This window comes from Mastigoproctus giganteus, chromosome 8, assembly GCF_048544385.1.
Source record: "Mastigoproctus giganteus isolate SK-2022 chromosome 8, ASM4854438v1, whole genome shotgun sequence".
In the NCBI taxonomy this organism is placed as follows: domain Eukaryota; kingdom Metazoa; phylum Arthropoda; class Arachnida; order Uropygi; family Thelyphonidae; genus Mastigoproctus; species Mastigoproctus giganteus.
Window position 1 is genome coordinate 125,432,602 of NC_143582.1, and position 288,358 is coordinate 125,720,959.

At 38.8% G+C, this 288,358-nt stretch overlaps 3 protein-coding genes across 4 annotated transcripts; all 3 read left to right on the forward strand.

Annotated features, from left to right (window-relative positions):
- The first annotated feature begins 14,562 nt into the window (after nucleotides 1-14,562).
- Nucleotides 14,563-156,157, forward strand: LOC150081803 (SEC14-like protein 2). The gene is made up of 13 exons (XM_090379691.1): nucleotides 14,563-14,622; nucleotides 25,709-25,798; nucleotides 29,216-29,285; nucleotides 43,128-43,171; nucleotides 53,667-53,729; nucleotides 82,666-82,759; nucleotides 86,549-86,643; nucleotides 96,683-96,761; nucleotides 102,211-102,291; nucleotides 105,439-105,525; nucleotides 121,699-121,805; nucleotides 128,779-129,082; nucleotides 156,037-156,157. The coding sequence occupies exons 2-13, from the start codon at nucleotides 25,745-25,747 to the stop codon at nucleotides 156,114-156,116; spliced, it is 1,158 nt and encodes a 385-aa protein (XP_090235817.1). The 5' UTR covers nucleotides 14,563-14,622; nucleotides 25,709-25,744; the 3' UTR covers nucleotides 156,117-156,157.
- A 32,594-nt stretch (nucleotides 156,158-188,751) lies between these two features.
- LOC150081804 (SEC14-like protein 2) lies at nucleotides 188,752-285,811 on the forward strand. 2 transcript variants are annotated; one of them, XM_090379693.1, is made up of 13 exons: nucleotides 188,752-188,787; nucleotides 190,314-190,406; nucleotides 229,602-229,671; nucleotides 235,264-235,307; nucleotides 258,255-258,317; nucleotides 263,496-263,589; nucleotides 265,276-265,370; nucleotides 268,563-268,641; nucleotides 269,743-269,823; nucleotides 276,481-276,567; nucleotides 279,172-279,278; nucleotides 280,579-280,876; nucleotides 285,634-285,811. In XM_090379693.1, exons 2-13 carry the CDS (start codon nucleotides 190,353-190,355, stop codon nucleotides 285,711-285,713), a joined length of 1,152 nt encoding a protein of 383 aa, XP_090235819.1. In that variant the 5' UTR covers nucleotides 188,752-188,787; nucleotides 190,314-190,352; the 3' UTR covers nucleotides 285,714-285,811. The 2 variants fall into 2 exon arrangements, with proteins under 2 accessions (XP_090235819.1, XP_090235820.1); XM_090379694.1 differs by lacking the exons at nucleotides 188,752-188,787; nucleotides 190,314-190,406 and adding an exon at nucleotides 202,296-202,407.
- Nucleotides 259,825-260,909, forward strand: LOC150081805 (uncharacterized). The gene is made up of 2 exons (XM_090379384.1): nucleotides 259,825-259,988; nucleotides 260,798-260,909. Exons 1-2 carry the CDS (start codon nucleotides 259,825-259,827, stop codon nucleotides 260,907-260,909), a joined length of 276 nt encoding a protein of 91 aa, XP_090235510.1.
- Nucleotides 285,812-288,358: the final 2,547 nt, after the last annotated feature.

Below are 288,358 nucleotides of genomic sequence, written 5' to 3' on the forward strand. Positions count from 1 at the left end.
GAGAGCCCTAGTCTGCAGTGATGGAGAAGAAGATCCTAAATTGGCCAGTTAACAATTAAAGTCACCCAAAACCATTGCTATGTCGGTAGATTGAATTAGTGTGAAGATAGATTCCAGCGAGCTTTCTAAGTACTGGAGGTCGATATTAGTTAAGGGAGGTGGAAAATAAAGCAATACTATTAAAACTTTTAACTTGCCAAGATGAAGAAGGCAGTATACTGATTCAATATTTGTGAAATTTGATGCAATTTCACAGAGTATATGGTTAGAATGTATAATAGCTACTCCGCCTCCACGAGATCCTCTGTCCTTTCTATGGATTGTATATTGTCCATCTGTAATCTCCTGATCATCAATATTTATGGAGAGCCAGGTTTTAGTGAGCAGGTAAATGTCGTAAATATGTGAGCCTTGGATTGCTCTGAAGTGGTTGCTAATTATACTCCTGCAATTCTGAAGGTAAACACTGAACAGTTGGGATCTGGGGATTCTATAACGAGAGGAGAACGTAGTATGTGTAGATAGCAGGGTATCTGATTGCTATGCCTGTGGAGAAGAGATTTTGGACTCCCTTGATGGTCTGTCCGTGAAGCGTTTTACTAGAGCCCCTGATAAAAGGGATCTTAGATTCAGCACTTTTTCTGTTTGTGATGAAAGGCATGTTATTATAAAAGATGAGTAGGCGGGACACCGTGTCTTCAGAGAACGGACATCTACTCCGAAAACATTCTTCTTTAATTAAGTTGATAAGATCTTCAGATTTAGTGGCGGGTCCAAGTCTAGAAAGAAAAATTCGGTCTTTTGTGGGAATAATTGTGATATTATACTTATGTTTGAGTAACTGAGATTTTTCTGCAGTAGTTACATTCTGTGTTTGATGAGTTTTGGCTGGAAGCTTGGAGGAAGTATCTTGAGATATAGAGGCTTTAACATTTTCTGAAGGTTTGTTCTGTTTTGATCTTTGGTGTGATATTTGAGACTGGCAATCAGAAACAGGTTTACTCACTGTGGCGGCAGATCTACAGACAGGTTTGCAGACCTCATTAGATGTGGCAGCAGTTATTTTTGCATATGTTGCCTTAACTGATGTTGAAGAGGATTTCGCTTGGTGACTCTGAGCTTGTAAAATAGAGGTACAGACAGAACTGTTCCGCAGAGGAGAGCAGGTGGTAGGAGTGGTTCTATTTACATCAGAAGAATCATCTAACAGAGTCTGTTTGGCAATAAATTGCTCTGTTGAATGACTTGAATCATGAATGTTAGCAGGCTTGGGCAAATTAATATTTGCAGCAGTAGAAGTATTGAGGCCGGTGGAAGGTGAAGATCTGGTCTCAATACTGAGGGCATCGTCAGGTAATGAAGAATTCCTATTCACTTTGAGCCCATTAGTTTCAAGAGTAGGTTCAGAATTCTTCCTAGCTTCCCTTATGTGGCAAGACATAACTGATATGAGATTTTTAATTTGGGCGTTAATGTGAAATTTCAGCCTGTTGATTAGTTAATATTGTTTTTATACCACAAATCTCCGTGGATAGCTCGCAGTTTCCTTCATTGAGTGTATTAGAATCCAGGAGAATATCAGATTTTGCAGTATGAGGTACGCTGATTAGCTGAGTTTGAATGAGGATTTTCTGCATAGTATTAAAGAGTAGTTCCTGGAATTCAGTTGATTGCAGAATACAAAAGGTTGGATTCAGAGTTTCCGTTGGGAAGGAGTTAGCGCTGAGATCTTCTGACAGCACAGATATGTGTTTGAGTTGATGCATCTGAGAGTTGATGTGACCCCAAAGACAACAAAGAAGGATTAGAGGCTTCATCCACGTACGATTCAGAGTCGGTATTTCTAGTTATTGGCACGATATTTGTCTAAAATGAACTAGAGTACGGCATTTCAACTTTGTTAGCGGAAGAGGAGGAAAGTGACTCAGGTTCCGTGCTGTTTGGCGTTGCAACAGTTATAGGGCTTTTCTGAGAATTACTGAGTCGACATCTATCACAACAGAATGATTTCCGCCGACTTTTATTTAATTTTTTCAGGTCAGAATGGGTACAGTCATTGCATATTAATTGTTTGCACTCAATACAATGGACAATGGGGTCAGAGTTGGTCCCACAGATGGTGCAGACTCTAGAATTTTGACAGAAGGTAGTATTTGTCATATTGAATTCAGTTACTGTAGTGTTACTAGATAATTTAATATCACCACAGTTGTGGTTTAGCAAGCAGTTGGCACTGTGACCAGCCGGTCGCCTTAGTTGTTCCGCAGTGGAATCCACAGGTAGCTGGGGTCTAAGTAGGGAGGGAAGAACAGAGCGGCTAGGCAAAACTCTAATGCCTGGTCAAGGTCAAGTGTCTGTTGGACACATGTATAAGTTGAACTACAAGATAATGGCTGAAAGCGCTTGTATGGAGTAGCAGAATGAACATGCAGAAATTCATTTAATACATATCTGTTGTCCGTTCAAATAATAAAGTACTTTCACCTGGCAATCCAAGGGCCTATCCTTATGCGGTGGCACTAATAGGAACTTAATACTTTAATTAAAAAAACACACAAATCAAGAAAAGTTTACGGAGCACATCATACAGACAGCCGGACACAATTGTCCCCAATCACAAAAGGTTTTAATTTTTTTTGCCCAGGATATATATATACAATTACAAATATTTGAATAACATTTAAAATAGTTGGAAACTGAATCTTTCGCAATAAAAATAAAATAAAAGCAAACATCTTATTTTTATTTAATTTTTATTGCGAAAGATTCAGTTTCCAACTATTTTAAATGTTATTCAAATATGTATAATTATATCACATGACAGTAGTGGGCTGATTTGCTAACGCTGCGTCTCTGCTGCCATCCATAGTTCATTATTCGTCTATATAATCTGGTTAAGATTACTTTTTGTCAGTGGTGTGGCTTTGCACTGGAGTGCTCGTAGCTGTTCTATTTTTAATTTTCGCCGCGTTAGGACCACCGCTATTCAAGTCCTCTGTATTGGCGGTTCGATCTGGGGATCGGGTGGCGGACTGATCTTTCGATCGACTCGCCTTTGTGCGGCTATTTGTCTAGCGATCGAAATGCATCGATTCCCTGATCATTATTGGCCTCGTGGTCCTCTGTTGAGATGGGGTGTGATGGTCAGTCTATTTTTGGTTTATTTTATTGTAGTGTGAAATATCACCAACATTACTGTTGGTGATATTTCACATAAATTTGGACTCGGTACCCGTCAGAGGGGGCGCCGTTAAATTTCTATTTAATTGGCATTCGAAATTTAATGGATTATTATCTTTACATTTAGATGTTCTAAATTATCTTGGAGAGTTTCTGCTGCAATATTTACTCTTGTTATCCCTCTCTTCCCTCCCTGTTGGTTTACCGTTATGTTTAATTTTGGTTATTTGCGCTGTTGTCTTGCCATACTGCTGGCATTATCTTTAATTCCTATTCTAATTTATTTTTATGGTCATATATATATATATATTACAAAGTAAAAATGAATGCACAAGGTATAACACATTACGAATTTAAATTTACTATTGCACATTCAGCGAAATACACCATTCTTTGTTCTTAATAGTATACTTCATAACTGGATTGGCATAATTGCAACACCATGGTACCTGCCCACCCACCGACGATAGGACAACAAGTCTTGAAACGGTGCTGTCTGGGTGGTGGTATCCGCCGAGAATAAGTAACAGTAGTCTTCTCCGTTGGTGAAGCGTTACTTATTCTAGGTAGTGCAATGTCATTGTAACTCGTTGTGAAGGTAATCACAATATGAGATATAATTAGGATCAGTGTTTCCGGCGAATACGTTCGAACCATATAACTCCCTGGGAATTGATTCTTCACCTTTGTGCAGCTCAAAGCGCTAGACTGGACATCCTGAAAGAAGCATATAAACTAGAACTATTGACTTTCACAGTTTTGAAATTGCAGTGTCTGAGTTAACTTACTTGTAAATACGTGTTTTCCTTTCTTTTAAATTCAGTCACAGTAGTCGCCTTGAATATTTATAATATCTTGAATATTTATTTATAATCGCCTTGAATATTTATAGCGAGGTGCCCACTGATGAGGAAATAAAAAAAATGCTAATAATAATAATAATAATAAATCGATGCCATTCATTAAAATTTACTATTACGAACAAAGAATGGTGTATTTCATTGAATGTTCAATATACAGTGGCGGACAAAATAAACTGCATCACTCCAAGATAATTTAGAACATCTAAATTTTGCAAATAATGTGTTTTGCGCTGCATTGTGGGTTGCAGAAATGTTCGAAATGCATTTGTTAGATGGAATTATATCTATGTGAATGAAATCCAATAAAAAGACTCCATCTGATATACCTAATTGCCATAAATATCTTCCCAAAGGGTAAAATGCGTGATTAATGGAAATATGAGAATTCATTCAAATGGCAATCATGACAACCAAACATACATTTTATTGCATTTACTTGTACAAACTGGAATGACAAGTTAACCTAATACTATTATGTACTGTAAATCAGCAAAACAAGTCCTCAACATTTTACTGTTCCTTCTCGAGCTGCAATTACAGCCTTGCAACGATCTGGCATAGAGTATACAGGGTGTCTCAAAAATATTGGTACAAACCTTTAGGGAAAGTAGGTAACATCTAAAGGAATGTGAATCGCATAGAAACCCATAACCGGAAACGTCACGGGGGAAGTAGTAGCAGAGGCACAAGAAGCAGAAATGACACAAGACAGTAATTAGTGGCAGACATTTATTTGACATAATAACAATGGACATATTAACAATGGAGTAAGAGATGCATGCATTTCATGATGTTACAACAGATGCTCGAAGATTCCACCAACAGACGCGATGCATGCGTGACACCGACGCAGCATAGATTATCGGACACGGTCGAACACACCTGGAGTTTTTTGTCAGTAGCAGCAGCAGCAGCGCAGACGAGATCCATTTCCGTCTCCACAGGCGATTCATACATGATAGATTTGAGGCCCCCCCCACAGAAAGAAATCAAGGCTCGATAAATCAGGCGAGCGTAGGGGCCAGGCAACGGGTCCACCACGGCCAATCCATCGACGCCCAAAACGCCTATTCAAATGGTCACGAACACAACTTCCATAATGGGCAGGCGCCCCGTCATGTTGAAACCAAATGTTGCGTCTCACATTTGATGGAACATCGTCAAGTAACCCTGGTAGAACTGGTTCAAGAAAGATCCGATATTTAGCGGAGTTTATGCGGGATGGTAACAGGTATGGACCGACTAAGCAGTCACCGACCATACCTGCCCACACATTTATTGCGAAGTGATGTTATGCCGCATGGGGGGGGGGCGCACACCGTGTGGGTTGTCATGAGCCCACGCATGAGCATTGTGCCGATTGAATAAGCCTTCCCTAATGAAATAAGCCTCATCCGTGAACAAAACATAGGAAAATTCAAGTCTTGAACACTTTCTTGGAGAAACCACTGCGCAAAAGCCACACGTGCAGGATGATCTTGGGGGAGCAGTAACTGAACCCTTTGGAGATGAAAGGGGTGTAAGGAATCGTCGTGCCAGACACTCTGTACCCTGCAACGAGACACTCCTTAGGCAGAGGCAACGGCACGTGTGCTGGTAGTAGGATTATTCTGGACGGCATTCAACACACTTTCTTCCATGGCGGGAGTTCGCGTCTAACGTGGTCTGACCGCATTACTCCTGTTACCTTTAAATGACCCATAATCGCACAAATTTTGATGCACACGCGCAATCAAACGGTGGTCCGATACATGTCTGTCTGGGAAGCGTTCTCCATAAATTCGTTGAGCGGCTCGTCCATTGCCCTCTGCTAATCCATACACTAGCAGAGGGCAATGGACGAGCCGCTCAACGAATTTATAAATATTGACGACTACTGCTTGAATGAGTAAACCAGAAATTTTCCCTCTCGCCAACTGATGAACAGCGCCGTGTACCGACTTACGGTGACGTTTCCGGTTATGGGTTCCTATGCGATTCACATTCCTTTAGATGTTACCTACCTCCTCTAACCGTTTGTACCAATATTTTTGAGACACCTTGTATCCAACTTCTGGATATACGGTTGCCCAATTTCGTGGTACCACACCATTACAATGCTCTCCTGCAGCTGAATCTTATTTGTTGGCTTCTTCTGAGCAATTTTAGACGACATTCTGTACCAGCAATTTTCAATGGTGTTCAAATCTGGATTGTTGCCATTACAGTCCAACACTAATGCCAGCATTTCTGAGGTGTGACTCACCTTAAGGGAGAAAAACGAGGGAAAATCTTGGTTTACACCAAAGTTTTAAGCCTTGTGAGACAAGAAGACAAACTGATCATTAAATCTAAACTTAGCATAAAACTTACCAATTTTGCTGTGTGGCAAGGTGCTGAGTCCTGTTGAAAAATGCAGTTTTGGACGTCCGTGTGGTGATCCCTAATAAAGGGTTTCAAGCGCTCCTCCAAGATAGCAGCGTTGGTTTCTGCATTCACCGTTCCTTTAATAAACTTAATTCGCCCAACCCCTTTGCTTGTTATGCATCCCCAGACCATCTGACCTGCAGGGAACTTGACAGTTGGTGTTATGCAGTCAGAATGGTATGCCTCCGATTTTTGTTCTTCTGACATTTAGCTTCCCATTCGAGCTATGCAGGTTGAATTGCAGTGACCATGAGGCAATTTCTTTCTCAGTCTCGTCCCTGAGTTTCGAGTATCTGTGTTCCTGATTTCGTTCATTTCTCAATCAATAATATTAATTGGGACATATTTAAATACCCTGTAAATGCTGATTTCTCCAAATTGACTAACTCTCATTTAGACGCTATGTCTGTGACTGAAGCTGCGACACAGATTCAAAAAATTCTGATGAATGCATCATATAAATCATCTAGAAAGAAACGTTTCAATTCCAGAACTTGTTCCTGGTGGTCGTCAGAATTATCTTCGCTTCTGAAACAGGTCCACCACGCTCGACGCACATATCAGCGTAATCGTCATTTGTCTCAGGCTGATGTCCGCACCTTTTATAATTGTTACATTGGTCTCAAGAAACCATATGCGAAGGCGATTGCTACCAGAAAGAAGGAAACATGGACAGAATTTGTGCACAACTCTGGTAATGCAGACCCGTGGGGACCAGTTTATAAAATTGTAAGAAAGAAATTGTTTACACAAGAAGTGTATGGATCGATCGCATACAACGGCTTGGAGACCATTAACTGGACGGATTCTGTAAACATTATTCTAGATAATCTTTTTCTACAGGAAGATATGTGCTCTGATTCTGATTTTCACACTAATATTCGTTCTGCCAATGCTTTGTATGTTTCTTCAATGAAGACTGAGTCTTTTAGTGCCATCGAGTTGGACACAGCGGACAAGCAAGTGAAAGTTAAGAAATGCCCAGGAATGGACAAGTTGGAGAGTACCCTTTATTATGCGCCTCGCCAAGATTAAACCCAGTATACTTTTACAACTTTTCAATAAATGTTTAGATACTGGAACTTTCCCGGATATGTGGAAGACTGTCCTTATCAAGCTGATTAGGAAACTAGACAAGGCCCCCCCTCAGGAACCGAGGTCTTATCGGCCTATAGCCTTATTGGCCAACCTTGGTAAGCTACTAGAACGTTTAATTGCCCTGCGATTAAACAACTTGTTATTGGAACGAGGACTAATTGCGCCTAATCGATATACGGATTCACTCCTGAAAGGTCCTGCGAGGACGACCATGTTGACTTCATTTCTTCAGTTGAACGCTCCAGTTTCAAGTATACTCTTGCTGTCTTTATTGACTTAGAGGGTGCTTTTGATTCCCTTTGGTAGGAAAGTGCACGCGAACGTTTACGTCATGCCGAATGTTCCCAGAAACTTTATCTTTTAATTAAGAGCTATTTTTCCAACAGATTTATCACCGTCAGATCTAAGTACAGACAAATTTTGCGTCAGGTCTTTCGAGGGTGTCCTCAAGGCTCCATTTTGGGACCGCTTTTCTGGAACTTTGTTTTGCAAGGTTGGATTACCCGAACCTTTGACAATGTGAAAATCATCGCATATGCCGATGATTTGAAGGTCCTTGTTAGTGGCAATTCAAGATCGTCAATTGAAGTACCTGCTGGGAAAGTTTTATCTGATCTTCAACAATGGACAGTTTAAAATAAATTAAAAATTAGTCCTACCAAGACAAAAATTATGGTCTTTGACTCTAAATTGTCCGTCGACCACCAAGAGTTAAAATAAACAATACACAAATACCTCTAGTAACGGAAATTAAACTTTTGGGAATAACTATTTACAGGAAGTTAAATTTTCTCCCTTATTTATCCAATCTGCGAATTAAAATCAGATATTTCACGGGCGCTCTTGTCAGAGTTTCTAGAACTGAGTGGGGTCTTTCTAGAAGTTCTTTAAGAATTTACTATAACTCTGTGTTTCTCCCTATGGTTGCTTATGCTGCTGGCGCTTGGTTCCATAGGGTGCGGACTGTACAATTTCAATCAAATTTGATGTGAATCCAGCGTACAATGTTACTTTTCATTTTGAAGATTTGTTGAACGGTTTCAACACCTACTTTGCAGGTTTTAGCTGGGACATTACCACTCGATCTCTATGTAATGTTGAGGCTTATGTTATCGCCTGAAACGTCAGGTTCCCACTCAGATCCTTGGAATTTCTATTAACACTAAGTCGATGTTAAAGCTGAACGACAAAGAATTTGGCAAGAGTTGGTCAATTTGTGGCAGAGTAGGTAGGACAGCACAACACTGGGTAGTTTAACAAGTAAGTTTTTTCCTGAAGTTGACTCTCTTATGGATAAAAAAGCTACAGTCTAGTTTAGTCTTGACTTGTTTACCTCCTATTTATCATCAGGACATGGATTATTAAATTAGAAACTGTTTAAATTTCGCTCGTCTCTTATGGAACTCTGTCATTGTGGCGGTGTGGAAGACTGGCAGCATGTGTTGTACTCTTGTCCCTCATACAGTGAATTTCGGGTAACTCTGCAGAATGCAATTCCCAACTTTTCATCAGGATTGGAACCTAATTTTGTATTAAAAGGCCACCAGTTACCGCACCTTTCGGGATTTTGCTAAGGCAGCCTTCAATAAAAGGCTTTCAATTCTTTCTGCAGTGACTGCACCTGCGAATGTCTGAAATTCAGCTCAAGACTCTCCACCTTCACTACAATGACGTCCATTTGATCTACAATTTTGGACTTGTGTGTGTGGTTTTTTTTTTTTTTTTTTTTTTGCAACTCTACAAGTGTCCTACAGCTCAATTTAACGATGACAATTTCTGCGCTCCTGAAATTGCTCGGCTGGTTGTTAACTGACTGTGACTGTTATCGGTGATTGACTGACTGTGACTTTGCTACTGATGATTGCAGGGCTTACTGGACGCCACATTTAACCTAAGTTGTTTATAAGCTTTGTGCCTGCTACGGTGCTAAAATGCTTCTGTAAAGTTTTGTCGGTTAAATGGTACTGGCCTCGGTGTTTTTCTTATTTTGATTGGGGATAATTATCCTTAATTATTATTTTTTTTTGATCTTGCATATAACCTTTAAGGTTAATCTTGTACACGGTATTTATTAATTTTTGTGTAGTTGTTAAGATATATATTTTTTTAACAATTTTTGGCTCGAACTTTGTTGGGCTCTTGGTGTCCTTCTCTTCTTCTGGCTGGTAGACCCCGGTCTACCTTCCCGTGGTGATGGTGGCGCGTTTCCGAACTGCTGATTCCGGGTAACCAAACAGCCAGTTTCATTTCTGGCCATTTCTACAGAATCCTGTATTTTAAAAGTGAAACGAGGCGGAGATGAACTAACGTTCCAGCTGCCGCCCTACACAAATACATGCAGATTGAATTTCGATTCGTCAGAAAAGATGACGTGCTCTTTTGTCCATGAAACATACTTTTAGCCCAAGCAAGTCGCTTCTTCCTCATTTGTTGGGTCAACAAAGGCTTCTTCTTGGGCCGATAGGCATGCAGACCACATTCCGAAAGCCGTCTTTGGATAGCTCGTGCACTTGTTTCAACACCAGAGGCCATCTCAAAATCCACTTTTAGATCAGGAGCATTAGCATGGCGATTACGAAGACATAGCCGTTTCAAATATCGATTTTGGGAAGGCGTAGTCACTCTCTTAAGGCCTGATCGAGGTTTTCTCTTCACATCACCGATTTCACGCTTTAATTTCAGCACCCGGGATACTGTTGACTGGTCGCAGCCTATTTTATCAGCGATAGAAAGTCCTTCCTGAGACAGAGCAACAGCTACACTTTTTTTTCCTTGGTGTCAACTGAACATAAGGTGCCATGTTTACACCTCCGCAAAATAGGATACTAATGAGCATGTATACCCTTCCAACACCTTATTTATAGATACGGCTGATGAAATACCTAGCAATTACTGTCTGATGCAATAACTTGCAATTACTGTCTGATGCAATAGAAGTGTTGTCTGATGCTTTACTTTGCGACAAACAAAATGACTGCAATCAAACAATGTCTTATAAGTTTCATTACAAATGTTACTTTTTTTTAAGGTGATGCAGTTTTTTTGTCTCCCACTGTAGACCACTACTTGTATTGTAGCCTTACAGGTTCTTTTGGGAAAACTACCAGTACATTATGAGATCTAATACAGACACATGAATTATCATCTGAAAAAAGCACACCTTATTTCCTTGCAAGATGTGTAACTTGATTTGAGTGTTTCTCTGGCTTTTGACAGCGTTCCATCTACATTGAAAAGTGGCAAAGAGATTGGAATACCTCAGATCTTGGTAGAGTGAAAAGAGAATTTTTAACCTTTAGTTAGAGAGTTCAAGAAGAAAGAATTTTTATGGTTTTCTCCAGGATTGCATGGCACATTCCTGCTGTTGGGTCATGGACTTCTCACAGACTATTTCTATTAGACAGTAACAATGTTCCGTTATGCACTGAAAGGACAGAATTCATGGGGTTCCTGGGCAACCCACCGCTTGCAGGTATATAGGTACACTGCATTCACGTAGACGGTAATTTGATGTCAGTGTGGATAAACGTTGTGAGTTAACCGGCTTTAAAAGAGGGATGATAGTGGGTACCCGACGCACGGTTCTCTCTATCGCGGAGACGGTATAGAAATTGAACTATCCCCGTTCGACAGTATCAAGAGTGTATCTGGAATACGCCATTTCCGGAATAACATCGTATCGTGGACAGCGCTACAGGCAGAGAAAGGTGGTGGATGAACTTGGCCGTCGACGTCTGTCTCGCATTGCTTCAGCCAACCGGAAAGCGACAGTGGCACAAATCACTGCCGACTTCAACGAGGGAGGTGCCAGAACGTCTCCACCAAGACCAGGCGATCATTAGCTGCAATAGGTTATGAGAGCCGCTGACCCACCAGAGTCCCATTGCTAACAGCACGACACAGGACTCTACGCCTCAACTGGGCGAAAGAACATCGGCACGGGACCTTGGATTATTGGACGGGTCTCTTGGTCCGATGAGTCCCGTTCCAGTTTTTTTTTTTTTTTTTTTTTTTTGAGCGGACGGGAGGGTGCGTATCTGGCAGAAACCGCACGAAGCTATGCATCCGTCGTAGCCTCGTGCGTTTTCCGCCAGATACGCATCCGTCATAACTTATCAACAAGGAACTCTTCAGGCAGGTGGACGGTCGGTAATGGTCTGAGGTGTGTTCAACTGGCACACGTTGATGTCTGGTACGTTTATATGCATTTTTGAACGGTCCAGGTTACGTGTCCATCCTTGCAGACCAACTGCGTCCGTTTATAGTCATCGTGCACCCACAGGACAATGGACTCTTCCAGCAGGACAAAGCGCCTCCCCACTGAGCCGTGGTGACTAGAACATGATTCGAAGAGCATTCAGCAGAATTTACCACCATGGAATGGCCTCCCCGTTCATCGGACATGAACCCTGTGGAGCATTTTTGGGATGCTGTGGAAAGGTCCGTTCGAGCTTTGGATCCTCCAGTCAGGAATGCAACGAAATTGTGGACAGCGGTGCAGCAAGCATGGATGGAAATACCTGTAGAACGCTTTCGTGAACTAGTGGACTTAGTGCCTCGACGTGTGACTGCCCTTATTTGGGCGAAAGGTGAGCCTATCCGTTGCCAGGCAGATATCCCATGGTTTCTGTCCACTCAGTGTATATTAGAATAAAGTGTTAGAATAATAAACGTTTTAAATTGGGACTGTCTCCTACTGCACTTTGTCTGTTCAGTAGGAGACAGTCTGCTGGGGCTAAAGAGAACGTGGATCATATCTTACTTGACTGTCACTACTATTTCGACTATAGACAAGAAGTTCAACTTATTTCAGGACTCTTCACTAGTGAAAAGAAATCCTTACTTGTTCAATTTCAGGTTGCATTTAATGCTTTAATTGATTTGCTCCACGTGTCTTCAAAAGGAGAGATGAACTTCAATCAGTTAACTCAAGATAGACTGCTCTTCTTGTGACTCTGTACCGCAGAGTTGGTGTACTGAAAAGTTATTTCTAACTACAACTTCTCACAGTGACTACTTCTAATAGATGGTAACAATGTTCTGTTATATAAAGATTCTTGGGAAAGGTACTCCAGTGGATTTTCTTTTTCGGACTTGTATTGTCTGGTGAACTGTTGAAGCTGTCTTGGACTTGCTATTGATTGTACATAGCGTATATATTTGCTAATACTGAATCATGCCCTAATAATGGAGTGTGATGGGATGAAATTTGGTCCATGATCTTTGGACTCTTTCTTCAAAGAACTGTTTCCTGATAGCAGGATTGGATTTTTAGTAAGAAGCCAGGCGCCGGTTACACAACAGCACAGAGCACAAAATACTACACGCATATATCCGGATTTGGTGCAAACTTCACCATAAGAAGTATAAAAACGGCTGATGGGGGAAACTCGGAGGTCCTCAACGACTATAGTTAAATACTTATAATGAATGTAGGCGGCCATCCATACTAGGAGTTCGCTCCTTGAATCTGCTTAATTGTCGGGGAGGGAGGGGCAGATATACAAGATAGATTTGGAAGTTGATGGGATCCTTTCTGAACGTTGAGCATAGATTTTCAAACTTATCCGATTGGCTCATCTGATTTCTGAGTTGTTTGTAGCTCGACAAGTATAGCAAGGCTACCCCTCCGCCACGCCAGCCATCTCTGCAGTTACGGAAGCTGAACTATTACATCTAGTTGTCTTCCGTGTTGATAACTAGGTTTCAATTAAGAAAATGGACTGACATTCATGTACAAGACGGTGTGAATAACATATGGGTACCACAAAGTAGCAAGTTGGCTGATGCTGAGGTAGCACTGCCAAGGGCGGACTGGCCATAAGACTTACTGGTGAAATCCCGGTGGGCCGGAGACCGATGAAGGCCGGTGTGATTTTGGCCATGAACACTAGTATGAGGCCGCTACAAATTTTCCCCGGTAAGAATTTTTGACCGAGTCCGCCTCTGAGCATTGCTGTAACAATGTTGCCTGTTAGCTGCCCCGGAGTATAAAAACCAACCTTTAAAATGCTTTGTAATTTATCACTGCCGTCATCATTTAACAAATGGAAGGTTAGTCCTTAATTGTGACATAACTAAGGAAATGTTAATTACTTCTAATCATTTTCATTCAAACTGATTCTTGTCTGACAAATGTAACTCGTATATTATTTCATGTGCGTGCTTGTTTTACTGAGATAATCAAGGCCATTGGGGCGTGTCAGTAAATGGGGTGTATTCTAAATGTTGCTTTGTCTTTTTTTTGCTTGATGAAAATCCCGAGTTTTCCGGGAAGGAAAACTGCAATTTTTCTTTCATATGTGGGGAAATGTTTCAGAATGCTCTGCCATTGAATACAGTTATTACTCGCCAGTGCAAATTACTAGAAGATGGATTTCAGAAGAATTGTGAAATCTTGCGAAATAATGGGGGATTTCATTGCCGATGCGAAAGAGTAATCACAAATGGTAATGCACGCGGCGATTTGGTTTGTTGAGATGATTTAACGCAAACCAAAGTACAGTGTTTATTCATTACAAATGTGTAATTTGATAATCGTGTAATCTTTACTTTTTGAAATTCGCGTCATTTCTGAATGCCCGTTTCGAGGGGGTTGTGAAAGACAGATTTTACCTCATTTTTTAACCGCGAAACCCTCGTCCGAGACCACTAACTCCAATGTGTTATGAAACAAATTATCTGTTTGTGCAGTTATTAAATGAATTTAAATATGTATGAAGTGTACACTAGAAATTGCGCAAATTTTTTCTCGTCTGCGCAAACATGTTTGAGCACAATGCGATAGAATTAGTTAATTGGTGAAATAGTTAATGCTGCTTCAGTGCCAATACGAATGCGCGAGCACAGATACTAGCTGATTTGGTGACTGATTTCGATGTAAATGATTAAATGGCGACTAAGTGCACGTAATATCTTCGGTGCCAATGTTTGATTTGATAAGCCTGCAGCCTTTTCCTTTTGTAGCATTAACGTCATTTGTGAAGACTTGTTTCAAGGACAAAGGACATGCTGAAAGATATTTTAGCGTACGGTCGTTTAATTATTCTTAAGGTAAAGTACAGCAGCAAAACACGTAAGTAATTTTACGCATTATTTTCTCCAGAAGTTTTTAGTGTCACAGTAAAAGGTCTGCTAATTTACAACCGGTTTGGATGGCCACAGTTTCTCGTTACATTATTCAAGTTGTAATAAGCTGTATCTTTTGGAATGTCAATACAATACAAGATGAGACTGTTCTCAATGCTTATCTTAAAGCTTAGCTGGTATATTGTTTCTTGCTCTTTCACTGTTGTAAGGAATTGCGATGATATAAGGAATTTCAGCTGATCGCTTTCTTCTGGTTTCAGTAATCTTTACTCCAAACAACAGAGGAGATTTTTGAATTGGGTACTTTGAAGGAGTACATTGTTGCATAAATTATCTTCGTCTACTTGACATGCAGCACTTAGATTATTTCCTTCCAGTTGGTTCTTGCTTTCACTTGTTTTTATCTTATAATACTTCATCAACTAGAAGAAAGAACGGAAACAACTTACTTTTACTCATTACCAGCAAGATGCTGTAAAGGCGATGAAAGGATTGCGTTGTCGATTACGATTAAATATTTGTGAAACTAAACGAACATTATTCTAAGTTTTGGCTTCCCGCTCTCATAGCATTAAAACTCACGCTCAGTGCTGTAGTCGTAAAATTAGTAGAAGGTATGAATGTTAAGAAAATCCGAGAGTGTACTGTGAATATCAGTGTTATTAATCTAATTCGCTTCGGTCGCGTAAAAGTCTCATAAAACTATTAAGTATTGCCTAAGAATCAAATTCTAACAAATTTATTTTTTAATTTTCAGTAAATATTTTAATAATATTTGTTTTTTCAAGTCTTTTAAAAATTAGAAGGTATAAGCTATTCATTCACCTAAAAAAAATTCCAGAGGGTATACGGCATAAACCCTCGTTTACCCACCACTACAACCCTGCTAACGCTATGGACAGAAAGCTTGGTATGTGACCTTGATTTGCTTGTTCCTTTTTTCTTTCTACTTTCACTTGAATCTGAATTTCACTACTATCTGAATGTTATATTTAGATCTTTACTCAATTTTATCCTTGTCAATTTTGTCGTTGTCAGTGTTTTTTCTTGCTCTTCATCTCAAATTGCATTAAAATGGGACTAATAGAAATTCGACAAATGAAGAACAGGATAAACACTGACAAGGATAAAATGAGTATACTCATGCTATATATGAGTATACATGTCAGGGAAAGTACTAGAGAAAAGAATATCCTAGACCTCATTATCACCCATTAATCAGATGACATAACAGGGCTAACTGTAGAAGAACCAGTAGCAGGAAGTGATCACGGAGTTCTACGGTGGATGATGACGAGAGAGGTAGCAGAAGTAAAAGGCAAAGGAATGGGTTTTAATTTCAGAAAAGAAAGTCACGATGCCTTAAGATACTACATGGCCTCCATTAACTGGGTAGATATCGCGCGGAGAATAAATTAGCATTAGCATTTTAGCATTAGTAGAGGCATATGATGCAAGAAAGCAAGCTTATTCAGCATCAGCCAAAAAAAAAAAAAAACCCTCTCCCATTTCACCCCTCCGTTCGTTCGAAATACCTGTCCAGTTGAGCTTTAAATTTGTTTAGGCTATCAACTTCAACAACAAGTGATGGAAGTCGGTTCCACCAACCAACCACCCGCTAGCCAAAGGCAAATTTCCGCACATCTATCCGACATCCGTCCTTCCTCAATTTGAATTTATGCCCTCTGAGGTGATTATTCTGAGAAAGATGAAGAATCCCATTGGCATTGAGCATGCTCAAACCATTCAAAGCCTTATACACCTCTATCAGATCACCTCGCCGGTGCCTAGTCTCCAGACTCTGTAATTTGCAAAACTTAAGCCTTTCTTCGTAAGAGCAACCCTTTGTTCCATTTACTAATCTTGTTGCCCTTCTCTGTACCCGTTCCAGCAGCTCTACATCCTTCTTGAAATGAGGCCTCCAGACCTGTATACAGTACTCAAGATGTGGCCTAACCATTGCCTTATACAAGGGAATAATCACCTCCTTATCCCTGCTAGAAAAATTCCTGTATATCATTGACAAGACACCATGAGCTACTCTTGCAGCTCGTCTGCACTGCTCAGAGAACTTCATATCTGCCTGCACAATTACCCCCAGGTCCTTTTCATTCTCCACCACTGTCAGTGTAGTACCGCAGAGTTGATACATTGCTCTGGGGTTACTGTTACCCATATGTAGTACTTTACATTTGTCAATGTTAAACTTCATTTGCCACCTCTCAGCCCATCTGTTCAACCTTTCCAGATCCTGTTGCAGCAGCATAGCGTCAGTAGTGTCCTTAACGACCCTGCCAACCTTTGTATCATCTGCAAACTTAGACATTAAACTTGATATCCCATCATCAATATCATTCATAAACACCGAAAACAACAACGGACCCAACACTGAACCCTGAGGAACTCCACTAATAACATTAGTCCACGTTGAGCAGTGTCCATTGATTACCACTCTCTGTCTTCTGCCACTCAACCATCCCCTTATCCATAGCAGCAATTTGTCTCCAATGCCACACTGCTCCAATTTGTGCAGCAGTCTTCCATGTGCAACAGTATCAAAAGCCTTTCTAAGATCCAAATATATAATATCAAAGTTATTCCCTGCATCCAGTTCTTTTGTGACTACATCATAGTATCCAATCAAATTGGTCAGGCAAGACCTGCCCTTAACAAAACCATGCTGCGTCTGAGCTATAACTGAATTCTTGTCTAGATGATCCTGCAGTGCTTCTTTAACCAGTGCCTCCATTAATTTACCTGGAACAGAAGTTAAACTAACAGGTCTATAATTACTTGTGTCAGCCTTTGATCCTCCTTTGTGAATTGGGGTTACATTTGCACATCTCCAGTCTATGGGTACCTCCCCTGAGTCCAAAGAAGCAATTGAACTGTGGTACGCTTTTAAAACATTAATCACAGGTGCCTTGAATGCGTATTTACCATTAAAATAATACTCCACGAGGAGGGTTCCAAGTTGGATGAATAGATTTCAGCAAAGCTTTTGACTCAGTCCCACATGAGCGGTTGCTTTATAAGCTGAACAGGTTGGAATCACTGGGAAAATCCTTAAATGGATAGAAGGATGGGCAGGAGGCAGAGGGTTGTGATAAATGGCTGTTCCTCAGATTGGGTTGATGTAAGAAGTGGGGTTCCCCAAGGATCAGTATTAGGACCACTGTTGTTTTTAATTCTCATAAACGACATTGATGAAGATTGACGACATTGATGGATAGAGGGCGTGATGTCTAAATTTGCAGATGATGTTAAAATTGGTAGAGTAGTTAATGATCACTGTCAAGCTGAGCTTCTTCAGAGAGACCTAGATAGGCTTCAGGAATGGTCAGAAAAATGGCAGCTATGCTTTAATCCAACAAAGTGTAAGGTATTACACCTGGGAAACAGTAATCCCAAAATAACTTATTCACTTGGTGGAGTTCAACTAAACCCAGTATTGGAGTAAAGGGACTTGGGTGTTACGATATGGTCAGACATGAAATTCTCTGAGCATTGTAAACAGGTTGCAAGGAAGGCCCATGGTGTCCTATCGATCATCTATCGAACTTTTGCAAGTACAGACAGGGACGTGATAATCCCATTATATAAGGCTTATGTTAGACCACACTTGGAATACTGTGTTCAATGGAGACTGCACCTAAAGAAAGACATCGAGCTTCTTGAAAGGGTGCAAAGACGGCTAACTCGCCTGGTGAATTCTGCAAAAGGGCGTCCTTATGAAGAAAGACTTCGAATATGCGGGTTTTAGATTTTGGAAACTCAAATTTTGGATCGCAAATTAGTAACACATACGACATACCCGATATCCTTCCTGACGAGGTAGAACATACTTTGAAGAATCAGATAGCCCCGGGGGAAGATGAAGTTACCGTAGAATTGTTAAAATTGGGAGGATTTTGGACGCCTTAGAGGAGATTTGATTGAAGTGTTTAAGGCTCTGAGAGGCATCAGTGAAATGAATGAGGACGAAATTTTCAAGATTATAAATGATGCTAGAACTAGGGGACATAAATTCAAGTTAAGGGGGGGGGAATGTTTAGATTGGACTGCAGGAAGTTTTATTTTAGCCAACGAGTTATAAATTACTGGAATAAGCTGCCTTCATGGGTGGTAGAGGCCGACAGTTTGGGGAAATTCAAGGGTCATCTGGATGGTGCCTTCGGGTAGGGGAGGCGCGTGGGATGATAGGTTTAATTTCCTTTTTTTATTAATTATTATTATTTATTTATTTATTTATTTTTTTTTTTTGTTTTTATCATTGTTTTATTCGGATATTTTATTTTATTTTATTTTTTTGGCTGGTGCAGCATAAGCCATAGGGTTTCTTACACCATGCGGCTATTACTAATACTAATAAAAAGCAGAGAAGGCATAATTCAAATAGCAGAAGACTACTATAGAGAATTATACAAGGAGCGAGGGAATGATTCCAGCAGTGGAGAAGATGGATCGCAAATTAGTAACACATACGACATACCTGATATCCTTCCTGACGAGGTAGAACATACTTTGAAGAATCAGAAAGCCCCGGGGGAAGATGAAGTTACCGTAGAATTGTTAAAATTGGGAGGAAGAGACATGACACAAAAACTGGCAAGACTCTTCACAGAATACATTAGAAAATATGTGGCGCCTAAGGAGTGGAATAATACAACCCTAGTTTTGCTACCTAAGAAAGGAGATAAATCAAAAATTGGAAATTATAGACCAATTAGCTTGTTATCCCACATCTACAAGTTGTTCACAAGGGTCGTTACTACCAGATTCGAAAGAATACTTGACGAGAATCAACCGAAAGAGCAAGCTGGCTTTAGGATAGATTTATCAACTATGGATCACCTTCACGTAATATCGCAGCTATGGAGAAAGTAAATGAATACCATTATGCCAATGGCTTTTGTGGATTATGAAAAGGCATTTGACTCCATACAGCGTAAGGCAATGTTTCAGGCACTGGAAAGGCAAGGCATAAACACCCCATACATTATGATTTTGAAGAAAATATACGAGAACGCTACCTCATTTATTAGACTAGACAAAGACAGTAGGAAATTTAAAATTGAGAATGGAGTTCGACAAGGAGACACAATATCTCTGAAGTTGTTTACTGCTGCCCTTGAGAAAGCTTTCAGAAGATTAGACTGGTCGCAAAAAGGAGTCAATGTGAAGGGAGAGTACCTAAACCATTTACGATTTGCAGATGACATTGTGGTCATAAGCCACGATCCCAAAGAATTAGAGGAAAATCTTAATCAGTTATGCACAGTTAGTAAGGATTTCGGACTAAAGATGAATATGGCTAAAACAAAAGTAACGATGAACAGTTATGCCACAGAAAGGGATATAATCATTGAAGGAGCAGTAATTGAAAAGGTGGATTCATATATTTATCTGTGACAAGAATAAATATCGGATGGATAGCATTTAGGAAATATAGTCACATACTGAGGAGCAATATCCCAATTTGTCTGAAACCTAAAATAATGAATCAATGTATACTCCCAACCAAGACTTATGGAAGTGAAACTTGGGCACTCACCAAAAGAATGGAAGAGAAGCTGAAAACCACACAGCCAAAAATGGAACGAATTATATTAGGAAACAGACTGTTAGATAAGAAGAGAAACACATGGATTAGGCAGCAAACTCAAGTAAAGGACATTGTTATCAAAACTAAAGAACTAAAATGGTCTTGGGCAGGACATATAGCTCGAAGACATGATGACAGATGGACTAAGAAAATAACAGAATGGTACCCAAGAGGAGCTAGAAGAAAACCTTGAACACAAAGGCGGAGATGGACAGATGAAATTCATGAGATTGTGGGTAGTAAATGGATGGCCATTGCGCAAAACAGAAGGAACTGGAAAGTTGCTTGAGAGGCCTTCATCCTGCAGTGGATTGAAAATTGCTGATGATGAATAGAAATTCGTAGCCCCTCTCCGCCCCCCCGTCCAAAGTTTCAGTTTATGTTCAGTTCCACAGATCCTAAAACCGTACATGTGGTGTGGTTTTAGGGTCAATTCCTACTCCATAGCCCCGCTTCCTCCACAGAAATGGCGCCTCCGTAGCCAGGTGGGCAGGAGCAGCAGTGCGTAGCACATGCTTCTTGATTATACCCGGGTTCGTGCCCCACCAAATACGGAGGATGAGGAAATTTCAGGGAATGACCACCGCATATCCCCGCAGTAATATGGCCTTGGTTGCTAATGCTCCTAAAAAAACCTTACAACAACAACATTCACAGAAATCTATTTTAGTTCGGAAGTTCGAGCATTACTCGAGATTGATATTTATTACTTAAAGCGGTCCCAACCAACCAATGGCAACCCTACTGTCAGTTACACATAATTTAGCGGTACTCTAATATACTCTCTCTCTCTCCCCTGGTTGCCCAAGTACAGGGAGGGAAAAAAACTTTCCATGACAAAAAAAGATTGATATGAACAAACTGAAAATAATCAAATTATTTACTCGAGAGGGAAAAGTCGTACAACGCCAATTTTTTCGCTTATGTTTTATTCTCTGTGTAACTTTTAAGACCAATTGTGAATGTTTTTGCAAAAACATTGCGATAAATTAGAAACAGCAGCTCCAATCGTTTTCAGGATTTCAGGACATTTTTAGAATATTGTTTTAAACTCCCCCCCCCCACCTCCCCAAAATTAAGAACCAACTGCTGCACCACAAATCTGGCGTCACCCTACGACTACCCATATCGATGTGAATATCCCGTAGTAAACACTTTTTGAGTGCAGTGTAGGATTTAGAGACGTCATTCGATAATGTAACGCGCCCGAAATGCAAACACAACGCGTAAATTTCATAAGTTGTTGTTATTGTATAAACAAGGTACAGAAATTTCTGACAGAAGCAACAATATACAAATATATAGTATTAAAAACAAATGCAGTGTTAACGAATCTTCATTAAAAATGCAGTTTTAGCGTCGTGTCCTTTTTACCATATTGCCTCGACTTCTTTAATTCGATGCCAGTTTTGTTTTAACGATTTGTACTGTCTAGTGAAAATATTGCGCGCCCCCACTTCATTTCTGTTTAAATTTTATAGATTAAACCAGGCCAAAAATAAGATTTTGACACCCATAGGCATTAAATTAAAAAGGACATTGTTTCTCATTAAGCAGCGTGTCCTTTTATTCATTCATCATGTTTGTGATTTTCGTCAAGGATAGTAATAATACACAGACGTACTAAAAACATTAAGAACCGAAACAAAATAAAAATAAAACTGCGGATATAGGCTAATACGTGAAGTCCCAGGACAAAATTGTGATTAGTGTACGTAGCAACACGCTACAACATCTGTTTTACTGTTGTCGATTCTCGCCTCTTCTAGGCAGGTTCCCGGAAAGAGCAAAACGTATTCGTATTTGCAATTTCTCGTACGTAAGTTCGAGTTTAGATGAAAAGAGGAAGATGTGGTGAAGGGATTCTCTGTTACCCATCGTCTTAATTGTACGCAAATTAGCATGAATGAGATGAAGAGAGATTGTTCGAGAATAATACAGTTGCCTGCATTCTAATATTTTACAAAATTCGCATGTGTTTGCAGCATGTTTAAACAAACTACAAGATACTAATCACAAGTTCGTTTAATGCTGAATAATTTTTCGCCTTCTTTCTTTGAAATAAAGTAAATTCTTGTGTAAATACAGATGCAAAGAAGTTGTTCTACTTATCAGTCCTAAGCAAATCAGAACCAACATTAATGTAGAATAATAATCAGGCTGAATTCAATTTATAAAAACAGGCAAGGAAATGATGCAATAAATCCGAGCAGAAGAACATCGATCGGCATTTATGGACGGCTCAAAATGAATCCTAGGTCTTTGTGACTGCTGAAGGTATTAATGAACTATAAAGAAAAGACATTTCCCTATAAAGTGCCACACTTTATAGTGAAATGTATCTTCTCCTTCTTAGTCAATCTATTCCTGCATGTTTTAACGCAATCTTCTCTCAGCATGGAATGAATATTCCATAAGACACCTCCGAGGACAAATCTCCATCACTGCCTAAGTGTTATAGATCCATCTCTTCTCCAAATTGTAGAAAATGCGCTGGCCCTCCTTAAATTTTTGCTCAGCGAGAGAACGGTACACCTTTCCAAGAATAATAGGATCTATTATGGAATCATTAATGCGAGCGACCTTTTTTTACCCGTAGTAATTCCCAACGTGGCAGGAAGAAGTGATATCGTAACATATGCCGACGACATCCAGCTGTTGATCTGACCAGCATCATATCAGTCTGTAACCTGCAACTCGATTTGCTAATTACATCGACAGAAATTATCCTCTTTTTGTTTCCACAATTCCTTAATCCCTGGGAATTGGCAGTTATAATGACCTAGGAGTTATTTTGGACCCTAAGATATGTTTAATAAGTATATTTCAATGTTCGTGAACAAGATGAAATCACTTGCGATGGTGCGTAAGGCAAAATCTTCATTCACAATGTCAACATTACCAGGAAATACATTCAAACTATGATCTATCTAATTGGCTTTAGCTACTCCATCACAACACACACACACACACACGACAATTCTGTGGAGAAAACACTGACTCCAAAAGTGGGGATCACACAAACACCACCTCCTGTATCATATTCAACAATAAGCTTCACCTTTACCCAGATAAACAGCAGACAGCTTAAAAGCATCCCCAATCTGCCTCACTGGTATAATATCAACTGCGATATGTGGAACTATGCTGACATAAACCCTCTCGTTCGCTACTAACCACTGATACTTGCGAGGCTTCGGAGGCTGAAACCGTGTGATAGATTCCAACTGGTACAATCCGTTCCAGTGATCTAGGCTCTAGTCTCAAGTGGTGGTAATGCATACAGATATGCCACAGATGCAGTAGGTCGGATTACAGAGCAGATCTCTGTCTTGCTGGTCAACATGCCCCACCAAACGGTTCTCAGGTCCTCAACTGACCATATTCAACAGACTTGTCAAGGGTTGACCTCTCCTATATTCTTTTTGTATTTTGCACTTTATTTAACATTCTCTGCACTGTTCTGAAAATCTGTAAAATCATCTGCCCCGTTAGAAAGGAGACATTTTCAATTTTTAGCTACCCAATTTTCTCTCTTTTTGCTTTTATTAGTTTAATCGAAAATTGTTCGTTGTGTACGGTACATTATTATATTATTATTACATTATTATATTATTATTACATTATTATATTATTATTATTATTATTATTATTATTATTATTATTATTATTATTACATTATTATATTATTATTATTATTACATTATTATATTATTATTATTATTATTACATTATTATGTAATCCTATAATAATTGTATTTCATGTTAAATTCTAAGACTGTTTTTTATTTTAGGAATCTGTAACTTTAAGTATGTGCCGATCTTGTAGGTTATGGTGAATTCTATTGCCCTGCTGTCTTTTCAACAAGCAATTAAAATATTTCTTCTTCATGAGCCACCTGCTTGGAGTTGTTTATACGGACCCTATGCTTCCCTGAAGTGGGCCAATATGGTTAATTTCTTTCCATTCAGCGTTCACATATACGCTTTATTGACTTTTTACCTTCATCTCTTTTAAATCCTTTTCACAATTTGGCTTGGCATTATCACTGTCTGGTACCAGATTATTAATGCTTTATACATTTCATATTGAACAGGACCTCCTGATCTGATGATCTGTTGCTATCAAGCAGCCTCCTTTTCTGATAGCAACGTTAAAGTATATCATAATTATGTCCATTAAAGAGAAAATTTTCAGGATAAACATATTGTACCTGTTTAAAAACAACTCATTTCCTGGTTGAATAGGAAAAACCACCTAAAGTGACGCTTTCAGCATGGATGGTCCTAGGTAGGGGCTAAAGATGTTATATCCTCACTTTACAATTAAAAAATGTGATATATTTTTACTGCTATATGATGATTAAAGCTTACTGATTCCCCGGAATACTGCTTTAGCCCCTTCTCCCCCTCCCTTCAGAAAATCACAAAACCATCCTGGTCTTCCGCACAGATTTTTTACTGCTGACCAGTGACAGAATATTGTTTGTTACGATGGTCAAGATTTATACTAATATGATGATCATAAAGCCAACATTTGGCGAAAACCACACGAAATTGTGCATCAAAAATGTGTTATTACCTCTACGGCTCAAGAAGGCAGTTACTCCGTAATGATTTCGAGTACCATTTGTTGGGAAGGCAGTAAGCTGCAGTACCTCTTGTATGGTCATGTATCATCCCAAACGTGTATGGACATTTTCTTTGATCATGTGCATCCTGTGATGACAATTCTCTGCCCGCACAGGTTATGGAATCTTTCAGGACGAAATGCTACTGCCCATCCATCAAAAAAAGTTCTTGAATGGTTTTAAGAGCATGATAGTGAACTCCAACACGTCCTAGTTCACCACGGTCTCCTATCTCAGTCCTATATGGCATAGCACTGAACCAATAAGAGCTGAACTTTGTCCAGCATTTTGGGTTGGACCATTCCTTCAACAATGCGTCAAGCAAACGATAGACTCAATCTTTTCTTTTTTAGCTAATAATTCAATAACAATTTGTCCATAGCAAATGTACATATATTTTATTTATTTATTTATTTTTTTTTTTTTGGCTAGTGCAGAATAAGAGCGCCTCTTATTATTGAACACGTCGAACATCTTAGAGAAGAATCAGGGAGCTAAAAAACTCCTCCATTTGGAGCTCTCATTTGCGTGATGTATGTTTCAGGAATGTTCTCGAATCCCATTGGACAACGTTCAGCCTCTTATTTTTTCAGCTCCACGTCATACAGTAGCAGTTATTAAAGCTCAGTGAAGTTCAAAGTGTTATCAGCTGCCGTTCTCTAGTTTATTTATTTATTATTTCCCCATGTATATAAGTTCACATGTAGCATTCGCTAGCGTAAATTGTTCTGGAGGTCATATGTATTTTATTATTAAGAACTGATGCATGGTTGTCTTTCATAAATCTGCATGCGTTTCACTTATAGTTTAATGTAACCATTATTTTTGTTCGATAGACGAAACGCTGTAAGAAGAACATCCTGTCGATAGCCATGAATGATCCACGGGAAGGATTGTGTGACAGGAAACTTGAAATCCTTGATCAAGTAAGTTTGTAACAGCTTTTCAGTATCTATTCCAGGTCTCGCAAAATGATCAACAGCATGAACAAACACGTGAGAAGTGTCATCTGTAATTCTCAAACCACTATAGGACTTAGTTTTGGCTAAGTCACATAGTGTGGGACTTAGCTCAAAGTGGCTTGTTTTCAATACTTGTAGTCCCACAAGTATTGAAAACAAATGTAAATTGATATTGGTGGGAACCCAGTAGTTTCTTATGTTTTATTAATTTCCACCTCCAAAACAAACACAATTGCGATGAAAGTAATTGGTCGCACTGGGCTCAGTTAGTTATTCCTTTATCGTGAAGGCTCACCCCCCTCCGTCTTTTACGATTGCACCAATAATAAATAAATCTTTTACTCCCCAACTCTCTCCATCTGTTTCTGAACATTGCCTGCTAACCGAGTGGAAGTTGGGTTACAAATATCGTGCATACCTCTGTTTTGCAGTGCAGTTTTTTACTCCGAATAAATATCCTCTTAATTAATAAAAACCTATTAAAAATAGGTAGGAACTTACCTTCTTTTCGTGTACAGAAGAATCAATTTCTAATAAATAAACTAAAGAGACGACCGTTTCACAAGCATTTTTCATTCTATCACACAAATAGCATGATAGAGCGAAAAATGCTGCTTCTCTATTCTCTTAGGATATTAAACTGTTATTCGTGTCAAACGCACCATCACTGTAAGTGTTTCAGAACACTTCCCTAAGAGTTGATAGAAGCAGTGAAGTTACAAGATTAAAATGAGCACACGAAGCTGAAAGTTTAATTATGAAGTCATAACAAAACCTTGGCATATATAAATATAGGGCAATTCTTAAGAGAGGTGATGGTTATTTCTCGTAAAAACGGAGCGGCGGGGAAGGTGCAGGATTCTTAAGAAGTAATAATAAATAAAAACTAAAAAAAACCGCCCACCTTATCGATAAACAAAACAATTGGCCAAATGTACATACTGCAATACTCCACCCTTTCTCTCTCTCTCGTTCTAAACTTCTAAGTATCCAGAATTCTTAATTCACGATCTCTCTCTTCCATTGGTATCTCGTACCACACCCTCTCTACTAGTGGAACGAGCCGAACCACCTTGATTTAGTCCTGCTTCTTAGATACCTTCACTTTCTACTCCTAGGCTGTCTTCAGTTCTGATCATGACTCTTTTGCAAGTACCTTTCATGACTGTCATAAGTACCTTTCAAACAGCCACGCACGCGTGTCATTATTATATTATCACGCTATAAAGTTGTGTGATGAGGTTGGTGCCCATATACGTTTTCAGAAATGAGGAACTAACAGGATTCACGGACTTCCAAAGAGATATGATTGTCGGTACACTTTTAGTAGATGTAAGAAATGACTGCTGCACTCAAGTGTAATTGCGGCACGTTCAAACACTGTTTTTCACTTTCCATTTTGAGAAACCTTGTCCTGATCAATCAGCTTCAACTTCTCGAATATCCGTTACCAATTCCTTAAATGCCGATCTCCAGGTAATTCTCCAGTGGGACAAAGACAACTTAGTTGATTTCAACCCTTCTAAAACCCAGTCTTGTCTTATATCTCGCAAAAAGGATTCTTCTGCTCCTATGCTTATCTTTAGTGACATTCCGATTTCTAGGCAAAATGATATATCTCTTTTTGGGATTACCCTGACTTCTAATCTCTCTTGGCACAAACACATTACAAATATTGCTTCCTCTGCATCTAAAAAACTTGGTTTTCTCTTTCGCTCTCGGCGTTACTTTTCTTCCAAACAGCTGCTCACTCTGTATAAATCTCAAATCCGCCCTGCCATGGAATATTGTTCCCACATCTGGGGTGGTGCCCCCAAAACCTCTCTCCGGCTTCTTGATTCCATTTAGAAGAGGGCAGTTAGGTTAATTAATGACTCCTCTCTAACAGAGTCTCTCCACTCGCTGTCTCATAGATGCACTGTTTCTGCTGCATGCCTCTTCTACAGATACTTCCATGGGCACTGTTCTTCTGAATTAGCTTCTATAATTCCTGCTCTCTCTTTCAAAACAGTCTGAACACGTGTCGCCATCAGCCAACATCCATTTACTGTCCAACTTCAAACCCACAGAACCAACTTTTCATCTTCCTCATTTATTCATTCAACTGCCGTTTTCTGGAACAACCTTCCTTCATACGTATTTCCTGAAAATTACAATCTACAGAAGTTCAAGTCCAATGTCAACAAATATCTCCTTTCGTCTTCTCAACCTCCAACCCAAGCACGGTACTAAGTACTATAGGTTCTAATACCTCTCGTGTTTTGGGGTTTACAAAAAAAAAAAAAAAAACTGTTACATTCGCGTCTTTACGGAATGGAAAACCCGACAGAATACATCAGTAACGCAATTGCAACCGAAAATGTATGGTGATAGCGCGAAGTGCTGACTGTCTGGACTGAATTATAAAGTGTAATTGTTTCCAAACAGCGGAACAATTAACCATTACATTTAGTGCGAGAACATCACAAAGCAGCACTTCCACCATGGGAACAACCCTACAAAGAATGCGCAACGGGAGTAGGGGACCCTCACGAAATCCACTGATCTATATCATCTGGATAAACGGATGCATGCTAGGAACGTCAAGAATGGACGCAGATAGACTGGGGGCACGTGGTCCGAGGAATGTGGATTTACGCTTTTCAGCACTGATGGAAGAGAGCATATATGAAAGATATCTCACGACGCACTGGAACTGTTCTTTGGATCATCATACATTCTGTTAGGACAGGTGCAATATCTTGACGCATGTTTCCCTAACAGCCCTTGGTTTCCTTGATATGATGTATGTTTGTTTATCCCTATAAACAGGGATACTTTTAAAGTGAAAATGCAATTATCCACCATGCAAAACGTGCGAAAGAGTGGTTTGTTTTGTTTTGTTTCGTTTCCAAGGCTTTGTTTTCTATTTCTGTTAGAAGGAGGAGGATGATAGTGTCGTTCACGCAAGTAACGCCTCCCAACTAGCGGTCACTCGGAGGACAGCTTTGTATTATTTTTTATCTGTTCCAAGTCAGAAGTTCGAAGAGGATAGCATCACTCAAGGAAAACAAACTAACAGTAGGAAGCGGCACGCAAAACAAATACTCCACTAGCACATTTTATTGTACCGGGATGACACCCCGTGTCTTATCAAAATAAAAATGACCACCCTCTGTTCCTGCCCGTGACCTACGCAGGATGCATTTAAGCATAAGGCATTCTGTTACTGACAAATGTTTGTTTGCTGTTATTGACAAATTTAATTACAAGTCGATTGTTGTATCAGTACCACTGAAGAAGGTTCCAAGATGTGTACTGGAATGTATAGTTTAGTATTGTTTGTTAATTTTAGTCATTTATTTCAGTAACTGAGGTTAATAATGATTTTCTTTTTTGCAGTTTCGAGAGGTTATGTCAGATGTACTCCAGCCTGAATGCGAAGATCTCTATCTCCTTCGATGGCTGAAAGGTGAGTACCACTCAAAATACTATTCGTGTTTCTCCCTCACACTAATAATAACATTGTTACAGCTATTGTTACGACTTCTCCCTAATAATATTGTTACAGCTGGATTTGGGTGGGAGGATCACACATCGAATTTCTTTTCTTTCTTTCTTTTTTTTTTTTTTGGACTAAGCATTCTAACGAAGTATTTGAAGAGATGAAATGACGTTGTTCTTTTTAAGGTTCTGCATGCTACCTATGGGTTGTTTTATTCATTTGCAGTCTTGTATTGCTGTTGTTAAACATGGATTAGGCTGCAAACTCAACTAAAGGACATCCTTATCAAAACTAAAAAACTGAAATGGATTTGAGCATGACACATAGCTCGAAGACATGATGACAGATGGACTAAGAAAATAACAGAATGGTATCTAAGAGGAGCTAAAAGAAGAGATGGATAGATGAAGTTCACAAGTTCGTAGGTAGTAAATGGATGGCCAATGCACAAAACAGAAGGAACTGGAAAGTTGCTGGAGAGGCCTTCATCTTGCAGTGGATTGAAAACGGATGACGATTGTTGTTGTGACTAACTGTTGGAACTAAGCAATCAAAAAAGTAAACGTACCACATCGTCGAAAACGGGTGCAGCATGTGGGGTACAGGTCGTTGATATTATTAACAGGGACATTCATATGTCATTGTGGCGGACCCCAGAGTTTCCCCCGCTATTGTACTTCTTGTATTGAAGCTTGCGCCAAAACCAGCCATTTGTATGTAGTGTGTTGGGTGTGTAAATGTTATGATGTGTTCTGTTGTCGGCCGGTAACTGGCTCTTAGCAGGTGAGAAGCGGCAACACCTGGTCACCACGTCCCATCCCCCAATGATATTATTAACAGCGAAAAGAAACACCATCAATTTGTTTGCACTTCTGTACAGCAGTCTTTCGTGACAAATTTGTAAAATAAATTGAATTTCAAACGCCACATTTAACCTACTTTCTCGCCAACGAGATGGCAGAAACTCTTTTCACACTACAGAAGCGAAAAATGTTCAGTAACCCATTCACCTACAACTATGTGATATATTTTTTTGGCCAGCTCTCAGTTGTACATAAAGGAAAAAGACAGATGACAATGTGTTCGATGCAATACCTCAATAGTTTCATTTATAGGACGAAACGCAGAGTGATTATTAATTATTATGACCTGTGCAGAAACAGCTACTGAATTTGTTGTTTTGCAGCTTTCCTTTTAGAGATCGGGATAATTATGGACTTCGGTCTAGCCTCTTCAGATGTTTCTCGATCGTTGATTTGCCCGCTGGTACCCGTTTACATCGGCAACAACCGCTACGGACAAAGTAGGCTAGGTTTATATTGTAAACAAAAACATGTCTTTATAGCTGTGACTGTCAACATGACCTCTTATACCCATTAACATCGAACAACAAATCTTGCTAGTGTAAGCAGTAGTTAACTAGTGTAAAAATGTAAATCATGCGATGTGTGTGTTTTATACAGTGCACTTCACTCAGATAGCCAAGTACCGAGTTCCTTAATTTCCTTTTGATTTTTTAGCGTAAATATGATCGTGATTATGAGCAAAAAGGTATTAGTATTAGCCACATGGTGCTGGGAATACACAGGATTGCGCTGCACTAGCCAAAAAATAAAAATAGTAAAGAATAATAAATAAAAAATAAATAACCTACCCGTCTGTTTCCCTTCTTACTTTGGTAACTATCCAGCTGAATTCTGAATTTATCCAAGCTGCCAGCTCAAGAAAACTTCCTGCAATCTACCTTAAAACCTTTTCCCCGTAATTTATATTTATGACCACTAGTGCAGAAAACATAACAGCGAAAATATTGTCTTCTTCAATTCTACTGTCCCCTCTCAGACCCTAGACCCCGATCAGGCACCCTGTAAGGTGGGTAGTTGCCAAGCGCTGTAGCCCACATATTCGAAGTCTTTCCTTATATCGGCGCCCATTTGAAGAGCTTACCAAAGAGGTTACTCGCCTTTGGACTCCCTTCAAGAAGCTCGATGTTCTGTTTAGATATGGTCTCCTACGCGGACACAGTATTCAATGTGCAGTCTTACAATTGCCTTATACAATTGGATTATAACCTTCCTATCTCTACGAGTAAATGCTGGATAAATCATCGATAGCACAGCATGGGCCTCCTTCCTTTTTTTTCCTCCTGTTTACTGTGCTCGGAGAACTTCATATCCATCCGTTTCGTATCTACCAAACCTCTTCAAATTCCTCTACTCTTTTTAATTCAAACCCACCACGTGTATAAGTTGTTTTGCTATTCCCCACATGTAAGACTTAATCTTTGCTAGTTTAACCTTTTTTTTTTTTTTTTTTTTTTGGTACTGTTACAGATCAACTTATCTGTTACAGGCTCGGTATCATCACCGCTCTGCAACGGTGATGATTTGGCCAGCTCTTTTTCTGCTTTGTTAGACTGGCCAGCTCTGTATTCATCCATTGCTAATTTTGAAGCTTCTGATCTTCTGTACATATAGGGAAGTAGGCCATTGTGGATTGCAATCTGTTTAAACCAAGCTATGGAGAAAATGGAACATCTCAATTCTGAAGTGGAAATAAAAAAAAGAAACCGTTACCATGCGAATCCCTGCGTGATATGCAACTCACACATTTGAACTGTTATTATTTGTACAGCTTGTACATCTTTCTTATAGATGTACAAGCATTACAATGTACTTCTCCAATTGCTCAGAAGCTTGTGCCTGCATATTCAAGACAATTCTTCAGTTTTTTTTTATTCAACAAGCATTCATCGCTGCTGTTTCTCATGCGTGTTACTAAGCAGCTTAAGAATATTTTTATTTTCTTTCTTCATTAGCTAAATTTAATTTCAACTTCTGGCAACTAACTGATTACAACAGAAAGAGTTAATTTTGCACCGATGCACGAGAAAGTTTCGCCTTCGTTTTTCAGTGATTAAATATATGCAAATGAAATCTATAAAAATTTATTAAATTTATTTCAAACCACATTTAAAATTAATAGAATCATGCGAAGAATATTCGGAAAGTATTGAGCATCGAGACTGGTGACCATCACCATTTTAGTTGATGGGCATCACTGTCAATCGCGGTTAATATTAGTAATGGCAAATGAAGCAAGAAAACAGGCTTATAAAGCATCAGTCAAACAATATACGTCTCACATCACCTGTCCATCCCTTCCAATAGTTCGTCTTTTTCTTTTTTGAACTTATTCAAACCATCCACTTTTACAACAACAAGTGAAGTTGTTTGTTTGTTGTTTGTTATTTTGGTTTTTTAGGAGCATTAGCAACTAAGGCCATATTGCTCCGGGAATATGCGGTGGTCATTCCCTGACCTTTCCGCATCCTCCGTATTTGGTGGTGACGGGCTCGAACCCCGGTCTAATCAAGAAGCGTGTGCTACGCACTGCTGCTCCTTCCCACCTGGCTACGGAGGCGCCTCAGAAGTGAAGTTGTTCCAACAATCAACTACCTGCTTGCTGAAGGCAAACTTCCGCATATCTATCCCGCAACCATCCTTCCTCAATTTGAATTTGTTCCCTGATGTGCATAGTCTGAGCAAAATGAAGCGTGCCATAAGCATTGAGTTTGCTCAATCCAGTCGAAGTCTTAAACACCTCAATCAGATTATCTCGCATGTGCCTGGTTTCCAGACGCTCCAATTTGCAGAAATGCATATTTCATGTGCATGCAGCCGTCTGGTGAGAGAACATAAATCAAGCATAATAGTAAATGTAATGCGGGCTTGATATCTTGCATCAAGCCAGGACTCCTACTACCGCACATATTCGATCATTTGCAGAATAAGCGAGCTAAAATAAACACTAAACGTTTTGTCAGTAGCGAAAGAGCAAACTAAATTTGCTACAAGCAAATTTAGTTTGCTGTGACCATACTTCGCAATAAGATTTCTAATGAGTTTACAACTCACTAGAAATCTTATTGTGAAGCAAATCACTAAGATTTGCTAGAGCGTTAGACTAAAACGGCTAAAAAAGAAAATAAAAATCTGCTTAAATCACTTTTCCTACGTGAAGAAAAAACTATAGTTTATACGATTGTAAAAGTGCGATTTTTTTTATTTCATAAATTCTGTAATAGTATTCAAATAAACTAGTAGGTGTTGGGTTCCCACATAAAGTTAACGAAATATTCAAATCACTTAAATAACGTCTATGGTAACTCCAGTCCTCCGTGATAGTGTAGTGGTTTCGCCGCTTGTCATTCTGTTGAAGCGGTGTTTAGTTCTAATCCTTCGGTGAATGGAGATGTTCCACAGTCGAGGCCAAAGGTTAGTCAATCTCCGACGGAGGAAGTAGAATTGTCCACCTCCCCTCCCCTCCCCTCCCTTGAGCTATTTCTGGTTTTTCAGCCCGCACAGCATGCAAACCGTGCCTGAACACTCTTCTATAGACATAACACGCACAGTGCATTATAGCCTTAGCTGCAGACGCTATAAAAAAATAATAATATAATAACAATAACAACGTACTGGTGCTTTAAAAATTTTTACAGTTTTTGGTAATTTCCACAGTAGATAGATTTTAACGAAATTAAGATATCCGTTTTTAAATTAACTATTGCAAAATTAAAGTTGATTCTTACTTCATTAATGGAAGAGCAGCCTTCTTGTAATCACAGTACACAATCACACAAACACGCACGCACGCAGCCATAAAGGTATTTTCACCATAATTTCAAACGGTAATTTCCATATCTCATCACAGAGCACACACAAACACAACTGATTGGTTAAAAAAATAGTGATGGCATAATCGAATGATTATTAATCCATTATGGAAAACAACATGTGAAAAATAACATGATAACATCAGCTCAAACAACGTGTTTGAACTGATGTTATCAGAACTAAATCTTAAGTTCCGCACTGCCTCATGTACTGGGTGATTTTGTATTCATCATACTATTTCTTTTCTTTGCAACTTCGCACGCTTCAAATTTTTCCCACTGTCAACATCATTATTCTTTATAGAAAGGCTTGGAGATTTGGTTGGCAACATTCTGCAGATAACGTAAAAAAATGGCGGCGTACAGCATTGAGTAAAAAGTGTTTATTGTTAATTAAGGAATGCTGGAGAAGTCGGAATTCAATTGTTTGTGCTCAAAGAAGATCCCGACCGTGTCCGATGGATCAACAAACTAAACAGTGTTTGAAGTTACACATTTCCCAACAACACTAAAATATAATTTAAGGTTAATCTGAACAACACTGATTAAACAATAATCTGTGTTGTTCAGATTAATAAAATGGTATGATGAATAAAATTTTATTTATGCATTGCGGGACGAATATATAATATTGCCGATTCGATTATATGGAAATACCTAAAACGTTAATCGATTATTTCATTTATTTGCCACGATGGATTTTTTCGATTATGCTCGTCACTGTAGAGGAGGCGTTTTAAAGCCTCCTCTGCAGCTCCTGTTGCACTAGGTTTACTTTCAAACTAGAATACTTTTGGGGAATAAGTTCGGTTGCCTAGGAGTGACGTTAGCTCATGAAAATAACCACTGGAACTTCGTATTTAGAACTTGCACTGAGTTAAACGGAAGTTTCTTCACTGACAATGATACCAATACTTTTTTGCTTTAGAGAAAATGTGTTTCTGGCGTCCTCAACGTCTGAGTTTATGGTTTTCATTTGGTTATAGCTGACCGAAGATTTAGATGTGTGTTCTAATGTTGTGACTCGATTTTGTATTAAATGTTTCGGAGTTCTAGAAGGTCGACCCGTTAAAGTGCTGCATTTTTTTTTCTACATCGATTGATTAGCTGTATTAGATGACGACCGTGAGATTATGCTAGAGGTTCTATTAGTCTGGTTATTGTCATGTGTTCTAGTATCTTTAAAGAAGCCCAACTCTTTCTTAAACAAATTTTGGCTGTGCGAGTTAAAATTCACCCCAGTTTTACTGTTGATGGGTATTCCACCAGAAAACACTGTTGACGGATTCCTTCAACATCCTTTAATGATAAGACTGTTCCGTTGATAGCACTTTGTAGTTTTGAAATTCCACAATGGTGGAAAAAAGAGAGAGAGAGAGAGAGAGAGAGGATTTGACTGTATTTGACCTATCCATTGTTCCAAATTGGACACTTTTGGAATGTTCATGAATACTGGAAGAAAGCCTAGCCGTCTGTAAGATTCCCAACATATATGCATCTTCTACTGATGTACCGTAGTAACAGGCCGACCGGGCTAGCCGGGTGGGTAAAGTGCCTGTCTGGCAACCCAAAGGTCGCGGGTTCGAATCCCGCCTCGGGCTTGAATCAAAGCACTGCAAAAACCTTGGGAGGTGCATTATGGCCACAGAAGCCGATGCGCCAACAACTACCCAAAAAAAAAAAAAAAAAAAAAAAAAGAAACCATAGTAACAGTGGTTACTGTTACTACGGTTTCCCTCGCCTCAAGTTAAAACACATGTTTTTATATACTTAGCATGGATCAATTGGTAGTCTTCCAGAGAACCAGAGCTTCACTTGAAACGTGTGGTTTCGCTTCAAGCGAAACGAAACTTTACTTTAAATTACGCCCATACAGTTTTAAAAAGCATCACGTGTTGGATCGAAAACAACTGTCTAAGATTATGTTTGTGAAATGCACACATGAGTAGTTATTCAAGGAGGAGAGGGCCACATGTTTATAAAAACTCTAACGGGGAGTTAAATAATTTTGTAGTAACTGAGAGCAAAGTGGAGGAGAAATTGCCAAAGTTAAACATAAGAAAGGCACCTGGGGTGGATGGGATCTATCCAGTTATATTAAAGGAGGTGGCACAAGGAAGTAAGCAAAACCCTTAGCCATAATTGTGAGAGCATCTTTGGTCTCAGGGGGAAGGCCTCGCGGACCGAAGATATGCAAATGTATCCCCAATTCATAAAGGGGGATCAGGGGGTGACACGAGTAATTACAGGTCTGTAATTACTCGTGTCAACCCTTTATCTGGGTAATTACAGACCTGTTAGTTTGACTTCTGTTCCAGGGAAAATAATGGCGTCGCTGGATCATCTAGACAAGACTGCAGCAATAATTCAGACACAGCATGGGTTTGTTAAGGGGAAGTTTTGTCTGACCAATTTGATTGGATACTATGAGGTGGTCACAAAGGAACTGGATGGAAAAATAATTTTGATATCGTATACTTGGATTTCAGGAAAGCTTTTGATACTGTTGCACATAGGAAAACTACTGTACAAATTGGAGCGGTATGGTATTAAGAGCATTATGGTATTAAGTTGCTACAATGGATAAAATGATGGTTAAGTGGGAGAAGACAGAGTGGTAATCGATGGATAACGCTCTTCGTGGACTAATGCTATTAATGGTATCTCCCCAGGGTTCGGTGTTGGGTCCATTGTTGTTTTGTATATTTTTCAATGATATTGATGAAGGTATATCGAGGTTAATGTCAAAGTTTTCAGTGATACAAAGGTTGGGCGGGTTGATAAAAACAGTAATGTCAATATGCTGCTACAACAGGATCCGAAAAAGTTGGGTAGAGGGGCTGAGAAGTGGCAACTGAAGTTTAACATTGACACATGCAAAGTATTGCATATGGGTACCAGTAACTCCAAAGAAATGTACCGAGTGGTGTTACACTCTGGTTAGTGGAGAATGAAAGAGACTTGTGGGTAATTGCGCAGTCAGATATTAAGTTTTCTGACAGTGCAGACGGACTGCCAGGGTAAGTCATGGGGTCTTGTCAATGATATGCAGGATTTTTTTTTTTTTGGTAGTAGTTATTGGCGCATCGGCTTCTGTGGCCATAATGCACCTCCCAAGGTTTTTGCAGTACTTTGATCCAAGCCCGAGGCGGGATTCGAACCCGCGACCTTTGGGTTGCTAGGTAGGCACTTTACCCACCCGGATAGCCCGGTCGGCAGGAATTTTGTGAGCAGGGATAAGGAGGTGATTATCCCCTTGTATAAGGCAATGGTCAGGCCACACCTTGAGTTACTGCGTACAGGTCTGGAAGCCTCATTTTAGGAAGGATGTAGATTGCTAGAACAAGTATAGAGAAGGGCAACAAGACTGGTGAGGGGAACAAAGGGGTGCTCGTGCGAAGAAAGGCTTAAGTTCTGCGAATTGCAGCGTCTGGAGACTAAGCACTTGCGAGGCGATCTGATTGAGTTGTACAAGGCCTTGAATGGATTGCGCATGCTGATGGGATTCTTCCTTTTGCCCAGATTACAAACCTGAGGGATCATAAACAGAAATTGAGGAATGACAGTTGTCGAACAGATGTGCGAAAATTTTCCTTTAGCCAGAGGGTAGTTGGTTGCAGGAACAAACTTCCATCTGTCGTTGTGGAAGTTGATAGCTTAAATAAATTCAAGGCTGAACTGGACAAACATTTGTAATGGATCAGTGAAATGGGAAGGGTTTTTTTTTTTTTTTTTTTTGGCTGATGTTGTATAAGCTTGCTTATACAGCATCATATACCTATGCTAATGCTTCCAAGTATACGTATACCTCCTTAAGTTAGATATTTTCCCTTCCTTCTTGGCTTGTTACTTCCAAGCGTACTTTCTTAATTTCAGCTATTTTTCGTGGCATAGCGTCAGTTTAGCACAGTGCAGTGTAATGAAAATTATAGAAAGCAGGCAAACGAATATCATTTTGTACTTACTTAATTTATGTACGGGGGCATGGATTGATCCGCTCGTAGTCGACCAACTAGTGGAAAATGACGATTCCGTAGTAAACATCAAGTTGTAAAGTTCTTTTTGGCTTGTTGCTCCTTGTCGAGAATGGAACAGTCGCTACAGCTGTAGTGTGGAATTTATAAATAATATAAAAATTGTAAAGAACTATGCAACGTGTCAAGCTTATTGTTCAGAAACGCATAAGTGCATGTAGGAGTTTAAACATGACGTTATATGATATATATGTTATGACATCGTCAAATGTCTTAGCACTGTTTAACTTTTAAATGTACTGACATGACAAGACTAATACAACTGGCGCTTTTGAAGTCCACTTGCAAGAAAGGAATACAAAAGTGCGAGTTTCAATTAATGAAGGTAAAATGACTTTAATTCAAATTGTTTCAGGTGCATGCAATTTTTATTTCTAAAATTGATTTTTTTCCTTTTTTTGTGATTAATAGAAGTGATAATAAATAATCGATTATCTTTTTACCAATTACTTATCAGTGAATTAATTAATAATATATAAAAGTAATTTAAGTAAAATCGAATGCAACAAGACAACATATCTTTAAGAGTGTAATATGATATGATATGATCTATATGATATTGATGACACACCAGAGACAACTCTTTAAAAAAAAAAAAAAAAAAAAACGTTAATAGTGTGAAGAGCATCATTTCATCTGTATCTCATATTGTGCTCTTCCTTCACAACGAGCTGCCATGTATTGCACTACCTCCAATAAGTAACGCTTCACTAAAAGAGAAGACTATTGTTACTTATTCTCAGTGGGCCCACCAGCCAGACAGCACCGTTTCAAGGCTTGTTGGCCTTTCAGTGAAGCGTTACTTATTGGAGGTAGTGCAATACATGGCAACTCGTTGTGAAGGAAGAGCAAAATATGAGATACAGATAAAATGATGCTCTTCACGCTACTAATGTGTTGTTTGTTTGTTTGTTTAAGAGTTGTCTATGGTGTGTTTACACCAATATTATATAGATAAAAGTAATTGTTTTCATTTCACTGCACATATTTCATCATAATATTCACCCAGCTTTTTAAAATACTTTATTTTCTCACGGGTTCATTTCTTTATGAATCATTTTATTGGTGACATACCAAGGTAATGGATTTTCTCAGTATCTTTGATTGAAAGCGTTGGAGTACTCTTATGTTTCAGATGCTAGCGGTACCCCAAAGTTGGATGCCATGGGTTTCAATATGACTTTGTATATAAGTAGCTTGTTTCCCAATAACTTAGAAACTCTTCCACATAACCAATACAACTTGCTAGCCTTTAGTCCAAGTTGTTTCTTGTTTGTCTTCAAATATGTTTTCGCTAATTTAAACATCTATCTGGATGGATACCAATGTACTTAGCATCGTCTGCTTGCGGTATGGCGTGGCTATTTAATTTCAGGAAACTTCATATCTGATCTCTGATGCTGTGACGTTACTGTGGTTCCAGGGACTGTACGTGGAGACTGATTGAACTACTGTAACTTCTGTATTGTTGAGGGTTAGAGGAAAAACTGACTTCTGCATTGTGACTGCAACTACTTTCTGGATTCTGCTTCTCATTTTGAATCTTCTTTGGTTGACCTACAAGTGTCAATTGGATTCTTGGAGATCATCACAACCTAATATTGGGACTTTATAGGTGTCAGACACCTTTATAGTATTACATTGGGATATGGACATTACATTGAGAAAATCGACCCTCTACGAAGAAATCAGGCGCCTCAATAGCCGGGTGGGCAGGAGCAGCAGTGCGTAACACACGCTTCTTGATTAGACCGGGGTTCGAGCCCGTGACCACCAAATACGGAGGATGCGGAGAGGTCGGAGAATGACCACCGCATATCCCCGGAGAAATATGGCCTTAGTTGCTAATGCTCCTAAAAACCAAATAACAAACAAAGAAATCTCAGATAATTGTAGATGACATTGTTCAGTGGTACAGCATTGTAAATAGGTTGCCAGGAAAGCGCTGGGATCGTGTGGTTATATGGTACGATAAATAATAATAAAAAAGAAAAAGAAGTGGCATGTTGCTGTTTGAATCCGAATTTATGTGGTGAAATTAAGTATTGTTCTAGGATCGGTTTTAGTATTAGCTGTTTTATTATTTTTAATAATATTGGTGGTAGTAGTCTGATAGGCTGGCATGATGTTACTTCATTGGAGTAACTTCATGCTATCATTATTATTTAGGCAACTTTCAATGCTGTTGGTAAGTAACCCACGCGTATGAACGTTAACGGGAATGTACGTTATAAGCATTAATCCCTTTCCAAGTAGTTCCTTAAGTACTTTACCAGTAATTAAGTCGTCGTCTCTCAGTCGTTTCAGCTGGGGAGAAGGCTTTTACAGGTAGAGAGAGTTGATGAGAAGCTTCCAGATAACAATGAATTTCTTCTTTCTTTTCTGCTGTCGATTCAGAAGGATGTGTTTGAAAAACTTTTGCCAGGTGTTCAGCAAAAGTGGTGGTTTTTTTTGTCAATTTTTACTCAGTCATTGTTAGGTTTTTTGATGGGTGGAACTGGTTGTGTTGGATGTTTTATCCTTTTTTTGTGGCTTTCCGCAAAGCCTAATCACTGGCATCAGTTGAGTTGATTTTTTTTATTGCATAGAGCATTCTTTTTAAATTTCTCACTGCGTTATTAAAATTTCTTTTGTCTTCGGCGTGTCTGTTCAGGTGACAGACTCATCCTTAACCTTTGATTTTCTGCTGTTGTTTGTTTCATGATGGTTGGAAAATTCTGTTTTTTCCTGTGTTTTTATTTCTGGCGTAGCTTTCCAGGCAGCAGCTTGTATTATTGTTGTTAGGTTTTCTACAGCTTGATTAATATCATCAGATGTTTTAAGAGGCTTTTTAAATGAGAAAGTAAATCTAAGTTTTTAGATTTACTTTCTCATTTATTATCTGTTGGAATATTCCCAATCTATGTGTTTATTATGAAGGACTGGTGGTTTCTGTCTAATTATAATATGTGAGCTCAAATTTTCTATTACTGGAGAGTGATCAGAAGATAGGTCTAGACTCGATGTTATATCTGTATAATCTTCCACAATCCCTTTAGTTATAAAGATGTCACATACATCGGGAACTTTCTGTCGGCCAGTATGTTGGTTCGCCAGTAGATAAATGTTCGCCATTGGCATTCCAAAGAGCAATTTTTAATGATTTAATCATTATTTCAGTTTTGCTACAAATACTGTTGCGCATCGTCCTTACATCTTCTGTCAATCTTGCCTGATTTTCCACTTGTCTAATTAAAACTTCTTCCAATCTGAAGGGAGATTGTTGCACTAGTTGTGTTTGTATGTTTTGCGTGAGGTTATTTTGTTCTTGTATTTGCTGAGATCTTTCTTGCGCTACTAGGATCATCCTGGGATTATCCTATTAGCGCAATCCTAGGTTAATTCTGGTCTGGCTGGAGGTTGTTGTGTTATGTCTTGTTCTGTATTGCCTGCTGTTGCTGTTTGGATTGTTGTTGACAGTAGTTTCATCCTGTTCGGTGGAAATCTTGGATTCCCTTGTAAACAGTACATCCTTTATAGTCGGCTGGATGTGCTCCATTACAAGGAGCGCACTTAGCTCGTCGGTTTTTGGATACCTGGTTCTCGGCTGGCTTTTTGCTCATTTTACGCAACAGAATGGACGTTGGGGGACAATATTTTCTACCTTCCTAAAAACGGTTAATGTTTTACTGCGATTGCGTCTGAAGAGATTATTTATTTATTTTTTATTTTTTGCAGAGTAATTGAGGGAGAGAACCTGTCAGGTGACCCGTCACTGTCGTTGCAACTACACTAGACACTGCTTATTATGATCACTTCAGGCCTCAAAGTGATAACAATAACCGAGGAAATAAGAACGCACCTATTTAGCGCTGTTTATTAAGGCAGAGCGGAAATATGTACTTAAGAAGTGGACAGAAAGAAAACATGGAAATCAAACAGTATGGAATACTTTAATTTGATTGTCCATTATATATTCGAGAGACTCTCCTGGGTAGCGCAGTTGGTAGAATTTCCGTCATCCCCACACATGAAAAAACCCGAGTTCCAGTTCCGTCGATGACACGAGGAATTTTTATCGGCCTTTTTCGCAACGTGGCTGGTTTAGTCGGTGTCAAGCGAGGGTAGCGTGGTTTTTCCTCCAGCAAAATGAAAATCCACCATAGAACCCACGTAATCTACGGACAGTATACTGTATATAGAGCAATATGGCTTTAGTCGCTGGTGCTCCTAAAAAAAAAAAATCTTCGAAAGAGTCATCAATAAAAATGAAACTGTCCTAATGTTTCTGGAAATCCATACAAACAATTAAAAACAAATTAAGAAAATATTAAAAACCTAGAATTAGGAACGGGTTAATGCTCTTAAAACTGCCAGATTCACGGAGTAACGACACCGAGGACGAAGCAAAATCAGTAACAAGCCACACAACTTGGAGTTCAAGAACAAATCGAGATCTTACGTAATTTTCCACTGCACATGCGTAAACCGCAATTAAGTGATAAAAATAACCGAAGTACTAATTATAATAAACATAGTTTTTTCTATATATTCGTATGCGTTTGATCAGAACTTCATAAAGGTGATAACATGAAACGAATGAATCCGTGGTCACAATAAGCTGCGGGTCTCTTGACAGGAACTGACTTTGCGAAGTTTTGATTTTTATGCATTGTTTACGGTTCAAGGTTATTTGCTTTTCCTCTCACACATAATTTAACTACTCTTATATGAATTGCTTTCGAATGATTTGTTATTGTCTTTGCATAATAAGAACGAGGACACGAAAACGTGACATCCACGCTATTACTGTTCCAAGTTGCTCCTTGCGGGATCCCATTTGGGGCGTTTGCGTACAGCGCACCAAATTAAACTTTTATTATTTTTTTTAATTTTGAAAAAAAAATTGAAAATGGAAGTGAATAATAAGATCTAATACTCACACGTATAGAAAGATTTATATAAAGATAAAAATTTAAAACTTTACTAAGTATAAATTGGAAATTTTATTTACTGTTTTTTGCGATTTTGCCACTAATAAGTAAATAATAATATAATTTTTAAGCATAATTAAATTAGTATTTATTTTCACAGTAACCAATTTCATTTTCTTTCATCTAGCAAGAAATTTTAATATAAAGAAAGCCAAAAATATGCTAAGGAAGGTAAGTAAAGTAGCATTTCTCTAATATTTCTCATTCCCACTCTACTGGCTCGTCATATACATCTAGAGAATTAGTTAGCCAGTTTGGAGCAAGCACTGTGTGAATATTAAGCATTTTTCCATCCCCCTCCTCTCCACCACGTGAGAAGTATCAAACAAATCTATATTCATCTGTGGACATCCTGGCTTTATTCTTCTGTTAATATCGAAAGATTTGTTAGATTAATTTTAAGAGTAAGGGACACCCAGAAAATTAGGCAATTAGGCAGAAAATTAAGGCAATTGAGGTTTTATATTGATAAATGCAAAGTACTGCTTATGGGAATCAGTAATGAAGGATTAATATACCAATTGGGTACTACCACATTAAAGGTGCTACCACAGTAAAGCTTTCTAAGCTGTGCAGACAGGCTGCTAGGATAATTCAGGGAGCTCTGTCAGTGATATACATGAATTTTGCTAGCCACGACAGGAGGTGATTATTTTGCAGTATAAGGATCTGGATGCCGCATTTTAGAAAGGATATACTGTTGGAATGGTTGTCAAGAAGAGCAACAAGATTAATCAGAAAAACAAAAGTGTGCTTTTACCAAGAAAGACTTCAGTTCAACAGCACATGGAAACTAGACACCTTCAAGGAGACCTGATTGAAGTGCTTAAGGCTTTAAATCAATCGAGTAAACAAATGTTGATATCACCCTTATTCATTCTTGGATAATACACATAACATGACATCTTTTTAAATTGAAAAACGAATAGTTGCAAGATAGATGTTTAAAACTTACTTTTAATGAGAGAGTAATTGATTGTTGCAACAAATTTCTATGTGGTGTTGTGGAAGAGTGCTTAGTTTGAATAAATCTGAGGAAGGATTAGAGAGATTATTAGAGTGGATAGTACAGATGATGTGAGTACTTTTTTTTTTTTTTTTTTTGGCTGATGCTGTAGAAGCGAATGGCCAGAAAGCCTTGTACACTTGATAATAATGATGCCAAATAGAACCAAAAGTAAGTTAACGTTTGTCATCGAGATTAAGCTAGAGCAAACTGATTTATAACCGTTGCATTTATAAATTAAATTAACCTTCAGTTACTTCCTCAGAATTCTATAAACCTTGGCAGGTAATTGAAGGTTAATTTAATTTTTTAAGTAATTTCTATTATAATTATTTTGCTAAGTTCATTTTATTTTTTTTAATCTGCTTACTTCCTCATACAATACATAGAGTAATCATAACAAAATGTAGCGATCTCTTAACATTAAACGTTAATGGTTTGATCTAGTGTAGTCATGACACACATTTGCATCACCGCTTCGTCTTCTAAAACTTTAAAACAAATTGTAGTGGTATAAATTGCTTTATACCACTGACTGTCTCCCATGAACATTTGGCCACATCAAAGGCCAGTTCTCTCTGGGTACCAAAAATGCTTGCACCTCTTCAGAAACAGTGTAGGGCAAATTTGTGAAGAAAATATACACGTGCAATGATGCAGATCCACAAGGTTTTCTTTCAAGAACTGTAAATGAAAGATGGGTCCATCCAGAAACAAAACAGGAAGGCATGCAGTGGAAATACCATGGGGTCATCACCACTGCCCAAAACATTCAGGACACAATCCTTCGCCGTAAAGATAATGGCCACCACCTTTTGAATGTGAAACAAATTCTTTTGATGGGCTACATAAGAAACAATCACTGGACATGCAGGTCCTGCTACTCCCAAAAATTTAAGATGGCCATAAAAGAAGAGGGAAATCGACAAGAGGTGTTTTGCTTCTTCATGACTCAAGTACTATAAAGCAGTTGATTCTTTGAAAAATTGAGGATTGCAAGAGTTACACTATTCGCCCTGCAGTTCACGCCTGCCCTCTGGTGATTATTTGCTCTTCTAAAATATGAAGACACTCCGTGGGCATCGATTTTCAAATGACGATGATCTCGAGGAAGTTTAAATAGCTTTTTTAGAGACTAGAACAGATTTAATTTTTTTAGATATTTTGCTGAATATATTAATAAAAAAAAAAAAGAAAAAAAAAGCAGAGCAATATTGTTTCTTTATTTTAGGTACGTAACTATTTGAGTGACCCTCGTACCGCATGCTAATGATAATACAGCAAGTGAATTCCTAGTTGGCAGGATAAGAATTTTGTTGCCTTTGTTAATTAAAGAATTTTAATCATAAAATTAAAGAAAAACACTTGTGAATAGTGACTCCCATATTTAGCGATGCAAACACAACTTTCCGCTCTAGGATATACTTCCTCATATTCACCAACGGGAAATATAGCCCGCACAGTAATTAATGAAATTAACATAAACCTAGGAAAGGAATGATTAAATAAAATAGACAAGGAATACACAAGATCCTTCTTCAGGGTACTGTTTTGATGCTGATTTATTCCAGTTTCGAGTCTAGGATCTGGGTCTTTTCGTACATATTTCAGAGGCCCTAAAATAAGGTGGAAAAGTCTCTGTATCAGTTGTTCATTTTTGATAGAATGTCCGAGCAGAAACGAATTTAAAGATAAACACCAGAGACCGTTTGTATAGCGGAAGGGCCAGAAAATTTCGTATTGCAGAGGGGATCGTGGGAGGGAGAAACCTTAGATGCTACAAAATGAAGTGTCGTTAAAAATGGCATTTAATTTATAGTGAAATATAAAATATAGTACATTCCGTTTAAAGGTAACAATATACATTTTTTTTTTAAGGAACCTTACCTTCATTTATTTTGCCTAGCGCTTTTGAAATTTTCACTACGCCACTGCTTGATATATGACTTCGAGAACATGTGTCAAAGATGTATATATCGCGGTATTTACACAATCTTTTAGAGTTATGTGCCGATGAAGATCGTTGTACAGGGTCGAAAGTCCATTTTGCGATAACTATTAGTAAACATCCCAGGAAGAGGAAGGTCCCACTTTAATCAATCATTAATCACTCATAGATATACTCGTATATACAATAGTTTAGTAATGGAAGATAAAATAACTTTTCCTAATTTTAAGAGTAACGTACTTAGAATAATGGAAGCGGTTCTCTGAAAGCCATAAACAAACTAAACGGGAATATTGTTACCTTATTGGCTGCAAAAGAAATATTTATTTGTTTATTTAAAGCTACAGACTTCGCCCTGAACAGTAATATAAGTGGTATAAATTATAAATAACAGCAAATACAGAATTAGGAAAATGTACAGGTTTGATAGGATTTTACGTATAATAATAATGATGGTCGGTTACAATACCAGAATAAGATGTGATGGTTTGTTACAATTTTTTTTTAAACTTACAATAAGTCAGGATATAAATAGAATTGAAAAATTTACTTATTTAATTTAAATGTCCTTCATATTCATTTCCCGCACTTTTAATAAGACCGTATCGTCCATTGAAGATAGTCAATATGTTCTTAGCCGGCTGACTTGATTTCTCAAGGCTAGTCCTTTACCCATTTGCTAACTGTAGTACGTGTCAAGTCAGCATGATATTATCTGGTAACGCTGATGGAAAATTTCAGATATGCACATAGCTTCGCACAGTCCAAACAGAAAGATGGCAATCCTTATTATTATAGATTCTTAAAAAAGCAAGAAGGATTTGTGGATACGACAAAGGAAGTGAAGTTCTACCATGGGTGATATTTCGTTTCAGGAAACTGGTAACTTTTAAGAGTATGTACAAATTGGTGCAAACGCATCATATTAATATCATATCTGTACACAGCCAATTCTAGATTAGCAAGTTATTTGCAAAAGCTTTGATTTGATTTGATTGATTTGGGTAGTTGTTGGCGCATCGGCTTCTGTGGCCATATTGCACCTCCCAAGGTTTTTGCAGTACTTTGATCCAAGCCTGAGGCGGGAATCGAACCCGCGACCTTTGGATTGCCGGGCAGGTACTTTACCCACTCGGCTAGATTTGCAAAAGCGGCATCGTTTAAGTCATATCTCATATTTTGAATACCTTCACGACGAGTTGCCATGACATTGCACTACTTCGAATAAATAACGCTTCACCTAAAGGAGAAGACTATCGTTACTTATTCTCAGTGGATACCACCACCCAGACGGCACCGTTTCAGGGCTATTTGGCACTTCTTCGGTGGGTGGGTAAGTAATGATGGCAAAACAAAACTTCATAACTGTTTTGCCATCATCACTTGGGTACCTACCCACCCACCGAAGAAGGGCCAAATAGCCCTCAAACGGTGCCGTCTGGGTGGTGGTGGTATCCACTGAGAATAAGTAACAATAGTCTTCTCCTTTAGGTGAAACGTTATTTATTCGAAGTAGTGCAAGGTCATGGCAACTCGTCGTGAAGGTATTCACAATATGAGATATGACTTAAACGATGCCGCTCTTGCAAATAATTTGCTAATCTAGAATTGGCTGTGTACTAATATGATGCATTTGCACTAACTTGTACATTAGTCTCGCAGCCTGAGGCATAAGCCCTAATGCATTATAGTCTTTATAAGAGGTGAAATATCATTTTAATACCAATGGCTACCTATGCTACAGCATATGGAGCTAATATTGACTTTTTACGTCTTTAGTTCAAACTGTGGGACGCGAGAATGCATAAGTAGTACACGTGCTTTGAGTGACCAGGGTTCAAGCCAGTGACTGCTGAATACGGTGCTGTTTGCTGTATTCTTTCTCTCTGTCTTGTAAACTCCTCTGACCGTGTGGTCATCCCTGAGTATAAACAGAAAATTTATATATTATTATATTCCAAAATGGAGCAGATGTCCTGAGGACATTTCTGTATTTTTCTGGGATCAAACTTTTCCTCAATTCGAGAGTGTCGTTGTGAAGAGATAATTTTTCAGTATTTTCACTCACCTGAAGCATTTAGGAATCATAACTAGTTGGTTAAAATATTACTGTTGCAGAAGCTAGAAGATCCTAGTGCCACTTGATTATTTAAACTATTACTAACGTATAGGTTTGTGCTATAGCATCATGTTTATATAGATATGCTACAAACTACTTAGTAGTTGGCTACGTATTGCGCTACCTTGAATAAGTAAATTTCTCTATCAGAGAAGACTACTGTTACTTATTCTCGGCGGATACCACCATCCAGACGGCACCATGGCAACTCGTTGTGAAGGCATTCACAATATGAGATATACTAAGTGATGCCAATTTTGCAACTACTTAGTAGTGTGCTTTTGTCTTCTTATTTCTTAGCTATCTTTTTATTTATCAGGTCCACTTTACAGATTTTCTGTTTAAAATGATTTAGGTGGAGATGGGCTTTTGCCTGGGAACCACCCTGACACAGTACACACACACACACACACACACACACACACACTACTTAGTAGTTGGCTACGTATAAACATGATACTATAGTACAAACCTATACATTAGTTAACTTCTTCGTAACCTGAGGCTATTTCCTTAAACAAATTATGTAATTTTTAAACCATTACTGTATTGGCCTATTGCCTCATTTCTTGACTGTGAGAGTGAAAAAAAAAAAAGGGCTTTATTGAATCGCAAATGAAACACAAGGAGGGAATAATACAGGGTCTCCTATAAGATTTCAGTGTTGATGATGTGGAGATTTTACAGGAAGATGATCGAAATGGCGTTATAACTGACTTTGGAAGAGGGTCACGGAAATTCGCTCAGATATTTTGCCGACGCGTCCAGATAGTAACGCTGAAAAGAATTTGGAACATCAGCTCTACATGAAGAAAACTACAAAACGTTTTCCAAAAAAAAAGTACAGGTGACTAAGAAAACGAGTGCGAGGAAACGGAAAAAGGACGGCAGGTGCAAGGGGGACTTGAAAAATCAAATCACAGCTGGTAATTTCAAAACGTAACTGAGTTAGTCGGTCTCAGGAGAGGATAGCATGGTTTTTCGTCCAGCACACAGAAAATCGACACAGAACACACTCAATTCACAGACGTTATACACTGAGCAATATGGACTTAGTCGCTCATGCTCCTAATACCAATACGCCTGGTAAATCTCCTGGAAAGGAGAAGATTGACGACTGTGGGTTAGTGTAATGCAAATAACTTGACAAGGACTGGAAAGATGTTTTTGTCTGGGGCAGCGCTTGAGGACAATTCCTTTTCTACTACAGGTCGCGCTTGTGATAAGTAAGATCACAAGTGGTTGACTTTTAGGCTTGACTTTTCATTGACTTTTGACCTTTGTCATTTTCCTTATCAGCTCATGAGTTTTTCTGAGATTTCATCACTTTATTTCCTAGTATTTTCATGTCTACCTGTTTTGCAGTTTGGCATAGCTAGAATTTCCTTTTGGCGAGCGACAATTTTGTGACTTCCTCTGATCATTTTACGCAAAAAGAGACTGAACGTCACAATTACAATTATAAAAGTTACTGAACGTCCATCTACAAAACTAACCCGTTCTAATGACAAACAAGTTCTACCTTACACTGCTATTTTGCGAGAAATTAATAATAATAATAAAAAAAAACACCACTAATGTAGTGGTTACATACTTTTAACTATACAGATGTTTTATTTCTGCACAATTTTTATCTTTAAGTGTGGCATCTACTTCCTTCTGGTGCCAGACATGAAAGGAAAGGGGGGGGGTTAAAAAAAGTAACATTTAATTATTTGTAATCTTACATAACAGAGTAAACTTTCGCATCTTAGTCCAACAAATTCAGTTCACAATACTTACTACCATGGAAGACAGTTTTATTAAAACATAAGATATGTTTATCGCTAGAGCGTCAGTAACTTTTTTTTATACAAAGAGTTGCTAACGTGGAAGACTGCTTTGCCGTATGTAATCATTTATAAAATGTAGAACTGGTTGATTATTGCACTTCCATAGGGAAACGCAATAATTATCGAAATAAGTACTGTTTTTTTTTGTTTTTTTTTTCTCCCAAAGAGGCTTTTGAAAGAAAAGTTTGCTCGGCTTATGAGGTTTAACAAACTTTATAAATTAAAGTGCGTGTGTTTTAACTTCCGATATATTATAGTGCGTTTAGGGCTAATGCCTTCCGATATATTATTTATTATTTAACAAAATAGCGAGAATACAAGGAACAGCAACGTATTTAGTAATCACATGACTTGAACCGCGGTCACTCAATGCACATGTACTTATCATTTGGCGCCTTTTGCTTACAGTTTTTTTTTTTTGTTTGTTTTCCATAACAGTAGGAACTATGAACACTTAGGTACGGAATTTCAACAAGTAGTTACTTCAACGGTCATAAAAGGAACAAAAAATGCTTCACAGTATTTCAGTTTTTCTATCTCGATTGCTGTATTAATAAACAAAATCAAGGGCAGCCTCCTCATTAGCTGTGAGTTAATTAAATATGCTTCATCGTCAATTAAAATGTTTTAACTGATAGTAAATAGCATTGGACTGAGGCAGTTACATCGCTGGGTCCCATACGGACGAACAACCTGCTGAACCAGGTTGTTCTTCCTGATGATCGACATCAGCAAGAGACGTGATCTGATAGACTTTGAAAAAGGGATGAATGTCAGGTACCGATTCAAGGGTGACAGTATTATGGAAACCGCGGATCTTGTGGGCTCTTTGTGGAGTACTGTAGTTAAGGTGTTCCAAGAGTGGACGGATAGTAGACAGAGTAACAGTTGCCGGGTTTATGGCGAACGCCCACGCTTCATCGATGGTCGTAGCAAAAATAAAAATCGGCTCTATCACCTTGTGCGGGACGATAGACGAAAAACAATTGAACCTCTGACTATAGACTTTAACCAGGAAACTATCAGCAGTGTTTCCATGGCTACAATCCAGCGAACTCTCCTCTATGGGCTAGTGGAGTAAGCCCCTCGTCAGGATACCCATGATAACGGCCAACCATCGCTATCGATGCCTAAAGTTTGATTTTAACCGCGTCATTGAACAATTGACGACTGGGAAAAATTTGCCTTTTCCAATGAATCGCGTGTCCTGTTATGCAGTATGGATTGTAGATGTTAGGTACGACTAAACTGTTCAGAGAGGAATTACTCCAATGTTCTAGTCCAACAGAAACAAGCAGGTGGCGGAAGTGTTTTGGTATAGCGGATATTTTTCTAGGAATCTCTTGGGCCCTCATACCGCTAGATTGCACTCTGAATACTAAAAACTAGTGGTCTATCAAATACACCCCCTTCGTGGTGATTATCTTCCCGGATGGCACAGGTATGTTCCAGCAGGACAGTGTGCCCTGCCACGTTGCCAGTATTGTTCGAGAGTGGTTCGCCGAACACGAAAATGATTTCCAGGTGTTACCGTGGCCGTCCAATTCGCCGGATATGAATCTATACAATATGTCTGGGATTTCATGGATCGAAAGATCTGGTTGTGGAGTTTTAGGCGAATCAGAAACATAGGACTTATTGCGCCGTATATAGTGTCTGTAAATTGCTTGTGCTCTCTGATCGATTTGTTGTTTTCTGGACAAAAAACCCGAGTTTCCGAAAGGAAAAACATGCTACTCAAGTCTGAGGCCGACTGACTCAGCCACGTTGTGAAAACGATTCATAAAAATCCTCCCATCATTGACGGGATTCGACTCAGGTCTTTTCCACCTGGTGTGGGGAAGACTGTGATTATACCAACTATGCTACCCACGAGGGCGACAGATCTAGCGTTTGGATCCTCCACCATAGACCGCAGATCTACGTGATGCAGTCGTGGCGACATGGTACAGCATACCTCCCGCAACATTCAGAGGCTTTGTAGAATCGATGCCTCGCCGTGTAGCGGCAAGAGGAGGACCATACCCAGTATTAGGTAAGTGGTCATAATGTTTTGACTGGACAGCATAGTTTTACCATAATATAGTTAAAATTCCTTTCTATTGCTTAACTCTGCTTCTTTCATTTAATTTATTTATTATAAATTATTTCACATTCTAAATTATTATTTTAAAGGTCAATATATAAAGTTCATCCTTCAATTCACTGCAGTCTTCAAATACTTATTTTATATACTTATGATTTACTGTTATCACGGCACCTTGGTTTCACTTTTTATCAGTGTTCCCATATTTTTTTGCCGTTACATCTTCATTCTGTATTTTTGCATCCATGTTTTGTATTTTTGCCTCCTGCGAACGTCTTCAAATTTATTTCATACATGTTCGATTAATATTTCAAGGAAATATGCGTTTCGAACGTTTTCATTCCATTAATTTTGCTCTTGATTTTTGTGTTTCTCTTTTTTTTTTTTTTTTAAGGTTTCACGGTACATGAAAAATGCCACTGAAATGAAGCACATTGATTTCTTTTGAGATCCGTTTAGAAAACATGGTTAGTTTTATTTCCTGCAGTCTATATTTATATGTCTAAATTTTTAAGTTTGTATGCAGACGTTCCCTGCATGCAGACTTAATTGTTTACTTCTATCTACTTCTACCTTCTCAACCTTGGCCTGTCCCGGTGGCACAGTGGATATAATCATCATCCTTCCTTATACAGTAAGCATAAGTTTCGAACCAGTCACTGACGCGAGGAATTTTTACGAGCTTTTTCTCATAACGTGTCTCGGTTAGTCGATCTTAAGCGAGGTATGTTATATCATGCGTTTTTCGTTAAAAAAACCAGGCAAATCGACCACAGAAGCACAAAATTAACAGACACTATGCACTATCGCCTCATAGCCTTAGATGCTTTGGCATTTAGCTCACCCACTCTCACAGACACACAAATTTTAATGTCTGTCTTCATATCATTCTGCTTGTGATTAGTTTCATGAGATCTGAGGAAGTTTTCCCAGTACACGCAAGTACTCACACAGCATCTTGACTATTGCTCCTATGTTTATGTTGTACGCTATTGCTGCTGTATCGAGAAACAGCTCCAGCTCCGCTTTATTGTATATGATAATGCTTGAATGTTATGAGAAGATTTGTAATCGTAGACCTTCCTTCAGGAACTATGTGTAGCTGCTGTCGGTGGTGATGGTGGTCAAAGTACTCTTTCTTCAGGATTAACTTTAATTCTTTTCGTCGCCAGCTTCTCCAAAGGACACTATCTAATAAATGAGACGTGCCCTAGTGGAAGAATTCTTTAAAGAGTCACCTGCAGCAATAAAGAAAACGTAGGTAAGGTAAAGTCTTCGTAAAAGAATTGATCTCTTCAAATTGAAAAGCCATCACAAAGATGCTGTCCTATTAATATGTAGCACTTTTCTAAAAAGAGAGGTAAATTGTTAGTTATCAGTGCAGCCTAGAATACGCCATGGTTGCCTTACAATATGAGAGATCAATGCCTTTTTGAAGACTACACGTAATTATCATACCTGTTGTTTTTTTTTAGAATATGAATGCAAATTCCACCGTAGCAGTATTGTATTCTATATATAGCCCGATCTGGACATTCCTTAGCTTCAATAATTAAAATATTCACACTTGAAAAACATTCATCGGTTACACCTTTAAATACAGGCATTGAATTATATTTTACATATTCTGGGAAACAATTTTGAGAAAATATTGAAACTTTTGTATCTTATGTAGCACTTGCAATGGCGGAAAGAAAATAATGTGGACAGCATTCTTACCGATTACACTCCTAATGAGGTAAGTGCAATATATATACCAGTATATATAAAACATTTGTTTGTTTCTCTCCCTTCTACAAACTCGTCCGTGATCGACATGCTTAATTTTTGGTATTGAATATTATTTATTTTATTTTTGCATTTTGTTTGGATGACGCTAGATAGAAAGATCTCATAATTCTAGCATTCCAGTCTTGAAAATTTCACTAAATCGGCATCGATAAAATTTATATTTCAACTTAAATGTATAAACAAGAATATGTTCAGAATTTCATTGCGTAATTTTATGTTGTTGTTTTACTGGGCAGCAAAACAGCATTTCATTGCGCAATTTTATGTTGTTGCTGTTTTACCGTCCTGTATATTAAATATACAGGACAGTAAGAATACAAAATTTTCTTTAATTAAAGAATACTTTAATTCCCCGTTGTAATTTTTATAGAATAAATGGATCTGTTTTACTGATTATAATCCGCTCCACAGTGAATTGCCTTCGAACGCAGCACGACCTTACACACTGTTAGAAACAGAACCTGCTACAGGAAGAGGGGGAGCATAGCCTTTGTGGGTAGCACAGTGGATGTAATCACCGTACTTCTTACACCGGGTGAAGAAAGCCTGAGTTCGAATCTCGTCCATGACGCGAGGAATTTTTATTGGCCTTTTTTTTTTTTTTTTTAATGGTTGAGTTAGTCTGTATCGGGCGAGGGTTGCATGGATTCTTCTCCCGGCCACTGGGATTTTTCTTTCAAGAAACAGGTAAAATTGACCATAGAATACACGCAATTTACAGACATCATAATACACTGCCGCCTTAGGTGCTTTGGCGCTTAACGCACACCACCACCACATTGAGTTTGCCAGTAATAATCCATGCTTCCATATCTATTGAACTACGCTGCTTTTTTGTACCTATCGAGTGTGGAAATGTACACAGTATAAAAAAAAAAAAAAAAGAGTTAATAAAACCTTCGGACAATAGCGGAAACTGGTAATGGTTACGGAGACAACTCTAATGAATAGGTTTTTAGAATGAGTATTTATGGCTAAATAATGCAAGGAAGCGGACTTTTTTGCAAAATAAGTGAAAAGGAAAATTCTTTATCACTCATACTTTCTCCTTTGCCAAAAAGTGGTGGTTATCCAATTCCCCTTTGAACTTTACCAAACTCTCTGCCTCGACTAGTGTGGCAAATTATTCCAGTGAGCTACAACACACATTGCCCGAAAGTAAATCTCGTGAGATTCAGTCTTCTGTTTTTCCCCATAATTTTGTATTTGTGTCCCCATGTTCTTCTATCATTGAAAATATACCTCCTTCGTTCGTTTTACTCATTCTCTTCAGGGGCTTATATACCTCAGCCAGGCACCACCAAGCTGTCTACTTGCCAAGTCGGATTAAAACGGAGCATTGCCGAGTGAAGTCCAATACAACAGAAAGGTGTTTATTGTGGATAACACGACGTTCTAGCTGCATGAGACCATGTCCCATACAATGATATCACTTCCAACCGCTTGAGTGCTGGCCATCGACAGTCTGGATGCATTGGCTTCATGAGATTCACGCCACACTTTCACTACACCATTGATGCAAAAAAAGTGTAAATCGAGACGTGTCAGCTTCGGAATAGCCAAGTGGCCAGAACATGCACACTACTCACACAAACTTATACCAAAGACATTTACAGTTGATTCTGTTTTTTATAGCGATACGAGGCGGAGTTCAACAGACTTTCCAGGTGCCTTTTTTTTTTTTCTTTCCCACGTTCTACTCTTGGCGTTGGCGGCACCGCTCCAGTCGAATCTTTGTGTGTATATATATATATATATATATATATATAATTAAATTAAAACGACAGTAACTGTAAATAAGTAAATAATATTTATGAGTCAATGCAGTTGCAAGCAATCATGCAAAGCACCCATAATGTCTATAATATTACAGATAATAGAAAGAATAAGCAAATAAATCCAACAATAATACCATCAGGGACCTAAGATAACGCAAAAAAAAAAAAAAAAAAAAAATTATCGCTTTTTACCGACAATCTAGATGACGTCAACTGGGGCCAACCACCCAGAATGAAGGCAAAAAACGACAAGAGGTTCTCTGTTTCTGTGATGATTAATATATGCTAAGTAATTTAAATCTAAACCAAATGTAAACCACTATAGGCCTAAAGTAAATCGAATATAAAACGAAAGATGATAATAAAAATTTTAGCAATATTAGAATCAAAGGTAGGAAATATAAGTAAAATATAAATGTAAGCATATATTAATCATCGTTGACCCGACAGAGAACGTAATTTAATGATTAAAATAAGATTAAATATATAATACATACTACATATTGACCGTATCTAGGACATAATGTAATAGTCGTCAAAATAATATGTGGTGCCCCCTATGTGATGGATACGGTAAAAATAATTAATTAAATTAAATTAACGCATTGAGAAACATGCAGATAGTAAGAAGAAAAACTAAAGGAGTAGGAATAATAGAACCTGAACTCCACAAAGGCGAAAAATAGTGGTATAGATAAGAAATAGTTTCTCCTACGTCCTCGGATTGCCCTAATAATTTCGGAGAAATAAAAATAAAGAGTGTAGGACAGTTTAAAGACATTACAAGATATAAGTTGTGGCTCGGGTATGCCCGGGATCGCAAACCCGTTCCTATAGTAGGACCCTGAGCTGAATTTGCATGTTATCTTAGCGTGAACTTAAGTAAATTTAAATAAATTTAACTATATTAACTATATATTTAAAAAAAAAAAAAAAAAAAAAAAATGATACACTGTAATTTGCAAGCCGGTGGGTACAAGTTTTCTACGCCGTAAGACACCAAGAATGCAAAGTGTATCCTATTTACATATATACATGGCACTAAATATAACGATTATATTGAAAATTATATTAAAACAATAGGTTCAGAAAACAAATTTTTGAAATTAATAATGCTTATTGCTTTCCTGAAATGATATTTCAGGTAAGCGATGGGGAAATTATTATTGATCAACTTGCCGTACAACACTGTTAAGCCCGCTGAACAATTTTTATTACTATTGCAGATATAAGCAATCCTTAGACATTGTGATAAAATTATATTAGCATGCACTGATTTTGATATATTAGATTTCCAATTTGTAAGGCTTACTACGTTAAAATTGAATGCATCTCTTTTATTATATACGTTTACGTCTATATTATTATTATGCAATATTTCTATATGAAGATCCAGATAGTTTGCTATAGTATCAGAACTATTAGTTTTTTCCAATACAAGTTCTACTGGATATAATTTACTGTAATCCTGGACAAAATGTGGACAATTAAAAACACATATATCATCTACGTATCTATATATAAGTAGGTTATCTTGGAATTCTCTTTCTGTATAATGTAGATAAAGGTTTGCAATTATGCTTGATGCTGGACTTCCCATAGGGGTGCCAGTGACTTGCAAATATAACGATGTTCCGTCATATACATAATTATTAAAAATGCATAATTTTATTAGAGTATCCCATTAATCATCACAGAAACAGAGAACCTCTTGTCGTTTTTTGCCTTCATTCTGGGTGGTTGGCCCCAGTTGACGTCATCTAGATTGTCGGTAAAAAGCGATAATTTTTTTTTTTTTTTTTTTTTTTTTTGCGTTATCTTAGGTCCCTGATGGTATTATTGTTGGATTTATTTGCTTATTCTTTCTATTATCTGTAATATTATATATATATATATATATATATATATATATATATATATATATATATATATATACAGGGTGTTTCAGTTAAACGTTTCAGAACTTCTAAGAGGGGTAGGGTACATCCTGACAATGTGGGGTCGGAAATGCTTTCCTGAAGCGGTGTTATACACAGAAGCACCATAAAGAAAAGAGACCGTAAGTGAGAAATCGTTTTAATAATACATGAAAAGAAGCAAAAGGTATATGGATTACCGTAGGTACATGGATTATCAAGTAGATAGGTCTAACCGGACCTATCTACTTGATCTTTCTGCAGCAAGTATTGCCACAACTTTTGAGAGATGAACAGATTTCTGCATCGACGCAACAGACAATGTGGTTCCAACACGATGGAGCCCCTGCCCATTATAGCGGAGATGTTCGTAACTACCTGGATGTCACATTTGGTCAACAGTGGATCGGACGTGGTGGTCCCGTGCGTTGGCCTGCTCGGTCACCCGACCTATCATGTCTTGATTTTTATTTCTGGGGTCATATGAAATCGCTAGTTTATGACACCCCTGTTGACAATGCTGAGGAGCTGGTTGCAAGAATCGCAGTAGCTGCCGAAGAAATTCGAAATTCGCCTGGAGTATTCCAGAATGTTCGGATGTCCATGCGTCGGAGATGTGAGGCGTGCATTGTAGCCCGTGGAAGAAACTTCGAACACTTACTTTAATCCATGTACCTTTTGCTTCTTTTCATGTATTATTAAAACGATTTCTCACTTACGGTCTCTTTTCTTTATGGTGCTTCTGTGTACAACACCGCTTCAGGAAAGCTTTTCCGACCCCACATTGCTATATGATTTCGAGTTGTCAGGATGTACCCTACCCCTCTTAGAAGTTCTGAAACGTTTAACTGAAACACCCTGTATATATATTTTTTTTTACAAAAAGAAAAGTGCTTTCATATAAGCACACGACTACTAAATCTCAAATCCTTGGCATAATTCGTTTGGAAATGGGTCTTTCCTTTCCTTGCCTAAATTGAATTTTTCAATCATTTGCTACACACTGGACTTTCTATTCTGACGCACAACTTTAAATTCCTATGGTTTCATTTTTGTAGCACCGACTTTCTGCCGCATTTCTTCCTTTTAGAGCTGCATTCTCCTTTCGTTTTCCACTCATTGAATACTTTTGAGACGATTGCTTTCGGCACACCAGTGATTTTCTTTGTTTTCCTAATTGTGGCTCCTACTAAAAGTGAAAGCTCCTACTAAAAGCTCCTACTTTCTGAAAATCAGAAAGATTACCTGTTTTCCCCATGACCGAATCGATTAAGAAGCCCTAGGAAAGCATCGAGTATTTATTCGATACTAAGCAACTTGTGATTATACCACGTGACAACTTATATTTGCATACCGTAAGTTTAATTATCTGTTAGTATCAATCGCAAAAGAGGTTTCTAATTTTTTTTGGTCAGTGGGCGATCCTTGATGACCATGTATTGTATCCTTAACACAGACTCCATGATTTTTCCCAGTACTGGGAAAAAGTCAAACTCAGTGATCTGTAGTTGTCCGTCCAGTGTTTTGCATCTCTTCTGTGGATTGGAGAGAGAGAGAGAGAGAGAGAGAGAGAGAGAGAGAGAGAGAGAGAGAGAGAGAGGTGTTAGCTCTTCCCCAGTTTAAAAGGATCATTCCAGCGTTTATTGATGTATACTCATTGAGAGGTCTCGATTTAATGAAATTACTATTTCCATGGTATTATCTAAAACGGACTTAGTTCATCCGGCAAATTATTAGCCATTAAGGCCTGGCGATACAGAGACTGTGGATAATTTTCACTGTTGGTTATTCAGTTTCGTAACAAACCCTTTGACATTTCCTGTCATGGCTCCATCATTGCACATACGCATATTTGCCATTGCATGTTGTTGCTACTCATGTACTGATCAGTGATACCAAATATTTCATCAATAGCACTAAGTTGCGCATGACCGCTTTATCTTTAGATTCATCAACCTGTAATGAAAGAATTCCAGTCCAGCCCCCCCCCCTCAATTCCTCTGGAATAGCTTCTGTATCACCAGGTATATCTTCCATACGCCTCCCCATGGTACTTTGCTTACTTTTTTTGAGCCTCCTCTCCTAAAATAATCCGCACAATTTCTTTAAATGCTGGTAGAATTAATGTTTCGCTTATAGTATGTGGCATTTTTCTTTGGGCAGTTAATCTTGACTTTGTGGCTCTATCTGAGACAGTCATGTAAGTTTTCAAGAAAGAACTTCGTTTCAAAATTTGCTCTTGCAAACGCTTAAAGCAACTGATGTCTTTTTCTAAGTATGAAGGCTGATTAGAAAGGAAAGGATGCTGCAGTTTACTCAGCACCATTGCTTCGTTCGCTAAAATTTCCTTACATAAGAGACATAATGGTTTTGGACACGTTATCGCCGGACCAAGTAAAACCATATGCCAAGTAACCATTTTTGTATTGCCTGTTTAGAATTTTAACTTTCTTTTCCTTTAGTTCTTATAATTTAGTATTTTGCTTTTTAGTTTCATCTGTCGCCACAGTTTCTGTATAATTGGTTTGAAGTATTTTATTTATTTATTTATTTTTTCTTAATGAAGGGCTCCTAAAAATAAGAAAGCAATCAAGATCTCGTATATGAATAAAATGTTATATTTATTACTTTTCTAAGTTAAAATACTAGATATATCGGTAATCTTTAGGTAATATTAAAATCTTTAATACTAGATATGGAGTGGACACCTTGGAGGTTTATTGTTATCAGGACAAATATTCATATCCTGACCAAGTTACTGACCGATACATATGCGGTAGTCGTATTAGGCATCATCTCGCACCCACGCAGTCCGAGGCGATCATGCAGTCTGCAAATCAAAACACTCCGGTCCAACCTAATCTCCTTGAAAAGCTTTAACAGGATGTTCCCGCTTAATACAATGAAAATCCTAAACCGGTTTCAAGTAAATTGTGCAAAATTATGCTCCAGTAAGACCTACAGAACCACTATCTTCCAGCAAACAACTGAGTTACAACAGTACTAACGAGAACCCATAGTATCTTGCATGTGGTACAAGTAAAAATTGGGAAGCCTGCCCGCCGATGAAGGCCGTCTCAATGCGCAGTCCTCTCAAAATCTCTGCCGTGGTTTCCGATTTCGTTTTGGGGGTTGACTGCCTAGCAACACAATCTCTTTGCTTCTCAGTGATGCTGCCATCAAGCAGTTCGTGCACGAAGTTTGGTAAGCTTTACATGTTGTGGATACCAGTATCTTTGAGACACCCAGCACAAAGGACCTTTTTTATTTTTAAACTATCAATTTTTTGTAAATTTATTCTCTGATTTCTAATTCTTTATCTCATATAGCTTGCACGCTGTAGGAAGATTGTAAGTAGCAATCAATTGAATAAATAAATAAATAAATAAACAAATAAAATATCTTTAATCTTTAATACTAGATATATCGGTAATTTATGTATTCGGCATAAATTGAAACACGGAAATATTTACATGATAAAATGGCGTAAAACAGGGATTCTCCCGCAAGGAGAGGGTATCGAAGACCTTAAGAGCCCATTGAGAGAGTTATACTGACAATTGCTGAAATGCATACGAACTTTCTATTGCCAGTTCAAATTTATATAACCCTGAAATTATTTCAAATTATCCAGATTATGAAAATCTAACAAGTATTAAATACGCATAGGTTGTTTCACTTCAATCTCGTATGAAAAAACATTTTTATCAGAAAACAATCTGACATTCCGCTATTCCATTTGCAAACTTTAAAGTTGTTAAACAATGTTAGGGGACGGGCACAAAATTCCACGCTCCACCCACTAATAGAAAATAAATGTACAGCGGATGCAGTATTTTCTCATGGTTTTAAACAGAAAAAATATCTACACTATACTCTATAATACCTGAAACCAAAAACCGCAAAAGATATGTTTACCACAACGTGTTCACTCCAGTAATGCTTTGTAAATAGGCAGCGGCCATGCTCGTTCTGAGAAATGTGAGGGTGCATAGCAGCAAGTAATTGCTGAAAGCCATCTCGTACAACTTTTGTAGGCGCCTCGGTAGCCAGGTGCAGCAGTGTGTAGCACACGCTTCTTGATTAGACCGGGGTTTGAGCCCGCGACCACCAAATACGGAGAATGCGGAAAGGTTAGGGAATGACCATCGCATATCCCCGGAGCAATATGGCCTTAGTTGCTAATGCCCCTAAAAACCAAATAACAAACAAACAAACAACTTTTGTGGGTAAGAATAATAAAATAAAATACGGAAATTCATAAATCGAGAATGCGGAAAATTCTATAAAGACAGTTGTATCAGTAGTGTGCACAAGAAAAAAGTAATTACCAAACTTTTTCTTCGAAAATGTCACAAAATCGAGGAATGAACTACTTCACCTGGAATTTATCCCCGAATGAGAAGTTTCCAAGGCAGTACAGCGGGATAAAAAATGTTTGACGTCATCGGCTGCGGTTCTATCAATTTAAAGGGGACGGAGAGGAAATGAATACTTTGTCGAGTGTTTTGTGTAACATTAGACTAAATATTCATTTCATTTGCACACAGCGAAACGTGAGAACATAATGCTTCATAAGAAAAGGGAAGGCATCAGTTTTCTGATAAGAAAATCTACTACTATAGAATTCTCGGCTACAACGACATATGTAATACGTAAATAACAGGTTTCACTGAGCATACGTTTCTTATGGTAATTGTACTACTAACATGATAGGCGAAATAAAATGCAAGGCAACTTCTGTGCTTCGACGTGGTTCAGTGAAAATTGCAGACTGAATTTGCGACGGCACGCCAGTTGAGCAGCTCTGACTTAATTTACAGCAATCTCAGTCCTTGTCACTATTCCCTCGTAGTCTGTCAAGTGTGGGGACCGTTGCAAAGTACCTATTCAACTCGTCAGCCACTTCTGCTGGTCTTTCTATTACTTTTCCCCTTCGATCAACTATTTGATTCACTCATTTTTTTTCTGGGAAAGCCTACTATGCGGCTCATTGCTGACGACTGATTGAATATCGTTACCGATCAGTACTGATGTTCGTGTTGCTCCCTAATGATTTTTTTCCAGTAGGATAGGACAGTTCATATTGTTAGAAATATTTTGATAAGTTTTATTCCTTTCTTGCCCAGCACTCCTCCTACCAAAACTCGAATATTCATGGAATGATACCAGAACTGCTGCTAAATAGAGATCCACCATCCTCCTCAACTACGGATGTTCTGCGTGCATCCGAAGCGAAAACACTCTCTAAACCACCAGCCTGCATTATTAATACCTAGAAAGATGGGTCAACGGAACTTACGCTGTTTTCGCCATATTCTGGTTCTTCCATCAGCATGAAAAAAAAAAAACCTCCATTCACCAAAAAAGGCAACTTTTTCAAATCCGCCGCTGTCCAGTGTGGGTGTTCCTGAATATACTGTAATCGTACTTTCTTGTTATTTAACGACAGTAGTGGAACGCAGTTCGATCGTCGTCTGCGATACCATGTTTGGCAAGGTATGAAATGTCAAGAAATGCCTTTTGACGTTAAAAACGTTTTTACTGCCGTTATTCCAAAAATTTTGTAACGAAAAACCGTCATGCGAAAAGCGTTACGGAAGTGACGTCATCTTCTGATTCCGCCAGAACCCAATTATTGTAAGTTGTATTTTTGCAATCATACTTGTATGATGCCAACGATAACTTATTTTCTACTGGACTAAATTTAATTAAATTTTGCATGGAGCTTCATCTTAGCTCTATAGGAAAATCTTTCAATCCTCATAAAATTGGAGTAGTTTTTCAGGATAGTCGAAAATATGAACACGTGATAAAGGAAATTTTCTCACCAAATAAACGGGGTAATGTGGACGTATAGCATATCGTTGGAAAGTTAAGGAATTTAGAAACAGAATTATTAAGGTTTTAAGATACGAAAAACTTTCGGAAACTGGGAAATGCGTAAATTCGAAAACGCATCTGGTTTCAAGTCACCTGGTGTTTTCAGATTGAATGAATTTTTTTCTTTACAATTAAACTCTGAGGCTGGAAAAAGAGTTCTGCACGTTTATGAAAAACATTCTCCAACTTGGACATGTCATTAGATCTTTCGATAAATACTACACGTAATGGAACTATAGATAGTGTATTTAGTCGTGAACTCTTCAATGTAACAATTACATATCCTACTTTAGTCATCACAGACCAATACTTTCAGTAATCGATATGTAATTATTATTAATAAAATAAAAACGTTGTTATGTTATTATATATGAATTTGATTAATATCTGAATTAAAACATTTTTAACGCCTCCCGATGGCTCTTAAGTGTAAAACACGTGAAATATGCTATGAAATGAGGCAGGACACATTATGTACCCGCTGCTGAATTTTTGGTTATTATTGTTGAACTAGGTTGTTATTTGACTGATTACAGCCTTTTTTGTGTTACCCTTCATGAGTCGTGTCTTTTGGCTTCTCAAATCAACGAGCTGTTTCTGACCACAGGTTTGCTGTCGGATGGATGTTAATGGACCAATCGCGATGCATCTGGAAACTCTACAGCAGTGTTACAGTTTCCAAGATGCTTATACTGGCTCTTCTGGTGCATGCTACGTTCTACGTGACTTAAATAGTTTGTTGTGACCATTCGCTCATTCAACGCCCACGCGTAGGTCTCTACATATCCGCCTACCTGCGCTATATCGCATGATAAACACGTGATGCAGTTATTCAAGACGCTCCATTACATGAAAAGGATACGCTACCTAATAAAATGGCCAGTCAGTGTACTTCAAGTTGTTAAGTCCAGCGAAGCAAACTAAAAAGGCGAACTTAGTTCTTGCCTTTCCTCATCGCAGGAGTTTGGGAGGATGCTGACGCTAAACATAAAAGTTTATTCATCGAAGTACGTAACAGCCATCAATCCATTTTCTTGTTTATACTCCGGCACGACCACCAGCTCAGTGGAGTTTACAATAAATCAATCAATGCAAATGTTAATTGTATTTAGCAGTCACGGGCTTGAACCCCGGTCCACTCAAAGAGCTTGTGCTATTGCACTCGCGCTCCTGACCACTCGGCTACGGGGAGGAGGGGGATTGACACTTCGTGGGCATTTCATACTTATATGAAATGGTAGTGGTGCAATGTTAAAATTTTCTACACATAATATATTATACTTCAAATAGTAACCCACCAAGTTTCATGTAATTTCAATGACGTCTCTTTTTAATTGCAGGTCCTGAAATCAACAAACTTCTGTGAATCAGGAAAGATGGACAAAATCAGTTATCGTACAGTCATCCAACATTTTGGGAAAAAGGTCTAACACCACAGGTAATTCATGAGGATCTGGTTACAACGTTGGGAAAGGTGCCCCTTTCTATTCCATGGTTACGAAGTGGGCAGCAGAATTTAAATGAGGTGGGGAAAATCTGGAAGATGACCCACGCTGTGAAAAACCTGCAATATCCATAACTCCAGAAGTTGTTGACAATGTGCATGATATGATGATCAGCATTCGACGAGTGACAGTTCGCTGCATTGCCAGCGTCTTAGGCATCTAATCTGTACGTGTGTGCCACATAACAACAAAGGTTCTCGCTACGAAAAGGTATCCGTCCGATGGATCCAAAAGTTTGTGACAGTAGATCAAAAACGCACAAGAGTTGTCAAGCCAAGTGAACATTTGCATCGTTTTCAACCAGATCCGACAAATTTCCTTGCAAGATTTGTGACCATGGGTCCATCACTTTTAGCCAGACACAAAGGAGCAGTCCAAACTGTGGAAATTCAGCTCTTTTCGCCTCCAAAGAAAGCCAAGTCGAGTTCTTTCTGCTGGCAAGGCAATGGCAGCAGTTTTTTGGGATGTTGTTAGTCTGTTGCTAGTGGATTTACCTTGAAAAAGGCCAGACAGTCACAGATCATATTACGCAGACTTGTGAGGCGTTTGTATGAAAACATTAAAGACAAACACTGAGAAAATCTCAGCAATGGGGTCTTATTCTCCCATTGCTGAGATTTGTGAGCAGGTTCCACCAGCACCTGCTCACAAATCTGTCATGACAGATATGTCTGTCATGGCAATGCGTACCACATGATATTTGTATGTCGTTGTCAGTCTGTTATAGAAATGATAACAGACTAATACATTTTGTCATTTCCTATTTTCCATTACAGGAGAAGCTCAAAAATTCGGGACTCTTTGAATATTTCTCCGATGGCAATCGACGGTACAAAGACAAAGGAAAATAGATTGGCCGGACTTGAAAAAAAAATGCACTGTAGGTGCATTTTTTTTTAAAAGTTTGATTTATCAGATTTATACATTATGATCCCTTAATAATTTTTAAACATCACCTCCATAGCCAGGTGGGCAGGAGTAGTAGTGCGTAGGGTGTAGAGTGTGTTTAGTGTCAAATGGCAACGGCACCAGGGGTTCCCCCCATCTCCGAGTAGTATACATTGTGGGTGCGAAACAGAACACTGTCAACCCCGGGGGCTCACATCTGGTGAGTATGGGCTTGGCACACCCAGGGTCCTGAGCTGGATATCATCATTCTTCTCTTTCTTGGTGATTCCCTTCTACTTTTGACACTCTCTCTCTCTCTCTCTCTCTCTCTCTCTCTCTCTCAGGGTTACTTGGGAACTTTTTTTTTTTTCCTGGTGCAGCATAAGCCTCAGGCTTCCTTGCATCATATGGATAATAATAATAATAATAATAATAATAATAATAATAATAATGCCAGAGGTTTAAAAGTGTATGGATTTTGTATATGTGTAGTGTCGTGTCGTGTACCGTTATTCCTCTGGTCATTTAGCCGCTGGGCCCCTAATGGGTTCCAACGATGTCCACACTCTGCTCCATGGAGGCAGACTACATACACCAGTATTATAGTTATTTACTCTGGCAGGTCCTGCAACCTAATTTCCTGAGATTTCAGTGGCTAGGACCTCAAAAAAAAAAAAAAAAAACGCTACAGATAGGGGTCAGCCAAAAGGATTACTGGTTATGCGATATGATGTTGTTATTAAGTTTATCCTGCACGTGTGGCTTTTGCGCAGTGGTTTCTCCAAGAAAGTGTTCAACACTTGAATTTTCCAGCCTATGTTTTGTTCACGGATGAGACTTATTTCACTCGGGAAGGCTTATTCAATCTGCACAGTTCCCATGTGTGGGCTCACGACAACCCACACGATGTGCGCCCCCATGCGGCACAACATCGCTTTGCAATAAATGTGTGGGCAGGTATGGTCGATCACTGCTTAGTCGGCCCATATCTGTTACCATCCCGCATGAACTCCGCTAAATATCGGATCTTTCTTGAACAAGTTCTACCAGGGTTACTTGACCATGTTCCAGCATATGTGAGACGCAACATTTAGTTTCAACATGACGGGGCGCCTGCCCATTATGGAAGGTGTGTTCGTGACCATTTGAACAGGCATTTTGGGCATCGATGGATTGGCTGTGGTGGACCCGTTGCCTGGCCCCTACACTCACCTGATTTATCAAGCCTTCATTTCTTTCTGTGGGTGGGCCCTCAAATCTATCGTGTATAAATCGCCTGTGGAGACGGAAATGGATCTCGTGGCGAGACTCGTCTGCGCTGCTGCTACTGTCAAAGAAACTCCAAAGTGTGTTCGACCGTGTCCGCCAATCCATGCTGCGTCGGTGTCACGCATGCATCGTGTCTCCTGGTGGAACCTTCGAGCATCTGTTGTAACATCATGAAATGCATTCATCTCGTACTTCATTGTTAATATTATGTCAAATAAATGTTTGCTACTAATTACTGTCTTGTGTCATTTCTGCTTCTTGTGCCTCTGCTACTACTTTCCCGTGACGTGACGTCCTATGACGTTCCTATGCGATTCACAATCCTTTAGCTGTCACCCACCTCCCCTAAACGTTTGTACCAATATTTTTGAGACACCCTATATATATTTCCCATTATACAAATATATATATATATATATATATATATATATATATATATATATATATATAATGGGAAAAGGCGAGGACAAAAAAAAAAAATTTTAAAAACCAATTTCATTATATTAAACATATTTCTTGGACTGCATGTTATTGTTACACGTCCCGTTCCCCGTCCCGAACGTATAAAATTCGATTTGCGAGTCATTCACCAATTCACAGTATGATACAGCAGTATGTACATATTTAGTTTTTAAGGCGATTCGATTGTATTGTATCACACCATTTATATCCCATATTTAAAAAAAATTAATAATAATAATAATAAATTGTATAATCGCAATACCAGACCGGAGGCAGCATTCAAACTCGTAACCTTTATTTCTTTAGCAAGTACATTATCCACTGACCAATCCGACATTACAGGTAAAATTTGGACTTAATGCTGGTTATTATCTTCAGTGGATATTATAGGCATCGGAGCTGCTGTTTATTTGTTAAAATTAACTTATTGCTCTCTAATATACTTAGGTTATGTGCATAACTTTTTAAAAAACCCGAATTTTCAAAATTCCAGCATGTACTCGCTCCTGAGGATGCCGAATTTATGAAATTCTACAGTATTTTACTGTTTATCCCAACAGGTCAATTTTTAAAGTCCTTTCATGTTTACAAGAATCCAAACAGCAAGCAAATGCACTTGCTCTTCATGCTTCGTTTAGAAATTCCTCCTCCCACCCCTATATTAACCGTGACTTTATTATGAATGCCTTTCTGATATGACAAGAGTGTTTTCATTAAAATCTTGTTTACTTTTTGATAAGTTTATACAAGAAGGAAGATAAACCCGTTAATTTTTGATTTAACTTGATATATAATCAGTTGGATCTCATCAATAAACAATGTTCAGTTGCTAGGCGCACTTACTTTGAGACAGAAAACGCAAAGAAAACTAGATTTTGCGGTTAGCCGCACTTCGGTTCAACTTACGTTCCATTAATGTGCTTCAGTAGAAAAGCCTCATTTGTATACTTGCTAAAAGAAAGCTGAAGTTTCGTATGAAATGCATCAAACATCTCATAGTGTGAAGCAAGTGCATTTCAAATTGCACTTCTACCTAAGCAGAAGTACGTTAATTTATTAATAGTAATACGTGTCGTTGTCCGTATGGCCATTTTAGAGATTTTCATCCTTCCTCGATGAGGCGCCTCCGTAGCCAGGTGGGAAAGAGCATCAGTGCGTAGCACACGCTTCTTGATTAGACCGGGGTTCGAGCCCGTGACCACCAAATACGGAGGATGCGGAAAGGTCAGGGAATGACCACCGCATATCCCGGCGCAATATGGCCTTAGTTGCTAATGCTCCTAAAAACCAAATAACTAACCTTCCTCGATGAATAACTGGGCACTATCAATGTAGGACTTAACTACGTTATGAAATATTTCCGCTATAGGAGAGACTCTAAAAAATATTCAAAACTGAAATAAATTATAGCAAAGGCTCTAAACGTACCCATATTCATTTGTGTACTAAAGGTGTACTAAATGTGGCATTAACTAGTTCTGTGCAATGATTTGCATATTGGGCGAACAACTTCAGGATGATGATAACGCAGAGTTCACCAGACACGAACTCTCTACATTGCTCTCCATGGGATCACTGAGCGAGCCTGTGTCTGCCAGAAAACTGGTGTTGTTATTTGATTTTGTGCCATGACCTAAGGCCATGAGGTATCAGAATAGTTATAAATTCAATGTGATCTTTAGTAGACTTATCTGTTTTTTGGATGGAAAACCCGAATTTCTGGGAATGTGAAACTTTGCCGCCCTCTCCCTAGACCGACTAACTCGAGCACTGTGTGAAAACGGCCATAAAATTTCCTCCTGTCTAAACAGGACCGAAACCTAGGCCTTTTCTTCACGTTGTCAGATAATAATCAGAACCACCGCACTACCACGATGGCACATGTGGCGCATTTGTACTATAAACAGTGTTAAATAATTTCTAATGCCAAGTATATCAGTCAGGTTTTATACGCTACTCCATTATCTATATAATATCAGTGTAAATACACCATAGATAACTCTTAAACGAAAAAACTACGATAGTAGTGTAAAAAGGCATCGTTTTATCTGTATCTCATATTGTGCACCTCCTTCACAACGAGTTGCCTTGTATTGCACTACCTCAAATAAGTAACGCGTCTCTAAAAGAGAAAGCCATTGTTACTTATTCTCAGTGAGCACTACCGCCCACACTGCGTTTCAAGGCTTTGTTGGCTTCTCATCGGTGGGTGGGCAGGTACCCTGGTATTGCAGACATGACAATCCACTTGTGAAGATAAACCCACAGTATGAGAGATGCTATTTATTAGCCCATACGTGCGAGCATGCGACGCATGGTCATGCCAGATATCGTTCCGGGTCGGCCCATGTTGTATTGGGTAGTGAACTCTTCAACAATGCTGCGCCTGTACGAGTCGTCGGACTCGGCGCTCACCTCTAACATCAACCATTCTCAGACCTTTGCAGTTTTGCCGTCGGGTCATTGTTTGACCATTTTGACGCCAGTCCAGGTACACTTTAACTACGGCGGCTTTCGAACACCCCACCAGTTCAGCCGTTTGGGAAATCGAGGCATCAGCTCGTCGAGCACCCACAATCTGTCCTTTATCAAAGTCCGATAAATCCTTCCTTTTACCCATCACGCTCGGAATTTTACTGCCTACTGAACCATTGACACCTTATCTATGCTACGTAGGTCGACTAACTCGGCATTCTCGTACCTCACGTGGTCAACGGGTCGCATTCAGTTTTCATAGAGGTGGTCATAATTCAATGATCACTAAGTGTATAAAAACATTGAAACGTTACCTTAATATATTGTGATTTAGTTAATAGCTAAATAAACTATCTTAATATTCACATGATATAAAATTTATATATAAATAAAATAAATTTATTTTAAGTTAAGCGCTTCTGGGATAATCCTCTTATATTTATACACACGAGGTGTAGCTATAAATTTCTCAGACTTTGTTCATAAAAGAATATGAAGTGTTTTAGGTATGTTTTCAGCAAACTTAGGCTGTATTGAACCGTATAAAATATGTTTGTGAATTTCGTGTGGCTTGTGGTCGATTTGCTATTTTCTGGACGAAAAACCTCAATTTCTGGAGGCAAAAAATCATACTGTCCTCATCTGAGGCATACTAACTTAGTTACGTTGTGAAAAGGTCCATAAAATTTCCTCGCATTGTCAACGGGATTAGAACTCAGGTCTTTTCCATCCGGTGTGGAAGTCGGTGCTAATACCAACTGTGCTACCTACGAAGGTTGTGTTTAAGACTGAGTGGAGAAATATTGATTAAGATGAATGATGTTGAAGGGCCGCCCACAAGCAAGTTCGCCGGTTCAGTAGAACAGGGCCAGCACTTAAATGGTCTAAATCAGAGGTTTATAACCTGGAGTTCGCGAGCACCCTTGTGCTCTTTAAAAAATAAATTTTGCTCGCGACCTGTCCTAAAATGGATGCTCACGAGCACTTTTCACCCGACGTCTCAAATTCTACGAAATAGCTTAGGATTGTATAATAATGTCGTAGAATTTAATAGTCTACTGTGGACACAGAACTCGACTTCAACAAAAAAGTTGCTTCGTCCTATCTTTTTTTTTTTTTTTTGGTAGTTATTGGCGCATCGTCTTCTGTGGCCATAGTGCACCTCCCAAGGTTTTTTAGGCGGGATTCGAACCCGCGACCTTTGGATTGCCAGGCAGGCGCTTTACCCACCCGGCTTCGTCCTATCAAAAACCTCTGTAAATGCGCCTACTAATTAAGCCTAATAATAGGCTCATAATAATAGAAAATGTAATTTTCTGTAAGAGATACTCTCCAACCTTCTTGGAAAGAAAACTAAAATGGCTTTATAAGTTGTTTTTCCTCCACTGCATTCATGACGTATGAATTACTTGATACACGTAACTTGATAGTTAAAACGCACTGTTGTAGATGTTTCTCTTGGAAATATTCAATTTAGTAAGAAAAATTTTACAAAATACCTTGTATCATTATTGCCTTAGTGTCGCTAAAGACCGAGGACACTGCCTCATGCAATTCTCAATTTCTGGTTTTAACAGGTTAGAACAGATTTACGCTCAGTTGCCGTGCTGCAATAGGTACCGTTTGTGTATAGTGCTGACTTCAAAGGTGATGAAAGTGTTATAGTAAGAAATCTTTTGATTTTGTGTGCAAATACTGAAATGTATTTTCGTTTAACAGATTTAACTAAAGTTACTAAACTCTTTTAAAATGGATACGTTTTTAAAAAGAAACCGAAACGAACATGATGAGGGAAAAAAAATGGCGCATCAACACTACCTTCTCAGTCATCCGATTTAGACCTACACGTTCCAAATGCAAAGAAAAAAAAAAGGATGCATTTCAGCCTTCTTGGTAATATGATTTGGTAATAGATAATAGTAGTAGAACTGGTGAAATTTGCTTATTAAGTCAGGCGTGTTTGGCTGACTATCGGAAGTCAAATTGTGAAAGACATTACCAAACATGCCATAGGAATTTTCATGAAGCTTTTCCCAAATGTAATGATATTAGAAAAGCTTGCTATTTTCTTCAAGAAGAAAAAAATAAACTTGAAAGAGAAAAAAAAAATTAAATTTAGGTGAAGATATAGGGTGGCCAAAAAATAACTTTACAACTTATAACGGCTGCCATTTTGGTTTGGTTCGAACGTGACAGTGAATATTTGACCATCAAGTAGTGTAGACATGGCAGATTTGTTATGGAGCACTTAAAGATTCAACAACACGTTCTTATTATTAAAACGTACTACGAAAATCAGTCGTCAGTAATGGTGACTCTCAGAAAATTGCATCCAATTCTTGGCAGAAACAATACGCCTTCAGTTTCACAATTACTCGTTTAGTGGCTAATTTCGAGGAAAGCAGTGTTGTGGCAGGTAGACCAGGGTCAGGCCGCATTAGAAGTGCAAGCTCAGTGGAGAATATCGAAATCGTGCGTGAAAATTTAGTTGAAGAACCAGGAGCGCATTAAGGTCGGTTGAGGCCCCAGGCGCAGAAGAAAATATTGGGCCCCATTAAAAAAAAATAGAGAGACAGGGAAAATAAAAATACATGTTAACATTTTTTTAAATAAATAAAAAATATTATGTACTATTAATGTTTTATTTCCAATAAAATTTGAATATAATATATATATAATATAATTAATAATAGCATAATAATAATCACAAAGTTTTGAACTAATAGTTGAACATATTATTATAGTTGAACTAATAATATGTTCAACTAATTTGTTGGGGTTTTGCTTGGACCCTTCAGAAGTCGGGGCCTGGTGCGCCGGCCATTAAATCGTTAAATCCGCCTCTGTGAAGAACAGACAATGTTCCAAACAAATTGGAATTTTGTGGTTGTCTCTGCAGAATATTCTCAAAAATGATTTGCATATGTATCCATATAAGATACAGTTGATTCAAGAACAGCCGACCGGGCTAGCCGGGTGGGTAAAGTACCTGCCTGGCAACCCAAAGGTCGTGGTTTCGAATCCCGCTTCGGGCTTGGATCAAAGTACTGCAAAAACCTTGGGAGGTGCATGGCCACACCAAAAAAAAAAAAAAGATTCAAGAACTTCAACCATGAATGCTGTCGCAACTACAGTAATTCAATTATACTTGTTGCTAATGAGAATCCGAATTTTTATGAGAAAAATCATAATGATCGATGAAGCCCATTTCGACCTCAGTGGTTATGTTAACAAACAAAATAGCCACTATTGGACCACTGAAAATCCACAAGTGATTCATCAGCAACCATTACGTCCTCGCAGAGCGACAGTGTGCAGGAGCGGATTAAGTTCGGTTGAGGCCCCGGGCGCAGAAGAAAATATTGGGCCCCTTAAAATAAAGAGAGAGAGAGAGAGAGAGACAGGGAAAATAAAAATACATGTTAACAATTTTTTTAAATAAATAAAAAATATTATGTACTATTAATGTTTTATTTCCAATAAAATTTGAATATAATATATGTATAATATAATTAATAATAGCATAATAATAATCACAAAGTTTTGAACTAATATGTTCCACTAATTTGTTGGGGTTTTGTGTGGGCCCTTCAGAAGTCGGGGCCCAGGGCACGGGCCCGGTGCACCCGCCGTTAAATCTGCCTCTGACAGTGTGGTGTGTAATTTGATCAGGAGGTGTTATTGGACCTTATTTCTTCGAAGACACTGCAGGTAACTGTGAAGTTGGAAATCCTGTCCTAAAGGCAGCTGCTCTTTCGGTTGATTCTCATGAGGTATTCTTTCTAATCTGTTAATAATGACCCTTGTGAACAACTTGTAGATGTGGGATAACAAGCTAATTGGTCTATAATTTCTGATTTATCTCCTTTCTTATGCATTAAAACTATGATTGCATTATTCCACTGCTTAGGCGTCACACCTTTTCTAATGCACTTTGTGAAGAGCCTTGCCAGTTTTTGTGTTATGTCTCCTCCTCCGAATTTTAACAACTGTACAGTAACTTTATCTTCCTCTGGGGCTTTCTGATTCTTCATTTTCTTTAAAGCATGTTCTACCTCATCAGGAAGAATATCAGATATGTCGTATGTGTTGCTAATTTGCGATCCAACTTCCCCACTGCTGGCATGATTCCCTCAATCCTTGTATAATTCTCTATAGTAGTCTTCTGCTATTTGAATTATGCCTTCTCTGCTGTTTATAAGTACACCATCACTATTCTTGAGTTTTAGTATCATTTGTCTTAGTGTATTACTGCCCATGGCTGCTGATTTAAGTCCTTTGTTTTCCCTTAACACTTGTTCTACTTTTCTTGTGTTAAATCTTCTTAGGTCCTCTGTGAGTCTCTTTCTAATGGCTTTGCATAACTCAGTATACTCAATTTTCTCCTTGTCAGTGTTTATCTTGCTCTTCATTTGTCACCTTCGGTACATCATAACAAGTGTTTCTTGACTAATCTTTTCTTCTTTGGATTTCTTTTTTCCCTGTAGGTTTCTTGGGCTTTATCACTTTCAGAAAGTTGTATTATTCCTCGTCAATATCTTGGTCCTGAGCAGTCTGCAGAAGCTCAAACTTAAGTTCTCGAACTTAAGTGTTCTTAAGTTCCAGTACATACTGCTTTTTCTCCTCTTCTGTTATCTCAAAGACCTTTGTATTATTTACTTGAGTCAGTTTTTTCCTTTCCTTTCCTACCTCTATATCAAATGTACACCTTACCATTCTGTGATCACTTCCAACATTTACCTTATTCAGGATGGTAACAGCATTAGCATTAGTAGAGGCATATGATGCAAGAAAGCAAGCTTATTCAGCATCAGCCAAAAAAAAAAAAAAAAAAACACACCATTCCCATTTCACCCCTCTGTTCGTTCGAAATACCTGTCCAGTTGAGCCTTAAATTTGTTTTTTAGGCTATCAACTTCAACAACAAGTGACGGAAGTCGGTTCCACCAACCAACCACCCACTGGCCCAAGGCAAATTTCCGCACATCTATCCGACATCCGTCCTTCCTCAATTTGAATTTATGCCCTCTGAGGTGATTATTTTGAGCAAGATGAAGAATCCCATTGGCATTGAGAATGCTCAAACCATTCAAAGCCTTATACACCTCTATCAGATCACCTCGCCGGTGCCTAGTCTCCAGACTCTGTAATTTGCAAAACTCGAGCCTTTCTTCGTAAGAGCAACCCTTTGTTCCATTCACTAATCTTGTTGCCTTTCTCTGTACCCGTTCCAGCAGCTCTACATCCTTCTTGAAATAAGGCCTCCAGACCTGTATACAGTACTCAAGATGTGGCCTAACCATTGCCTTATACAAGGGAATAATCACCTCCTTATCCCTGCTAGAAAAATTCCTGTATATCCTTGACAAGACACCATGAGCTACTCTTGCAGCTCGTCTGCACTGCTCAGAGAACTTCATATCTGCCTGCACAGTTACCCCCAGGTCCTTTTCATTCTCCACCACTGTCAGTGTAGTACCGCAGAGTTGATGTGTTGCTCTGGGGTTACTGTTTCCTATATGTAGTACTTTACATTTGTCAATGTTAAACTTCATTTGCCACCTCTCAGCCCATCTGTTCAACCTTTCCAGATCCTGTTGCAGCAGCATAGCATCACTAGTGTCCTTAACAACCCTGCCAACCTTTGTATCATCTGCAAACTTGGACATTAAACTTGATATCCCATCATCAATATCATTCATAAACACCGAAAACAACAACGGACCCAACACTGAACCCTGAGGAACTCCACTAATAACATTAGTCCACGTTGAGCAGTGTCCATTGATTACCACTCTCTGTCTTCTGCCACTCAACCATCCCCTTATCCATGCAGCAATTTGCCTCCAATGCCAAACTGCTCCAATTTGTGCAGCAGTCTTCCATGTGCAAAAGTATCAAAAGCCTTTCTAAGATCCAAATATATAATATCAAAGTTATTCCCTGCATCCAGTTCTTTTGTGACTACATCATAGTATCCAATCAAATTGATCAGGCAAGACCTGCCCTTAACAAAACCATGCTGTGTCTGAGCTATAACTGAATTCTTGTCTAGATGATCCTGCAGTGCTTCTTTAACCAGTGCCTCCATTAATTTACCTGGAACAGAAGTTAAACTAACAGGTGTATAATTACTTGTGTCAGCCTTTGATCCTCCTTTGTGAATTGGGGTCACATTTGCACATCTCCAGTCTATGGGTACCTCCCCTGAGTCCAAAGAAGCTCTCATAATTATGGCTAGGGGTTTGCTTACTTCCTTTGCTGCCTCCTTTAATATAACTGGATAGATCCCATCCCCCCCAGGTGCCTTTTTTATGTTTATCCTCAACAATCTCTCCTCCACTTTCCTCTCAGTTATTACAAAATCATCCAGCTCACTGCCAATGTTTACTTTACCTACATCATTCTCCTTCCTGAATAACTCCTCATGCGTGAATGTAGATGCAAAATACTCGTTTAGATTGTTAGCCACCTGAGCAGGATCCTCAACTGTTGAACCATTAATATCCAGTGGACCAATCTGATTCATCCCTTTCCTTCTTGAGTTTAAATAGGTAAAGAACTCTTTTCTGTTTTTCTTTGCATCCTTTGCCAAGGATTTTTCGTAGTCTGCCTTTGCCTGCCTAATCTCCTTTGTGAATTGGTTACAGACCAACTTATATCTATCATAGGCTTCCATGTCACCGATTAATTTGTATGTATCCCATGCATTTTTCTTCTCTGCCACGTCTCATTAGTTCATCTGACAACCATTTAGGCCTAAACCTTGAACAATATTTCTTAGTTGGTATGTAAAGCCTGGTAGCCTCCAAGATTAATTCCTTGAATGCTTCCCATTTTGAGTTTGCTGTTGATAACATCATCAGTTGGTCCCACTGTATAGAATTTAAATACTGTCTCAGACCATCATAGTCGCCTTTACGAAAACAAAAACCCTTCCCTTTACCTCTGATGGTAGTTACCTCCTTGAGTAAATCCCACTTCAACACACTGTGATCACTGCCACCTAGTGGTTCATTTATCTGCAGATTCTTAATACATATAGAATCACTACTGATAATCAGATCAAGAGTATTGCTCCCTCTTGTTGCCTCACGAACATGCTGATGTAGAAAACAATCATCCAATAAATCCACAAGAGCCTTGCTAGCGTGCGAGTGACCAATCCACAAATTCCAGTCAATATCTGGGAAATTAAAATCCCCCATTATAAGACTCTCTCTGATTTACTGGCCCACTCTATTTCCCTGTACAATATCTTATTATACTCATCAGAGTCATTAGGCCTATAGCACACTCCTACTCTCAATTTTGATTTCCCTATGCTTATGTCACACCAAACTGACTCGTCACTGCCCTGTCCATCGATGTCGACTGGCTTCACTTCCTTGAACTTTGTGTTTCTTAACTAATAGCATAACCCCTCCTCCTCCTCCTCTCCTGTCCTGTCTATCCTTTCTATACACTTTGTATTCCCCAAATTCCAGTTCCACATTCCTTATATCTGTGTGACACCATGTCTCTGATATCCCAACAATATCTGCCTTTGATGTTTTGAGCAATACCTCAAATTCATCAAATTTATTTACCAAACTCCTAGCATTGGTGTACACGCAGGTATACATGCACCTGTTTCTATTCTTAGCTACCCTAACACAACCCATGTGTTTACTTGTACCGCAATGACTCCCAGCAATCTCTGAAATATCCTGCATCTTGTTTTTCAGGCTTCTGCTCATTTCAATAGAAGCAGTGCAAGAATCACTTCCACCTCTGACAGTGGCTACTGTTAATCTGTTAGTCCTTGTATCCCCCCCTAACTAGCAGTTTTCCGACCCACCTAACACTGCCTCGACAGCATCAGCAAAAATTCTTGCACCCTTTCTATTTAAGTGTATCCCATCCCTGTAGAAGCAATCTCTCCTGTTGACAAGTACAGTCCAGGCTGAAAAAAATTCTACCCCTTGAGCCTTGCACAATCCCTCCAGGGCCGAATTGATCGACAAGGCTCTCATCATATACTCCTTCCTGTCGTGTCTGGGCAGAATTGCAGACACTTTCAAATTCAACCCTAATTCACGGCTTTTTTTCAACAGTGACCTGTACTTGCTAAGTAATTCCACTGGTCTCCTACTCTTAATATCAATAGTGCCAACATGTACAACTATATCACCTTTTGTGCCCTTAAAAGATGATATCCGCTCTACAACGTCATCAACCTTTGCCCCTGGCAGACATACCTTGGTCCTATTCCACCCATCCTTTTTACAAAGCATGTTCCCCGTTTCCCTGACAATAGAGTCACCAACAACTACTAGTTCCTGTGGGACCACCGCATTCTGCCTAGGGGGCTGCCTCTGTGTTGCCTGATGACCAAGTGCAAGCTCTGGCGTTGATGTGGGCAGCTGAGAGCTTGATGGGCCCCTCAATTTATTTCCTTCGAGGGCATCCACCCTGTCCTTCAAGCTCTCATAAAGGCCCATAACAACGCTGAGTTGTCGCCTGATTTCCTTGCACTCCTTACATCGTGCACACACAAAGACATCCCCCTTGGCAGTATCATGTCCCGTACCCGACTGCACCGCAAACATCAAGCAAACAGTGCATTTTAAAAGACTGTGATTCAGAGGGCAACTGCCCCCCCTCAGTTCTCCCCTGAACCACAGCACTCCCATTAGCTTTAGCCTTTTGCTTTGCTGCCCTGGTCTGAGTCATGATTCCTATTTATTCAATAAAATTTCAAAACAAAATTAATTCCTTAAGTTATATCCCAAAACAGTTATAACGCTATATTTATTTTTTTGGTATCTAGTGTTTTCTACGAGTTCCCTTTATACTACTTCCGTATCACATGTACCACTATAGTTATGTATTAATTATTTGTTATGACCAAGTCATTATATATAGTTAAAAGTACAATTTAATTGACAATAAAGTTTATCAAGATTAATAGATTTACTGATTAATTGATTGACAATATTATATTATGCACTATACTACACTAAGCTTATGCTATCGTGTAAAAATGGCGGGAATTCACGAACGGTACTTCTACGGACTCGTAAGTATTGATTAGCTTCCAAATCTCGCTATCCCAATTTAGAATAAACTTAGGATCCTGACTAGGTCTATAATCTACTGTTATCTCAAAGACCTTTGTATTATTTACTTGAGTCAGTTTTTTCCTTTCCTTTCCTACCTCTATATCAAGTGTACACCTTACCATTCTGTAATCACTTCCAACATTTACCTTATTCAGGATGGTAACATCATTCACAATATATCTTCTGTTAATGAGGATGAAGTTGATTTAATTAGTTGTTAATCCTTTTGGACTCTTCCATGTCCACTTTCTGTTCACCCTTTTCTTGAAAAAAGTGTTCACTACTGACAATCCTTGGGATTCTGCAAATTCCACGAGTCTTTCACCTCTTTGATTTCTTTCACCAATTCCAAAATTTCCTATAGTTCCCCTTTCTGCGCTGTTTTGTCTTTTACCAGCCTTAGCATTGAAGTCCCCCATAATAATAGTGTAGTGGGTTTTCTGCTCATCTAGAAGACTCAATTTCGGTGTGCATTTCTTCAACCTCTTCATCATCATGGCTCGAAGTTGGTGCATAAATTATTATTAACTTTAGCTTGTACCTCTTAGAAATCTTGAGTATTATTCTTTACACCCTTTGTGATGTAATTTTGAATTCCGAAATGTTTTTTAAATCTTTATGGACCAGAAACCCAACACACCTTCACTACTTTCACTGTTTCCATCGGTGTACAGCAGATTTCCGCTTGATAAACTTAAGTGATTCATTCCTTCTTCTTGTTAGTTTCCTACTTTCTTAGTCTGTGTTACCCTCCCAAGCTAGCAGTTTTCTGACCCACCTAACACTGCCTCGATAGCATCAGTAAATATTCTTGCACCCTTTCTATTTAAGTGTATCCCATTCCTGTAGAAGCAGTCTCTCCTGTCAACAAAAAATTCTGCCCCTTGAGCCTTGCACAATCTCTCCAGGGCTGAATTGATCAACAAGGCTCTCATCATATACTCCCTTCTTGTATGCGTAATGCGGCAAAAAAAAAATGAAGAAATGCATTTTTAATCTTTAAGCATGAAAATTTATATTTTAATATGTATGTTTGCACGTATTGTAAGTAGAAAAATCTTGCTCGCTTAAAGCAAAAATTAAGATACCCCTGCTCTAAATAATAATAACATCCACGTCTTTTACACATTTTTATCAACGATTCTACTGCCATCTTACCCACATTATCATCACTCTAAGAATGCTTGTGCCATCGACTTGAAAATTGCTAGAAGTAGAGCACACACTTCATTCTCAATGTGTATGTTTCGTTTGATGTCGAACATAGGACGTTATTTCAAAATGTAATATTTATGTTATACTCATTTTCAAAATATCTGTATTGTTTGTGTGATTATTGGTTCCTATTATTATTTTATTCATGTTCCTATTTTTATAATATGACTGCAATTGTTAAACAATATTGTTGATTAATGTATTAAATACTATCCATATTTTAAATTTTTGCTCAAAATAATATAAAATTATTGAATTATTTCTTAGTTACTGTAAAATTTGAAAAAAAATTAAAAAATCCCTATTACAAAAACACCCTGTATAAGTTTTGCACAGGATCCCAGGTCTGCAAGTAATTCTAGAACATGGTTCCCAAATTTTGAAGCCTGCCCTGTGCTCTTTGAACCATTCCTCTTGCTCAGACAAAACGCTTGAGGGGTTAATACTAAAAAAAAAAAAAAAAATGTCACACTAGGGCCACCTTGGAATAAACTTTTCATCTGCCCAAGTGTATTCAGTGATTGTGTTTGTTATCTGGTCAATTTGCCAGTTTGCCAGACGAAAAACCTGAGTTTCTGGGGAAAAAACTATTTGCTACCTATGCCTGATACCGACTAACTATGCCAGAGTGAAAAAAGCTCATAAAAGATCTTCCTGTCATTGACTGGATTCGAACCAGGGCTTTTCCACCTGGTGTGACAAGGATGGTGACATTGCCACAGTGTTATCACGCAGACTGAGGGGGTTATAGTTGAAGGAGGACATTACGTGGTGGTTTTTAATGAAATCTAGATTTCTATAATGACCACTCTTATACCAAGTAATTTAGTTAATAGCTAAATAAACTATCTTAATATTCACAGGTATAAGAGTGGTCATTATAGAAAACTTGGAGTATAAATTTAAATTGAGAGTTGCAGGACAGATGTCGGAAATTTGCCTTCAGGTTAGTTGATTGCTGGAACAAACTTCCATCTTGTGCTGTGGAAATAGGTAATTTGAATAAATTTAAGGAAGAACTAGATAAATTATTAGTAGGGTAGGATAGCTGATGTGGGTACGTTTTCTTTTTACTGATGCTTTATAAGCTTGCTTTCTAACATCATTTGCCACTACAAATACTAAGTATCACTTTGCGATTGCTATACATTTTATTTATGAACCCGAAAGTGAATTTAATTTAATTTTAAATTTAAGTTAAATCTATTTTAATTTAAAGCGAAAACTAATTCCTCCGATGTGAATAGCAACAGATGGAAGTTGTAATATTAAGTATAAAAATTTATATAAAATTTGAGATATCACCAAATAGCGTACTTACAAATGCTCTTTCATTTATGTGTATAATTAACTGTTGTGGTAATCCTGTACTTCAGCATCGCACTGTTGCAGGATATCAGTGTTGGAGAATTCAGCTCTGAATTCTGACTGAACACTGATTTCCAACTTTTTCTGACTCAGCATGTGTTTTGCTCACTCTATTTTCCCTCTTCTGCATTGTAAATTTGCATTCAGTAATTCAGAAAGAATTTAAAAAATTAATTCTTTCAGTCACAAGAACATTCTTGTGAAGACATCGAAGGAGCGGTAAGAAAATACCTCGAAATGATTGACTCCATTATGCACATATTTTCAATTCGGAAATAAACATAATGCCAACTTAAGTTTTGAACTTTTTTCTTCAAACAATACAGTTTACCTAAGCGTCATGCTGCTCAAGGAATACTTTAATTTGATTTGTTGCATGCTCATACAAGTGTGCATCTGTGTGTATTTCATGATAAATTTAAACCTTAAAATTTTACTTCTTTATATGCGGCAATGGCAGAATTTTAAAATTAACAACATTGACTATAATTAAATACCTTTTACTTTCTTAGTGAAAATATGACAAACCCACATGGGGGTATCCTGTTCGATACTCCCATGTAGGTTTGTCATATTTTCACTAAGCTCTGAATAGCAAGTTTAAGTTCCCTAAATACAGGCGGACAAACATAAAGCGTAAATTCCCAGGATAAATGATACGCATGTTCATTCAGAATAACAGATATTATTATTATTAGCCATATGGTGCAAGGAAGCCTGAGGCTTATGCTGTATCAGCAAAAGAAAAAAGAAATTCGTGTGTGTGTGTGTGTGTGTGTGTGTGTGTGTGTGTGTGTGTGTGTGTGTGTGTGTGTGTGTGTGTGTGTGACCTATCTTGGGTTTGCCAAGCCCATATTCACCAGATGTGAGCCCCTGGGGATATGAATCACAAGCTCCGACACTGTCACACCACGGTACTGAAGTAAAGGATTACTAGTTTCTTCAAATAATGAATGTTTTTTTTTTTTTTTAATTTATGCATTTTTTTAAAATTTATGAATCTTTTAAACTTTATTATAGATTCTGAATAAATATATCCCAACAGGAGTTTTAGGATATGATAAGGAGGGATTTCCTGTACAAATGTTTATACCTTCACAGGCAGATATTACAGGTAAAAAAAAAAAAAAAATCATAAGTCTAGGTAGCACTATTTTTCAGCCTGTGTTCTGCTGAATTGGGCTTTCCATAATTTTTGCATGCATAGAATTTTATATTCGGTATGAATGTTTTTCAAGATATCAAAATATTCCAGTTGGAAAAATGGTTCAGTGGCTGGGAAAGGTTGAAAAGTTGTGTAGTCCAACCTATGTTCACTGAAATTTGTTCATTTCTGAAATTTTTAAAGAAATTTTTTTTATTTTATTTTCAAGCTTATGTTGATTTACATAGAGAAAAACAGTTTATCTGTAATATATGCATGGAAATGGGACAGCATATTTGATTAAACAATGCACGATTATCATTTGTTCAATTGTCGATACCCAATTACACAGTAGGATTGGTGGTATAGAAGTTGATCATCACAAAGGCAACTTAGGCCAAAATGTGCCAATTCCAGTGTTTGGATAGATGCTGGAAATTTGCTTTATTTGAAATTAGAAATATTCATATAGTCTGGTTTGTTTGAGATAGGTGAAGAGCTCATCCAGATTAGCATTGTTTCCCAACAGGTGGGTTAGTGATAAGGATTGTTGCATTTGTGTCAGAGAGTAGAAGGTAGTATTTCTGATGTGAAATAAAATGAACAGTCTAAGAGGTTATGTTGAACTGTCATTTGTGATAAACATATGCATGCATATAGGAAGGACATTGCCCATGAGCAGAACAGGTGGAGAGTGGCAAGGATTTCAGTAAAACTAGTTGAATTCAATTACTAAAGTTTGTCGAGTGTGCTATCACCTTTCTGTGATTAAAGTGTTGGTATTTAACTGTATAATAGATATATATATACTGATAGAAAATCATTAAGATATTGATCAGATCAAAAAACCATAACCGTTCATGAATTGGGGGAAAAAAAAAAAAGTTAATCTTTGGTATACAGTTACATCGGTTGTGCTGAGCCATGACTGCCAAGTGTAGCTTGGCAGTCACTGCTCCTGATTTTAATTCATCCTGAATACAACTATTCAGGAGGGATTAAAAAAAACAACAACGTTAATTGGGTTTTTTTTTTTTTTTTTTTTTCTTGAGTCCCTCCCAAATAGTCATATATACATACCTAATGCTTTCTTTTTTTCTTGGTAAAAAGGTAAACTGCAACCATTATCAACCCACTGCAGAATGGAAGCCTCCCCAACAATTGATGGTGAGGGAAATGGACGATAATCTGCCACGCTGGTCTAATGCAGGTTGGCAGATTGACTGTATTTATCAGTCAGGGGCTTGAATCACGATCTACTCGAAGAGCGTGTGCTACTGCACTCCCGCTCCTGACCACTCGGCTTCGGAGGCCTCTTTTTTTTTTTTTTTTTTTCTTGAGTCCCTCCCAAATAGTCATATATACTAACCTAACCTTTTTTTTTTTTTTTTCTTTTATACTAGACTCATTTGCGATAATTAGTAGCCTAGCAAACATATTCCAATGCAAAGAAGCAGTGTGTTTAGTAGGCTGTTAATGAGAACATTGTAAGAACACTGGAGAAAGAATTTCTTCAAGAAGCTTTCTTGAATGGAATGGTACCCAACGTATTCTCACTTCACTCTCTTCTCAGGGAAACAAATTTCAAGCCATCACTCTCTCCTCTACCATAATCTTACATGCCAGTGATGAAACTACTAAATTGCCAGGTCCAACACAATGGGTGTGGAGGAACAAAGGCTGGTTTGGTATGGGTAATAAAGGTCATGTGGGGCCTCAGCAGTCTTGTGGGGAGGCAGAATATATAGTTTTGCCACTGTGACATGACTATGAACTGCTGTTTTGGAGCTGTGGACTTCACTATCACCAGGGCAAACACTCTTATTCCGCAGAATCGCAATTGGATTGTGATTTGGTGATGACTGAGCAGGCCAGTATAGTATGCTACCATTACCTTCACTTTCGTGGAATTATTCCCAAGTGACCAGTGACATGGCACATTATTGTGCTGGAAGTATACTGTTACACATTTGATAAACCATGAGCATGTAGAATACACCTGATTGGCAACAATGCACAAGTAGGCTGTGACATTTGAATATTGATACATTGGTATCAATGGATCTAACGTATTTTTGTGGCATATTATTATTATTTTTATTATCCATATGGTGCAAGGAAGCCTGAGGCTTATTATTATTATTAACCATATAGTCCAAGGAAGCCTGAGGCTTATTATTATTATTAACCATATAGTGCAAGGAAGCCTGAGGCTTCCTTGTGCTATATGGTTAATAATAACTATATGGTTAACAATAATAATAATAAAAAAAAAAAATTTCCAAGTTACCCTGAGAGAGAGAGAGAGAGAGAGAGAGAGAGAGAGAGGAATCGCCAAGAAAGAGAAGAATGATGATATCAGGCTCAGGATCCTGGGTGTGCCAAGCCCATACTCACCAGATGTAAGCCCCTGGCTTATGTGCACCAGCCAAAAAAAAAATTTGAGTGAGAGAGAGAGAGAAAAGTAGGATAGAATCACGAAAAAAGAGAGGAACGAAGATATTCAGCTGAGGACCCTGGGTGTGCCAAGCCCACACTCACCAGATTGTTGTTGTTATTTGGTTTTTAGCAGCATTAGGAACCCCAGGGGCTCACATCTGGTGAGTATGGGCATGGCACACCCAGGGTCCTGAGCTGGATATCATCATTCTTCTCTTTCTTGGTGATTCCCTTCTACTTCTCTCTCTCTCTTAGGGTAACTCAGGAATTTTTTTTTTTTTTTTTTTTTTGGCTAGTGCAGCATAAGCCTCAGGCTTCCTTGCACCATATAAATACTACTACTAATAATAATAATAAGGTCATATTTCTCCGGGGATATGCAGTGGTCATTCCCTGACTTTTCTGCATCCTCCGTATTTGATGGTCATGGGCTCAAATCCCGGTCTAATCAAGAAGCATGTGCTACGCACTGCTGCTCCTGCCCACCTGGCTACGGAGGCACCCACTCACCAGATGTGTGAGCCCCTGGGATTATGTTAGGTCCCATACAATAACATTTTCACAACCTCAAGTTGTGGTGAAACAACACCGTATGATGGGTCCATCGATTTATGCTATCACATGTTACTGTCATTGGCATGCAACATCTGGAACCAGGATTTTTGACTACCTTTTTAAACTTCTTAAAGGTTGGGCTAAGATTTTCTAAAATTTGGTTACATTCTTAAGCCATTTTATGCCATTATGTATTATCTGTTCAAGTATGTGTTCACTGGCCAATTTGCATGTTTGTGTGTTGAAAAAACATGGAATAACTCAATGGGGAACCCTCCAAGATCATCTTACTGTACGATCAGTTGAAGAGGACCTTAGAAATTCCTCAAGTGATAGAGATGGGAACTGAACCCACACCTCTCCAAATGAGTGAAAATTGGCAAAACTACTACACTGGAATGTAAGGTCACAAAAATTTATGCTAATGGTCAGTGATAGCAAAATTTAATTGTTAGAAAAGCATTGGTTTGCAGCTAAGTCTGTAGTTGAAACTGTATCACTTTGTTCTAGCAAGTGTTGGTGAAACAGCTGTGAGGAAATAGTCTATTGAAAAAGCCAAAGTTGTTGATGTTATTATTATCTCTGAATTTGGATTATTATTGAAGAACATAAATGAAAATTACCTTTTTACAGCTCATTTTCCCAATATCACAAAAGATTTATTCTTCATCCAGATATTCACAGTCTTTTCTTCTTCTTTTGATCAATAAACTTTTCATTAAATTAAAGATCTCTTCTTGAAAGCAAGCTTCTTTTATCTTTTAGGTATTGTAAAGTCTGTGAATCTCCAGGATATGTTGAATCGATTTACTATGTATTATGAAGAAGCTCTACTACGCACAAAAGAACAGTCTGCCAAGGTAATATCATTAGCATTAGCATTAGTATGATGCAAGAAAGCAAGTTTATGCAGCATCAAGCCAAAAAAAAAAAAAAAAACAACCCACGCTCCCATTTCACCTCTCCCTTCGTTCCAAGTACCTGTCCAGCTCAGCCTTGAATTTATTTAGGCTATCAATTTCCACAACAAAGGATGGAAGTCTGTTCCACCAACCAACCACCTGCTAGCTATACGCAAACTTCCGCACATCTATCCTACATCTGGCTTTCCTCAATTTGAATTTATGCCCTCTCAAATGATCAAATGATTGTTCTGAGCAAGAGGAACAACTCCATCAGCATTGAGCATGCTCAAACCATTCAAGGCTTTATACACCTCAAACAGATCACCTTGCAGGTGCCTAATCTCCAGACATTGTAATTTGCAAAATTTAAGCCTTTCTTCATAAGAGCAACCCTTTGTTCCATTCACTAATCTTGTTGCCCTTCTCTGTACTCGTTCCAACAGCTCTACATTCTTCTTAAAACAAGGCCTCCAGACCTGTATACAGTACTCAAGGTGTGGCCTGACCATTGCCTTATTTAAGGGGATAATCACCTCCTTATCCCTGCTAGAAAAATTCCTGTATAACATTGACAAGACACTGAGCTACTCTTGCAGACCGCCTGCAATGCTCAGAAAATTTCATATCTGCCTGCACAATTACACCCAGGTCCTTTTCGTTCTCTACCACTGTCAGTGTAGTACCACAGAGTTGATATGTCACTCTGGGGTTGCTGCTTCCCATATGTAGTACTTTACATTTGTCAATGTTAAACTTCATTTGCCACCTCCCAGCTCATCTGCTCAACGTTTCTAGGTCCTGTTGCAGCAGTGTACTGTCATTAGTGTCCTTAACAACCCTGCCAACCTTCGTATCATCTGCAAAATTGGACATTATGCTTAATATACCATCATCAATATCATTTATAAATACAGAAAAAACAAATGGACCCAATACTGAACCCTGAGGGACTCCACTAATAACATTAGTCCACGATGAGCAGTGTCCATTGATTACCACTCTGTCTTCTCCCACTCAACCATCCCTTTATCCATAGCAGCAATTTGCCTCCAATGCCACACTGCTCCAATTTGTGCAGCAGTCTTCCATGTGCAACAGTATCAAAACACTTTCTAAGATCCAATTCTATGATATCAGAGTTATTCCCTACATCCAGTTCTTTTGTGACCACATCATAGTATCCAATCATATTGGTCAGGCAAGACTTTCCCTTAACAAAACCATGCTGTGTCCGAGCTATAACTGAAGTCTTGTCTAGATGATTCTGCAGTGCTTCTTTAACCAGTGCTTCCATTAATTTTCCTGGAACAGAAGTTAAACTAACAGGTCTATAATTACTTGTGTTGCCCTTTGTGAATTGGGGTCATATTTGTACATCTCCAGTCCATGGGTACCTCCCCTGAGTCCAAAGAAGCTCTCATAATTATGGCTAAGGGTTTGCTTACTTACTGTTCTGCCTCCTTTAATATAACTGGATAGATCCCTTCCACCCCGGGTGCCTTTTTTATGTTTATCTTCAACAATTTCTCCTCCACTTTCCTCTCAGTTATTACAAAATCATCCAGATCACCGCCAGAATTTAACTCACCTCTGGCATTCCCCTCTCTGAATAACTCCTCATGGGTGAATGTAGATGTAAAATACTCATTTAGTTTGTTAGCCACCTGAGCAGGATCATCAACAGTTAAACCATCAATATCCAGTGGACCAATCTGATTCATCCCTTTCCTTCTAGAGTTTACATAGGTAAAGAACTCTTTGTTTGTTTTCTTTGCATCCTCTTCCAAGGATTTCTCATAATCTGCCTTTGCCTGCCTAATCTCCTTTGTGACTTGGTTACAGATCAGCTTATATCTATCATAGGCTTCCAAGTCACCCGTTAATTTATATGTATCCTATGCATTTTTCTTCTCTGCCACATGTCTTATTAGTTCATCTGACATCCATTTAGGCCTAAACCTTGAACAATATTTCTTAGTTGGTATGTAAAGCCTGGTAGCTTCCAAGATAAATTCTTTTAATGTTTCCCATTTTGAATTTGCTGTTGGTAACATCATCAGTTGGTCCCACCGTATAGAATTTAAATACTGTCTCAGACCACCGTAGTCACCTTTACGAAAGCAAAAACCCTTCCCTTTACCCCTAATGGTAGTTACCTCTTTGAGTATATCTCACTTCAGCACACTGTGATCATTGCCACCTAGTGGTTCCTTTACCTGCAGATTCTTAATGCATGAAGAATCACTACTGATAATCAGATCAAGAGTATTACTCCCTCTAGTTGCCACCCGAACATGCTGATGTAGAAAACAATCATTCAATAAATCCACAAAAGCCTTGCTAGTGTGTGAGTGACCAACCTACAAATTCCAGTCAATATCTGGGAAATGAAAATCCCCCATTATAAGACTCACTGATTTACTGGCCCACTCTATTTCCCTGTACAGTTCCTTATTATACTCAGAGTCATTAGGCCTATAACACACTCCTACTCTCAATTTTGATCTCCCAATGCTTATATCACACCAAACTGACTCGACACTGCACTGTCCAGTGATGTTGACTGACTTCACTTCCTTGGATTTGATGTGTTTCTTAACTAATAGCATAACCCCTCCTCCCTTCCTATCTTGTATATCCTTCCTGTATATCCTTCCTCTACACATTGTACTCCCCAAATTCCAGTTCTGCATTCCTTATATCTGTGTGACATCATGTCTCTGATATCCCAACAATATCTGCCTTTGATGTTCTTAGCAATACTTCAAATTTATTAAATTTATTTACCAAACTCCTAGCATTGGTGTACATGCAAGTATACATGCACCTGTTCCTATTCTTAGCTACTCCAACACAACCCATGTGTTTACTTGTACTGCAGTGACTCCCAGCAGTCTCTGAAATAACCTGCATCTTGTTTTCCAGGCTGCTGCTGCTGCTCATTCCAATAGAAGCAGTGCAAGAATCACTTTCATCTCTGTCAGTGGTTACTGTTAATCTATTAGTCCTTGTATCCCCCAAGCTAGCAGTTTTCCAACCCACCTAACACTGCCTCGATAGCATTAGCAAATATTCTTGCACCCTTTCTATTTAAGTGTATCCCATCCCTGTAGAAGCAGTCTCTCCTGTTAACTAGTATAGACCAGGCTGAAAAAATTCTACTGCTTGAGCCTTGCACAATCTTTCCAGGGCCGAATTGATCAACAAGGCTCTCATCATATACTCCCTCCTATCATGTCTGGGCAGAACTAAAGACACTTTCAAATTCAACCCTAATTCACGGCTTTTTTTCGCCGACCGGGCTGGCCGGGTGGGTAAAGTGCCTGCCTGGCAACCCAAAGGTTGCGGGTTCCATTTCCGCCTCGGGCTTGGATCAAAGTACTGCAAAAACCTTGGGAGGTGCATTATGGCCACAGAAGCGTATGCGCCAACAACTACCAAAAAAAAAAAAAATTGCTTTTTTTCAACAGTGATCTGTACTTGTTAAGTAATTCTGCCAGTCTCCTACTATTAATATCATTAGTGTCAACGTGTACAACAATATTATCCTTTGTGCCCTTAAAAGATGATATCTGCTCTACAACGTCATCAACCTTTGCCCCTGGCAGACATACCCTGGTCCTGTTCCACCTATCATCGAGAGAAGATAGATTGAACAGGACCATAGAGACAACATATGATCACCATACTTGAAAGATGCGTCACCAGTACGAGACCGTGTGATCTGCTCAAAGTTATCCAGAATCACCAGTAGTTTCGGACCGAATCCTGATTGGTCTTGGTCTAATAAAAGTGCTCGTCCCCGAAGGTCGGAGCTCTGCTGCATGTATTAGCTCTAGAATTACCACAGTTATCCAAGTAAAAAGGTACGATCTAAGGAACCATAACTGATTTAATGAGCCATTCAAGGTTTCACCTTGCTTAGGCATGTACTTAGACATGCATGGCTTAATCTTTGAGACAAGCATATGACTACTGGCAGGATCAACCAGGTAGCATTTGCAACAGGACCATAGACAAACCCTATCATCATAGAGACAACATATGATTTTTGAGAATTTACTAGCTGTAATCCCATAGGGTCAGCCGCCCAATAATCTTGCTAACTCACAAACAACTATTTCAGTATGCTGTAGGGAACTTATTTCATTTGATACTGTTATCTATGGCATTAATTATTGCAATTAGCAATTAGTTTATATATATTAGTGTTCTGTTTCTATATACAGCACAGAAAGAATATGATTTCTTTTTTAATATTTTACTGTTTTCTTTTAGGCATAGTTTTAGAGATGATAGTTAATATTAAAATAAAGTTAATATTAAAATGGCAGAAATACAACAAGAAAGAAAAGCTTATGCATCTATCATCAAAAATATTAAATAAACAAATAAAGAATAAATAAAAAGTCATTCTCCATAGTTTTATATGCCAAATATTAATCTAATCCTTTAATCCTCTATATGACTTCTAACTTTAGAAGAAGCTGCTAAGTTGCTCTAATAGTTGATTGCTTCTTGAGTAAAGTCAAATTTTCTTATATTCAATGTGAAATTGTCTTTCCTTAATTGTCTGACCCTTTGTTTGCCTCATAATGTAAATAGAAAGCATGTTTAATCAATCCTATTAGTTTTGAATACTTTATTCAGATCCCTGTGTAGTTATCTAGTTTCCATAGCTATAGCTCATAAAAGGAGTCTCTTCCTGTTAGAATACAAGGGGTGGTCAGTAAGTATTTACCCTCACTTCAGAAATATTTGAGTTAAGGATTTGAAACTTGGTTGGAAATTTCATCCTTCTCTGCATAGCTGCCTTCTAGAGCTATTCATCTTTCCCCATCTGCAGATAAGCACTTTTAGGCCTATTGAATAGAACTTTGAGCAGAAAACCAGGCTTCCACTTCATTAATTGATTGCTCATCAGTCTGAAATCTGCAGCCCCTAATGTTTTTTCATTTTAGGGGAAGAGGAAAAAGTCTGAAGATAAGAGTTCAGGAGAATATGGTGGGTGCTGCAAATTTTCAAACCACACCTGATTGCAAAGTCCACTGTGGAAGCTTGGTTTTTAGCAGCATTAGCAACTAAGGCCATATTGCTCCGGGATATGTGGTAGTCATTCCCTGACCTTTCCGCATCCTCCATATTTGGTGGTGACGGGCTCGAACCCCGGTTTAATCAAGAAGCGTGTGCTATGCACTACTGCTCCTTCCCACCTGGCTACGGAGTCGCCCACTATTGTGGAAGCACCCTAGTGAGCAAGAGCATGGTTGGCTAGGAGACAGACACCTTTGGATAACATTTGGACTCCTTTGGATAGCACATATGTGCATACACACATGCATATGTGCACATACACATGCATACACCTATGCACAAAGGAAAATTGGAAGCGCTGGGTATGATAAGATGTGTACATAATATGGTCCCCGAAAACTGGGACCATCTTATGTGCAATTGCAAAATCTACAGGGATATAAGAAGCACTCAGCACTCTCCTCACAAGGATCTTCCAAAACTGTCTTCCAAAAAACCTTTAAACTATCTTCCAAAAAACCTACTGCTATCCTTATGCAATAGTTTGCTTAATTTGTTTAATCAAGATTAAACTTCGATTGCCATTTCTCAACGTATCTACTTAACTTAACCTCAACATATCTGCTTAGCAGTAGTAGTGTATTGTCATTACTGCCATTAACAGCCCTGCAAAAACCATTGTACACACTTGGACATTAAGCTTGATATGCCTCCATCAATTTGTTTCATATGATATCAAAATTATTTTTTTTGCATCCAGTTCCTTTAATTTTATCTTTTTGTGCCTTTATATTGTAAGCCTTCCCAAAACCATACTGCTGATGAAGTCCAGATAAACTTACGCTGCAGCCTCTTTTTCTGAACCTCTAATTTTTGATGGATAGTAAGCACATCATTTTCTCTTTCCAAGTTATCCAGCCCCAACATCTGTATGCAGTGTCCTAATTTTTTTTTCATTAAACTGTACTTATTTTACAATTGCAATTTAATGCTTTAAAACAGTTGATGACAGTTACCTAATAAAACATAAATGACTGAAACTATTACAAATCATGTTTACCAGTGAGACCGGTGTGACGTCACTGCAGTCATCCATTACAGGCTGCTCCACCCTTTCTCTATCACATTCATTAGGCTTTCTTAGCATCACCAACCAGTCATTTGCAGTCCAACAGATCACACTACCCTCACCTTCACTAGCCAGCAAGTGATTTGATGGGTTGCAAATGACTGGCTGGGGATGCAAATGATTCTTCAATTATTACAATGGCATGAGGCCCCAAGTGCCAAGCGATTTATAGTGCGATTTTATAGTATTTCTTCTCTAGGGCGAGTACTAGCTTTTTTCATAAACCCTCCTCCACTCTCAACGTTACTGCTGACTGCTCGCAATGTTACTGCTGACCACTTTTAACATTACTGCTTTACCTGCTAGCAAGGTCACTGCTGCACCCACTAGTAATGTTACTGCTAACCTCACTTGCAATGTTACTGCTACCTCTGCTAGCAACGTACTGCTTTCTTATTTTTCTGATCGCTTGGTCATTGGCTGACATTGCTCCTGCTTATGTGGCGGGGCTGATAAGAGAAGGTATCCACTCTCTAAGGGCTAAAAGGGGCAACAATGGATTGCAACAAATATCTACAAATAGAGCCAAAAAACTGTCAACATACTGACACCCATGGAAGAGAACATGATCTTAGTCTCCCGAAAAGAATGAGAACAAATTCTAGCAAATCAGAACCACCAGCTTTTCTGATAATGAATTCATTATCAACTCAACCGGTAAGCAAATTGTCTACCTTTGTCATTCAAAGATGTCTTTAAATTTTGGCAAGAACACCAAAAATGGTAAAACGACTCCAGTCAGGAGATCTATTAATTGAAACCACACAAGCAAGACACTCAGAACTACTATTGAAAATGTCATCTGTAAGCAGAATCCCAATCAAAGTAACGTCGCATAATACACTGAGTTCCTCAAAAAGGAGTGATAAGTGAGTGGGATTTATTGAATGTTACCAAAGAGGAGATAGTTATGAAATTACAAGAACAAAAATTAACACAAGCAAGGCGAATTATGATCTGGAAGGATGATAAACTAGTTCCAACACAAAATATCATATTGACTTTCAGTACACCAAATTTACCAAACTCAGTGAAGGCAGGCTATCTGCACTGCCAAGTCCGTGCATACATCCAAAATCCCTTAAGATGTTTCAAATGCCAGAAATTTGGTCATTCTCAAACAACACAACATGCAGAGGTGAAATTAGATGTTCTAATTGTGGGTCGAAAAACGATTCTCAAGCAAATTGTACTGCAAAATCTCCAGAGTGTTCAAATTGTAAGAGGGATCACCCAGCTTATTCAGAATCATGTGATCTGTGGAAAATGGAAAACAAGATACAAAAGTATAAGATTGAAAACAAAGTATCATATCAAGAAGGCAAGTCAAGGTAACAATGCCAAAATGCAGCTATGCTACTGCTACCCAAAACTGTCAAGCTGTTGCAACCCAAACAGAGGTTTGAATCCCTCCTAACACATCCATTGCAGAATGGGCATGATCTGTACTACTGACAAATCGGCCTGCTAACAAACCTGTTTCAGTGTCGACGAAATAAACAATACCCCACTCTCAGTTCCATCTAAAATTACATCAATTGATAAAGTACAAAGGAAACCACAAAGGCAATGTGCCACTGAATTGCCACAACCAAATTCAAGCAGTGGCAGCGTGGACAGCGAAGGTGTAAATGCACAAGAAGAAACAGTCCATGATCTTCATGCAGAAGATGACATGGAGACTGGATGTTCACTTACTGGAACTGAAGCTGTAGAAAAGAGTGCAGAATATGGACGCCCTTTTATTTCTAGAAAGGATAAGACTAAATATGATCATCAAAAGTAAACTCCCTCTTACAAGAACAGACAGACAGACTCATCTTCCCTCTAAAACCAAATAATGCAGCACATTGTACAATGGAATTGCAGAGTTTATGCAGTAATACTGATGATATCTATGATTTTATCTCACGATATAACCCTGTAGCCATTTGCTTGCAAGAGACTTACTTAAATCCACAGGTAACTTATTCGATTAAAAATTATACAGCCTATAGAAAAGATAAATTCTTCAAGCCATGCACATGGAAGCATTGCAATTCTAGTGGATTGTAAAATTTCAGCTAAAAACATTCTGCTTCAGACCCACTTAAAAGCTGTTGCAGTACATGTAGCAATGGGACAAACAATAACTCTAGTCTCATTATACCTTCCACCTAACAATATCTACACGTTAGAATTAGAAGATCTTATAAAACAAATGCCATCTCCCTTTTATCTTCTTGGTGACTTCAGTGCACATCATCCCCTATGGGGATCTGCCCATAGTGGATGATGTGATCCACACCCAACCCATATGTATCTGCTCATGGAGGATGACCCACCTCTGTGCATGCACTGTTCATCACCACTCATTGTCAGACATATACTTCTAGATTGTATGCATTATGCTCGTATCAGAAAAAGTACTTTCCCTTTCACTGCCAAGATTACAAGAACCTATATCACTTGTCCATATTATTGGAAATAATGCAAATCTAAATGAGCTATTTAGCTTTCTCAAGCAAATAGGAATATATGAATTCCTATGATGTGAAAATCGGACCTATTAAGTACATAAAATTATAACATAAGAATAGGGACATTTTGGCCCCAGTTGCCCTTGTGCCGTAAAACATCCATACCAATACAATGGCATGATTTAAACCATCACCAGTTTCAAGAAAATTTGAAATTCCTCTGTGTTGTGGAAATTTGAAAAATCAGTAAAAAATAATAATACAGAATTGTTCCTTTTCTTTTCTTTTTTTTTTTTTTTTTGATGCCACTTACATTTTTAATCTTTTTTGAACACAACCATTAAAAATCCATGTTCTATGTTAAAAATGTATATTTTTAATAAATTTTTGAAAATTAAAACTCCCTTCAGACCCATCAATGAGTGAATGCAAATTTAAAAACCATCCCTTCAATGAATGCTTTGATTAGAGGCCAGCATGTAATAGGAGTGCTCACTTCATGAAGCATGCATGTCAACAGTTTGATTTCAAATGATGCATTAATATCACAAAGACAGAGAGCATTACCGATTGGAGGAAAGCATACAGCAGTAATGTGAACTATCAATAATTCTTTGTTATTGACACTTGCATATAATTAGGTTTAACGTAATCAAATTTTTCCTAATTGTGCAATAATTAATGGACATTTCTGGAATTTTCTGCAGAGAATTCAAAGAAAACATTTTCAGAAACAGCTATCAGGAGTTTCAGCTGGGCAGATAGAGTAAATGAAGCACAAATTGCTGAAACATTATCAGAGTGGAATTGATTCTGCACAGCTGATTCTAGATTAAAAAATAGATGATGATGACAAAATCCTTTTAGAAGAACTAAGTTATTTTGATGCTTATAGCATATAGAATCCCAGATAAACATCCCAGATAAAACAATCTTCTATTGTAATAAGCTCTGTCATCAACTGAATGTATCAATGAAAAAGCCTAATTTGTGGTTTTTCTTGCCTTAAAGCATTTTATTAAAACTGAAACTGACTTTTGACAAAAATTGCGCAAGTAGATTCCATTGAATTTTTTGCTGCATTACATTTTTTTTCTTGTTAACTATTCCAATAAAGACATAAAATGAAACATTACTTTTTTTAAATACTAGATCCATCAAACTTTAAATATAAATATACAGCTAATATTGACAATACTGTTCTGAAAATTTATTAGGCTTTTAATGCATGCATTAAAGTTAATAATTTTACAGAAGCATTTCTTCTTAGAAAGTGAAAAATTAATTTTTATGTGCTTCATCTTGTCTGTCAGAAAATATTTAAATTCAAGAAAATATTCTTTAAACTCATTTCCCACTTTTTTCTTTCAAGCTTGGAAAGATCATCAGTAAACATTCTTACATCCTTGATATAAAAGATGTGAATCTGCTTCATTGGACCAATAGACAAGGTAAATATTTTTGGATTTTGTTTTCTATTTATAATTTTTTCAGTGTTGGAGGACTGACTAATGTTTAGAAACTGGTGTAGCACGTAGGTCATAAAAGTATTATCAGTGTGCCTTGAATAATTGTGATGGCAGAATCCATAATAGTAACCTCCCTGGGCTCCTAGTGCTATATTTCTGATAACATATCTGATATTTGATAAAATGTAAAAAAAAACACTAGTAGCAAAATGGGTTGGACAGAATAAAGATCTTAAGGTTGGATGAGGCCTATGAAGCAATTTATTTCTACCTTGCATCACTTTTGGTACCACTTTTTTCAAACTTTCACAGCTGGTCATTAAGGTATTTGTAATTTAGACAGTGTTAGCCGTTTCTCAACAATTCATTTCTGTGTGCAGTTACTGCCAAGTAACGGCGAGAATTCTACATTTCCACAATGACAAGGTTTGTTTGCAATGTTTATTCTGGAAAATCATGTTCCTACATGAAGAATTTAGCTGGTCTAGCAGTTTCAGTGATTTGGATTGTGAAAGGCCCAATTTGGAGAAATGGGTTGACATTGAGTATGGACCAAGGGATGGTATGAATATGATTGACTTTATTCAACCACCTCAAAATACAGTAATAGAATTATTATGATAGACAGATAATAAAATGGAACAGGCAGAACAGTTTTATTTTTTCCTTTCATCCAGTAATCTGCTTAAAACTTAATTTTGAGTCAGATGAAGTCATAAGCCTTAAGCTATGAAGGAGTCTAGACTTTAGTCTAGACTCCTTCATAGCTTGAGGCTTATGCCCTAAATGCTTGAGTCTAAATACATGATACACCATCAGGCATCTCTCATATTGTGGAGTTATACTTCATAACTGTTTTGCCATCGTTGCATCACTCGGGTACCTACCCACCCACCGAAGAAGGGCCAAATAGCTCTGAAACGGTGCCGTCTGGGTGGTGGTATCCATCTGAGAATAAGTAACATTAGTCTTCTCCTTAGGTGAAGCGTTACTTATTCGAAGTAGTGCAATATCATGGCAACTCGTTGTGAAGGTATTCACAATATGAGATATAACTTAAAACGATGCCGTTTTTACCAATATTCTGATTTATTCAGATATAGCTATGTATTTCTGATGCATTTGCACTATATTTATACATAAATAAATAATACAATGAAATGAATGTTGTAATATTACAAGTATACTATTACTCAAAAAGAAGTAAATATAGAATTTTCAAAAAATTAAGAAACACTTTAGTTATCAACCTGCCTTTACTAAAGGACTCTGATGACAGTTTTGCAAATGTGATATTCACTCATTAGTGATCAACTACTAGTCAGTCATTTTGAGGGTGTATCTTTTCTTGGTACTGTGATGTGTACAGTACCAGAAAAATGTAATTTTTTTTCATTCAGTGCAATGTTTATTTTTACTTGTGCAACATTTGAATGAATTCTTACTATTATTATAATTGGAAATTAGAAACAAAAACAGAATGCATTCAGATGTTGGCCAAATGAAATAAGCATTGAACTTATTTAATAGTGTCTTAAATAAATAGGTTGATTTAAAAGTGTCTTGCATACAGGGTCATTCCTAGAATATGTGGTGCCCGGGTGCCAATTGAAATTTGGCACCCCCCTTTAAAATTTTCTTTATATGTTTATGTAAGTTTTGGGTTTTCAGGTACCCCTTGAACGTTAGCACCCAGGTGCAGTGCACCCCTTTCAATCTCGGGATGGCCTGCCCTTGCTTACATATTACAGTAACAGAAATTAGATAAAGCTAATTCAGTGATTCCTAACAATGAGTGAAATTGCAAGTTCAAGAAGCATTTGTTGGATCATTTATAAACCTTAGGTGAATTACTATGCTCTTCATTCTATTTGCAATATTGATATTATTCATAAATATATAGTGAACTCCCATTGTAATTGTGGGAACCGGTGGTTATAATCACTCCCCCTACAGTAGGTGCAAAAGGCCTTAGTAAATTCAGATCAAATTGGGTCAATAAAGGAAGAAAATTTTTTTTTTTTTTTTTTTTTTTCACAATGTGGCTGAGTTAGTCTCAGATGAGGAATTACACATTTCTTCTCTCACAACTCTGATATACCTTGCCACATAGCCTTAGTTGCTTAACACACAATCCTAACCTATTATAACACTTCCATTTATAGCACTCTCCTACTTTTAATGCTCTCTGCTTCTGGCCCCCATGGTTCAATCCTATGAAGTTGCTTGCATATTTTAATCTATAGCACTCCTACTTATATCACTTTTTTAGGTCCCAAGAAGGAATAAATTTAGATACAACCCTCCTTCCTGTTGATTTTTAGCTTTGATCAAGAGTTGATAGAGATAAATTCTGTGAATTTATGGTGCAGTTTGTTTACTGCATAGAAATCATTCCTGTGTAGGTGACATTGTGTTTCTTATTTAATTTAAGCCTTTAAAGGTAGAAAGGCTGCTCGTTACAACTTAGTGTCTTCCCATTTATTGATTCAACACTGTTGATGATGATAAAATATCAAATATAGAAAGATTGAATATAGAAAGGTTCTCGTTACAACTCGGTGTCTTTCCATTTGCTGATTCAGTATTGTTGATAATGAAATATTGCTTCTACTGACTCAAATGGTTTATTAAAATAAACAATGATACAAAATTAGAAACTAAAATAAATTATAAATAACAACAATTTAAAGTTACTGGCCATTTACAATGAAATACAATAATACAGGATTATATACAATTAAAATATAAAATAAAAGAACCAAATAAAAGCATCAAAATGTACATGCACTATATATAAGATAAGTTATATATATATAGAGCATGTATATTTTGGTGCTTTTATTTCATTCTTTTATTTTATATATTTATTATTTATTTATTTTAGTTTCTAATTTTGTATAATCATTTATTTTAATTAATTGTTTGAAGTCATTAGAAGCAATATTTCACTATCATGACTAATCCTGATGCCTGAGGACTCTTTTAATATTGAACACTGTTCATTTGTTTGATACTTTGCTAGTACAATAGTCAGTGTCTTTTGAATGTGCATTCAACCCACAATCAATAAATTTTGTTAATATCAGCATTATTATTATTATCATCATTATTGTTGTTTTGGTGATGGTTTCATGACTTAGCATTAGTAGAGACATGATGCAAGAAAGCAAGCTTATATAGTATCAGCCAAAAAAAAAAAAAAAATCACCTGCCATTTCACCCATCCACTCTCTCCAAATGTTTGTCTAATTCTGTCTTGAATCTGTCTGAGCTATCAACTTCTACAACAACAGATGGAAGCTTGTTCCAACTATCAACCACCCGCTGGTTAAGGTGAATTTCTGTACATTTGTTCAACAATTGTCTTTCTTCAGTTTATATTTATGTCCCCTCAGGTGTGAGTAATCTGAGCAAGAGAAAGAATCCCATTAGCATTGAGCTTGCTCAAGCCATTGAAGGCCTTATACACCTCAATTAGATCACCTCGCAGATGCCTAGTCTCCAGATGCTTCAATTTGCAGAACTTAAGACTTTTCTGATAATACCAACCCTTTGTTCCACTCAACAATCTCGTTGCCCTTCTGTACTTGTTTCAGCTGCCTCTACATCTTTCCTAAAATGAAATTCCATTGAGGCCTCCAGACCTGTATGCAGTACTCATGGTGTGGCTTTATACAAGGGGACAACACCCCCTTATTCCTGCTAGCAAAATTCCTGTATATCATTGATAAGACACCATGAGCTACTCTTGCACCTGTCTGCACTGCTCAGAAAACTTCATATCTGACTGCACAATTACCCTCTGGTCCTTTTCATTCTCTGCTACCCTGAGTGTAGTACTACCCAGTTGATGCATTATTCTGGGGTTACTGCTACCCACATGCAGTACTTTACATTTTTTGGTGTTATACTTCAGTTGCCACCTCTCAGCCCATCTGTTCAACTTTTCCAAATCCTGTTGCAGTATCGTATTATCATTACTGTCATTAACAACCCTACCAACCCTCATATCGTCTGCAAACTTAGACATTAACCCTGATATACCTTCATCAATATTATTGATAAATACTAAAAAAACAGCAATAGGCCCAACACTGAACCCTGGGGGACTCCACTAATAATATTAGTCCACAAAGAGCAATGTCCATTGATAACCAGTCTCTTGTGTTTTCCCACTCAACCATCCTTTTATCCATTGTAGCAACTTGCCCTTAATGCCAAAATGCTCCAATTTGTACAGTAGTCTTCTGTGTGCCACAGTATCAAAGGCTTTCCTAAAATCCAAGTTTATGATATCAAAATTATTTCTTGTATTCAGTTCCTCTGTGTCCACATCATAGTATTCAGTGGTGAGCTGTGAATGTTTTAACAATGGACTCGCAGTTTTCCGACTTTCTACCAAGTAAATTTGATCGGTCACGGAAGTGACTTCATCCATGGCTTCCACCAGAGGCGCTTCCCACGCTCGCACTACTAGTAGTGTGATTAGAGTGTATGACACATTTTTCATGACCAGTATGAGATCTTGAGTCCGGGGGAAGGTTCAGGGGGTAGATCAGTCTGTGCGGGTAGCACAGTGGTACTGTGATTGTCCTCCCAACACCAGGTGGAAAAAGCCTGGGTTCGAATCCTGTCAATGACGCGAAGAATTTTAATGGGCTTTTTTTCACTCAGTGGCTGAGTTAGTCGGTCTCAGGTGTAGATAGCAAGGTTTTTCGTCCAACAAACAGACAAATCAAGCATAGAACACACGCAATTAACAGACATAAGACACAGTATGGCAGATAAATTTAATTATTCAGGTGGCCTAAAAATAATAGGTTTTTTTTTTTTTTTTTTTTTGTTGAAAAATCTTGTATTTGCCATTTTGGAAGTGAGTATTTTGAATAAATTTAAGAAAGAATTAGGCAAATTATTAGAGAGGACGGACAGATGTGGAAGTGTTTTATTTTTTAGCTAATGCTGTAAGTTTGCTTCCTTGCATAATTTGCCACTATTAATTCTAATGCTAATGCATTCTACTAATTTATTAGTGGATGTACAACATGGTTGTTTCCATATCGTTTATTATTATGTTAATACTGTATTGTATATATAATATTCAAGATGAGTTTAGTTTAATTAAAATCTTTTGAAAATTTATTCTTTTTAATAGTTACATCCTTTCTAATATGAAACATACAGACTTTTATTGAAGTTGCCAAAAAAGCAGGTGATACTTTAAGTGTGCAAGTTTTTAACTTAAAACACAATTGATAAATCCAAAACAAATATATATCTCCTAAAATTTGGGTCCCACTTATAGTGCTCCTTAGGGAAAGTCTCTTTGAAATTCCGTAATGGTAGTTTACTGTATATGATTGTTATTTGCATTACATTTCATTATTTACGGTTGCTCTAGAAAGTTTTATTTGTAACTTTGTTTCAGTTATTCATTATCTCATTGCATTGGCTGAAGTTTTTGAAGCTAATTACCCAGAAACATTGAAGAAAGTTTATGTAGTAAATGGTAAGTTGCTTCAGTTGATAGAAAGTATGAGTGACATTTTTAAATTGATAAAATTTATTTAATACACCTTAAAAAAAATAAAATGTTTCTCTCTCTCTCTCTTTTTCTCTCTCATTATCTTGGGGCGTCTCCGTAGCCAGGTGGGAAGGAGTACAGTACCATTGTACCCTGAGTATACAGTACCATTGTATGGTACTGTACTCAGGGTAGTGAAGAATGAAAAAGACCTGAGGGTAATTGTGCAGTCAGACATGAAATTCTCTGAGCAGTGGAGATATACTGCAGGACAGCTCATGGGATTTTGTCATTGATATATAGAAACTTTGCTAGTTGGGATAAGGAAGTGATTATCCCATTGTATAAGGCCATGATTAGGCTGCACCTTGAATACTGTATAAAGGTCTGGAGGTCTCATTTTTAGGAAAGTTGTAGACATGCTGGAACAGGTGGAAAGAATGGCAACCAGATTGGTGAAGGGAAAAAAAGGGTGCTCTTACCTAGAAAGGCTTTTAGGTGAGAGCACCCAAAAGTTCTGCAAATGGCAGAGTCTTGAGAGCAAGCACCTGCATTGAGATCTGGTTGAGGTGTTTAAAGCCTTGACTGAATTGAGTAAGCTGAATGTTAATGGCATTCTTCCACTTGCTGAGACTACACACATGAGGGTGCACAAATTCAAGTTGATGAAGGATAGTTGCAAGATGAATGTGCAGTAGTTTGTCCTCAGCCTGTAGGTGGTTGATTGTGGGAACAGGCTTCCATCTGTTGTTGTGGAAGTGGATGGGTTGAATTAATTCAAGGGAGAACTAGCAAAATTCTTGGAGGGTATGGATGGGTGTACTGGTTTTTTTTTTTTTTGGCTGATGCTATATAAGCTTGCTTTCTTGCATCATTTGCCATTACTTCTACTACTACTAATACTGTGCGCCGTAACACAATAACTGTTTGTGCAGCCCATGAGCACTTATGAGATTAACATCCCTGCTTTAAATGAATTTGGATCCACAGCAAAACTGATGACATTCCCAGAGATCTTGCTAATCTCATCAATGGATGAGATAATGTTGAACCCCGAAGCCAAACAACAATAAATGAGAAACTGGGCAGATTATTCCATGACCATGATTGATGAAAAAGCTGAAAGTTGAAATTTAAACGTTTGATTCCATTTTATTATTATTCATTTTAATGATCTAGTGCTTTCTCTCGTTCTTAATATGTCAATTTCTTTACTTTCTTTTGACTGTTTTTATATTTGATCCATCAGAATTTCTTCCATTTAATAGGTTCTTAATATTTATAGTTTTATTTTGAAAGAACCATAATTAACATTATCTTTCGATGTGCGAGGGCTGCAGGTACTCATCACTTACTGTGTCCATTTCTTGACCTTGTTTTTAGGCACATTTGCAAATGCCAAAAGCACCTACTGTTTTCACCCTGTCCATCCACATGTAACAGCTAAACACACAGTGCATGGATTTTTCTTAAATTTTATATTTTTTACTCTTGAAAATATTTATGAAGCCATTCCAAATTTTATAAAAATCAGTGATAGAAATGCAGATTTTCCCCCTCCTCATGAAAATTTCCAGGTAATTCTATGCATACAATAAATGAAGGTATGGTTTTGATGTTTGGCTGCTGCTCAATAAGGAAATGTCATATTTGGATCAAATTTTCAGTGTATGTTCTGTTAGGCCGTAGACAAGTTTTATGATCAGTTCCAATTCAGACTTGCCCTCCTCTTCTGCTACAGAAATCTGTGTCAGTTTTGGATGTACGAGCATTATGGAAGGGGAAAAAAAAAAAAAAGACTGATTGACATCAAATCAATGCGGGTGGTTGATTGCTGGAACAAACTTCCATCTGTCGTTGTAGAAGTTGATAGCTTACATAGATTCAAGGCAGAACTTGACAAACATTTGGAGTGAGTGGATGGGTGAAATAAGGGGGTTTTTTTTTTTTTTTTGGCTGATGCTATATAAGCTTGCTTTCTTGCATCATGTGCCTATGCTAATGCTAAAGTTTTGGCTTCTGCTTCTCAGGTACCTGGAAAGCTTTTCAGACCATTTACAATTCCATTTCCCAAACTTCATTTATACAGAAATCTATATAAATGAAAGGATATTTTAGGCATTACTTGAGAAGAATAAGTGGGATTGACACTAAATTTTTGTCACATTTTGTGTATGCTTTTTGAAGCAAACGGATGGCTACCATGGTGTAAAAATTAGCAAAGCATATGGGCCTGTGAAGATGGAGATGCCCATGGTCTGTCCTGATTTTTTTTTTTTTTTTTATAAACGTTATTGTAAGAAACCTATATCAAATAATAACAGTATTATTACATAATAATTGAGGTCATACATTATTTCTTACATTTGCAATAACATTGTTTACATGAAAGGCTTTTTAGTATATTAAAAATATTAAAAACGCTACACAAATTCTCTAGGCAAACCAGATTAAATTATCTTATTATGCTAGCTGTTAAACACAAAAATAGTGATTTTGCAAACATAAAGATAAGGAGATAAATTTTTAAATATCCACATTTATGTATTATAAATAAGGCATTGGCTTTTCATGCTAATAAAAATAGGGATAGGGGGCTTTTCTCTGGTCTTTGCATAGGAGCCCAAAAATTCTAGCTGTGCCACCACTTTGAAACAGTTGCTGTACCTTCAGAGGAACAGCAGTTCTGTTCCTTTTCAAAATTTCAGAACTTCTAAAAGAATATTCTTGTAGACCTTTGTACCAAATATCATGTCAAGATGTTAGCCTGTGTCCCTGTGTGCCCATTCCTCCCCTTCCAAGAAGAATCATGGTAAGGTTTAGTAAACACTTCTTGAGTGCAGTACAGAAGTTTTTAACAGTGAGGTGTGTCTCTTAATAATTGAATGGATCTGAAGTTTAATGCAATGCGTACATTATGTAACTTGTGTGAGATGTATCAGCTGCATTAAAAATTTAATCTCATACAAATTTAATTGGATCCGATTAGTTTAACACACTTGTTTCTTTTTATTGAAAGTACTACCACAATTAAATTTTCATTTTAACATGTTAAGTACTCTATCTGTTTTATAATGATGTTTTGTTTGTGTGTTTGTTTCTGTGGTGTATAAATCTGAAGTTATCTTTCAGTGCCCATAATATTTGCCATAGGATACAGATTATTGAAATATGTCCTTCCACCACAAATATATGAAAAGTTTCTCTTTTACAGATCAGGTACGTTTGTAAATATAATTATAAGTAAATAAATAGACAAATAAGTAAAGTACATTTATTTTATTTTATTTTTATTTATTTAATTTCCACACAGAAATAGGAAATTCTCAATTACATGGATATCATCACTCTTTGTAGCCGAGTGAGCAGGAGCGGGAGTGCAGCAGCACACACTCTTTGAGTAGACTGGGATTCAAGCCCCTGACTGCTGAATACGGTCGATCTGCCAACCCGCACTGGACCAGCATGGCAGATTATGGTCCATTTCCCTCAGCATGAATTGTTGAGGAGGCTTCTATCCTGCAGTGGGTTGATAATGGCTGCACTTTACTTTTTTTACATCATTCTTCTCTTTCTCAGTGATTCCCTTCTCTCTCTCTCTACTTAAATCCTGTGAGCCTTTCTGTCCATGTATATACTAAATCAAAAACTTCAGCTTGTATATCTTGATAATCCCTGCCCCCCTCCTCCTAGATCCAAATAACCTTTCAACTGTTATCTATCATAGATATGGGAATTAATAAACAATATTATGTAATTACAGAAGATTAAGGAGAAGTCCGGTTGGCCTGCCTCCCTAAAATCCACTCATGCACACCTTCTCGATGGTAAGCCCTGTTACGTCACTTAGATGGCAACGAACGTGTAGAGTGGTTCCCTTCAAGACGCCTGGTCAGCGTGAAGAGGAAAAGACCAAATCCTCCAGCATATTACAGCACGACAAAATAAATGGCCCTCAGTCCCCAGCAGCTTTCACTCTCCCTCTTACGGCAGCGAGAGGATCAGAGTGGAAGCAGAATGTGCTAAGAATCTCTGGGTACGACCAGGCTGCCATGCACGGAAACTGAACATGGCCTGTTATAACATAAGATCACTCATCGGTGAAGACAGGATATTAGAGCTGGAAAAGGAATTAGAAAATGTGAATTGGAATATCATCGGTTTGGCTGAAACAAGAAGAAGAAATGAATCACTTATAAGTTTATCAAGTGGAAATCTGCTGCACACGAATGGAAACAGTAAAAGGAGTGAAGGTGGAGTTGGGATCCTGGTCCATAAAGATATAAAAAACAAAAGTACATCACCAAGGGTATCAAGACTAATACTCAAGATTTCTAAGAGGTTACGAGCTAAAGATTATAATGATTTATGCACCAACATTGAGCCATGATGATGAAGAGGTTGAAGAAATGTACACTGAAATTGCGAGTCTTCTAGATGAGCAGAAAACCCACTACACTATTATTATGGGGGACTTCAATGCTAATGTGGGAAAAAGACAAAACAGCACAGAAAGGGGAACAATAGGAAATTTTGGAATTGGAGAAAGAAATGAAAGAGGTGAAAGACTTCTGGAATTTGCAGAATCTCAAGGATTGTCAGTAATGAACACTTTTTTCAAGAAAAGGGTGAACAGAAAGTGGACATGGAAGAATCCAAATGGATTAACTACTAATGAAATCGACTTCATCCTCACTAACAGAAGATATATTGTGAATGATGTTACCGTCCTGAATAAGGTAAATGTTGGAAGTGATCACAGAATGGTAAGATGTACGCTTGACATAGATGTAGGAAAGGAAAGGAAAAAACTGACTCGAGTAAATAGTACAAAGGTCTTTGAGATAACAGAAGAGGAGAAAAAGCAGTATGTACTGGAACTTAAGAACAAGTTTGAGCTTCTGCAGACTGCTCAGGACCAAGATATCGACGAGGAATATTACAACTCTCTGAAAATGATAAAGCCCAAACAACCTATAGGAAAAAAGAAATCCAAAGAAGAAAAAATTAGTCAAGAAACACTTGTCATGATGAACTGAAGACGACAAATGAAAAGCAAGAAAAACAGTGAGAGGGAGAAATTGAGTATACTGAGTTATGCAAAGCCATTAGAAAGAGACTCACAGAGGACATAAGAAGATTTAACACAAGAAAAGTAGAACAGGCATTAAGGGAAAACAAAGGACTTAAATCAGCAGCCATGAGCAGTAATACAGAAAGACAAATGATACTGAAACTGAAGAATAGCGATGGTGTACTTATAAACAGCAGAGAAGGCATAATTCAAATAGCAGAAGACTACTATAGAGAATTATACAAGGAGCAGGGGAATGATACCAGCAGTGGGGAAGATGGATTGCAAAGTAGCAACACATATGACATACCCGATATTGTTTCTGATGAGGTAGAACATGCATTGAAGAAAATGAAGAATCAGAAAGCCCCGGGGGAAGATGAAGTTACTGTAGAGTTGTTAAAATTGGGAGGAAGAGACATAACACAAAAACTGGCAAGGCTCTTCACAAAGTGCATTAGAAAAGGTATGATGCCTGAGCAGTGGAATAATGCAATCATAGTTTTGCTTCATAAGAAAGGAGATAAATCAGAAATTGGAAATTATAGACCAATTAGCTTGTTATCCCACATCTACAAGTTGTTCACAAGAGTCATTACTAACGGATTAGAAAGAATACTTGATGAGAATCAACCGAAAGAGCAAGCTGGCTTTAGGACACGATTCTCAACTATGGATCACCTTCATGTAATATCACAGCTAATGGAGAAAGCAAATGAATATAAAACACCATTATGCCTGGCATTTGTGGATTATGACAAGGCATTTGACTCCATACAGCATAAGGCAATGTTTCGGGTACTGCAAAGACAAGGTATAGATACCCCATATATTATGATTTTGAAGAAAATATATGAGAGTGCTACCTCCTTTATTAGACTAGACAAAGACAGTAGGAAATTTAAAATTGAGAAAGGAGTTCGACAAGGAGACACAATATCTCCGAAGCTGTTTACTGCTGCCCTTGAGGAAGCTTTCAGAAGATTAGTCTGGTCGCAGAAAGGAGTCAATGTGAACGGAGAGTACCTAAACCATTTACGATTTGCAGATGACATTGTGGTCATAAGCCACGATCCCAAAGAATTAGAGGAAAATCTTAATCAGTTATGCACAGTTAGTAAGGATTTTGGACTAAAGATGAATATGGCTAAAACAAAAGTAATGATGAACAAGTATGCCACAGAAAGGGAAATAATGATTTAAGGAGCAGTAATTGAAAAGGTGGAGTCATATGCTTATCTGGGACAAGTTATTAGCTGTAATAATAATAAATGGCTGGAAGTCAAGAGAAGAATAAATTTTGGATGGATAGCATTCAGGAAATATAGTCACATACTGAAGAGCAATATCCCACTTTGTCTGAAACGTAAAATAATGAACCAATGTATACTCCCCACTATGACTTATGGAAGTGAAACTTGGGCACTCACCAAAAGAATGGAAGAGAAGCTGAGAACTACACAGCGAAGAATGGAATGAATTATATTGGAAATCAGACTGTTAGATAAGAAGAGAAACACATCGATTAGGCAGAAAACTCCAGTAAAGGACATTCTTATCAAAAGTAAAGAACTAAATTGGTCTTGGGCAGGACACATACCTCAAAGACATGATGACAGATGGACTAAGAAAATAACAGAATGGTATCCAAGAGGAGCTAGAAGAAAACCTGGAAGACAAAGGCGGAGATGGATAGATGAAATTCATGAGTTTGTGGGTAGTAAATGGGTGGCCAGTGCTCAAAACAGAAGTAACTGGAAAGTTGCTGGAGAGGCCTTCATCCTGCAGTGGATTGAAAATGGTTGATGATGATTATGCAGTTTACTCCATTTTTCAAGTCGCCACTGTACAAGCTGGTGGCACTGCCATAATTCTTTTAACTCATGAAGGAGAAGTCAAAATGGTTGATTTACTAGACATACTGACCTTTAAATTTTACAAAAATTAATAACTCAGAAACAAAGTAATATTTTTAACTACAAATAGGTATCCTGGAAACCACTACAGCAAACCTGTCAAGTAGCACTTCTCTTCTGTTAAGAAGTCCCAATGACTAATCTTCTCAAAGGTTATGTCCAGTCCGTTGTGTGAAATTGTCTTGCATTTATTATGGCATGATCCCAGTACAGCTTGTGAGTTGGGGTCTCTAGTACTGCCTAGGGTTCGTCCTTGTAATATGGTACACTTTCTTTGATCAGCCGGTATTTCCTCACTAGCTTCTGATGTATTATCCTGCTGTTAACTGGTCATGTCTATGAGTATACTCCATCTCGGTGATCACCCTACATCCTGTGATGATTTGTTGGATCATTTCTGAGGCCAAGTGGCATCGTTGACATATGTCATCTGACACCCTGGGCTCCTTGGTGACGTATTTTTATAGTTTCTGGTGTTGGTTACCTGGTTCTTGGATAGCGAGCATGAATCCTTCAGTCTTGGGGAAGAGCACCCCGCTGTGGTTCTCACCGGGCCTCTATACAACCTTTTTACTTACCGGACATGGAGCATTCAAGGCTAAACTCACAGCCCTGGGCATCACAGAGGTCCCTGCCTGCTTCTGTGGAGAGTCTGAGAGCTGGCAGCACCTCTTGCACGATTGCCGGCTCTATGATGACCTCCACTGCTGGCTCATCTCCAGGATCACCTTCTTGCCCATAGACAGGGAAAAGCACCTACTCGACAGTAAAGAGGAATACATTGCATTCTATAAATTCACAGAAGACCTCTACAAGAGGAGACGTACCCTCATCGTACAACAACTAAGCCATGACCAACAGCAATAAAACAAAATGGAAGAAACCTTCAAAGACAGGCAAAATTCAAGCTGAGTATGCAATAAAACTGATATTCAAGCTGAGTATGCAATACAACTGATATTGACTGTCATGATCTCTGCATCGTGTAACCTACAAGGAAATCGACTTTACTAAGAATAAAGGACACGGCTTACAACCATATGAATGACCACAACCCTCTGGACTTGTCAAAGGAACACACCAACCTGGACTATGCAGTTTGTTGCCACCAAGCCATATTGGTGTCTTCAGGTGCTCGAAAAAATTGAGCGCCCGGCTCGATTACTTTAAACCCAAACCCAGGCGGAAGGAGGGGAGACACTCTGTACCTCCCTCTCCCCGCTGATCCTGCTTTTCTTCTGGTGAGGCCTGGACATGTCTCACTGACAACCTAATGAACTAATGAGACTCATAACAGGGAAGAAAAATGTATGGGATGCATATAAATTATCAAGCGACTCAGAAGCCTATGGCAGATATAAGCTAGTCTGTAATCAGGTCACAAAGGAGGTTATGAGAAATCCTTGGCAAAAGATGCTAAGAAAAACATCAAGGATTTCTTTACTTATATAAACTCTAAAAGGAAGGGGATGAATCTGATCGGTCCACTTGACATCGATGGTTCGACTGTTGATGATCCTGCTCAGATAACAAACAAACTGAATGAGTATTTTGCATCTACATTCACACATGAGGAATTATTAAGGTTTGAAAATGGCAGAAGGTTATCAAATTGTAGCAGGATACTTAATGATTTTGTAATAACTGAGAGCAAAGTGGAGGAGAAATTGTTGAAGTTAAACATAAGAAAAGCACCTGGGGTGGATGGGATCTATCCAGTTATATTAAAGGAGGCGGCAAAGCAACTAAGCAAATCCTTAGCCATAATTATGAGAGCATCCTTGGACTCAGGGGAGGTTCCCATGGACTGGAGATGTGTAAATGTATCCCCAATTCACAAAGGTGGATCGAAGGGTGACATGAGTAATTACAGACCGGTTAGTTTAACTTTTGTTCCAGGTAAAATAATGGCGTCACTGGTTAAAGATGCATTGCAGGATCATCTAGACAAGGTTGCAGCAATAATTCAGACACAGCATGGGTTTGTTAAGGAAAAGTCTTGTCTGACAAATTTGATAGGATATTATGATGTGGTTACAAAGGAACTGGATGCAAAAAATAATTTTGATATCATATATTTAGATTAGCATTAGTAGAGGCATTTGATGTAAGAAAGCAAGCTTATGCAGCATCAGCCAAAAAAAAAAAAAAAAAAAAACCACGTCCACTTCACCCCTCTGTTCGTTCAAAATACCTGTCCAGCTGAGCCTTAAACTTATTTAGGCTATCACCTTCCACGACAAGGGATGGAAGTCTGTTCCACCAACCAACCACCTGCTGGCTAAAGGCAAATTTCCGCACGTCTATCCTACATCTGTCTTTCCTCAATTTGAATTTATGCCCTCTCAGGTGATTATTCTGAGCGAGAGGAAGAATCCCATCAGCATTGAGCATGCTCAAACCATTCAAGGCTTTATACACCACTATCAGATCACCTCGCTGGTGCCTAGTCTCCAGACTGTAATTTGCAAAACTTAAGCCTTTCTTCGTAAGAGCACCCTTTTGTTCCATTCACTAATCTTGTTGCCCTTCTCTGTACTCGTTCCAGCAGCTCTACATCCTTCTTGAAATGAGGCCTCCAGACCTGTATACAATACTCTAGGTGAGGCCCGACCATTGCCTTATACAAGGGAATAATCACCTCCTTATCCCTGCTAGAAAAATTCCTATATATCATTGACAATACACCATGAGCTACTCTTGCAGCCCATCTGCATTGCTCAGAGAACTTCATATCTGCCTGCACAACCACCCCCAGGTCCTTTTCATTCTCTACCACTGTCAGTGTAGTACCACAGAGTTGATACGTTGCTCTGGGGTTGCTGTTTCCTATGTGTAGGAAACAGCAACCCCCAGAGGTGGCAAATGAAGTTTAACATTTGTCAATGTTAAACTTCATTTGCCACCTCTCAGCCCTCTGCTCAACCTTTCCAGATCCTGTTGCACCAGCATAGTGTCAGTAGTGTCCTTGACAACCCTGCCTACCTTTGTATCGTCTGCAAACTTCACCATTAAGCTTGATATACCATCATCAATATCATTTATGAATACAGAAAACAATAATGGACCCAACACTGAGCCCTGAGGGACTCCACTATAACATTAGTCCACGACAAGCAGTGTCCATTGATTACCACTCTCTGTCTTCGCCCCTCAGCCACCCCTTTATCCACAGCAGCAATTTGCCTCCAATGTCACACTGCTCCAATTTGTGCAGCAGTCTTCCATGTGCAACAGTATCAAAAGCCTTTCTAAGATCCAAGTATATAATATCAAAGTTATTCCCTGCATCCAGTTCCTTTGTGACTGCATCATAGTATCCAATCAAATTGGTCAGGCATGACCTCCCCTTAACAAAACCATGCTGTGTCTCAGCTATAGCTGGTCTTGTCCAAATGATCCTGCAGTGCCTCTTTAACCAGTGCCTCCATTAATTTTCCTGGAACAGAGGTTAAACTCACAGGTCTATAATTACTTGTGTCAGGCTTTGATCCTCCTTTGTGAATTGGGGTTACATTTGCACATCTCCAGTCTGTGGGTACCTCCCCTGAATCCAAGGAAGCTCTCATAATTATGGCTAAGGGTTTGCTTACTTCCTCTGCTGCCTCCTTTAATATAACTGGATAGATCCCATCCACCCCAGGTGCCTTTCTTGTGTTTATCTTCAACAATTTCTCCTCCACTTTACTCTCAGTTATTACAAGATTCTCTAGCTTACTGCTAGAGTTGAATACACCTCTGGCTTTCCCCTCGCTAAATAACTCCTCATGTGTGAATGTCGATGCAAAATATTCATTTAGTTTGTTAGCTACCGGAGCAGGATCATCAACAGTTGACCCATCGATATCAAGTGGACCAATCTGATTCATCCCCTTCCTTCTAGAGTTTACATAAGTAAAGAACTCTTTGCTGTTTTTCTTTGCATCCCTTGCCAAAGATTTCTTGTAATCTGCCTTCGCCTGCCTAACCTCCTTTGTAACTTTGTTACAGATCAACTTTTATCTATCATAGGCTTCTGTGTCATGTGTTAATTTGTATGTATCCCATGCATGTTTCTTCTCTGCCATATGCCTCATCAGTTCATCTGACATCCATTTAGGCTTAAACCTTGAACAATATTTCTTAGTTGGTATGTAAAGCCTAGTAGCTTCCAAGATAAGTTCTTTGAATGCTTCCATTTTGCATTTGCTGTTGGTAACATCATCAGTTGGTCCCACTGTATAGAATTTAAATACTGTCTCAGTCCATCGTAGTCGCCTTTACGAAAGCAATAACCCTTCCCTTTACCCCTAATGGTAGTTACATCTTTGAGTAAATCCCACTTCGGCACACTGTGATCACTGCCACCTAGTGGTTCATTTATCTGCAGATTCTTAATGCATGAAGAATCACTGCTGATAATCAAATCAAGGGTATTCCTCCCTCTAGTTGCCTCCCGAACATGCTGATGTAGAAAACAATCATCCAATAAATCCACAAAAGCCTTGCTAGTGTGTGAGTGACCAGCCCCCAAATTCCAGTCAATATCTGAGAAATTAAAATCTCCCATTATAAGACTCTCTGATTTACTGGCCCACACTATTTCCCTGTACAGTTCCTTATTATACCCATCAGAGTCATTAGGCCTATAGCACACTCCTACTCTCAATTTTAATCTCCCAATGCTTATGTCACACCAAACTGACTCGACACTGCACTGTCCAGCGATGTCCACTGACTTCACTTCCTTGGATTTTATGTATTTCTTAACTAATAGCATAACCCCTCCTCCCTTCGTATCCAGTCTATCCTTTCTGTATACGTTGTACTCCCCAAATTCCAGTTCTGCATTCCTTATATCTGTGTGACACCACGTCTCTGATATCCCAACAATATCTGCCTTTGATGTTTTGAGCAATACCTCAAATTCATCAAATTTATTTACTAAACTCCTAGCATTGGTGTACACGCAAGTATACATGCACCTATTTCTATTCTTAGCTACCCTAACACAATCCATGTGTTTACTTGTGCCGCAATGACTCCCAGCAGTCTCTGAAATATCCTGCATCTTGTTTTTCAGGCTTCTGCTCATTCCAATAGAAGCAGTGCAAGAATCTCTTTCACCTCTGCCAGTGGCTACTGTTAATCTATTTGTCTTTGTCTCCCCCCAAGCTAACAGTTTTCCGACCCACCTAACACTGACTCGATAGCATCAGCAAATATTCTTGCACCCTTTCTATTTAAGTGTATCCCATCCCTGTAGAAGCAATCTCTCCTGTTAACAAGTACAGTCCAGGCTGAAAAAAATTGTACCCCTAATTTCAGGAAAAAACTTTTGACAGTGTTGCAAATGAAAGACTATTGTACAAATTGGAGCAGAATGGTATTAAGGGTAAGTTGCTGCAGTGGATAAAAGGATAGTTAAGTGGGAGAAAACAGAGGGTGGTAATCAATGGGTGCTACTCTTCGTGGACTAATGTTATTAGTGGAGTCCCACAGGGTTCGGTGTTGGGTCCACTGTTGTTTTGTATATTTATCAATGATATTGATGAAGGTATATCAGGCTTAATATTGAAGTTTGCAGATGATACAAAGGTTGGCATGGTTGTTAATGACAGTAATGGCAGTGTGCTACTGCAACAGGATCTAGATAATTTGGGCAGATGGCTAAGAAGTGGCAACTGAAGTTTAACCTTGACAAATGCAAAATACTGCATATGGTAGAAGTAACCCCAGAGAAATGTACCAACTGTGTGGTACTACACTTAAGGTGGTAGAAAATGAAAAAGACCTGGGAGTAATTGTGCAGGCAGATATGAAGTTTTCTGAGCAATGCAGACAGGCTGCCAGGGCAGGTCATGGGGTTTTGTCAATGATATATAGAAATTGTGCTAGCAGGGAAAAGGAGGTGATTATCCCTCTGTATAAGGCAATGGTCAGGCCACGCCTTGAGTACTGCATACAGGTCTGGAGGCCTCATTTTAGGAAGGATGTAGATATTCTTGAGTGTGTACAGAGAAGGGCAACAAGATTGGTGAGGGGAATGAAGGGATCCTCTTACCAAGAGAGGCTTAAGTTCTGCAAATTGCAGTGGCTGGAGACTAGGCACCTGCGTGGTGATCTGATTGAGGTGTATAAGGCCTTGAATGGGTTGAGCACACTGAATTCTGATGTGATCCTTCCACTTGTTCAGATTACGAACCTAAGGGGGCATAAATTCTAATTAAGAAAAGACAGATGTAGAATAGATGTGTGGAAATTTGCCTTTAGCCAGCGGGTGGTTAATTGCTGGAACAAACTTTCATCTGTCGTTGTGGAAGTTGATAGGTTGAATAAATTTAAGGAGGAACTGGACAGGCATTTGGAGGGAATGGTGTGATTTTTTTTTGGCTGATGCTGCAAAAGCTCATACACATGCTTTCTTGCATCACATGCCACTACTACTATTCCTACCTGGGGACATCTACTCTGTCGCTCCCATTCTTCTAACTTTACTCCCAGCATTCTGCCTCCCCTCTCCCACTCTACCTATACACGATGCGAATGTCCTACATACTAAATTTAATCTAATCCAAAATAATCTTCTCCCAGTCTCGACCTAACTATTGCATGCATTACCCTACTCCTGCCGTATGAATGCATGGACACTATGTGCTGTATGCAAACATTCAAAGTAATTACAGCTGAATGGATATATATACTTATATATGTATGTCTTAAACTTTTTTTTTTTTTTTAGGTCCTAGCTGCCGAAATCTCAGGAAATTAAGTAGCAGAACCTGCCAGAGTAACTTAAGTCTATTGGTTCCTGGTCTGCCTCCACAGGGTGAAAATGGGGCAACGTTGGGCTTCAGCAACGGTCTAGCGGCTAAATGTCCAGATGTCAAGACACCACACAAATACAATTCCCACACACTTTAAATCTCTGGCTTTTTCAGTCAACTGGTTCACCCATAATGTAAACTACACGGAGATGTAATTTACATTGTGGGTGAACTACATCTCTGTGTAGTTCACCCACAATGTAAATTAGACCAGCTGTTCTAATTCACAAGGTGAATTAGACCAGCTGTTTCTCGTGAAGTGAACATGGGGAAAACCCTGGTGCCATTTGACCCTAAACACACTTTACCCTTTACACTTTGTGAGCTATGCATTGGAAGCTATTTTATCTATATGACATTGATGGAGGTCATTATAGTGTCTGCTTTGCCGATCTTTCTAGCTTCATTTGTGCCATCTGGGTGAGAGGGGCATAGCCCACTCATCCTCACTTAGATTGAGTGGGGTATGCTGATTGTTTATCTTCCTTATGGCTCAGTAGAGTGATGCTGTGTTTCTCTGGGAGTAATCCTTCAGGCTATCCATTGCTGTTTTCTGTTGCTCAGTGAGGTCTCACTTTCTGAACTGTTGTCAGTTCTCCACAGCTGAATTCTCTTTGTCATCATTGACCTTGTATTTCTCATGATATTCTCCAGCTCAATGTTAGTCAGTTATCCTTATATTATTTTCTCCCTGTTGGGGTTTCCACTTCATAACAGGTATTACTACCATTTTACAGGGTGGTTGTTGTTATGCCTGGTGTTACTGTTGGTCGAGGAACTCTCTGACTATCCTACAGGTATTCAGGATTGCAACTTTCTGGAATTCCTTGTAGGTGTTCACTGGGAGACCTATTGCAGCTAGGCTATTATGTAGGGTCTTTGGCACCATACCTGTGGTTGACACTATGATCGGGATGGTCATAACTTGTTGCATATGCCACATCTCTTTGATCTTTTGTCTTAGGTTCGTGTACTTCCTGATTTTTTTCTCCATGAGTTTTCTGCAGGTTGCCAGTGTTGGGTACCGCTATGCCAATCAGATAGGTAGCCTTTTCCTTCTTGCCCACAAGGGTTATGTCCGGTCTATTTTGTGGGATTGTCTTATCCGTTATTTTGGTTCAGTCCCAGTACAGGTTTTGGGTTGGGGTCTCTAGTACTACCTGGGGTTTGAACTTGTAGTACGGTACACTTTCTTCAATCAACTGGTATTTCCTTGCTAACTTCTGATGTATTATCCTGGCTACTTGGTCGTGTCAATGAATGTACTCAGTGTGGGTGATCGCCTTGCATCCTGCGGTGATGTGTTGGATCATTTCTGAGGCCAGGTGGCATCGGACGCTTTGGGCGCCTTGGTGATGTATTTTCTATAGTTTTTGGTGTTGATTGGTGTTGACCTGGTCTTGGATGGTAGGAAGCATTGGAAGCAGTTTTATCTATGTGATCTTGATGGAGATCACTGTAGTGACTATCATGGAGTGTCTTCTCTGCCCATCTTTCTAGCCTCGTTTGTGCCTCCTGGTTGGGAAGGGACTCCTCAGTTAGGTTGAGTGAGGTATACCACTTGCCAGTCTTCCTTATGGCCTGGTGGAGAGCTGCTGTGTGTTTCTGGAAGTAATCCGTCAGGTTAGCAATTCTGTTTTCTTTGCTCGATGAGGTCTATCAGGCCCCTTCCTCCTTTTTTCCAAGCAATTGTCAGTCTCTCCATGGCTGACTTCAGGTCAGGTGGTGTTGGTGGCTCTTGATCATCATTGTCCTTGTCTTTCTCATGATATTCTCCAGCTCGGTGTTAGTGACCCTGAAGGAGTATGTTAGCACTGGGACAGCATAGGTGTTTATGGCTTTAACTGTGCTCCCTCCATTCAGTTTTGCTTTCAGCAGGCTTCTGAGTCTCTGATGGTATTTTTCTGTCAGGCTGGCCTTAAATTCCTTGTGCTGTAACTGCTGAGCCTGCTTCATCCCCAAGTATTTGTAGACTTCTCCCTCTGTCATGGCTTCAACCTCTTTACCAGTCTGCAGCTTGTAGTTTCGGTTGACTAATTTTCCCTGGTGCAGTGTGTGGGTTTTGCATTTGTCTAGACCAAATTCCATCCTAATATAACATTGCTGAATTCTTCAGTGATCTGGAGTAGTTGCTGGAGTTGCTTCTCTGTTCCTGTGTAGAGCTTGATGTCATCCATGTACAGGGCTGTTAAAATTAAAGTATCCCTATGTAGAGGACTCTGGAGCGAGTTCTAAGGCTTGTACTGAAGAGAAATTTGGACAACAGGTACAATAAAGAATGCGCTTGCCATTTATTGGGGAAAAAGATTTTTGTTACAAAATTTGTCACTGTATGGTGCATAACTATCTTAGTTACAATTATCAAATAACTTACATCATTTGAATAATTGTAAGTTATTGCCACAGCTCCACTACTAAGCTCTACTATACTATATCAAAGTAAAGCAGTCTCTTCAAAATCATACAATACAGCAGCAATGCCAACAACATTGCAGGAAAAGGAGCTATTAGTGAAGCTGCACTATCAGAACAGCAACAATGCAGCTGCGGCTATCAGAGAATTCCGGTGTCAGAAGCGCATAAAGCATGGTTGGGAAGGGACTTGTGCTTGTGCTGTTCACAAAATGATAGTGAAATTTAAAGCAACATCTTGGTGCTCAACCAGGTAGAGGTCGAAAACAAATGGACTCCTCTCGTGTTGAAGATGTGACTATGGCTGTCGTGGATTTATCAAGTTAGTCTCCACGTGGTAGCACAAGTGTGCCAGCTGTTTCTCGTGAAGTGGACATGCCATATTCCACTGTAAGGCTAGTAATGCATTAGGTGTTGTGGTACTATCCTTACAAGATGCACATGCTGCAGCAGCTAAAGAATGGTGATGCAGATATTCATTTCACATACGCACTTCAGTTTCTGGTGCGAATGACAGTGGATATCACTTGGCTATGGAACATCCTTTGTAGTGATGAAGCCCACTTCTGCTTAAAGGGACAAGTGAATACGCACATTTGGATAGTTGTACAAGTGAATATGTCACATTTGGGCAACATAAAACCCTCGAGTTATCCAAGAGGTCCCATTTCATTCACCAAAAGTGACAGTGTGGTGTGGATTTACGGCCACATTCATGATTGGGCCATATTTTTTTTTGGACAGGTAACATCGACTGGACCCCGCACCTGTTCTATCACTGGATAGCGATATTATGAAATGTTGGCAAATTTCACAATACCAGAGCTGCAACATGGGTGCCTTCAGGATACCATATTCATGCAAGATGGTGCACCACCCCACATCCACCATTGTGTTCAAAGATTGCTAAGGCAACGCTTTACAGATGAACGGGTCATCAGCTGTTGTTTCCAGACATCTTGGCCACCCCGATCACCGAACCTCAGACCATGCGACCGCTGGTTGTGGGGTTTTTTGAAGAACCAGGTGTATCGGGAAGGATGTCAAACTCTGGCAGATCTGAAGGACAGCATTAGACATCATGTGCTGGCTATTCCAGTTGACATGTTAAGTTCTGCTATAGAAAATGCTATTCTTCGAATGGAAACTGTTGTTGACCAAAATGGACACATTGAACAATTGTAGTGCTGTTCAAGTGATTTGTATTGCCACAGCACCATATAGTGACAAATTTTGTAACTATTTTTTTTCTGATAAATGGCGAGTGCATTCTTTATTGTACCTGTTGTCCAAATTTCTCTTCAGTACGAGCGTTATAACTCGCTCCAGAGCCCTCTATATAGGGATACTTTAATTTTAACAACACTGTATATCACAAAGGATGAGGGTGTACAGGTTCCACATACTCCACATCGGAGTATAAAGTAAATAATGAAATGCTCATAAAAATGCTGACACACTCCTTTTCCTATCTTATCACCTGAGGTAATCTGTGGTTTATATCTCCACAGTTTAGATCCGTTTTTTACTCAGATCTCTTATATCCATGACCTTCTGGGCTGAGAAATGGCAGTTGAAGTTTAACATTGACAAGTGCAAGGTATAGTACACAGGTAGCAATAACCCTAAAGTGACTTATAAACTGTGTGTACTACACTCGGGGTAGTGGAGAGTGAAAAAGACCTGGGGGTAATTGTGCAGTCAGGCAAGAACTTCTCTGACAGTGTAGACATGCTGCCAGGATAACTCATGGGGTTTTGTCAATGATATAAAGAAACTTTGCTAGCAGGGATACGGGGGTGATTAACCGTTTTTATGTAAGGCGATAGTTAGGCTGCAACTTGAGTTGAGTACTGTATACAGGCATCACTTTAGGAAGGATGTAGATCTGCTGGAATAGGTGCAGAGAAGGGTAACCAGGCTGATGAAGGGAACAAAAAGGTGCTCTTACCCAGAAAGGCTTCAGTTCTGCAAATTACATTGTCTCAAGACTAGGAACCTGTGGGGAGATCTGATTAAGGTGTTTAAAGCTTTGAAAGGGTTGAGTAAGCTGAATGTTAATGGCATTCTTCCACTTGCTGAGACCACATACATGAGGAGGCATAAATTCAAGTTGAGGAAGGATGGTTGCAGGATAGATGTGTGGAAGTTTGCCCTCAGCCAGCAGGTGGTTGATTGTTGGAACAGGCTTCCGTCTGTTGCTGTGGAAGTAGATAGATTGAATAAATTCAAGGAAGAACTAGACAAATTCTTGGAGGGTATGGATGGGTGAACTGTGTAGGTTTTTTTTTTTTTTGGCTGTTACTATATGTTTGCTTCTTGCATCATTTGTCATTGCTGCTACCTTGTGTTCATTATGCCACCTTATACACTTTTCTGTTGATCTATTTTTTACAAATACCTAGTATTTTATTTTCCAGAAAAACATACCTCTGCAGTTTAAGTACTTGTCCAATCTGATTTTGTTTATGTATTTTTAATTTTAGTGTTTATCATCTGTGGGTCCCCAGATTTTTTATATGCTGCTTGTAGGTGTTTTGATTGCTGCAGGTACCATTGTTTGATAGCTTCCTTCACTAAATTGCCCATATGGAATCAAGGAACAGCCAAATAATTTTTCAGCCTTCCAAAACATGAAAATTATGTTGTGACAAATCCAGATGTACAGAGGATACTCAGTATTTCTCAGTGCAGTCTTTGCTTGGTTTCTGAAGTGTGTTGAGGTATCTGGTTAAACACTGTCATTTAACAAATGATATATCAGAACAAATTGAAAAGATGTTAGGATTGTTCATAGTCAACTTCATGGACACGTCACTTGGTCAGTGAAAAAGTGTTCTGCTGGAGGTATTAAGAAATGTCAAATCAGCTGAAAATGTACTGTAGTACAGACAAGACTTCCTGAACCTATTAATCTGATGTAAACTATCATTTTCTTTTTTCTTCTATGTATCTCATTGCTCTTGGCATAATAAGGCGGTTTGCACTCAGCTTAGTTATTAATTATTAGAAACAGTGTTATTAAAGTAAAGTAAACAGTGGTGTGGTTTTCTCTTTTATTTATATATGGCTGCTTCTCATTTCAACCAGTATGTTTTGTATATTGGAATCAAGGATTTCTGTATATTAAAATGTTTATCCTTTTGCCACAGGACTGAACAAAATATATTTCTCTTCCCAATAGAGCAAACAGCTGAAGTCTTGTTAGCAGATTTTGATGCAGAAGTAATCCCTGCCTACTTGGGAGGAACCAGGACAGACTCTGATGGAAATCCTCGCTGTGTGTCACTGGTATAATGGCTTTTATTTGTCTTTTTTGCTAATTTTTTAAATTTTAATTTTCTTTTATAAATTGACATTGTCACATATCGTCAGAACAATTTATAAGATAGACTACAAGAATATTACCACATTTTTTGGTGTCTGGTGAATTCAACCATGGAACATGTGTAACCTTTGTGTTCTTTAACAGTAACCAGTTAGCTGTAGTCATTCCAGTTTATACCTTGACATGCAAGGTATGGCTATTAAATAATGAGACTGCATGTGAAGCCACTACACACTTAGCATCACCTGTGAAAATGAGGCACAGTGGTTGACCTTGAACCATTCATTAGTTGCCTACCAAGTTGTGTTCTAACATACTCATTCACTTTACAGTCAGACAGGTTTTCATTTCCTTATGTTTTTGCAGTTTGATGGAAAAATGACAGACAAAAGGATTGAATAATGAATCAACCTCGAATTTTAAAAAATTTTTAAAAAAATTCTAAAAAAAATACCAGTTGAAAGTTATGAGTGGTTATGTCAGTTTGTGGGGAAGATATTAGAGCTTGCCTGTTTCAATGGCATAAAAGATTTTTAGAAGAAAGAGAGAATTTGGAAATCTATGAATGAGCAAGCCATGAAACCTGATGAAAATGTGGACTGTGTAAGGATATTGATTAGAAGTGATTGTTTAAGCATTAAAATGGTTGTATCAGAACTCAATGTGGACAAAGAAACAGTTAGACAAATTTTAAGTGACAATTTAGGTATGAGAAAAGCACATGCCAAGAGAGTGCCAAAAATTTTGATTGAAGATCAAAGATTGAGAAGACTCCAAGTTTGTGAATATGTTTTGAAAAAAAATTGAAGATCCAGACTTTCTCAATACTCCAATTACTTTCAGTGAAAGTTGGCTGTTCCAGTATGACCCAGAAACTAAAAGACAGTCAATGCAATGGAAGACAAAACAATCCCCAGACCAAAAACAACAAGAATGTCAAAATCAGAAAGGAAACCATGTTCCTTGTTTTCTTTGATTTTAAAGGAATTATTATGGCTTACTAAACCCCATCAAATCAGACTGTCAGTCAAATATACTATGTTCAAGTTCAGACAAAGCTGCATGAAAAAAAATTCAAAGAAAGAGACTCGAATTGTGTGGGGATGGTTGGAGGCTCCAACTTGATACAAGGCATTTTTTAAGAAACACAATGTGTTTCTTAAAAAATGCCTTGCTAACAATGTGATACCAAATTTCGTGGACGTTTGCACAAGAGACACTTTTAAAAAATATCCACACATTATACACAAAACTTTGCTTGTAATCATTAGATATGAACTAGGGAATAAATTCCATGATAAATATAGATTTTTACAACAAATACATTACAGTAGGTTCTATTGCAAAAGGAAAATGCCAATCAAAGCACAGTCTGGGTTCATAGTTTTTAACAACATGCATATTAATGCTGCACAACATATAGTAATTGGTAAACATGCTAGAAAATGGAACGTGCTTACACATAAACCGCACACCCCTCAGACGTCTTCAGTCATTAATCTATCATCAAAAACATTTTCTTCTGCAGAGTTATCCAGCCTTGAGTATGGCTTCAACTTTGCTGTTAGCAATAATTAATACCCTATTAAAGACAGCTTAGTCGAATTACAAATAAAATTAGAAAACCACCCCAATAAACACTAGATAATGCACGAGACCAATGCTATTATTAACTTCCGTATAACAATACAATATAACACGAGCAAACAACAATTAATAAATTTGCATGAACTCCGGAAGAACACAGACATAGTCATCCAAAAGGCCAATAAAGAGGACACTATCGTAATTTTAGACAAAAGCATGTATATAGAAAAAATCTGACATGTTCTCTCAGACAGTGACACATACAAAACACAACACATATAATTTCACAGTTAAAGAATCAACTTGATACCACCCCTGAGCAGACTCAGAGCGAATAAGGAGATAAACTTGCACACACTACAGAATATTGGCATTTGAAATAATATTTTACCGCATATGTTCGGCATTATATAATTACATAAAATTGGATATCCATTACGACCCATTGTTTCTTTTAACAAATCAGCCTTTGCGAATTTATCATTGTTTCTGGTAAAGATAATATCACCACTAATGAAATTTTCTGAATATAGGGTACACAATACAAATCAAGTATTTGAATGAATAAGTACTGTCGTGATGTCAGATAATGACATACTTGCATCTTATGATGTCGTTTCCCTCTACACTAACGTCAACATAGATTACACATACAAAAATTATGGGAACTATTTACAATAGACAACACACTTTCAAGTCGTACTATCCTTAATATTAATAGTATCTTGGAATTGGTCTCTATTTTGATCAAAGCAAGACATTTCCTGTTCAAAAATGAAATATTTGAGCAAATTTATGGACTCCCTATGGGATTAGGTATTTCAGCTCCCCTTTCCAAGATTTACTTAGCTGCAGTAGATCACCAAATCCTCCATCCGTTTCCCCCTTGGATTTAACTTATTTTTATGATATGCAGACAATGTATTATTAATTGGCAGTAAAGCTATTATTGAAAACCTTTTAATAAAATTCAACCCAGTACATAACAGACTAAAATACACTCTTGAATTAGAGGAAGATAATAGTATTAATTTTCTAAATTTAACAATATACAAAAACGGCGATAGACTCAGAAATAAGATATTTATGAAATAAACACATAAGGGAAATATTTACATTTTCATTCTCATCACTCATATAACACCAAAAAGTCTATACTATACAACCAAATATATAATGCCATCAAATATAGTCATTCATAAGAAGATTTAACCATTGAATTGCAATATTTAACAAAAATGTTCACAGCCAGGAAATACCCTGTACAGTTAATTCATAATATAATATCACATGTACAAAACAACATCAATAATCCTCGTAATAATAGCATATGTAGGAATTATATACAGGGCACCAAAGTTATACTTCGTTATCATAACTAATTTGCCAGACAACTTCGTAAAGTATTTACAAGCACATATATTAATCTAATATTCTCTTCCTATAATAAATTGGGAGTTTCCTTCAATAAATTTAAAGATATACACATATATATCAAACACAGGACATCAACAACATAGTATATCTTGTCAAATGTCAATCAGGTTGTGAGGCTTGTTATATAGGCAGCACCACTACAAAATATGGTTCAACAAAATCTGCAAATACATGAATTATTTATTTACAATTATTTTAGGACAAATCAATGAAATACTGAGCTTATGCAGCATGTACAAGCTCATAACCATAATCCTTTGGTTGAATCTGCTATCACTCTAATAGAATTAAAGTCTAATTATAAATTACTGCTATATGAAATACTAGCAATAGAATAGTTCTGCCATAATATTTCGTTCGAAATATCGAATGCAAAATCACCGCCAGTCTTTCTCTAATATGGACTGTCACATGGATCAATTTCCATGTGTCTGTGCATGGCATCATGGGAATTCTTGAACTATTTTTAAACTCTGGTTCTACTCATATTTTCAGCCAGCTGACAATAAATGTTTTCAGAAGTCTACTGTTTATACTCTTGGTTTTTTATGTTCAAATGTTTAAGATTTTCGTTTCTGTTTACATAGTAATTTTATAGATGACAACCAGGGGAATGGGTGGTGCACTTCTTCTTCCTCTGGGCTTAATCTTAATTAAATTACTAATATATCTTAATCTTTCTACTTTTAATTAATGTGTGCTTTTAATGTCTTCACTTTCAAAAACCTCAATGTAATTAACACGGATAAATGAATCTTTGGAAATGAATAATGCTAGAGAATCTCATTGGTGACAAGGCAAATATTTCAAATTTTTCAATTTCCTCAAGAAAACTGGAGTTTTTAATCTTTTTTGATTACAGATTTTTCTGACTGTACAAGAATATCTGATCTTTTTATATAAGAAGTGAATAAATGCATTATAGCCAAAACAGCTTATGCAGCATTAAACCCACACAGCAACAACAACTGCAACATGTTCCTCTCATCTTGTTTGGATTATTGCTTTAAATTTTCTGATAACAATGTGTGCTCATCATCAGTGAAATTATCTTGTTGGGATGAATTCCTTTTATTTCTCATTTCATCCTAAAATCTTGTTCCTCATCTAGACCTGTTTCCAATAAATATGCTAATAAGACTGTTTAAGCTAAGAATGTAATGTGTTGCTTTTATCCAAATCTCCAGTTTCATTTTCTGCCTATACTAAGATAGCAACAGTTGTAAAACAATTAACCAATCCAAACTCAATTTTGAACAGGCTATAGAAAACTTGTTTTTCTTACAATCTGATGGTTTTGTTGCATCCATTCTATCTTTTTTGTATTGGTGATCTCAATAAATTACTTCCTGTCATAGTAAAAATAATGCACTCTGTGCCTCCTCTGATCTTCCAACAGAAGAATATTAGAAGAAACTTCTGAACCACATTGATGCCAACTACACTATGGTTGTGATGACATTTCTCCACTTGTTTTCAAAACCTATGCTCCTGACCTTACTCCTGTTTTATTTCATCTCTTTACACTTTCTTATTCCATTAGGTTTTCTCTTCTTTCTGCATGGAAATTTGTTCATACAGGCAGTTCTCACTTTATGAGTTCCCGGGTTTACGATTTTTTTTTTTTTTTCAAAGTATCAAGTATCAACAAAATTGAAAATATGAACATTAATTGCAAAAAATGAATGTTAAACGTTCATAAATACTGCATTTTAAACTACACGTGTAGCTGTACAATACAGTGTACTCAGTTTTACGATATTAATCCATTCCAGAGACGCCATCATATCGTGAAAATATCGTAATGGTGAACCCAATAACACATTGTTTTTTGGTAATTCGTTCCACAACCTTGGAAGTTGAAATTTTCACCTTATAACTCTCTAAAAGGTCGTTTTTATAGTGCAAATTGTATTAGTTACCAATTCAAATCAATAAAATGCATTACACTTTCATCGTTATGATATGTTCTGTTGTAAGAACCAATTTTGGATGCTTTTTTGACATTTTTCTAAAGCACATTTCTAGAGGTCACGACCATGAAACAATAAAAACAATTTGCACTTTTCAGTTTATAGGGTTTTTCTGTTACTGCAAGCAATTATAAATGGGTAGTAAACTCTTATGTTATCGCATTTGCAAAGCAAAAATACTGATAGCTGGAATTGTGTGGTTTTTTGTGTTATTATGGTGAAATGTGTTTCCCTTTTATTGAAATCTTCGATCATATAAAAAACAAATTTTCAGAATCTTCTCTTCATTCCTTTTTTTTTTTTTTTTAAGCTTCGTAAACTTAGTACTCCACGCAAATCGTGTTAGTTGCAACTTGTGCGTTCCGTTAAAAAATGCCTATGCATCTATTGAAAGTTATAAAGAAAATAGAAGATTGGCTTGGAAACAAATGCCTATTGAAGCATTTCTGAAGAAGATGACTCCTTTTGCAACAAACCAATGAGTGCCGAGCCAATAATAAGTGATCAATGAGTGTGCATTTAGTCGATGATGAAGAATAAACATTCTTTAAAATTTGTAAGTCATAAAATAATTTCTTTATTATTATAATTAGCTTGACTTTACAGACTACGTTTTAATTTCTTTGGATAAATCAATCATTGTTTAAACATAAATTAATTAGCTAACTAATTTCATTGTTGAGAATGTAACCCCTATTTTTAACATTATATCTATGGGATTTAATTCCCACTTTACAAGCGCGCGCTAGGAACGAATTAACTCGTAAAGTCAAGAACTGCCTGTATATAGCCAGTTCCTAAAAATTGTAGCAGGTCTCATCTCCCAGTTATTGTCCCATTTCAGTTGCGATCACTCTATCCAAATTAATGGAGATATCAATCAACCATGGATCTCTATCTCACAGATGTTCAGTTTCTGCTGCATAGCATACCTTTTCTATGATACTTCCATGGACTGCTATTCTTTTACTGCAAACCATTCCAAACTCATTCTTCAACTAGTTTTTCACTGTCCAAACATACAGAATTCAGTTTTCTTCTTCCTCATTTATCCCTTCTATTTCTGTTCTATGAAGTTACACTCTACAGATATTCAAATCCGATATCAACAAGTATCTTCTGCCTTCTCAGCCTTCAACCCATGCATGGTACTAAGTACTATAGATTCTCATACCTTTCATGTTTGGGATTTTTATAAAAAAAGATATCCATTTGGACATTGAATGCACTCACTCAGGCTCACCCACAAATGGTTGATATTTTCAAAGAGAAGTACCATGTTAAGTAATACTACATGATCTTGAACAGGTTTTCTTCTGTACATCTAATATAAAGTCAGTTCTGTTATGGATAAAAAAAATTATCTATAAAGATAACTTTTAGATGGCAACAATACATGGTTCATCTTAATAGATTATAAATTAAATAAATACATGCTATTATACCATGTGAACTTGATTTAAGATATTTATTGAAACATTTCCACTTCAAACAGTTTGGCAACATTTTTAAATTACAGTGAACCTTGCCTTCATGCCTAATCTGATACAGAACTCATGATAACTGAAACTATATCACACCTATTTTGAAATTTAAAGTGTTCAGCATAACCTAAAAATTATGTTTTGAGTTTCCAGGAGAAAAGTTATCCAATCTTCTCCTGAGATCTACTAAACAAGCTACATTGTGAAAAGAGTTCATAAAACTTCTTGGCTTGATTCGCGATAAAGAAGGAGAAAGGTGTTAAATGTAAATATTCTTGTTGTTCAAATTCCAGGTTCTATTCATTTATTCAAAGAATAAATGAATAGAACCTGTAATTTTCACTTTATTTGCAACGGCTTAATAACTCAGTTGGAAAAAAAATTAATAGAACTCGCTTTAAATATTCCCATTGGAATGATTAAATTTTTATTCATCTATTTCTTGTATTATACAGATAAGCCAAGGTGGTAAAATTCCAGAGAGTTGTTACTTCAACTCACGTAAACAAGAACTGTTCAACAGCTCGAAGATGCAACATGCCATCATTCAGAATAAAGACATTTTAGAAGTAGAAGTGACTGTTGACCGACCAGGAACAATAATTAGATGGGAATTTCTAACCATGGATAAAGATATTGGAATTAGACTGTACTATAAAAATGGCCAGAAAGGCAAAGAAGAACTAATTGAAACCAAACGATATGCTTGCTTAGAAGAACCAGAGTGTGGACAATACTTATGCAATGAAACTGGAACATGTAAGTGACATTTGCTTGCTATTTTAATATGCATATTTTTTTTCCCACCTTCATAGAGACTTCTCACATAAAAGATGAGGTTTTATCTGAAATATGATTGCTTAGTAATATGCAGAAAATGCAAGTAGTAATAAAGCTTTCTTTTAATATAAACTAATTTAAGAATTAGTTAGTAGTTGCAAGTGATGCAAAAAAAGCAAGCTTATGAAGCATCAGCCAAAAAAAAAAAAAAAAAAAACACAAATTCCCATATATATATATATATATATATATATTTTTTTTTTTTTTATTTTTATTTTATTAACAAGATACACAACAGGTAACCATTAACAGTGTATCTGAGAGTAGAACAATGAACACAACTGATAACAATAATATGAAATCCAACAGGAAGATTGCATTAACTTAAGTTACCGGTAAAACAAATAATAAATTAATTAGTTAGAGAATAGAAAAATAATAAAATAAATAATAATAAACTACAATAATTAGATGAGAGCTAGTCAATTTGCAGTTTAAGAGAAGAGGCAAACTTGTAGATGGAGTTCATCAGTGATTGGGAATTGTCAGAGAAGTCAATAAGAGAGTCATTTTCCGATTCTGTTCAGTGGACTGAACTTCATAAAGTCCGTGGTGGTAGAGTCAAGGCAAAACAGTGTAAGGTTCCTGACTTGTCTACAAGGAGCATTGAAGTTGATTTTACTAAGGATATCAGATGCTTCATAAGTTTTCAGTGATTACTTTGGCTAGAAGGATGATGTCAGCAGTAACTCTTCTAGTGCACAGAGGCCTCAGATGAAAGTAATCACACAGCGAGTCATAATACACTGTGTGATAAAATAGAGAATTATGGAACGTAAGGTAATGGACAAAATTTTTTTTTGGACTTCTTCAGTTTTGTTAATTATAAAATTTTTGTGTGAGGATTCCAGATGGGTGAGCTGAATTCAAGGATTGGGAGAACTATAGTTTTATAAAGGATGACAGTATATCTGTAGTTTTTGAACTTGTAGGTGATTTGATAAGTCCCAGTGTTTTGAATGCTTTGCTGGTGATTTTAAGGACACGAGCATCAAATTTCACACTGCTGGAGAAGAGAATCCCCAAGTCATTAACTTTGTCACACCTTTCAGTATTAGTTGTGGAGATCTTGTTGTTGTTGTTATTTGGTTTTTAGGAGCATTAGCAACTAAGGCCATATTGCTCCGGGATATGCGGTGGTCATTCCCTGACCTTTCCGCATCCTCCGTATTTGGTGTTGACGGGCTCGAACCCCGGTATAATCAAGAAGCGTGTGTGATGCACTGTTGCTCCTTCCCACCTGGCTACGGAGGCGCCTTTGTGGAGATCTGCAGGAAGAGAAAGAGATTACTTTGCACTTTGGGAGGTTAGCAGACAAGCTGTTCAGAGATAGCCACAGAGAGAATTTATTGAGGGCACATTGAAGCTGTTGAGAATCAGTTATCTTCCTTCACTGCTGAGTAGATCTTAATATCATGTGCATAGAGAGCAACTTGAATATTGGAGGTGCAGATGAAAGAAGGAAGATCATTTATGAAAACAATGAAAAGTAGATGACCTAGGGGAGAGCCTTGAGGTACTCCCCTTAGTGGTATAAAATGGTCCGAGTTCACTTGATTCACGATAATGCTCAAGGAATGATGCATAATATAGCTGCGTAGCCATGGGAGCAAAGGGTCACAGATACCATATTGCTTAAGTTTTTCCAGAAATTTTTCATGCAGGAGTTTATCAAATGCCTTAGATATATCTGTGTAGATTGCATCAACTTGAAGGTGGTTATCAAGGACATCAGAGGTGTATTGCCAGAAAGGAAGCAAATTTGTGACTACAGACTTGCCACTGCAGAAACCATGTTGGCTTCAATGAAAGGCCTGAAGAATTCAAAGAGATGTTTGTGTACTGCTGTGTCGAAGAGTTTAGCCAGACTGTTTTGCAATAATATGTAATCAGTTACTTCATTTTTATCACCTTTCTTGAAAACTGGAACTATATTGACCTGCTTAAAGTGCTTAGGATACTTCTCCTGCCTGAGAGACAAGTTGAAGATCCGCAGTATGAGGGGGTTTAAGGTAGCGACAGTCATTTTCTAAAATATGCCAGGAATGTTATCTGGATCTCTAGTATAGCCATTTCTCGTGCTTTTTAATGCTGACTTTAAATCTTCATCTGTCATAAAGATGTCAATGAGAATTTCATCTTTAACAGGTGTGAAGTCAGAAAATGAGGCAGGTCTCAATGTATCGTTTGTTTGGATTCTGGAAAAATGTTTGGCAAACTCTTGAGCAATACTGAATTCATCCAATAAGAGAATTCCATGTGTGTTATGGAGTTGTAACTTTCTACTGGTTATATTCTTATGCTTGATGAAATTCCAGAATGGTTTAATATCTCTGTGAGTAAGTAGATTGTCCTGTCCATCCCCCCCCCCTTCCCCAGTAATTTGTTTACTTCTGCCTTGGATTTATTCAAACTACTTACTTCCACAACAACAGAAAGAAGTTTGTTCCTATAATGATCAATTAGTCTCTGGCGAAGGAAGCCAAAAAAAAGCACCAAAGATTTCTTTATTTGTATTAACAGTAGAAGGAAGATGTTGATTCACATTGGTCTAGCTGTTGATAGTCCTGCTCAAGTTGCTGACAAACTGAATAGATAGTTTGCACCAACATTCATGCTTGAGGGGTTCTTTAGGGCCAGAATTTCATCAAAATCTAACATGGAACTAAATGATTTTGTGATAATTGAGGGGAAAGTGGAAGAGAAATTGTTGAAGCTTAACAACATTAAAAAAAGGCACCTGGGGTTGGACATGTGTGAATGTATCTCTAATTCACAAAGGGTAACATGAGTAATTACAAACCTGTTAGCTGAACTTCTGTTTCAGGAAAAACCATTGGAGTTTCTGGTTAAAGAAATAATACAGTACCATCTAGACAGGAATTCAATTATACAGTCACAGCATGTATTTGTTAAGAGGCGATCTTCTCTGATCTGATTGGATACTATGATGTAGTAACAAAGGAACTGGATGCAAAAAATAATTCTGATATCATATATTTAGATTTCAGGAAAGTTTTTGATACTATTGCACATAAAAGACTGTTTTACAAATTGGAGCACTGTTGCATTAAGGACATGTTACTGCTCTGGATAGAGGGATAGTTCAGTTGGAGAAGACAGTTGTTATTAATGGACACTGCTCTTTATTAGCATTAGCATTAGCATTAGTAGAGGCATATGATGCAAGAAAGCAAGCTTATTCAGCATCAGCCAAAAAAAAAAAAAAAAAAAAAAACCCTCTCCCATTTCACCCCTCCGTTCGTTCGAAATACCTGTCCAGTTGAGCTTTAAATTTGTTTAGGCTATCAACTTCAACAACAAGTGATGGAAGTCGGTTCCACCAACCAACCACCCGCTGGCCAAAGGCAAATTTCCGCACATCTATCCGACATCCGTCCTTCCTCAATTTGAATTTATGCCCTCTGAGGTGATTATTCTGAGAAAGATGAAGAATCCCATTGGCATTGAGCATGCTCAAACCATTCAAAGCCTTATACACCTCTATCAGATCACCTCGCCAGTGCCTAGTCTCCAGACTCTGTAATTTGCAAAACTTAAGCCTTTCTTCGTAAGAGCAACCCTTTGTTCCATTTACTAATCTTGTTGCCCTTCTCTGTACCCGTTCCAGCAGCTCTACATCCTTCTTGAAATGAGGCCTCCAGACCTGTATACAGTACTCAAGATGTGGCCTAACCATTGCCTTATACAAGGGAATAATCACCTCCTTATCCCTGCTAGAAAAATTCCTGTATATCATTGACAAAACACCATGAGCTACTCTTGCAGCTCGTCTGCACTGCTCAGAGAACTTCATATCTGCCTGCACAATTACCCCCAGGTCCTTTTCATTCTCCACCACTGTCAGTGTAGTACCGCAGAGTTGATACATTGCTCTGGGGTTACTGTTACCCATATGTAGTACTTTACATTTGTCAATGTTAAACTTCATTTGCCACCTCTCAGCCCATCTGTTCAACCTTTCCAGATCCTGTTGCAGCAGCATAGCGTCAGTAGTGTCCTTAACGACCCTGCCAACCTTTGTATCATCTGCAAACTTAGACATTAAACTTGATATCCCATCATCAATATCATTCATATTATGGACTAATGTTATTAGTGGAGGCCACTAGGGTTATGCTGGGCTCATTGTTGTTTCCTATATTTATTAATAATATTGTTGAGGAGTCAATAAAAGTATGTCTTTTGTGGGACTGTAGTAGTTTCAGAGCTCCAGGTTTAAAACCTGGAGCATACTGGAACACTATTCTGGAACACTATTCTGGTTTATGACATGCATTGGTATGTCAAGTACATAATTGATTATTAAAAATTAGATATTTTATTAATGAGCATTCTGTTTTAAAATTTTTCATTTTGGCCCCTAGTTCAAATCCTAGTAAAAGTCCAAACTGAAGAGGGACTTTATGAATTCTTCAAGATCTTTTCAGTTGGAACTGAAGTTAACTGATTTCATCAGGAGGAAATAAAGTTTCTTCCTTGTGAGTTATTCCAGAATTTTCAGCCAGCACAGCATGAAAATTAGCTCATGAACATGCACTTCTACATACATAGTACGCTGGCACAATATAGTCTAAGATCAGTGCTTTCCAAACTTCTTTGATGCTGCAAAACTATAAATAAATAAATAAATATAATATATTTGTTGTTGTTATTTGGTTTTTAGAAACATTAGAAACTAAGGCCATATTGCTCCAGGAATATGCGGTGGTCATTCCCTGACCTTTCCGCATCCTCCGTATTTGGTGGTGATGGGCTCGAACCTCGGTCTAATCAAGAAGCATGTGCTAGCACTGCTGCTCCTTCCCACCTGGCTATGGAGGCACCAATATAATATATACATATTGTTGTACATATAACAATATACACACTTTCTTCACATCTGTGAAATGCTGGGGCTTATAGTTTAAGTGATGCACTCAAAGACATGAACAAAAATAACAGTTATGTTGATAGGACAGTAAGATAAAAATAATTATAATAGTTTCTAACCTATGCACAAGTAAAGCATAGGTGGACATGGAAAGCTGTTTACAGTCCCTTGGAGAGGGCTCGTTAGAGGATTATATGAGGCATACACAGGAAGCATCAGATATATGAGGCATACACAGGAAGCATCATCACAATTGGAGTGAGTGAATGGGTGAAGTGAGAAGGGGGGTGTATTTTTTTTTTTTGGCTGATGCTATATAAGCTTGCTTTCTTGCATCATGTGCCCTTGCTTGCTTGTGCAAATCAGCATCTATTTTACTGAGAATGTTGAAGATTTGGTTCAGAAGGGGTAAATGCTATGTACCTGCCAAAAATAAAGCGACACTCCATCCATAATTTTTTGTAATTATTCATCGTACCACCCTTTTTTGTTCCTCATCTTTAAGTTGCAGTCATTGTAACAGGAGAGAGAGAGAAGGAAGAGTAGGGAGGGGTCTCTTAAAATTGCACAGGAATTTTGCTCTTTTCCATTTTCTGTTTCCTAGAATGGAGTAAGAGATTGATAGTAGAGTACTTGCACTAGGTTCTGAAGATTCTCAGGTATGATGTGTCATCTGACCCTTTTTGTCCTAAGTATATGGTTTGATGATATGTGATTTCATGAAACTAAATCAGTTTATTCATATTCTGTTATTTCATTTATTTGGGTTGTAACACATATGAACTCAATTCAATCATGTCCCTGGCCCATGAAAGTTTTACTTGTAATCTATATTAGGCAACAAGTTATTATTTATTTATATAACAGAACATTTTTACTAAGTCATCTTCTGATGTTTTTAATATAACAGTAGAGGATTTAGCACTTTTGGGGCTCTAAGTTTCAATATTTTCTTGGGGTGGGGAAATGCATTTGGTAAAATATTCCTACTTGTATAAAAGATAATGGAAGAGTTTGAATTAACTTTGAAATGTTTTGCAAGTGAATAAAATGTGTTCCAAGAGTGTAGTTCATGGAAATTTTGTTCCTCCCTCCCCAAAATTTGAAGTCCTAAGCACCCACTCATGCTTAAATCTGCCATTGACATGTCATAAGCAATGATTACACTGGTCAGAAAAAAAATACATTTTTTTCGCTCCATGTTAAAATTCAGGGTGATTCTTGTAGATTTGACATTACTGAATTCAAGTATGGCAACCATATTGCTCTAACACCCACTAATTTTAAGGGATAAGGGATTAAAGTCAAAAACTAAGTTTCTAGTGAAAAAATATTTCATGTGTTTTAAGAAAATGTTACATACAGTACTAAATATTTAACAGTGGGTCTGTTAATCATATTCTATTTACAAAATGTTTATCTGATAACAAAACACTTATTTTGTCGTTTTTTGCCTTTTATATTCATCTGTTGGTGTCTCCTGTACAAGATTCCAACAGTCGTCTGCCAACATATTTGGACTCCATTTTCCCTGGTATCTTTTTTCCATTTGAGAAATATCTTGGTGAAACCTTTCACTGTGTTTGTCAGAGAGCACTCCCAAGTATTCAGGAAAAAAGTCTAAATGGGAATATAGGAAATGAAGCTTTAACAACATGTTAACAACATGTTGCTTCCCAATTCTCAGTATGCTAAAATATTAGCTCATCTACAATTTCACTGTAATTTTGTGATTTCACATTGCTTAAAAAGATCCAGCATACGTTTTTGAATGCCATCCAGGCTCTTATTTGTGTATAATTTAATTTTTTAGTGAATTCCAAACTAAAAAATTAAATGGAATTAAACTCCTTGGAATAACAATAAGTTTGATTTGAGGACCCACAAAAATTCCCTCTTTTACCTTGGCTTCAGTGATTCGAGGAAACTTTTGCCCCGAAATAGAAATCCTTCTCCTTTTTATTCCATCACTTTCACAAATATTTTTTTATCAAACCTAGCTTAATGTGCAATGGAGATAAATAAATTTTTGACTTATCCACCAAAGGAGGATTTGCTACATTTTTCTGGCCTGGTGTATAGTTTCTGAACATTTTTTTCTTTATCCTGTAGTGACAATCCTTCACTCGGCTGTCCCACTCGCATAAAAAGCAGCAGTATTTAGTCTTGCAACCCAGTCAGCAAAGCTACCACAGATATTTCATTTGTATTCTTGAAAGCATATTTTTTAAAAGAACCTGCGGATTCTTGTACATTTTCCTTCATGTGAATTGCATGGGCCAGTGGTATAGATGGATACTTATTTCCATTATGGAGTAAAACTGCTTACAAAATGACCTTGTATGAATCAGTGCGAGGCCCTCACTGCTTGGGGACATGCTCCAGATGTAAACCGTTCATTAATTCCTGGATGTTGTTACAATGAACCAAAGCACCATCCATGGAGTAATAGGTTGTTATATTAGATTAGTGCTGCTTATAAAAATGCACCTTGACACCCTTTTCAAGAAGATTCCACTGCTGAAGCCACGATCCTATTAATTTAGCCTTGGTTTTGGAGGGGTCCAAATCTCTGACAAAATTGTTCAATTCTGCCTGAGTGATTAGATGTGGTTTAGTATCAAGAGTTGAAATGTCTGGATCTGTACTCTTTCTGGGTTCTGCATCTTCTGGAGACCCCTTTTTCCGATCCTGAATCAGTGTCAAGTCCATAAGTTTCTGGTGGCTTTGGCACTGGCATTGTATCATCTGCCATTGACATGTCATGCGAGGAACCAGGCTTAGAGCAGGCGGTATGTTGGGATATTCTACTTTATGCTTGGATTTCCCAAAAAAACCAGAAATATTGGTCATGCAAAAGTAACAATCATTTATGTGTTTTTGAGGTTCCCGCCATATCACCGGAACAGCAAAAAAGTATCGATCTATGACCATCTCTAAGCCAGCCTATTAATGTCCTTGAATGTGAGCTATAGGAAATCTTTGGAGCCCATATTTTATTTTGATATCTGACCTTACATCCAAAATAGAGTTCGTGGGCTTTTCTCACAAGTTGTGACAGTGGCATCTGCTGCAATTTTATTACCACTTTTCCACAAATGTAGCAAAAGCTATCAGACTTATTTCGGCAAGAACATAAGATGTTTCATGTATGGTCGAGGTATGCACACATAAGAATGCAAGTAAGAAATTGTAGATTTTTGTTTCTAATTTAAACATAGGTCACAGTCTACACTAATGCACACAATGGTTGTTTACAAACACTAATTCACTAAAACACTTTGTTCGTCACTCAGCTCATATATATAAATGAGCTGAGTGGTGAACACACTCATATATATGTATATGAGTGGTGAACACTGTATAGAAGTTTCTAGATGACTCACAATGTTTCTAGAGAGCTCCACTGAAAGTTCTAAAATCTTCCAGAAACATCCTGACCTTTCTTCCGCACATAAAACTATTGTAGAACATTCTCAAATGTTGTAGAAAGCTGCTAAATTATCTAGAAATCTTCTGAATGTTCTAGAAAAAAAAAATAAAAAGATAAAATAGATGGAAAAGATGATCAAACCAACTACAGGTCTTATTTTTGGTTGTTAACCTATGATATTTGAAAACTGAGGGTGATGAGAACTTTTTAAACACATATCTAAGTTTCTGAACATATTTCCTACAAAAATCTGTTGAAATTATTTCAAGAATTTATTATTGTTTTAGTACCACAAGCCATTTGAGGACAGGTGTTATCTGAGAGTTGTTTATTATCTGGGGTGTTTCAATTAAAAGGCACTGGGGCTGTTTAGTTATTTGTTGTCCAGAACTTTGTCATATTTTAAGCCAAAATTTTTGAATTTGATGTTAACTAGATATTGCCATTTAGATTTTATGATTTCTAAATTTAAAATTGCCAAATTAACTGCTTTTTTTTTTCCTTAATGACAAAGTTGTTCTCCATCCTCAGTTGATTCCATAAACATCATCATCGGCATACTTCTAAAATAAACACAAATCTACAAACATTTAATTATACAAGGACAGTTCACATCTCCTCTTGCTTACAACTTTTTTTTTTTTTTAGTTTCTTTAAATAAAATCAGTTTGTTTGTTTGTTTGTTTCAAAGTTACACTGATAACATTTTTAGAATAAACTGAGGACAAGAAACAACTTTTTGCAATTGAGAAGAAAAAGCAGTGTAGACAATCTTTCTTTATGACAGAGATGCATTCTTTGAACCATGGCTTAAATTGAAATACTGTAGTCCTGTGTGGCATGTCATGCGTTCATTGAGCAGCATAGCAAAATTCCAATTGAAGACTGGAGGAATTTGTGAACTTTAATTAGCTAATCAATTGCTACCAGGAACACACAAAATTGTCTTGAACACACACTTATATCGACATAATACACAATTCTATAGATTGTATATCTTGTATAGACATAGTACCATATTATGACATTGTGTTGTCTGTAAAAGTATGTATGCAGTTGTGCAGACATAATATGCAATGTTGCAATGTTGAAGTAATTGGTAGAAATAGAAGGTGTGCTGGTGTTGAATACTTAGTCCATGCCCTTATGTATTATCAAATTATTTTATCCTCTGTGGCAGTGTTCAGCTGAATGTAGTGTATCACCTATGTGGTACTACACTCAGAGTAGTGGAGAACGAAAAGGACCAAGGGGTAATTGTGCAGTCAGATTTTAAGTTTTTTCAGCAGTACAGACAGACTGCAAGAGTAGCTCATGGAGCCTTGTCAATGATATACAGAATTTTGCTAGCAGGGATAAGGAGGTGATTGTTCCCTTGTATAAGAGATTGGTCAGGCGACACCTTGAGTACTGCATACAAGTCTGGAGGCCTCATTTTAGGAAGGATGTAGACCTGCTGGAATGAGTACAGAGAAGGGCAATGAGATTGGTGAGTGGAACAAAGGGTTGGTGTTACCAAGAAAGGCTTAAGTTCTGCAAATTGTAGCATCTGGAGACTAGGCACCTGTGAGGTGATCTGATTGAGGTGTATAATGCCTTGAATGGTTTGAGCAACCTCAATGCTGATGGGATTCTTCCTCTTGCTCAGATTACACACCTGAGGTGGAGGGGGGACATAAATTCAAATTGAGGAAAGACAATTGTAGAATAGATGTGCAGAAATTTGCCTTTAGCCAGCAGGTGGTTGATAGTTGAAACAAACTTCCATCTGTCGTAGTGGAGGTGTAAATTTTAAATAAGTTCAAGGCAGAACTAGACAAGCATTTGGAGAGAATAGATGGGTGAAATGGGAAGTTTTTTTTTTTTTTTTTTGGCTGATTCTATATAAGCTTGCTTTCTTGCATCATATGCCTCTACTAATGCTAATGAATGTCTTGCAGTGGCAAAAAAATAAAATGCCAAGTCATGTGATTACTGTATTCGTTTGTGTTCGCCAATATCATGGATTATACCGCTGTTTTACATCTATTTTAAATTAAAAACCCCTCACTATGACTCCTACAGTTAATAAACCTCATACAGAGAAGAAAAGAACAACATTAAAGCTTTGTGACAAACTTGATATAATCCAAACTAATACATTAGGGTCATGGAAACAATGGCATAACTAGAAAAAGCGTGCCCCAATGCAAAGTTTAGTTAAAGTGACCAAATCCTTAGTATTCAAATGTGGGACATTGATTTTACAACCCCCCCCCCACCAAAAACAATATACACATTTTTTTAAATTTTTTATATATAAAAAAATATTCACATACAAAATATAAATTAAATATATATACTTCTTTGAACTAAACTTATAAAATAAAATATCACACTTCTTAAAAAAACAAAATATAGCCTATATATATAATTTTTTTTATGTATATTTGTTTTATTTCACAGAAATATCTATATTATATAGGTATTTCTGTGAAATAATAATAAAAATACATACCTTCTTGTAACAATAAAAACAACTGAAATTAAATATTTTCTCTGGAGTGAATTTTTCTTAATAATTTTTTATTATTTGCTATTTCTTTGTAAAATTCTTCGCAAGAATTAGCAAACTTGAACTTAATTTGTAGTATTACTTTCAGCGTTTCTACAGTCAGTCAGTTGTGTTTTTTCTGACATCCGCAACTTTTTTACTACTGAAAAAACATTCCGTTGCACCATTGGTTCCTGGCAAACATAATGTAAATGATTTGCATTATGTTTGCCATTATGGAGCTATGCATCCAATCCAGAACATTTTCCAGGACAGTGTGCCATGTGGGGCAAAACAGTTAAATCCTGGACTTTCCCTCATAATCTGGGATATCTGGTCACTTTAGTTTTTGTAAAAATAAAAAATTAACAATACAGTGGTAAATGTGTATTTAAAATCTTTATCAGTACAATATAAAAACAAAAATAATATTAAATTCTGTAAACATAAATATGAAAAATAAATTCTGTAAATATAAATATGAAAAATAAATTCTGAAAATTAAATGAAGTAATATATGCGTGATTTAGAATGGTTTTCGTATAAATTCGTCATTGGCAAAGTCATTAATTAATTTAGAAACATCCAGCCCTTTCTTTCATCTTGTGCTTTTATGCTAAGCAGGGCTAGCACTGATAGATATTGTTGTCCCGAAAAACTAGCATTTGTATCATAGTATTTTATTATGACTAGTTCTGCAAATTTGTGAATACATGAACTTCCCAATTTACATAATATTCGACTTTACATAAGTTTTTGCTGGCCGGTGCAAATGTATTTTGCATTCTGTAGGAATAAATGGAGGTATCGTGAAAATATCTTAATGTGAACCCAATAACACATTGTGTTGTTGTTTTTTTTTTTTTTTTTTTTTTGTAATTCGTTCCAAGTCCTTGGAAGTTGAAAATTTCGCTATATTACTAAGCTATTTATCTTTCTAAAATGTCATATTTATAATGGAAATTGCACTACCCTTTCATTGTTATCATATGTACTCGTTATAAGAATCAATTTTGAACGCGTTTGTGATATTTTTCTAAAGCACGTTTCTGGAGATCATGACCATAAAACAATAAGAACGATTTGCACTTTCCAGTTTATTGGGCTTTTCTGTTAATGCATCTATTTATAAACAGGTAGTAAACTCGATCTTATTGCATTTGCGATAGTACCAATAACTGCAATTGTGTGGGTTTTTATGCTGTTATAGTGAAATGTGTTCGCTTTCACTGAAATCTTATTATTATTATTAGCCATATGGTGCAAGGAAGCTTGAGGCTTATGCTGCACCAGCCAAAAAAATTCTCGAGTTACCCAGAGAGAGAGAGAGAGAGAGAGAGAGAGAGAATGAATGATGATATCCAGTGCAGGATCCTGGATGTGCCAAGCCCATACACACTAGATATGGTCCTCTGGGGTTGCAATAATATAAAAAAGAAATTTTCAGAAACTTTTCATTCCTATTTACGTATTACAATGATGAAGGGAAAGCGACCAACGAAAAGTGCAAATGTTGGCAGTGCCACAAAATGAAACAAAATTGATTTAGAAATGAAGATGAAAATGATTAAGAAGTATGAAGCAGGATAAAGTTTATCTTTTTGCAAGGGAATTAGGTCTTGCTGCTTCAACAGTGAATACTATTTTAAAGGACAGTGCACATATAAAAGAACATGTCAAAGGATCGACACACTTAAGAACAACAGTGATCACAAAACATCATTCAGGTGCTATATTGAAGATGGAACAGCTGTTAATAATATGGATGGAAAAACAGATTCAGAAGCAAGTGGCCCTGAGTCTAATGACCATTCAAGCAAAAGCAACAAGTATTTATAAAGATATTAAGGATAAGTACAGCAAACCCCAACCCAAGTCCATGGCAAGCAATGGGTGGTTTAATAGGTTCAAGCATCGCATTGGTTTCCACAACGTTAAAGTATGCGGTGAAGTCTCCAGTGCCGATTCTGCAGCTGCAGAGAAATTTTGTGATGTGTTGGAAAAAATTATTGATGAAGGTGGCAATTGAACGCAGCAAATTTTTAATGTTGAGACTGCTCTGTATTGAAATGTCAGATCGAATGTACATTGCTAAAGAGGAAAATACAATGCCAGGTTTCAAGGTGTCCAAAGATAGGGCCAAATTCTTGCTTGGGGCTAATGCAGCAGCAGGAGATTACCAATTAAAACTGCTGCCTGTGTACGAATCTGGAAATCCTTTGCATTTAAGGGCATCAATAAGCCACCACACCCGTGCATTTCCAATCGAACCAGAGAGCATGGATAACAATATCTCTCTTTGAGGATTGGTTTAAATGGTGCTTCATTCCTGAGATTGAAAAATATTGTAAAGACAACAACATTCCTTTCAAGATTTTGCTTCTATTAGATAATGCTCCTGGACATCCTACGCATCTAGATGATTTCAATTCGAATGTGATAGTCATATTTCTACCATCAAACACTACACTCATCCAACCTTTGGATCAGGGTGTTATTTCGAATTTAAAAGCATACTATTTACGCACAATATTGCTCAAGCATTGTGTGCAGTAGATGATGAGAAAAATTTTACGTTAAGAGACATTTAGAAATCTTACAATATTTACAATGCCATCTTAAACATTAATAAGGCTTGGGTGGAAATTACTAAAAGTTGTTCAAATGGCACATGGAAGAAAATATGCCCATGGCACATAAAAGGATTCGAAGGACTTGAAAAAGACGAATGATATTAAGAGGTTATAGATAAGATTGTAAAGGTTGCAGAGCTACTTCACTTGGAGGTTGATGCCACAGACGTTGAGGAGTTAATAGAGCAAGGACTTAATATCTAAGAAGAACTTATCGACTTGTAGGCAGTGATAGTGAAAGAAGAAAATGCTTACGAAGCTCAAGATGAATCAATGAGGAGCCGAGACATTTCGTGAAATTGTATCGGTAATGGCGAGGTTTGAGAAGATGGATCCTGGCAGTGAACAATTCTTAAAAGTTAACAGAGGGGTGAATGATATGCTTCTTTACTACAAAGAAATCTATGATGAAAAGAAAAATGTCACCACCCAGTCATCCATTAATATGTTCTTTCATAAGGTTTGAGTGGCCAACCCCTTCTAAATATCAACAGCCCTCAATTCGGCAGCAGTGTACTTGTAAGGTAAAGACATTGATTCTGGAAACGATGCTTGAGAGGTAAAACTTAGTGACGCTATGCCTGTCTCCTCTCTTGTGTAATTTTATAATTTTGAAATTTTTTTAAATTGCACACTTTTGTAACTTTTCCTGCACATGAGATAAAAAATTGAATAAATACAATAAATAATTCTATTTACATGTTCGTTGAACATTTCTTTAATGATTCAGTCAATTCAGTGAGCACAGTTGCAAGTGCTGTGCAAGCATGGGGGAAGTTCCATGGAATGCAGCTCTTACATAAGTCAGGGAGTTACTCTAGTTTAATTTTTGCACTTTTCTTTTTAGTGACTTTACGCAAAGTAGTAATTGCATTGAAAATGATTCTGAAAAGTCACTTAAAAATGTCTGTTGCATCGTCTCAGCGTTTTTTATAATGGAATTGTCATCCATTTGGATTAATTGAGTTAGAGTAAGAAATGCAAACAAGTCAGAAAATGTATTTAGTCCTTGAAACCTTTTGTGCAGTTCCATTGTCACTAAGTCAATTATACCATAAAAATGTTAACTTTAAAGAACAGTTCTGCATTTTCAAATCCTCTACCAGTTCATCAAAATGTTTCTTAATAAATCTCCTCTGTTTATTTGCAAATTGACAACGTACACCCCATTACTGCGCAATAGTTGATGCTTCCTTGACGATATTTTCAAATTTCAATACAATGTTTCTATGCCCAATGCAGCTTGACCAGTATCCATATTTGTTCTTTTGCAAAATGGTTGACGTTGAATTAATACTCGACAAGATTTTTTCTATCAGTACAGTGGTTAACACAAAAACAAATTTTCAATATTATTTTTAATGTGGACAGTTTCCGACTTTTTATCACATTTTGACGATTGTATGATAATTTTATTTTAATATCATTAGCAAATCCGAAAATCTGAATTTTATAGTAATTATAGATGTAAGCCAGCTAGACCAATGAGTTGGATTTAATTTCTTTAATACAATATCGCATTCACTTGCAGTTTGAGATAACAAGTCCCAACAGTTGATACTGGAGCCAAAAAATACATGTATATTAGCATTAGCATTAGTAGAGGCATATGATGCAAGAAAGCAAGCTTATTCAGCATCAGCCAAAAAAAAAAAAAAAAAAAACCAACCACTACTCCCATTTCACCCCTCCGTTTCTTCGAAATACCTGTCCAGCTGAGCCTTAAATTTGTTTAGGCTATCAACTTCAACAACAAGCGATGGGAGTCTATTCCACAAACCAACTGCCCGCTGGATAAAGGCAAATTTCCGCACATCTATCCGACATCCGTCCTTCCTCAATTTGAATTTATGCCCTCTCAGGTGATTATTCTGAGCAAGAGGAAGAATCACATCGGCATTGAGCATGCTCAAGCCATTCAAAGCCTTATACACCTCTATCAGATCACCTCGCCGATGCCTAGTCTCCAGGCTCTGTAATTTGCAAAACTTAAGCCTTTCTTCGTAAGAGCAACCCTTTGTTCCATTCACTAATCTTGTTGCCCTTCTCTGTACTCGTTCCAGCAGCTCTACATCCTTCTTGAAATGAGGCCTCCAGACCTGTATACAGTACTCAAGGTGTGGCCTGACCAATGCCTTATACAAGGGAATAATCACATCCCTGTCCCTGCTAGAAAAATTCCTGTATATCATTGACAAGACACCATGAGCTACTCTTGCAGCTCGTCTGCACTGCTCAGAGAACTTCAAATCTGCCTGCACAATTACCCTCATGGTCCTTTTCATTCTCTACCACTGTCAGCGTAGTAACCACAGAGTTGATACGTTGATCTGGGGTTACTGTTTCCCATATGTAGTACTTTACATTTGTTAATGTTAAACTTCATTTGCCACCTCTCAGCCCATCTGCTCAACCTTTCCAGATCCTGTTGCAGCAGCATAGTATCAGTAGTGTCCTTAACAACCCTGCCAACCTTGGTATCGTCTGCAAACTTGGACAGTAAGCCTGATACACCATCATCAATATCATTTATAAATACAGAAAACAACAATGGACCCAACACTGAACCCTGAGGAACTCCACTAATAACATTAGTCCACGTTGAGCAGTGTCCATTGATTACCACTCTCTGTCTTCTGCAGCTCAACCATCCCTTTATCCATAGCAGCAATTTGCCTCCAATGCCACACTTCTCCAATTTGTGCAGCAGTCTTCCATGCGCAACAGTATCAAAAGCCTTTCTAAGATCCAAATATATAATATCAAAGTTATTCCCTGCATCCAGTTCTTTTGTGACTACATCATAGTATCCAATCAAATTGGTCAGACAAGACCTGCCCTTAACAAAACCCTGCTGTGTCTGAGCTATAACTGAATTCTTGTCCAGATGATCCTGCAGTGCTTCTTTAACCAGTGCCTCCATTAATTTTCCTGGAACCGAAGTTAAACTAACAGGTCTATAATTACTTGTGTCAGCCTTTGATCCTCCTTTGTGAATTGGGGTTACATTTGCACATCTCCAGTCCATGGGTACCTCCCCTGAGTCCAAAGAAGCTCTCATAATTATGGCTAGGGGGTTTGCTTACTTCCTTTGCTGCCTCCTTTAATATAACTGGATAGATCCCATCCACCCTGGGTGCCTTTTTTATGTTTATCCTCAACAATTTCTCCTCCACTTTCCTCTCAGTTATTAGAAAATAATCTAGCTCACTGCCAATGTTTACTTCACCTACGACATTCCCCTTCCTGAATAACTCCTCATGTGTGAATGTAGATGCAAAATACTCGTTTAGATTGTTAGCCACCTGAGCTGAATCCTCAACTGTTGAACCATCAACATCCAGTGGACCAATCTGATTCATCCCTTTCCTTCTTGAGTTTAAATAGGTAAAGAACTCTTTTCTGTTTTTCTTTGCGTCCTTTGCCAAGGATTTCTCATAATCTGCCTTTCCCTGCCTAATCTCCTTTGTGACTTGGTTACAGACCAACTTATATCTATCATAGGCTTCCATGTCACCCATTAATTTGTATGTATCCCATGCATTTTTCTTCTCTGCCATATGTCTCATTAGTTCATCTGACAACCATTTAGGCCTGAACCTTGAACAATATTTCTTGGTTGGTATGTAAAGCCTGGTAGCTTCCAAGATTAGTTCCTTGAATGCTTCCCATTTTGAATTTGCTGTTGGTAACATCATCAGTTGGTCCCACTGTATAGAATTTAAATACTGTCTCAGACCATCATAGTCGCCTTTACGAAAGCAAAAACCCTTCCCTTTACCTCTGATGGTAGTTACCTCCTTGAGTAAATCCCACTTCAGCACACTGTGATCACTGCCACCCTGTGGTTCCTTTATCTGCAGATTCCTAATGCATGAAGAATCACTACTGATAATCAGATCAACAGTATTACTCCCTCTAGTTGCCTCCCGAACATGCTGGTGTAGAAAACAATCATCCAATAAATCCACAAAACCCTTGCTAGTGTGTGAGTGACCAACCCACAAATTCCAGTCAATATCTGGGAAATTAAAATCCCCCATTATAAGACTCTCTGATTTACTGGCCCATTCTATTTCCCTGTACAGTATCTTATTATACTCATCAGAGTCATTAGGCCTATAGCACACTCCTACTCTCAATTTTGAATTACCTATGCTTATGTCACACCAAACTGACTCGACACTGCCCTGTCCATCAATGTCGACTGGCTTCACTTCCTTGGATTTTATGTGTTTTTTTAACTAATAGCATAACCCCTCCTCCCCTCCTGTCCTGTCTATCCTTTCTATACACATTGTACTCCCCAAATTCCAGTTCTGCATATCTTATATCTGTGTGACACCACGTCTCTGATATCCCAACAATATCTGCCTTTGATGTTTTGAGCAATACCTCAAATTCATCAAATTTAATTACTAAAACTCCTAGCATTGGTGTACACGCAAGTATACATGCACCTGTTTCTATTCTTAGCTACCCTAACACAACCCATGTGTTTACTTGTACCGCAATGACTTCCAGCAGTCTTTGAAATATCCTGCATCTTGTTTTTCAGGCTTCTGCTCATTCCAATAGAAGCAGTGCAAGAATCTCTTTCACCTCTGCCAGTGGCTACTGTTAATCCATTAGTCTTTGTCTCCCCCCAAGCTAGCAGTTTTCCGACCCACCTAACACTGCCTCGATAGCATCAGCAAATATTCTTGCACCCTTTCTATTTAAGTGTATTCCATCTCTGTAGAAGCAATCTCTCCTGTTAACAAGTACATTCCAGGCTGAAAAAAATTCTACCCCTTGAGCCTTGCACAATCTTTCCAGGGCCGACTTGATCAACAAGGCTCTCATCATATACTCCCTCCTATCGTGTCTGGGCAGAATTGCAGACACTTTCAAATTCAACCCTACTTCACGGCTTTTTTTCAACAGTGACCTGTACTTGTTAAGTAATTCCGCTGGTCTCCTACTCTTAATATCATTAGTACTTTGAACAACACTGAAATAGTTGGATATTTCCCTTACTCCATTAACCTTATCATTAATAAATTCATCAATTGTACGCTGCACAACATACGTACAATGCATTCGGTTGTAAAACCTTTAGGCGGGATTGTACTCCTGAATATGCACCACTCATTATGTTTGCTCCAATCGTACCCTTGCCCACAACATTTTTAAAGATCCAGGCAATTTGAATTTATCAAATAATTGATGTTATTCCAGCAGCTGATCCATCCGTAACAGTGAGAAAACCAAGGAACGTTTTTCTGACATATACGTTTAGGTCTGTCGTCATACGGATCTTTTACGTCATACGGATCTCATACGGACACAACAGTACACTAGCTTAGTTGATCCATTTTTGAGATGTCTTGTGTTGTATCAGAAATGATGGAAAAATATGGGGCTTCTTATCCTTAGTTAATTGTTTTCTTAAATGTTGGCCCAAGCATTGAATGCTTGGGCCAACATTTAAGAAATTAAACGCTTTCAGTCAGTAAATCCGCAACCAGTCTCCAGGGACTCACATCTGGTGAGTATGGGCTTGGCACACCCAGGATCCTGAGCTGGATATCATCATTCTTCTCTTTCTTGTTGATTCCCTTCTACTTCTCTGTTTCATTCTCTCAGGGTAACACAGAAATTTTTTTTTTTTTGGCTGGTGCAGCATAAGCCTCGGGCTTACTTGCACCATATGGCTGATAATGATAGGGTCATATTTTGCTAGCAACTTTACATCCGACAAAAAATTTCGAATATTTAGGTATCACTTAAATTTTCTTGTGACCCCTTAAAGAATGAATGTCTCGACAATTTTAGGATTAATTTAATCACCCATTTTAATACTTTTTTTCCAAAAATGACATTGTTCGTGCAAATTTTCTTCCATAATTCTATCAAGTCCTGTATTTGTTTTCCATGTTTCTTTCGTGATGCATGCTTCTACATGCTTACAGCTATTTTCATAGTCTTTAATTTTAGTAGACAAATTTTTCCAATCACTGAAGCCTTTCGTCCAGTTACATCTAGCATGGCTCGCGATGTACGGAATCCAGATTTTCGGAGTAGCACAACCATTGCCCATTCATTTGTAATCCAGATATACAAGTGGTCGAGTAATATTTTACCGAAAATGATATATTTTCGTTATTTTTCAGAAATGGTCCTTTTGCAAGCACCATATTTTAAAATAAAAGTCTTCATATCTGCTGTTAAATATTCTTTGGATAGTTTGCAACGTCAGTGGGGTAATTCTCTTTTTTATGATTTTCGATATTGATATTTTCAGTTTATTTCAATGTTAAAAAACCTTCATTTTCTTCCTTGGAGGGAGATGGTCTACTCGAGGATTCTTCTTCTTCAAGTGTTTTTTGAATGTCATCTCTTGCTCAACCTCAATTGATGGCTCTTTTCCCATTTGGTCGGTCTCAAAAGATGAAGATTGGCTTATCATTGATGTATGTTAATTCTGTTTCTGGATGAGCAAAATATGAAGTCCATTTTCGAATTTTTAAAATTTCTTTTGTTAGAGCTTTGTCAGCATCACGTTTTATTTTGCTTTTAAAACCACACCACTTTTATGTTTTTTCTCTATGGTTAATTCGAAGACAATTTTTTATATTGAACTAAATAACAAATTACTAACAAAAACAAAATAACACTGAATATTAGCACAAATCTAAAATTACACTTATACTTTCAGCATGGCTTCAGTTATGCTGTCAGCTGTAAAGTAGCAGAATACATCACTGCTAATCTCAGTAACCTACACACTTTACCACCACTAATGCTGATCCATTACTGTTTTAAAAATGGGTGCATACCACCATGTGAATTATGAGATGATTGGGGGGAAAGTAAAGAACAAAAGTAAACTACAACCTTTAGATTTGGTTTAGATGTAACTGAAACAAACAGCAGTATCAGTAATTGCTTTCCCCTTTTTTTGGCACCTCGGACTTAGTGGCTATTTCTTTGCCTTTGTTTATATAAAAAAAAAACTGTTTATATAAACATATTGAACAGAAATCATGAATCCACTACCTTATTATGGGAGAGGGTTGGAAGAATGGGCTGGAGTTCAGAGTTGCATTGCTTTCTACGATGGCCAGATCAGCTCCTATGAAACAGGAACTGCGAAGCAGCCAGGGACTCTCATATACCCATGTGTATTGTGTCTGGAAATTGCGTGTGTTCTCTGGTCGATTTTTCGGTTTTGCTGGACGAAAACCCCCAGTTTCTTCCACGAAACCGGGGGGTTTTTGTCCAGCTTGCAATCTATGCCTGACACTGACTAACTCAGCCACAAAGTGAAAAAAGTCCATTAAAGTTCCTCGCATCATCAACGGGATTTGAATCCGTGCCTTTTCTACTTTTTGTTAATGACAGTAATGGCAGTGTGCTACTGCAACAGGATCTAGATAATTTGGGCAGATGGGCTAAGAAGTGGCAACTGAAGTTTAACCTTGACAAATGCAAAGTACTGCATATGGGTAGAAGTAACCCCAGAGAAACGTACCAACTGTGTGGTACTACACTTAAGGTGGTAGAAAATGAAAAAGACCTGGGAGTAATTGTGCAGGCAGATGTGAAGTTTTCTGAGCAATGCAGACAGGATGCCAGGGCAGGTCATGGGGTTTTGTCAATGATATATAGGAATTTTGCTAGCAGGGAAAAGGAGGAAATTATCCCTCTGTATAATGGTCAGGCCACGCCTTGAGTACTGCGTACAGGTCTGGAGGCCTCATTTTAGGAAGGATGTAGATTTACTTAGCATTAGCATTAGCATTAGTAGAGGCATACGATGCAAGAAAGCAAGCTTATTCAGCATCAGCCAAAAAAAAAAAAAAAAAAACCCACTCCCATTTCACCCCTCCGTTCGTTCGAAATACCTGTCCAGTTGAGCTTTAAATTTGTTTAGGCTATCAACTTCAACAACAAGTGATGGAAGTCGGTTCCACCAACCAACCACCCGCTGGCCAAAGGCAAATTTCCGCACATCTATCCGACATCCGTCCTTCCTCAATTTGAATTTATGCCCTCTGAGGTGATTATTCTGAGAAAGATGAAGAATCCCATTGGCATTGAGCATGCTCAAACCATTCAAGGCCTTATACACCTCTATCAGATCACCTCGCCGGTGCCTAGTCTCCAGACTCTGTAATTTGCAAAACTTAAGCCTTTCTTCGTAAGAGCAACCCTTTGTTCCATTTACTAATCTTGTTGCCCTTCTCTGTACCCGTTCCAGCAGCTCTACATCCTTCTTGAAATGAGGCCTCCAGACCTGTATACAGTACTCAAGATGTGGCCTAACCATTGCCTTATACAAGGGAATAATCACCTCCTTATCCCTGCTAGAAAAATTCCTGTATATCATTGACAAGACACCATGAGCTACTCTTGCAGCTCGTCTGCACTGCTCAGAGAACTTCATATCTCCCTGCACAATTACCCCCAGGTCCTTTTCATTCTCCACCACTGTCAGTGCAGTACCGCAGAGTTGATACGTTGCTCTGGGGTTACTGTTTCCCATATGTAGTACTTTACATTTGTCAATGTTAAACTTCATTTGCCACCTCTCAGCCCATCTGTTCAACCTTTCCAGATCCTGTTGCAGCAGCATAGCGTCAGTAGTGTCCTTAACGACCCTGCCAACCTTTGTATCATCTGCAAACTTGGACATTAAACTTGATATCCCATCATCAATATCATTCATAAACACCGAAAACAACAACGGACCCAACACTGAACCTTGAGGAACTCCACTAATAACATTAGTCCACGTTGAGCAGTGTCCATTGATTACCACTCTCTGTCTTCTGCCACTCAACCATCCCCTTATCCATAGTAGCAATTTGCCTCCAATGCCACACTGCTCCAATTTGTGCAGCAGTCTTCCATGTGCAACAGTATCAAAAGCCTTTCTAAGATCCAAATATATAATATCAAAGTTATTCCCTGCATCCAGTTCTTTTGTGACTACATCATAGTATCCAATCAAATTGGTCAGGCAAGACCTGCCCTTAACAAAACCATGCTGCGTCTGAGCTATAACTGAATTCTTGTCTAGATGATCCTGCAGTGCTTCTTTAACCAGTGCCTCCATTAATTTACCTGGAACAGAAGTTAAACTAACAGGTCTATAATTACTTGTGTCAGCCTTTGATCCTCCTTTGTGAATTGGGGTTACATTTGCACATCTCCAGTCTATGGGTACCTCCCCTGAGTCCAAAGAAGCTCTCATAATTATGGCTAGGGGTTTGCATACTTCCTTTGCTGCCTCCTTTAATATAACTGGATAGATCCCATCCACCCCAGGTGCCTTTTTTATGTTTATCCTCAACAATCTCTCCTCCACTTTCCTCTCAGTTATTACAAAATCATCCAGCTCACTGCCAATGTTTACTTTACCTACATCATTCTCCTTCCTGAATAACTCCTCATGCGTGAATGTAGATGCAAAATACTCGTTTAGATTGTTAGCCACCTGAGCAGGATCCTCAACTGTTGAACCATCAATATCCAGTGGACCAATCTGATTCATCCCTTTCCTTCTCGAGTTCAAGTATGTAAAGAACTCTTTTCTGTTTTTCTTTGCATCCTTTGCCAAGGATTTTTCGTAGTCTGCCTTTGCCTGCCTAATCTCCTTTGTGACTTGGTTACAGACCAACTTATATCTATCATAGGCTTCCATGTCACCCATTAATTTATATGTATCCCATGCATTTTTCTTCTCTGCCACATGTCTCATTAGTTCATCTGACAACCATTTAGGCCTAAACCTTGAACAATATTTCTTAGTTGGTATGTAAAGCCTGGTAGCCTCCAAGATTAGTTCCTTGAATGCTTCCCATTTAGAGTTTGCTGTTGGTAACATCATCAGTTGGTCCCACTGTACAGAATTTAAATACTGTCTCAGACCATCATAGTCGCCTTTACGAAAACAAAAACCCTTCCCTTTACCTCTGATGGTAGTTACCTCCTTGAGTAAATCCCACTTCAACACACTGTGATCACTGCCACCTAGTGGTTCATTTATCTGCAGGTTCTTAATGCACGAAGAGTCACTACTGATAATCAGATCAAGAGTATTGCTCCCTCTTGTTGCCTCACGAACATGCTGATGTAGAAAACAATCATCCAATAAATCCACAAAAGCCTTGCTAGTGTGCGAGTGACCAACCCACAAATTCCAGTCAATATCTGGGAAATTAAAATCCCCCATTATAAGACTCTCTGATTTACTGGCCCACTCTATTTCCCTGTACAATATCTTATTATACTCATCAGAGTCATTAGGCCTATAGCACACTCCTACTCTCAATTTTGATTTCCCTATGCTTATGTCACACCAAACTGATTCGGCACTGCCCTGTCCATCGATGTCAACTGGCTTCACTTCCTTGGACTTTATGTGTTTCTTAATTAATAGCATAACCCCTCCTCCCCTCCTGTCCTGTCTATCCTTTCTATACACATTGTATTCCCCAAATTCCAGTTCCGCATTACTTATATCTGTGTGACACCACGTCTCTGATATCCCAACAATATCTGCCTTTGATGTTTTGAGCAATACCTCAAATTCATCAAATTTATTTACCAAACTCCTAGCATTGGTGTACACGCAGGTATACATGCACCTGTTTCTATTCTTTGCTACCCTAACGCAACCCATGTGTTTACTTGTACCGCAATGACTACCAGCAGTCTCTGAAATATCCTGCATCTTGTTTTTCAGACTTCTGCTCATATCAATAGAAGCAGTGCAAGAATCACTTCCACCTCTGCCAGTGGCTACTGTTAATCTATTAGTCCTTGTATCCCCCCCAACTAGCAGTTTTCCGACCCACCTAACACTGCCTCGACAGCATCAGCAAAAATTCTTGCACCCTTTCTATTTAAGTGTATCCCATCCCTGTAGAAGCAATCTCTCCTGTTAACAAGTACAGTCCAGGCTGAAAAAAATTCTACCCCTTGAGCCTTGCACAATCCCTCCAGGGCCGAATTGATCGACAAGGCTCTCATCATATACTCCCTCCTATCGTGTCTGGGCAGAATTGCAGACACTTTCAAGTTCAACCCTAATTCACGGCTTTTTTTCAGCAGTGACCTGTACTTGCTAAGTAATTCCGCCGGTCTCCTACTCTGAATATCATTCGTGCCAACGTGTACAACTATATCACCTTTTGTGCCCTTAAAAGATGATATCCGCTCTACAACGTCATCAACCTTTGCCCCTGGCAGACATACCCTGGTCCTATTCCACCTATCCTTTTTACAAAGCATGTTCCCCGTTTCCCTGACAATAGAGTCACCAACAACTACTAGTTCCTGTGGGACCAGCGCATTCTGCCTAGGGGGCTGCTTCTGTGTTGCCTGATGACCAAGTGCAAGCTCTGGCGTTGATGTGGGCAGCTGAGAGCTTGATGGGCCCCTCAATTTATTTCCTTCGAGGGCATCCACCCTGTCCTTCAAGCTCTCATAAAGGCCCATAACAACGCTGAGTTGTCGCCTGATTTCCTTGCACTCCTTACATCGTGCACACACAAAGACATCCCCCTTGGCAGTATCATGTCCCGTACCCAACTGCTCCGCAAACATCAAGCAAACAGTGCATTTTAATAGACTGTGATTCAGAGGGCAACTGGCCCCCTCAGTTCTCCCCTGAACCACAGCACTCCCATTAGCTTGAGCCTTTTGCTTTGCTGCTCTGGTTAGAGTCATGATTCCAATTTAATTCAATAAAATTAAAACAAAAATTAAATCCTTAAGTTATATTATATATATATATATATTGTTTTTTTTTTTTTTTTTTTTTCGGTATCTAGTGTTCCCTTTATACAACTTCCGTATCACGTGTAGCACTCTAGTTATGTATTAATTATTTGTTACGATTAAGTCGTTATATATATTTATAGAGTTAAAAATACAATTTAATTGACAATGAAGTTTATCAAGATTAATAGATTTACTGAATAATTGACAATATTATATTATGCACTATACTATACAAAGCTAATGCTATCGAATTCCGGATATGCTGTGTCGCGTTTCAGTAACGAGTGTTATCTACGAAGTCCCTTTATATAACTTCCGTATCAAGTTATGTATTAATTATTTATTTTTACTAATTATTTATGTTCCGTAACCTATGTGGTTATATGTATAGTTAAAAGTACAATTTAATTGCCAATGAAGTTCGACAAGATTAATAGATTTACTGATTAATGTTCACGTAACAATGGCGGCTGTCTATGAACGGTAAACACGTGTATTTGATACCCTTTCCGATACTAAGTAATACCTACAAATCTCTATCTAAGTTACTTTAACTTTAAGTACCGTAAATAGGAATATAAAGCTACTCTAGAAATAAGTTAATATGTCAATTTAAACTAATAAAGCAGAAAATAAATCAGAAAAAACTTCTCTGTTCCAGTAGCGGCAGAAAGGCACGTCCGTACAGGAAACTCTCGCCCTTGAGCGTGTACAGAGAAGGGCAACAAGATTGGTGAGGGGAATGAAGGGATCCTCTTATCAAGAGAGGCTTAAGTTCTGCAAATTGCAGTGGCTGGAGACTAGGCACCTGCGCGGTGATCTGATTGAGGTGATAAGGCCTTGAATGGGTTCAGCACGCGGAATTCTGATGGGATCCTTCCACTTGTTCAGATTACGAACCTAAGGGGGCATAAATTCAAATTAAAAAAGGACAGATGTAGAATAGATGTGCGGAAATTTGCCTTTAGCCAGCGGGTGGTTAATTGCTGGAACAAACTTCCATCTGTCATTGTGAAAGTTGATAGGTTGAATAAATTTAAGGAGGAACTGGACTGGCAATTGGAGGGAATGGTGTGATTTTTTTTTTTTTGGCTGATGCTGCATAAGCTCATACATTTGCTTTCTTGCATCACATGCCACTACTACTACTCGGTGTGGGGAGGACAATGACGATACCACTGTGCTACTGCGCAGACTAAACTTGATATAATAAAAAGTAAATAGAATGGGGCATAAGCAGGAGTGTATTAATGGTAGAATATAACATTGGATCGTGAAAATGTTTGTTTTTTATATGCAGTTAATAAAATTGCATTCTTAATCTCTCTTTTTTATTTAGCCTCATTATTCCTGCATTAAATGTATTAAAAATAAAACTTTCTAGATAACGGAAATATTGAAATAAAATGGCACTTGGAATCCCCGAAGGAGCCGTTATTCTGAAAGTCTATTCTAATTTTAAATAGTATTATTATTTTATTTTTTGGCTGATGCAGGAAAAGTCCACTTACTTGTACATTTGGCCTTATTAAATATTATATGCTGTGACATTCTGACAATTTCATCAATATGTATTATTTCCTAACTTGTTGTTCCTTTTTGCAGATGTCCTCGTTTTCGACAACTCATTTAGCTGGTTTCGTCAGGTTCGTCTCGCATATCATATAGATTCTTATGCTCCATAGTTCCATTACGTAGCTTTTCTTTTACACCAGTGATCAAGAGAAATAGCTGAAATATATCTCTAAGCATTGAAGTTATTAAATATGATTTCTTATTTTGTTATGCACGTCAAATTTGACTGTCTTCCTCTCGCTGCTGGAAAGTACTCACTACATTGTTATACACTCAGTTGGGAACAATGATTTTCTGAAGAAGTTTAGGTCATTCCAGCATGTGCTCTCCATTACAAAATTAACTTTTATGAAATCTTGTTTCACCACAGTATTTATTTGTCTTCAATATTACTATTGTCATATAATATTATGCACAAAATTACTAATCATATGTCCCTGCAGTCATGACCATATTATTTTTATGTCCATATTAGTCATGACCATATTAGGAAGAATACAATATAATCACATTGAGATTATTTAGGAACTTGAGAGATTTCATACGAAAAAAAAAAGTCACAGCAAACGATCAAACATTACACCTGTCACACCTCTCTTATGCAGCAATGTAGTATATCGCATCACCTGTAGAGACTGTGACAGCTGCTACATAGGAGAAACATCAAGACGTCTCCAAGATCGCCTTACGGAACAGAACATGACATGCTTGCTGAAACTGACCAGTCTGCAGTCACGGAACATTTTTGGGCCACCAACCACGATCTTGATCCCAAACGTGACTTTGAAATAGTAGACCACTCATTACACTTTCGCCACCGCCTATGGCTAGAGTCACTTAACATATTAAACAATCCAAAGCCAATAAACCGCCACAAAGACATACGTCTACACCCCATCCTAGAGACAACCGTTGGCCAACCGGACTAGCCGGGTGGGTAAAGTGTCTGCCTGGCAACCCAAAGGTCACGGGTTCGATTCCCGCCTTGGGCTTGGATCAAAGTATTGCAAAAACCTTGGGAGGTGAATTATGGCCACAGAAGCCTATGTGCCAACAACTACCAAAAAAAAAAAAAAAAAGAGACAACCGTTTTAATGCTAGATGATCAGTGGAGTAAAAACAGCGCACATCCGTGCAACAACAATAGCAAATGAATAACGTGCCTCACTCAGCTCATTGCACTTATCCGTTGTATTTAAATTCAGTTGAAAAAGAGACTCGTTAGTCTTGAAAGCTACTGCCTGCTACTTATTATTATATATTTTATTATATTACATTAAACTGGGTTATCATTGTACGTATCTATTTTTTCTAAACCATGGACCCCAGTACATCAGGCGGCCCATTCGTTACTGATCAAACATTATTTTAAAAAAATATATATATATTTTTTTTTTTTTTCACATAAAATTTGCAGTAAAATACCTATCCAAATAATACATATGTAAATGTGCGAGTTTTTATGTATAAGTTATTATTTGTTAAAAATTATATAAATTTGGATTTTTCGTGCTATTTAAAGTCATTTTCTTTTATCTTAATGCATTATAACAGAATTAATTTAATTTTACCATACATTCGATTATGCAGAAAATTTTGCCATCCGGAAGAGGGCTAACATTAATTATGCTCTGCTATATATATATATATATATATATATTAATAAGTATCTTAAGTTTTCCTAATTGTTTCCATCTTGGGTTATTTTTATTGAGTGATAATTGCCAATTAATGCACTGTTATGCCATGATTATCATCTTTGTTAACAGAATCACATTTTGAAATGAGAGCGGGGGGGTTATTGCAGCATTAAGATAAAAATTGAACTATATATAGTGAATGCAACTACTCATCACAGATGCAGGCCAGGATTTCATATCTTAATCCATGATACAATGAAAAGAATAGATTCTGTGTGTTGTACCTTGGTTTGTAGTATGCATTTACATGGTGAATATTATTCAGTGGCTCATGTTTACATTTAGAAATTAAAAAGATGCACAATAGAGAAAACAATGAAAGGAAACTCTGTATTCCTATGATAATACACTGTGTTTTAAGAGAATGTCTACATACACAGCCTATATATTAACTGGTAACATCTTGGTAGTTCACCTCTATGGTGTTCATACCACCACATTTCCAGCATCCTATTCCAGAGATGTTTAGAAGTTTGTAGACTGTATCACCTCACTAGTTGAACTGGACACTGCATAGATAAAACTTCCTTTCTGTACTTCCACTCAATTGTAAACTTGAGGTCAGCATCAAAGTTGTAGCCTAACCTGAGACATTTGAAATGGCAGGAAATAGTCCATCAGGTATAGCCTAGTATGCCGAGGGCTCAATCTTGTAGTATTCCTCAAACTTGGGGGAGGAATTCTTCAGCAGCAGGTGTCCCATATGTATGGTGCTGAGATTAATCACACAACCATAATCACCGTGATGGCATATTCGGAGAGTCAATAAGTTCAGAAAGTTGTGACAGCCCTACTATGTTTGCTAATGCTGCTGTCCTGTTTTGAGACACTAGATTGGATTTCCAATGGTCCACTTAAGCAGCTAATATTCAGATGTTATGAAAAGTTTTTGAGTCATTTAACTACTGATGCGCATACTTCTGATGCATACAATAGTTGTTGTGGTGTTTTTCTTGATGATTATGGGGTTATACTGTGTGCAAGATATTCTGTTTTATTGTCCTGCACTCGAGTCTGTGCTAGACAACAAAACAGAACTGCAGTTTTGGGTTGAACACTCAAGTCAGAGTGAGATGTAATGATTGGGATTTGGTATTAAAATATGTTGGTGTGATCATTGTAGGATTGGTCTTCAGAGAAAATAATATCAACTTGGTCTTCTTCAGGTTGATAGTTAGTGTTAAGTCATCTATGCAAGAAAGGAGATGTTGTTTATTATGGGCTAGTGGTGCTATAATAGCACTGAATAACAATTTTGAAATGATGCTGCCTTGAGGAACTCCAGCTGTACTTACCCTCCTATAGCTTCTTCCTTTTGTGCCCAACTGTAACATTCTCTTTCCCAGGGGAGTGGGCACCTCCATAGCCAGGTGGGCAGGAGCAGTAGTGCACACGCTTCTTGATTAGACTGGGGTTTGAGCCCGTGACCACCAAATACGGAGGATGCGGAAAGGTTAGGGAATGACCACCGCATATCTCTGGAGCAATATGGCCTTAGTTGCTAATGCTCCTAAAAAAAAACTAAATAAATAATAACCTAGGGGAGTGAAGAGAAAGCACAGAATGTCTCCTTTGACTTCTGCCAATCCCTTTTAGGGGGACTGCCAGAAGTTCCAGAATGTGATTCTCCTAACAAAAGTAGTAATTGTTGGTGTAATAGTGTATTAATTGATAATATCGTTTATCTTAGTTTTAATAATCAGATATATATATGACAATAGTGCAATGTGGTACATTGCAATTCTCCATACATGAATATAAATATGCATGTTGTGAGATAGTTTACAATTCAAGAAGTGCACAGCCTGGTGATAATTGTACGGCGCTAAGGTATTGGCTACCATGAACAGTTACAATGAAGCTGTAAACCCCTTTACACACCTTCAGGCTGTGCCTGAGTGTAAAATAAATTTATTTATTATGTATATTCTACCAGTGATGCATGAACGTAGTCAAATTTTTTAAATGGGGGTAGAGAGTGTGGATGCAATTTACTTGGAAAAATTTAGCCCCTGTTTGTTCAACTGTATAGCATAAATTAGGAAGTAATATATAAAAGTAATCAGTCTAAAATCTAGGGAAAGGGAAGTTTCCTATCACCATTGATATGCATATTTCTGGAGTGTACAAGGAAGAATGGAGTGGGAAAGGAGTTAACTTTAAAAGGAAGAATGTGGTTGGTAATCACACTTAGAAGTGATTGAGAGTTAGTACAGGCCACATATCAATCATCTTTACCACCTTTCTACTTATATTCCTTTTACACTTCCAAATAGTCTCCCTCCTCTTCCCCAATTGATGCTTTTCTATACATCAATCTTATGCCAAGTGGTCAAGTGAAACAATACATTAGTAATGTGCTTTGAGTGGCTGTTATTCAGGCCTGTGTGACTACTAAATATTGTGCTTTTCTTGTATTCTCTCTCTATCTTGTAAACTCTGACCGTGTGGTCATCCTGGAATATAAATAAGAAAAAATTTATTGTATTACTGAATAAACCGATGCTATAATATTGGTGTACCGTCCACTTTTAACAACATAAATGCGGGAGACAACAGTTTCACAGAATACAAACAACTTCGTGAGTGACGAGATAAAGAGCTTTCCTGTGTAGCTAAATAGGTGACATGCTGTTCTTCAGTTTGAGGTGCATTAGCAACTGATGTGCCGTTTGAAATTGCACCAGTGTATGTATCATCAGACTGTATTGTGCCGTGTATAATTGTGTATGTTCAAGGGCTGATTTGCATCTTGTTCGGACTGACTAGGAAACCCCTACTCGCCCAGCCAAAGATGGCCCTCATGGGTAGCGCAGTTGGTAGGATTACCATCCTCTCCACACCGGGTGGAAAAGACTCGAGTTCGAGTCCCATCGATAATGGGAAGAATTTTTATGGGCCTTTTTTCACAATGTGGCACGGTTAGCACTGTTTTTTTTTTTTCTACTGGAAACTCAGGTTTATCAGCCAGCAAACAGAAAATCGACCTCAGAACACGCATTTTACAGACAATATACAGGAGCAATATGGCCTTAGCTGCTGATGCTCCTAAAACCCCATAACAACAACCTGCCTGAGATGAACTCCAATTCCGATTGAAGAAGCCTTTAGAAATTCCTGCACTCAGGGACACAACTACTGTGAATTCTCGCCACATCGTGTACATTTGTCATCAATGAAAAACAAGACAGCACGCCCCTGTGGGCACAGCAACACCAGCACTGGACTATTGAGGATTGGAAACAGTTGCTTGGTCTGACAAGTCGAAGTTCCTGGTGCATCATGTTGATGGAAGGCACAGAATTTGGCGAAAACAATATGAATCCATGGACCCATCATGTCTCATGACTACTGTGTAAGGTGGTGGGGGCAGTGTAATGTTTTCTTGGCATACGCTGGGTCCATTAATACCCAGAGATTCATTTCTGAATGCCACATCATTGCTGACCAAGTGCAATCCGTTCATATTGACAGTTTATCCTCAGTCAGATGGTTACTTCGAGCAGGATAATGCTCCGGTGCACAAAGCTCGAATCACTATGGAATGGTTCCAGAAACATGACAATGACTTTTCTTTGCTGCAGTGGCCCACTCATTCTGCGGATCTCAATCCTATTGAACATCTTTGGGATAAGTTGAAAGGGCTGTTCACTACAGGCCTACACCTCTGTCGAATCTCAAGGAACTGCGTGACACATGTCTACACATTACTTTGTTCATGCACAACATTTTCAGCATCTTGTTCAATCCACGCCTAGACGAATTCAGGCTGTTTTGAAGGCTAAAGGTGGCTCAACACACTACAAGTAGGTGTACCTAATAAAGTGGCAGCACAGTGTACTTTGACACAGTTACTCATGACCTGGCTGTAGGGAACAATTTCCATGGAGTGAAAATAGCCCATAAAAGTTCCTGTCCTCATTGGCAGAATTTTGTTCCTTTTCTGCGCGGCGTGGGAAGGACGATGAGGAAATTACTGTGCTACCAGCACAAACTTCAGGATGACTTTATCAGGCTGAAAGAATGGTGCGAAAAGTGGCAGCTATGTTTTAATTCAGAAAAATGCAAGGTCTTACACTTGGGAAATACCAATGCAAAAATAAAACACTTTGTGAGGTTGAATTAAAAACAGTGGAGGAAGAAAGGGATCTGGGAGTTTATAATACGGGCAGATATGAAGTTTTCTGAGCAGTGTAAACAGGCAGCCAGGAAAGTCAATGGATTTCTATCGGTGATTTATCGAACATTATCCTGTAGAGATTTAGAGGTCATAGTCCCATTTTAAAGGGAAACACACAAACTACACTCATTTCTGGCCATTATACAGAGTTTTTTTATATCATAACAGAGAACCATGATTGGGTTGAACTAACATTTAGGGGACGCCTTACATAAGACACAACGCATGTCCACATGTGTGAACCAGCTACCAGTCATATTGTAATTCAGAAAAGCATGGTTTACTTCGGACATTTTTCATGATTGGTTTTTTTTAATGCTTTGTGGCAGACGTAAAAATATATCAAATTGAGGACCCGGAATGATTTAAATGTAAAAGTTCCTTTACTATTAGACAACGCTCCTGCCCATTCATGCGAGAGTGTTTTTTTTTTTTGCACCTAAGATGGAAATTTTAGATGTATGTTTTTGCCGAAAAATACCGCATCCCTCATCCAGCACTTGGATCACGGGAAAAGTTTTTTGTTGCGTTAGAAGATGCAAGTGAAGACACAAGAAGGCAACGTACATTATAAAATCTAAAGAATTACACACTAAAATCAGCAATTTTCAACTTTGCAGTAACACTGAAAGCAGTAAAGAGCCGAACACTCGAAAATGGCTGGAAAAAACTTTTAAATAATACGGATTCCAATTTACAATTCGAAGGTTGTGAGGTTAGGATTTTCACAGGATAATTAGAAATGCTGGCAAAAAAGAAGTAGCAGAAGATATCTTGCAGTGGCTTAAGGACGACGAGGGTGATCCTGGATATCAAAAGATGACAGAGAGGGAGATAGCTGAAGAAGTTATGGCTCGCTATAAAACGGACGAAGAAAGCGGTGAAGATGAGGAAGAAAGACCACCAATTTGCACAAACTGTTTAAAATGAGATATCATCTCAGTGGCTTGATCATATTTACCTACTCGTCTGATCATGAAGTTCAGCTATATTACCATCAATTCCCAGCTTTCAGAGAGATTGTTATTCTTAAACACCAAACTTTAGCATTAGTAGAGGCATTTGATGCAAGAAAGCAAGCTTATGCAGCATCAGCCAAAAAAAAAAAAAAAAAACCACTTCCACTTCACCCCCCTGTTCATTCAAAATACCTGTCCAGCTGAGCCTTAAGCTTATTTAGGCTATCAACTTCCACCACAAGGGATGGAAGTCTGTTCCACCAACCAACCAACCAACCACCCGCTGGCTAAAGGCAAATTTCCGCACGTCTATCCTATATCTGTCTTTCCTCAATTTGAATTTATGCCCTCTCTCAAACCATTCAAGGCCTTATACACCTCTATCAGATCACCTCTCTGGTGCCTAGTCTCCAGACACTGTAATTTGCAAAACTTAAGCCTTTCTTCATAAGAGCACCCCTTTGTTCCATTCACTAATCTTGTTGCCCTTCTCTGTACTCGTTCCAGCAGCTCTGCATCCTTCTTGAAATGAGGCCTCCAGACCTGTATACAGTACTCTAGGTGTGGCCTAACCATTGCCTTATACAAGGGAATAATCACCTCCTTATCCCTGCTAGAAAAATTCCTATATATCATTGACAATACACCATGAGCTACTCTTGCAGCCTGTCTGCACTGCTCAGAGAACTTCTTATCTGCCTGCACAACCACCCCCCAGGTCCCTTTCATTCTCTACCACTGTCAGTGTAGTACCACAGAGTTGATATGTTGCTCTGGGGTTGCTGTTTCCCATGTGTAGTACTTTACATTTGTCAATGTTAAACTTCATTTGCCACTTCTCAGCCCATCTGTTCAACCTTTCCAGATCCTGTTGCAGCAGCATAGTGTCAGTAGTGTCCTTGACAACCCTGCCTACCTTTGTATCTTCTGCAAACTTTGACATTAAGCTTGATATACCCTCATCAATATCATTTATGAATACAGAAAACAATAATGGACCCAACACTGAACCCTGAGGGACTCCACTAATAACATTAGTCCACGACGAGCAGTGTCCATTGATTACCACTCTCTGTCTTCTCCCCCTCAGCTTATAAATCCACAGCAGCAATTTGCCTCCAATGTTGAGAGTAGGAGTATGCTATAGGCCTAATGACTCTGATGAGTATAATAAGAAACTGTACAGGGAAATAGAGTGGACCAGTAAATCAGCGAGTCTTATAATGGGAGATTTTAATTTCCCAGATATTGACTGGAATTTGGGGGCTGGTCACTCGCACACTAGCAAGGCTTTTGCAGCAGTCTTCCATGTGCACCAGTATCAAAAGCCTTTCTAAGATCCAAGTATATAATATCAAAGTTATTCCCTGCATCCAGTTCCTTTGTGACTGCATCATAGTATCCAATCAAATTGGTCAGGCATGACTTCCCCTTAACAAAACCATGCTGTGTCCCAGCTATAGCTGAAGTCTTGTCCAAATGATCCTGCAGTGCCTCTATAAACAGTGCCTCCATTAATTTTCTTGGAACAGAAGTTAAACTCACAGGTCTATATAATTACTTGTGTCAGCCTTTGATCCTCCTTTGTGAATTGGGGTGACATTTGCACATCTCCAGTCCGTGGCTACCTCCCCTGAATCCAAGGAAGCTCTCATAATTATGGCTAAGGGTTTGCTTAGTTCATTTGCTGCCTCCTTTAATATAACTGGATAGATCCCATCCACCCCGGGTGCCTTTCTTGTGTTTATCTTCAACAGTTTCTCCTCGACTTTACTCTCAGTTATTACAAGATTCTGTAGCTTACTGCTAGAGTTGAATACACCTCTGGCTTTCCCCTCGCTAAATAACTCCTCGTGTGGATATCGATGCAAAATATTAATTTAGTTTGTTAGCTACCTGAGCAGGATCATCAACAGTTGACCCATCGATATCAAGTGGACCAATCTGATTCAACCCCGTCCTTCTAGAGTTTACATAAGTAAAGAACTCTTTGCATCCCTTGCCCAAGATTTCTCATAATCTGCCTTCGCCTGCCTAACCTCCTTTGTAACTTGGTTACAGATCAACTTGTATCTATCATAGGCTTCTGTGTCATGTGTTAATTTGTATGTATCCCATGCATGTTTCTTCTCTGCCATATGCCTCATCAGTTCATCTGACATCCATTTAGGCCTAAACCTTGAACAATATTTCTTAGTTGGTATGTAAAGCCTAGTAGCTTCCAAGATAAGTTCTTTGAATGCTTCCCTTTTTGCATTTGCTGTTGGTAACATCATCAGTTGGTCTCACTGTATAGAATTTAAATACTGTCTCAGTCCATCATAGTCGCCTTTACGAAAGCAATAACCCTTCCCTTTACCCCTAATGGTAGTTACCTCTATGTGTAAATCCCACTTCATCACACTGTGATCACTGCCACCTAGTGGTTCATTTATCTGCAGATTCTTAATGCATGAAGAATCACTGCTGATAATCAAATCAAGAGTATTCCTCCCTCTGGTTGCCTCCCGAACATGCTGATGTAGAAAACTGTTTTTCTTAAGCACGTTTCTATCACCTCCAGAAACGTGCTTAAGAAAAATATCACAAAGGAGTTCAAGATTGATACTTATAACGGAACATATGATAACGATGAAAGGGTAGTGCAATTTCCGTTATAAATATGACCTTTTAGAAGGATAAATAGCTTAGTAATATAGCGAAATTTAACTTCCAAGGACTTGGAACAAATTAGAGAAAAAAAAACAGTGTTATTGGGATTATGAGATATTTTTATGATACATCAATTTATTCCTACGGGATGCAAAATACGTTTCCGCGATTTTTTTAAGTTTGCATCTGCCGACAAAAACTTACTTAAAGCCGAATTTCGTAAGTCGGGGAGTTCCTGTATATTTAAATACAATAAGACCATAAAACAATAAGAACAATTTGCACTTTCCGGTTTATTGGGCTTTTCTGTTAGTGCATCTAATTATAAACAGGTAGTACACTCGATCTTATTGCATTTGCGTGGGTTTTTATGGTATTATGGTGGAATGAGTTCCCCTTCAACGAAATCTTTAATCATAGAAAAAACTAATTTTCAGAAACTTCTCTTCATTCCTATTTACGTATTACAACGATGAAGGGAAACTGACCAACAAAAAGTGCAAGTAGTGGTAGTGCCAGGAACGAAACAAAATTGATTTAGAAATGAAGATGAAAACGATTAAGAAGTACGAAGCAGGACAAAGTGTTTGTCATCTATTGCAAGGGAATTAGGTCTCACTGCTTCAACAGTGATACTATTTCAAACGACAGTGCGCGTATAAAAGAACATTATTAAAATTAGCCATATAGTGCAAGAAAGACTGAGGCTTATGCTGCACCGGAAAAAAAAAAAAAATGTCAAAGGATCAATGCACTTAAAATCAACATGATCACAAAACAGCGTTCAGGTGCTATATTGAAAATGGAACAGCTGTTAATAATATGGATGGAAAATCAGATTCAGAAGCAAGGGCCGCCTCTGAGTCCAATGGCCATTCAAGCAAAAGCAAGAAGTATTTATTATACAGGGTGTCTCTCTCAAAAATATTGGTACAAACATTTAGGGTAGGTAGGTAGCATCTAAAGGAATGTGAATAGCATAGGAACCCATAACCGGAAACGTCACGGGGAAAGTAGTAGCAGAGGCACAAGAAGCAGAAATGACAAGACAGTAATTAGTCGCAAACATTTATTTGACATAATATTAACAATTGAGTATGAGATGGATGCATTTCATGATGTTACAACAGATGCTCAAAGGTTCCACCATGAGACGCGATGCATGTGTGACACCGACGCAGCATGGATTGGCAGACACGGTCGAACACATCTGGAGTTTCTTTGACAGTAGCAGCAGCGCAGACGAGCCTCGCTATGAGATTATTTTCCGTCTCCACAGGCGATTCATACATGATAGATTTGAGGGCCCCCACAGAAAGAAATGAAGGCTCGATAAATCAGGTGAGCATGGGGGCCAGGCAACGGGTCCACCACAGCCAATCCATCGACGCCCAAAACGCCTGTTCAAATGGTCACGAATACACCTTCCATAATGGGCAGGCGCTCCATCATGTTGAAACCAAATGTTGCGTCTCACATTTGCTGGAACATCGTTAAGAGAACTTGTTCAAGAAAGATCCGATATTTAGCGGAGTTCGTGCGGGATGGTAACAGGTATGGGCCCACTAAGCAGTCAACGACCATACCTGCCCACACATTTATTGCGAGCAATGTTGTGCCGCATGGGGGTGCACACCGTGTGGGTTGTCATGAGCATTGTGCTGATTGAATAAGCCCCATCCGTGAACAAAACATAGGCTGGAAAATTCAAGTCTTGAACACTTTCTTGGAGAAACCACTGTGCAAAGGCTACACGTGCAGGATGATCTTGGGGGAGCAGTAACAACCCTTTGGAGATGAAAGGGGTGTAAGGAATCGTCGTGCCAGACATGCTGTACACTGCAACGAGACACTCCTAAGGCAGAGGCAACGGCACGTGTGCTGGTAGTAGGATTATTCTGGACGGCATTCAACACACTTTGTTCCATAGCGGGAATTCGCGTCGAACGTGGTTTGCCCGCACTACTCCTGTTACCTCTAAATGACCCATAATTGCACAATTTTGACGCACGCGCGCAAACAAACGGTGGTCCGGTACATGTCTGTCTGTGAAGCATTCTCCATAAATTCGTTGAGCGGCTCGTCCATTGCCCTCTGTTAATCCATACACTAGATGCATGTCTGCCAGCTCACAGTTCGTATATCGATGCATGCCCTTTGTGCGACGACTACTGCTTCAATGGGTAAACCAGAAATTTTCCCTCGCGATCTGATGAACAGCGCCGTCTACCGACTTACGGTGACGTTTCCGGTTATAGGTTCCTATGCAATTCACGCTCCTTTAGATGTTAACTACCTCCCCTAAACGTTTGTACCAATATTTTTGAGACACTCTGTATAAGGGTAATTATGCCGAACCCCATGTGGACATGTGTTTTTGTAATAGGTGGCTTCTAGAAGAACGTTAGTTCACCTCTGCCTGGTATCTCTGTGAAGAATAGCATTACTAAAAATGGGCCAGATATGCGTGTGATGGAAGTTTGTGTGTGTGTGCTGTTATGTTCTGGCCCCTTGACTACCCGGAAGCATCAGTCACCTGGACAGATGATTCCGGGTACTTGTCCACACCACGGGAAGGCGGGCCAGTCCCAGCAAAACACGTACTGTCTTAATTCGTGGCTCTGACCCACCTGATGTTGCCGAAAGGTGGGCCAAATTCCTCTAGGGGCCCACTGTAGAGGAGAGAGAAAAAAAAATTAATTTTCCCGTGGTGCAAAAAGAAAATAAAATTAAAGTGATATCCCTATAGAACGCGAAACAACAAAAATAAAATAAATAAATAATAATAATACTACTACATAAGTAAATAAATAATAATAATAATAATAATAATACATAAGTAAATAAATAAAAATAAATAAAAAAAACATGACAGCCACACGGAAGAGAAAGAAGAGATGAGAAGAAAAGAAAAAAAAGTGATATTACTGTAGAACGCGAAACAACAAAACAAAAACAAAAAAAGAATAAATAGAAAAAATAAATAAAATTAAAAAAAAAAAAACAGTGTGACTGAAACCCTTAAGAACACAAAAATAAAAGAGGAAAAGAAAAGAAAAAACTGTGACAGCCACGCTGACTGTAGAACGCGAAGAGAAAAGAGATGGGAAGAAATAAAAAAATATATATAATAAAATATAAATAAATGAGATAGATGTTTCTGTCCAACAGGCAGATCACAGAACAAGTTCCAAAGCCCATTTTGCAGGATGGGGGCGAAATACATCGTCGGTTTCAGTTCACTGCTGGGTCATCGATGTTAGCCACTGGGGGCCTGTTAATCCTTCGTCTCACTTAAAGACTTCAGCTGAGTAGGTTTGCAGTGCAGGGAGGGTGCTAGGGTTCTGTAGGAAGAGATCTGGATGCTCGCTAGAGATCTGTGTACAGTGACAAGGTTGAGTCTCAGATCCGCGTACGTAATGCACTCGAATAGTATGTGCCACCAGTTGGCTCCACAATGACATAGATCTGTTAGGTGCAGACCCAGATGGTGTATTTTTCATTTATGGATCCGGGTCTGGTAATTAGTTATGACGTTTCTAGTGAAGGGCTAAACCAAGACTGTACAGATTTAGTAGCAGCGTAGGTTACATCATATAGGAATCTTCTTATGACAATGCCCAGTGTTGAGTTATCCCATCGAGTTTGCCAAATGTTGAAGAGCTCTTTGTAGCAACGGGTCACCTCAGTCTTGGGGTCAGCATCCAGGTTAACATCCATGTCACGGATCCTTGTTGGGGTATTTCTCGTAATTCGGAAGCACAACCCACGGAAGATGACATATAGATCGAGCGGAAGTGCTCCCGCCATGACCTGAATGGCAGGAGTGGAGACCGTTCTACACATTCGGCAGATTGCCATTAACACTGACCTCTGGATGGTTCCAAGCTTGTCTCACATCTTTACAAGAGTTACCCGATGGAACCAGGCTCTGGCTGCATAGATCACAATTGGTAAAAATACTGCTTTGTAATACAACCGCACGGACTTTTTGGAGAGTTCCCCAATCATTTTTAGAGATGCGTATGATGGCTCCTGAGGAGCTCTTAACTTTGTTTCTTAGATTAACAAGATCCACGTGGGAGAAAGCTGAGTTTGTGGTCAATATCACCGCAAGTACCTTGGTTTCGGTAACGATTGGCAGTTGAGCATTAAATATCTTTTACCTGTGGTTGGCACCTGACATCCAGTCTATTCTTGAATAGCATCATTTTAGTTTTTGTTGGGTTGATTTGCAACTTATTAAGTGCAGCCCAAGTTCAGAGATCGTCGAGGACCTGGTTTGCATTTTCTTCGATGGCCTTCCGTGAATGCCCTGACACCACCACTGTGAGATCATCAGTGAAGGCCACAATTTTCGCATTCCTGAAGGTGCGGGAGAGCCAGTCTTGGAGGACTATATTCCAAATGAGGGGTCCCAGGACTAACCCTTGGGGACAACCTCGATTTACTGATTTGGTGGCTTGCTGGAATTTTGACTTGAGAATAACTGCTTGGTCAGAAAAATAATTCTGGAAGTGGTTGTATAATTGCCGGCGGCAAGCGGCAGTTCGAAGGCATGCCAAGGCACTGTCCCACCACACGGTGTCGAAGGCTCCCTCGAAGTCTGTGGAGATAGCCAATTCGAATTTTTCTTCAGAACTTTCAATATGCAAGACCAAATCGAAAAGAGCTTCACACGACCTTCCACAGGTGAAGCCATGCTGGCATGGTGAGACCAAATCATGCATCTGTAGCAGGGAGACAACCCTGAGAGCCATGAATCGCTCAAGGACATTACCAAGGTCAGCCAGCAGGGCAATAGGCCGGAAGCTGCGAGGGTCTGTTGGTGGTTTTGTGAGACTTCTTGATAAGGCAAAGGAGGGCCAACTTCCATTCTTTTGGGAAGCATCCTTCAAGCATTTATTGAAGAGAAGGAGTAGATGGTGCAGCTGCAGTTTGTGAAAGTGGATGATGAAGATGTATTCTATTAGGTCAAGCCTGACACTTTTTGACATTAATATTTTTAAGGACTGCTCCCAGTGCGAATGGGTCGGCTTGCTCTTTTGCTATATAATTGCTGTTGACAGCTCTAATTGCTGAATGTTCTGGGTAATCCTCAGAGATATCATCAGGTGGGAACAGTTTGTCTAGAATAAGGTTGGCAGAATCCTGCCAACACTGAGTTCCCTGAGTGTCTACTGAAACAGTGTTGAATATTTCTGGAGAGAAGGTTCTCTCTCTCAAGATCTTATATGCCAGGCCCCCGTGGATTTGTGCGGTTGGTTTCTTTTACGAAATTTGCTTAAGTTTCTGTTTCTGGCTGCAATTGCCTTGGTATACTCATTCTTTTTGGCGATATCATCCCTATGAAGGCGTTCGACATCAGGAGCTGGCCAATCATGGTGTCGCTGGTAGTTCCTGCATGTAGTGTGGACTGACTTGCGAAGGATGGTAAGTTCGCGGGTTCACCACGGGCAGATTGCCGGGCGGAACACTTTCTTCCTTGAGGACCTGTATGAGGCTCTGGGTATGGAGTGCTGGATAAAGGTGGTCAAGTCCTCTGCATTTAGTGTGGCATTTAGCGAGTCCATCTGTGATGGGTCTGTAGTTGGAAATTCCAGTTCTATGGAGCTGTCATATGCTTCCCAATTGACGTTTCTCGAAGAGAATCTGATGAAGTCAGTTCCCCCTTGCTCCATTGTTGTTTCTCGGTGGAACCAAGTCAAGATTGAACAGTATGGCTCTATGGTCGCTAACAGATCCGGAGTTACCTCCCAGCAGCTAACTGACTGATGCAGGTTCTTTGTAGAGAGGGTTAAGTCAATATTAGATTCACCAATGGAGCTAGAGTAAGTAATGAACTGGCTAGGCTGGTTATGGATAATAAGATTTTGGCTGACGACGAAGTCCTCAAGCTGCCCATTGGCAACCGCACTATGCCAGAAGGGGGAGTTTGCATTCAAGTCATATGTAACCAGAAATAGTTTGGAGCCAATAAAATTCAGGGCGAATTCCAAAACGTTTAGTGTTTCATTGATGTTTCCTGAGGGAAGGCTGTAGAGTGACATCGGATAGAATGATTGATCTGTATATGTAATCTGGATACAGGTCGAGAACTGATTGCAGAGGCCCTGCACAACCAGGACATTGAGATCCCTATTTATGACTGCTATACATGTTTTAGGGTACACTGGGACAGGTTGAATGACTCGAGTGCGTATGGAAAAGCCAGTAATTTTAGAGGTTGGATGTGGTTGTATTCTGGCAGAATACGGAGTTGAATACGGTATTGTTATTATTTTTGAAATGAAGGACGCATAAATAAATCTGTTATACATTTATAATAAATACCGCTCATAAGAATAAAAATCACTTTAAACAGTTTTTATTTTATTTTTTTTATCATCCTTTTATTTTTATTAAAACGTGTACCAGATATGTATTTTAAATAAGTCGATTTTTTTAATTAACTTTTTTTTTTTTTTATATATTTTAGGGGAGGGTGCAATTTTTCATTCTTGCCTCAGGTACTAAAATGGCTCGGTACGGCTCTGCCCACATGTATTGCCATGCAGCCACTAGAACCATTATGAATTTATAAATCGTTACATCATGAACATTTGAACTTAGTATACATATTCTGGTTCTGTGCCATTCGTCTTTCTTACAGAATATGTTACTTTTCTTTCTAACAATTGAGTTCCCAAGTAAGGCTACCTCTGGCACCAAAGTATCCTGTACCGGTTGATCTACTTCAGACCTTGGATCTCTCATATCCTCCCTCCCCCTTCCCTATTGCTCCTCTGACACTTGTTTCAGTTTGTGACCAACCCCAGAGCATAAACTCGCTTCCCCAGAGTCTTAATCATCCCTCACTGTATACTGAGTTTTGAATTTAATTCGTCGCACTACGTATATCTCGCACAAAAGAATAACTCGCATTCAGCTAGTGAAAGCTCTGGCCACGTAAAGAACGAGAATCACGGCTGATAATTCAGTTATTAGGGGGGAATTTCTGAATCGAACAATTCGTGAATTATTAGAGGTCCTATTTCTCCAAATCCATTTGTGAACGTGTTGTTTGCACGATACCTACACATTTTATCTTAATGGCATGCGAGTTGCAGGCAGTTCTCCTTTAGGGAATTCTTGTTTAATGAATTCCCACCATTCCGAATTCTTTTGGTCGAAACATATAACGAATATGTCATAAAATGCTATTGTGGAACGTGAAAGTAAAAGAACACGATAAAGTTTGATGTAAATAAAAAGGTGCTTGAAATGCATGAAAACGGGTTTTATAATAATATGGCGCGTAGTCAGTAAGTTGAATTGTGCACGGAGTTCGTTAGCAACGATAGTTAAGGAAAAGAATAAGATTCTTGAGGAAATTCGGAATGCTCATGTCATGGTATCAACAGGAATAAAGTAATTCAATTATTGCTGAAATAGAAAAGCTTTTGTTTATGTGGTGCCAGGATCAGATTCGAAAGAGGGTTCCTTTGAATATGACAGTGATATAAACCTTTAAGCCTTTACAAAACTGTTAAAGATGGTATCGACTCAGAGTCAGAGTGGAAGGGGAGGTTGCTAATGCAGATATTTTGGTGGCTGAAGCGTTCCCTATAGAGCTTCAAAAGATCACTAAAGAAGGAGAATGCTCTTCAAAGCAAGTTTTTAACATTGCTGCTACAGGGCTGTTCTGAAAGAAGATAACGTTCCTGAGGGAAGTGCAAAAGGGGTGGTCAATTGTTCTGTAAGATATAAAATCTTACAAGAAAATATTTTATACACAGGAGAGATTAATTAAAAGTAAAGCTTCTGGTATAACAATATGGGGCGGCGAAACCTCATTAGTTACAAATATTATTTAAGATAATGGGTCACTCGCTAGGGATTAAATTAGACAAGGTTACAAGAAGGGAGGGGTAAGGATGAGAAAAGACTAGTAGCAGATGGGGTGAGCTTCAGCTCCGAGTACACGGGAATAAACCAAAACAACAGGAAAGGTAGCAGCGGCTGTTGGTGTATAGGTGTGAAAAATTGGCGGCTCTGAAAGAACAATAGTGCGGTAGACCGAGTTTGTCGGAACATTCCTTTGATCGGTGACACCGGGAGACGAGACAGGAAGTGGATACTTGACAAATGCTCGGACTAGAATTAAAACTGGCGTCTGGCTTTCTGTGATAGCAAGTTTTGTGGATCTTGTGGAGTAAAGCTCTTAAGAATAACCAGGTCGGTACGGAAATTGCGGCGGACTTCAAAGCGACAGACAACCTGGGAAATTTACAAATTTATTAAAATGAGAAGTTGGATTGAGCACTGAAGGTTCAGCTTGGGAAAGGATAACATTGGCGAATAGGACAGAGAGAAAGGTTTGATAAAATGAGAAGATTGGTTAAGACCCAGAACCAGGGCACCCTGAAATAGGGGTGGTTCAGAATTAAGACGAACAAAAAGAGAGAACCGGGGGAGAGAAAAAAACAGAATTGAGTTTTTGTCAGTGTTAGTAAAAATGGAATGGTTTAGTGCGAGACAAAGTTGAGGTATTTGTCGGAGTTAGTTAATATGAGTTAGTGTGGGACAAAGTTGAGATATTTGTCGGAGTTAGAATGAGTTAGTAGGGACAGAGTTGAGATTTCTGTCGGAGTTAGTTAGAATGAGTTAGTACAGACAGAGTAAAGATTTTTGTGAGTGTTAGTGTAAATAAGTGTTGAACAGATGGAGCAGAGAAATAAGAGAGAGAGAGAGATGCCCTGTGGAATTTTATTTTTCTGAATGAGTTTTTAAAAAGATGGAGCAAGGTCGTAAGCGGAATTAGTAGCCCGATCAGACAGAGCGAAGCCGCGAATGGAAAATATCCTGATCAGAAGGAGCGAAGCCGCGTAATTAGTAGCCCGATCAGGTGGGGAAAGGCCGCTGAAGGAAAGATAGCAGTCCCCGTAACGACGGAGTAGGACCGTACGACAAATTGCCAGCCAAGCCCAGATAGCACAGTGAGCTTAAGCAGAGCAGCAGAACTGTTACCCGCATGAAGATTCCCTGGAAGCCCTAAGAGGAATGCCCTTGGCAAACGATGATGACAGTCCCAAACAAGGAGCGGAAAGCTCAAAACAGAGAAGTCTGATTCGAAAAAAAGAAAAATAAGTAAGTGACTAGTTATAAGGTATTCTCACTTACCTATAAAGGACTGTAGGAACTCTAATATCAGATTAGTAGAAGTTTAGAAAGATGTTAAGGGAAGGATGTACAAAAATATAAATATATATACATGAATATAGAGATAAGTCAGATGATGGTTATGGGTTTTGATTAATGTATAATTAGACATATGTAGAAAGGCAAAGGAGAGAAATTGGATATTTGTTATTAATTGTTGTCTAACATATATGTATGATATATTTTGGAAGAAAAGGGTAGAGAAATACAGAGAAAAGACTAGCCTTATGAATGTAGGTAACCCTTGGGACAAGCATTAGTCCAGAAATTGATGTTAAATGTACGATTTATCTTGATTAGAGAAAGTTTGCGAAATTATATTCCCCAAAGCAAAAAGGGCTCTAAATAAATCAGAAGTTAAGAGTGAAATTCCTAAATCAATTTATAAGGTAAGAATTTGACTTACATAGGAGAAAGGGTGTTAACTAAACCTCTTAAGTATTTATTGTTCATGTGTGAAGAAAGACGAAACTATAGCAGTTTTCTGTAAGGATATCGATTATGTTGTGTAGAAGGAAATAACCCTTCTAGTGTAACCCAATGTACTAAATTACATATATATCTGATGCTACATAGGCAAATTTGAATAATATGTGCCTAATAAGTATGTGCCTGAGTTTTGATCACTTTATCATGTTGTATATATATATATATATATATATATATATATATATGTATATATATATATATATATATGTAAATAAACTATGTTATTTATTAATTAGTGAGTTTGTCATTCTTGAACACTCAGCCTTTCCGAGGGGAATTAGAAACTTCTCAATTATGTATAATTATACATAATTGAGAAGTTCCCTGGAACCTGGATTCTCCTGTGAATCCAAAGTCAGATATGTAAGTGGGGGTATAAAGAAAGGGGGTCTATATATTTATTAGGGAACAAAACAAGAAACAGATATTTAATATTTAATTTTTAAATTAAAATAAAAGAAATCTCCACAGTTCCACAATGAGTACTGTTAGGACTAAGGTGTTAAATTATGGATCCTGGCCTTTAGAGGAGCATGAAGGTTTGCAATGGCATACAAAATGCTACCAACAATTGTTATGTGAGAGGAAAAGGAGGATCAGACAAACGACCTTGAACAAACCTTCGTTAAGAGACCAAGTCCTACTGCTCCAAGATCGTATGGCGATTAATGTGATACTACAAAAGACACGAACTCTCCTGTCGAATTCTTTTAAATTCACGACAAATATGCGTTTAAGAAATTAAATTATGTAATATTTTAGGAACGAATAAACTAAAGTTTCTTACATTAGCCTCTCAACGTCGGTACCTGTACATGGTGAGAGGACCTGCCAGTGACCCTGCTGGTCCTCCAATCAGCATCACTGAGATCCAACGCCAACAGCCTAGGTTCCAGGCTAATAACATAGCAATCCGGCACGTTTGCCGTGCTCTGCGACCCGTGGAAATTCAGTAAGGGAGGGGATCCTGGTGGTTAAGGAGGCCCAAAGTTCAAATTATTAGATTAAGGTCACCCGTAATTTCTTACACAAACCTGTATTTGTGTCTGTAAATTGTGTGTTCTCTGGTCGATTTGCCTGTTTTGCTGGACGAAAAAAACCCAGTTTCCTGGGGTAAAAGCCATGGTTATCTACGCCTGAGACCGAATAACTCAGCTACGGAGTGAAAAAAGCCCATTAATTAAAAATTAAAGCCCCTCGTGTCATCGAAGGGATTCGAACTTGGGCCTTTTCCACCCGGCGTGGGGAGACGGTTGAGGGGGGACCCCCAGCTTTAATACACCACTTTGGCCCGTCCTGAACGGGCCAAACAGGTGTAACCGGGCCACCCATCTTGGATGGCCCGGTTAGGATCAGTCAACTAGTGGGTTCACCTGCAAGGGTCAACCGTATCAATGCCATGCCCCTTCGCACATGGTCCAAGGGACAGAATTCAGACTGGCGGCATTATCATTTATTACTTACCGAGTAGTGGGTGTTTCTTTGGGCCCCGTGATTGGTGGAGAGCCCGGGCACTGAATCACAATGAAAACTAATATGAATCCTGATAAAATTATTACTTCTGGATCCCCAATCCGGACCCTAAAAACAAAAATCCAGAAACATACAATGCCACTGCAGCAAAGAGACCTTGAACTGAAGTGCTCTCAGGTCCCATTCTCAGATTTCTCATCATGCATTCAAAAACTAATAAACTAATTGGAAAAATGTCACTTTTTTTCATTTACAAGAGTTAGCAGGTTTCCCTAAATCAGTTAAGAGGCTTTTTTCTAGAGATCTCTTAATTTAAACCAAAAATGCCAGGCACTCTGAGCAGTTACTCCGAGCAACATCAATCGGAAGAATACCAGTTACCGTGAGACCACACAGAACTCTAAATTCATCAAGGGGTATCATTTCAGAGTGGGACCTCCTTAAGGTTACTGCGAAGGAAATCCTCTCCGAACTAAAGCTACAGGGAGTGATAGCTGTTAAAAGAATCTCTGTGCGTAAGGATGGGAAGTCAAGTACCAACTAGGAACGTCATCCTGACGTTCCTAGTTGGCCTTACTTTTAATTCTACATGATCTCCGAATTCCATAAAAGCTGGCTACATAAATTACAATGTAAAGCCATATATTTCAAACCCATTGCATTGTTTCAAATGCCAGAAATATGGGCATTCGCTGATGACCTGTCGTGGAGCACCTGCCTGTGCTCAGTACTGTGCAAAAGACCACAAAAGCAATGCATGTAAAGCCACCAAACCCACTTATGTCAATTATGAAGGTGAGTACCCTGCATACTCAAGGGCATCAATTCAATTTTCAATTTTTTTATTGACGTACATTGCCCTACCATTAATATCCGGACACCTGCCTTTAGACAAAAAAAGGAACTTTTATTGTGTGATTTAATATTTTGTGCTGACACGTTTTGCTTTAATGACGGTCTTCAATCTTCGCCGCATACTCTCAACCAGCTTTTTATAAATGTCAGGTGATATGTTAGCATTAGCATTAGTAGAGGCATTTGATGCAAGAAAGCAAGCTTATGCAGCATCAGCCAAAAAAATAAAAATAAATAAATAAATAAAAAATAACCACTTCCACTTCACCCCTCTGTTCGTTCGAAATACCTGTCCAGCTGAGCCTTAAACTTATTAAGGCTATCAACTTCCACGACAAGGGATGGAAGTCTATTCCACCAACCAACCAACCACCGCTGGCTAAAGGCAAATTTCCTCACGTCTATCCTACATCTGTCTTTCCTCAGTTTGAATTTATGCCCTCTCAGGTGATTATTCTGAGCAAGAGGAAGAATCCCATCAGCATTGAGCATGCTCAAACCATTCAAGGCTTTATACACCTCTATCAGATCACCTCGCTGGTGCCTAGTCTCCAGACACTGTAATTTGCAAAACGTAAGCCTTTCTTCGTAAGAGCACCCCTTTGTTCCATTCACTAATCTTGTTGCCCTTCTCTGTACTCGTTCCAGCAGCTCTACGTCCTTCTTGAAATGAGGCCTCCAGGCCTGTATACAGTACTCTAGGTGTGGTCTGACCATTGCCTTATACAAGAGCATAATCACCTCCTTATCCCTGCTAGAAAAATTCCTATATATCATTGACAATACACCATGAGCTACTCTTGCAGCCCGTCTGCACTGCTCAGAGAACTTCATATCTGCCTGCACAACCACCCCAGGTCCCTTTCATTCTCTACCACTGTCAGTGTAGTACCACAGAGTTGATATGTTGCTCTGGGGTTGCTGTTTCCCATATGTAGTACTTTACATTTGTCAATGTTAAACTTCATTTGCCACCTCTCAGCCCATCTGCTCAACCTTTCCAGATCCTGTTGCAGCAGCATAGTGTCATTAGTGTCCTTGACAACCCTGTCAACCTTCGTATCGTCTGCAATCTTGGACATTAAGCTTGATATACCATCATCAATATTCATTTATAAATACAGAAAACAATAATGGACCCAATACTGAACCCTGAGGGACTCCACTAATAACATTAGTCCACGATGAGCAGTGTCCATTGATTACCACTCTCAAAATGTTCCTCCACTCGACCTTTAACGCAGCCACCAGTTCGGCCTTGTCCTTTGGGCGATCTCGACGTGCACATACCCGACGATCAAATACATCCCAAAGATGCTCGATAGGGTTCAGATCAGTGTTCTGGGCTGGCCAATCCAACTTGTTCGATAGGGTTCAGATCAGTACTCTAGGCTGGCCAATCCAACTTTTCCACACCCATGTCCTCAAACCACTCTGTTACGACCCGAACAGTACTGCATGGCGTGTTGTCTTGCTGATAGAGGTATGGGCCTTCCCCGAAGTATTGCCATATTGTTAGAAGTGCCTAATTGGCCAGGTTGTCCTGATATTGCACTGCATTCGTGGTTTTGTCGATAACGACTAAGGGGCCCAAGGCAAACCATGAAAGGAGCCCCATGCCATGACACTGCCTCCACCAAACTTCATTGTTGGGAGGAAGGAATAGTTCCTTCCTGATTGTTTACCAGGCTTTTTTTTGAGAGAGAGATTCAGTCCCATTCCTCTTGGTTTTGGCTGCTCACATTTCAGGCCCTGTATACACAGATTCTGTAGTCAAGACAGAGACAATTTGGGGAGATGGACCCAGGTCCTGGAGCCGCTACAAACAAGCCACATACATACACGCATACATTAAAGTCATTGAGTGTGCATACGTGCATTTCTTTTACTTTTGAGTCTTGAGAGTTTTGTTGTGTTTTACAATTTTGTAAGAGAAGCTCCATTTTCTGCTGGAGTTTCTTACACAGGTTCGAATGATTGTAAATAGAGAGTGTTTATGTATTTATGTAAATAAATAAAAAATATATGTATTCTTTCTATCATCTGTCCAAGTGACTGATGCTTCTGGGTAGCCAAGTGGCCAGACGCAACAACAGAACACACACAAACCTCCGTCACACACATCTGGCCCGTTTGTAGTGATACTGTTCTTCACAGAGGCACGAGACGGAATTGAACGGACGTTCTAGGTGCCGCCCTATACATATACACATGTAAAGTGTGTTTAGGGTCAAACGGCACCCATCTCCGTGTTGCTTTCATTGTGGGTGAACCAGTTCGCTGGGAAATACCAGAGATTTAAAAGTGTATGGATATGGTATATGTGTAGTCATGTAGCGTTGTTCATCTGGTCGTTTAGCCGCTGGACTCCTACTGAGGTCCAACGTGCCCCACTTTCGCCCCGTGGAGGCAGAGCAGGAAACACCAGTAGACTAAGATTTACTCTGGCAGGTCCTTTCCTGAGATTTCGGCGGCTAGGACCTTTAAAAAAAAAAAAAAAAAAAAAAAAGAGAAGAGAAGAGAAAAAAAAGAGAGAAAAAAAAAAAATATATATATATATTTGGTAAATTCAATGATGAATAACGCTACTAAATTTTTGAAAGGCCGAGTGTATGGGCGAAAAACGTAATTTGTAGATGATTAAATCAATTGCATATGTGCAGGTAGAGTGGGTGGGGAAACCGAAGCCTGGTTGGGGGGAAGACAGAAGTATGGAGTCGAGAGAGGAGGCAACCCCAAGTCACAGTGGGGCATGCCCATGCCCCACCAGAAGGGAAAGTGGGAACAGCATGGAGGGGGAGGAGACAGTAAGGCCGTCTCCTCCCCATCACCGGGGATAGGGATATTAAAGATGAAGGAGGATAGGGTGCCCTCTTCAAGTCGCCAAATGGCGTTTGGCAGGTATGCTGCGTTAAGTCTCTTTTCTTCAATGTCGTGTCGATTTCAGTCCAGTCGCTCATGGGTCGAGCCCCGTCCATGTGTTTTTCACTTTCTTGTCTCAGGGTTTTCTCTGTAGTAACTCCATTGAATAGTATTTTATGGTCTTGTACAGTTTAACTTGTGGTGGTCTTTCGTCAGACACGATTTATGGTAATTAGCAGTTTTCTCCTCTCGAAGAAGTCCTGCGCATATTGAGAAAGTACTCTGTATTCCTCTTCTGTGTCAATGAAGTGGGATTCCAGTCCTTTCGGAAGATAATGTATCTTTGTGATCAGGATGCCTCTGAGATCTTCGTATTCTGGGCAGTCGTAGACCAAGTGATTCCAGTTCTCGACCTCCCCACACCCGAGCCCGAGCAGCTGCTCCTTAAAGGGGCCATGACCAGTAAGGAGCGAAGTGAAGTGCTTCCCCGGAAAGCACCAGGCCGGTTGCTTGGGGTATATTTTGCTGAGGTCGGGGAAGAATTTTCTTGTGATTTCTCCTTTTGTTGTATTCACATGTATTCTTTCTAACGCCCTTTCCTCAACATCAGGTGTTACGCTTCTGGGCCTACCTGCTTGTACTCCATGTTCGAAGCGCCGATGTTCTCTAAGACGGTGATGTACCCTGATGAATGTGCACCTGTTGGGCTGCCTTCGGCGGGGAAATGCTTCTTGATACAAACGTGCAGCCTCGAGTGCACTGCTGTTGGCTTTATCATACATGAGGTGCATGTCCGCATACTCTTCGTTGCTGTAACCTCTTTCAACGTTGACTGTCCTTTGACAAGTACCGGTATGCCTGCTACGTCGCAGAGAAAGGGGAAAGGGAGAAATGAGTATAACCTAACCTAAACAAACAAGTCAGTGGTGGATCCCAAATAGAAATGTGCAATATCTTGAAACCGATTCACTTAAGGACCCATGTTTACTAGGCTTTCTTTGCATATTGTAGTCTGTACAGTTCACCTCTAAATTATTGACCATCACTTTTGAAACACCCTGTATATACACTTTAACATAGTGGCGCAGTGTTTTGTGAAAAGCGCTACCAGTGGTTTAGCACATCTGCGCCATGGTACTTTGTGAAGAAATACAGAATCTCTGTAAAAACCCAAAAAAAGTGTAATGTCTGGTTTCTGTTACTGTTATGTTTTGTTGTTGTGTCTCTGGCTGCTTGGCCGTAGACCCCCTAGTGGGACCCAACGTTACCCGCCACCACCACTGGAAGGTGAGCCAGGCTGCCCATCATACTCTGGTTGGCCATTGCCATGGTAGCCTGGGCTTCCTGACAGAGGCCAAGCTTAAAAAAAAAAGGAGGGAGGATTGAAAGTTGAAGAGTCGGCTCTTTGTGAGGCCAAAATAGGAGTCTGGGAGTGGGAGTTAAAGTTGCAGGAGGCAAGTGCCCCTGCATGATCACCAGAGGCCAGTGGCCTCTGTATCCCGCACTCAGAGAGTGCCAGCAGTATCCAACCCTTGTGGGTTGGAGTCTAAATCTCGCACTCAGGAGTTCTCCAGAGTGCCAGCAATCCAGCCCCAGAACGGTGCCGGTTGATCCTATCCTATAAGGGGTTTGCAGCAGTATCCTGAACTCTATGAGTGCCAGTTTTAACATAGTGACCTAATTCTTTAGGTCACTGAAATTTTAATTGTTTTTAATTTTATGATCTGGTTTTGGCGCATTATAGCCTCAGTTGCTAATGCGCTGGTAAAACCCAAAACAAACCAAACCAAATCTTACATTACATAAAACATTTTATTCTCATTTAACAAATTTTCGTTCAACATTCGTTGAACGAAAATTTGCCTGCCATTCGTTGAACGAAATGTTTTGGAACTGGTTCCAGAACAACGAATGTCCTGGAACCAGTTAATTCGTTATAGCGCTGGTTGTTATTATTGTTGGCACCGTTGTTATGGAATTTTAGGTGCATCAGCGACGAATGCCATATTGCGCCGTTTATATTGTCTGTGAATTGTGTGTGTTTTTTGGTCGATTTTCTGTCTATAGGACGAAAACTCCGAGTTTCCAGGAGAAAAAAACCATGCTACCCTCACCTGACACCGACGCGTTGTGAAAAAAGGCCCATAAAAGTGCCTTATGTCATCAACGGGATTCTAAGTGAGGTCTTCTCCACCCGATGTGGGGAGGATAGCGATTCTACCAACTGTTCTACCCACGAGGGCCACTGCTTAGTAAATAGGTCGTGGCGGGACTGTGGTACTGCAATCCCGGTGTACCACTCTTCGGTATACCGGGATTGCAATAGCACGCTGGTATACCTGCAATCGCTGAACCTTTATCCCTTAGACTTCATCTTGAAATGCTTGTACAAAACTGTGATTGAAGGAAGCTCAACTCCTGCCTCGCTTTCAAGTTGCATGTGACAACGTCCCCGCCAAAGCTACAGATTCTTTGAAGGTGTTCGCTAATCACTAATGCATTGTGTGTACAGAGATGTTTGGCCTGCGCGCTGAACAGCTGCTGTAAATATAACAAATTTAAAAATAAAATTAATATAAAGATAATGCACATTTTCTGTTAAGATCCGCCACTGACTATGGGAGCACTCTGGGAGGGTAGTCTGTATCGCTGAGACCGGGTCAAAATGTTAATTTTGAAACTAATATTTTGACGCATTCTAATGCTGAAACTATGCGAGATAAAAAAACAAAACTGTTGTATTAGGGCCACTCGAAAACTAACTCATCTGCAAGTGTATATGGTCATAAATTGTGTGTGTTTTCTGGTCGATTTGCCTCCTTTTTGGGGAAAGAAACCTGAGTTTGGGATAGAAAGGCCCTGCGATTCACTCCTGAGTCTGACTGACTTAGCCATGGAGTAAAAATTTCTGAAAAACCTGCTCTCGTCATTGATGGGATTCGATCTTGGGCATTTTCCACTGGATGTAAAAAGGAAGCTAATTATAACTGCTGTGCTACACGCGCAGTTTAATACTACATAAGACAGGAGATACCCACTGTGTTACGCCGCCTTCGCGGGTAACACATGTATCTCCCTACATCTGATGCAGAAGGCCTATGGGCTTTTCTCACAACATAGCTAAGTAAGTTGGTCTCAAGCGAGGGTTGTTGCATCCTCGCGGGTAGCCAATGGGAATCCGCGAGAATACAGCATATCGGGTGGAAAAGGCTTGATTTCGAAAACCCGTCAACGATGTTAGGAATTTTTATGTTCTGTTAACACAGAACATAAAAACATAAAACTTGGCTGAGTTAGTCAGTTTTTATGTTCTGTTAATACAGAACATAAAAACTGACTAACTCAGCCAAGGTTTTCACAACTTGGCTGAGTTAGTCAGAGTTCTCAGGACAGGGTTTCGTGGTTTTTTCTTCTAGAAACTCTGGTTTTTCATCCAGTAAACAAGCAACTTAACCAAGAATACAGACACTTTGTATTGATGTCTCATAGCCTTATTTGCTTTGGCCGTTATCACATACGCAAGCGTTGAAATGTCGTGTACACTGAGGTTTCGCATTCTTTGCTACGTCATCCAAATTCTAACTAGCCAACCACAATTATATGATAAGGTCCTAGTATTATATGTATTCATTTTTCCACTGTTCAGTTGACGCCTCACTGCTATTGCTTGCAGGCTCGTGGTCGTCCGTGAAGAACAGGAATTTCAAAAATTACGGTTCTTTAATGTTTTTTTTTTATTTAATCGTTTCATTTTCTCAGTAGTACAAAATTTTTAGGGAAAACGTATTCAAACTTAAATGCTTTTGATAACTGCCAATCATCGAACATGGTTCGATGAATGCAGTAAGCCCTTACTTTCCGAGTACGAGGTAGTCTTATTGGAATTGATTCGGCCTTGACGGACAAGTTTCATGATAATTTCTTAACAAGAAAAAAAATTCCTCATTCAGTAATTACCATAAAGGTTTCAAGGCCAGGTTTCATATCAAGTTCTTAATAAAAACAAAAATCCCTCATGTAGTAATCTACTTACTTAATTTTTTTTTCCCCTTTTTGATTTCTGATTACTCGATTTTTAAAAAGTGTGGGAATATCGAAAGATTCCTGCCTATCATTTTCAAGATGCCTGTGATTGCTTAGGCATCTTGCAATTCTCGTAAGGAGCGGTAATAAGCAGGGTAAGTATGGCTGATATGTCAAGATATCCCTTATCTAAATTTCGTTATACTGTAGAACCAAATCTGGGCTGGAGTAATACTTGCATTTTGCATCACAAATGTTATTCCCGGCCGCCAGCTTCTTTTTTTAAACATTGTAGAACTCTATTTATTCCTTTACATGTTGAGTTTACTGTTTGTTTCACATAAAATCATCTTTATTCGGTTATAAGTGAAACCGCCTTTATTATTATTATTATTATTATTGTTAACAGCTACAAAACAGCAAACAAACTGCCTGAGGGTGCAGCTACAAAGCATTATTACACAGCTTCAAAGCAGAAGCTTGGGGTATACATTTCCCAAAGTAAAGAGAAAAGTAAATGTACATAAGAAGACTAGTGAACTGAAATGTACAGATAAAATAAATAAAAGTAGGCTCATCCGTCCGTCCTATTTAAGTGAACAGGTAGGAGTAAGGCAGAGCACTGGTATTTCTTCACACACATTACACAATCAGAGTCTTACAGCTTGCAAGAAGAGTCCATTTTAAGTCAGGTAACGGATGAGGTTAGCAATTTTAGTTGCCTCTTGAAGTGTCCGGGGGTGTCAAATATCTCCACATTTGTTTTGTTCGTTGATCTTGCAGTCCTGTTGTAGAAGTTGTAGTATCGATAATTTGTTCTCGCATAGGATGGTTTCTTAACGCTCTTGTCGGAGCGTTGAAATTTATTTGTGAGACGAGATGAGGGCAATTCAGGGTACTATTTAACAGCTGGTTAAGAAGTCGGCTTTATCTCTTCTTTTTTCCAGCGTTTCGAGTCCAAAGAATACACACCACCACACCACTCTTGGTAGGATTTCTCATTGTATTCAAGGCCACTTTTAAAGCAAACGTACTGGATTGCTCTTTTTTGAATATTTTCAATTTCTACTTTTTGGTAAGCAACATGTGGGGACCAGACCTGTGAGGCAAATTCTAGGGCTGGCCTAACATAGATTTTGTAAAGAAAGATGAAAAGTGCCAACTGATTGAAGTTTCGGTTAATTCTTTTCAGGAAACCTAGTTTTTTGCTAGCTGCCTTCACAATGTTAGAGACATGGACATCAAAGGAAAATGATTCTTTAATAAAGATACCTAAATTTTTGGCTGTACTGACTTTTTTGATTGTCTTGTTGTTGATACAATAAGAAAAATTAAGTTTGTTTTTCTTGTGTGCATTAGCAAAGCTCATCAGCTCACACTTGTTTTCATTGACTGCCATTTTGTTCTCCTTCAGCTACTGAATAACTCGTTGAAGAGCTTCGTTTAGGACGATGCAGTCATTGGTACTGTGAATTGCTTTATAGATTTTTATGTCGTCTGCAAATACGTTTATTTTGTTTTGGTAGTCTCCAAGGGTGCTTGGCAGGTCGTTGATGTAGATAAGAAATAATAGCGGACCTAAGGATGAATCCTGTGGGACACCAATTTCAGGACTGAAAGGATATGAGGTTTTACCTTTAAATGTCACGGACATTTCTCTACCTTCCAAGTAATTTTCAATCCAGTTTAGTGCTTGTCCTCTGAGACCATAGTGATGCAGTTTGTTTTAGTCTCTGATGGACTACCTTGTCGAAGGCTTTGCTTAAATCAAGGAAGATGGAGTCGACTTGTTTTCCTTCGTCAAGCGCCTGGGATATATTCGAAACAAACGAAATCATATCTGTGCAGGTGGAACGACCCTTGATAAATCCGTGAGAGTAATCTGACAAATTAAGTTTCATAAAGTTAAATACTGCTTCATTACAATGGATTCAATTATCTTTGAGAGTGTATTCAATTGACAAACTGGTCTGTAATTGTTGAGTGAAGATGGGTCTCCTTTTTTGTAAAGAGGGGTAACAAAGCCTTTTTCAGTTCAGCTGGATAGATTCCATTCTCAAATACCAATTTTATTAAGTGAAGTAATGGCTTTACAAGTGTAGTTCCACATTTTTTTCCATAAGACAGTAGGGATACGGTCCGGGTCTCGTGTGAGGTCCTTTTTCATACTGTGGATTGTGCTCAACAATTCTGCTTGGTTGATTTCAAATGCTGTTAGTGTATCAATGTAGTTGAGAGGAAAATTTTCGTTACCTTCCATCCCGTCATCTGCTGTATCTGTTTTGTAAATTTCTTCAAAGCTGCTAGCAAGGTAGTCTGCCTCAGACAAAGATGTCAATTCACTGGGAATATCTAGCGTGTTTAAGCCGCATTTTGATTTTTTGCTTTGAAATAGCTGAATATAGGCTTCATATGTTTTGCCTCGAAGACTCTTCTTTCGACAAAGCACAAGTATTTGTGCTTTGTCACAAAGAAGAGTCTTCGAGACTCTTCTTTGAAAAAAGAAGAAGCACAAGTGTCCTGTTTTAATGTCATTTTAACCTGTCTTCTTAAGGAGGAATATTTATTGTAAAGGCATATTTCTTTATTTGTCTTAAACCTACTATGCATTTTTTGTTTTTTTTCCAGTAGGGATTTTAGTTCCTTAGAGAACCAGTGTGCGTAATTTGGATCAGGAACACTATAGCATGGAACAAGGTTGTTAGTTACTTCGTTAATGATTTGGTAAAAGCAGTCCAGTGCTTCTTGAGGATCATTGATTTTTAATAGTAATTCCCAATTACAGTTTTTAAATGCATAATTCATATCAGGCCATTTCACTTTATTGAAATTGAGCTTCTGTTTTTGTTCTAAATCCGTATCTTTAACTGATCTTTTCTTGATGGAAAAGGCCACGGGAATGTGATCTGATTTGAAAAGATTAGTTGGCTTAAATACCACCAAAGGAAAGTTGGTGAAGACTAAATCCAAGTAGTTTTCATTTCTAGTTGGAAATTCACAGATCTGATTCAGATTTAGAGAGATGAAAATGTTTTGAAATCTACCCTTAAGTGTCCAGACATTAGTTGGATTGGCATTACATCCATTGTAGGCATGTGGCATATTAAAGTCCCCCTAAAACAATTAAATGGTCTATTCCCAGATGTTGATCAAGAATTTGGTCGATAGTATTCTCAAATTCTATCATAAGGGTGTTATCTATAGGTGGTGGAAGGTAGACAAGCATAACATAACAGATATAAGAGCCACTGCCCAGTTGGAGAAAAATTCCTTCAATGTTAGCCAAGACTTTGATTTTTGAGACAGGAATCTCTTTTTGGCAGACGATCATGAGCCCGCCGCCTCTCTTATCCAGTCTATCCCTACGAATAACAACAAAGCCCGGTGGGACCAATTCACTGTCCTTAACATCCTGAGTGAACCCTGTTTCCACTAAAAAGTAGATGTCGTAGTCTTCTTTTAATATAAGGGAATAGGTGTCTTTATAGTTGCTATTGTTTAGACATTGCACGTTTTGATAGTAACATAGCAAATTATCTTGTAAATTATTCTTATTTTGCCGAACTGGAATCCTATTTTCCTGTATTTTCTTGATTGTCTGTAGTTACTATTTCTTTTCGTTTTCAATATTCGTAGGTGAGGATTTCAATATTCGTAGGTTAGGTTATAAGTGAAACAAAATTAATTAATGTACGCAGTGCATTACATTTTAGGCACGTTAGCAAATAACAATTCACGATTATAACAAAAAAAAAAAAAAAAGGAAAAAATTGGCGACTTCCATTAGTGCGATTTTAATGAAATTTGAAAAGGATCGACAAATAAAATTTCCTGAAAATTCGTCCACTAGGAGTCGAGTTAATGCACGCGGACGGACCGACAAAGAAATAATAATTTTCAGATTTCTATTAGTCCACTTTTAATGAAACCGAAATTTGGAATGGCTTGACAAATCTTTTTAAAAGGCTGAAATGTAAAATTTTACGAAAATCGTCACTGGGTGTCGAGTTGCTACATCCGAGCAGACGGACATGGGAAGGCAATACACGCATTGTGCATACATACTAACTCACCTAAAATAAGGGAAATAACGATTATGGAAATGATCCGCATAGTGATTCATTGCTTTTTTTTTTTAATGGAATGACGCAAGACAATAATGCATTTATTCGATACTAATCATCAGCTTTCATAATCAAATAGCTTTTTATTTCAGTTACACGTGCCCTTTCCTGTTTTCGTGAAGGTTTTTAGAGAGGAAAATCTGGAAGGCCAACTTTGCTTCGTGTGCCTAATCATTGGAAAAAATAGATGTTTGTAGCGACATGTGAATGATAACTGTATGCGTTTACTCGTACATAAATTGCAGTTAAATCGGTTGTTTTAGGTAAGTGGTGGTGAAAATGCCTTTAAACCCCTAGTTCTTTGTAATTTTTATAAAATAAATGTATTATTATAAAATAAAATAACTAAATGCACAAGGCATAATACGTTAAGAGTTTATTATCTATATAATATCGGTGTAGATACACCATAGACAACTTTTAAGAAACTACGAAGTAGTTGTTGTAGTAGGCATCATTTGCTCTGTTTCTCATATTGTGCTCTTCCTTCACAACGAGTTGCCATGATATTGCACTACCTCGAATAAGTAACGCTTCGCTAATAGAGAAGACTATTGTTACTTATTCTCAGTGAGTCATAGAGAAGCGTTACTCATTCGAGGTAGTGCAATATCATGGCAACTCGTCGTGAAGGGAGAGCACAATATGAAAAACAGCAAATGATGCCTACTACAACAACTACTTCGTAGTTTCTTAAGAGTTGTCTATGGTATATTTACACCGATATTATATAGATATAAAAAAAAAAGTACACGTTAGTACAGAAATTAACAATTTTAATGATTTTACTTAGCGGCAATCATATTTTGCCTCGAAATTCACGCGGAACCATTTTCCCCCCCTTATCTTTGTAATGGTGTAGTCCTCTTTACGATCAGACTTAAAATAACCTAAATGTACGAGTACCCTTTAATTAAATTATTGCCTATTGTATCTAAATTTAAGACTATATTTGCTTCTTCGGTTTGTATTGTGCAATTGAAATGACAGACGTTCAATATCTTGCTTAGGTATCCTCAGTGAAAAACATTAAACAAATAAAGGAATTCTTTGTTTCATTTTTATGTAACTTGTATGGAGTTGTTGTTGTAGGGTTTCAGGATCATCAGCAACTCAGGCTATATTGCTCCGTATATATACTGTCTGTAAAAATTGCGTTTGTTCAGTGGTCGATTTTCCGTTTGCTAGACGAAAACCTGAGTTTCCGGGAGGAAAAACTATGCTACCCTCGCGTGAGACCGACTAACTCAGCCACATTGTGAAAAAGGGGTCCATATAAATTCCGGTCGGTGTAGGGAGGACGATAATTATAATCGCTGTGCTACCGCGCCGACTCACGATGAGATAATCGACCCATTTTCTAATGAAATGTTGGTTTTTGATTAGATTCTAAACATTAGAAGTCAGACTGGATGCTGCTGATAGTGAGGCGAGTCGATTGGTCAATGGAAACCCCCCTCCCTTCCCTTAGAAAATTCACTCGTATCACCTCATATATGAGCAATTATTAATTTTCTTATTTAAACTTTCTTACCCTCCCTTTCTCCCAGGAAACTTCCCAGTGAAGCATCTATACAAAAACTTGATGATATCCTCTGTCAGCTTTTGACTTTTGAAAAGCGAACAATAAATGCGCCAGCTTAAACTGTTCTAGATATTACTGTATTAGTGTTATGCTACAATGGTCGCCCAATAGTTTGTAATACTTGTATTTGTTTTTAGTTTCTTCAAACGATAGTAATGTAACTTCACTGTAATGATTGTGGTTTTTTTGTTCTTCACTTAATAGAGACGTGATCAGACTAACATACATTGTACAGCCGGTACCATGAATGAACCAAGAGAAGGACTGTCTAAAGAACAACAAGAAATTCTTGATCAGGTAAGTTGTATTCTGTTTAGTACATATTTTACATGAACATCAGCATCTTAGATCATGTTGCTCGAGTCTGTTACGTCTATAGAAGTATATGTTGACGGGCTTCCTTGCCAGATGAATTGAACGGTACTTATCATCAATATTTACAGTCTAAAGCAAACTCTGAGGAATGTTTATGTAGCAGACTGCTGTAAAATAAATTAAATAATGATCTCAGACAAATGCTACAAAAGCTACTGAGAATAAAGGAGGACAAGGCTCCAGGGAAATCTGGTAAATTATTCATGAAGACATGGTTAATCTAGGAGAATCTGCCCCGTCATATGCAATTGAATAATTCGATTTCTGAATTTAAACGTGGCAGAATCAGCATTAAATATGAACACAGCAGAGAATAGCTATTAACATCAACAACTTTAGAAAACGTCCATAAACTTCATAAGATGGTGAGGAACATAACTGTTAGAGAAATAGTAGAGGCTACAGGCATTTCATTTGATAGAAGAGGTGCGAAACATTCTGTAAAATTAATTGGGTATGACAAAGGTTTCTGAACGATGATGGGGCCCCCGCCTTTTGGCATCGGAACAAGAACACCTTCAATTCAAAACTTCAATGCAACTATTTGTTCGTTAACAAGCAGATTCTGAAAACTTTCTGGCCAGATGTGTAACTTGTGATGACACATGGTTTCATCGCTACCAACCAGAGTCAAACTGCAATCAGAACAATAGAAGCATGCCGATTTATTACCTCCAAAGAAGGCTAAGCCAGTTCCATAGGTTTTGGCCTATGTTCCATAGGTTATGGCATCTATCTTCTGGAATTCAAAAGGGATAATAATACTAGCGAACCAATTTTTTTCTTCATAACTCCAAAGCAGATTCTAAAGGAAATTTATCCCCTGATTCTAAAATTACCAAAATTAAGTCTCCATCACGTCTTCATTGAAAAATATAGAAATTTTAGTAACTTAATGAAGACCAAATTTAAAAATAATACAATAATACATACTCTGTCTTAAAAAAATACTTATTCATTTTACAATATTTTAATCAAGCATATAATTTTATTATATACATTCTGTTTCCTTAGAAGTGCTTGCTCAGAGTTTTCTTATAGTGTATTTTGCTTTTTCTCTTAAGAAACCAGCAATAATCTCCCGTCATCACGGTAGCATCACAGCAACCTCTCACCGTTTTCCCATCATGGCAGTGTCACAGTGACTTTTGTACTGCTTTTCCATAGATGAAAGTGTTCCCCCTTGCTGATCCCTTTTCCCAGTTTTTTAGATTAAAAAACTGAGCTGGGAAAGAAAACAATGAATTTTCAATGACATTCGGCATCTCTGTAACATTGCAATAAAGTTGATGCCAGGAATCATAATTATCTTCTTTCTTTCTTCCAAGAAATCCATGCACAACTGCTTTAAATGTTCACCAAGCTGCTGGTTCGGTATCCTGTAGCTTTGTTTCAAATACATTATCTTTGAGGACTTCCTTTTTTTGAGGTCCAATAAAACTTTCAGTTTTGCGTCTGCTAAATTGGGAAACCCTTCCGTGAAGTAGCATAATGTCTTCGTTCCTTCTTTTCTGGTGGTCGTGCTGGAGTATAAACAAGAACATACATTATCCAGAGCCTTTACAAAAGTCTTCATTGTTCCAAGCTTTACACGCAAAGGTGGAAGAAGAACCTTTTTCGATTCAAAGAGTGGAACATATTTTATATTACTTCTCTCTGATAAAAATTCCTCACTTTTCCCCACTTCTGCACAATAATATATACTTCTGCTGTGCGACCTCCTCACAAACAGAGAAAAGGTCCTGCTTGGAGTAATTTCCATTGCGTAACATAGAACCAATGAGGTTTACTTGCTTTTTAGATTACTTTATATCGTGAACTAAATCCAAGCCCTCGCGGTAGCACAGTGCACCTTGGATGGAAAAGGTTCGAATCCCATAATGACGGGAGGAAGGTTTTACGAAACACGAGAGGTGTTAGAACTTATAGTACTTAGTACCGTGCTTGGGTTGGAGGTTGAGAAGACGAAAGAAGATATTTGTTGACATTGGGCTTAAACGTCTGTAGACTGTAATTTTCAGGAAATACGTATGAAGAAAGGTTGTTCCGGAAAACGTTTGTTGAATGAATAAACGAGGAAGATAAAAAGTTGGTTTTGTGAGTTTGAAGTTGGACAGTAAATGGATGTTGGCTGGTGGCAACACGTGTTCGGACTGTTTTGGAAGAGAGAGCAGGAATTATAGAAGCTATTCAGAAGAACAGTGCCCATGGAAGTATCTGTAGAAGAGGCATGCAGCAGAAACAGTACGTCTATGAGACAACGATTCATCTCTAACAGGTTGAGACTCTGTTAGAGATGAATCATTAATTAACCTAACTGCCCTCTTCTGAATGCAATCAAGAAGCCTGAGAGAGGTTTTGGGAGCACCACCCCAAATGTGGGGACAATATTCCATGGCAGGGCGGATTTCCGATTTATACAGAGTGAGCAGCTGTTTGGAAGAAAAGTAATGCCGAGAGCGAAAGAGAAAACCAAGTTTTTTAGATGCAGAAGAAGCAATATTAAGCAAGTTTTTTAGATGCAGAAGAAGCAGAAGAAGAGCAGGACAAGGTTTCTCAAAATGGAAAGTGGAATGCAATGTGCTATCATCGGCAAAACTATGGATAGGATTTCCAGTCAATGGACGAAGGTCATTAATATACAAGAGGAAAAGAGTGGGGGAAAGAACTGAACCTTGGGGGACAGCGGCATTAGTGGAGAAGTTAGAAAACAGAGAGCCATCTACCATCACCCTCAGTGAGTGATCAGAGATAAAACTGGATAACCAATTACTAAAAACAGTTGGAAAACCATAAAATGGAAGCTTGTTTAGAAGACCTTTATGCCAAACACGATCGAAAGCCTTTGAGATGTCAAGAGCAACTACTTGTGTTTCACTGAAGCTTTCCATTGAATTAGTCCATAAATGGGTAACATAAGCCAGAATATCACCAGTGGATCGACACTGACGGAATTCATACTGGCGATCGTTAATCAGACGGAAGGTTTCTAGGTAGTTTAAAATTTGGCGGTTAATTGATTTCTCCATTACTTTAGAAAGAGTAGAAGTAATTGCAATGGGACGATAATTGGATGGGAGGGATTTGTCACCCTTTTTAGGAACTGGCTGGATATGAGCAAATTTCCAAGCAGAAGGAAAAACACCTTTTGAATAAGAAAGTGAAAAAAAGGCGGCAAAGAATAGGAGTAAGTTCAGGAGCACAGGTTTTGAGAACAAGTGGAGAAATACCATCGGGACCTGGAGCTTTCTTAGCATCAAGATTCGTCAAAATCCTTCTGACATCCTTTTGACGGAAGACCGCAGGAGGCATTGAATGGAGCGTGTTGGGAATGGTGGGAGGTGTTTTACCAAGATCTTGCAAGATCTAAGCAGCAATGAAACACTTTTCATTAATGCTTTAAATGGCCTTTATACTAAATTACGCATTAATGATATTCCAATTAATTTTATAAATTATATTATAAAAAATATATCTGATTTCATTAAACAAAAATTTGGATTCACCATGTTCCATTTTGATTAGGGGTAAACTGATACTTGTACAGCTGTACAGATGTATATTTGAATGGTGGTATTTCCACTACTTTGAAAGTGAACGCATTACATGACTTCTATTTGAACGATATTCATGCCTTTTCACTCTCTAAGTTATTTTCTATATTATTATTATTAATTGTTTATAATCGTACGCTTTCGTCTATGACATGTTGCTCTCTCGTATTTCTTTCAGAATTTTTCCCCAGTTCACTTTTTCATTTTAACTATAGAGGACTTCCATTGTTCTTTTCTCGTAGCTTTCTACTGAGCAACTCCACCGTCGTTTATATTCTATTTTTATTAATAATATCCTCTTCGTAATATTTTCTTCATATTACATTTTAGCCCAGTTTGATGTTACATAACTTTTCTGGTATTTAATTTTTCTATTTTTATTTACCTTTCGTATATTTTCGGCATTCTAAAATATATTACAGGCTAGTGGTATTAGTTTCTACTTCTACTAACACTCTCCCAGCCAAGGCCCTCTCTAAGAGGTTGGCTGTTTACACACCTAGCTTGCCTAGTATCCTTTAAACTCTTTTTTTTCCCTTTTCATCCTTTTTTTACTTTCTATTCTTTTGTCTTCCGTCCGTTGAACTATTAGTGCAATACGAGGGCGATTCGGACATGCTTACTTTTCTTATTCTCGCTATTTTCGCCTCCTTTATTTTTATTACCTTTTTCCCTCCCTTACCCTGCATTACTTCCTATTTCTATACCACTGCCTGTTACATAAAATCACCTTTTTATATAATTTCAAAACTTTTCAAAAACTTTTCATCCTTAAAACGTTAAGGATTTACATTTCACCTCACATGCATTTACACTTTAATTTGACTTCATTTAATTGTTTTATTTTATTTTAACTTCACACACTGCGTTGGGGCTACCTTACTTACGTTTTTGGAGGTTTTATTTTTTTTCCCCGTATATTTTAATCGTTCTTCCATCAACATAGGTTTGTATAGAAACGCAGTGTTTTGGTACATGATCAGGTGTAGTCCCCTGATGAAATACCTGATATATGTACCAATTTTATTTTATTTTATCTAGTTTGCATCAATTTTTTTTAATCACCCTCAATTTTTTACCAGCCTTATTTTGATGCTCACTATTATTTAACATTTATTAATTTCTACTTCCCTTTCAGCTATTGTACATATGATTGGCTTGTTAATTCAGCCGTTAATTCTATTTAATTCTACAGCGGTAGCCTAGTGGTCAGGCGCGCGGGTGCATAAGTACACGTGCCTTGAGTGACCGGGGTTCAAGCCCGTGACTGCTGAATTATGTATTCTGTCTATTTTGTGAACTCCTCTGACCGTTTGGTAGTCCCGTAGTATAAACAGAAAATTTATTTATTTATTATAGCCGACCGGGCTAGGCAGGTGAGTAAAGTGCTTGCCTGGCGACCCGCAAGTCACGGGTTCGAATCCCGCTTCGGGTTTGGATCAGACTAGTGTAAAAACCTTCGGAGGCATTATGGCCACAGAAGCCAATGCACTAACTAAAAAAAGAAAAATCTTACATTTTTTTTTTTTTTGTTTAGGTTCTTAATATTCTCTTTCTTTTTCTCTTTCTTTCTTTATTTCTTATTTTTCCTCTATTAGGCCTGGCACCTTGTGTTAATTACTTCTCCATCTTTTAGTATTTTCTATTAATTATTTGTATTAATTATTTTTAAATCTTATCATTATATTTTTGTATCCTGTTTCTGCAGCCTTGCGCATTCAGGTACACTTACTGTTTCTCTTTCCCTTTCTTTTCTCTTTTTCTTTTTCTTACATTTCATACATACTATATATATATATATATATATATATTAATTCTTGTTTCCTTTATATTGTAAATTTATATACGTTATGTATGTGTTTTGTATTGATGCAATACTGTATTCTATAATATACTTGTGAAAAAAACACCCCAAAAATTGAATAATTAAATAAAAATTTATTGATGTAATTATTTGTCTCCAAGCTTTGCCCCCCACCCCCGGGGGAAAATTTTCTGTGGACGCCCATGCCGAAGGAGCATCAATTCGCCCCGTCAAAAGCCGCTCAAACGTGAGGGCATTTCTCGTCGTGATGAGATGTCTCCAGGGAGTGGTGCCCAGAATTAGCTTGAAGGAGAGATCTGGAGACAGTAAGCGCGTGGCTCACCATCCGGTTCATCCATCTGAGCAGCCAGTATTGCAAAATGAGGTATTTGTTGAGGTAGGAGGCAGGAGCAGATTCCCAAATTTCAGTGGCACACCCACGTGCTCCTGACACACTGCCCAAGCGTACTTATACTATTTCACCTTGAGAAAGTGAGGCTGAAAGGTCAGCCCAACATCCTAGGTGAGGCTTAGGTCAGTGTGAAGTTTTTTCGGGTCAGACGGCACCAGGGTTTCCTTCATCTCCACAGAGTATACATTGTTGTGTGATATAGTACACTGCAAACGCCAGATGTTTAAAAGTGTGTTAATATTGTGACGTGTAATGTTTTGTACCGTTGTTCATCTGGCTGGCCTTTTAGCCGTTGGGTTCCTTAGGGGTTTGCTGATTTGGTAGGGTTCAGATGCAGCCCAATTGAAGCCAGGTAATTTTCCAAGCTCATTATCTGCCTAGAAGCATGTCGATTAATAGCACGAGTCTTATGAGGATGATCCGAACTCACGTAGAACTTCAGATTATCAGCATATGACACAAAGTTTGAATTCTGAGCTAGGAAAGGCTCCAAAATTGCTGCGAACAGGATAGCTGAAAGCATCCTTCCCTGTGGGATTCTTATGACGTCGGAAGTTATTGTGGGTAACCAGTAAGTGTCTAGGAAGTGATATTGAATTCAAACTGAAATAAGGTATGTGCCTTACCGAAGTAGTGTTTCAGTATGGTAAAAAGAGCTGGAAAGTATATTCTATCATATGCCGATTTAATGTCCAGGAAAATTATGTCAATTATGTCAACAAGCCCACAACAGCAAATCCCAGCTGGGATTTGCTGTTGTGGACTTGTTGAATTCCGAAGAGGATGTCTAGAACAGTGGTAGTTGTCGATCTCTTGGTATGTAGATACTCGAGCCTGTGTCCAAAGCAGTGCTGGGCAATTACTGGCTATATCACACTTGCAAAAATTTTGAATAAAGAGTAAGTGATGAGGGGTCGCAGATCTTTGGAGATTTAGGTTTCCTGATCTTTGGAATAGCTTTGATAAATTATGATCTCCAAACTGATGGAACTGTTCCAGATTGCAGAATTTGCCTGAAGTGAAGGGAAAGGTTAACTATACAGTATATAGCTTTGTTGTGTAATTTGTTAATGACATCAATTATGGTCTCTCTAGATATTCCGATGTCATTCATCTGCGCCCTAGTCAACAAGTCCTCCTGAGAGAGAGAGAGAGAGAGAGAGAGAGAGAGAGAGAGAGAGAGAGAGAGAGAGAGAGAGAGTGTGTGTTCTGGATGGACAAGCCTCTGCTCGATGGCAAGATGATGAGAACGATGTGAAAGGATCCTTCTACCCCTCTTCAACCTATCGAGAATAACTTAGTTTAGGACTTGCATTTTCTTTCTCAAGAAGGATGCTCTTTTTTCTTAAAGAGGCTAAGGTCAGAGCGAAGTTGAGATTTCTGCCATTTCCGCTAGGCCATCTGCTTCCTGATGAAGGCCAGCTTAGTTTCCTTATTGAAACACCGGTTCGACTGGTTAAAAATCCTGACAATTTAGCTGCACCACGCAGTGTAATTAACTTCAATTGTTCGGACAAGACCCTAATGGCATCCTCTAACGACAGAATAGAGACGTCCCCAGTTAAATCAATTCAAGCACTGAACAACGATGTCCGGTTTCAGATATTTAATAGAGAAGGCAACCCTAGGCAGATCAGTGGAGTATTCGTCAGGAAACTGAAGAGAATTGCACTTTATCCATTTGTAGTTAAATCCATTCAAGTTAAATCAAAAATTGCAGTTAAATCCATTCAAGCACTGAACAACGATGTGCGGCTTCAGATATTTAATGGAGAAGGCAACCCTAGGCAGATCAGTGGAGTATTCGTCAGGAAACTGAAGAGAATTGCACTTTATGGATAGAGGGCATGCAATTGGAAAGTGATTCGACTGAAATTGGAAATTGCCTGGAAAGAGTTTCATGTCTGGCAAGTTGTGGAAGATAAGGTCGAGCGCTTGATTTCTCCAAGTTGCCTGTGTCGAAAACCGTGTAAGGTCCACGGGCCGAAGAGTGGCCTCAAAGCCCACAAGAACATCCCCATGCCTAGGTAGCGGCAAGTTGAAATCACCCGCTACAACAGTTGGAGCTTTAGGCACTAAATTTGTTGCTAACCAGCTGAGCAGTTCTGATCTATCATTGTGATCTGAGAGGATTAATTAAAATTATTATTTTAGGGTTGCCCGTAATTAAATACATTAAACCGTATTTGTGTCTGTAAATTGCGTATGTTCTATGGTTGATTTGCCTGTTTTGCTGGACGAAAAAACCCCAGTTACTGGGGAGAAAAACCTTGCTATCTACGCCTGAGACCAACTAACTCAGCCATGGAGTGAAAAAAGTCCATTAAAGTTCCTCTCGTCATCGACGGGATTCGAACCCAGGCCTTTTCCACCCGGTGTGGGGAGGACGGTGACGATACCACTGTGCTACCCGCGCAGACTGATCTGAGGGGATATAGCCCAGGCAGCATTGAAGTTGGTGAAGGGGCTCTTCAGCGTCATACAGACTGCCTTGAAGTTTAAGACGATGAAATGAAAACGCCTGCCAATTGTATTCCTTCTGTCAGGACCTTCAAGGAAATAACTGCAAAACTGGGATCGTGAATTTCGAAAAAAAATTTTAGATTGAACATCACATAACAACTCCTTTGATAGGATTAGAACCTTATCAGACAGCCCCTATAGATCCCCCCCCCCATGTAGAGAACGTGACTAAATTAGTTCTGGGGATATCAGTTTCCATTCTTGCATAAGGACTGGTGCAAGCTCATTAAGGTGAAAAATCTAGATAAGAGAGTGAAATTTAAAAAAAAAAAGCTTATGGGAAAGAAGGTGAACTGCCTCTAGAAAGGGAAGAATTACTTATATATACCTGCCTAAGTTTGACGCAGTCACTGTTAGCAAAAGACATCGGATGTATTTTTGTCCTAAAAAATGTCACAGCTTTTTAATCGTTGGTCAGGGACTATTTCAGGAGAAATTGCTGAAGTTGGGTTCGTTAGCTGTGTGTGAATAGCTATGTTTGTGGTGAATGGAATCATGTACACTTATTAACTTAGATATATGATGGTAATTAATATTATTAATATTATTAACTGATTAATTAAACTTTAAGTACTTCACTAGGTTTTAATTTAACAAATAAAAGTAGGAGAAGAACAGAAATAATACTAGAAATCAGCTCCTGTTATAATACTAAGTTGCTATTATAATAGGAGTTGAACCTCATGTGATAGGGACGTGAAACCCTATCATGATATTGTAGTTGCAAAGAGACTAAAAATTTAAATTGTTTAACTTTGTTTTATTTTGAATTCAAGTAAGTGATGTTTAAAATGAACATGAATTAGGTGGATAAAATATTGAGGTTAGATTGGTGTGAATATAGGGCAGTGTATGTGTGTGAGATATACTTTAGAAGCACCCTTAAAGGTCACAAAGATGAAAATGTCAATGACACCTAATATCCTTAGCGGCCTCTGCCATTTTCTTTCTGCTGTTCAGTTGAATTAATCAAATTCAATTAAGCAAAATATAATCCAACTAAACATATTGTTTATAAAGAGCACCGAAATTGATATTCAGTGCCAGTTCATTATGGGCGTCTCCGTAGCCAGGTGGGAAGGAGCAGCAGTGCGTAGCACACGCTTCTTGATTAGATCGGGGTTCGAGCCCGTCACCACCAAATACGGAGGATGCGGAAAGGTCAAGGGAATGACCACCGCATATTCCCGGAGCAATATGGCCTTAGTTGCTAATGCTCCTAAAAACCAAATAACAACAACAACAGTTCATTATGATGTGACGAACCATCCACCATCTGTGTATTGTTCGTCATTATATTTATACCTAGTACTCAGGTTTTGAACCAGTGTTTGGATAAAACACTGGTTCAAAACCGCCCCTAAAATATAACATGGTCTTTTTGTTATGTTTTAGGCGCGTTAGCAACTTAGACCATATTGGGCCGTACATAATATGTCCGTAAATTGCGTGTGCTCTGTGGTCAGTTTGCTGATGCTGAACGAAAAAACTGAATGTCTGGGGAGGAAACCATGATACCCTTGCTGGAGACCAACTAACTCAGTCTGTGAAAAAATGTGAAAAATGCCCATAAAAGTTCATTGCGTCATTGATGGGATTCGAACTCAAGTCTTTCCACCTGGTATGGGAAGGACGGTGATTATACAAACTGTGCTATTCACGAGGGCGGATAAAACATGGCTGAACGTATGCGGAAAGTAAATAGTAGTAGGGTTAAACATGGACATGGGGAATTTTTATTGACTTTGTTCACAACGTGATTCATGATTTTATCTCCTAGAAGCTCCTGTTTTCTGTTCAATAAACAGCAAACATTCCAGGATACGCTCAATTTACAGACACAATACACTGACGCCTCATAGCCTTAGTTGCTTTCGCACATGAACACATGGGTTGATAGTTGCAAAATTACAGTAGGTTATATTGTGTGTATAGCTGCGTGTATTCTTCTTCTGTGGGTTCTCTAAATAAAAAAACTGAGTTTTCGAGAAAAAACACCAGGCAATCTTCGCTGAACACTTCTCCTCAGCCAGTTGTGAAAAAAAGCTCATAAAAATTCCTCGCGAGAGCAGTTATATGCCCTCGTGGGTAGCACAGTTGGTAGGTTCGCCGTCCTCCCCTACCGGTAGAAAAGACCTGAGTTCGAGTCCCGTTGATCAAATAAGAAATTTTTATTGGTCTTTTTTCAAAACGTGGCCGAGTTAGTCGGTCTCAGGCGAGGGTAGAATGATTTTTTCTCCCAGAAACTCGGCTTTTTCGTACAGCAAAATAGAAAATCGACCACAGAACACACAGTTTACAGATATGTACGGAGCAACATGGCTTTAGTCGCTGATGCTTCTAAAACGCAACTACATCAACAACAACAACAGCAGGTATATCAGTGTGCGGGCCGATTGATCCTTACTTTCTTCTCACCAGTCTCATGAACACCGGTTTGCTTCAGTCCCTTAGACATTTCATTGGCCGAATGGTCTACATATGGTTTATACATCATGTATCGCAGTTTCCATTACGTATAAATCGATTGAGACGGGCACACTTGAAATCCTCAAGATGTATCGTTGTCAAATATTTTATGGCGAAATGGACATAGTGCGCACCTAGCATGGCTTCACGTTCGCACAGAAGAAATTTCTGTGTGGCTTCTACCTGCAGCACCCTAGAATATCATCGTGCATTGACAGAAGTGCACGCCGATGTCTACCAGCACAAATGAGTGTAGAACGCAGTAGCACTTCTTTACAGACGGTTTGAGAAACATAACAACGAACGCCTCTCTTTTGGGAAGTGCTGATGTACGAGCGCGTACTAAGAGCACTTAGTGTGCACACGTTATGTGAGGCTTTCTGTACTGAAGGGGAAAATGGAATAAAGGCAACACCGTGTTAAATAATCCCTAAGGCATGTCTGCTTCCAAATTCGTGAGCTGTGCCGTGTAAGCCCAAAACGGATGCTGCGTGTAAAAATTCTCTGAGGTGGCGCTAGTTGTATTGTGGGAGGAGGACATTCTTGGTACTGTTGTGACTTTCATGGTGGTCTTTTTTTTTTTTTGTTTGTTTCTCGTCGAATTTGCTATGCGTGCTTTAAAGAATACAGTAACTATAATATAGATTTGTGTCAGATGTATTTCATTAAGTTAAATGACATTTAATGGTATAATAATGCCCTAGTATTTGGATTGTTTAAATAGTGCGGATAAGTTGATTCTTGTTCTTTTATTGAGTGATAAAACGATGGCGGGTGAAGTGTTCAAAAATATGCTGGAAACATCGAAATAGTAGTTTCGAGAGAAGCACAACTCATTTTTTAATAATGACCGTGAAAAGGGACTAATAAAGAACGGAGATATGACCATCTATTAAGAAAAATCTAAAATATAATACTGTTCAAATAGCAAATATGGCTTCTTCTTAACTTGACTCTCAACCTTCGTACAGGACAAACTTCTGCTTATTATAAGCCTTTGTATGCAAGTACTGTATCGTAATGCAGCAGTCTTACTGATGCAGTTTTGTCAAGTGGAACTTAATGAATTAAACAGCAGAAACTTCTGCCGAGATTGTTAATAGAATACTTCGCGAAGTGAATAACGAAATAGTCGATTCAGGAATGAAAAGGCTAGCAGAGGTAAGTGCTAATCTATTTTCGAAACACTATTATTTCAAGTCTGTTGTAAAATACGCCAAATTGTCAGTTAAAATTTATTTAAGGGTACACCCTGTAGACTGTCGTAGTCTTAGGGTGTTTATCCCCCCTTCCAGCTGTTTTAAAATAGGAAAACGAGTTCCTGACTTTAAAACAGCGGCAGGGGAGGGGAATAAGCACCCTAACTAATACTAACTAACCCGTAAGTAAATTTTAACCAAATTGTCTAACATAATTACCACGTGTTTAAAATAAGTGATTTGTGGCAAATTTCTTTCGTTATGTGGTCAACACTTGGTTATTGCTATTAAATTTATTAATAAAGTAATGCATACTGCTGGTGTTTTTACACGTGACAAAAAAGCTAATATGCAGTCATATAAAAAGTTATTCTTTAATTAATGCGTGTGAGAATTTAAATTGCACCTCTTTGGAATGAAACGCGCAACGTGCTAAGCCACCACCCGCCAACTGGTTGTTCATTGGTTCTGTTGGTTACCGGAAGGGTTTTATTTATATTCTAGGATTTCAGGCAGAGATACGTAGATTTTTGGCAACTGAAATTCAGCTTTCCGCTCCACATTTGAATACTTCAGCTCATACTTGATAGAATCAATTATACAAAATGATTCAATGCGGTGGAAAGGGAACAGAAGATTCGGCAACGTTAACTAAACGAATTTTTTTAACGTTGCGCAGAACTTTCCGTACCTTCGATGTGATAAGTTGGCTCTGTGTTGTTTTTTCTCATTTGTCTCTACTTCAGGACTTACACCTGCTACCAATGTAGCTGTCATTATTGGCACCTAATGAAAATCAAACTTAACGTGACAAAATTCCAAGTTTCTTTTTTTTTTATTTAACTCATTTTAAGTAACCTAACGCTTCCGAACAACACTGCGTTTCTTAAATGCTTAATTAAACAATAAAAACGCCAATTATGTTATGTTAGATAACCTAAGGTTAGGCTACTTAAAATATGATAATGACATTAAATTAAGCATTTAGAAAATGTAATATTGCATGCACATCGCTAAGATGCCCAGTGAATGTTATGACCTATTAAATACTTTAACATTGAGGTTAGATTACCTAAAATAGGATTATTAGTATTTTGGTTTTCAATTAAGCATTCTGAAACATCACGTTAAGGATGTGTAGGATTTAGGACTAAAAAGCCTCGCACTGCGGGAAGAGTTTCCTGTCATATAAGTTAGTGCATTGGCATCATTTCTGTACACCGAAAACCAACCGAGACTGTACAGCAGCGTATTTACATTTCATGTGAATTTCTTCCGAAAGTTGCCCGTATCGAGTTGCGGGTTTCAAATAAGTAACGCGGTAGTTATTCGAGGTCTGCAACTCGAGATGGGCAACTTGTCACTCTACTAATCAAGACTGCACTTTTGATAATCTCAACAGTTCGGTATTGGTTAATAGTAACCAAGGAGAACAGCCTACAGTAGAATTGTCAAGCTATCACATTGGAATTACAGGAAGGTTCTCTGTAGCGTTAAAAAAATTAGTTTAGTCAATTCTTGCGAAGTGTTCGATAGAACGAAAAAAAAACAAACAAAACACGACTTTTGTAAACATTAATCTAATTAATGCTGTACAAGTTTGTGCAATAGCATCATATTAACACGCAGCAGACTCTAAAATAGCTGAAAACTGTATCGTTTTGGGTGTATCTCATATTTAAATACCTTCACAACGGGTTGCCATGATATTGCAATGCCTCGAATAAGTAACACTTCACCAATGGAGAAGACTACTCTTATTCTCAGCGGATACCGCCACCAACCAGACGGCACCGTTTTGAAATATGGTATGGGATAAAGTTCTCGGTTATCCTCATACTATCCCTATTAGACTAAGAAAAGAGATAAAGATGTAGGAAGGTGATAGTAGGAGAGGTCGAGGAAGGAAATGCTATAGAAGGAAGAAAGGGACAGTTGCTACTTCAACTCACACTCAAAGCTCATATATTACTCGAATAGGCAACGCTTTCCCAGTAGAGAAGACTGTTGTTACCTATTCCGGACATCATCAGGCTTCCCCTGGTGCCGTTTCAAGGCTATTTGGCCTATCTTCGGTGGGCGATAGTGATGACAGTTCTGAAGTATAACTCCACAACATGAGAGATGCCTGATGGTGTATGAAATGAATCAGACTAAAGTGCTTTAGGGCTGAAGCCTCAGGCTGCGGGAAATTAAAAAAAAAATTATATATATTTCTATATATATATATATATATATATATATTAATTTTAAAAATAGCATCATGTTAGATGTCCCACCGAGTCTGCCAAATGTTCAGTAGTTCATTATAGACGCGGGTCTTTTCTGCTTTTGGATCCTCCTCCAGTTTGGGCTCAATGTCGAGTAACTTGAATGGGGTTTTCTTTCTAATACAAAAAAATCATCTGTCTCGTAGTTTGTTTAATGCTGCCCAGGAGTAGAAGTCGGCCAAGCCGAGATTTGCATTGTCTTCTATTGCTTAGCTGGAACATCGGGGCACCACAATTTGAGCTTATCACCTTGATCAAGAAGCATCACTCCTCCGTCTCTCTCTCTCTTCCCCCCCCCTCAATACACAGTATTCGCCAAAATAAAATTCTGCATCTCTTATACCTGAGAGATTGTTTATATTAATCAAATTAATTTAATTCGTTTACAGTACATCTGGAGGATTATTGTAGGCTGTGTTTTGTACTTTATTGCTTTTAATAGCGCTGATACACCCTTAGTTATTTGGTGTTTTTAAATGTGGTCCTGGTGAATTTAGGCCCCTTTCAGTGTTTAGGAGGCGCCTCTGTAGTCAGGTGGAGTTCATTGTAGGTGTTGTCTGGGAGACCTTTCTGGAGTTCATTGTAGGTGTTGTCTGGGAGACCCATTGCTGCTAGGCTGCTATGTAGGGTCTTTGGCACCATAACAGTGGTTGATACGATGATCGGGATGGTCGTTACTTCTTGCATATGCCACATCTCCTTGACCTCATATCTCAGTTTCCTGTACTTCCTAAGTTTTCCTTATGGATTTTTTGGACATTGCTAGTGTTGGGCACCGCTATGCCAATCAGATAGATAGCCTTTTCCATCTTGTCCACAAGGGTTATGTCCGGTCTGCTGCGGGCTGGTCTTATCCGTTATTATGGCTCCGTCCCAGCTTGTGGGTTGGGATCTCTAGTACTGCCTGAGTTTTGTACTTGTAGAATGGTACACTTTCTTTGGTCAACTGGTATTTCCTCGCTAGCTTCTGATGTATTATCCTGGCTACGTAGTCGTGTCTACGAGCGTACTCAGTCTGGGTGATCACCTTGCAGCCCCCTGTGATGTGTTGGATCGTTTCTTGGGCCAGCAGATGGCATCGTCGACATGTGTCATCTGACATTCTGGGCTACTTTGTGATGTATTTTCTATAGTTTCTGGTGTTGATTACCCCTCTTGGATGGTCAGCATGAATCCTTCAGTCTCGGGGAAGAGCATCCCTCTTGTGATTACATCGATAACATTGGAAGCAATGTTATCGATGTGATCTTGATGGAGGTCAATTGTAGTGTCTGCCATGGGATGTCTTCTTTGCCCATCTTTTTAGCTTCGTTTCTTCTGCCGTCTGGACAGGAGGGGGCTCCTCGCTTAGGTTGAGTGGGGTATACCACTTACCTATCTTCTTTGTGGAGTGGTGCTGTGTTTTTCTCTAAGTAATCCTTCAGGTTACCTATCGTTGTTTTGTGTTGCTCTATCAGGCCCCTTCTTCCCTCTTTCTGAACTATTGTTAGTCTCTCCATTGCTGACTTCGAATGGTGTTGGCGACTCTTGGTCATCATTGTCCTTGTCTTTCGCATGATATCCTCTAGCTCGGTGTTAGTCCAATCTATGACCTCAAAGGAGTATGTTAGTACTGGAGCTGCATAGGTGTTTATGGCTTTAACTGTGTTTCCTCTTTTCAATTTTGCTTTCAGCAGGCTTCTGAGTCTTGGATGATATTTTTCGGTCAGGCACTTCTTGATTTCCTTGTGCCCTAACTGCTGAGCCTGCATCATCCATAGGTATTTGTAGGTCTCTCCTTCTGTCATAGCTTCGATCTCTTTACCAGTCAGCAGCTGGTAGTTTCGGCCGACTAATTTTCCCTGGTGCAGTGCGTGGGTCGTGCATTTGTCTAGACCAAATTCCATCCTGATGTCCTTGCTGAATTCTTCGGTGATCCGGAGTAGTTGCTGGAGTTGCTTCTCGGTTGCCGCATAGAGCTTGATGTCATCCATGTGATGCTAGACAGTACCACAGTGGGCTCAGAGCATCTCCCTGAAAGATTCCTCTTCTGAGGATTAGTCTGGTTGTGATGTTCTCGATCTTAATGGTGGTACTCCATTTCGCCATTGTTGTTCCTATGAAGTTTGTCACTATCGGATTGACCTACTAGATCTCAGGGTCTCTATTAGCCAGCTATGAGTTACGGAGTCGAAGGCCTTGCGATAATCGATGTAAGCCGTGTATAGGTTGCGGTGTTTCTTGTAGACTTGCTCCATAACTGCGGCATCGATGGTTAAATTGCTCCTTGCATCCTTTCTACTGTTCGGCCATTATGTTCTGACTCCTTAAGTGGTCTGATATCTTCTTGGATATGCAGCTGGTCAGGATCTTTATTATTATTTTGGTTAAAAATAAATTGTATTGTATTATTATTATTTCTCTTTCGAGACACCCATTAACAGCACATAACTAGAGGGTGTTGTTGTTACATTATTTCAATATTTACAAGCATATTTATATGAACTTATTTACAAAATTTGAAGATGAAAAAAAGACAGCATGTGGTTAGTAAATTAATCATTAAGTAGTTTTAATTAATTACTAATTAAATATTAAATGAGCATTCTTGTTTTATTTGTACCTTCCGGTACACATCACCATAAAAAAAAACACGTTTAATTTTACGTAAAAATACGTTGATGTTCACACTAACAAAAACAAAGCACAAGTAAAGATAATACAGAAAAGTAATACATAGCTTTCGGACTGGAAGACGTCCTTCATCAGTTGTGACCGTTAATCTAAAATATGGAATAAAAATATATGTGCGTGCCATGGCAGTCATGTATGGTGAACTACATTGTATGTAACAATTAGCTGTTAGAAGGGAAAGCTTGTAGTTGAAATGCCAACGTTTGTCAGCCAAGAGGATGATCGTCTCAGTAATGGGATGGACATGGCATCCTCTGTTCCGATTAAAGAAATCGCTACAGCATGAGATGTGCAGTGCAGTGATTCCAAACAGGCGTGGCGACGGTGATGGGGAAACCGATCAATAATCGTGACATCACGGCGTGAGTCAGTGTCGTGATACGTCGACCACTCAGCCATTGCTCAGCAATGGCTGAGTGCTCCACGTCCGCTAAACGGATAGCTTTTTCGTGTTCAGAAACACGACTATTGAGCTTCCTGCCAGTTTCCCCAATGTAGCAGCCAGTGCACTCACAGCAGGGAATACAGTAGACTAATCCGCTCTGCAGCAGTGGGAGGGGAAGCGATGTTTTAACTCTTGAGACGAGGGATCGCAATTTACTGCCTGAGAGTTGTAAGCACTTTATCCCATGAACCTTTAAGAATCTAAAAATCTGTTGTGATAGGTTCGGGTAGAACAGGATAAAGGCGTTCGAGGCAGAGACATTACTGCGCATGGTCCTGTAGGTCACACCTATCTAGAGCATAGGTGGGGCAGCCACACCTCGAAAGATCTGTCTTAACCCTAGTAATTTGTGCGTCTCTCATCCGCAGAACTAGAGTGGGTCCAGGCGCGGGTTAGCAGGGTTTGCGCTGTGCCGAAAATATGGCTGCGTGCGTGTGCTGACCGGTAGTTGGTGAATTGGCCAGCACACATCAGCTGGCGATAGACTGTTGTCTTCAAACGCGTACTCTCACGCCGGACAGGATATCTGAGTATGGAAGGGTATTGTCTGACTCCAGTTCGATGGTGAATTGAGTGAAAGGCGACAGAGAGTTAAGGTGGTGCAAAAGGCTCCCTGGGGATGAGCACAAATACATCATCCAGGCAATGGGAGCTGATAAACTCACAAATGCGCGACTCTCCAATTGTTCCATTGCGATGTTTGCTGTAACTGAACTAACTGGGGAACCCATGGATGTACCGTGTATCTGCTGGTAAATGGAGTCACCAAACATGACAGCCCCACCAGTCAAGCACAATCTAAGGGTGGCGCAGATGTCATCTGAAGTTAGAGATCTGTTGCTCAGGGTTTGGTCGTCCAGAAGCTCCTTGGCACACATGATGGCCAGTTCGACTGGGATCGAGGTGAAAAGGGACACCACGTCAAATGACGGCCATGACTTGATCGTCCGAGATGGATATGGTACGAATCCGGTCTAGGAATTCCTCACTGTTAGAGATGGTGTTGGCGGTTTAGCCCATTAGGGGAGAGAGTAAGCTTGAAACTAACTTAGATAACTCTTAAATCGGCGAACCACAACAGGAGACGATAGGTCTTAAGGGTACTCCTTCTTTGTGGACTTTTGGTAGTTCATAAAACTGCAGAATCTGGCAGCCGGAGGCATGTAGACGCCAGCGTATGGATTCGGTGACTTTCTCTGACCGAAACCAACCTTTGACGAGGTTGTTTACTTTGGACTCCCATCGTTCCAGGGTATTGGCAGGAGAGACGATTACTGGTTGGTAGACGGAGGTGTCTCGTAGGAGTAATAGGGCTTTCGCTTCGAAGTCGGAATGGTTCAAAACGACTGTTCGATGCCCTTTGTCTGCCAGAAGGACGACAATCGAAGTATCCTGTTTCAATGTGTTGAGAGCAGCGATTTCTCAGCGACTGAGATTAGAGATGACAGGGCCAGCATGATGTAAGATCGCTGCGGTTTTTAGGCAAATGGTATACGCCACCTCTTCAGGAATGCGTGTTAATGATGCTTCAAGACCCAAGGCAATCTCAGTGATGGGTGGCCTGCGTGGAAGAAATTCAATTGCTCTGCAGATAAGCGCTTATCACTCAAATTTAGAGTCACCACCAAATACGGAGGATGGGGAAAGGTCAGGGAATGACTACCGCATATCCCGGAGCAATATGGCCTTAGTTGCTAATGCTCCTAAAAACCAAATAACAAACAAACAAACAACTCAAATTTAGTACAAAGTGCGAGCAGACTGTTGTAGCGGCTCTATGTTGGTAACGGGAGTTGTAGTACTCACGGACTAAATTTGCATACTTACGTTGTTGCCGGGTGCGATAACGTTCAGACTCTCTGATAGCCTGGGAGCATAAGGTCTGGATAACATTGGAATAAACGGAGATTGGAACCAAACTCCTCAGTTCGAACATGAGGGCAGCTAATCCAAATGTTTAGGGTCCTGTAGCTGAAGTTTCGGCAGGCACGCTGCATACGTTCATTAGGAAACGGAGCCTTCGGGATGACGCGGTGAGATTTACACTGGTGAGCAACCCTGAGATGTTACCTACCTCGGGTTATAAAAATGAAATTCTTTTGTACCTTCACAACTACCTCGTATGTGTGTTGGCCAAGAACAGTTCGAATATAAGCAAAAAGGCCTGTGTGCTCTGGATTCATATTAATAAAAATAATAAATTATTGTGCCATAGAGCAATAACGGAAAGAAAATGATAGGTTGCTGTAAAAAAATATACGTTTAATGTTACTAGGATTAAGACAGATCTTGTGAGGAGTGGCTACTCCACCTGTGCCCTAGATAGGTGTGACCACGTAGCGACCCACAGGACCATGCACAGTAATGACTCCGCCTCAAACGTCTACTCGCCTGTTCTATCCGAACCTATCACAACAGAGTCTTAAAGGCTCATGGGGATAAAGTGCTTACAACTCCCGGGCAGGAAGTTGCGATCCCTCGTCTCAAGAGTTAAAACATCGGTTCCCCCCCCCCCTACAGAGTGCATTAGTCTATCGTATTCCCTGCCGTGACTGCACTGGCCGCTATGTTGGGAAAACTGGCAGGAGGCTCAATAGTCGTGTTTCTGAACACGAAAAAGCTATCCGTTTAGCGGACGTGGAGCACTCAGCCGTTGCTGAGCGCTTCTTGTCGACTCGTCACAACATTGACCCATGCCGCAATGTCATGATTATTGATCGGTCCCGCTGTCGCCGCGCCTGTTTGGAATCGCTGCACTGCACATCTCGTGCTGTAGCATTTCCTTTAACCGGAATAGAGGATGTCATGTCCATCCCATTATTGAGACGACCATCCTCTTGTAGTTGCAATGCCTGGGAACATTTGCAATGTTCCCAGGCATTGCAACTACAAGCTTTCCCTTCTAACAGCTAATTGTTACATACAAGCAGTTCACCATACATGACTGCCATGGTACACACATAAGAGTTCTATATTTTAGATTAACGGTCACAGCTGATGAAGTACGCCTTCCAGTCTGAAAACTATGTATTATTTTTATTTGTGCCTTGTTTTTGTTCATGTTAAAATCAACGTATTTTTACTGCAACCTGTCATTTTCTTTCCGTTTTTGCTCTGTGGCACAATAATTTATTATTATTATCAAAGATTTCTGTCAAAATATACAGACATTTTGTGTATGCATAGTTTATTTGGATCGATGTTTAAATTATTAAAATACTTAGCAATATTTGCTGGGAAGAATCTTCTCAAACAGTCTGAGTCAATTCGCACTTGAGACTTGGTTCTTCCCCATTTATTCTAGGCGCATTATAGCCAAAGCAGCTTATGCGCCAGAAAACCCCCACAACAACAACAATCCCCATTTATTCTCGTTCTCATCATCCGTTGTGATCACATTTCCAATTTTTGGCGCATCTAGTCTCTCTGTTAGTAACTCTGCCAGAGTTAATATGCTTCGGTAACCGGTAAAAATGGATTAATTGTACAGTCGAATTTTGTGATTCGGTGAAGGCGAGAGCGTTTTCTTTCTGATTGATTTGTGTCGTCGAGGGGGGGGGGGTCTTAGCTGAGGTAGGGTGTTTTCCCCCTATCCAGCTGTTTTAAAATCGGTAAACGAGTTCGTGATTTAAAAACGTCATCAAAACGGATTGATTGTTCAGTCGAATTTTGTGATTCGGTGAAGGTGAGAGCGTTTTCTTTTTGATTGATTTGTGTGTTGAGGGGGTGGAGGTCTTAGCTGAGGTAGGGTGTTTTTCCGTATCCAGCTGTTTTAAAATCGGTAAACGAGTTCGTGATTTAAAAACATCGTCAAGTGGGGAGAAACACCCTTTTCGAATTTACATTTCATAATAATCATCATTTTCACTGTAATAAGATAATATGAGAAAACAAAATAGGAAACAAAGGGAAATATTTATTTTTTAATGCTAAAATAATGACAGTATACAGTTATTTCACAAACTCCACATTACTGACAATAATCAGAGTTTAATTATATCAAAATCACATTAAAATTTGCAAAAAATCATATAAATTATAATCAAACGTTTATGTATCTTAACAAGAAAAAGGGATATTTTTACCGGAGATATTTTTTCCGGGAATCATATGCTTCAGGTAATGATATGCTTCCAAGGTGTGTGATGTCACACCCTGGAAGATTGATGATTTTGTAAATGTTACATTCTCTGAAGAGGGTCATCCCTTAACTGCGGTGCACTTGAGGGGCGACTATTTCTAAGTTTAGAAGTGAGAAACCATTTTTTCTAAAATTCTTAGTATTCAAAGCCAGCCCTCCCTGAACATGGCAGTCATTCTACTTTACTTTTCTTTCCTTTCCTTTCCTTTTCAATGCTTAAGAGCTGCAAGAATCATTGTAATAATATTTGAATAACAAACAGCGATTTAACTTTCAGTAAAAATGAACAGTGGTTATCTCGCACTACTCGTAGTCACTTTCTTTTGTACTGATTTTTTTGTCTTATTAAAACAGAACAAAAAATAATAATACCTCGTGACTGTACAGATTTTCTGCTCACGTGCAGTGCAGAAATCATTTTGATTTATAAATTTATTTTTTTAATGAAATAGACTTTGAAACCACATAATCTACAGAAAAACGAATGTGGTAGTATGGGAAAACTAATGTGGTTACAATCTAAACATATATCTAGCTACATATCCCAGACTACCTTGACAATTGTGGGATCTCAAAATACATTTCTGACTTCAGTTTACTTTGGAACCTCAATAGGCTGTTGCTACACATTTAAAATCTAGAACAGAGGTCCTCACTTCCCTTCCAAGGTCTGCAAGCTATCTGCTGCTCAATAAAATTATTCTATTTAGCCCTTTTAACATCAAAAGATTCCATGTAATGACGATTTTATTTTTTATACTTCCCCAACCTGGATAATTTCCGATATTTACTGTGGAGCTGTGGTAATTCTCTTCAAAGATAAGACTTATGTTATCAACATAACAAGGTTTATTTCACCGTTTGGTACATAAATATACAAACACTAAATAATTCGAGATATTACAGTTTCCCACAGCTTTCTTCTACTGTACATAATATAATGTTCTCGTATATTTCCTTCCTTTCAATGAATTTATAACCATCTAAAATCTATAAGCAATACAAAGTGCTATCTTAACTAGCATATGCAAATATATATGTGTATATATTGTATATATAGATAGATAGATAATTACATTATTCTTCCTCTCTCTCTCTATTCACATGAACATCAAATTGGCCTTCGGTGGGCAATGAATAAACTAATGGATATTTCTCAAGAGTACAGACTATTTCCCTTTTTTATATCAGTAACATATCTAATACATTCTTTTTTTTTTACACATACTTCTAATACAGATAAGTAACTCACTCTCTCTCTCTTTCCCTCTCTATATACTATTGTTCCCCCTTTTTCTTTTAAAATACGGTATTCAGTTCATCATAATCTTCATCTAACTGTCCTATTCATTTCTTCCCGTTTATTTTTTTCTATAATACAGTTTTGTGTTAACAAAATTTTCCAGACTTACTTGCACTTTCTTCTCTCTCTACCTGGATGGATGTTTCCGGTTTCATGTCTTTTTCCAGCGGTCGTCTCTCTGGGCTGGCCTTTGCTGGTCCACTAGGCGCACATCTCTAGACTGCTCTTTGTCAGTTCTCTCCACGCACAAGGACTGTTCTTCTGGGATGCTGCCTTGGCCATTTGTTTGGAGCTCGAGTCGAATTTCTTCTCAACTTTACTATTATCAATACCCACTGAATGGTGCCATTCCCAAAACTCTCCGTCTAACAATTTCCCCACACACCTCCAACACCACTCTCTTTTTTTTTTTTTTTATGAAACCCCAAGCACGAAAGGTATCAAAACCTATAGTACTTAGTACCGTGCATGGGTTAAGGAGAAGTATGGGGAGGGGGGATGCCAGAAACTTTGCTCTAGAGACTAAACATGGGTTTCACCACTTCAAGCCTACTCTCACTCCCAAAAAAAATCTCTCTCGCTCTCGAGCAATTCTCTCACGTTTCTGTGTCCTGGACTCCTCTCCCTCACTCCCCTATCTCCTTTTTGTTCTTCCCTCTTTTCTTGACCAATCATCTTTTTTTTTTTCACTTTCTTCATCTTTATTCTTATTCACCCATTTCTTTTACTGTTGTCTCGGCTCACGTTCTGGTAGGTCACGCTCCTTTAGTAGTAGCGGGGACATTCGAATGCTAAGAAATTTCTAGAACTCTTCTTCTGACCATCCTTGTTCACTTACCCTTTTGTCATGCCCCTTTTGAAGTGACCGCCCTTGAAATTTATAAGAGCGCACTTCAGTGTCGGCCTGTTTATTCAGCGCTATGATACCAGATCTCGGCTTGCTCTATGATCCAGGGTCTTTCCTCTTTGGAGTCAGAACCCTTTCTTGGGAGGGTGGGCGTTCCTTTGTCCATTTTCCACAGTACAGCTCCCGCACTACTTACTGTAAACAAAACTGCTTCTAACTGGCACTCCTATTGTTCAGTTTCAGTTCAAACAGGCCCCCTGTTGCCAACGCTAATCCGCTCTCTTACTGAAATGAACAACAGTGGAAATGCCAGCAAATTGCCTAATGCCGTCTGTTTAAAATATAATAAATTTCGAAATTTTACAAAATATTATTAATTTTCTGGAGTTGTAAGAATGTGTTCTTACAATCCTTACCGTCCCGTCTAAAAAAATTATATATACTGTATAATTTTTTTTTCTTCACATGATACCTACCAATCTTACTCACCATTTTATTAACTTTTATACCCTACCCGCTATGCTCATATACATATATCTCTATGCCACTCTGTCTAGCACTCTATGCATATATACAGATCCATCCTATTTACATTAAGCTCATTCCATCTCTATTCCCTCTCTATGTACTCGTCAATTAATCCTCCCACTAAATACAATTGCTGGAGTCTGTTTGATTCTCTCAGTTTGTGTCGTTTCTGCATTTGAATTCACAAGTCCCTCTTTCCACTGTCCTTTGATTCTAGCCCGATTTCGAGGTTTGCTATCTTTATTTTCTAGTCTCTCTTCCTTTTGAGAATTCAAATCTGCTCAGAATTTTGCCTAATTTTCTCTGTTAGTTCTAGTATTCCCACATCCGCAATTTTTCTCCCTGCCTGTTGCCTTGTTTCGTCATTCTCTCCAATGCTTCTCCTTCTCTTTATTCTTCTCAACTCTTCCTGCACAATCAGAATTTTATCAACAACATTTTTCTTTTGCAGTAGCTTTCGACTCGCTCTTTGCTTTTGTCTCTAATTGCCTTTCTTTGTTTCGATTCACTTCCACTACTGCAGTCTTATTTTTAGCATCACATACAGTCGTCCGATAACCATACTCGATCCTATGGAGTCTACTCTCGTTTTCACCTGGCCTGGATTTCAGGTTTGCTGGGTGCCATGGATAAAACTAACCTCTTTTCAGTTTCCATACCTTTCTTGGGTCGTCAGCATCGTACTCGGCTCTGTGATCCACCTTTCCTGCTGGGCAAAATCTAGCTATATGCCCGTAGTTAAAACGTCTATAGCATTTTACCTGACTGATAATTTTTACCATTATTCTGTGACTCGAAATGCATGCTTACTGTCCAGAAACTTACCTATCTGATTGCTCTGCTTTCCCCAATCCCGGCCTGCTCTATCTTCATCTACATACAATGACTTATTTCTAACCTGCCTATAATCTATAGAGTTGACATGTATGTGTTGTCTTTGATTTTCGGCCTCCTTCGTTCTCCTGTCCCATACATGTGATTTGTATTGTTCACCCCTAACATTTGACCTTTGCCCTCGTGTCCGCTGACCTCCGTAATGTACATAACATTCTCCGCTCCTTCTCTCGTATTTCCTCGGGCTATTTCTAAGCGGACATTGTCTTGCAAAGTGTTCTCTAGCTCCACAAATGTAGCACCATTTCGGCCTGTCCCGTTCATTGCCAAACTCTTCAAGATTCACTAATTCCCTCTCTCGTTTCCGGTTTGTTGACCCCGGGAAATCCCTATCGTCTTCATTCTGTTCCCGTGCTCCCCTTTTGAATACTGCCGTCAATTCGGCCAACTGTTTCCCGAGCAGTCCGATCTGTTTTTCTAAATTTCTCCTTTCCTCACTGTCATCTCTGTCATGTTGAAGGCTCCTATTCTCTGTAGATATTTGATATGTCCCCTTTTTTTTCTTTTCTAAAATACAGGTCTAACTTCTCCTCCTCCTGTACTAATAAGAGTGCATGTGCCGAGCAAGACAGACTGCGTCGAAGGAGTTCCTTCCGGTATTTTTCTTTCATTCTGGCCATGAACTGCCTCATCAATATCTTGTCCAAGGGCTGCATCTCTTCTCTCTCAACTTCAGTGGCTAATTTCAGCTCCACAAACTTTCTGTGGAATTCTTCTACACTCTCCTTACCCGTTTGCATACAATTACTTAAGCTATTTATTCCTTCCAGGAATGTATATTTCTTTTGGAATAACTTCTTCATCACTTCCCAAAATTTACTGAGTGTGTCAATGTCAGATACTTGTGTAGCTCGCTGATATTTGGCTAAGGCTTCTCCTTCAAGCTTAAACTCAGCTATTGCTACAATTTCTACCTCATCTAGGCCCTCGTTCTCTTTGACTGCTTCCAGCTTTCGTAAGAAAATTTACACTCTTTCCGTGGGTTCGCTCCTAAACGATTTCAAATACTTACTCATTTTAAATTTTTTTCCCATACTCGAGTGTACATTATTGCCTAAGTCGACCGAGCTCTCTCTGCCTTTCATCTCTCTCGCGTTGCCATCTGTGACCTTAGAAGCATTGTTTACACTATATACTTTCCAAAATAATATTTTTTTTCTTATTCAGATTATTCAAATTAAAACAATAATCAACTACAATTAATCAATCAACAATAATCAACCTAAATTAATCAATAATCTTCCCGTTTAACTAATCAACAATTCATTAATTAATACTTGACATTCAATTAATGATCTACCTGTTTAATCAATTACAACCACAATAAATTACACCCTCAATAAATCAAAATTCACGATAAATCAATAATCAACTTTCAATCCTTTATTACTTAATCATTTTCAATAATCTACTATTAATTTTCTGGCTCGCCAACTGATTTTAAAGCATAGATCAGTAACTATTATTTTTCAGTTGAGTGATTCTCAATATTCGAGAGAAATACAGCTTATCACCACCAATCTTTACTATCTAAAGTCAAATTTTTTGGAAGAAATTCCAGGCTGGATAAGCCAATGATGGGGAAAACTCTCTTTGGCTATCCAATTGTGGGAAAGCTATCCTTGGCTGGGTCGTCAATTGTGAGAAAACTTTATTTGATTATAACCTAAACATATATTCAACATAACAATTTTTTTTTCACCTTTAGAGAACATTGATAATATACAACTGGTAAATAATTCGTGATTATGCAATTGTTCACACTTATCTTTTACTGTTGTCTCGGCTCACGTTCTGGTAGGTCGTGTTCCTTTAGTCGTAGCAGGGACATTCGGATGCTAAGAAATTTCTAGAACTCTTCTTCTGACCATCTTTGTTCACTTACCCTTTCGTCATGCCCCATTTGAAGTGACCGCCCTCGAAATTTATAAGAGCGCACTTCGGTGACGGCCTGTTTATTCAGCGCTATGATACCAGATCTCGGCTTGCTCTATGGTCCCGGGTCTTTCCTCTTTGGAGTCCGAACCCTTTCTTGGGGGGGGGGCGTTCCTTTGTCCATTTTCCACAGTGCAGCTCCCGCTCTACTTACTGTAAACAAAACTGCTTCTAACTGGCACTCCTATTGTTCAGTTTCAGTTCCAGTTCGAACAGCCCCCCCCCTGTTGCCAACCCTAGTCCGCTCTTTAACTGAAATGAACAACAGTGGAAACGCCAACAAATTGCCTAATGCCTTCTGTTTAAAATATAATAAATTTCGAAATTTTACAAAATATTATTAATTTTCTGGAGTTGTAAGACTGGGTTCTTAGAGTAGATTACAATTTTTTTTTCGAGATTCTAACGTAGTTTCTTGAATTCCGTGTCCAGGACTTGAGTTTGCAAACTCAGTTCAATTTCCAAAATTTCAAAACATTGAATTTTAAGCAGATTTTCAACGATTTCTTCAGTTTTAATTTTAAATTAAAAAATGGGACCATTCTACTCTCGTGGGTTACAATAATAACTATAAACAGATGTAATCTCGTGGATTAAATCTCTTTATATTTGTAAATGTGGATGATAACCTTAGCACTTTCGTTAGCTTACAGGGAACTATGTACAAATTAGTGCAAAAGCAGCTAATCCTAAATTAGCAAATAATTTGCGAGAGCAGCATCGTTTAAGTCATATCTCATATTGTGAATACCTTCACGACGAGTTGCCATGACATTGCACTACTTCGAATAAGTAACGCTTCACCCAAAAGAGAAGACTGTTGTTACTTATTCTCAGTGGGTACCACCGCCCATTCGGCATTTTAGTCCTAATTCATCTTATACACCATCAGGCATCTCTCGTATTGTGGAGTTATTACTTCACAACTGTTTTGCCATTATTGCATCACTTGGGTACCTATTCACCCACCGAAGAAGGGCCAAATAGTTCTGAAACGGCACCAGGAGGAGCCTGATGATGTCCGGAATTTCCAAGAATAGGTAACAACAGTCCTCCACTGGGAAAGCGTTGCCTATTCGAGGAGTTTTTGAGTGGTGAGTTGAAGGAGTTACTGTCCCTTTCATTCGTTTACACCGTTTCTTTTCCTCTTCCACTCTTACTATTACTTTCCCTGTACTTTTTTGCTTTTCTAAGTCTAATAGGGACAATGGATAGTAGAGTTATTATCCTACATATATACAAAATAGCCCTGAAACGGCACTAGAATAGGTAACAACAGTCTTCCCCGCTGGGGAAGTGTTGCCTATTCGAGGAGTTTGAGTTTTCGAGTTGTTACTGTCCCTTTCATTCTTCTACACCGTTTCTTTTCCTTTTTCACTATTACTTTCCCTCTACTTTTTTGCTTTTCTAAGTCTAATAGGAACAATGGATAGTAGAGTTTTTTGCTTTTCTAAGTCTAATAGGAACAATGGATAGTAGAGTTATTATCCCACGCATATACAAAATAGCCCTGAAACGGTGCCGTATGGGTGATGGTATCTACTGTGAATAAGTAACAATAGTCTTCTCCTTCGGGTGAAGCGTTACTTATTCGAAGTAGTGCAGTGTCATGCAACTAGTCGTGAAGGTATTCACAATATGAGATGTGACTTAAACGATGCCGCTCTTGCAAATTATTTGCTAATTTAGGATTATCTGTGTACAAACATGATGCTTTTGCACTAATTTGTACATAGTCTAAATTTCACGCAGCTTAAGGCATAAACCCTAATGCATTTTAGTCTTACAGAGAACTTGAAATAATCACTTCTTTTTTTTACTTTAACTTTTATTGTGGGCGTTTTAAGAATACTTCCTGTTCTAATACTCACTGAACGTACGAAGTGCATTTAGAACACACAGAACAGAAGAGACACATGCTGACCCTGTTCTATTCATTTATTTATTTATTTTTATCTTAAAAACATGTTCAGTCAACAATGGATATCCAGATAAGAATATATGGGGTACCTCGATTTTTGGGCAAAGTCACTAATTTAAATAGTGTTAATAATGAAAGCTGCAGATAAAACTTAAGCTCTTTGAGATGATGGGCCATTACAACTTAAAGCCGGAAGTTACAGGCAGAGGTGGGACTTTGGCTTAATGAGTAACTCAGTGTCGTGTCGGCAATATGGAAGCGGTTTCAGGACACTGGAACCATTACAAAAAGAGCTGACCAAGGTCGCCCGAGGGCTACGCCAACAGAACAGACCACCACTCTAACAGCAAGGCGGAACCTTATGGTGTCCTGTCATCAACTGTCTCTTGATGTTGCTGCGGCTACAAGTTAAAGCACTTCCAACCGGACTGGATTAAGAAGGCTCAATTCAAGTGGACTCTACACAAAGAAGCCAGTGGTTTGTATCCCATTAATCCCCAGCGTATAGTGGGGGGGGGGGAACCCTGGAAGCCGCAACAAAGGACAAAAATCCCATTAATCCCAAACCACCGCACAGCACGTCGAAAGTGGTGTTCATCTGACACATGAACTTGTGACAGATTATAGACGTTATTCCATCTGGAGACAACGAGGAATGTGGTACCATCCCTACAACATCGGAGAAAGGGACGCGGTGTTCTCGTGTTGGGCGAAATAGTCATCAGCGGCTGTACCCGTCCATGTTTTTGACAGGGGTACCGAACCAGATCCTGAAACACTATATGTGCGACTTTTTAGAGGTGCCGTTAGCCCCAATTTTCTTTTCATGCACGACAAAGTCATTGCATATAGAGCTGAAATGGTGGAGTAATATCTTGAAACTGAAGATATCCAACGACTGCCATGGCCAGCACGACCCACAGACTTAAATCCAATTGGACACGTGTGGGACGCCCTTGGTCATCGCATTTACACCGATCGGCAACTCCTCGGTCACTTGGTGAGCTAAGGTCTTCACTGGTGGAAGAATGGGAGTTTTGCTGTATCTTATGGACCCTCTTATATCGAGCATGGTTAACCGCTGTCAGGCTTTTGTAGCCGTTGGAGGGGACCACATGCCGTACTCATGTGATCATATTTTCAAGCATCTTTTATCGGCTTCTATAACGTGACCTTTTTGGCAATTTGTCCATTATACCTGTCCGTAGTTTCTGGCTGTCTCCTCATTTCATCGTTATTCTATGGTATACTACCATAACAAATTTTGACTCGCTTTATCGCAAGTTGCACGATTTACACCACGTTTTTGATGTTCTCTGTTAATTTTGTCGAACAGTGTATTTTTAGATTAACGTCAAAAAGTGTGTAAGTTATTCTGTGGTTGCTGCTTCCCAAGTGTATCCCTACCTTGCATTTTGCTGCATTAAAAGATAGTTTCCACTTTGACCATCGCTGAAATGTATCTAAATCGTCCTGAAACTGTGCTTGGCGCTAATCGTTATCTACTCCGGGGCATTGCCGAGCCATTTTAGTACCTGAGGCAAGAATGAAAAAGTGTGCCCTCCCCTAAAATATTAAAAAAAAAAAAAAAAAAAATGACTTATTTAAAATACATTTCTGGTACACGTTTTAATTTAAAATTAAAATTGAGGTTATAAAATGACAACCATGGTGGCGCCCGAGATAGCGCTGGCGCGCAGAGCTCTGTATCTGTACAGTGGCGCGACAAAGATTTTTCTCCTATTAACGTATTAGATCCGTTTATCATCTTGCTTTTGCAAGATGATAAACGGATTGGAATAATCAAAACATAAAATCGAAAACGTTGGCAATTATTTAATCTTTCTTTTTGCGCCCCTTTCAACTTTTAACCTGAGGCAAGACCCTCGTTCGCCTCGGCACGGGTTCTGACCTACTCAATCGCTCTTGAGATCATCTGAAAATTTTGACTCCGCATTCTCTATCCCTTCAATTCGTTCATTCAATACATTTAACAAAATCAAAAATAAGAGTGGTCCAGTACCGCTCCGTATCCTTAGGGAACCGCACTTCTATCATTAGCCCAGTCTGAAGAATCAATGTTAATCACAACCCTCTGCCTCCTGCCCTGCAACCATCCTGCAGTCCATCTAAAGATTTTCTCTGCGATTCCGTCTTTCAGCTTATACAGTAAACTCTCATGACGGACTGAGTGAAATGTTGAAATCTAAGTAAACTATATCGAAATTATTTACTACCTCCAGCTCATGAGTGACTAAGTTAAAGCAGCTAACCAGGTTGGTTAAATATGATTTTCCCTTTACAAAACGATGCTGTTTTCCTTCGGAATATCATTTCTATCTAAATGACTGCACTCTTTGTTATTGGCTCCATGATTTTTCCAACCACCGAAATCACCGAATAAAGTAAAGTTACCCACTTTATTCTTAGAACCGCAATTGGGGATACATTGGCACTTATCCAATCCAAGGAATTTCTCTTGAGTGCAGTGAAGCCCTCGTAATTAAGCTGAATGGTTCAGTGCATTCTCTCTTGTCTCATCCCTCAAAATACTTTGCCATCAACTCCAGGAGCCTTAGGGTGCGTACACGTAGAACGCAGGTAGCTGCTTACCGGAAACCAGCAGCGACATGCAGCTGAAGCTTCTCACTGGCTATGAAAATATAGGCAGCAGTTGACCAGTTCAACTTCTCGGTATGCGATAGGTTAAAGTTTTGCGCTGGTCAACTGCTTTCTATGTGTTCATAGCCTGTGAGAAGCTTCTGCTGCATGTCGATGCTGGTTTCCGGTAAGCGGCTACCTGCATTCTACATGTAAGCACCCTTACTCGCTTCTAGGCTCGCAATTTTTTCTAATAAGTAATTATCTGAAATTTCAATATCGCTAATTTCGTGCTCTCCAGCTTTCACTTGCACCGTTTCTTCTGTAAATAAATGCAGTTGTTGATACGAGATTTTTCTTAATATTTTCAGTTTTTCTTTGTAAACTGTGCCGGATTTTACAAAATTTACTCATGTCCATTTATACGATACATTATTTGGTAAAGCCTCGGGACAGCATAAATGCAAGAGGGATGCAGAATACATTAGATTTAAATCTTATTTTAAAATTAAAATGTTCAGTGCTATCTAGAAATGCATCAATGTCTTAATTCAGTCAATGCCTTGAATATTTATAATGTACACCCCTCTAGCCGAACCAGACTGTTCCGCTTTTATTTCCACATCAGTGGGCACTGATGTGGAAATAAAAGATGTTAATAATAATATATGAAAAACATAGTAACACAGCAACTAAAAAACCAACAGTAACTCAGTATCAAAACTTTAATATCTAGAACCGAGGTTTAATCATTCACTAAAATGATCAGCTTATTTATTATACCTATATGTATCGTATAATTAAAAAATTGATGTATATATACAGTAAACCCTCGCTAATCCGGTTTAATTGGGGAAGAGGTAATCCGGATTAATGAAGAAAAGATAGCTTTAAAAGAACAAAAACTTAGAACAGAAATAAATGGAAAATTTAATAAATAAAATATAGGTAGTGTTGATGAAAATAAATAAAAATATATTACTGTAGAGCTTTTATTTAAAAACTGTAAAAAGACAATACATTTATCAGGTGGCCTTGGCGTCGCACGCCAACGCCACTTGATCGTTGCTATGGATCTCTCTTAAATACAGCTTCTTCCAGCAACACTTCTTTTGGCTTTTTTAATGTCTATCTATTTGATACGCTACTTTTACACTCCCCACGTCGGCCCCGAGTGCCAAGCGATAGTGACAAGCGATTTTTCTCTGCGACTCATAAAGTGATCTTTGAAAGTGATATAGTTCTATTTTTTGTTGTACGATTTTCTCCTGTTTTGTTCACTTAAAGCGGTTCTTCACTTAAAAAGTCTTACGTAAGAACCCAGAAAGGGAATCTACCTTTCTTTCTTAGTATTTATATTAAATACTCACACTCTACTAACCTTAATATCCGCTTGGTCACTGGTGGCACTGCTCCTGCCTCCACGTGGCGGGGCTGGTAGTCTGGGAGAAGAAAGTACTTCTCCCAGGGCTAAAAGGAGTAAACATGGATACTAATGATTTCCCACGATTAGAGCCAAAGAGCTCGCAACAAGACAACCACGAAACTGATCATGACTTTTCATTGTCGAAAAGACTAAAAAAGGATGCAAACAAGCAGGAAGCTCCAGCTTTCCTGATCATCCATTCTCTGTCTTCACAATCTGTCAGCAAGCTTTCGCCTTTCATCATACAACGATGCCTTGTAAATGCAGCAGCATCTCCAAAAATGGTGAAACGCCTTCAATCTGGCGACTTGCTAATAGAGACCTCTCTTCCAAGACACTCTGACCTCCTGTTAAAACTTACATCTTTAAGTGGAATTCCAATCCAAGTCACTCCACACAACACCCTGAATTCTTCCAAGGGAGTGATCAGTGAATGGGACCTATTGAACGTTTCCGAGGAAGAAATAATTCAGGAACTAAAAGATCAAAATGTAACTCAGGCCAAGAGAATCATGATACGAAAAGACGGCATCTTAGTCCCAACCCGTAGCATAATTTTAACCTTTAGTTCGCCGAATCTACCATCCTCGGTTAAAGCAGGCTATTTAAACTGTCGTGTTCGGCCCTATATCCCGAACCCTCTGAGATGCTACAAATGTCAGAAATTTGGCCACTCCCAGACAGCATGCCGTGGAGATGCAACATGTCCAAACTGCGGATGCACAACTCACACTCAATCTGAATGCAAGGCACAAACTCCGCAGTGTCCTAATTGCAAGGGCAATCATCCAGCCTACTCCAAAGATTGTGATCTTTGGAAGTTAGGAAAAAAAATACAGAAATACAAGACAGAAAATAAAGTATCTTTTCAAGAAGCTAGAAGACAAGTAAAATCAAGTATTCCAAAAACTACTTATGCTTCGGCTGCCCATAGTTACAAATCAGTAGCATGTCAAACAGAAGTGTCAGTCTCTCCAGATAAATCGATCGCCGACTGGGCTCGATCCGTACTATCAACTCAGCCTACATCTGAATCACAGTTAGTGGACCAAAGTAATAATACGCCACTCACAATTCCAACTCAAAACCTAACCCACAATACAGTGGCAGAAAAAGTACATAAATCAGATAGTGTGGAGGTGAAACAACCAACAAGCATGGATACAGATGATATGCCCAACCAAGAAGATTTTCTTGAATTATATGCAGATGGAGACATGGAGGATAAAAATGATTCAGGACGCCCTTCTTTTCCTAGAAAAGAAAAATCTAAATCTGACCGTCACAAACAACCTACGCATAAAAAGCAGACAGATTCAGCTTCCTCTTACAAAACCAAATAATGGAACATATTATACAATGGAACTGTAGAGGTCTTCGCAGTAACCTAGATGATATATACGAATTAATTCATCACTATAAACCTCTTGCAATGTGCTTACAAGAAACTAATTTGACATCACTGGTCTCAGTCTCAATCAAAAATTACACTGTATTCAGGCAAGACAGGACTGTGTCTAATAACGCTCATGGCGGAGTAGCGATACTCGTGGATTCCTCCATCCCCGCCAGACGTATTCCCTTACGAACATCCTTAGAAGCTGTTGCCACGCGTGTTGTTAGTGGTATTACTTTGACATTGGCTTCCATTTATCTTCCGCCCAATCATCAATATACTATTCAGGAACTTGAAGATCTTGTTATGCAGTTACCATCACCGTTTTGTTTACTAGGAGACTTTAATGCACATCACCCATTATGGGGTTCCCCCACCTCAGACAGACGGGGTAAGCTGATCGAAACGTTGATTGATAGGCAGAATTTAACATTACTGAATACTGGGTCTCCTACATATGTGCATCTCCCTACTGGCTCAATATCTGCTATAGATCTTTCCATATGTTCCCCAATCCTCTTTCCAAGTATAGATTGGATACCTCTGAATGATCCTTATAGTAGTGACCATTATCCATTAATCTGCAAAATTCAAACATCCTGTTCCTACCCAATAGAAAGTCCAATTAAATGGAAATTTTCAAAGGCTGATTGGGAAAAATACAGATCGCACATCTCATTTGACAACGATATCATTCAGTCTGGTTCCATCAATAGCGTTACTGAGCATATCACAAATCAAATGCTGGCAGCTGCATCCGTCGCAGTTCCTCAATATCAAGCAAGTAATAGACGAAAATTAAATTACTGGTGGAATGAAGATTGCAATAATGCAAAAAAAGAGAAAAACAAAGCATGGAATCTTTTCCGCAAAAATCCTACCACCCCCAATCTTATTAACTATAAACGGCTCAGAGCTAAAGCTCGCTACATCAGACGCAAAGCAAAAAAAGAAACTTGGATTAAATTCGCCTCATCAGTTAATAAAAATACCGATATCAGATTAATCTGGAGAAAAATAAAATGTTTAAACAATAAATTTCCTCCTCTATCCACCCCGCTACTAAACTGGAATGGACAAGAACTCTCTAATCCCACAGATATATCAAATGCACTGGGAATTGTATTTTCTCTGTTGTCTTCTTGTAATGCTTATGATCAATCATTCCAAAAACGTAAAACCGTTGCAGAGAGATCCAAACTGAATTACGCTGACAATTCTGCTTTATCGTATAATCAGCCATTTACCATGTTCGAGCTACAGCAAGCTCTTACCAACTCAAGAAACAGTGCTGCTGGCCCTGATGGGTTATATTATGTAATGCTCCGAAATCTGGATCAAAGATCACTGTTTTCGCTGCTCATATTTTATAATCGAATATTTTCTGAACATACCCTCCCCAGCTCCTGGAGTCATTCTTATGTAATACCGATTGCAAAACCCGGTAAAGATCATTCGGTTCCTCAAAATTACAGACCGATATCCCTCACCAGCTGTCTCAGCAAAACTCTTGAGAAAATGATACATGGCCGTCTTACCTGGTTCCTCGAGTCTCAAAACTTGATAAATAAAGAACAATTTGGATTCCGGAAAAACCGATCCGCCTTGGATCTTATGATCAAAGCTGAGTCAAATATCAGAAATGCTTTCATCAAAAAGGAACATCTCGTCATGGTCTGTCTTGACGTTGAGAAAGCCTTTGACACTACGTGGCGTTTTGGAATCTTAAAGGATCTACATTCTCTTGGCCTGAGAGGTAATTTACCATATTTTATCCAAAATTTTCTTCAACGGAGATCCTTTCAAGTTCGTTATCGGGGAACCCTCTCTAAAATCTTTATCCAAGAAGAAGGAATTCCACAGGGATCTGTTCTCAGCGCTACCTTGTTTGCAATGAGAATAAACCATATAATTGAACTCATTCCGAAAACGGTGGATTCATACCTTTTCGCAGATGATCTCTCGATTTCCTGTCATTCTCAAAACATGCATTACATTGAACGCCAACTTCAAATATCAATGAATCGCATCCTGACATGGATGACACAAAATGGTTATAGACTATCCAGCCAGAAATCTACTGCCATACACTTCTGCTCTAGACGCAATATGCATCCTGAACCTGAGCTGCAATTGAATAACCATCCTCTTCCCATAACTGACTGTACTCGTCTACTGGGATTGTTCTTTGACAATAAGTTAAATTTCCAAAAGCACATTGAACATCTCCGGACTACTTGTCAAAAAAAACTGAACATTCTCAGAGTCTTATCAGCCACAACATGGGGAGCAGATCGCCAAAGCCTGCTACATATATATAGATCCATAATCAGATCTCGACTGGACTACGGTGCCCCTGTCTTCGATTCTGCTAGGGAGAGCGCTTTATCTCGCCTCAATCCTATTCAACATTCAGCTCTCAGAACAGCACTAGGTGCGTTCAGAACATCTCCAGTGCAAAGCTTGTATGTTGAAGCTCATGAACCTCCCCTAAATATCAGGAGAAAGATGCTGCTGCTGAATTATGCAACCAAGATCCAAAGCCAGATGACCCATCCTAATTGGCCAATACTCTACAATCCACAGTTTATGACCTTATACAGAAACAAACCACAGACAGTTCGGCCTGCTGGTATTAGGTTAAAACAGCTAGCAGAAGATTGGGATGTACACTTCAATAAAATTTTACGAGATCCTATAGATCCTCAACCTCCATGGTCTGTCATCACACCATCTTGTGACAATTATTTCTACCAATGGGGTAAACACTCTCTATCAGATATTAATATCCAGCAGCTACACATAGCGCATACTCAACGTTATCCTGACTTCGCTAAAATTTATACAGATGGATCGAAGTCCGAGAGTGGATCAGGCGCAGCAGTAGTACTCCCAGATGCTACCATTTCTCTATCTCTCCCAACAGAGTGCAGTAGCTACACAACTGAATTATATGCCATAAAGCTTGCTATAGAAAGTATTTTCCATATGTCAATTCAAAAGAGCTTAATTTACACAGACTCGCAGAGTTCTTTATCAGCCTTGCAAAACAATTCCCCGTCTACTCACCCTCTATTAAAGCTCATTAGAACAGAGTTGATACGTCTGAGAGAGTGCCAACAAAAAGTTATTTTCTGCTGGATACCTGGTCATACTGGAATACCAGGAAATGAAATTGCGGATGATGCTGCCAAACATCCATCTAGAGCAGCCCCAACAAATTTCTTAATACCGTTTACTGATTATAAAATGAAGATCCGAAGTATATGTAAAGATCGATGGACTCTACAATGGCAAGCACAAATTCATAATAAACTTTTTCAAATTAAACCTGTACCAAAATTATGGGCCTCTAGCCTCATTACTAACAGACAAGAAGAAGTAATCCTAACCAGAGCCAGAATCGGTCATACTCATTTAACTCATTTGTTCCTCCTCTCAGGGAATGACCCTCCTGAGTGTAATCATTGTCATACACCACATACAGTGAAACACATACTTCTAGAATGTACTCTGTATCATAATGCTCGACTAATGTCATTCAGTTCTCTAGCAAGCTTAAAGATACCATTGTCACTTAGCCATATCATAGGCGAAAAATCAAACATCGCAGAATTCTTCTCCTTCCTAAAACAAATAGGAATGTATAGCCGTTTCTAATTGCTTCTACATGAAACAAACAGGCAGTATGAACCACTTTTCTAAGTGCAATATGGCCTAAGTAGCCATTGCACTTAAAACCCCATAAACAACAACAACAACTCCCCACGTCGAATTTTAAAGCAGATGTCTTTATAGGTTCGTTTTATTTTTTAATATCTGACACAGTCTGTTGGCCAATACCAAATTCTTCAGCAACTTTTTTTTTTTTCCAGGAACACCATTTTCAAGTTGTTCTATCACTTTGAGCTTGTTAATAATAGTCACATTAACGCGTTTTCTTTTTATTCCACTTTTCAATTCTTTAGAACCCATAATTATATAAAATTTGTTAACTTATGTACATATATACGTACAAAGAAGTACGCAAATGAAATGATATAAGCAATAACGTCCGTCTGACTCAGAGTCAACGATATTGAACAATACGCAAGGCAACGTAATGGATGCCCCGTCTCTCTCTGCACATAGTCAGAATGACTTATCTGCCTTCCTAAATCCCATGTATCTTTCAAAGTACTCAACTATGAACAGAGTTTTTCATATTTCGATCCAGATTATCCGACATCCGAATTAGAGAGGGTTTACTGTATACATACGTGTGTGTGTGTGTGTTCTAATAATTTTTAATTCGAATATTGAAGTTAATATGGGGAAAGGTTACTTGGAAAATTGAAACAAAAGATACATGTGCTCGTTCCTCAACAAAGTTAAAATATATATTATTTCATGTAAGCTCCGGTCGAATCGACGTAGCGTACTTCCTGTAATCTGAGATATCAATGGCCTTGTACCGAAAAATTATCCGACTGCATTAGATAAGTATGATGCTAGACATTGTTTTGTCGTTCTGAATCAAATGCTTACCAAACTTGACTCAAAAATTGTGACAAGTTAAGGCATCTGAAAATCGAATTTTTGTTAAAAGAGATATCGTCATCATAATTTTTGGGTATAAGATTAGTCTCGAGAAATTGGAGGAAGAACGATGTTACTTATAAGAACCCTTTTTCTTTTTTGGAATGATTATGGATGAATTTCCTGTTTTTTTTGTTGAGAGTTAATAAAATGATACTTATTTTTATAATTTATTGCTATTTTTATTTATTTTTGCAGTTTCGAGTCGTTGTGACAGATATTCTGCAGCCTGACTTCGATGATGTTTACCTCCTTCGCTGGCTGAAGGGTGAGTATCGTATACCTAGCTAAAAACAAATAAATCTTTAATTGAAATCTTTTCCCACTCGTCGAATTATTTTGACATTATTTCATGGGTTAATCAGAAAAAGGTCAGCGGACGTATGAGATAGTTGTTCCTGCGTTTGCCCTGATTCCCAGTGTTTTTAATGTGTGCAATATGATCGAAAGCAGATTCGGATTAGACGGATACTGGTGTTCTTATTTCGACCTGCCATCTTATTTCAAGATGAGGTTACTCAAATTATAAACAGTAATAAAAACTCATGCGTCCGAAATAATCAATTGTAAATAACAATGTATATGTGGAAAGAAATTTTTTTGCAAATTGCATTGAGGTTGCCGGAAACTTTCCAGTAAGTCAAAGTTTGAAAGGACCGAAAGCGGGAGGGAGGGTTGAAACAGCAGGTGCAATCGAATATGAAGGTAATGATGATGGCGGTAATTTTCGAACAAGAATGATGCACCATGAGCACTTGCCGGAAGGTGGCTCAAATATATTCTGTCTAGAGGATCTAGTGGTAATGATTGATTTTTTTTTTTTTTTTTAAGAAGGAAACGCCGGTAGCAGTAGGCAAATGCATCTTTGTCCTGCATCGTGCTTATTGAGCATAGCAATAATGCCCTGCTTGTAGTTGAATATCTGGTGAAACAATATTCCTGTAACCAAACCCTCCCACCTTGGCAACTTGTGGTTTTCACCTTTTTTCTCCTAAATTGAAGGCTCAATTTAAAGGAGAATAATTAAAGAAGGCTGGGTGAAATCAAGCAGTTACTCGGAACCATTCCGAAAGTAGGGCTCCAAGCATGCCTCAGTTGGTGGCAACATCCGCAGGAAAATGTTGAGAAGACTACTTTGAATGAAATAAATTAAACTAAGATTTAAATCTTAGTTTAAAATTAAAATGTACAGTGAGGAAATACATTCAAATAGTGTGTATGTACTGTAATTCTGTTTTTGTATTGTTTATTCGGCTTTGGAACAGTTTAATAGATTCTTTACTCTCCAGGAAGTGTTACTAGTTTGAAGCATAGCACTGAGACAACTCGTGCTAGCTTCCCAGTTTATAAACTCTGTCACGTAAAGAGGTTTTTGCCTTTTTGTGTAGTCTGTTGACATGAAACGAACGTATAATAACCAGTTGCTGTAATATTTACATATAATATTTACTTAATGGAGTAGCCCCATAGGTCACAGTCATCTGACATATTCCTTTTTTGCTGAGGGCGGATAACCTACATATGAGTGAGAAGTACGAAATTATTTTATCCATTTGTTGTACTGTATTTTTATCGAGATGAACGCCTTTTGTTTTGCCGCTTGTATAATCTGGCTGACTGTTTACACTCAGCCAGATTTCATATGACAAATAAAATTTATCTGATGCTTTTAATTTTCGACATTCGTGTAATTTATACACCCCGATTTAAATTTTTACTTTTATACAGCACTTTGTTTTTTACTTCATTCTTTATATTTACCTTACTTCATCATTTTTACCGTCTTGACATGGTAGCCTGTTTATAGGTTACCAAACATATTTAGTACAGTACCGGTATTGTTTTTATTTTTGGCTTGGCGCAACCTGCTGCCAATGCGCCATTAAAAATAAAATTAACCAACCAACTTAATGGAGAGGAATGAAATCCAAACAGTGGAGTATCACAGCTTGGGCCTTGCTGCGACATTATTTTTCTTGTAATTTCTTCTCTTCTCTTCTTTTTGATCCCTTTCCCTTCTCAGGGCCCTGATACAGTTTACCATGAAATGATAAGCCACTGAATAATGTAGATTTAATAGCAATGATTCTATTCGAGAAATAAAAAAGATCCTGTAAGCGACGAATAAAAATGTTTAAATGTTTCTAAGCCATCGTATTTAAACCAAATTTCTTGAGGAAGTGCGAGACACGTCTCGCACTTCCAACATTCGCAAAATTAATCGTTCAGATTCTTTGCTTTGGGGAATTTCAGTGCTATTTTTGAAGCATCATAGCCTTGCTTGATTTTTCGTTCACTTCGCCTTCATGGAGAACCGAATGCTTTGTTTTCCAACTTATCAGTCTCAATAAATAATTTTACCAGTCTATATTCTTTCATCATCATCAGCCATTTTCAGTCCACTGCAGGATGAAGGCCTCTCCAGCCACTTTCCAGTTCGTTCTGTTTTGTGCAATGGCCATCCATTTACTATCCACAAACTCATGAATTTCATCTATCCATTTTCGCCGTTGTCTTCCAGGTTTTCTTCTAGCTCCTCTTCGGTACCATTCTGTTAGTCCATCTGTCATCATGTCTTCGAGCTATATGTCCTGCCCAAGACCATTTTGGTTCTTTAGTTTTGATAAGAATGTCCTTTACTTGAGTTTACTGCCTAATCCATGTGTTTCTCTTCTTATATAACAGTCTAATTCCCAATATAGTTTGTTCCATTCTTCGCTGTGTAGTTCTCAGCTTCTCTTCCATTCTTTTGGTGAGTGCCCAAGTTTCACTACCATAAGTCATGGTGGGGAGTATACATTGGTTCATTATTTTATGTTTGAGACAAACTGGGATATTGCTCTTCAATATGTGACTATATTTCCTGAATGCTATCCATCCAAAATTTATTCTTCTCTTGAATTCCAGCCACTTATCATTATTACAGCTAATAACTTGTCCAAGATAAGTATGTGACTCCACCTTTTCAATTACTGCTCCTTCAATCATTATGTCCCTTTCTGTGGCATACTTCATTACTTTTGTTTTAGCCATATTCATCTTTAGTGCAAAATCCTTACTAACTATGTATAACTGATTAAGATGATTTTCCTCTAATTCTTTGGGATCGTGGCTTATGACCGCAATGACATCTGCAAATCTTAAATGGTTTAGGTACTCTCCATTCACATTGACTCCTTTCTGCGACCAATCTAATCTTCTGAAAGCTTCCTCAAGGGCAGCAGTAAACAACTTCGGAGATATTGTCTCCTTGTCGAACTCCATTCTCGATTTTAAATTTGCTACCATCTTTGTCTAGTCTAATAAAGGAGGTAGCGTTCTCATATATTTTCTTCAAAATCATAATATATGGGGTATCTATGCCTTCTCTTTCTAGTGCCCGAAATATTGCCTTATGCTGTATGGAGTCAAATGCCTTTTTATACTCCACAAATGTCAGGCATAATGGTGTTTTATATTCATTTGCTTTCTCCATTAGCTGTGATATTACGCGAAGGTGATCCATAGTTGAGAATCCCGTCCTAAAGCCAGCTTGCTCTTTCGGGTGATTCTCATCAAGTATTCTTTCTAATCTGTTAGTAATGACCCTTGTGAACAACTTGTAGATGTGGGATAACAAGCTAATTGGTCTATAATTTCCAAATTTTCATTTATCTCCTTTCTTATGCAGCAAAACTATGATTGCATCATTCCACTACTTAGGCGTCACACCTTTTCTAATACATTTTGTGAAGAGCTTTACCAGTTTTTGTGTTATGCCTCTTCCTCTCAATTTAACAACTCTACAGTAACTTCATCTTCCTCCCAATTTTAGCAAATCTACAGTAACTTCATCTTCCTCCCAATTTTAACAACTGTACAGTAACTTCATCTTCCTCCGGGGCTTTCCGATTCTTCATTTTCTTCAATGCATGTTCTACCTCATCAGGAAGAATATCGGGTATGTCGTATGTGTTGCTAATTTGCAATCCATTTTGCCCACTGCTGGCATCATTCCCTCGATCCTTGTATAATTCTTTATAGTAGTCTTCTGCTATTTGAATTATGCCTTCTCTGCTATTTATAAGTACACCATCGCTATTCTTCAGTTTCAGTATCATTTGTCTTTCTGTATTACTGCTCATGGCTGCTGATTTAAGTCCTTTGTTTTCCCTTAATGCTTATTCTACTTTTCTTGTGTTAAATCTTCTTATGGCCTCTATGAGTCTCTTTCTAATGGCTTTGCATAACTCAGTATACTCAATTTTCTCCTTGTCAGTGTTTATCTTGTTCTTCATTTGTCGCCTTCGGTTAATCATAACAAGTGTTTCTTGACTAATTTTTTCTTCTTTGGATTTCTTTTTCCCTATTGGTTTCTTGGGCTTTATCACTTTCAGAAAGTTGTAATATTCCTCGTCGATATCTTGGTTCTGAGGAGTCTGCAGAAGCTCAAACTTATTCTTAAGTTCCAGTAAATACTGCTTTTTCTCCTCCTCTGTTATCTCAAAGACCTTTGTATTATTTACTCGAGTCAGTTTTTTCCTTTCCTACCTCTATGTCAAGTGTACATCATACCATTCTGTGATCCCTTCCAACATTTATCTTATTCAGGATGGTAACATTATTTACGATATATCTTGTTAGTGAGGACGAAGTCGATTTCAATAGTTGTTAATCCATTTGGACTCTTCCATGTCCACTTTCTGTTCAAGAAAAGGTCTTGAAAAAAAGTGTTCATTACTGACAATCCTTGAGATTCTGCAAATTCCGCAAGTCTTTTACCTCTTTCATTTCTTTCAACAATTCCAAAATTTCTTATAGTTCCCCTTTCTGCGCTGTTTTGTCTTTTTCCAACCATAGCATTGAAGTCCCCCACAGTAATAGTGCAGTGGGTTTTTTGCTCATCTAGAAGACTCAATTTCGGTGCACATTTCTTCAACCTCTTCATCATCATGGCTCGATGTTGATGCATAAATCATTATAACCTTTAGCTTGTACCTCTTAGAAATCTTGAGTATTAGTCTTGACACCCTTGGTGATGTATTTTTGAATTCCAAAATGTTGTTTTTTATATCTTTATGGACCAGAAACCCAACTCCACCTTCGCTCCTTTCACTGTTTCCATTGGTGTACAGCAGATTTCCACTTGATAAACTTCAATTCATTCATTCAAGTGATTCATTTCTTCTTCTTGTTTCAGCCAAACCGATGATATATTCCAATTCATATTTTCTAGTTCCTTTTCCAGCTCTAATATCCTGTCTTCACCGAAGAGCGATCTTACGTTGTAACAGGCTAAGTTTAGTTTCCATGAATGGCAGCCTGGTCATACCCAGATATTCTTAGCACCCTCTGCTTCCACTCTGATTCTCTCCCTGCCGTAAGAAGGGGAGTGAAAGCCGCTGGGGACTGAGGGCCATTTGTTTCGCCGTGCTGTCATATGCTGGAGGGTTTGGTCTTTTCCTCTTCACGCTGACCAGGCGTCTTGAAGTGAACCACTCTACACGTTCGTTGCCACCTAAGTGACGTAACAGGACTCACTATCGAGGAGGTGTGCATGAGTGGATTTTAGGGAGGCAGACCAACCGGAATTCTCCTAAATCTTCTGTAATAGAAAGATATTGGATCCATCAGTGTTTTAGACTGAGTGTCTGATAAGACACACAATACCTGTTTCCCTCTAAGCCCCCTATTTTTATTTATTTATTTTTTTTACCAGACTATAATTTTATAGTCAACACTTAATTGAACAACTTTACTAAAATTAAGTTAACTAGAGATTTCATTTCTGTTCAATTTAAAAATAATAAAAGCACTTTAACATAATTTCACGCAAACTAATTATTATTTTCCCACTAAACAGTTCCTTTTTTTCATACAGCAAGAAAATTTAATATTACGAAGGCTGAGAATATGCTAAGAAAGGTAAGTAAAGTAATATAATTCTCAAATTTTACTAATTTTAACTTGGGCGGATGGCCACATGTATTCAAAGCTGTAACAGTCGAGTTTGCATTTATCCACCAAATGCTGGTATTTACCTACCAAATGCTGGTACTTCGATTATTGGCTCTGTGTATCCTTGCTTCTAGTTTTGTAGAAATATTCTGTATCAAATAGTTATTAGTTTTTGATTAGTTAAGCGGAAAAAAAAAGAAATCTCCCTGTATATCATTTCAAGAAAACAACTTTTACAGTATCAGCAAAAAAATAAAATAAATCGGTCAACTACTGAGTGCCTGGCCCTCAGGGTGAAGGGTCCGTAGTCACCAATGGTCGTTAGTGTAGTATATCAAATAGAGAGCTTTATGGTAACTGAAAAAAGTTTTTAGAACCCCGGCTTGGCCTAAAACTGAGGAACTAACGAATACGTTGTCTATTTGAGTCTTTCAAAGCTGGAGTTGTCCTTGCCAGGACAACTCCAGCTTTGAAAATTATTAATAAATACTTCTTGTCCCAAAATTTATAAATGACCTTTATAGAATTATTAACTAACTATTTAGCAACCTTTTTTGTCACCAAAAAGAGCGTTACTTAGTACAAATAAGTGCAATAAAAAATTGGTGTTTTAATTGTAACACAAAAAGTAAAATGATAGATTTCAATCGGAATAGTTTTCCCTTGATAAGCATCGAATAACGCGTAGCTAATGTGATTTTTAAAATTTTAGCTCCATTAGCGACGGAAATGGCGGCGCCAGACATTTCCTGCCATTTTTAATTTTAAAAATATTATAAAATTATATTTTAAACTCTACTTGTAGAGCTCTTTCCAACGGTATATAATAAGCTATAGGTTGTCGACAACATTTTTGTCCCCCCCCATTTCTCAGACAAATTTTTGTCAACAACGATCAATATGGCGTTATGTTGGCCCACATGACGTACAATCTCATGCAAAATTTCAAGTCAATAGGTTGAGTGGTTCCAGAGATACAATGCTGTGACAGAGAGAGAGAGAGAGAGAGAGAGACAGACAAACAACCGAGTGACATTATAAGGGTCCTTCGTTAGACTATGGACCGTAAAACCTTCCCAGATTACCTGCTTGATAATTTTAATAATTTGTCATTATTTATTCAAACTACCCGTTTGCACAACGGGTGATGGAAGTTTCTTCCAACAGTCAGCTACCCACCGCCTGAAAGCAAATTTTCCCCCATGTATCTAGCAACCATCGTTTTCTCAGTTTAAATTGATGTCTCTCACATGTGTTATCTGATCAAAAGGAAAGACTCCATCAGCATTTAATTGTTACTCAATCCATTTAAAGCCTTAATGACTTCAATCAGATCTGCTCGCAGGTGCTTAGTTTCCAGGCGCAGCAATTTGCAGAACTGATTAATCTCGTTGCTCTTCTCTGCCCCTTCCAGCAGTTCAACGTCCTTTCTAAAATAATGCTTACAGACCTGTATGCAGTACTGAAGATGCAGTCTAACCATTTCCCTATACAAGGATAATCACCTTCTTATCCCTTCTGGCAAAATTCGTGTATTCAAAGAGCCGCGAGCTGTCCTGGCAGCACTGTGTTCAGAGAACTTCATATCTGACTGCAACAATACCCCAAGGCATTTTTTGTTGTCCAGTACTACACAGTTGGCACTTTAATTTAGAATTATTGATACCCACGTCTTGCGCCTGTTGAGACTTGTTACTATGCTTGTCCTAGACTTCCTGGACCTCCTATCGCCATTTGGACTCTGTTTTTAAAATCATTTCCATCAATATTCAAGGTTTTCTGTGGTGTTAATTCCTAGCTAATTTTTATGTGGTGAATCCAATTATCATCTCTGTGTATCCCTTAACGCATAGAAGGGGCTAGCTCTAACCGACCATGCATACCAAGTATGAAAGTGAACGCGGAGCGCCCACACAATAAGTATGGCAGAGCCATCTATGAAAAACCTGATCTTGATATCAGATCCACCAGCTCGGCAGATTTGGATAATACAGAAATGATTTCACTATCTTTGGGTTATGTTAGTATTTTTGCCATCTATAAAGTACTCGACATTAAATTTAAATTCAACGACCTTTTCAGTCAAGATCCCGCCCCTGTTAAGATCGTCATTGTAGATTTGAACAGAGAAATATCTCCTGGGGTTATAAATTAACAGATGAAGATGGAGAGCGTGTAGAACGGTAGGTCAAGGGATTCTCCCTCAGCTTTGCGCACAATCCCAAGCTACTTCCGTCCTTCAACAGTGGAAGATGGAAACTGAGTTATGATCGAGACCTCATTTTTGTTTTCAGCACCATTGCACGTTGCTGTATTAAGAGCATACTGAAGCCTATCCCGCACATCCAACATAGACCAACAAGCACAGTTTCCTTCCTACTTACATACTTCTTTAAAAAAAAGCAGACTGGCACGGATTCACATCTAAATTGGAAGAACTGATCCCATTTGCACCAAAATCCTATCCACTCTTCATACGGGCGCCTCCGTGGGCAGGAGCAGCAGTGCGTAGCACACACTTCTTGATTAGACCAGGGTTCGAGCCCGTGACCACCAAATACGGAGGATGCGGAAAGGTCAGGGAATGACCACCGCATATCCCTGGAGCAATACGGCCTTAGTTGCTAATGCTCCTAAAAACCAAATAACAACAACAACTCTTCGTACAGAATCTGAGTCGATAATACAACGAATTCATTCCACGAGGCTGCCGAATCGAGTACTTATCTGGCTTCTTAAAGAAATAGCAAAAAGAATACGAAAATTGCGTAAAGTTTTTCAGTGACAATCCTTTTTTCTCCGGCTACAAGATCAGCTGAGAAAGCTATTGACTCGACCCATACCAGCAAAATGCCATGGAACCTTATCAGTAGACTTAGTGTTTATTGTCTGGCGGCACCGGTGTTCCCACAACTCCACGTACTACTCTGTGATTCATACAGTAAAGTCTTCCCTGTAAAGGTCGGTGTTGTTCTTGTGGCCATTTAGCAATGGGGTACTTAGTGATACCCCGCAGCTAAACGGTCGTCACTAATCCCCTTCTTTGCCTCTATTGCCAGGCAGTGCAATAGAGGGAAAGAACTCTGGCTAGGCAACACACAGAGTCGCTTGAGCTTTTTAGGTACCTAAAAAAAAACAAAAAAAATAATAAAAGTGAGTGTGGGAGATAGTTTGAGAGTAGTTAGTGAGAAGAAGGAACGACGAAGAAAGAAAGCCATCCTACAGATGTGAGAGGTAGGGAGGGACGAAGAGTTTGGATGTCCCGTTGGGGAGCCCACCCAGGTCCCCAATGGGACATCCAAAAATTTTTAATCTTTTAAAGGATTCGCCAGGCTAGGGTGCCGCACAAAGATGACCGCCATAATGGCATTGATGACAGTTCCACCTGTCCCACAACAAGGTATAAAGGTGTTCTACCCATTGTGGGAGGCGCCTCCGCAGCCAGGTGGGCAGCAGTGCGTAGCACACTCTTCTTGATTAGACCGGGGTTCGAGCCCGTGCCCACCAACTACGGAGGATGCGGAAAGGTCAGGGAATGACCACCGCATATCCCCGGAGCAATATGGCCTTAGTTGCTAATGTTCCTAAAAACCTAATAACAAACGTAACAAACCTTGTGTGGGTTAGATGATTACGTAGTCAAGTCCATGTAGATTATCGAGTTTTGATATTGATTCTCAGATTGTTCCTACGTTTAGTAAAATTTATGGTCAGCGAGAAAAAAAGTACTCTTGTCCAGATGGAAGCCTTCTCATGGATGTAGTAAGAAGCGTACTGAAGTCTTTGTACTTTGGGCAGTGGTACAAGATATGCTCCCAGCTTTCCGGGAGCCCACAGAAGCAGTGAGGAACCTCAATGATGCCAAATTCAGCAAGTGTGGCGTTTAGGGAGCCATGGCCAGTGAGAATGATGGAGATAAAGACTCCAGGGGCAAATGAGAGGGGAGGCTATTTGGGGAATGAATCTCTTTGTGACAAGACCTTTAGGAGTGGAATCTCAAAGCGCTTGCCAGATCTGATAAAATGGTTTTTAGCTGTTTATTTTTTTTGTTTATTTATTAAATTGTTTTTTTAAGGAACACCACTACCTATTACCTATTTATTATTATTATAATTTTTTTTATTATACATGTTCTACTTTATTTTCGTTTTTATTCATTTCTTTTCCATATCCAGCAACATGGGTCGTCGTCGTTTTTTTTTTCCCTCTGGAATGGGTTCCCAGACGATCCTGGCCTACACCAGGTGGGTCAGAGGCTCTTTTGAGACAGTACGTGCTTTTCATGGACTGGCCTACCTTCCCGTGGTGTGGACGAGTACCCAAAATCATCTGTCCTGGTGACTGATGCTTTTGGTTAGCCAAGTGGCCAGAACACACACACATAATACACACAAATCTACGTCATTCACATTTCTGGCCCTTTATAGTGTGGTACTATTTTCACAGAGATACGAGACGCAGTTGAACTGACGTTCTAGGAGCCGCCCTTTACATATGCACATGTCCACACACACACACGTTTCTTTCTTTTTTTTTTTTTTTTTTTCAATTTTCGGGTCAATTGCCAGGTTGACACTTTAATTTAGGATAGTGGGTGAAATACTTTTCTTAAGACAGTAGGATACCCGCTTCAGATGACCTCCAGATCAAGGGGAAGAAAGTCCATCAAGATCTGGAGTGGCCATTTAGCACTAGAAATGGCGAGCAGCATGGATTAATGATACGCAAGAAAACCGCCTTGTTGAGCACGATGAGGGAACGACCACAGAGGCCTGAGTTTTTGGCCATAATCCTTTTCACCAAGGCAGTGTATTTTCTAATCTTTGTTCTAAGATATTGGAGGATGTGGACTAAAAGTGAGGTTGCTGTCAATTATTGCAAGGTATTTTAACTTGGTGACTAAAATGAATGGTGGTATTACCAATCTTAATATACCAGGGGGATGCCCAATGTCAAGTTTTCCATTTAACAAAATGGCCTGGTTTTGTCTGCTGCTATGGAGAGTTTGCATTCCTCAATCGTTAGCTCGATCCTCAAGGAGGCGTCTAGTGCCTGCCCGAATGGTGAGAACAAGATCGTCAGCAAACGCTAAGCACCTAACCTGCCAAAGATCACCATGGATCTTTGGCGAGTGCTTATAGATCAGCCACGCTGACTGAGCTTCGTCCCAATCATAACCTATGGCGCAGGCCATAGGTTATGACTGTGAGGAAGATTGCACATGGCCTTTAGGACTGCCCAAATTACCATCCCCATAGATGTAGACTTATAACCAAGGTTGGTCCCATAACCCGTGGAGATGAGGAAATACTCATTTCTGACGAGACACTACATGACCTTCTCTAGTTTGCTCAGAAAGCTTTTGATATTAGGAGAAGCAACCATGCTGTGACTGCCAGACTGCTTTATCCCCTACTTATACTGCTGCACTCTCTGACTGTAATTATCACTGAAAATGGCGACTGCGAATTGTCCTGCCAAAATGTGATTCTCACCCAATAAGAGTGTTTATGTCAAGAGCTGATACGGTATTATGTGTTTCCATGCTTTATTTTTAAAGAATACGACATCATACATACAATTTCTGTTTTGTTACTGGTATTCATTGAATTATTGAGTAACTTTGTTACTGTCTATACGTTCTTTGTGTTATAGGATCCATGAGTCTAGGTGCACGTGTTTTTGGATTTGGGTGCCAAAGTGTATATGGGTTTTGAATGTATAATTGTTGCTATGTTGCATACGGGCAGGTGAAAGGAACCATGATAAAAAGTCACAATCCCTCAGAAATCAGAATCACAAGCTCCCAATCACGGCTGGCAACGCAGAAGTCAGAGGGCTCGTGTCGATACGTGTCAGGTGTGCATGAACGTCTGTGTGACGGGTGTCTGTTCCCACAAAAAGGATACGAGTTTGCAAGTGTATATGAAAGTGGCAATGTACACGTATATGAATGGATATTTGTGTAAGTATAAATGTACAGTTGATGTGTGGGTATGTATCTTAGTCAGATTGTATGTGTTTTAGGATACCTGTAAGTGTAAGACTACACTGCCCTACCATTATTATCCGGACACTTGCCTTTAGACAAAAAAAGAGTTTTTATTGTCATTTAATATTTTGTGCTGAAACCGTTTGCTTTTATGACGGCCTTCAATCTTCGCGGCATACTCTCAACTAGCTCTTTATGAATGTCACGTGATATGTTCCTCCACTCGGCCTCTGACGCAGCCACCTTGTTCTTTGGGCGATCTCGACGTGTACTTACCCGACGATCCAATACATCTCAAAGATGCTCGATAGGGTTCAGATTACTATTCTGGGCTGGCCAATCTAACTTTTCTACACCCATATCCTCAAACCACTCTGTTACGACCCGAGCAGCGCCATGGCGTGCTGTCTTGTTGATACAGGTATGAGCATTCCCTGAAGTTTTGCCATAATGTTGGAAGTGCATTGTCCAACATTTCCTGGTATTGCACAGCATTCATGGTTTTGTCGATTAATGGAGCCAAACCATAAAAGGAGCCCTATACCATGACACTGCCTCCAACAAACTTCAATGTTGGGAGGATACAATCGGGAAGGAACTGTTCCCTTGGCATTCGCCACACCCAGAAACGGTCATCAGACTGACAGAGTGCGAATCTCGACTCGTCTGTCCATAAGACTGTTTTCCACTGTTCTACAGTCCAGGATTCGCGCTCCTTACATCATGTTAATCGGCGTCTAGCATTTTTTGAGGTGACCAGTGGCCTGCACGACCATTGTAACCCATATCATGGGTTGTCCTTCGTATTGTACTAGTTCTACCATTAGTCCCAATTGAGGCAATGCGCGCACAGAATTCTCCTGTCCCGTTCTGTTAGTTTTCGGGATTTACCAGGTCGTCTTTTGCAGATTCAGTTCCATTTGCATATGATGTCACTAACCGTTGACCTTGGGATCCCCAGAGTGACTGCATGTCTCGTACAGAACGCTTGCTTATGTGGCATCATACTGTCATTCCACGTTGGAAGTCTGTTAATTCTGTTGAACGTGTTATCTTGCATGCCCACTTTTGCACTTGTCTGTTCGAAGCCCACTGTGCATATTTATAGCTTTTTTAGCTAGTTGCAGGTTAAGATGTGTAAAAGTGAGTGAATGTTAAGGTCATTTGTGTAAGGTCATCAGTTGCTGAGTTAACGTTGCGATTTGTATAAAAAAAAAAAAATCGTGGCCGTCTAATTATTTGTCTGCATTTAGGTGGCACCTGCTTCCTGTCTCTGTATGATGATGATGAATGTAAGATGGTGATTGGGAGGGTGGTGCTATGCGCTACTTAATAGTTTACCCAAAAAAAGTGTACTACTTGTTCAAGTGTGCGTATGCTAGGCGTGTAGTGGTGAATGCATGTAGAGTGTGTGTTGTTCTAGCACCCCCATCCCAAAAAGATAGACTGCAGAACGAAAAAAAAAAAAAAAAAATTACTATATTACATTAACCCGTATTCGTGTCTGTAAAATGCGTGTTTTCTCTGGTCGATTTGCCTGTTTTGCTGGACGAAAAAACCTCTGTGTCTGAGGGGAAAAAACCTTGCTATCTACGCCTGAGACCGACTAACTCAGCCATGGAGTGAAAAAAAACCCACTAAAGTTCCTCGCGTCATCGACGGGATTCGAACCCGGTCCTTTTCCACCCGGTGTGGGGAGGACGGTGACGTGCTACCCACTCAGACTGCAGAACGGGGAAACCTGACTGGAAACTTCCACCTGCCTTGCTGACGTCATGCACCCGGTTTTGAGGCCTGACGTGATATTAGCTGACACTGGCTGCAGCTGGTCTGTCTGGCTGGTGTGGGATCACTAAACAGAGAAGCACATTGTATAGTGGGATCTCCCCACCCACTTAGGGTGAGGTAGGGAGAGAAGCAGGGACTGTACGGATTGTACTTGAACTATCACCCCTGCGCCCTTTTCCAATAAAAATTTCCAGTGTTTTTTTATTATTTTTTCAAGGGTCCTACGGAAAGCTCAAGCGACGCCCAGGGTTCGCCCCAGCCAGAGTCTATATCTAAACCTTACTCCCGGCTTACTGCTCGAGGCGTGAACGGACAACGGGGTCCTATTAGTAAGCCCGCGGCTAAACGGCTGGAGAAACAACAAATCAACACTACACTATGCAGACTAGATATAAACTTACACTATCTCTGGCCGTTACAAAGTTTGTACTGCGACACAGAGTACACCACGCGGAGTTAGGGGGGGGACCTCTGGTGCCGCTTGACAAGAAACACTATAAACAGCTCCACGTCGTCTTTCGTCCTGCAGGGCCCTCCTGCATGAGACACCACTTTAGTACTATTAAGGCTTAACAGTTATGTACTGTAGTGGTGTACCAGTCTTCACAGTACTATCCTGATAGTGTATTAAGATTGGCAAGAGGCTGTTACCAGACAACTCCTCAACAGACTTATCAGCCTCCCACTAACCGGAGCTGATTTAGACTGGCGCATATGGAAAAGCTTGAACAGTCTTCGAACGGGTTATATCAAATTTCGATCTAACCCGCTTGGCTACCCAGATGGTCCCATAGAATGTAACTGCGGTGCCATCCGAACCATGGAAGAAGAGGATCTTGCTTCTTTTGGCCGATAATGCCGTGCATCATGCACGCTACTGAACAAATATTTAACATATAAAGTCATATGCCAAACAATATTTAACTGCTACCCATATGCAGTACCTTGCTTTTGTCGATATCAATCTTCAGTTTCCACATCTCAGCCATTTCCCTAATTTTTCTAGATCTTGTTGAAGTAGCATATCCTGATTACTGTGATCAACTACCCTGCAAACTTATGCTTTCATCAATATCATTAATAAATACAACAAACAACAATGACCCAGCACTGACTCCTGGGGCACTCCGCTAATAACGTCAGTTCAAGAGGAGCAGTGCCCATTCATAACCACTCTGTCTTCTCCCACTCAACCATCCATTTATTCATAGCCCTTAATGCCATATAACTCCAATATGTTCAACAAACCTTTTATGTGTAAGTTATTCGTTCGTTATACTCAGTGAAGTCGTTGGGACTCGAACACATTCCTATTCTCATTTTTGCTTTCCCAGTACTTATGCCACGCCGAAATGACCAAACTGGGCGCCCATGTCGGTTGGGTGCATTGTTTTTAATTTTGTGCTTCATAACTAAGAGCATAAATCTTCCCCCTTCTGTACTGTTTATTCTTTCACCCAAGACGAATAACAACTCTTCACTGATTAGACTTCATCTGTATAACTTCGCCCAACCATACACAGTGCTATGGTTTGCCCGGGGTCTCACACACAATAAACAAAAAAATAATACAGTAATAATATAAATGTCCTTTCTGTACATGTTGTAGTCCTCATATTCAGTTCTGCATCCTTTATGGCTGAGTGACGCCCTGTGGCCGATATCCTCACGATGTCTGCATTTAATAACTACCAGTACCTCATAAAATTTATTTACTATGCTTCTACATTAGTTCACGCAAGTATACATGCAGCTGTTTTCACTCTTAGTAAACAGTCCATATTTTGCTTGTTTCATGAGGTTTTATAAACCCCAACATCTTGCTTTCTAAGCTGGTACATGTTCCAACAGAAGCAGTGCAAGATTCATGTACACCTCATGGACAGTGCATTGTTAATCTGTGCATCTCCCCCAAGCTATCAGTTTTCCTAGTACTACCTCGATAACATCAGTGAATATTCTTGCACCTCTTCTATTTAAGTGTACCCCACCCCTATAAAAACACTCTCTCCTATTAACAAGCACAGATTACGCTGAGAAAACTTCTAACCCATGAGCCCTGAACAGTCTCTCCAGGGCCGAATTGATTGACAAGGCTCTCAACATATACTTTTTTTATTAAAAAAAAAAAAGTAGGTCACTCCCTTAGAATGTGAGAGGTATATTGATCTCTGGGTTGAGATCATGTATGATTTAGAGAGAGAAAGAGAGGAGCCGTGTGAAGTCATGAGCAGCAAAGAGAAGTGTGTCCGATTTGTTAATTTTGTAAATAGAGTGTATAGTAAATATTATGTTGCTTAATTGTATAAAATGTATAGTATTTATAGTTTATATGTGTAAATAGATTCCATGTTGGGATTTTGTTTTATTTATATGATGTTTAGAGAACTGATGAGTTATAAAACTTTGTAATTATAGTTATGGTCGTGTTGTGTTGGCTAAGATAGTATAGTTCCGCTTCCTCAGTACATGTTGCACTACGTCAGACGATGGCATGGGGTAAGTTAATTAAAATTTTCATGATAGGAAAAATAATGGAGGTATTAGGAGTGGATAGGCATTTTTCCAGAACCCCCCCCCCCCTGTTTTTTTTTTCTGGAGCAGCTCTCTGGATGAGCTGGTCACGTTCTACTACCCGAGTACGTCACAACTATAAATATGTTCGTATGCCTTCGAAAAGAGAGGAGTACGATTGTAAATGCAAAATGCCGCAATCAGTACGGTTTGATAATAAGATTCCCCATAAGCAATTAGTCTGTGTGGTATTTCAAGGGTATTGAAGATCCCTATTTCGATGATTAGTGATGTGATCTGGGTTCTGACGTAGCCCAGTGTTCAGGACGCGTGCATAGCACGTCCTGAATGCTATGCGTTCAGGACGAGTGCATAGCACGCGTTCCTTGAGTGGATATGGCCTTAGCTGCCAATGCGCCATTAAAAACCAAACCAAACCTTGAGTGGACTGGGGTTCAAGCCCGTGACTACTAACTTGGTTGTAGTGCCGGAGTATAAACAGAAGAAAAAAAAAAAAAATCTGCAAGATTTTTTTTTCATTTCGAGACTACACCCCATAACGACTTCTGAACAAGTAGCTAACGCCCTCCTTCAAGACCTCAACATCAGTATAGAAGTCACTAAGCTACCAAGAGTAATAACTACGCTTCATTCAAGTTATCCTGTGAAGCAACATCGGTCGAAGCCATCAGTAACCCCTCGTCCTGGCCAATCGGTGTGATTGTCCGACGGTTCTATCCAAGCCATTAGGAGGAACATCACGGAGCCCGCACCAGACGCTCTGGTGGATGGAAACTGACTCAGGCTCAACAGTGGTCGTGCATTTTATGCCACACGGAGAACAAGATAGTCGGTTCTACCATCCCAGCAGACAATGTTTCCATTTCATTCCATAGCGCAAATTCTCCGACATGCTATGCTGGCTGATCCCAATGAGATAGCCATAACCTCATGTCGTTCTTCCTTTCTCGAGGCCCAAAAATTTAATTCAAGTGCCTCGCTCTGATACTTTAATGTAACAATGTTAGGAGCTTACGAAATAAAACAGAGACTACTGAGCAAATCCTGCTAGCAGGAGAGATCGAAAGCCGCCGTAGCCTAGTGGTCAGGCGCGCGTGTGCATAAGTACACGTGCCTTGAGTGACCGGGGTTCAAACCCGTGACTGCTGAATACGGTGCTGTTTCTTGTATTCTGTCTATCTTGTGAACTCCTCTGACCGTTTGGTCGTCCCGGAGTATAAACAGAAAATTTATTATTTATTTATCTTAGCTATATCCGAAACGTAGCATGAGCAACAGAACATAGTGATACATACATCAGCAGGCTATGGGGTGGAGTCTACTTCCAGGAATAGCAGAAGGAGAGGTGGTTTTGCTATGTTCTTCAAATAGGTCAATGCCTTCAAACTGATCAACACTAAATCTGTTGACTCACCGAATTTTGTGGCATTAATCATCACACTGCTCAGAAACGCATGAATAGTCAATATCTGCCTAATGTATATCATCCGCCCCTACCCCGTACTATTGATATCATTATTGTGGCGGTCAACTGGGCTATAAACCGCTTCCACCCCTCAGCTCACCATATTGTCATTGGGAATTTCAGCCTCACCCCGCAACCCACAAGAAGGTTCTTGTTGACTACCTGAAGTCAGCAAATATACAGCTAATCAATCATCGCCCTATTAGAGAAAACCATCTTGACTTGCTGTTTTCCTCCTTAACATGTATAATTGAACAACCACCTGAGACGCATTACAAATCGGATCACCAGCCTTATCTGTGCAAAACTAATTATACCTACTTTGGGACGGACCACTTGCTCCAAACTCCGTCATCCCATACCCCTAAGTTCCTTAACAGCCAAAAATGACTGCAAGCAGCCCCAATTACACCTTGGCACGGCCCTGAAACGTGTGGCGTATCGCTTGCTGTAACTCTATTAGCTGGCTGGGTAAACACTATTGCACAATATGCCGCATCAAAGAAGATAAGGACCTTATCTCACTCCAAAGCCTGGTGGAATCCAGAAGTACACGTGGCATTTCTATTAAAGCAGCAGCTGCACCAGATTTAGAAAAGTACCCAACAGGTTTCGACAGTATATCTTATTCAAGAGCAAGATCGCATTTACTAGAGAGAAATCAAGAGGAATAACAGCATATCTGGGCTCCCAACTTCAAAAAGGGAAAATCCCATAGCTTCCCTAGTCAGCTAGACCCAGCTCAATGGCTAGATCATATCACCAGATTCAATACGCCCGCAGAAAATTTGTAATTTGTGTTATCGCTTATCCTAGTTGCCTCCTGAGTTTACGCTCATATGCAACTAGTTCTCAGCTGCGAGTGTATCTTTAACCCATTCAAGATTAGTATGTAGTCGTATTAATACAACTCAAATAACTATTAAGACAGAACGACCTTTACCCTCGCTATGGGGGCGGCATCTCCATCTCCACCACGAGGAGGTATGTCGCCCTATCTAGCAAAAACATCGACCCCAAAAGGCGTCTTTAACAAATTTGATCAAATTTGTCAAAATGATCTTTATTCAGACAAAGCTCCGCCAGAGTAGTGAGAGTGAGCGCCCCTCGCTCGGAGGTCTGAGTAATTAGGACAGTTTAGCATGATGTGAAGGCCAGTCTCTGGCTCTCCACAAGAGCACAGATCGGAGGTTGCCAGTCCCAGCTGTAACAACCTTGACTTCAAGCCATGTCTGGTCAGGAGACAGCCAAACCAAGGCCTTCGCCGGCTGACGGTTAGAAAGGAGAGTATAAAACGTACAGTTGCCGCCCTTTTTCATGATAAAAGCGTACAGTTGCCGCCCTTTATTAGTTCCGCCAAATGACCTCAAGCTCATCATTTATCCTCCTCTGCTCAGATGTTATATTCAAGACCTCATCCGCCGGCGCTACCGGACGCCAAACGCCAGTCAGGAAACTCCCCCTCTTCAGGCAGTATAGGCTTTTGCCTCAAATAGGCTTTTGCCACCAACAAGTTTGCTGGGATTTTTCCGGCCAATACGGTAGCATCAGTAGATACCGCCCTGCGCGCACAGGTAATGCCAAGAAAAGCAGACTGATGTACAGAGAAGAAGAATCTGCCGGACATGAGAGTTTTCCACTGTATGCCACAGGACAGCCAAACCCTCTTTTGGGTCCGACCATGAATCACAACAGGACATTATTATTATCCGTTTATTAACCACAAGAAACTATGGGTTACCCCGGGACGGCAGTGTGCCAGGACGGTGAGAGATTTACATACTGAGGTGTGAGGAACCACATGTACAATGTACAAGAGCACATGCGTGCTCGACCCGAGATATTTACATAATTGAACTTACATACATTCCATCACCATCTCTACACACCAGCTGATAGCAGCGACTGCAACTGTTGGGGCCGACAAAGTGCCACAATTCATGATAAAATGCCTCAACCCGTTCCTCCTCCACCCGCTCAGGTCCATCTTCAACGGACTTCGGACCACAAGAATCTTTCCTAAAGCTTGGAACAGGTATCTTGTCAGACCACATCCAAAAATTTGAAACCCCACTACTTAAGAACTTTCGGCCGATATCTAACCCCTCAACGCTCTTAAATATCCTGGAAAAAATTATCCTTCGTCTTAATGAATCACATCCTTGGAGGTAGGCCGCCACAGATCGACTACGCCATTCGAAACTGGCCCACAGTGACGAACTCCCTTGTAACCACAACAAATATTATATTTGAACGGCACGAGGAACTTGCCATCACGTACCTAGGTCCTGAAGCTGGCTTTGACGCCATCAACGTATCGGCACTTCTATGCTTACTTGACGCCCACTATCTAATCCAAGGTAATATCCTCTTGTTCATCCCTCCTCCATGACAGGGTATTAGAGATTAATGCCCATGGACAATGGCACAAAAAGGCGATATCTGCTGGTGTTCCACAGGTTTTGACGGAACGTGAAGGAGATTCCCGCTAAAAATTTTAGGCCTGGAACATACTTCGACGTTGTCTCAGACCCTCAGTGAGACGATTAGAACAGACTTAAGCACCAGAATAGCATGCAAGACGCTGAAAGATATGGTTTACTACTAATCACCCTGAGTAATAATCCTGTCTAGCTTTTTGTAGGACCCCCACTACTTGGACTGTAGATCAATGGAAGCTGTCCTTCGGAGTGACAACGTATCCCCAGGGGCTCACATCTGGTGAGTATGGGCTTGGCACACTCAAGGTCCTGAGCTGGATATCATCATTCTTCTCCTTCTACTTTTGACTCTCTCTCATACGGTAACTCGGGAACAACATTCCTATCAGTATGATAGTCGTTGCTGTGCATTAGCGATGCTTGGAGAAAGCTACCTGCTGGACTGTGTTCCTGACAATGAAGTTTGGCCAAGGCAGCGTGATAACCTGGGATGAATGCTGAGGTCCGTCTAGATGTCCTGAACAGTAATGCGTTACCTACATTGTGGCAGAACGTCAGGAAAACATATACCTGTATCAGCAGGACAACGGTTCAGGTCGTACTATTCGCGTTGTGACAGACTGGTTTGAGGATGTGAGCGTTGAAAAGTTGGATTGGCCAAACCAGAGCCTTGATCTTAGCCCTATGGAGAGCCTGTGAGATGAATTGGATCGTTGGGTGCATGTGAGAAGATACTGCCGAAAAATCAGAGCTGAACTGGTGACCGTTTTGAAAGCGAATGGCGGAAAAATATCGGAGGTCACGGTTATTTTTATATATGCAGGTGTCCGCTTATTACTGGTTGGGCGGTATATATTCAATGCGATTGAAAGAAGCCAACAATGTATAGGAATCTTCTTCATTCGGTAGTGTTCTGCAAATAATGTAGCCAAGAAGCCCTTCAAATTTGATAATCTACTTTAAGGTTATATAAACATATTACTTTGAGTATCCTTTTTTCTTGTTTGTTTTTCATTAAATCTGATACTAACAGAGAGCATATTGCCTCTTGCGTGTTGCTTTTCATGGTTTCGCCACTTCTCACATGTTTGTCATTCTTCTGGGTTCGAACCTGCCAGAGACTTGAATGGAGTTTGTGTTTAGCCGATGTCATTCGGATTGAACGGATACTTTCTGCAGTTCCCGCACAGCATACTAATCGGCAAGGGTAGACACACGCACTTGTCCCACACAATGTGCGATAAACCGTATGAATGGGCTCACTTTGACGAAATTAGTTTATGAGCCATAATATTCCCAAACCAACCAGCCATTTTGCTTGATACTATACAGAGCCGATTAATAACAACGGATAATATATAATATTTGATCAACAGCCTTCGAGCGAACAGAAGAGGAGTCTTTTTCCCTTCAGACGGTTTTTCATATTTTCAACCTGCCCACCACGGGCAGGTTGAAATAATGAGCAATTATTCGCAAATCATAAAATAAATTTTTCCTGTTCTTTATTTTTTTTAAAGTGCAAATTTTCCATAATATTTTTATCCTTGGTTAACAAGAATTTTGAATTGCCTGCCACGGGCTTATACAAGAACTGGAAATTACCGGATTCTTCCTTGATACAGCCTGAACATTAGAGGAGGATGTAGATAGGAGTACTGGTAATTCATATTAAAAGATTGGCTGTTTTGCCATTCAAGGAAGGTTTCGGCTTTAGAAGGAAATAACGTAAACCTGTTCGTAAAGCAGAATATAATGGCCGATTTTGAAACATGACCTCCAGCATGCTATTGCAATTGATGAAACCTGCTAACAAGGTCGTTCTGTTGCGTTGAAACTCTCTGGACGAAGTACCACCACGATAACGAGTATTTACTTAGTTTTCATTCTGCTGAAATGTATTCAAAATTATATGACCTCCCAGAGCGAAGATTAGTGCCGCTGGCAACGACCTCTATAATGCAAAACGATTCACGGTGAAGCGTAACGAAATAGCGCAAAACAGGCTATAGTTGACTGGTGAACGTCGGATGAAATACAAGTACACGCATTTAAGGTGTCTGTGGTTCGAGATCACGTGACTGAAAAATACGTTTAATGAGATTCTTTTCAAAATGACTAACTGCAAAAGGCTTCTGATCTGTGGAGTGTAAATAGAATATTTTTAGGCGCGTTCGCATATACATAAGCGCCTATTGTTTTCACTATAGGGGCTCACATCTGGTGAGTATGGGCTTGGCACACCCAGGGTCCTGAGCCGGATATCATCATTCTTCTCTTTCTTGGTGATTTCCTTCTACCCTCTTAGGCCAAAAAAAAAAAAAATTTGAGAAGGTAACTCATTTCTGACAAATTCAAACAAACAAATTTCTGAGTTACCTTCTCAGAATTTTTTTTCTCAGGGTAACTCAGAAATTTGTTTTAGCTGGGGCAGCATAAGCCTCGGGCTTTGTTTTCTTTTTTTTTTTTTTTATGTGAACCCCAAACACGAGAGGTATTAGAACCTATAGTACTTAGTACCGTGCTTGGGTTGGAGGTTAAGAAGACGAAAGAAGATATTTGTTGACATTGGACTTGAACTTCTGTAGATTGTAATTTTCAGGAAATACGTATGAAGGAAGGTTGTTCCAGAAAACAGCAGTTTAATGAATAAATGAGGAAGATGAAAAGTTGGTTCTGTGGGTTTGAAGTTGGACAGTAAATGGATGTTGGCTGGTGGCGGCACGAGAGAAAGAGAGAGCGGGAATTATAGAAGCCAATTCAGAAGAACAGTGCCCATGGAAGTATCTGTAGAAGAGGCATGCAGCAGAAACAGTGCGTCTATGAGACAGCGAGTGGAGAGACTCTGTTAGAGATGAATCATTAATTAACCTAACTGCCCTCTTCTGAATGGAATCAAGAAGCCTGAGAGAGGTTTTGGGGGCACCACCCCAAATGTGGGAACAATATTCCATGGCAGGGCGGATTTGCGATTTATACAGAGTGAGCAGCTGTTTGGAAGAAAAGTAACGCCGAGAGCGAAAGAGAAAACCAAGTTTTTTAGATGCAGAGGAAGCAATATTTGTAATGTGCTTGTGCCAAGAGAGATTAGAAGTCAGGGTAATCCCCAAAAGAGTTATCTCATTTTGCCTAGAAATTGAAGTGTCACTAAAGATAAGCATAGGAGCAGAAGAATCCTTTTTGCGAGATATAAGACAAGACTGAGTTTTAGAAGGGTTGAAATCAACTAAGTTGTCTTTGCCCCACTGGAGAATTACCTGAAGATCGTCATTTAAGGAATTGGTAGCAGATTTTCGAGAAGTTGAAGCTGATTGAGCAGGACAAGATTTCTCAAAATGGAAAGTGGAATGCAATGTGCTATCATCGGCAAAACTATGAATAGGATTTCCAGTCAATGGAAGAAGGTCATTAATATACAAGAGGAAAAGAGTGGGGGAAAGAACTGAACCTTGGGGGACACCGGTATTAGTGGAGAAGTTAGAAGACAGAGAGCCATCTACCATCACCCTCAGTGAGCGATCAGAGAGAAAACTGGATAACCAATTACTAAAAACAGTTGGCAAACCATAAGATGGAAGCTTGTTTAGAAGACCTTTATGCCAAACACGATCAAAAGCCTTTCAGATGTCAAGAGCAACTACTTGTGTTTCACCGAACCTTTCCATTGAAGTAGTCTATAAATGGGTAACATAAGCCAGGATATCACAAGTGGATCGACACTGACGGAATCCATACTGGTGATCGTTGATCAGAAGGAAGGTTTCTAGGTAATTTAAGAGTTGGCGGTTAATTGATTTCTCCATTACTTTAGAAAGAATAGAAGTAATTGCAATGGGACGATAATTGGATGGGAGGGATTTGTCACCCTTTTTAGGAACTGGCTGAATATGAGCAAATTTCCAAGCAGAAGGAAAAACACCTTTGGAATAAGAAAGTGAAAAAAGGCGGCAAAGAATAGGAGTAAGTTCAGGAGCACAGATTTTGAGAACAAGTGGAGAAATACCATCAGAACCTGGAGCTTTCTTAGCATCAAGATTCATCAAAATCCTTCTGATATCCTTTTGACGGAAGACCACAGGAGGCATTGAATGGACCGTGTTGGGAATGGTGGGAGGTGTTTTACCAAGTTCATTAATACGTGAGCTGGAAGAAAAATGGGATGCCAGCAGGTCAGCTTTATCCTTGGCTGAAGTGACAACAGAACCATCTGGTTTGGACAGAGGTGGAAGCAGAGATGGGCAAAAGTTGCGGCCAATAGCTTTGGCAAGAGACCAGAATGCTCGGCTACCATTAGGGCATGAAGCAAGTTTTCTACTCTTAGCCTGTTCAAACTCTAGTTTCGACTGATTAATAACTGCTTTACAATTGTTGTGAGCTTTGGCGTAGGCAGAAAATGAAACTGAAGAATTAGAAACAAGCCAATTACGATATGCAACATTCTTCTCTTGGACAGCCTTAGCACATTTATTGGAAAACCAAGGTTTAGATAAAGGACGAGATTTTAAAGTGGAGTGTGGGATAAAGGATTCCATTCCTGCAAGAATAATTTCACTGACACGATCTGAGCAAACGTTGACATCAGAAGTTTTGAAACAGTAATCCGACCAAGGAAAAGAAGTCTCGCAGGTCATCCCATTTTGCATTCTTGTAATGCCAAACAACACGAGGTTGGGAATAGCCATGAGATAAAGGTTCCATTGGAGAAGAGACAATCACCAAGTTGTGATCTGAAGTGCCTAAAGGACCTCTCACTTCGACCGTGTACTTAATAGGGTTGTTTGTGAGAAAAAGATCAAGCGGATTGTCCGGTATTCTTGTAGGTAAATGAACAATCTGTGCTAGGTCATTAGTAATTGCAAAAGCCTCAGCATCTCGACCTGCTGGGTCTGTGTGACTAGAAAACGGAAGCCAGCTGGAGTTGTGAACATTAAAATCACCAAGGAAAATTACCTCACTGTTAGGAAAGTTGGGCTGGAGAAAGTCAAGTGGCAACGAGAGGAAGTCAAAGAGCTCCAAGTGATTAGTGGAGTTGGGAGAACGGTAGAGACAACAGATGAATTTGACACAATGAGGTAGAGAGATTTTAAGCCAGAGAAGATCAAAGAGAGGAGATTCCAAATTGCTAAGAGTCTGACAGGGAATATCAGAATGGACATATGCACAAGTACCACCTTTGAGGCGAATGGAATCATACAGCGAATAATTTGGGTATCTGAGATGAGCAGTAGTTGAATCAACCGATAACTGAGATTCTGTCAGAAAAAGTACATGTGGTTTGGCAGACTGCAAGTGGAAATGGACATCGTTGAGATTAGAATTGAGATCACGTATATTTGTGAAATGAATTAGGAAGTCCTTGGGAGGTTTAGATCTTTTCGCAGATAAGCTTGTTCTATTAGTTTGACAATTCATGGTGTATTCAATAATAATATATGTCCGTCCGCATGCAAAAATCCCTCCGCAGTGGATAGATTTTTACGAAAGTTTACTTCTTTTAGAAAGATGTGTGGAGCCGTCCGAAATTTCATTAAAAGCACAAATAGAACTTCGGAAATTATTTTTATTTTGTACAGTGGGTTAGGGAGAGAGAGAGAGAGAGAGAGAGACTTAAAATAGTATATAGGAGAAGACAAGTAAACAAGTTCAATTATCAAGTAATGTGCCTCAAACCGTGTTCAAGAACTCTTTATCATAACCTTTTCACATGATGTTTAAGATTGTTAGAAATTTTGAGGGGTTGCAAGGGAGGGATCTGGTTAACTTATTACAAAAGTGTAAAAGAATGTTTTAAAAAATTTCTGAACGGGAGCGCACCTGTTCCAAATTTATCGCAATATTTCTGCTATGGAATTGGGCCAGAAATTTGTCAAATGACTATGGAACATCCTAAAAAAATTTTGTCGATCCATCTTTTCCTTCTCGGATAATGCTCGTACAAACTATTGTACATTTCTGTAGGAAAGAAAAATGTGGATGTGAGTGTCTGCCCAATCGGAATTGATCCAGAAACTTTTACAGCGACTAAAAAACATATGCAGTAAATTTGGTGTCGATCTTGCTTTTCCTTATCGAATAATGCCATATATGAATACAGCTCGAAGTTTTACAAAAAAAAAAAAAAAAAATCGTTATATCTTTCTAAAACATCCAAATATAAAACTTTATTCAAGTCGAATTGTTACATGATGGACAGTTGAAGCCTAAGGGTTCATAGAAAGTAATTAGACCAAAACACATACCGAGTCTTCTTGTACGAAATTAAAATGTCTTCAGTTATGTGACTACACGTGCAGCGTTTTGCATCCACTATGATGAGTCCTCTCTTGTCATCTCATTTCGAAATAGCAAGAAATTTGTACAATTTGAGTTTTTAAAGTTGATTTTATCTGGTGTACAGTTGTGCAAGAGCCTTGAGCTTAGGGAAGGGGAAAAAACAAAACAGTTACATAAAAAATAATGTTACACCACGGCGCAGACTTGTAATGATGCTCCACTGGAGGTTCAGGATTCCGAATTACAAAAATTCTTCAGTATTTTCATTGAGCTCTCTGTCATGCTGGAACCAATACTGGTTGTATGTAGGCCAAGTTGAAAGTCACCGCACTTTAAACCACATTGAAAATGCCCTCATGTACTGAAATGATTGCTGTGCGAACGTACATGACCGTTGTGTGATAGTCGAATAAATGTCTAATTGTGCGCTTTCTTGAGGTTCTGTTTCATACAAAAGCTGCAAGCATCGTTCCATGTGATAGAGCTCTATTTTCCTAACGGCCATCATCAATTGGTGGCGCCATCTATTGGTAAATATATTTATAATTGACTTGTGAAGGTCTTTTTGAAACAGACTCTAATAGAATCCTGTATAATTATAGGATTGCTTACTTTTTGAGTAATAGTTGTTTTTAAAATATAAGAAAATTCAAATACTGATTCGATCTATTTATTGTATGTAAATTATGACTTTTATATTAACGCACTAAAGTGACAAAAATATATTACAGTTTGGATTTCATTATTGATCAAGTTTTTTTTTGAGTTAGGAGTCTTTATGAAAAAAAACTTTTGATCTATAATGAACTCCAAACTGTAAGTGAAACTTTTTTATTTTATCATTTTAGTGCGTTAATTTTTAAAAGCCGATGAGAAGTTCTTATGATGTGTGACATTAAGGGGGAATTAAGTGGAGTGTTTTTTTAATAAAAGGCGAACAGGGAACTACCCTCTCCCGGGCGGGGGTAGCTCCCCGGAAATTTCCTTGAAAATTGAGTACACCCAAAAACGGGTGTATTGAATTTTCAAGGGTGTGTACTGGTCTGTCCACTGTGTGTCCTATGGCCGGTTTTGGTCTTGTGAGGGGAAACCGGAGTACCCGGCGAAAAACCTCACGTCTACGGGCTGAGACCGGCTAACTCAGTACGAAGTGGAGCTCCGAAAAACTTTTGAAGGCTTCTGCCTGGATCCGAACTGCGGTTCTTCCACTTCGCAGGCAGGTACGCTACGCACCTGCCACCGCAGACCGCACGAAAACTACTTTATACCGTACGTTTATAGTGAAGCAGCAGCTTTACACTTGTGTTGTGAAAAGAAGTCTGCTCATCCTTTTAGATCTGTCAAATATGAAAAGGATGTAGTTTTATTTTCAATATTAACTTTTTCGAATATTATATTCAGGCAATTCTTTGTAAGATATATGTGGCTGCCAAGAAAAGAATTTAATTATGCGCTTAAAATTTAACAGCGAGGCCATGCCTCATTTAATTACAAAAGGATTTCTTAAATGGTTATAATTAGATGAAACAAAGGAAAGCGCAGGGTCCTGGTTTGTTAAATTAGACGTTTGGAATTTAATCTTGAAAATATCGCAATGTAGTGACGCCCAGTAAATTCTCCTCTGTTGGTGATTTGACTGTTTTTCTCCCCCCCATAGAAGGGATTGGGGTCTTCATGATGAGAACACATTCTGCGTCCGTATATGGAAGAACACGAAGGTTTAATGCTGATTAGTTAATTAGATCAAACCTAACTAATTTCTGCCCATTGTTATTGTTTTTAGTACCCTTGCGGAATATTATCCTTTTGAAAATGGCCCAAATGTCATGTTCAAGTAAATTCCATTAAACAGTACAGTATATATTTTAAAGTAACCAAAAAGATAATTTTAAGATTATCAATAGCAGCTGCGTTGTTGGGCATTTTCATAGTGAGATAGATTAGTTGATTTTTAGTTTTAATTTTTGGTTGATAGTTTGAATCCGTCCAAAGAGACTTTGTAAGGCAAGGAAGATTTAATTTTCATTTGCCCTTTTGGTGTATAAAGAAGAGCAAGAATTTAGTTTTGTTGGAGCAGTAACGCCATGCTAATATTAAAGATAGTGGCGTAACTAGGGTGAGGCACGTACCATGGGCGCCATTTTTATGGTTAAAAAAAATGCAAAAATTACAATTTTTTATTTGCCCTGGGCGCCATCAACCCTAGTTGCGCCACTAATTAAATAATTCCCGATGGGGGAATTCTTCTAAGGATTGAATGCGCAAAATTTATTTTACAGCTCTTCGTTTTTATATTAAAATAAATAACTTTATTTTTTCACCTGATTTTAAAATGATCATAAATAACAACCTAAAACATGGCTGAATTAATTTTTTTTTTTTTTTTTACCCAAATAAAGACCAATTTCTGTTTATTGTAGCATTTACAGTGGCGTAAAGCAAATAACGTGGACAGTATCCTTACTGATTATACCTTTCCCGAGGTAAGTGCAATGTTTAATGGAAGGAAAATTGGTTTTGTTCTTGCACACAAAACGCATATAACTGAACTCTTAATTTATATTTAAAAGATTTTTTTACTAACTCCCTGGAAGTTGCTATTTCAATTTTTATGTAACCTTTTCTTTCCTCTCCCCAACCCTTAGCTGAGCTCAGGGCACTGTAGCAGCTGAGTTATGCGAATAGTTCATTTTATTAGGACCGTGAGGTATAAAAACTGTTCTTATTTCTGGAGTGAAGTGGACAGAGGATCATGCTGATACACACACACATCGCCTATCCATTTCCTTTCTCTTCTAGATGCTCAATTGGATTGAGATCCAAACATTGGCAAACTATTTTCACACATTTGCCTCAGTGGACTCTTGTCGGTAGGAATGTACACGAACATTACGAGTGAAGCTGGTTAGCAATGAATGCCAGACCGCACGTTCACGGTGCCTCCCTATGGATCAGTGACCAAGTAAAGATGCTCCACCCATTACATTTAATGTAGGTACATAATAGGATGGTTCTCTCTATATATGTACCCTTGTGGAATATTGAAACTTTCAATCTTCAGGTAATGATTTAAAGGTGAAAAGTACTAAGTCGCAAATGAACCGTTTTCAGGATAATGCACATTTTCTGTTAAGATTCGCCACTGACTATGGGAGCACTAGTTTAGCAAAAAGCTGTGAATCCTTTGCTAAGGGGGGGGGGGGTTATTAAACATAAGATAATACATTTTTAACTTTTGGTTTCAGCACCACAGGATGTTTTTTCTAACACCCTTTCCTAAACATCAGGTGTTATGCTTCTGGGCCTGCTCGTACTCCATGTTCTCTAAGGCGTTGATGTACCCTGATGAATGTGCGCCTGCTTTCGGCGGTGAAATGCTTCTTGGTACAAACGTGCAGCCTTGAGTGCACTGCCGTTGGCCTTCCCATACATGAAGTGCATAACCTAAACAAACAAGTCAGTAGTGGATCCAAACTAGAAATGGGTAATATCTCGAAAACGATTCACTTAAGTATCCATGTATACTAGGCTTTTATTGCATATTGTAATCTGTACAGTTCACTTTTGAAACACCCTGTATTTATACAAACTGTGAAATTCGTCTTTCTGTATGCAGCGAACAACTAATACTCAAAGAGGCAGTCATGCCAAAGTTTGATAATTAACTGGTTAATGTACATAAAGACACGTGTTTGGGCACTTTCATGGCATGAATGAATATCAGCCGGGGCTAAAACTTCATACTTCCTGTCAGATTTCGATACTAGTTCTCAAACAACAAGGCATAAAATCGGATAGAGTAATTAGTGTTAGTTTCCCAACCCAGATATTTATTTTCATAGGCCACACAGGCTACGATTCGTACCAGACTTCAGCAGAGAAAAATAACTAAATTTCTTTTTCTATCGTCATCAGTCTTGTACAAGATGTTGGCGGGTAGGTTGCCTGGGAAAGTCAGTGACGATGAGGTTTTGGTGATTTCATCATCTGATGAAACAGTTACGTGCAGATGAAGTTAAATTCAAAGAATATTTTCGAATGAGTACTAACCAGTTTGAGCAACTTTCGTCCCTTATCAAGAATGACATTGAAAAGAAGAAACTGAACTACAGGGAAAGCATTTCAGCAGAGGAACGATTAGCTGTTTGTTTAAGGTAAGAAAACACATATTTTATTTGTGATTTTTGTTTATTGAATCATTGTCCAAAAATAACACATACAGGTTACCATAATTGATGAAAGTAAGTTGCACTGTCAAGGAGTCCTGTTTGAAGTATCTTCTTGCGCCTGATTTTGGGTAGAACGTGTTGTTCTATGACTATAACCAGGGATTTATAAACTGCTCATGGTCCAGGCACTCCGTTTCTGCATTTATAACTGCCGCGGGAGGCACTTAGTGCTTTCACATGCACTTGCAAAGAAGAAGTCAAGCTCTCCTGCCCGCTTTTTAAACTTATTTTTGTCATGAATGAATGTCAGTATCTTGTCAATATTGCCTTCCTTGTCGCCTATCTGAAATTTATTGGAATCTTTCTTGCACTTCCCCTTTCTATGCTGATTGGCATCTCTGATCCTGTTTGTTCTCCTTCCTCCTCATTATCTCCATCTATCTGTCCCCGTTCTGACTGTGATCACCAACGTCGACATTGGATTGAGTTCTGTGAAAGAAAAAATATTCATATGATACTTTGAAAAAGTAGAAGCATATACAAATCTTAAAATTACACTTACTCTCGTGCAGTTAAGACATCAGCTCTTCGTATTTCCAAGATTTCATTTTCCTCGCAGCGTCACCACTTTTTGTCTTTCTCCTTAGCATAGCTTGCCTGTGGGAGTCTTGCAGTTTATTCCATTCATCTTTTAGTTCCTCTACTGCAAGAAAAATAGTAATATGTATTATAACACATGGCCTACCTTAATCTGAAAACTTTATAATAGCATGTTATTATAATTATTATTTCAGGTTCTTAGCAACTGGGAATTCGTTCCGATCTTTGGCTTTCGCCTACCGCATGATTAGGCCTACAACCAGTGGAATTGTCGAAGGGGTCTGTGAAGCCCATAGTAATGCCTGAACCGAATGAGGAAATTTGGAGAGCATCGGAAAAAAGTTTCCTCACTGCGTTGCAGCGATCGATGGCAAACACGTTCATATTAAGGAACCTCCACAAAGAGGGTCAGAATTTTTCAATTTCAAAAAATATCACTCTGTTGGCATTGGTTGATGCTAATAAAAGATTCCTTACTGTAGATGTAGAGCAGTATGGGAGAGTTAGTGATGGAAACGTGTTTGCCAACAGTAATATTGCTACGCGTTTAGCAAGGCAAAACATTGGCTTGTCTCCAGATGAAAACTTAGGGGACGAAGCATTTCCCCTTAAAAAATACGGTAGAAAACACTTTTGGCATCCTTGCTAACACTTGGAGGATATATCATCGCCCATTCGAATGCCGTGTCCAGCTTTCTGATGAAGTAATCCTAGCTACTGTTGTTCTCAGCTTAATTCAGAGGTTTTAATCCTACAAATCTGGAGTCAACGTAGAGAAAACTAATTTGATATATCGATATAAATATCTGCTGCGGTCACAATTTGTGCCGACGTCATTTAATTGCAATCCTTTGATTCTCTGTCAAGCACCTGGCCTAATATTTTTAAATGCTTCGTAAAATATGTTCCTGTTCTAAAGTTTAAATTCGCTGCTTTGTTTGGTTGTTTACATTTTACGAAAACGCTTTTAGTATAATTGGATATGCCTGCATGCACAGGTATACGTAAATCTTCCCACTTCTCTCCTATATCGAAAAATGCAATACTTTTAAGCCTAGATGTCTTACAGCACGTAACTCTATCGCATTTCATGTTTAAGCAACACTGGTGCAAGTGGCTGGTTCGGCATATTGTGACAATGATAAGGATTTTTACGATCCAGGCGATTCTTCTGTGATTTTTGAAGGTCAAATGTCTTTCATGGAAGTAATTTGTTTTCACTTAAAATGGACGAGTAAAAGTTCGTTATTTCTGGAAATTCTTACTTGTGGTATGATGCTGATTTTGGGAATATATTTCAATTAAATAAATGCCTTATGAGTGGGATAGTGAGTTAAGTACGCAGAAGAAATCCAATGAAATGAACCTTTAATAGGCTTCAAGTTAATCAACTAGAAATTCAATATTTTTGATTGCAGGTGTATCCATCTGGTGTTAACTTTTCTTCTCATAGTTTATGATAGGGCATTATTAATCGGTTTCCCCGTACACATTATCTCATTTCATATAATTAACAAAAATTTGCATTAATATTTCAAAATTTTAATAAACTCCGATAAAAATATGTTGTTTCCAAGTGACTTGACTTACTCCGCTTTGCTTTGAACCTCTCATGTATCGATGATTTCTGTCAAAAACCCGCATTTTGGAGATTGCTACTCCCGAATACTGTTGTCTAATTTTTTAAATATATTATTATTTGTCCAATACACGTACAATTAAATCAATACAATAAGGTATTTGTGAGTAATAATCAAAAAATTGCTTCAATATTTTCGACAAAAGGAACCTGATCATGAGCAGGATCTACTTGTCCAATATCTCTCAATTTATGTTAACCCCATCACCTAAATCTGCGTTTGAATAAACCTCCTGTGATATTGAAATCAGTTCTCTTTGCTAAACTTGGCATTACACCACGGAAATATATTTTGTCTTCTTTAGGAATTTAAACAGTACAGTACAGCAACTACCCACCAGATGGATACACCTGCAATCAAAAATATTGCATCTTGTGGTTCTACAAGAAGAGATAGGAATCGATTTAGGAGCAGAATTTAAATTTTCAAACAATGTAGGGGAATACAATAGTTCTCTTCAAACTGATTCAGCAAGTTTTTTTGTTCTGAGAGAAATTTCTCCAGCTCTAAAAAATAATAGATCAAGGACAATTACAGCTTGCCTAATGCCATTTAAATCTTGAGAAATCGTTGGATGGATCGCGTCCTCTGAGAAACGAACTCTTTTAATTTTAGATCGAGGCTTTACCCCATCTTATGTCTACTTTATTTACTGCACTATCTCGCCACCGAGTTGCTCAGATCTTCAATGCCTACCTATCCATAAAACCCTTTTCTGGGTAGTGGCAAAGTGCCTCCACAATATTATATCGATGCACCGAGTAATAAACCTAGTTCACTCATAGCTATGGCCACAGTGACTCTGTATAGATTGAGGGTTTTACCCTAGACTTGATTTATAATCTCCAGTACAAATAAGCGAGCACATTTTATCAGTAGTTGCATTTTAAATCTAATTGTTTATGATGGCGACAGATATTTTCAATGTTTGTCACGAAATAGGGGCAACAGAAAAGTCTTCTTTGTTTAATTGAAAGCCAAAGAACCTATTTAAAATCTCTGCAGTAAGCTTTAGGTGAAAATAAAAGAGTAAATACAGTATAATTTTATATCAACGCGATTGACTCAAAAAAAAAAAAACCAACTTTCTAAAATAGATATGCCATTTGGCTAATAAAAAAAAATTCAGTTCTTGTATTTAAAGTGATCTGGTTTGAAAAGAAAGCCGTAGATGTTATTGCTATGAAATTTCAGACCGCGTCATATCAGAATTCGCAAATGCTCCTTTTACAATATTTTTTTTACATTGTAGGTTCTTAAGAAATATTACCCAACTGGAATTCTAGGATATGATAAGGAGGGATTTCCTGTACAAATCGTTTTACCTTCCGTGATGGATATATCAGGTAAAAAAAAAAATGATTCACGTTACAACTTCATTTACTTAGGGAAATCTCAGGTTTCTAAAAAAAAAATCAATACTGCAATAAATTCCACGCGAAAACTATGTGCCTCGTTGCAGGAATTATTTTGTTCCCCTAAACAGCTAGGATGGTCATAATAAATATGTAGTAAGCGCGCAGTATCTCTCAACACCAATATTTATTGATTGTAACTGATTTTAAAAAATCGCAAACTTGTGTAATGAATTTCGTTCTGTTTATCTTCATTTAGTATGCTGAGTACAAATTTAACCTTAGTTTTTGCATAGCATCGATGGTTTGTTACCAGATATAAAAGAAAAGCAAATATGTAATAATACTGTGCTAAAGTTTATTAAGGATGCTTAACGCCGGTACGAAGTAGGGTATAAATCTTTGCTACAAGTAAACAACAACATAAAAAAAAAAAAATCACAATCCCTCCTCGGGTTAATCAAAAAAGATTAATTAAAACTACACATTTGAACATATCTGCCCTTTTGCAGTTACTTGGATATTATCACTCATCCCACCTTAATTATATGTCTTTAGTGGAATCTCACTAATATCGCCCAGGTGAGAGTTGACATTCTGCAACCCGTTGCAGAATGTCAATTTATTTTCAAAATTGTCCATCAGACAATTTTGAAAATAAATTGCATATGCTTTAAGTTGTCACTTTAGGGATCCAGTGCTTCAACAACATGTATCACAGCTCCCAATTTGATAATGGGTGATGGTGGAAGCAAAGGATCAGTTACTGCATTTTGTGTGTGCGCACCAGGCTGTAACTCGATTCTTGCAGAGCATTCCCAGAGGCAGAAAAAGCGAGGGAACTTAGTGAAACCACCAGCAAAGCGGGAAGGAACCCCAGGCATCCCATTTATTCTAGTCATACTTGATGTTCTCTAAGATGTGCGCAATCGATTGGTGTATATTGCTATTATGGATAAAAACAGTGGCATAAGTGACGTCTTTTTCTGTTTGTGGAAATCTTGCGGACGAAAATCAGTACATTCCCCTCTTTTAAGTGAGATATCAGAATTCCTTAGAGTCCTGATATCTCATTTAAAATCAGCAATTCTTGCTGATTGGGGAAATATGGGGCTATTTGAACAAGCATTCATCGTCCACTTTTAAAGAATATTCTCTGGACGGCGGTTAGGAATTGGCCAGTCTTCATTGTGGGGCATTACATTAATAGAGGATGGTAAGTCGGGATCCACTACAGCTTTTCGATCCGCAAACTTTGATGTATTCACCACACGAAAGTAGCAGTCGTCATGGGTTCTTTTCATATTCGAGGCACTCTGATGTTGACCTGCAACAACCACAGCTTGTCATTATCATCCATCCGAATTCTAAAATAAGTTTTATGTGCACTGTAAATCTTGGTGCCATCAACGATGCTATGCTTCACCTGCTTCCGACTTATATAACGTCCACAAACAGAACATAACTTACACCTTCCTTTGTTACTGCAAAAAACTCTTCTCGTATGCACTGATGCAATACATATAAATGTCACAAAAATATTGCCACCATTAGATTCAGCACACAAAATAGATATAAGAACGATCAACAAAACTGTTTATTCAGCGCTGTTAACCAACCGATAATATTGACTTTTTTGGCATTTTTTTTTTGCTGAAAATAAACTTAATCTTTTAGGTCTTGTAAAGTCCATCACTCTCCAGGACTCATTGAATCAGTACATAGTGTACTATGAAGAGGCTATATTACTCGCAAAAGAACAGTCTGCTAAGGTAAGATTGCGTAGACAATATATTGTATCTCATTTTGAAATTGGTCACGCTTAAAGTTGTCACCTTAAGGATCCAGTAATTCGGCAACTTGTATCATAGCTCCTAATTTGATATTGGAAGCAAAGGATCATTTATCCCGTTGTGTGCGCCAGGCTGTAACTGGATTCTGGCAGAACGTTCTCTTCATTTGCTGATTTACTTCCCTGTTGTACCACAGGTGCAGAGAAAGCAATCATTAGGCATTATTAATTAAATTACTTGTATGTTAAAATGAGTGGTATATGAGACAACATTAATTCAAGTCACAAAGGAGGTTGAACAAAGACGTCTTTACTTCTATTAACAGTAGAAGGAAGGGAGTTGAATCACATTGGTCAACTTGATGTCAGTGATGATCCTGCTCAGGTTGCTGAAACACTGAATAGGTATTTTACATCTACAATATGCACGCACGAGGAGTTCTTTAGGGAGTGGAATGGCAGAAAATTGGGCGAAGGTAAAGAAAGCCTGCACCAGAAGCACTTTGCCGTAACGGCATTTGCATTGTTGCTCGCTCAGTAAACATACAGTGGGTGTTATCGGTCTGGAGTAGAAGTTGAAACCCTCCCGAAGTGGAGGGGGTAACCTGACTTTTTTTCTTTAGAATCACTGGTGGACTAAGGCGCCTCCGTAGCCAGGTGGGAAGGAGCAGCAGTGCGTAGCACACCCTTCTTGATTAGACCGGGGTTCGAGCCCGTCACCACCAAATACGGAACATGCGGAAAGGTCAAGGAATGACCACCGCACCGGAGCAATATGGCCTTAGTTGCTAATGCTCCTAAAAAAAACCAAATAACAACAACAACAACAACTGGTGGACTAGTGGATAAATTGTTTATTAAGAAAAAAAAAGCAAAGGAAGCCACACGAGAAGCACGGCAAACTTCGAAAAAATTTACCGGTGAAACTACGTTACGAACATTTTGTACGACGCGGAACTTCCAATATAATTCTAAAGAAAAAAGGTCAGGTTACCCCCCCCCCCTCCACTTCGGCAACACCCACCGTCTGTTTACCGAGTGAGCAACAATACAAATGCCGTTCCGGCTTTCTTTACCTTAGCCGAAAATTGTTGAAGTTAAACATAGAAAGAGCACCTGGGGTGAATGGTATCAAAGGAGGTAAGCAAACTCTTAGCCATACTTATGAGAGCATCCTTGGAAGGTCTTCCCGAACTGATGTGCGAATGTATCCCAATTCACAAAGGGTGACATGAGTAATTATAGACCCATTAGCTTCTTCTGTAATTTCTTTAACCATTGTTTCACTGGTTAAAGAAGTAATGCAGTCACAGCATGGATTTGTTACGGGGCGATCTTGTCTGACCAATCTGATTAGATACTGTGATGCAAAAAAAAAATTCTGATATCCATATACTGTACTTCGATTTCAGGAAAGCTTTTGATACTGTTGTACATAAAAGACTGCTCTACAAATTGGAGCAGTATGGCATTAAGAGATGGTTGGCCGGGAGAAAAAAAAAAGTTATTAATGGATACTGATTTTCGTGGGGTCCCCCCCCCAGGATTCAGTGCTGGGCCCATTGTTGTTTTCCATATTTATCGATGAAGGTATATCAGAGTAAGCTATTGCAACAAGGTCTAAAAAATTAAGCAGTTGAAGTTTAACATTGACAAATGCAAGGTACTGCACACAGTTGATACGCTACTGAAATTAAACCCCGAGTAGTATCACACTCATGGTAGTGGAAAATGAAAAAGACCTGGTGGTGATTGTGCAGTCACACTTGAAGTTCTCTAAGCAATGCAGACAGGCTGCCAGTACAACTAATGGAGTTTTGTCAGTGATTATCCCATTGTACAAGGTAATGGTTAGGCTGCATCTGGGGGCCTAATTTTAGACAAGGTGCAGAGAAGTGCAACGAAAGAGGGGTCTTACCAAGAAAGGCTTCAGTTTTTCGTGCGTCTGGCCTGCGAGATTTTTAAGGCTTATAATGGATTGATCATGCTCAATGCTGAGGGGATATAAATTCAAATTGAGGAAGAATGGTTGCAGGATACATGTGCGTAGGTTTGCCCTCAATGCTTAGTTGATTGCTGGAACAAACTTCCATCTGTTTTTGTGGAGGTGGGTACTTTGAATAAATTCAAGAAAGAAGTCGACAAATTATTGGAGGGGGATTTCGGAGTTTTTATCTTTTTGTCGGGCGCTTTATAATTTTGCTTTCTTGCATCATATGCCACTTCTACTACTAAAAATTTAAAGTGATGATCATTATTACACAGGTTGTATGTTGTTGCATTAAGCCCTACGAAATATATGTTTGTAAATTGTTATCATATTTGTTTCTCATGCCTTGCATTATACTATTTTGCCCTTTTTAACGGTTACCTCTCCTTCCAATTTTATTGTATGGCGAAGAGCATTTATTGGAGTGTGTTTGTCCACAGTACCCTAAGGTAACTAAGAAATATACAATAAAGAGCTTTGCATTGCAACATATACCTAATATTTTGTCCATAACAACCCGTAGTCGTAGGATGTCCTGTGTCCCCCCGCAGCACCACTGACAACAGTCTGTATGAGCTAATATCCGGCGTCTAGACCATGACCATGTAGAATTGCAGATATTGAGCTTGATATTCCTTTATTGTATGCTTGGTTAGCTGGGCCACTGATCTGTTTACGAGACGAGACACTCACCATGAGCATCGAGTGCACGTGTGACATTTGATTGGTTGTTCGACCGCTGTTGAGCCTACTACAGAACGTAAGTGCTAAACCATGTTGGCTGTAGTCGAGATTTTGGCATCTGCACGTCTCCCCCCCCCCACAAGCATTCCACATTCAAAGTGGGAAAGATCGTGACGTAGACCCTCAAAAACTGATCACCACATGGGCATATCAGCCGTTCTCAACTTTGCGCCTTCACCAGCGCCATAGATAAGGACATTCGTACACAAGAAGATGTTATTAATGCAAATTCAACTCAGTGTATGATCAGATGGCATATAAAATTGCCGTAAGCTTTCGACATTTTTATCGTTCTCTCCTTTTAGGCTATTTGCATCGTTTGAACAAAAATTGATAACCACTTCACAAAATATAGCGGAAATTTTAACTTTTTAAATGAATTTTGCATGTCTAATTAAATATTTTTAAATGACTCCTCAAACCTCTGTTTCTTACAAGCTTGGAAAGGTCATCAGTAAGCTTTCATTCATCGTTGACTTAAAAGATCTGAATGTGCTTCAGTGGAGCAGTCAACAAGGTACTGTAACTATTTTGAAGCTTTCATTTTATATATTTTTGGTATAAGCTGCTGTAAGCATTTAAGTAATAAAATTATCGCTCACGATAGGAAAACCACAACGATGTTTCCCCGAATTTCCCAAAAGCTATAGTTCGAATCTCGTCAATGACATGAAGAAGTTTTATTAACCCCCGAACTAGGAATTTTCATCCAGAAAACGGGCAAGTAACACAAAATATACTGCGGTTTGGGAATCCCTAACATGATTTTTTTTTAAATTCCTTTATTGGATTGGTTGGATGATAGCTTATTCACTTTAATCAATCTTAAAATCATTCAGCGTTTTCGAACATCCTCAAGTTTAAATTTTTTTTCACATGGATTTTCTAGAGGTTGTCAAGTGCAATGCTCCCCTGAAGGTCGGATTACTGAGGAGCAGTTGTTCCTGGTGGGCTGACCAACAAAATTACTATTGGTCCAGGGAAACGCAGTGATTTCATTTTAGGGCCTCAGGCAACCTAAATTTTGCATTATTGTAAACGTCAGCTTACGAGAACGGTCTGCTATCTTGTAGTGGACAAATGCAAGTTTTTTTTTTTTTGTTAGTTGGCGCATCGGCTTCTGACCATAATGCACCTCCTTAAAGTTTTGCATTTTATTCTGATGCAAGCCCGAGAGCTTTGGGTTGCCAGACAGGCACTGTACCCACCTGGCTAGCTCGGTTGGCAAATGTAAGTCAGGCGTTTCCTTACAGTGCTCACATATATAAAGAATTATTTCTTACGATAATCCTAACTTTTCGCACTGGTATACTTAAATCTTTAAAAGTAATTCTATTACCGATTTATGTTATCTTGCTCTGGGATTTCAGGATGTTCTGGTTATATAGCAATCCCGCGCAGCTGTCTTCTTTCCATTTATTATTCGGGTGAAGGTAATAGTGTTTTGCAACTTCTACAGCACATTAAACCAAGTGGTCGGAGCTCAAAGAAATCCCTTCCTAAAACAATAGTGTTTTGCAGTTATTCGCACATCTTGAAAATAAACATCAGTTTTATCTTATTTGTGTTGAGAAAAGTTTTGCTTCACATAAATTCATTTTCTTACTTTTCTTTTCAGTTATACGATGTCTCACTGAAATGGCTGAAATTTTCGAAGCTAACTACCCAGAACTATTGCGGAAGGTTTATCTAGTAAACGGTAGGTTGTTACTATCACCAGTAATAAGTTTTAATTCGATACACAAATACACTGCTCGTCATCGAAATTGTTTCACCGAAAAGGAACGCATGCTTTGGGCGCAAAATAAGTGGAATGACAGATATCAATGTAATAAACAAGAAAGATTGTTTGTGTTACAATTCAATATGAAGTATGGCTTCGGTGAGCAGTGACACAAGCCCACAAATCGAAAAAGGTGGCGAATGTCATCTTACTGAACAGTCATGATATCGGGACGTTCACCATACTTCCCCCATTACAATCCAGATGTGTTCGATGGACAACAGAATCAGCTGAATGTGCAAGCCAAAGATCCACCTCAGGTAGGAGTTGTCAGGATATGAGAGCTAAATGACTAACTGCCCCGTTTTATTTTTTTGATAACTTTTTCAGATTCCTATACGGGGGGGATAACAGAAACGTTTTATTACGCCGATCAGCTCGACACAGTTATATATGGAAATCCGTCCGTTCTTTCTAGGCGGGACAGTTTCAGTGATGAAGTGTATTTCTCATCCTAACACACAGACTACTATTATTAAAAGTGCAAGAACTCTCTTGGGTTTAGTGCAAACAGTTTTCAATGAGTAATCATTCTAACCGTTTTATAGTTCGTAGCAGAACGAGTTGTCTTAATATTTCAGGTTGCAGCTTCTTACTTCCCTCAGTCTCTCTACGATCAACTTGAACATGGGGCTCATACAAATCTGAGACTTAGTGACTTTTTTGCAACCACCCTCGTTAAAGAGACCTTATGGCCAAAGATGGATCCTTTTGAGTAGTAAATTTTTCAACCGCACTGCGTTTCATTGGCTCACTATAGGCGTTCTCAGTTTCGGCTGCCGCTTATTATTATTATTTCAATAGGCCTAAAATGCAATAGGCCTAAAAAAAACAATATTTACAGAGAAAAATTATAGATAACATTTTGATAAATTAAAATGTAATGTCCAGTTAATAGTATCGTCAGTAACACTATGTAGATCTTGGATGAGTCCTTCAAATCTCCTCTTTGGGCACTCCGAGACGACATGCTGGATGGTCTGGGGGCACATTGTCACAGAATGGGTTTCCAGTTTTTTCCCCACTTGTGCAGCCAAAACTTGCATCTTCCGTGACTTGTTTGGATTCTATTCAGGGATGTCCATTCCTTTCTTGGTAAGTTGAAACCTGGTACATCTCTGCATGGATCATTGACTAAACCCAGGTGGTCAGGGTTTAGTCAATCAGCATTAAAATGTGACTTAATAAGTTTCTCACCTGGGTTCCTGGATTTCAATCCTGATGTATAGGCAATTGAGGATTTCTGTGACATTTTTTCCATTCTTTCAGCAAAGCTGTTTCTCTTCTTATATGAGGGGGATGGATGTTAGATAACACTGGCAACCATTTTAAAGGTGCCTGATATTGTGTCATTCGATTAATATCAACTTTTACAGAGTGTGCAGTATTCTGCAACTGGGTAGACTAAGGCAAGGGCTGATGTTCGTAGCACCGTTTCGTTTGTGCAAGATGTTATTCTTAGTTTTTATCTTTGCTGCGATATTACAAAGGTGTTGTTTATATGTCAGTGTTCGGTCCATTGTGATACCCAGATATTTTGGACAGGAGTTGTGTTTCAGTCGTTGGCCTTTATATTCCACTTGAGGAGTATAATTAGCCCTTTGATTATCCAGATGAAAGCAACTAACTTAGGTTTTATTTAAGTCGCCATGTATGAAAATGTTTATTCAAGTTATAAAGATCCTTTGTGAGTACAATTCCGGCTGTTTTGAAGTCAGAGCTATGTCATCTGCGTACATGAATTTCCTAGAAGCAGTTGCTGGAAGATCTGCAATATAGATATTAAATAATAATGGAGCAAGAACTGATCCCTGTGGTAAACCATCATTTAATATATAAGACGTGCTCACTCTGCCATTTAAATGTACTTCAAACACTCTGTTGTTAAGTAGGATCGCAAGTGTCTTATAAGGAATAATCTTCAAAAATTTCAGAATCATTCCTTATCGCCATACTGTGTCATAAGCTGATGTCAAGTCCACAAAAACTGCAATGGTCTTCTTATATTGAAATCCATTCTCGATGTGGCTAGTAAGTGCCAATACCTGATCACAGCAGCTTCGGCTTGTTCAATTGGTATGTGTTGGAAGGGTGTAGTTAAGATTCTATTGTAAACCATTCTTTCAATTAATTTGTAACATATATTTAAAAGTGCAATTGGGCGATAATCTTCAGGGCAAGATCCACTTTTCCCAGGTTTTAGGATGGCAACTATTTTGGTTCTCTTAAACAGAAGCGGAAACCTACCATTCCGCAAGATGTCATTAAAAAATTTAACTAGCCAGTCCAGAGCTCTTGGACGACAGTGTTTCAGGAACTCTGGATATATTCCGGCTGCTTTGACTGGTTTTATTTCCTTCAGAGCGGTTGAAATCTCTGCGACTGTAAATTCTCCTGAGAACTGGGAGGTTGGTTCTTAGCTCCTTAAGCTTTTTGACTTCACCTTTGTTGGTTATCTTGGATACGTTGACAATTCTCTTGGGGATACTTCTGAGTTTCCTCAGAAGTGTCCATGCTTTCCTACTTGAGTGTTGGAAATTCATACCTGCTGTCATTATGTTCCATTTCTCTTTCATCAAGCACAACAACTTTTGGAATCGACTTCGACTCTGTTTAATGAGTCGCCAACGCGGGCAGGATTTCTTGTGACGACGGTTTCTCACTTTTCTTGTCAGGAAATTTGCTAGTCCCCTAGGACAAAATACTTGTCTCAGAGGGACTGTTAAACTGATGGCGTGGCGGCACCGCTATTCGCCCGGGGGGGGGGCCCTTTCTCTAGGCATGACATAGGCAAACCCTCTGGAGAAGATTCTTTTCTCCTCCACCTTGGGGTGTAATATACCAGAAGACCTCATAGAGGCTGCTCCCCCATTGTGAGATCTGCTTACCATTTAGGTAAGCAGATCAGGCTCTTCCTTTACACTGTTGGCCTGGAGATCCCCCCCCCAGGCTAGATCTATTACGGACATTGGGATACTCTAAGGGTTGGATTTCATCTGACGACACTCTTAACCCTTCTCTTTTTCGCCAGGGATATCTCCCCCTGCTCTAAACCTCTGTTTCATTTCTCAAGGGATATCCTGCCTAGACGAAAGTGCAGGCAGGATATCCCTTGAGAAATGAAACAGAGGTTTAGAGCAGGGGGAGATATCCCTGGCGAAAAAGAGAAGGGTTAAGAGTGTCGTCAGATGAAATCCAACCCTTAGAGTATCCCAATGTCCGTAATAGATCTAGCCTGGGGGGGGGATCTCCAGGCCAACAGTGTAAAGGAAGAGCCTGATCTGCTTACCTAAATGGTAAGCAGATCTCACAATGGGGGAGCAGCCTCTATGAGGTCTTCTGGTATATTACACCCCAAGGTGGAGGAGAAAAGAATCTTCTCCAGAGGGTTTGCCTAGAGAAAGGGCCCCCCCCGGGCGAATAGCGGTGCCGCCACGCCATCAGTTTAACAGTCCCTCTGAGACAAGTATTTTGTCCTAGGGGACTAGCAAATTTCCTGACAAGAAAAGTGAGAAACCGTCGTCACAAGAAATCCTGCCCGCGTTGGCGACTCATTAAACAGAGTCGAAGTCGATTCCAAAAGTTGTTGTGCTTGATGAAAGAGAAATGGAACATAATGACAGCAGGTATGAATTTCCAACACTCAAGTAGGAAAGCATGGACACTTCTGAGGAAACTCAGAAGTATCCCCAAGAGAACTGTCAACGTATCCAAGATACCAACAAAGGTGAAGTCAAAAAACTTAAGAAGGAGCTAAGAACCAACCTCCCAATTCTCAGGAGAATTTACGGTCGCAGAGATTTCAACCGCTCTGAAGGAAATAAAACCAGGCAAAGCAGCTGGAATATATCCAGAGTTCCTGAAACACTGTCGTCCAAGAGCTCTGGACTGGCTAGTTAAATTTTTTAATGACATCTTGCGGAATGGTAGGTTTCCGCTTCTGTTTAAGAGAACCAAAATAGTTGCCATCCTAAAACCTGGGAAAAGTGGATCTTGCCCAATTGCACTTTCGTCTAGGCAAAATGCAGGTGGTTCTGTCAGATGTTTCTCTAAACAGTAGAGGAATTCAGCCTCTTCGTGGCGGACAGTGAACTAGCAAGCAACTAAGAAGCCAGTCGCACAACGCGAACACTACATAACACTTACAATTGATTAGCAGGGTTCGTGATTCTTCAGAGTCATGGTGACAATCGGCATTTGTTTATGAGAAACCTTTAGTGCCGCCTAGACAAGTAAAATGTATCCTATTTCAAAGATGAGAAATTTCTATGGCAGCTTCTTCCTGAACTTACAATTCCTATTCTCACGTGATAAAGCAGGTGGCCTGTAGAAAAGTCAATATTTATTGAGAGAGCAGTTAATGTAATCAGAGTCGAAGTATGCTTTTGGTTGCGGCAACATCGTCTAAATTTTAACCTTAAACAGCATCAAGGATTTGAATAAAATAATGTCTACAAATGCAATTTTAATTGCATTGCCATGTATTTGATTAATTAAAATAATTTTTAAGTACTTAAAGTAATATAGGCAGTAATCAATTCTCATTCATAGAATGCTCTTCCCTCACATCATATTGTGATAGTTCCCTTCTAATAGAGATGAAGAGCTGGACTGAACTCTTCAAGGATGCTATGTGTTCAGTTGATTAGGTGAGAACTTCCACTCTGAATGATATATCATCTCTACTGGAGTCATCAGAAAAACATTTGTTTGGCGCTGTTATGTGTATTACAGGAAAGAGCGCGTGAGTTATAGATTGTTAAACGCAGCCAAGACCAATGGCGATGAATTCAGATTCACCCTACTTTCCTTTTTTTTTTTTCATAAAAACCCCAAACCAGGAAAAGTATCGTACTTATCTGCTTGCAAAGACAGAAGACGATACTTCTTGGCTTGAATTTCTGTAGATTATTTTCAAGATGTTGATTGGTTTGGAACAGAGAGAGAGAGAGAGGAGCAATTACATAAGACAATTCAGAAGAACAGTGCCCCATGGAGGCATTTGGTTAACTTGACTGCCCCTTTTTGAATGGAGTTGAGAAACCTGAGGGGTTGTGGGGACACCACCCCAGTGTGAGACCAATATTATATGACAGGGCGGATTTGAGATTTGTACAGAGTGAGCAGATGTTTAGAAGAAAGGTAAAGTAACGCCGACAGCGAAAGAGTAAACAATATTTGTGACATGCTTATGCCAAGAGAAATATGTGATCTTTTCTAGAAATCTGAGTGTTATCTACGCATTAGACTAATTTTTGGAAGATATACGACAGGAGTATCTCTTTATATGGACTTATATGTGCCTTCAGGATGAATTCGCAGGTTTAGTAGGAGCAATTTCATCCTACAGGATGCGCCAGACGGATACCAGTACTGTATTGATATGGCGCGATTTCCGGACATCAATCCTATTTTATTTATTTATTGTCCTAGGCTGCTTCGCTATATACGTCTGCACGGGTAGCAAGTGATTATAATCACTGTTCTCCCTACGCCAAGACCTTTTATGGAATTTTTTTTTCTCGCTTCGTGATTGAATCATTCGGTCTCAAGCGTGGATAGCAAGGCTTTTCGTCCAGCGAAGTCAAGAAATTTATGGATATATTTACAGTATCATTAGTTATTTCTTTTACTTTCATTCTGTACACAGAAAGGATATCACTAGGAGCAATAGCAACTAAGGCCATATTGCTCCGGGAAATGCGGTGGTCATTCCTTGACCTTTCCGCATCCTCCGTATTTGGTGGTCGCGGGCTCGAGGCCCGGTCTAATCAAGAAGCGTGTGCTGCGCACTGCTGCTACGGAGGCGCCTTTTAATTCTGTACTGCACCCGCAATATCCATGATTGGTGTATTTACAGTCATTTTCTGTTTACCGGAATGTGTTATTCATTTAGCTTTGAAGTTGCAGTCTTACGTATCCAAGGTTCGCACAATATGTTCCGTTCTAAAAAAACAAGTCGTGATTCACATGTACTCTGAACTGTTCAAATCGTGGCTAAGACCGGAATGAAGTAAAATTATAATCTTTGCTAACTGTTGAATCAGTAAAGTTTTCTTTAAAATCGACGATTATGAAGACAGTGCTGCAGCTAGCTTAGATGAACTTACCCCGGAAAGGCCCTCATTATAGTTTATTAACTCGACACAAAAATGGAATCATTGAAAGTGTTCAAAAATCGAACAAAATGCCGATAATGCCTACCTAAGTAGTTCAGGTGATACCGTGGAATAATTCGTCCCTATTTAAATCAAACAGACAACTCTTATGGCTTTTGAAGTCACAGTACGAAATTTTATTTTATAAACTAACTTGGCCACCCTTAGACGTCAGTTGCATTGTCAAAAACACAGATCATTTTTTGCTTTTAGTAACGTAAAAATCCTTGATACTTGTTTAAATTTAGTTAAAAAGCAGCGATAAACTAGTTTTTAATATTGCAAAGCTGTACAATTTCATCTTATTAATGTCAAAGAAGAGCTTTAATTTAATTTAAACTGGAAGATTAATGTTTCATTGTGTTCTATAGTTTTTCTTTAAGTGTAAATCTGAAATGAATTGCTTACGTTTCAGTGCCGATAATATTTGCCATTGGATACAGATTTTTGAAATTCCTGCTTCCTGAAGAAATTTATGACAAGTTTCTCTTTTGCCGACAAGGTGAGCATATTCGAAAGTTGAAGTAGCAAGCCGAATAACTCCACCATATACATTGGTGTTCGAAGAAAGTGCATCACAAATAGAAATATAAACAAAAGATATTTATTAATAGTTAAGGCAAAACCAAGCAGGTGCTCTCAAAATATTCCAAAATGAGCATTTGCAACCTTTATGCAGCGGTTTTGGTAAACACGACAACTATGGCTGAAATGTTATCAGAAACTCTCACGTTTATCATTTTAAATGGAAAATTCACAAGGTGCAAACTAATATTTAGGTGAACCGCCTCTAATGACAGCAGCACACCGTGGAGGCATTGACAAGATCAATTTCTGAAGATAACCAACTGATAGTTCGTGGTTCCAAACACGAATTTTGGTTTCTTTCTGGCCCGGCATTACAACTGTTAGCTGGTCGGCCCTTCCTGGCCGACCAGCTAACAGTTGTAATGGACCGTTCTTCAAACCATTTTTTTCACTTAAAACAAATGTAAACATTACAATACTGTCGAACCTCTAATACAGAAATAAAGCTAAAGTAACTACAGCAGTGCCTACTTACACTTTTCGCCTGATGACAAGGAGCAGAGTCGTCCTGAAAGATGCTGTTACTTGGCAGGTTGAAATGGTCGGCAGCAATTTGCCTTCCAATATAGCTAGGTATCCATTGGCATTTACGGAACCTTTTATAAACTGCAGGTGACCTACTCTGCGATACGAAATGCACACCCGTATAATTTGGATGGTATTCTTCACCACGTCTATGGCGAATCGTTTGTCTCTCATCTGAGAAAATAACTGGGGTCCATTTGGCATGCTCTTTACACCAAATCAATCCGGCCTTTTTCATTTTTTGTGTGAGGAGGGGGGGCTTCAAGTCCATTCTCTTTTCTGCTCAGACGAAGAAGCGTTACGGTTTTTAAGGCATAAGCACTTCAAAATGCGGTCCTGTTTTGGTGTAGAGACTCGTTTGCGTCCGGTTCCTTTTTTCCTATCAGCAGAACCAGAATTCTTGAGTTTGGAAAGAAATCTACTCACTGTCGACTGATTACAAGACACTCTATAAGCGATATTTCGGGAAGAACATCCTGACACAAGAAAGGAATGACTGCAACTTTTGCTGAGCGTGCTAATATACAGCTGATGCAATCTGTAAGAAATATTGCCATATACTTACGTTATTCGGATGACGCACTTTCTTTGAACGCCAGAGTATATTGGAATTAAATAGATATGATTGTTATTTTAGATTAATGCAATATGTAGTATCATTCTTCAATAGCGCAAACTGAAAACGTGTTATAAAGACCTTTGTATAGCGTATTTCACTCGGTTGGAATCCAGGCCGAGACTGGAGGAATTTCAATGCTTTCTTCACTCGGGGCTGTAGTTAGCCGATAGGAAAAAAGCTTTGGTATTCCACATTTTAATTTCAGTTTGTGGTGCAAGACCAATCTGGGTTCACTTTCTAGTTACGAGCATACAAAACTGCACACACATCGATTGTTTCGAAGTAGATCCTTTACAGAATTCAAGGAATACTAATCTGCACACCAACCTTTCTAGCCTGCGAAATCACCAAGAGTGAAAGTGATTAGGCTAGTAAGCCCAACTGTTCCCTCAATAAACGTTTTGAATGTACCTCGTATAATGTTGTACGTTAACCACTCAAGTTCGTACATTTATTATGATTGCGCACCGAAGTATTCTCACTTTCGGAATATCGAAATTGTGTATATAGACCTAATTATAAATAAAGTTGTTTATCTTTTTGAATGTACCAACCAGTTGCTATTATTTGAAATAAAATAAAGGTTGGTGGTTAAACAAATAATACCTATAGCTCAGAATTTCTCTTATAAGTGTAAAGGGTCTATTTCGGTGCGCAGAGAGGAAAGACACGTTACTAACTTTATCAACCGGGAGAGGCGTTAACATTGCAGTTTATTATGAGCCAAACTAATACCAACTGCAAAATGACCACACTAGATTTGTTGTCTTGTAGAAAAATTGCTCCTGCATCCTCACTTCCAGGAAAGAATGTATTTTTATGGGTTTATAAACCGGAAGAAGCCAGTGAGAGAATGAATGCATTTGAAGTGCGCTTCAGATCTTATTCTAAACCCCTCCATCGCTACGGGTGTGATTTCTCGGCCACTTCTGCTTCTTGGAACTCCGCCGACATCGGACCATTTTTATTTCTCTGGACCCTCTTAATGTTACAATATAAAAAAAGTTTCACCACTGGTGATGGGTGTTTTAATGGCACCGACATCAATTTATAGCGTCACTCAAATTATTAATAAATTTTTAGAAACATATGAATGCTCTGACACTAGCCGTGATTTTTATAAAGCGTTCTGCGTTAAGTAATGGCTGTATTGGTTTCAATTTTTACATTCATTTCATTTAATATAGCTGTTTTGCCCGTTGAATTATTTTATTCCTTTCAGAATATTAACACTACTACACCACAAGAAAGTGAACAGTGTTATTTGTCGTTGTATTCATGTATGACTGTCCATTTTCAATCAGACTTATGTTTCGTGTATTAAAAAGGCTACTTAGCCGCAGCACTCAACAAAATCTACTTTGTTTTTAATAGAACGAACAGCTGAAGTTCTGCTCGCAGATTTTGATGCAGAAGTAATTCCAGCCTACATGGGAGGAACAAGGAGAGATCCTGATGGAAACTGCCGCTTAGCAACAGTGGTACGATGACTTATTTTATTCCATTTTCGTAATGTTTAGTTTGAGTGCTCAAATTAAAGATATATTTTTTAAGAGAATTGTTAAAAAAAATTGCAAGTAGCTGTTACGTGAAAAACATCCTTAATTAGATATACAGGGTGATTCACTACCAGTGCGACAAACTTGTAGGAGGTCTAGGGGGCACATAGCATTGCAGGGTCCGAAATGCCTTCGTCATGCGGTAGAGGACGTTGAATGGGAGGTCGCGTGAACAGCGATCCCGCTGGAAGTCAGCATTTGCGAACCGTTTCTGTTGTAGAAACAAAGTAGCAAAAGTCCTCCGGAGTGGATAATCCGCAGGCTCCAATGATTGGACGCGTTCCAGATGGTATGAACTCATTTGGTTTGTTGACAGTATCCTCCATACAGTGGATTGGGAAATACCCAATCGTTGACCTATCGCTGGAGTACTCGTACTTAGATTGCCTTCTGCAAGACGTAGGACATTGTCTGGCGTCCTCGTCGTTCGCTCCCGATTCATGGTACCTCTCGTGAAACCTTCTGTGCACACGTGCGAAAATCGTATGAGGAGGAGCACGCCTGTGGGGGAAACTTTCCTGATACAAGCGCAAAGCGGCGCGCCCGTTACAGTCCGCAGCTCCATACGCGAGGTGCATGTCGGCCAGTTCAACTTTGAATACTCGTCCATCCTACTGCCTTGGGAATCGGTTCGCAAATGCTGACTTCCAGCGGGATTGCTGTTCACGCGACCTCTCGGACCCTGCAATGCTGTGTGATTCCGATTCGTCTTTGTGGCCCCTACACCTCCGCAAGTTTGTCGCAGTGGTAGTGAATCACCCTGTATAAAGGGAATAAATGTTTAACTGCATATGTTACTACCAAGAACTTAAAATATATAATGTATTAAAAAACCCGAGGTCGTCTTGTGATTAAATGGCAATTTCCAATATTCAAATTTGAGTTTCTATTATGAAAGCGCCAGTTGTTATTTGATCTTCCTTTAATTACCTAAAGAGTAAATAATGCATTGTACCAACTGGCGCTTTCATAATAGAGGAAAGGTCGAGGGTTATATAGTTAATCGATTACTGTGCTTTAGTTTCATTGCAAAGTGACATAAGTCACTAATATGTAGAGAGAAGATATGAAGTATATCATGTCAATGTTACCTTCCAGTTGTGGATAGAATGTCTGGCATCCACTAAAACAGCTATTCGTAAAAGATTAAAAATTAATTCTATTAAAAAAGTTTTCATTACGATTAATTTTTATTCATTCATTTCTTCTGTTGATTATACAGATAAACCAAGGTGGTAAAATACCACGCAGTTATTATTTCGAATCGCGGGCATATGAAGTGTTTAACAACCCCAAGATGCAGCAGACCATCATTCAGCCTCGAGACGTTTTAGAGAAAGAAGTCACTGTTGACAAACTAGGGACGATAATCGGTTGGAAGTTTCTAACCCTAAATAAAGACATTGGAATAGGACTCTATCATAAAAGCGACCAGAGCAAAGAACTTATCAGAAGAAAACGATACGCATGCACGGGAGGGCCTGAGGCTGGACGTTATTTGTGCAATCAGCTTGGTACATGTAAGTAGCATTTTTCCTTCTAGCTGGTTTATGTAGTCTAATATTCAAGAAATCTTGAACAACAATAACCAGAATCGATGTGCCGCTATAGATATCTTCCTGTCTCTGCATAAGAATTTCATTCCCTATGCAGATAACCTCAATAAGTTCGAAACCTTCTCTACAGATACCAATTTGGTGGTTTGAGATATATGATATCTCAAACCACCCAAGTCCACTGTCATATTTACTAAAGAAGGGCGGGCACACCATAAATAAAGACCAGTAACACGAAGATCACCTTACTTTCCAAAATAAAAAATCCTCGCTGTTTAATGGAATGCCAAACGGAAACTGACTGGAGTCTGTGGTAAGTTGCTACTGAACTGCATTCTGCGAAAGAGTTTTTTTTTTTTTTTTTTTTTTATACTATCTCCCTGGGATTGGCAGTTTCATCTGATCAGGGGAAACATTAAGAACAATGTTTATGAGATAGAATCATATTAAGCCCTAGCGAAAATGTCGTATCAGGAAAGTACATGCTTCTTAGTAATAAAAGATAATGGCTCTTTTCACATCTGAGTCAATGTTACTCGGTCTTTTGTAAGAGCTGCATTTTTTAAACACAACTATATCGATTTCTCATGACCACGAGACAGAGCCTCGCTCCATCTTAAAAAATCCTTTTTTAACATTGTCATAGGTAAGAGAGAAGGGCCTCAACAAGTTTAAATCCGGCCATGGCACGATATTTGCTATATTTCCACTTAGAATTAATTGATGGTGTGATATTAGTATTAAACTATTAGTAACGGCCGTATGGTGCAAGAAAGCCTATGGCTTATGCTGCACCAGCCAAAAAAAAAAAAAATCCGAACAAAACAATGATAAAAACAAAAAATAAATAAATAACTAAATAATAATAATTAATAAAAAATAAATAAAAAGGAAATGAATCCTATCATCCTATGCGCTTCCCTACCCGAAAGTACTATCCAGATGACCTTTGAATTTCCCCAAGCTGTCGGCCTCTACCACCCATGAAGGCAACTTATTCCAGTAATTTATAACTCGCTGGCTAAAATAAAACTTCCTGCAGTCCAATCTAAACATTTCCCCCCCGTAACTTGAATTTATGTCCCCTAGTTCTAGCATCATTTATAATCTTGAAAATTTCGTCCTCATTCATTTTACTGATGCCTCTCAGAGCCTTAAACACCTCAATCAAATCTCCTCTAAGGTGTCTAGTTTCCAAACTCTGCAACCCACATATTCGAAGTCTTTCTTCATAAGGACGCCCTTTTGCCGATCTCACCAGGCGAGTTACCCTTCGTTGCACCCTTTCAAGAAGCTCGATGTCTTTCTTTAGGTGCGGTCTCCATACTTGAACACAGTATTCCAAGTGTGGTCTAACATAAGCCTTATATAATGGGATTATCACGTCCCTATCTCTACTTGCAAAAGTTCGATAGATCATCGATAGGACACCATGGGCCTTCCTTGCAACCTGTTTACAATGCTTAGAGAATTTCATGTCTGACCGTATCGTAACACCCAAGTCCCTTTCCTCCAGTACTGGGTTTAGTTGAACTCCACCAAGTGAATACGTTATTTTGGGATTACTGTTTCCCAGGTGTAATACCTTACACTTTGTTGGATTAAAGCACAGCTGCCATTTTTCTGACCATTCCTGAAGTCTATCTAGGTCTCTCTGAAGAAGCTCAGCTTGACAGTGATCATTAACTACTCTACCAATTTTAACGTCATCTGCAAATTTAGACATCACGCCCTCTATCCCTTCATCAATGTCGTTTATGAAAATTAAAAACAACAGTGGCCCTAATACTGATCCTTGGGGAACCCCACTTCTTACATCAACCCAATCTGAGGAATAGCCATTTATCACAACCCTCTGCCTCCTGCCCCGAAGCCATCCTTCTATCCATCTTCCCAGTGATTCCAACCTGTTCCAGCTTATAAAGCAACCGCTCATGTGGGACTGAGTCAAAAGCTTTGCTGAAATCTAAATAAACAATGTCGAAATTATTCCCTAAATCCAGCTCGCGAGTGACCCTTTCGAAATAGCGAACCAGATTTGTTAAACATGATTTTCCCTTTACAAAACCATGCTGAGTATCCTTGAGAATTTCAATTCGATCCAAATGATCCTGAATTCCACCCTTGATCATTGCCTCCATGATTTTCCCTACTACTGAAGTCAGACTGACAGGTCGATAATTTCCCACTTCACTTTTAGAGCCACCCTTATGTATGGGAGATACATTTGCACTTTTCCAGTCCAAGGGAATCTCCCCAGAGTCTAGTGATGCTCGCATAATTAGCCTCAATGGTTCAATGCACTCGCTTGCCGCCTCTCTTAAGATTATAGGGTATATTCCATCAACTCCAGGAGCTTTACTGGTCTGTAAGCTCGAAAGTTTTTTCATTAAATAATCTTGCGAAATTTCAATATCATTAATTACATATTTTTTAACTTCGCTCCCACAATTTCCCATTGCCACAAAAGGCTTTTCATTTGTAAATATCGATGCAAAATAACTGTTGAGTTCATCTGCAACGGCAGCTGGTGTATTTATTACTATCCCCTTTCCCTTACGTAAAGGTCCGATCTGGTTTGTCCTGCTCTTCTTGGCATTTACATATGTGAAGAATTCTTTATCCCCCCTCTTTGCTCTGTTTGCTAGTGATTTCTCATAAACTGCCTTTGCCTGTCGAACCTTTTCTGTGGCTCTATTACACATCACCTTGTAGCTGTTATAGGCTTCAGTACTTTTTATTGCTCTGTAACTTTTCCATGCCACCTTTTTCTGCTCAAGTAATGCGGCAACTTCACTATTCATCCAACTTGGAACCCTTCTCGTGGAGTATTTTTTTAATGGTATATACGCATTCAAGGCATCTGTGATTAATGTTTTAAAAGCGTACCACAGTTCAATTGTATTCATTCTCTGCGCGATATCTACCCAATTAATAGAGGCCATGTAGTACCTTAAGGCATCGTAATTTCCTTTTCTGAAATTAAAACCCATTCCTTTGCCTTTAACTACTGCTACCTCTCTCGTCATCATCCACCGTAGAACTCCGTGATCACTTCCTGCTACTGGTTCCTCTACTGTCAGCCCTGTTATGTCATCTGATTCATGTGTGATGATGAGGTCTAGGATATTCTTTTCTCTAGTACTTTCCCTGACATGTTGATACAAATAACAGTCATCTAGTTGATTTAAAAATTTTGTTCCCCATGTCGAGTTTCCTTCCCATTTACTCCAATCAATTAGAGGCAAATTGAAATCACCCATAATAAGGCATTGACGCTTACTTGCCCATTCCATTTGCATGTAGAGGCTTTTGTCATAATCTTCACAATCACCTGGTCTGTAGATTACTCCTACTCGCATTATACCTTTGTTTCCAACTATCTCACACCATACAGACTCTATACTAGCATGTGAAATGTCTGAATCCGGGAAAGCTATCGTCGCACTCAGGCTGCTTCTGATAAGAAGCATTACCCCACCACCCCTTCTATCTACTCTGTCCTTCCTAAATACATTATACAAGCCGTACTGAAACTCATCATCCCCAATTTCCGGGTGGCACCACGTCTCTGTAAGCCCTATTATGTCCGCGTTACTTGTTTTAACCAGCAGTTCGAATTCGCTCATTTTATTGACGACATTTCTAACGTTACTGTATAAACAATTAAGATTTTCTGTTCTTGTATATTTAACAACCCTAACACAACCCTTGAAGTTTTTTAGGCTCTCTTCCCTGATATTAGCTACCCGCTCACGTGAAACGTTTTTGGCCCCAGAACATCTAGATAATACGTCCAGTTGGGGTAACAGATAAGAACTCTTAAGGTATGTGCAAGAGTTACATTGACCAATATTATCAGATAAACGCCTGTCAGTATTACCCACATCCCCCCTAACTAGCAGTTTCCCTGAGCCTTTAAGGTATCCTCAATAATACTGGCAAAAACCTTTGCACCACCTTTGTTTAAGTGAATCCCGTCTCTACAAAACAAATTCCTTCTACCTACAAGTGTGGGCCATGCTGATAGAAATTTACCCCCTAAAGCCTTGCAAATTCCTTCAAGTCTTGAGTTAATCCACAAGGCTCTTAACATATAATCCCTCCTATCGTGTCTGGGCAGAATTGCAGACACATAGACATTATGGCCTAGCTCGCGACATTTCCTCAGCATGGTCCTATATTTTTCCAACAAATCGTCAGATCGTGTACGTTTAATATCGTTTGTCCCCACATGAATAATAATATTTTCTTTACCCCCTTTAAAATCTGACAGTCTGTTGGTGACATCATCAATAGTTGCTCCCGGCAGACATACCCTGGTTCTGCTCCACCTATCTTTATTACAAAAAATATTCCCCGTTTCCCTGACAATGGAGTCTCCTAATAAAACAATGTCCTTCTTAACCAGAGTAATTTGCACTTGGTTTTTCTGTTTTGAGGTTCGAATCGGGTGTGCATCGCTTGGTAGATTGCTGGAGTTTTGAGTCCCTGACGAGCTCCCAGATGCATTATTTTCGAGGGCAAGCACTCGTTTTTTCAGGGACTCAAATGAAATATAGAATGATATACAGAAAACATGGCCCAGGCTCATATTACAATTATTGATATCAACGTAGAATGTATCGAGCATTACAGCTCAGGTTCATACAAATTAGATAACAATGCAAGACAAGCCTTTTGATGTGCAGCAGTTTCTAACTTTTTGTTCTTTTTTGCAGATGTCCTGGTTTTCGACAATTCCTTCAGCTGGTTTCATCAGATTGAGCTCGCCTATCGTATAGACTTATACACACCATAAATTACTGGTGTACACGAAACTAGGAACAGTAGCTGAAAATGAGTTTCTTTTTTAATTTCATGGCTGAATGTTACATCGTGATCTTCTCTTGTTGACTGCTGAATCAGTTATCTTCAGAATAACTCCACAGAACAGAAAAAATATAAAAGAACTTGCTAATAAATAAAATACCAGGTAACCTTCCGTATGTTTACATTATCATTTAGTTATATAGTATCGGTGTTAACCCATATATTTGAACTACGTATGTAGCGTAGAGGGCATCGTTTTAATGTGGTTGCCTACACAACGAGATAGCTAATATTGCATTACTTCAAATAAATAACGCTTCCCTAGTAGAGAAGACTGTCCATCGTTGATGTCTTCAAGAGATCTTAATGAAATATGGAACTAACTACGCTTTTAAGCTCTGGCTAGCAATAATTAATTTATTGATTAAAAGTAAAAAGTTGATGAACATGTGGATCTGTCTTATGATGATGATTTAATTTGAGTATGCGAAGTAGACATATTCGTATGTGTAATCATAGTATCTGTGAGATGCGTTCTCTTTGTCAAAAGATCAACGAATAGTTAGCGAACAAAAAAGCCTGTGCTTATATAAGTACATAAAGGCTGATTCCTGTTTGAGACTTATCGAATGATAAGTCTCAAACAGGAATATTAGAAATAAAAATAGGTCACTTTGAATAAATTTGTGCAGTAATCTCTTCCATTGAAACAATCATAGGAAACCCTTTATGCTAAAAAAAATGTATTTAAATATATAAGCAACACGCGCTTATTTGTTAATAAAAAGGCTTTTATTTCTTATAGATATGGGAATATTTAAAACTGTTCTTCTCTAAGGAGCAGAATTCCATCAAACTTACGTAGGCTTTTAAAAAGGCGAAATGCCCTATTAGGGATATCTAAATAGGAAATGCTGTGAAACATTCAATTTACCGGATCGAGAAGTATTTGAACCTTTTATTTTAGTCCAAGACTGCAAAACTGTGCCGCACTGAATATATGTCAGTTCAAACCTGTGTTAATCGCAGGTTTGGACGTTAAGGCAGATTATTTAGAGTCCCAGAAGCCTAAACGAAGAAAGTTCAGCTTTCAGACTCAAAATTATGCCTTTATCCACGCACTAATTACTGATTAAGCTGAGGTTGTTAAGGATTTTACTCCTTCCCTTTGGTACCAGTGCAGGCGCCTCCGTAGCCAGGTGGGAAGGAGCAGCAGTGCGTAGCACACGCTTCTTGATTAGACCGGAGTTCGAGCCCGTCACCACCAAATACGAAGGATGCGGAAAGGTCAGGAATGACCACCGCATATTCGCGGAGCAATATGGCCTTAGTTGCTAATGCTCCTAAAAACCAAATAACAACAATAACAACAACAACGTTGGTACCAGTAAAGATAAGAGTGGCCTGGATTGGATCACTCGTTTAACCTTAGCTTTTACACTGAAAATATGTGTAATAAATTTGCCTTCTAAAATGTGGGTGGGGCTAATCGTCCAGCCTGAGTAGCAAGTAGTTTCGGCAGTTACTCTTTTAAGGTCGCTGAGATATGAAGTGTCTGCCTATTGACAGTATCACACGTTTTCTGGTCATAGCCATCATAATTTTTGTTCTTCAAATCATGGTGCTGTGCAGCTTTAGTATCCTGAGTATAATCAGCAAATTCTTTGCCCATATTTTTACTGACTGGTACGTTCCATTGTACCTAGGGCTTATAATGCCGGTATTCCAAAGACATATTTTTCTCCATAAATTTTGAAGACAATTAGGTGCAATAAAGTATGAAAAAAACAAGTACTGTAATTACTTGAATTCATGTTTATTTAAAACTTTTATTACAATAATAAATATTCTGAAAAAAATCGCGTGCGTACTCTTGTACGTACGAAAGGTGTTTTACGTGTAAAACATCTGACGACACCACTAAATTTCTAATAGCTAGAACCGAAATCATGAACGATGCACTTTATGCTCACGCCCGCTACTTTCTGTACCGATTCAACATTTGGAAGATGTTACGCCAATAGCCTAATTACCCATTTGTTGAATAGTATGATTGTTGCATATTACAGAAGCAGCGCTGCAAGAAACGACAGTATCCAAGCATAATATGCTATAGAAAACTGTAACGCTCCACATTCTATTTCGCATTGAGGAAACAGGTGAAAAATATGTCGAGATCTACGACTACAAGAGGAAAAACCCTTTCGAAACTTTTAAAATCACCCAAACAGCGAGATGAATGAGGATCTAAAGCTCGCCAAGCTCAACCGACTCAAATAAATTGCAAAGAAAGGCGAGGACTTCTGCAACTTAATGACAAATAAAAGATATACTACTCATGCATGTAATTTGGAATCTGTTATCTCCCAATCGCGAACCGATTGAAATATTCCTGATCGGCCCAGCTGGTTGCAGAATAACGTTTATGATTCGCCTCTTGGTGGAACAATACAGACGCGTACCGTAACGCATACATTACATGCGCATGTAATGTAATGATCTTGGATGTGCTCTGAGCACATCCAAGATCACTGCCCTCAAGATATCCATTTCTGTGGTATGCCCCAAATCATAAATGTTTTTCCGCAGCCAGCGCTGAGCATCCAATATCACCTCCCCTGATCCTTTGCGCGA

Bases quoted from the DNA above. Each gene is read 5' to 3' on its own strand.
- LOC150081803 (XM_090379691.1), top strand. From the start codon at position 25,745: ATGAATGATCCACGGGAAGGATTGTGTGACAGGAAACTTGAAATCCTT. The intron at 29,286-43,127 runs GTGAGTACCACT...TCTTTCATCTAG, and splicing joins TCTCCTTCGATGGCTGAAAG to CAAGAAATTTTAATATAAAG. The intron at 129,083-156,036 runs GTAAGTGACATT...TCCTTTTTGCAG, and splicing joins ATGCAATGAAACTGGAACAT to ATGTCCTCGTTTTCGACAAC.
- LOC150081804 (XM_090379693.1), top strand. From the start codon at position 190,353: ATGAATGAACCAAGAGAAGGACTGTCTAAAGAACAACAAGAAATTCTT. The intron at 229,672-235,263 runs GTGAGTATCGTA...TTTTTCATACAG, and splicing joins CCTCCTTCGCTGGCTGAAGG to CAAGAAAATTTAATATTACG. The intron at 268,642-269,742 runs GTACTGTAACTA...TTTTCTTTTCAG, and splicing joins TCAGTGGAGCAGTCAACAAG to TTATACGATGTCTCACTGAA.
- LOC150081805 (XM_090379384.1), top strand. From the start codon at position 259,825: ATGAAACAGTTACGTGCAGATGAAGTTAAATTCAAAGAATATTTTCGA. The intron at 259,989-260,797 runs GTAAGAAAACAC...TTATTATTTCAG, and splicing joins CGATTAGCTGTTTGTTTAAG to GTTCTTAGCAACTGGGAATT.